The sequence below is a fragment of the Amphibalanus amphitrite genome, unplaced genomic scaffold (genome assembly GCF_019059575.1).
Source record: "Amphibalanus amphitrite isolate SeventyFive unplaced genomic scaffold, NRLGWU_Aamphi_draft 000038F_arrow, whole genome shotgun sequence".
NCBI classification, from domain to species: Eukaryota; Metazoa; Arthropoda; class Thecostraca; order Balanomorpha; family Balanidae; genus Amphibalanus; species Amphibalanus amphitrite.
The window spans coordinates 1-225,723 of record NW_024881534.1 but is presented as its reverse complement, the minus strand read 5'-3'; the positions used below and the strand labels follow the sequence as shown (position 1 = coordinate 225,723).

The window sequence follows — 225,723 nt, the reverse complement described above, 5'->3', positions numbered from 1 at the left end:
GCCGTTCCAAACAGAGACGACATTACGCTTCCAATGCCATCTATGAGTCCTCGCTTAACGCGCTTGGAGCGACCAGTTCGACGAACAGAGTTAGCCGAACGTGCAGAGCTCCGTGCCTCAGGGATGGACAGCAGGTCACGAAATGTGTCGACGAGATGGTTCTCCTCTGTTTGCAGCTGACCAATGGAGTGGGACAGATGTTTGAGCGATACAGTTAGAGAAGCATGAGCTGGGTCAGCAGCGGTGGCATTGGCAGGCGGCGGGTGATTTGTAATCAGCGTTCTTGCGGTGCGGAAGAGTTGGTCGGTAGCATCATTGATCTCTCGGACATCTTGGCGGTAGGGTTGCATGCTGATTGAGAGGGTGATAGCCCATGAACTACAGGGTCCGGCAAAAGTCTTGACGTAGTTTTAAAATCGTTCCACACTTCAAGCCATTGTAAATAAAAAAGTTGTTCAGCGCTCAATGTATTGTCCACGGACAAGCAAACACTTGCGAACACGGTTCGGCATACTGGCCACGAGAGTGGGGAGCACAGACGGCTGGATTCGTGACCACGCAGACTTGAGCTGCGTCTCCAGCTGCGCGAGGTTAGTTGCTGGCGTCTGTTTGTCGAGGTCTTTCTGGACGATCGCCCACAGCTCTTCAATGGGATTTAGGTCGGAACTGTTCCCCGGCCCCTTTTCCTTCACCCAGAAGTGCGGCAGGTTGTCTCAGCACCACTGCTGGGCCGTGGCAGAGCGATGCGCTGGAGCCCCTTCCTGCATGAAGATGGCTTTCGACCTCTCAGCCACCATCCGTCGCTTCAGAACAGAGCCATTTCTGGGAGTTCCTCCGAGATGGTCTCCACATAATACTTGGTGTCCACCTTCGTCTTGGGCGGGATGACATGGAGCAGCTCACTGAGCACTTAATGTGACACCATCCCCCACACCATCAACTTCGCTGGGAATTTGACAGGAGCTGTGGGCACACTGGCTGCGTCGGGCGCCCAAACAAATGCGGCCATTCTGGCGATTTGGTGGGTGTTAAGTGCTTCCACCGCCTTGGCACTGGTCGGAGAGGGGCGCCGACATTATTCGCGACCAGACTTTGTGACATTCCCGCTTGAATCATGCCGATGGCTCGATTCCTGAGACTGACATCGTAATATTTGACCATGGTGTTTTCAGCCTTCATTTCAACTGCACGCTCGCTACTCAAATGACCTCGCACAATCAGCCGCTGACCCTTAGGTTATCTGTGGTCTCATACCCCGGGGCACAATAGATGCGCTGACACAATTGCGTTGGAAGCAAAACGCTGGGTGGGGTAAAACGCGCATGGGAAGACACAGAAACTAGAATACCACATACGACAAGACTTTTGCCGGACCCTGTATAGCTTGGGTAAGTTTTTCCTAGCGGGATGAATAGATGTCCGGGGTCAGTAGGGGCAGCAGAGCAGTAAGCAATGTTAAGCGTTTTTGTTACCATGAGCAGCAGCAGCCATCCGTACAGCATCGTTGTGACTGCCATGTCTGGAACACAACACAACGACCATATATCACATTGGGCTAGGGCTAAGAAGAGCCATAGTCAATGTATATACAAGAAACATGTGGGCTTTCGGTAACCAATTTGATGAATCACTGCGGCCCTTACAACAGCACCACGATATCTATCACGTCCCCGGTTCGCCTTCTCACCCTACCCTTGGAATGTTCTGCCTCTAGCGACTCCCTCTATCTCCCTCCTTATTACGCCAGCGAGACACACCTAAATTTCCCTGACTTTGACGACTCGTTCACAATCTCAAATGACTCGTCACTGGTTCCAATCTGGCGCCCGCACTGGACCAGCGCCATTCCAACGGTTACGCCAGCCAACGCCTCACTCATACCTGCACTTCACGTCGCAGGTATGCCAGCTAATGCCTACTTCAACCGTCCAGAAGCCCAGCCACTCGAACAGGTTGTTGATGACACTCCTTCCGCATTCTCATATACCTGGCTGCTCATGATCACACTAACTGTTATCGCCGCTTGCTGCATGTGCTTCTGCATCAAACATTGCTGCCCCCGCTCCCTCGCTAGCTACCGCTTCCCACGCTTTGTGCCTGCTTCTGCTACTAGAGTCAACCCAGAGCCAGCCATCGAGATGGACGAGTGTTACCCCACACTTGGCCCTCCAGCTGCTCCACCGGGCAGTTTGCAAAGCCTCCGTGAAGACACCGCAGTTGACGCATCGGCGTCTCTCGGTGAGACCGTGGCCACAACGGACTTGTCGCGACGTGACCCATTTACCCGCCGACCAATTCCGCCCACACAGCTGTCGCCAGTGGTGTGAGGCCGCATCAGTGTTTCCCCTTTCCCAGTGAAACGACCGCGTATGCAAGGCGCCGTGCTTGCACCGTGACGGACTATAAACTTTCGGGTCACCGTAAGACCCCGCGCGACCGCTAAGTGACCGGGTCAACACCGATCCGGCCTTCGACCAACGGCAATCTCCACCATCACGGACCACGACAACCGCTCTGGTGCTGCAGCGAGTGACCGAGCGCATACCGTGCCGTTCCGTGACGCCGACGGTCCTGCCGCGTAACCCTTCGTCGCGTTACTTCCCGGTGCCCGCCCCCCCTCCCACGCGTCGTGTTCTGTAGTAAACAGTGTTCGTTCTGTGTCGTGTTTCCCCACCGTGTCCTCCGCCCTTCAGGCGCCGGACCCTGCTTTGGCTTACCCAAAGCTCTCGCCCTGGGTGGGGGAGGTATGTAAGATGAGATGATGTACTCTCTCCGATTTATGTTTACGGTGCAATCTAGCGTAGTTCTATACTAATTACCTGTAGCGTTACCTGCGTGACGGCCATATCATAACTTTACAATTATTTGCATAATCGACACCACACCAACGTTGCAGTCAGGTTAACTTCACTTTTATATTCGGTATATTTTACGTAGCTCCAGTTCTATGATCTGTATATTTAATGTAACTCGGCCGCGCGCCCAGCCCGCCACGACGGTGCCGCTGAGTCGCGCCAGCCTGTCGCGCGCCATCCGTCATTCATGCCGGCCCGCGCAGAATAGTGACCTGGTTAATGTCCGACAATGCTTCCGACGCGTTTCTTAGAACGATATCATGCTACGCCCCCCTCAACCACGGTGCCAGCGTGTGACGATTGGCAACTCACTTGACACGTGTCTCCTGGGAGCTACCAGAGAGCCGAGGGGCGGTGACCTAGTAATAGCCAATCACGAGACGAGTCTCAAAGCGAAAATGTTTTAATCCAATAGCGGGCCGTCATGCAGGATAGTTTTACGTTCTAGTATGTAGTAGGAACTAGGTCGGGTGAGCCGAGCTGAGAGCACCCCGGCAAAGGGAAATTCAGAAGACCCCCGAGTCCCAGAGCCATCGGACGTGTACCATCTGCTCCGTGTGCCGACACCGTAGCCGATCATCCTGCTCTGTGTTGTGCTGCTCAAATACAACTCGACCGGAAGACCGTCGTCTCTGACGAGGACCGCCAACAACACGAAGTGCCCCGCTCTGGGCACGAGAACACACACGTGTTACAGGTCCAAACTCCTGGGAGCCTGGATGCAAGCTGCTTGTATTGAGGGTGGTTGTTATTTGGAAACGTTTTTGAACGCAACTGATGCTCCGAGGATGCTTGATTGCTCGTGCTTGGTCATTGCCCTTAGGCCGTAAGTGACTTATGTAGTTAGCCGCTCATTGTTAAAGCAAGGAACATGTTTAGAAGACGCCAACATTATTTTAATCATACCATCAGGGATCAATATTCAATTATGTTCTTAAATTGCTTTATAATATTTTAATTATGAGATATATCATCTAAGCGGGTTGATTTTTTTTTTTGCCAACTAATCAAAAGTTGAACAGAAAGTTCCGTTAATTATGAACAGGTTTCTGACACACAGCTATGAGCTAGTGGACAGTTTCTAAGCTTACTTGATCCGTCATAGCTCACTCACCACTGACTCACCAGCATTGAGCGATTTCAATTATAGGTATGTGGCCTGAGGCTCCGCTGGCCGTCGATTTGCCGGATGTTTTGCGCTGCTTCAACGGTATTCACGGGCTCTCCTGATACACTATCATTCACTCTCTATCGTCCAGCATTCGCTTGGGTGACCCGCTGATGTGATACTGATGCATTGTTGATTCGGTATGTAAACTACGCCGAATGCTATTTTCGCTTACACCATTCTGAAACATAAAGATGGATAGAGGGTCATCTAGTTTTGCACTTAACATGGAACATGACCAATGACCATGCCAAAGACTAACAATGACATGTAAGTGATGGCTCAGGCAGCGATGCTTCAAACTGACCATGCCTGAATTAAAGCTCATTTGCTCATTGCATGTCACTTTGTACGGGGGTCCGACGGAATGGCCGCCAAAGTCTATAGGAACGGCACTTGCAGTATGTTTCCTAACGGTGGTCGAAACGGACTGTCCGCGCCAGTTATGGGATGAACTCACGCCTATCAAGGTTGTTGTGTTGGCTGGAAGACTGCAGGGTCCAATGTTTTAAATATCGTAGAAAGGATTTGGTGCAGCACTCGCAGTAGTTCAGCTGCAGAAAACGTCTATGGTTTGAATGAAAAATGTGTCTGTACGTATTACATTTCGTCTTATATTGACAGTTCTAGGAATCATTATTCTATTGACTCGGATGTGCAGTTGCCAGCACCGGTATTATGCCACATGGATACCTTATTCCTTGGTAAATGCTATCAGAAATGTTACTGAGGATACCATAGCACGGCACTTTTATCATATTGGACCTCAGGGCTGCGGAGTCGGAGTCGGAGTCGGAGTCGGAGTCGGTCGGAGTCGACAGTTGTGACCGGTGTCGGAGTCGGAGTCGGAGTCGATTTTAGAAACCCGAGCCGGAGTCGGAGTCGGAGTCACCGAAAATCTGTCGACTCCGCAGCCCTGCTAGGTCTGCGGAGTCGGAGTCGGGAGTTGGAGTCGGTCGGAGTCGACAATTCTGCCCGGAGTCGGAGTCGGAGTCGGAGCTGGTTTTTGAAAGCCGGAATCGGAGTCGGAGTCGGAGTCGCCGAAAATCCATCGACTCCGCAGCCCTGTTGGACCTGCATGAGACCACATCCAGTATGGCGGTAAGAGTATTTTCGTCCAGTATTTTTGGACAATGATAACGTCTATTTTTAATCAGCTGTGCTATTCCAAAGTATAAAATGTATATCTTTTAAGGCCAATTTAGGCCATAGACAGCTTGGCATTTCTTCCATGTCCCGGAGCCCCTTTACACGGTCATCGAACCCATGTAGAGCGCTGTAATTCCTGCGGCGAACCATATTTTTCGGCGGCACCTAACGACTATTTGTGGGACGGGTAATTGACAGCTCGGCCGTGGATATTTGACTGAGGTGTTTGATGGAACACGGCGCAGGTGCACTGTTCTCAGCTCCGTGCTGCGTAAGAACAACGCGGGGTCTTTTGCGAGCAGTGACGTAGGTATTTGCGGGACACTTAAAACGTTTAACCCGCCCCCTGCTGGGGGGGGGGAGGGGGCTGCCAACACCTCCTGCGGCTTTTCGCGAATGTCTCAGAGACGGCAGCGCTGAGTGCCGCCGTTTTTGGCACACGTTATCATACATCTTTCTCGCACATGTTGTGAAAAATTCAGACCAAGGTCATCCAAGTTTAGGTCACCAGGTCACGCCAAGTGACCTCACCTCCTCAAAAGTTTCAATGCCTGCCATGACTACACCGAGTGACCGACGACTCTGAAACTTTCAGCAATTGATAAGAGCAACAATATGCATATTTTTTTTTATCTCGGCATTTCGATATCGGTGAACTGAGATCAGGTCAATTTTGCGACCTCTACTTATAAGCCAATGGGAAAAAATTGAAAGGCGCCTCTTTTGGACGGACGTCATTCTAAACACCGTCAAACACCGAATTACAAATACAAATGACACACTGAACGGGAAAATGGCACCGGTGACCCCTCGCTACGTCCCCGAGGTCGTCTCAGGTAACGAATGGGGTCTAACACTAACAGTCTTTCGCTGATAACTTCTTATCTATATAGGCACGCTATAGCGACGAAAACGCTTAAGATGTAGGTATTCGGCTCGACGATACGAATCGGCTGATATGCAACATGACCTTTTTCGGTCAGGTCATGACTTTGACCTGAGGTCAAATTTTTAATTTGACCTTTCAAGGTCAACTTATATTTCATTCGACGCGCCTCGACAAGAGGAAGACGATGCTGGCAAAAATAATGTCGTGACTCTTGAATCAGAAGTTATTGAAAAAAAAAAATATTTTTCTTAAAAACGGCTTTTCAGTTTTTGCTCTCGGGTAAACTGTTGACCTGAGATCAAATGTAGGGGACATTGCAGAAAGTGGGCTAAAAGGGCTATCGGAATGCGCTTTTCTGCGGCGCTGTAGCTCTATGGATTCTCGAGTTATGTGCCGATGTTTCAAATAATGTTAAAATAGGCAACATCGTACCCTTGATGGCCTCTGGTGCCCTGGCGTTTGACCCGACCTAAAAAATGACTTCAGTGTTTTCGTCCTTATTTTGGACGTACTTTCGAATGCCGCTTACTGCGTGTCGCTAAGTGACCCAGGAGCCGAGTTAGAGGGGAGGAGGGGGGATGTTCAAACTCTTTTCAGCAGGGCGTAGAAATCCAGGACCCCCGCGGGGCGTGGGAGAAGGAACAACATGTTTGTTGTTCTAGCTATAGAAGCCAAAGCAAATTATAAACAAAGAAAATTATAAGTGAGGAAACATACAGCGCTTCTTACTGAAGAAACATGAATTAAAAACGGATGAAAGAAACAGAAACACACAGGGGTGGTTGATTACTGAAAAATGAGTCATTTTAGGTGGTTTTAAATATGTAACAGCATCCATGACAAAATTAACAAAATTCATATCCAGCTCCGCATACTTACCCACCCTAAGGGCCGCACGGTAGTGAAAACGGTGCCCAGAGCTGAGAGTGATGTGCCGCTAACGCCACAATAAGGCTGAAGGTGGCGCTGCTTGCGCCGAGTACCGGCTTCTGCACCTCTTGGGCTGCAGCTCTGCAGGTTTTGAGTAGCAGTTGGTAGTGATAGCTCTGCTACTTTTTGGTAGCAGCTGTGCTGTATCAGCAACAGCAGCTCTGCCGGTACAACAGCTCTGCTAGAACCGGACAGGCAGGATCCTGACACCGAGCAGCAGCTGTTCTGGGAGTGCCGCTGTCTGCCGGCCGTGCTGCAGGCACTGGACGACACTCAGTGGCTGCAGGTGGTACACTGGACGACACCCACCAGGCACGAGGTGCTAGTGGGGTGCTCAGAGGCCCGCCGACGAAGCGCACCACGGCGGAACGTTATTGGTCGCCAGCCTGCCGCTCCCACGGCGCGTCATCGCGGCACACATACATAGGTACCTATACACAGCACGTGCAGTGAACACCTATGGCAGGCCGACAAGCCCCCAATGAGCTGCTGTGGACAACAACACACGGTGGGGGTGCCCCGCCCCAAACTGGAGGCTATTGACACGACCTGGTAAGTACCTACTCCCCCTGGTCAGACCCGCTGCTTGCAGCCGAAGTAGAATACAATAGAAATGATGAAAATGAATCTTGGTTACGCTGTCTTTCGACATATCATAGGTCACATTTGCATACATGCCTACTTCTTGGACCTACCCAAGGACCCACCTACCTAATATAATTCGCTATTCATCATCTACTTTGTTCTTTATTTTGTGATTTATTTATCTAATATTCGTTTGCATATTCAAATGTTTAATGATGGTTCATGAGCTTTTTCATTAGAGCAATTAGAATGTTATATAAGGAAACATTTACCGCTGATGTCGGGTATCCGTCGCCCTCACCATTGCCCTGGTACTTCCAAGACTTGCCGTGCGATGGCGCCACTGAGGAGGTGGCCTTACGGCGCCACCTGCGTCAGTAAGTGGGAGATACCTACATTCTTTGGCAGACGAGTTGGAGAAGTCGGGATACTTACTGATAATTTGTTCTCTTTAGCTCATTTTGAGATTCTAACCATGTTGGTTTGGCATTAGTTCAGGGTGAAATAACACAGCATTAGCATGAGGTGCAAGTGTCCCGAATAGCGACAACTCTGTATTTATCCGTGTATTGATCTTCACATTCGTCAATTCTAGGCGACCATTTGGTACGTCATATAAAAATGATGAGTACGTAAGTACATGGACAATAACATTGCATCGTAACTCACGTTATCTGGACAGCACGCCCACCATTAACTCAATTTGGAAGAGCTTCATTCCATACGGTACCTATGTCATAGCTTCCTACTGATGTGGTACTACGCAAAGCTAGTTCATAACAGTAGCCTAATCCTGCTTATCAAGCTCCTCTACATATTTGAGATCGGTGCCCTTCATTTTCTGCGCCATCCACTTGTCGAACTTCTCCGTCATCTCAGGGGTGAAGTGGTTCTTCCAGTCACCCGTCTTCCCCTTCCTGATGAAGCTGCCCTGGTCCTTGTTGACCATACCGTGCGTCGATTTTTCCATGTTGACGTACGGGTTCTTTTTGAAGTTGTCGATGTGCAGGTGGCTGGCCAGCTTGTCGATCTGCTCCTCGCTGTAGGACTTGCCGAGGAAGGCCGCCACCTTTCGGAGCTGCGCCCTCAGGTCCTTCTTCATGTCCTCGAAGAAGAGGAAGCACATGTTGGGGTGGTGTCGTAGGTTCCACGCCTCGATCATGTGCTCGATGAACGGAGTCTCCACGATGGTCTCGTTCATAAAGTGCTCCACGAAGAGCTGAAAAACAAACAAACACTCCATTCAGCGACAAAAACTCGACGAGAATTGGACGGAAGCAGACGAAAGCAGCTTCCCGAGAGTGGACTCTGATCCAGCCATCGGTCTATGGCGTTATACGAACACTTTCTCAGGCAATTAAAAACTATTTTGCACGCATTGCCGGTGACAGCATGTTGCTGGAATAGGTATACGTAATGTTTTCCATTCATCCAACACTCCAAGGCAGCATTTAGCATGATTTGTTTTTTTTTTATATAGTTTCGGTTTTTATAGCAAATATCTGCTCCCCTGCCACATATGTACCAGGCTCACGTTTGTTAAGAAACTATTACATGGTAGGGTGAAGTACCTATTCGTAAAACTAAATTTTGTCTTGAAAATACATGGGTTTAGCTGAAAGCAGTTCGGTGTAATAACTAAGATTCTTTCTTCGAATCATTTCTAGTGTTGTATTGTATGGTATTGTATTGGACCTAATCGTGGCAAACCGATCCATCCGAAAATGACTATTTTTGGCTGCGGAGTGAAGTGTTCATTCTACTTTCAAGGCAATATACCAGCGTTACCGGAGTTTGAGTGGGACTATCCGTATCTTACAGATTGACCACAGTCCAAATACGATGCTTCAAGAGCGCACGGACGCACACACTGGTCAGTGGTCACTCATCACTATCTGCGGGTACGAGGATCATTGGTGCATTTTTTTAAACTTCTTGGCTCTCGTCTGTTTTTTCTTCAATTTTGCACATACATAAGCTAGCACATTTACCTACTCGACTCATCCAACGAACCGACGACTCTTTTTTTGTCTGCCGCCGAGCCTCCATATATCACCCACCTCCAGGTCCCCGAAGTATCCGTGCCCGCGCAGCAGCCGGTTGTGATGGTAGTAGGAGACACACGCGTCCTTGGGGTTCCTGGCCACGTACACCACCTTGCACGTGTCCAGGAGGCGCGGGTTGTTCAGCGACATGGGCAGGTGCGACTTGACGAAGCGCGGCGAGGGGCGGTTCGGGTCTCCGCCGAACTTCTTCACGTCCATCGGAGGGGCGCCGGCGGGCGCCATTTTGGCGTGGCCATCCTGGTCCAAAATGGCACCGATCTCGATGAAGTTCCATCTGTGAGCAAGTAATGTTCATTATCCATGATAACATGCGTGCAGGAAACGGTTAGCATGCGTGATGGTGTCTTATTGCTTGAACCAGTACATCCCTAATGACATGAATCTTAATGAAATTCTTTTACATCGTCACTTAACATGAACAGAAGTAAAATTATCGTTTCTTATATAACGAACTACTAACTGATCAAGGATAACTTATTGTTCTTAATCGAGAGAACGTCCATTTTCAAGTAAGAAAAAAAAAAACGTTAAGTATCAAACGTTATATTTTAGGCCGGCACTCACCTGTCAGGCATAAGGGGTGTCTTGGCTCCCTCGTAGTCCAGGTCGTTGGCGATCAGCCAGATCATCTCCTGACTCCAAGTGGTCCCACACTTTGGAGGCGTCACCACCCAGACGTCACGAGGGTCCAGCGGGTAGTTGTACAGATTCTCCATTTCCTCTTCGGTCACCGACCCCGCCAGCTTGAAGTTCCAGTGGTTGCAAGAGGCGAGTCCATTCGGATAGCCCTCGAAGTCTTTGGCGATCTTTTTCTGTACATCGTCTTCAAGAGGACGGATCTTGAAGGGAAACGGAATTCGTTCAGAAGACATCTGTGAAAATCATGTGCTAATATTATGGCCTGGAATAAATTGCGTGCAATTCTATGTAACAGAGAAAAATTAGGCACCATTTCTATAGGGTGGATCGCCGAAAGCGCAAGGATGCGTTCTTATAGACTGACGAAATAACATCGTAAAAGGTATTCGTAGATAAACCGGCTCACGCTTTTCTACAGACCATTGTTTGCATATTTTGAGACTCTGTTCTAGATATTTCTGCATTGGTTTGGTACCTGTCATTTTTATCTTTGTTCAGCTACTGCTGAGCGGAGCTCTATCAAGCACAGTCATCGACGCAGTTCTTTTCCTGAAATTATTAACTTACAGGGTAAGACAGCATATCAATTGCTTCGTCGCAGTTCCTTTCAAAGTACCTGCCAGTGTTTGATTTCTCCGAAAACTGAGCTACTTAACTCACATTTAGTTATATAATAATATATAACAATATAGCTTCATTATTGAAAACATGCCTGTTACCAATTTTAAGTCACTTCATAAAGTGATAAAATAGGACGATATATTATACTGACCCTGGCGGTTGTCTGTCGGCTCCTCGCTGGTGACTGTTCCCCTGTCTGGTCTCTGGTAGCCACTGTCTGGGGGCGTACCTCTCTCCCGGCTCTGTCAGAGGACGCTGCTCTCCGGCGGCGGCCCGTCTCCGTCTGACGGGGCTCCGAGCCGGCGCTAGTGTGACCCTGAGCTCCGATAAACGCCCAGCGTCGCCGCCAGTCACGGTCCCTCGCCCCGGTACACGAGTACCGTCAACCTGACTCGACTCGCACCGAACGTGCCCAGTCATCACGACTGTAGAAACGAGTTGGAGTGGAAGGGCCAGGAAGGGGGCGGGTCCGTGGTTCAATCGCCAGAGATACATAGTTTCATCCGCGCGTGGTGTGGCTCCGCTCGCGTACGTATTGGGGGGGGGGGGGGGGGCGTAGTGAGGTGTTCAGTATCGCATATGATCGCTCAAACTGTTTTTCACTCGCTGTTAGTGTCTGTCGCAAATCCCGCTACATTTGATGTTACATACGACCATGCGATCGCGGACGGCGACAAGTTGATAGCTGTCGCTAGCTGATATTGTGGAGTTAGTGGGAGGCAAATAAGACACTCGTTAAGATTATGCTTTATCTTACCCAGCGGTAACGTTAGCGAGACCAAGCTGCTGACGCAATCTTCCGGAGGTCATATACTTTTTTTACTGATGTAATGAAAACGGTGCCGCAGTGAGCCGCCGAATTTGAGACAGAGACCTTGCTTTGAGAAGAAGTCGACAAAATTTCGACAGGTGTATCCAAAGCCCTTTTTTCTTTCCCTTTTCACTGCATGATTGCCATTCTTAGGTACAGTGTGTGCATTTGGTTTCATCACACATTCACTCATCTCCGACATCTTCACTCAGATTTATGCTAAGATAAACTTGACATACAGAATAATCTTCCATTTCTCACAGGTTGTACGGTGCTAAGATTAGTCTTGCCGCTTTACACATGGGTCAGTTGACACAGCTGTGTCTGTGTCTGTGTCCCCACTACGTTCTCTATATACATACAAGCTAAGCGGCCAACTTGCACATTGCTGGAACGACGCTCAGCATACATGTCCTAGGTTCAAGGTTGCAATATAAGGTTAGAATGGAAGACGATAGGATTTGATGTAAGGACACAGTACCACAGTATTGTTTATGAGAACTTCGAATAACACTTATGAGCCTCTTATATGTGGACTATAAATATTGCATTGTTACTCGTGTACTGCACATGATCATGGATTGCTTCGTAGTCATGTCCAACCATAATTACGTCAATAATAATAAATCATAATCAATAAATTCCTTTTCACGCAAAATTAATTAGGTTACACGGTCATGGTAATAGCATGTCAGTAACTGATATATACCTATAACTGGTATACAAGTGATGTACCAATGTATTTTTATTACACAGTATTTACTATACAGTCCTCTATCACACTACTCCATAACACAGTCCTTATACATGTAAGTCATCTAAGTCATGTGTTGGCTCTTCTCAAAAGACCCTAAGCTCCAATCAATTGATCCCTTCCTTGTTTCAAAACTCGTTACGATGATGCATGCTCTCCTCATACACAGAACTAAATCCGTCTCTAATCCTGATGATCCAGCTCCTCCACGTATTTGAGGTCGCAGCCTTTCATTTTCTGCGCCATCCACTTGTCGAACTTCTCAGTCACCTCGGGGGTGAAGTGGTTCTTCCAGTCGCCTGTTTTACCCTTGCGGATAAAAGACCCGCGGTCAGTGTTAACCGCTCCAGACGCGTTGATGTGCTCCATGTTGACGTAGGGGTTCTTTTTGAAGTTGTCGATGTGCAGGTGGCTGGCCAGCTTGTCGATCTGCTCCTCGCTGTAGGACTTGCCGAGGAAGGCCGCCACCTTTCGCAGCTGCGCCCTCAGGTCCTTCTTCATGTCCTCGAAGAAGAGGAAGCACATGTTGGGGTGATGTCGCAGGTTCCACGCCTCGATCATGTGCTCGATGAACGGTGTCTCCACGATTGTCTCGTTCATAAAGTGCTCCACGAAAAGCTGAAACACAACAACGCACAGAAACATCGATAAATGCAAGAGAGCATGCGAAACAGGCCCCAAATCACTTTTGAAATGTTTTCTCAATGCGTGTTTTCAGTCGTTCTTACCTTGCAAAAGATTAAACCTAAGTAACCTTTTAATTATCAGCACTTCATAGCGCAGAAAACGGTAGCTGTGGAACACCTTCAATTAAGGGGGGCACTGCCAACTTTTGTTCCCGTTCTTTCCATGCAACGCCCATAGGGCTAATGTTAAAATGCCAAAACCAAAGGGGGGGGGCACGGTGCCCCGGTGCCCTCCCCGTTCCGCCACCAATGGCAGAAAATGCATTTATCGAACTATTTTTGCCTACATTCGAGAATGAGGGCAGAAGGAGAATAAACTATGCAGAAAATAAACATAAAATGAATGCAAAAATAAAATATAAACAGAAAATGCTCGTATGAGTTGGCTGTACTGAATAATTGCATCATTCTGTAGATACATGCATTTCTGTAGCGCACCGTTCCAAACACCCAGAATCATCTGAAATGTCAGACCGAAGACAACACTTCAAATTACTTCACTGGTGACCGCTTTACATTTAAATCCAACAAGTAGGTAAGAGCCATCGTCTGTTCTCCTCACCTCGAGGTCCCCGTTGAAGCCGCAGTCACGGAACAGCCGGTTGTGGTTGTAGTAAGAGACACAGGCGTCCTTGGGGTTCCTGGCCACGTACACCACCTTGCACGTGTCCAGGAGGCGCGGGTTGTTGAGCGATATGGGCAGGTGCGACTTGACGAAGCGCGGTGAGGGGCGGCTCGGGTCGCCAGTCAGGTCTTTGACGTCAAAGGCAGCGTCCGAGGCGCCCTGCGGGACTGTTTTGGCCAAACCCTCCATGTCCATGATGGCTGCGATTTCGATAAAGTTCCACCTAAAAACACAGGGCAACGTGCGGGAGTTACGAAAAACACAACGAAAACAGATTGAGGCAAACAATGGAGGGGATGAAGGAAGAGAAAAATGAAATGAGAGCAGGAGAGAGAGAGAGAGAGAGAGAGAGAGAGAGAGAGAGAGAGAGAGAGAGAGAGAGAGAGAGAGAGAGAGAGAGAGAGAGAGAGAGAGAGAGAGAGAGAGAGAGAGAGAGAGACAGAGAGAGAGAGAGAGAGAGAGAGAGAGAGAGAGAGAGAGAGAGAGAGAGAGAGAGAGAGAGAGAGGGAGGGAAAGAGGGATTGTGAATATGATTCGCTGATCAAGTTCGGTGAGCGGCGGCCGGCAGGTGACCATAAATCGATAGAAAAACATTACTTTGTGCCTAAACACATTTAGCACATTAGAACATTTTAGCAGCATTTAGCAGCACTAAGCACATTTAACATTAAATGTGCCTTAAACAACTGAGTCATACGGGTGAATGGCTGAAAACGTTGAGTACCTGTCAGGCATCAAGGGTTTTTTGGCTGCCTCGTAGTCAAGGTCGTTGGCGATAAGCCAGATCATCTCCTGACTCCAAGTGGTCCCACACTTTGGAGGCGTGACCACCCAGACGTCACGAGGGTCCAGCGGGTAGTTGTACAGATCCTCCAGTTGCTCTTCGGAGGCTGTCGCTGACAGCTTGAAGTTCCAGTGGTTGCAAGAGGCGAGACCATTCGGATAGCCCTCGAAGTCTTTGGCGATCTTCTTCTGTACATCGTCTTCAAGAGGACGGATCTTGAAGGGAAATGGAACTCGTTCAGAAGACATCTGTGCAAAAAAAGCTTTTAATAATCGTTGCATTAATGAAAAATGCCGAACAGTCGCCCTCGCATTTTTATTCATCCTGACCTCTCATTGACATTTATACAGGTACCATTCATATTTATGATTTATACTTGATCACAAAGCTGTTCTAGCGTTTTGTTTAGATGCCTATGGACTTCCATATCATCTTTGTCATTACCTATCTTTCCAAAACATACGTTTTCGCACTAGCCTTATTTTTGCGCTATTATTCAAACGTAGCGTCATTTGGTAGTAATCGTCGTTCTGGTAAATCCTCGAATGAACTCATCTACCATGCAATCTGGGCTTTAAAGTGAGATCGTGCCAGCATCCTCGTAGCAAAAGCGGGGAGTAGTAGGTACTGACCTTTCCAGGCGTGTGTCAGGCCGGTGTCGTACGCCGGACGCTCCTCACTGGTCCCCGTGCGGCTGCTCTCTGGTGACCGGCGAGGAACGCACCCTGATGAGACACCACGCCGCCGCGGTGACCCTGAGTTTCGATAAACCAGCAGCGGCGCCGCCAGGGCCACAGTGACCGTGAGCCCGCTGAATTGGCGACGCCTCTCGGGCGGGGCCAATTGTGCCAGGCAGCACCGCTCGCCGCTGCACTGAGTAATCAGAGGCTCCGCGAATTCTCATGGCCCTCGGGTATTGTCGTGGTTGTGGTAAATATCTACAAGCCTCTGATGGTTGTCTGGACCTGACTTGATCCGATATATCAGATGCACGTTGCATATATAATACATTTTTCTGGAATAAAAGGAAGGCCAAATTCGAAATTATCTGCCGTTTCGGGATCAGACTCCCTCATACGTCAGCCGCTATAAAAAGGCCAATCGGACGGACGAGGACTTATCCCGGCAGTTGCTGGGGTATTTCGTCACCCACCGTTTGCTGGGGGGGGGGGGGGGGCGTTAAACGCCCCCAGCCGATAACTCGAGAACCAATAGGCGCAGCGAAACGCACGAGGCGGCAAACGAATGAACGCGACGAGACACTTCAGATGAATACTTTAAAGTTGAATTTTGAGGTCACAGGTCGGGTCAAGGTCAGGTCAAACACCTGAAATCGGACTTTCAGTAGCATGGATTTCAAGACTTCGCAATGGGCGCCTCTCGTCAGTAACTCTGTCAAAACGGTGCACAATCCATCATATAAGGCCTACAGGAGTGTCAGCTCCATGTAGGGATCAGTCAAGCATAGGTCAGGGTCAAGGTCAGGTCAACCGGGTAGGCACATATCCCCGAAAATCAAAACTGATATTCGCAGCCTGTGACACATGTTTTCTGGGTAGTTTGGGGCGTAGAACACGATGGTGACATTCATTTTATCATATGTGTACGTGTTTGGCTCAAAAAGTTCAATTTAAGAAATGCATGTATCAGGGTCGTGAAGTAGTCACGAGAAATTGCCAAGATTCAGTTCAAGATTTTGGAAAATGCGGAACGATAATCAATAATCGAAGATAGCCATTTGATTGTTCATGGGATTGGCAGTCTAACGGCGTTTACGGCATGTCTGTATGTCTATTCTGTGATTTTATATGATTTTTTGAACATATGCCGTTTTTGGTCGAAAACTCAGAAATCATGACGTCACTAAAACCTCGATATCTCAAACATTTCCGACCGATTATCTTGAAACTTTGTCACAATAAACTTCAATCAATTCCCTACAGGTACACAAAATTTGGCGCGCCTGCGGCGCGCCGTTTTTATGCCATGGCCCGGCGAAAAAAGTGGGGGCGTTTAACGCCCCCCCCCCCAGCAACTCGCGGGTTAAGTCGACAAATGGTCGAAATGGGCGACAAATACGAGATGCCGATGGAGGCGATACAATGCATTGTGCACGAGTGTTCGAGGGGCACAAAAGGTTTGCGAGTGAACGAGTTGACGTGGTGGATGACCCGAAGTCTGGAAGTCCTACAACATCCAGAAATGAAGAAAACAACCACGAGCCTGTTGAGGATTATCAAATGACAGATGTGACATATAAGTGCATGTATGGCCTAAATTTTTGAATTCATTTTAAAAGAGATAAAACGCAAAAATTACCCAACGTTTCGCATTTATTGCTTAGTCATGGGTGTCATTAGTCATATGTCACATAAACCACGAGCCTGATGCACAAAGATCGCAAACGGAAAGGATGCTGGCTGAGGGGCTAGGAATGGGAAGAGAGTCGGTGAGTGCCATCCTCACGGTGGATTTGGGCATGAAGAAGATAAGAGGTTGCCCAAAGTGTTCTCCAATGATCCAAAGGCTCGCTGTGTGGACGTGACACGGTAGTCTTTGAGCAGCCGGAGGGCAGCCCACAGTGGAACCCAGAGTGAAACATCACCCGTACTCGCCAGATCTAACACTATGTGACTTCTGGCTGTTCCCGAACACCAAGGGTGTCCTCAAGGGCTCACTTTTTGAAGAGGTTGAAGACATACAAGAGCACGTGACATGGGGTACTGCAGGGGGATTAGAGACACACTTGTGTAAAGAAGGATAATGGGCCAGCAAAAGCGAAACTTCGCTCAGATAGTGCTGAAATGCTACGCATCACTATAATATAGGTAATCGGTGTGTAGATGCTGAGCCATGTCCCCGGCGGACACAGTCTCGTTTCTTTTTGGTCACACCTCGTAAAGTCGACACCATCAACAATGAGAGCCACCAAATGTGCGGGGTTGTTGAATGCTCTCCAGCAAGGGCCACTGACTGGGAACGCTGGCAGCTCATGGCTAATGGTCATGACCGGTCATCGCCGTAGATGACTGTCTCACTGGTCTTGGAGACGTCTGGTCCAGCTCCAGAGACAATGGCGGCCCATGATCATTGGTCATTGGTTTTCACCGACCGGTCATGACCTGACTGCAGATGACCGTAGTTCGGCTAGAGCTGGAAACATTTGGTCCGATTTTGCCGATGCCCGCGTCGAGCGGAATCGAGTTGACGTAAAGACATATCAATATGCCATTTATTAGACGCGATTTAAGTGAGCTATGGTACGGTGATCGGGTAGTTCAATGTGCCTGCCACCAGAGCTCACGGCGATCGGTTCAATGGTAGTTAGCTGACGCCACACCCGCCAGATGACGCCTCGATCGGCTGATACTCAGCTCAAGACACGCCTCGCCCTGGCGGCCCCCGATGAGGCAGTCCGGATAGCGACCAAACCACCCCTCTAGAGCCAAAACGGCAACTTTGCACTGGAAAACTACGTCCAGATAAATTGTGTCACACTTTCCACTCAACTACATTTGTTTTCAGACTTTGCCATGACCCCCCCCCCCACACACACAAAAGCTGGACCATTGTTGGTCCGGCTCAAACAACAGTGATTCAAAATATTCCAGTGAAATACATAGAGGTATACCGAGTAGTGAGTACTGTAAAGCACTGGCACTGCTGGCAGTTACTGGCGACGGAGCACAATCACAACAGCAAGCACACAGACCAAAGCGGCTAAAAACATCAAATCCTTTCTCTCAGCCTCCTTAGTTTGCGGTGGAGCCTCCAGATTCTCACGCTCACCCCTGAAGGGTTTGTTGTTCTGTTCTCTCTCGCTGACGGACATCTTGTCCCTGTCAGCTATCGCCTTTATTAACTTACTCATCGTATCGGCTTCATCTTTTGCCTGATTTTTCTGCTGTAGCTCCATTTGAAGTTTCATCAGCTGGAGAACCATGCTTTCTTTTTCCATGCTCATTTGATGCTCCCTCCGTTCTGCGTTAGCCCTTTCGGCTGCTACCATTTCCCAAGCCTTTTCGTCTGCCTTGTTTGTTGTCCAAGTTTGATACCCAACAATAGTCGCCGCGATCACTAAACAAATAATGAAAACGTTCATCATCTGTTGTCTGTTTTGTTCGAAAACAGCCATCATTTGTAGCCTGTTTTGTTCTTGTGACTCCCTGAACATTTGTGCTGTTTTCACGAACATTTCTGCCTGCTGTTTCTGGGCATTTTTCATGGCAATCTCTTTGTCTTTCATTATCTTTTCCAATTTCTCTATAGACATGTATGCAGTGCCTTCCCTCTGTAACATTGTTTCTGTCTCGTCCGCAGGACTAGATATGTCCAACATTCACTGAATTCCGAATACAGAATATCGAAATGGCGCGCATGCCTATCTATGTTGGACATATCTTAATTTGCAATCAAGCATAACGTCGAAACCCGAGCCTCGAACCATGGCAACAGCCTGCCCATTCAGCGGCTGTGAATACGTCGTCGCTGCAGATACCGCACCTATCGTGGTCGTACAACTTCTTCAAATGCACCAGTCCGAGGCCCATACCCGGCCTACAGTGAGCATTACTGCCGAAAAGGTCACCAGACCGCGCGTGACAGCTGCCGGATCCAGCGAGGACTGGGAGTATTTCACCAGCCGATGGACGGAGTACAAGAAAGCCACCGGACTCACCGATACAGACTGCGTCATCCAGCTGCTTGAATGCTGCGACGAAGGCCTCCGCAGGGACCTCACCAGATTCTCGGGGGGCTCCCTCTCATCCAAGGACGAACAGACTGTCTTGGCCGCAATGCGAAGTCTCGCCGTCCGCGAGGAAAACCTCGCAGTGGCTCGCGTCCAGCTCCACAACATGACGCAGGAGCACGAAGAGCCGGTCAGGGCGTTCGCCGCTCGTCTTCGCGGGCAGGCGGCTGTCTGTAAGTTTCACGTCACCTGCGAATGCGGACGGGTCGTCAGCTACCAGGATGAAGTCACACGCGATACGCTCGCCAGGGGGCTAGCGGACAGGGATATTCAACTGGACCTCCTCGCCCAAGGCCAGACACCGATCCCCCTGGAAGAGACCATTCGTTTCGTCGAAGCAAAAGAGGCTGGTAAGCGATCCGCTCAGACGCTGGGTCAGTCTCAAGGTGTGGCCGCCGCCCGCAGCCAGTACCGGCGAGCGAAAGCGAGCATCGGCGAGCAGGAGCGGCGAGTATCAGCTGGCGATGCTGGCCGTCAACAGAGTTCAGTCGCAGGACCGGCCGACGTCTGCCAATATTGTCGTCGGACAGGTCATGGCGTAAAAGCCTCTGTCGCGGTTCGCGCTAAATCCTGTCCCGCCTACCGCAGCCAGTGCCGTCATTGCAGACGCCGGGGCCACTTCACCGAGGCCTGCCTGCAGCGACAGGCAGCCGGTATCGCGACTACACATCCGGAGGGCGATGATGACGCTCCCAGTGACGCTCTCTGTAGCCTCAGAGACTCAACGCACGACACGGTAGCTTCATGCACCGCCGCAGCCATGCGGCACCACATGTACGACGACATCACCCAGAGCTGGTGTCAGCAACCCAGCCAGCCCCAGCCGTCGATTAAACTGGACCTCTCGCTCCAACCGGCCGATTACGGCGCCCTGGGCCTCCAGTGCACGGTCAGCCAGGCCACCATCACTCAGGAAGTCATCGCCGACACAGGCTGTCAGAGCTGTCTGGCGGGCATCTCTCTCATGCGACGCCTTGGCGTCACGGAGGCTGACCTCGTCCCGACGTCCCTGAGGATGCACGCAGCAAACGGCGATCCCATCGACATCCGCGGAGCGTTGATCCTACGTATATCCGGCCACCGCGACGGCATTCGGCGGGAGACTCGACAGTTCGTGTACATCACGCCGAACTGCGACACCATGTACCTCAGTCGAGATGCCTGTCGTGACCTCGGCATGATCGACGCCGCTTTCCCCGCTGTCGGGCTCGCGTCTATCTCCGCGGATGGGATCGGCATCGACGAGTACAACGCATGTTCCTGTCCTCGCCGTCAGACGCCTCCGCCTAAGCCAACAGAGCTACCTATGCCGGCAACGGAGAGCAACGTCGACGCCCTGCGTCAGTGGCTGGCCGACTATTACTCTGCGAGCACGTTCAACACCTGTGAACATCAGCCACTCACGCCGATGGACGGTCCACCCCTGCGCATCATGCTCAGACCTGACGCCGAGCCAGTGGCCCACCACAAGGCTATCCCAGTACCACTGCACTGGCAGACGGAGGTCAAGGCCGCCCTGGATCGCGACGTGCAGCTGGGGGTCATCGAGCCCGTACCGATTGGTGAGCCGGTGACCTGGTGCCACCGGATGGTCGTCGTCTCCAAGAAGTCGGGAAGCCCTCGCCGTTGCGTCGACCTTCAGCCCCTGAACCGCTGCGCCGCAAGAGAGACGCATCATACCCCAAGTCCCTTCCACCAAGCCCGGTCTGTGCCGAGGTCGACCTACAAGACGATACTGGACGCCTGGAATGGCTACCATTCGGTGCCCCTACACGAGGAAGATCGACACCTCACCACTTTCCTGACCCCTTGGGGCCGATACCGTTACTGCGCGGCACCCCAGGGCTACATCTCCAGCGGTGACGGGTACACGCGCCGCTATGACGAGATCGTGATGGCGGCAAACCTGTCACACGACTGCTACACGAAATGCATCGACGACACCCTTCTCTGGGGAGACAGCATCGAGGAGGTGTTCTGGCGCACTGTGGAATGGCTGGACATGTGTGGCCGTTCCGGCATCACGCTGAACAGCGAGAAGTTTGTCTTCGCCCAGAAGACAGCGGAATTCGCTGGGTTTGAAATCACGCCTGACACAGTCCGCCCGTCTCATGCCTTCCTTCAGAGCATCACCGAGTTCCCCACTCCCAGGAACCTGACAGACGTCCGCGCGTGGTTCGGGGTCGTCAATCACGTCGCCTACGCATTCGCCATGGCGGATGCCATGCTGCCGTTCCGGGAACTCCTGAAGCCCGGCAAGTTCACGTGGACGGATGAACTCCAGGCACTGTTCGACATGTCGAAACGGACCATCGTCGAGGAGGTCACGAAGGGTGTCCAGATCTTCGAGACAGATCGCCCAACCGTCCTGGCCACCGACTGGTCCCGTACTGGTATCGGTTTCTGGTTACTCCAGAAATACTGCACATGCGCCGGTCGGTCACCACTCTGCTGCGCTGAGGGCTGGAAGACCACGCTGGTGGGAAGCCGCTTTACATCCGGCGCTGAATCTCGGTACGCCCCGGTCGAGGGCGAGGCGCTGGCAGTGGCCGACGCCCTCGAGAAAACGCGCTTCTTCGTGCTCGGCTGCAGCGACCTCACGGTCGTTGTTGACCACAAACCCCTCGTGAAGATTTTCGGGGACCGATCACTGGTCGACCTGCCCAACGCCCGTCTCCGTAATCTCAAGGAAAAGACCCTCCGGTTCAGATTCGACATCAGCTATCTCCCCGGAGTCAAGAACCGCGTTCCCGACATCGCGTCCCGGTACCCAACCGGCGCTCCCATCGGCATAAGCCTCTCCGACGACGTCACCGTCGACGATGCTGGCGAGGTAGCGGCAGCCGCCATCACCACGATCCGGTCTGTCACCTGGGACCGCGTGAGGGACGCAACGGCAGGCGATCCGTCGATGATGCGACTTCTCGAACTGATCGAGGGAGGGCTACCAGCCCACCGCCACGAGATGCCTGAGGAGCTCCGAGAGTATCATTCGCTCCGTGATGGCCTATACACCAGCGACGGCATCATCCTGTATGATCAGCGAATCGTCATCCCACCCAGCCTCCGCGAGGAGGTGCTCCAGAGTCTCCACGGTGCGCACCAAGGGATCGGCATGATGCTCGCGCGCGCGGCCGTAAGCGTGTACTGGCCCGGCATCACGTCAGCTATTCGGCGCGCCCGTGAACGATGCCACACGTGCAACCGGAACGCCCCATCGCAGCCATGGGCCCCACCCGAGGACATCAGTTACCCAGAGTACCCGTTCCAGCAACTATGCGCGGACTACTTTACACACTGCGGCCGTACGTACCTCGTCATCGTTGATCGTTATTCTAACTGGCCAATCGTTGAGAGAGCACAAGATGGCAGCGCAGGCCTCCGAGACTGTCTCTACCGCGTCTTCAGCACATTTGGCATCGCTGAGGAGCTGACGAGCGATGGCGGGCCGGAGTTCACTGCCCACGAGACACAGGCGTTTCTGGCCGACTACGGTGTTCGTCACCGCCGCTCCTCTGTGGCATTCCCACACGCGAACTGTCGCGCTGAGGTTGGCGTCAAAACCGTCAAACGCATGATCGAAGGCAACACAGGTGACAACGGGGAACTGAACGTGCGACGCTTCCAGCGCGCCATGCTGAACTACCGCAACACTCCCGACCCCACGACAGGGCTGTCGCCGGCCCAATGCGTGTTCGGTCGTCCGGTGCGAGACTTCATCCCGATACCCCCCGGTCAGTACCGTCCTCATCCCACGTGGCGCGAAACCCTGAGTGCTCGTGAGGAGGCACTCCGGAACCGCCACATGCGGGACCACGAACGCTGGTCCGCACATACGAGGCGACTACCTCCACTGACCGTCGGTGATGCCGTCCGCCTCCAAAACCAAATCGGACGATATCCCAGGAAGTGGGACAAAACTGGCCGCGTCGTGGAGGTGCGACAACATAACCAGTACATGGTCCGGGTCGACGGCAGCGGCCGAATGACATTGCGCAACAGGCAGTTCCTGCGCAAATACACTCCGGTTGTTCCGGCTCGTCGTCAGCACACCCGAATGGACGAACTGCTCGACGACTTCCGCCGACATCCAACACGCGTGTCACAGTCGCACGCGAACTCTGGACTGACGCCACCCACTTCTCCACCTGCGGCGCAACCCCCCGGCTCTCCGACTCCAGTGGTCGGCCAGATGCCGGCGACGCCGCCGCGGGCGCCCCGTGGCAGGCCCCCGACACCGCGTCCACCCGCGCCATCGCCGCCTGTGGTGTTATCCCCGCGCGAGCGAGATGCGTCGCCGCCCCTTGTGTCCCCACAGTGTGTGACGCCGTCACCGTCCATGTCGACTTCACCACCACATCGCGTGTCCCCGCATGCGTTGTCGCCCGGTCATGCCACGCCGTCGCCGCCGGCCATGCCGCCCCCTGCCGCGCCAGGCTCGCAGCCGCTGAGAGATACTGAACCCGACCGTCCCCGTCGCAGTGATCGCCCGCGCCAAATGCCGATCCGCTATCGCGACCCCAATTTCACGCGCTGACTGTGCCACTGACTCCCTATCATTGTCAAACTCGGCAGTTGTTTGCGATGTTCGGATATGTTCCGCGTTTAGTGTTTGATCGTTGTCCCGGCTCGTTTTCCAGCCGGTCCACTCGTTCTGGTTGCCTAGAAGCTGTGTTTTGTTGCCCCCTGGGCTATTTGTTTGTTCGCGCTCCCGTGAATGCGACCCGTCGTTTGGCCTTTCGGCGTCGTTTCGTTACGGCACCCTTCAATCTATGCCAATCTATGTAAGTCTTTGTTCCCGGCCGGCAAAGACTGGGGGGAGATAGACATGTATGCAGTGCCTTCCCTCTGTAACATTGTTTCTGTCTCGTCCGCAGGACTAGATATGTCCAACATTCACTGAATTCCGAATACAGAATATCGAAATGGCGCGCATGCCTATCTACTCTAGGCTGATTTCATGCTCACGGGTCTTTGCTTTTGCTATTGCGATCTGCTTGTCCGCTTCTGCTTTTTCTTTACTCTTTCCATTACCCATGGTCGCAGCGAAATGGACGTGTTTTTAAAAATAAACAATATAGCTACTGAACTGCAAGATCTAGTGTTAGGTAGCCTTGAAAAGTGAATCGGTCCCTGAAAACAAATAAAAAGATGAGAAATGCGACAATAGTCGAACCATATATATGTAGAACCATAGATACCTAACATGAATCAGCATATGGTAGAACATATGAATGGGTAATCAGCAAACTCGGCTTTGATTACCATCCGTAGGTATACTTATCCTTACTGTTATGCTTCTAGCCATTAGTTTCGTATACCGTGGAGCGCTAGGGGACGCTGTAGGTATAGACATAAAGCACAGGCATAGTATGTATATACATTAGGACACAGTCTCTATCAAATTTCTCACCTTTTTTAGATAACTGCCACTCCTCTCACCACTCACTGTACAGTAACACCCAAACAGCGTACTTCACCGGTACGACGGTGGCTGCAGGAATGGAGCCCTCCACAGTCTGAGACGCTGTGAACTCCTCTGATTCACGCTCGGAACCGACGTCAGGTCTGTTGATATCGCTATCGCTAGACAGAGGCGAGCCGAGCAGTTACACCACCCGACAGCTACACTGCTACCCATTTGAGGCCGCCTGGCCGCCTGAAATGGGCCCCCCAATTCGAATGGGGGGGAGTGCACGGGCCCGTGTGCGCCCTTTTGATGGATGGTATGACAACTCGTTTTCGTCCTCAAGGTTTGCTGATAGCTGATACATAAAGCTGCGACTGTGTGTCAAGAGCACCTGCCGGACCAGGAAATGTGTGCAAATAATTATTTCCTCCACAGATCATTCAGCATATCTGCTATAAAACTGAGTAAACTGTGCTCCGGAACAAGTGCGCCACAAGCCCGTCGCCTGTGCTACCGTCGCGTCGCCTCTGCGGGTGTTTATTCTGTCAGCTATAGGGGAAGTCCCCTGGCCCCCCGCGGTGTACCGCTGTGCAGCGCTCTCTGGCTCGATGGAGTCCGTGGAGAGGTCTCACATCAGCCACAGAAGTTAGGTACAGATAGTCATCTATTCTGAATATCCCCAAACTGTTTGCTATTGAAATAGACTCCAATGGATTTCAATTGGTATTATAACTTCTATAGCGAGTTACGACACTCGTGTCGCTACTGACCGAACCTCTTTTTGAACATGTTCACCGTGCAGGTACGTGACAGGCTGAATTATATTCTAGGGCTTAGAGAGGTCGTCGACGTCTTAGAGAGGCGTCGACAAATGTTGTGAGCCGTTCGATATTCATTACAACGATGAGAGCCGCCAAATTTGTGGTAGTGTGTTGGATGCTCCCCAACAAGGGCCACTGAATGGGAACGCTGGCAGCGCATGACCAGTGGTCATGACCGGTCATCGCCGTGGATGGCTGTCTCACTTGTCACAGAAACGTCTGGTCCAGTGACAACGCAGGCCAGGGGCGGATCCAAGGGGGGGGGGTCACATGGGTCATGGCCCCCCCTTGAGGCCCGGGGGCCCAAAGACCTGCCAGGGGCACCACCGGCCTATCAGGGGTATCACAGTCCTGACAGGGGCACCACAGGACCGCCAGGGGCACCACCGGCCTAGAAGGGACACCACGGGCCTGGTGCCCCTGGGCCCTGACAGGACTGTAACGCCCCTGACAAGCCTGAAGTGTCCCCGGCAGGCACGTGGTGCCCCTGACAGGCCTGAGGCGCCCCTGCAAGGCCGGTGGTGCCCCTGGCAGGCCTGTGGTGTCCATGGCAGGCCTGTGGTGCCCTTGCTAGGCCTCTGGTGCCCCTGACAGGCTTGTAATGCCCCTGGAAGGACTGTGGTGCCCCTGGGCCCTGACAAGCCTGAGGTGCCCCTGACAGGCCCGTGGTGCCCTTGTTAGGCCTGTGGTGCCCCTGGCAGGCCTCTGGTGCCCTTGCTAGGCCGCTGGTGCCCCTGGCAGGCCTCTGGTGCCCTTGCTAGGCCGCTGGTACCCCAGCGCCCGGAGAGGACTGGTGCCCCTGAAAAGTCTGAAGTGCCCCTCGGCAGGCCCGTGGTGTCCCTGACAGGCCCAAGGTGCCTCTGCGAGGCCGGTGGTGTCCCTGGCAGACCTCTGGTGCCCCTGGCAGGTCTGTGGTGCCCCTGGCAGGTCTGTGGCGCCCCTGGCAGACCTGTGTTGACTGGTGCCCCTGCTAGGTCGCTGGTGCCCCTCACAGACCTGTGGTGCCCCTGGGCCTTGACAAGCCTGAGATGCCTGGCTATGACAGGCTCGTGGTGCCCCTGATAGACCAGTGGTGCCCTTGCTAGGCCTGCAGTGCCCCTGGCAGGCCTCTGGTGCCCCTGCTACCCCTGCGCCCGGAGAGGACTTTGGTGCCCCTGAAAACCCTGAAGTGCCTCTCGACAGGCCCGTGGTGCCCCTGGACCCTGACAGGCCCAAGTTACCCCTTCGAGGTCGGTGGTGCTCCTGGCAGGCCTCTGGTGCCCCTGGCAGGTCTGTGGTGCTCCTGGCAGGCCTGTGTTGACTGGTGCCCCTGCTAGGCCGCTGGTGCCCCTCACAGGCCTGCGGTGCCCCTGGAAGGACTGTGGTGCCCCTGCCCCTAGGGGTGCTCATGGGGCCAACAGGCCCGTTGTGCCCCTGACAGGCCTGTCGTGTATACTTGCTAGACCTGTGGTGCCCCTGCTTCCTGGCAGGCCTGTGGTGCCCCTGGCGGGCCTGTGGCGCCCCTACAAGGCCGTAGGTGCCCCTGACAGGTTTGTGGTGTCCCTGGAAGGACTTTGGTGCCCCTGACAAGCCTGAAGTGTCAAGGACAGACCCTTTAGACGCCAGGGTCAAGTTCGTCGGACTGACGATTTGCTTACCTGATAACGTTCCTGGTAAGTACTCACTACTCAGCGTCCACAACATATATACACATAGCACATTCATATATACTTGCTTACAATTGGTAAATGTGGTTGTGGCTTAGAGTTAAGATACTGACTAAAAATAAAAAAAGAAAAGAAAAAAAAAACTGAAAATGGGGGCACCACCAAAATAAAGTGGACGAAATCCGTTGAGTTTTTAATTTTGGGTATAGGTAGGGGCACCACTTCGATTCATGACCCTCCCCTTGGAGTTTTCCTGGATCCGCCCCTGACGCAGGCCAATGGTCATGGACGGGCCCATTTACCGCACACACTGACGAGACGACGTTGTTCGACGCTGCACCGGCATTTTAATTGGTTTGAGTCACTGCCGTCATAAGGCCTGTTCAGTGTTCACATTCAGCTGTTGTGCTGTTGTCAGCCGAAATAGGCTCCGTCCACCGCTTCTGGCTGACGGAACTGTATAGGTACATTTGGCTGATGAGAAATGTCAGCGCTGGCTGGCTGTCTACAAATATGGCGTCATAAACAAATATTTCGTCTCATCTTCATGTTTTTTATTAATACAATATTTAAGCAATTAGATATATTATAAAAAACATTTCTTACAATATGCGAAAGTAATAATTATTTTTCTTGCATCTATAATTAGGTATAGTCTGGCTCTGGCGAACCTATGAAAGAATGGATTTAAAGTGCTGCGGTCGTTGATGCATGTGCATTTATATTGTGAGAGCATATATTTTCTGTCGCAACTTTTTCACACAAATTTCTCCGAACCATACATTTCAAGTGATCAAAACCCGTGCAAAGTGATTCAGGCGCTTTAACTCCGTTCTTTCTTAGGTTTACCAGACTATAATTATGAAAACAAATTTAGTGAATAGCGTCAACATGGCGTTAAAATTTCATTCATATGCAGTGCTCAAAATTTTCAAAATTTTTCTAAAATTTCAAAAGTAAAAAATTGGCACGTGATTTGTTTACATGCAGGCATTGACGAAGTGTCATTACGGAGCGAGCGAAGCGAGCGTAGCCTTTCGAGGCTTTTGCGAGGCTTATATCTCAGCAACCACTTGACCGATTTACACGCGGTAATTTTTGTAGCGTAGCTTCATTCCTTCTACCAAGTATTGGACTATTCCTGATGCATGTGGGCGACCCTTTATGCACGTGCCACGTGCAAAAAGAAGAGGTGTCCGTTTTGTAATTGTTGCAATATCTCGGTAACTACTTGGCCGATTGCGCTGAAAGTTGGCATGTAGGTAGGCACCTACTTGGCACTGCATATCCATGTGCCAGAGTTGGGGTGCTGCTGCGCGTGCGCACGTTCAGGGGTCGTTTCCAGATCTCGAGAACGGCTCGACCGATTGCGCTCAAATTTGGTATGTACACAGTTAGGGACCGGTTAGTAGGATGCCGTGCACAAGTCAGTTGGGACCCATTTTGCACGTGCGCACGTGCAGGGTGCCGCTTCCAGATCTCGAGAACGGCTGGGCCGATTGTGCCCAAACTTGGCACGTCGCTAGAGACCGGTTAGTAGGGTGCCGTGCACAAGTCAGTTGGAGGTACCCCCTCGCAATTTCGCACGTGCAAGGCCCACCCTCTCGCTCGCTCCGTTAGTCGCCCCAAAAGGCGTTATACTGGTTTCTAATCTTCCTCAGGTAAATGATTACGGAGCGAGCGAAGCGAGCGAAGTCTTTTCAATATAACGGAAAAATTTCAGGATGGGCGGCCCGGCTCGGCCGTCACGCTTTTGCGAGGCTTATATCTCAGCAACCACTTGACCGATTTACATGCGGTAGTTTTTGTAGGGTAGCTTCATTCCCTCTATCAAGTAGTGGACTATTCCCGATGCATGTGGGTGACCCCTTATGCACGTGCCACGTGCAAAACGAAGAGGTGTCAGTTTTGCAACAATTGCAATATCTCGGCAACTACTGGGCCGATTGCGCTAAAAGTTGGCATGTACATAGGCACCCACTAGGCAATGCATATCCATGTTCCACAGTTGGGGTGCAGCTGCACGTGCGCACGTGCAGGGGTCTATTCCAGATCTCGAGAACGGCTGAACCGATTGTGCTGAAATTTGGTACATCGCTAGGGACCGGTTAGTAGGGTGCAGTGCACAAGTTAGCTGGAGGTACCCCTTCGCAATTTCGCACGTGCAAGGCCCATTCTCTCGCTCGCTCCGTTGGTCGCCCCAAAAAGGCGTTTTATTGGTAGTAGTTCTTATTCGTTTCCGGCTACACTTAGGTAACAAAAATGTTAAAAAACATTTTTTAACCTTCGCCGGCCGAGGGGGGGGGGACGGGTGCCACCCCCCCATAGGGATTTTTCGCGATAGCTCCGAACACGCTAGCCGGATAGAGAGCTGAAACTTGGCATACCTGACCTTTGATTCAAGCCGGATCTTTTGACACCAACTGCATTTTCGGGTCAGGTCAGGTCACTGACCTATGACGTCATAAGTGAACCTCTGCACGGTCTTTAGATGTCGCAACTTCGCAACGCCCTCACTGCCAGAGGAGATGTCACAGGGAAATGAAACTTGCAGGATCTAGTATCCATTATGAGTTTCACAACTTGCATATCTCGGATTTTTCTTAAAGGTCATATGAGGTCAGGTCATTTTCGTGACCTCACCATTAGAAGTCAATGGGGAAAAATGAAAACTGCTATTCTGGCGCCGGGAACGATCTCCAACTACCTCAAGCACACAGAATCATGATTTGATGCACTCCTTGCAAGGTTAGGTGCGTCACTTTTGCATTGTTGACCTTGCGTGACGTCATTTATGACGTCATCAAGGTCATATTAGTTTTTCTGTCATCATGCCTCGCATCCTAATCTCTGCAGTCAGATCATAATCGCATCATACTACAAATTCTAAAAGCAGACCACATCACGTCCGTATCGCAGGAGACAGCCCCGCCACACCGTCCCAAGACCGAACAGGGAACTTTGGGCGCGCCCAAAAACTATTCCCACATACCTAAATTGAGTCAAACCTCCCGCTCAGCAATATTACCTACAAGTAAGATAGTTTATTTTGAGTTTCTCATCTTCCATAAAAAGAGGAAACAACAGAAAGCCACCACGCACACGCTTACGCACCCCCCCCCCCACCCCCACACACACTAATCCTAACTTTTCGCTCAAAAATGAACATTTCAACATTCCGTTGAAATACCTGCCGACTCCTGTCAAGGATTCGCACTACTACCTAGCTATTTACTGGCGACGGAAAGCAAGAACAGCAGCAAGCGCACATACCGAAGCGGCTAAAAACATCAAACCCTGACTCTCGGCCTCCTTAGTTTGTGTTGGAGCCTCCAGCTGCTCACGCTCACCCCTGAAGGGTTTGTTGTCCTGTTCTTTCTCGCTGGCCATTATCTTGTTTTTTTTTTCAGTAGTCAGCTTTCCTGCCTTATTCATCGTATCGGGTTCATCTTGTGCTTGTTTTTTCTCCTGTAGCATTTTCATCATCTGGATAATCATGTCTTCTTTTTCCATGCTCATTTGGTGCTCCCTCCTTTCTGCGTTAGCCCGTTCGGCTGCCACCATTTCCCAGACCTTTTCGTCTGCCTTGCTTGTTGTCCAAGTTTGATACAGAACAAAAATCGCTGCTACCCCTAAGAAAATAATGACAAAGTGCCTCATATCTCGTTTGGTTTCTTGGGCATCCCGTCTGTTTTCTTCTAAAATATGCATCAGCTGTTCTCTATCCTTTTCGAAAATACCCATCATCCCTCGTCTGTTTTGTTCCTGTGATTCCCTATACATTTGTGCTGCTTTCATGAACATTTCCGTCTGCTGTGTTTGGGAGTTCTTCATTGCATTCTCTTTGTCTTGCAGCATCTGCTCCATTTTCTCTAGGCTTATTTCATGCTCACGAACCCTTTCTTTTGCTATACCGATCTTCTCGTACGCCTCTACTTCTTCCTTACTCTTTCCATTACCCATGGCCGCAGCAAAATGGACGTCTTTTGAGAGCCCTTAACCCGCGAGTTGCTGTGGGGGGGGGGCGTTAAACGCCCCCACTTTTTTCGCCGGGCCATAGCATAAAAATGGCGCGCCGCAGGCGCGCCAAATTTTGGGTACCTGTAGGGAATTGATTGAAGTTTATTGTGACAAAGTTTCAAAAAAATCGGTCGGAAGATTTTTGAGATATCGAGGTTTTAGTGACGTCATGATTTCTGAGTTTTCGACCAAAAACGGCATATGTTCAAAAAATCATATAAAATCACAGAATAGACATACAGACATGCCGTAAACGCCATTAAACTGCCAATACCATGATCAATCAAATGGCTATCTTCGATTATTGATTATCGTTCCGCATTTTCCAAAATCTTGAACTGAATCTTGGCAATTTTTCGTGACTACTTCACGACCATGATACATGAATTTCTTAAATTGAAGTTTTTGAGCCAAACACGTACACATATGATAAAATGAATGTCACCATCGTGTTCTACGCCTCAAATTACCTATAAAACATGTGTCACAGGCTGCGAATATCAGTTTTGATTTTCGGGGATATGTGCCTACCCGGTTGACCTGACCTTGACCCTGACCTATGCGTGACTGACCCCTATATGGAGCTGACACTCTTGTAGTCCTTATATGATGGATTGTGCACCGTTTTGACAGAGTTTATGACGAGAGGCGCCCATTGCGAAGTCTTGAAGTCCATGCTACTGAAAGCCCGATTTCAGGTGTTTGACCTGACCTTGACCCGACTTGTGACCTCAAAATTCAACTTTAAAGTACTCATCTGAAGCGTCTCGTCGCGCTCTTTCGTTTGCCGCCTCGTGCGTTTCGCTGCGCCTATTGGTTCTCGAGTTATCGGCTGGGGGCGTTTAACGCCCCCCCCCCCCCCAGCAAACGGTGGGTGGCGAAATACCCCAGCAACTGCCGGGTTAAGGGCTTTTAAAAGTAAGCAATATATGTAGATACTTTACTGCGGGGTCCAGTGTTATGTAGCTTTGAAAAGTGAATTGATCCCTGAAAACAAATGAAAAGAGGAGAAATGTGACCATAGTCGAACCATGTCGAACATACCAATGGGTAATCAGCAAACTCGCCTTCAATGACCATCCATATACTTAGCTACTTTTATGCTTCTAGCCATATCATAGTCCCACGTATGTACTTACATACCGTGGAGCATACCGTGTGCATACCGTGGAGCGTTAGGGGACGCTGTATAGACATTAAGACAGGTACCGCCATCAGCAGACTGCGTGCAGGTAGGTATTGCTTTTTTTTCTCGACAAAACCGATAATAACTCAACTAGGCTATGTTATCAGTCGGTCGGAACTCACGGCAAATAGATGCGCCATGCTCCACTCCTTCGATTGGGTTTGGTTTTGGGTTTTCTCCTTCGAACTTTTGGGTTTTGTTGCCAAATTGGATGGAAAATGAATACGAAGATAATGCCAATCTAAGGTCTTGCGCGTCTTGCTGTTACTATTTCCGAGTGACCGGTAGCATAGCATTCGCGTTATTCTCGGGTTTGTCGAAAAAAGAATACCTACCACGCAGTTTGCTGAGGGTTGTACAATCTGTCTTAAAAGTACCGCGCAAAGTGGCGGTGGGTCCATCAAGCCTGACCGAGAAAGGGCCTGTTTTAATTTAAAAGTCACCGACCAATTGACCTAGGGAATGGATAAGGATGTCAGTTGCTTCAGTGACCCAAATTTAGCAGGCCCTTGCTCAGTCAGGCTCGATGGATCCACCGTCACTTTGCGCGGTACTTTTAAGACAGACTGTACATTAGGATACAGTCGCTACCAAATTTCTCACCTTTTTTAGATGACTGACACCCCTCTCACCACCACTCCTCCACCCACTGTACAGTAACACCCAAACAGCGTACTTCACCGGTCCGACGGTTGCTGCAGGAATGGAGCCCTCCACGGCCTCGGGCGCTGTGAACTCCTCTGAGTCACCTCCAGCCTGGCAGCAACTCTGTTGATATCACAATCGCTGCACAGGGGCGAGGCGAGTCAGCGTGGCTGAACGAATTCAAACGGATTATGGTTCATACTGAGCTGAAAGCTGAGTGATGATATGGCAACTCGTTTTCGTCGAGGCTTGCAGCTGGGTTCTACATACCTACAGCTACGATTGCGCATTGATAGCATCTGCCTGACCAGAAACGTACATACAATTTTTTCTTCTTCTTAAAAGATCATGCAGTATGCTGTAAAACGAAGCCGCTCGTGCTCCGGAACAAGTGCGACACAAGCCTGTCGCCTGTGCACTGAAAACAAAATGACACAAAAAACGACTAAAAACGCACAGGCAGAGCGTGTTAACTAGGCTTTCTTGGGTACCCTGCATCATGCATTTTTTGACCCGTCGCAGACGTGTCAATTTACAAATGTGTTAACCCAGTCGTGTTGTGTCCTAAAACACAATATCATTGTGTCTTCAACACATAAGGCTTGTGTGAATACATTTGCAGAATACAAGGTAAATATGTTACTAAATTTAACACTAATCGCAAGTAAAAGAAGGAAACACGTGGTGATTATGTAGTTTGTTGCCGGGGCGCAGTTGAAGGGACTATGGCTTTGGCTGGACAGGCTGACTGCCAAAGCCGGGCCCCGAGTGGAATCGGGCGCTCGGGTGCGGTCAGGGCTGAGTACCCGGCCGGCCGACCCATACGGTCAGGGCGCGGTCAAGGCTGAGCACGCGGGCGGCCGACCCATACGAGGCCGCCGACCCACACGCGAGCTGGAGTTGCGCCCGGTCGGCCACTTCAGAGCCGAAGGGTGAACGCGTCACGTGGACGGCCCAATCAGAGCGCCAAGTGACGAAACCCCAACTTGGAGGACTACTGTTCAATACAGTTGTCCAGACAGCCGGGATAAACTTACGGCCACCGATTTTTCAAATATATCCTATATAGACGGAGGAGTTTCTTCCTCCAAGCAGACGTTAATTAGCTATGGCCTTCAGCTTGCACTTGATGTAATCAGCGCATATTGCTCTAGACAATTTATCATGTATCGACTCCCTCTGCTGTATTGTGCATTTTGACCTTTCTCAAAACACTTTGGCAAATTTTTACAAAAACCCAGCATAAAAGTCGGTGCTCGAAAAACGCCCTCTCTTATCCCCATTTGAAGTTAAGGTTCAGAGGTCGCTCACTGGTGGATGGCACGGTGTGTTTGTGCAAGGGTACACGTCTACCATATCCGACAACACATGATTTCGATACACTGATGCATTACATTCGTCCAGCGTGTTTGGCACGATAAAATTGTGTCATTATTCTGTTTTATGTGTTATCAAACGTGTCGAAGGTCCCGCCAAGCGTGAAAATATTCAGCCTTATTGTGTTTTGGGTGCGATTAACACATGACTGATGTGTTACCAGTACAGAACATGCCCTCACTGTGTCGATTTGTTTTCAGTGTGCTTCCGTCGCGTCGCCTCTGCGGGTGTTTATTCTGTCAGCTGTAGGGGAAGTCCCCTGGCCCCCCGCGGTGTACCGCTCTGCAGCGCTCTCTGGTTCGGTGAAGCCCGTGGAACGGTCTTGGTGGAGAGGTCAGCAATAGAGTCAGACGGATAAACATTGACGTCCGATCAGAATGTGCACTCCGAGATAATGGGCGAGGAGTCCTGATGTTTGCTCAGCTCTGTTACGACTGTTCCGTTTTTTCTAATTGAAGGGGAAAACCTTAACTATACTTATCTCTCATAAGGCGAAATGATGGGAGTGGATGATATTCTGCTTAAGCCAACCATATAAGAGAAGCTGCTTTGAAGCAGCAAACAATACAGCGTTGTGTTAGTGCCCTGAGTACCTACCCCTACTAGCTACGGCAGCCGAGGACTTGGCGGTATGGGCCGGGAACAATGAAGGGACTCTCCGATGACTCAGTGGTTCTGGCGCCGACCCAGCGCCTCTGCTCCTGTAAGAAATTATCGCGGTACATTGTCAACTTTAGCTCCTTGGTAAACAGCTGATGGCGATGATTCTGCCGCAATGAACTCGTCTCCTCACAAAGCGCAGATTGCGGCTCCCATCCTGGTCCTTTTACCTACATAGGTACTCAGTAGATCTGAGGTAGACGTGCTGGGGAGATTGTACTGCCCTGGCACTGGCTCAAGGCGGGCACGTGAAAACGGATGGTCACTGCTGGCTGTGGGCGGGTCCATAAACAAATGGACTGAACGTGGAACGGCTCTTGTTTGGCAAAGTGACATCTTTTAACACGCAAAGTACCAATGTATTCCTACTCGTCTCTTGTTTCATTTGATTTCATTTATTCTTGCATCACCAACGGGCATAAGCCCAATGATAGGCGAACTTGATAAAAAATCTGTACAGTCGTTGTTTATAGTCCTTTTCTTTCTGTAGCAAATCATTTCCAGACTTGAATATGTTTTCTTTGATAAATTATTAGCACGATTGAAAAAGAACGATACATCACAAAAACGACTTAGTAGCTAGGGTACTGAATAATTCAAAGAAAGAACTTACCGATGAGGCATACCTATACCATGCTTCAACCCATTATCATGTCGTAGGTAATCAGCTAATCTCATGCCAGCATTCATAAGTTTGGCGCTCTCAGTGCCGCGTTTTCACAGAACGGTCAAAGTTCGCCTCGGCCGTTCGCCCCCGCGCCAGTTGCTGTTAGCATGTCAATATTTATATTATACACTTCAATATCAAGCCAGTATTTTATTTTAATATCATAGGCAAATCTGTCACTGGGACATTGCATTTCGCGGTTATTTTGCGAATGCGGTGGGCATCTGCCGGCTACTTCCGCTTGTGGATGCTATGCCATTTTGTTTCAAGGAAGCGGACAACTTCACCCCGAGTCTCTTTGATTGTCGGGGTCATATTTGGATCAATTCACGAACGACATCCTTCCTCTAGAATGTATGTATCCGGCAGTTCCGGCCTGGTTCTCACTGATATAGGCTGAACCAGGGCTGCGGAGTCGGAGTCGGAGTCGGAGTCGGTCGGAGTCGACAGTTGTGACCGGAGTCGGAGTCTGAGTCGGAGTCGATTTTAGAAACCCCAGCCGGAGTCGGAGCCGGAGTCACCGAAAATCTGTCGACTCCGCAGCCCTGCTAGGTCTGCGGAGTCGGAGTCGGGAGTTGGAGTCGGTCGGAGTCGACAATTCTGCCCGGAGTCGGAGTCGGAGTCGGAGCTGGTTTTTGAAAGCCGGAGTCGGAGTCGGAGTCGGAGTCGCCGAAAATCCATCGACTCCGCAGCCCTGGGCCCTGAACTACAGATAATCTGAGGTAAAAAGGCCGTGAAATTAACCATTGGCGCCGATCCAAAGAAGGAGCTGGCTGACCGCTCAAGAATGGGGCCGGCAGCAGAACGGCGGGTTGGAAGCTCGCACGCACGCACTGCACTCTCTGATGTCTGTTAATGTTCCGAGCATCCGTGAAACACACCGCGCATGCACTTATCGCGGTGATGAGGCGTTGCCACTGACGACAAGGCAGCATATTTCACATTATCTATTGCGTCTGCGGCAATGATGTTTATCAAGCTAAACGGCATGTCCAGCTGTTATCTCGTGCCGCAGCTCATCCCGTCACATCAGTCTCACCACTCCGCTCCCTGATGTCCCACTTGTCCGCGTCAGTGCGCGGCCGCTCGGCCCCGTGACGGCGCCGACACCCGAGCCGGCCGCCGACGACCTCGGGTGACAATCGGACGATCTTTACCGCGCGCGACGGACGACGACGACGGACGACGGGCGGTGGACGGAGGACGACGGGCGGTGGGCGGTGCCCGGTCCCGGCTGACACCCTCCGCCCGCCGGCCGCCGTCCCCAGCCGTCCGCAGCCGTCCGGCCGGCGCCGCGCTATTCATAGCTCACCGAGCCGCAGCGCCGCACGGCACGCCGGGCCGCCGCACAGTCACGGGACCGACGGCCGAGCCTCGGAGCGGGCTCCGTCGGGCTGTCAGCGCGGCGACGCGTCGCGTCCGCGCGCGACACGCCGCCGCCGTCGACCGAGACGGACGGTTGGGCGTGGCCGACAATCGGCCCGTCGGAGCCGACAGCCGAGCTGGCGCGACACGGTGCACCTGCTGCCAGCGCGCGCCAGCCGGCGCAAAATGGAACCGGCCGACCAGCGCCGACGTAAGCAGGTGGTCAGCCAAAAACTCACTCAGCGTGCCTTTTTACTGGGTGGAAGAGTTTGTGTTCACATGGATGGTTCTAAACGGGGTGATGTTTGATGTGCAAAAATAAAGCTGCTATACATGAACAATAGGCGCTTTGGGGAAGCTAATACTATTTAAGTTTCGCATCAATAGCTTTAGTTTCAGAACATATTTGCCCTAGTTCGCATTGCACAGTCCATTCCATGGAGCGTACCTTTCAAAAACTGCGAATACTATTTGCTCCCAAAGTTTAAGAGCAGTCGAACGAACAAACCTTTCATGAGTTTAATTTAATTTAATTCAAAGGTCATGCCCTGTCGAGCCACCACACAAGACTGTATTTCCGACCTGTGACTCACACGTCCAGCCCACGGATCAGCTCTAATGACATATTCCGTCAACACATAGTGCCCTGAAATACTGGAACGGTGCATTAGACAATCAGTCATTGTCGACCAGCTGCAGCAACTGAGGCCGTTGCATTCAGCAGCGTACCGTAACCATAACCCATCGGAACTAGAGGTGGCAAAATGTGGACCCGGGGACCCGGTCTACGGAACCGGTCTGGACCCGGATGGGTCCAGACCGGGTCCCCCAAAATATTTGGCCGGGTCCAACCGGGTCCTATCATTTCCCTGTGCTTTATGGTAAATATTAATATCTTTTATGCTTTGGCAAACATAGTCATAGTTGATGCAGTTTCAAGTTCATAAGTCCCAATTCCACTTTTGAATATTAATATTCCTGCAGATTAGGCTACCTATTCTATAGCATACTGGTCAGTCTTGCTTCAATTTCTTATCTTGTCACCTACAACAGAATAAACAAGTTCTAAGTGCTAGCAATCCAGAAAACATTTCACCAAATGTTTGTACGCATCACTTCCATTCAGTTTGCTGTACCACACCTAACAATATTTTGAGCTGTAGAAATCAAATACCAATGACATATGTAGGTAAGTAGGTATGACTGAAATCCATTTATAAATGGACACAAATCCAATTGAAGTAAGGCTGACCAGTGGCATTCTCACCTGCCTTTTCAAAGGCATTGACATACCAAAGTCACTATGCCCACCGGAAATCAGAGTTCATGTTTGATATTCAAATGCATTTCATAACTCAAACAGCTTTGAAATTATTTCTATCACAGCCAGAAGACAACTCATAACACCAACATGCCCTAACCCTTGCATAAATCCATAAAGCTAAAAATGAATCCAAGGCAGAAACCGTAGTATCGATCAGATTTTTAGCCAACTGGCGCCGCATGGTGGCGCTAGCAGAGCGTATTATACATATAGCGCTCTACTAGCGCCATCATACGGCAGCAGCTGGCAAAAACTGAGTCAATACCAATGCCCTTCTCCAAAGCCAATGATTCCGTGTTGAAGTGAAAATGGCACATTTGAGCGTCATATATGCTATACCTTACGCACGCTAATCTACTGCATAAAGGTTACAATTTTGGAACACGTTCGGGAAGAAATCTGGTAAGTCTCAGAACCTTGGTATTTATTCTATATCTAGGTACTAACAACAAAATGTAGTTTGTTTTCTACGTTAATAAATTGGCACTTAAGTCATGATTGCAACCTTGCAGTACTTAAAAGTTTATTGCCATTTGCTATTACGATTTTGCAGTACTTTAACCCCAACAAAATTTTGCAGTGATTTAACGCCTGTTTTGTCCTTGCATTACTATCGTGTCGACATTTCTGGCGGACCTCACAAGTCACAAAGTTTTGATCATGTTTCCATTTTTTTATTTTGAATGTTTTCTCGTTTGGGGCCTTGAATAGTTTATCATATTTGTAAGGACTAATGAATTTAATTCTAAAAACGAATATCTTTTACCAAGAATATTAGAAAAGGTATGTACCTATCAGTATGGTTATCTTGTTCCATGTTGATGTTAGGTTCTGACTCTGGGGAAGGCACTGCTCCATGGGTCCCCAGTTCACATCATTTTTAGCAGCTGTAGTGAAAGTGGCTTAGGATAGCATGAAATTCATTGGTCTACTTACTTCTTATATTCTTAAATATGACCTGAATCTGGTTCTAAAATACAAACTGTGAAGCGAAGTGAAATGACCATGGCATGAGTTTTTTACTTTGCAACACAAGTAACTATGCCCAATTGGAAAGAAACTATTTTCTTCTTGCTATACCTACAACTGTACACAATTTTCATAATGAATTTCGGGAACGGGTCCATCTGGTTCCAACGCTGACTTAGACCGGGTCTGACCGGTTCCAGAAATGTGCCAGTCAGACCGGGTCCGGGTCCGGGTCCCAAAATTTTCCAGTTTTGCCACCTCTAATCGGAACACCAGAAACACCAGCCAAACAGAGCCGTGTGTTTGCCGCCCACGGCAGCCATCGTCGGATCGGGCCCAGCTTCCCAGCCCTGTTCAAATAAACCACCACCGGCCGAAGCTCCCAACGACCGCCCAACGTGCCGGATGACGTCATTATCGGACCTTTGTAGTTTTATGATGGAACCGTACCATATCTTTGTTATGGAAATGTTGCCTAATGCAGGCTTAGTTCGCTTGATTTCTTTGATGAATCAGTTTCCGTTTATATTTCCTTCCATAAGAAACGGTCGTGACAGATTTGAAATGCTGCCTTACATTTTTTTTTGTTATGATACATAGTGTTTTTAGCCATTTCATGTGCGCATATCATCTTGCGGTATATTTACATAACAACGGCAAGTCGTAACGGCTACTTCACATGGCGCATTACTTGCGAAATTATATTGCAAGCTCTCGACAGACTGAACAAAGCAAACGGTACAAGAAGTAGGTACGTACGTCATGGAGTACGAAATAATTATTCACCACGGAGCTCACCACACTGCATCATGCGCACAACAATAGAGCAATCAGCGCCGCTGGCAGCCACTTCCAGGCATAACGAGCGTGTGCAAGTGCCACGACTGAGCGGATGCTGGCAGCTGAAACAACTGATCTATCGGCCTGCCACAGACGCTGTCGACAAGACAGATGACCTGACCGGCCCATCACTTTTCGACGCTACACGCTCCAAAACATCCCGGTGGCGTGCTGGCTGCAGCGGCTGTTCTTCTCAGTCATAAGGCCATGGCACGTCAGTGATCTTAGCACACAAGTTTGGCACCCGACTGATCCGCGACAAATGATGCAGAGTTAACGCCGCCGCGAGTTACATCAAGCCAAGCCGCTGGCTTTTCTTGGCAGCTGCTTGTTGGATGCTCCTAATAGCATTGCGGGTTAAGTGCATGCCTCCACCTACAGAGAAGATACGTCTGCGGCAGAAGTCTCGCGCGCACGAACTGTCATGAAGTGTTGACAGATACACATGTCGTTACTCACCTTTTGACAGATGGCACCTGGCAGACTGTCAGGATCCATTGATGATCGTCACCGAATGGTTTACATTTTGGATCATTAGCATTCATTGATCCGTGAAGGACGATTTATCATCATTCTAGCCGATTACTCTCATGAATATTCGTGTGTGAATGTAACCTAGACCCTAGAAATTCACCACTAAGACCATACGAGTATACATTCAGCTGGAAGCTATCTGTATCTCGAGACAGCTCGCTCACTAAACAGCTCGCTAGTTGAAATTTAATTCATCACCTTAACCAGCTCCAACACAAACTGGCTTTACCCCCAAAGCCAGGGAATTGTAGAACATTCAACTCGGTTAATACCTCAGTTCAGAGTTTCGTATCCGTGTCGTCAGCTCTTATACCCGAACTCCAGAAGACCCGGGCACTATCGTAACTACGCTCCCATTGGAGTGCGATCCTGTGCTGATGGGGGCAGACATCACACTGGTTCCAGTACCGAACACAACGCTAGTTCCTTCACCCAGTCCTCCAGCGGGTGCTGCACTAAAGCCTGGTCGAGGCCGGACACCAAACAAGCTTTCGGTCTTTACGGTGGTGACGCCGCCTCCTCCTCCGCTGTTGCCGCCTCCCTCCGCTCCACCGCCCTCGTCTGGGGCGCTGTCCCCCCATCCTGGATCGCTCCGTCCGTCACCTGACCTGCCACTTTCGTTACCGTTCCCTCGACTGTGTCCGCCACGAGTCCCGGCTCCACTGGTGCTGGGGCTGCCTACCTCGGCCCTGGCCGTCCTACCGAACTTTCCGCCATTCAGTCCTCCCAGAATGTCGATCGGCACCGGGAAGATGATGGTGGAGTTCTTCTCGGCCGAGATGGTGTTGAGCGTCTGCAGGTAGCGCAGCTGTAGCGCCGACGGACTCGTGCACATGATGTCGGCGGCGTTCTTCAGCGATAGCGACGCCTTCATCTCACCTTCTGCGGCGATCACCTTGGCCTTGGCCTCGCGGCTGGCCTCGGCCTCGGCGGCCATGGCGCGCTGCAGCTCCTGCGGCAGGCGCACGTCCTTGACCTCGACCCGCTCCACCTTGACGCCCCAGGCGTCGGTGGCGTCGTCGAGGACGCCCTGCATCTGCCCGGCGATGCTCTCGCGCTGCGAGAGGATGTCGGCGAGCGAGTACTGTCCGAGCACGGTGCGCAGGGTGGTGGCCGCCAGCAGGCGCGTCGAGTAGCCGCTGTTCTCCACATTCGTCACAGACACGATCGGCTCGAAGATGCGGAAGTAGACGACGGCGTCGACGGAGATGGTGACCAGGTCCTTGGTGAGGATCTCCTGCGGCGCCACGTCGAACGAGACCACGCGCAGGTCGACGCAGGTGAACTTGTCCAGGCAGGGAAGCATCAAGAACAGACCGGGGCCCTGCGCGCCGCCGGGCAGCAGCCGCCCGAGCCGGAAGATGATGGCACGCTCGTACTCTTGGACGACGCGCACGCAGGCGAACATGGACAGCGGGAAGAACGCCATGACGATCAGCCAGGAAATCACCGTCAGCACCAGCTCGCACATGTTGGACACCACGGGCCGGTCCGACTGACCGAGCACCTGCGGCGGCGGACGCTGCTTGGGCGCCGAGGGGCCCGCCGGCGGCGCACTGTCGCTCGCTCCGTGCCACTTGTCGCTCGGAGGGGTGCGCCTGCCTGATGACCCGGAGAACTCGCCCTGGTGGTGCCACGACTCGGCTGGTGGCGCGCGGGGCTCACTCTGCTCCGGGTACGCCGCTGACCTACCCTTCCGCCATTCAGTCTGGACGGGGGACGGCTGACCTCCATTGTGACCTCCGCTGTGACCTCCGCGGTGACCTCCACGGCCGGGTCCGCGCCATTCCGATGACGCCATGATTGACAGCGCCGACCGAGCTGAAACTGACTTTTCTTAGACGGCACCTCACGTGACAGCGGTCACTGCTCTGTTTAGCGGGAAGACTTTATGACGGCCGGGTACGACACTAGTGTCACATGCAAGTATGCCATCATTCCATTACGAAGTCTTTTTACCCTTCGCCACCTCTGGACCGTTATGCTGCCCAGAGGCCAGTCGCCGCTTCATCCCACTGTCGTCATTCACTTAACGATTGTCACAACTTACGACCAACACTTGTGTCCCCGTGAAGCCCCATCTTTCCGTACCACTCAGCAGTCTCCGCACTCGCCCCCGTTCCCCGCCGCCGACGCACTGACCCGTCGGTCTCGACGGTCTGCTCCGTCGGTCTCGACGGTCTGCCCTGGCCCGGGGCGGCGTCCCGTCGGCTGGCTCCGGTCCCCGAGCGGCTGACCGTCGGCTGCCAGTGGCACGGCCCGGCGCGCGGTCCGCGGCATTTGTTTGCGCTCAGGTGACGTCCACTGGCCATCTGTTTGTCCCGTGTGCCTCGCTCAGATTCTGTTTGTTTGGCGAGATTTACAGCGGCCGGCGGCGCCTGTGAAAGTAATGGCAAGTGTCTGTTTGCTTAGGCGAAAGGTGGCTGGCTGCAGCGCCGCGTCGACTGATATATTTGGGCTTCTTGTCGCATTTTGGCACACAAGCGGTTCTGACTACGGAGCAGCATCAGAATGTTTCGCGGAATTATTTACCAAATGTAAAGGCTGAAACAGACTCTTTCCGCGTTCAGGAAATCGCATGCGAGAGCCTATTCAAATACATTATAATTCTTCCCGCATCAATCGCATCCGGGAGGTGCGTGCGATTGATGCGAACGTGCTTCCATGTATTTGAATAGGCTCTCGCATGCGATTTCCTGACTGCGGAAAGAGTCTGTTTCAGGCATTACTAAGCATTTATGCTTAATTTTCTTGTTTTAGCTGAATGATATTTAGGTACTCTGCTATAACTCTGCTATATAACTATTAAACACAAATACTATAGTTCGTTTTTTTTCAAAAGGACGCTGGCTCCAAGTATGTTTTTCGAACAGGCACGTGTTTTAGCGAGCAAAACGAGCAAAAACTGAACCTGAGAAAATCGAACATCGACTAATTTTAACATGTGATTTCTTCCCGATAATTTCCATATGTACGTTTTGGAACTAGCTATGAGAACAGTGGTGACGTCATGCTGTCGAGCATGTATTGCAATGTAACTTATGACTATCATGGACGGAACCGCTAACGCGATTATAAGCTCGGCAACAGTGAAAAACTAAGTTTCACCCAAATTCGTTGACATTTGTCCCATTGCACGGACATTTGGGTGCCTGCTGCCACCAGTGACGTCATCATAGTATGTTCATTTTTTAAGAAACAATTTCCAGCTACTTACCGTGCACAATTTGAAATCGATTATTTTTTCGGTAAGAAATTCTTGGCCAGACACTGAAGCTGCCAAAACTCACGTGAGAGCTTCGATATTGCACTTTGAGCCAGCGTCCTTTTGAAAAAAACGAACTATAATTACTTTGTAACTTTTGTTTGTTTAACCCGCGCCCCGCTGGGCTATTCAGCCATACGCGCCCTGCTGGGGGGGGGGGGGGGGCAGATTCTGTCCCCCTGTCTAACTTCCGAACCGATGGTCGTAGAAAGACGGGGAAAACGGCAATCGAAAGCTCTCAACGAGGCGAATCTAAAGAGCTCAATTTTTTTTGCTTAAGTAGGTCAGAGGTCAGGTCAAGGACAAGGTCAGGTCAAGGGTACAAAATGCAAGTTTCTGTACAGTATCGGCCTTGCACCGTAATTGCCCAAGAATGGACTGAGATTGATTGCCCAAAACGTGTTCTTAGGCTACCAAGACAATATTCAACAAGACAATATTCGTTGCATACAATATCATTCAAAGGTCAAGGTCAAGGTCAGGTCAGGTTAGGTCACCAAAAACAAAATATAGAAGAGGGCATGTGCGACACATGTTTTATGGGTCATTGTATTCAAAGAATTAAATAGGCACACTCAATTAGTGATATGGACCACCTCTGGATGAATTTCAGGTCGAGGTCAGGTCAAGGTCAGGTCAAGTGAGGTCAAATTTTGAAGTTGGTTGTTAAGGCCTAAAAAGGTGTCTTTCTGATGCAGTGTTTCACGGCGAGTCGAATGGTGCTATTTTTGTCTCCGTACGAGGTCTAAAACGTCCAAAAAAATCATTTTTCAAAAAATTTGTGTGTCGTGACGTCATACAATTTTGAATAACTCCCACATTTTTTAACCGATTCTTCTCAAAATTGGTATGTAGGTGCACATAGACCACTTCTCTGACATGTATTCCGGTTTTTTCGATACACTCAAAATTTTGGATTTTATAATTATTTTCCCAAAAAAGTCGGTTTTTTGGAAAAATTTGGGCCAAAATCCAAAATTTTCAAAAAACCGAGATAGCCATTTGATAGACAAAGTAGAATCACGTATGACCTTTTTTGTACGTCTTGATTCCTTTAAAAATGAAGATGTTAGCGGCGTTTGAAATTTTGCGATTTTTGAGGCGAAAATGGCGAACATGACATCACTAAAACGTCATTTTCTCAAAAAAAAATTCCGACGGATTTCGCTCAAATTTTCAGGGAAGTGTCAAATTGATGTATGATAAGGTACTGAAAGTTTGACGTCGCTGGCGTAACGCGTTTAGAAGTTATTGGCGAAAAACGGGAGGGGGGGCAGATTCTGCCCCCCCCCAGCGGGGCGCGGGTTAAGTAGATGACGTTTGGTATGTTAAACATTTTTGTCAGCCTACCCTGCGTCAGGAGTCAAGGCACTCTTCATTCATTTGTTATAAGTGACAAGTGTCATATCATCAAGTCCATTCAAATGTAGCCTCGCATACAAAACTTGATATGTCCTCGGCCTTAAGACAACCTTGCATGCTATGCCCTGAGATACGAATTAACACAGTATCTTGCTTACAATGCAGGAACATACGTAAGAAGGCAGGTGAACTGAAATTCCTCCATTCTTACAAAACCGCCGGCGCCCACTTTGGCCGAACATGACCTGCTGCTGCAATAGGGCTCGTCGTAGCTCAGCAACCCTACCTGGCAGAGAACCGAAATTTACAGGACTTATATGTCCGAATGATGAATGTAAATATGTACATATACCTACCTAATAGCGTCTGGATCCTTTTTCTCGATCGACTAGACCGATCGATTAGAGTGTTTTTTTTTATAATTTACAAAAACCTTTTCTTATAAAATTGCACTGGCGATTGCCCTCTCCTGTTTCGGCGACTATGAAACTTGTTTATTAATACTGGGAATTATATGGGCCTAGCAGTCAAAGACTCCAGACTTCTGTGTTTGAGGGCTTTGTTGGTTGGTTTGCTTGGATTGATTGATCGCTTTCGATCCGATTTTGTAAGGCGATTGATGGGTGATGGGAAAAGCCACCAACCCTCAACTGATTCTCATTGTGTTCTCGTTGAATAAATGGTGTGAGGCGTGAACCATTTCGCTTTAGGCTCAGTCAATGCCAACCGAAGATCAGTTAGTAGCAAGGGAAGACAAGGGGGGGGGACGAGGACAGACATAGGTAACGGGGCTGATTACATAGACCACCGCACCTGATGCGCCACACTGACTGAGCCATGCCGACGGGACGGGAGTGGGGAGAGCCACGGTGGGGCAGGCACGGGTTACCCAGCCATGCTAACGGTTATCACACCACACGTGAACTCACTCCCGAGTAGCTACATAGTACATACGGCACGCCGGATGAGATGAGGGTAACCGTCCTGCCTAGATCGAGGAGTCAGCCGACGGTTAGAGATGTGCAGGGAAGGATTTGACTGTCCGGAGGAGGGATGGAAAAGACGGAACGGTGACTATCAATGACCCTGTCGGGCGTCGGCAGCCTCTTTCCTCTTCCGACCATTGCGGACCTATGTCTTCTGCCAGACCAGAGTTAATTCCGAAATGGTCCGCCCATCCCATGGATCAGTGGTGGATCAAGAGGGGGGCATGGGACCAGGCCCCCCCCCCCATTGGGCCTCCCGGGGGCACCATCACGGAGTTTTTTTTTTTTTAATTCATCACGGAGGTCACCGACGGGAGCTTCAACCCAGAGGTCTCCTAAGGGGGCACCATCCAGAAGGACTATCAGATTAGGTTACCATTTTCGGGGTCTCCCGGAGGCCTATTTATGTCCCTCGCCTCGGGTGGGGCTATTTCCATCCCGAGGTCCGCGGGGGCACCATCTTGAGTTCTCCGGGGGCACTATCCCGAGTTCTCCGCGGGCACCATCCCGAGGTCTCCGGTGGCACCATCGCGAGTCTGGGGGCACCATCCCGAGGTCTGAGGGCAGAGGGGACACCATCCCTAAGTCTGTCTCCGGGGGCACCATTCTGAGGTCTCCGGGGCATCATTCCAAATTTCCAGGGGCACCATGCCGAAATCTGAGGTCTGAAGGAGCACTCTCCCCGGGTCTGAGGGGGCACCATCCCGAGGTCTCAGGGGCACCATCCCCCTGAACAAGTGGCCGAAATGATCCGTGGATTTTTTTTTGGAGGGGGCACCATAATACCGTATGGCCCCCCTTGACGAAATCCTGGATCCGCCACTGCCATGGACGATGATGATGATGATGCACAATGCGCGCCGATCAATCTTATGTGAAGTAAGAAATAAATCAGACCAGATAGGTATATGGGATAGGTATGTGGGCCGGTGCTGGGTTCAAACACAGGGTCCTGTGACCTGTCGGAACCCTGTAAGCCTTGAACTCCACTCCACTTCACCCTAAACCTGCGCGACATCTGGCAGTCGGTCTCTAAACTCCAGCTTCCCATACCCACCGCTGCACCCGTCGCTGCTGACACCTGGCGGCCGCTGGTGGAACCCTGAGCCGGCTCGGCGCGGCGGCCCGCCCAGCCTGGCTCCAGCCGTGTCCAGTTGGAGTACCGGGGTGAGTGGTGTGTAGTGCGGGTCCACGCGGTGCCGCGGAGCAGGGAGTCGGCTGTGTGTGTGAGCGGTGGGCGGCGGCCCGGAGGGTGTCGCAGGAGGGTCGGACGGTCACCGATGGGACGTGGCACCATGGCTGATGGAGCGGAGGCACTGGAGGCCCGTGGGCCGGGCAGTGCCCAGGAGGCTACCACCCTGTCTACCATCGCTGTGCAGAGCGGCACCACGCGCATTGTCATCGCCCTGCTGCAGGTGAGCGGACGAGTGCAGGTGGTATAGCGGGACGACCAGCGGCGGGACAGCCGGTGTCGATCGGACAGAGGGTAAACGTCGTTCCTGACGGAGAGGAAATTCGATGCGCGACTCACGAATGTGCAGGTGAATTGGATTGAGCCCGGTTAACGGATACACGTCATTCTTGTCACTCGCTACCTTTTCCGCATATCCTCAGCTGCAAGCGATGAACTTCAACTACGGTGATGCGACGTGACAGCAATAGTGACGTGGCCTGCATTGTTTACTTGAATTCACTCTCTGTTTGAGAAAAGCGTGCACCACCGATGCTGCAGAATGTTTATCGTACGGTCTTGTCCGTCAGTTGTCAGGGCAGGGTCACCGCGCGATACCAGTACCGGCCTCTGTCACCCAGAAATGGTCCCACTGCTCCGCTGCAGCCGGCTCAGAGATCGGGACCGCAAGCCGTGCGTCACGACCGAATCAGTCGTGATTCCGGGATGATCGATAGGGTAAACTGACACTAGGAATAGCTTCCGACAGTGCCTTGCTAACTTTGCTTGACTGTGCAATTACTGAACGGCAAAGGTGACTTCACCCCACCCCACCTACCGCCATTGCCACAGATGAATAGTTTTGAGCTTAAGTGTACCTACTGGATGTCACCCAGCTTTTGTTTTGTTGGGTTAGGCCCTTTCGGTCCAATGGGACCATTTCAGAGCCGGGAGGATGATAGGATATAGGGGGGTGACATTGGTCTGGGCAGGCACCCTAGTGAGTCACCGGGGCTGAGCCCGTATCACCCAGCACTCAGCAGGTCACTTAATTCCATTCTTCATCCCCTGATGACGTCAGTTTTCCTACCGTGCCTTCCGTGATGTCACCGTTCCGCCGGGGCCTGCCTGTCGGCACCGGCAGCGCCGGAGGCGCGGGGGCGGCACGGGGGCATTACAGCGCGCGGTGTGAGCTGAACCCGTTTGTCGCTCAGTGACGTCATCTGTGTGCACGGCGGCACGCTGCACTGCCTGTGAGTGCTCTGCTCATCCCCGCGGGGAATAACACCCCGACCAGCGGGTGGGGAGGGGGCGGTGCTGTGGACGGTGCGGGGTTTGAGGGTGAGCAGCCGTCTCTATGGTCCTTCTGCGACCAGCGCAGTCGTTCTGCTCCGTCCTACCCCTGCCCCTCCGGACATGCCCACTGACGGATTTACCGTCCATGACTCGGCCTCGTGTGACCTCAGGCAGGCGCACATCATATATCTGAGGCACCCCTGGCGACCCAAGCCCCAGCAGCAGCGCATGGCGCCGCGTGCGGCCCTTAGTGAGTGTCGCAACCGGGCGCCTGACCACCGCCCGCGGGGACCACAGACGCGGCTTTCTTTCTCGAGCTGATTATATCGGGATAATACAGGGCGGTCGGAGCAGGTTTAGATAATGGCGCCCTAATGCCGAGATGATATATGTGGATACGTGGCGTGTTCTACGCATACGTAAACACGTGTTCGCTTAGGTGGCTTTTTTTTTAGCCGTGGACCAACGTTCAGCTCTTGGCTGCGGGGCAGACTGTACCTAAGTCTTAACCAATTCCATGGCAACAACCACTCACCAATCCTGCATGTGTTTGCTCGGTTGTCCATCATTATACACTGCAACAAACGAGGTGGCAACTCTCTAACCACCATAACTATATGTAATCAGACACACTCATTTTGTCGTTATTGTGGGCTGTTAGAAATGTTTGCCCGCAGTTTTTCATCAACCAAACTCGACCTTTGACAGCATTCTGTGCAAACCACCACTGTTAGCCTTTGTTAGCCCGATATGGGACGTGATTCACACTCTGAACAGCCTGCGTTACATCATTGACTTATCATCATTCACCTCACTAATTGGGAATGACTCGCCATTCGTTCCAATTTTCGCTCATGGTGTCGGCCGAGGCCAAATCTCTGTTAGAGCCATCTCTCTCTCTCTCTCTCTCTCTCTCTCTCTCTCTCTCTCTCTCTCTCTCTCTCTCTCTCTCTCTCTCTCTCTCTCTCTCTCTCTCTCTCTCTCTCTCTCTCTCTCTCTCTCTCTCTCTCTCTCTCTCTCTCTCTCTCTCTCTCTCTCTCGCTCTCTCTCTCTCTCTCTCTCTCTCTCTCTCTCTCTCTCTCTCTCTCTCTCTCTCTCTCTCTCTCTCTCTCTCTCTCTCTCTCTCTCTCTCTTCATGTCTCTAACCACGTCCGGTTACAACCGCTTAGAAGTTAGAAGTGACTTTAGCGGTGACTGGCATACGAATCACCCGGGCACATTTTCACCCACATTCACAGGAACGATCGTACGATAGCTCGCCGCTCGACTCCGAATGCCGGCGTTTGTGGCCCGCCTCCGTGGGTAAGGCATTTGCGGCGCGGCTGAGTGCCACGCTGTGGCATTCGCGTCGTGGCGCCGCTGTAGACTGATTTTCGCGGCAAATGTGGCTGTTTTATCGGCGAATGGGTCGGTCACAGCGGTCACTTGACGGTCAAAAGCACGACGGTCATGGTGGCCGTCAGAGTTCCGACTAACCGGATGAGAGTGAAATATCAGCAAGCATTGTCTCGTCCAGTAAGAATTCATCGCGAACCACGCGAACTCGATTACCATTGCAAACTGGCGATCTTCCTTGAAGCGCTGAGGGCGATGAGCAAGGATGATGCGGAGGCTCTGCTGCTGTGTGCAGTGTGCATCGTGCAACATGCTTACAATACATTTTGATTGCATGAACTTAAATTGCAACAGTTCAATCGGCAGTTGAAGTTGTGAACTGTAATTAAGTTACTACTTGAGGTCTGGAACTATTGAGCGTTCAACAGCCGGTCTATGGGAGCTGGAGAAGGTGCCACTTGTCGGAAAAAAAGTTCGCCAAGCACATCGCAATTGATGACAATAAACTGAGCACTTTATTTCACTTAATAATTGATGAGAAGTCGCAGGGGACATTGACATTAAAACAACCGTGATTTTGTGGTATCGTGGGCGCAAGGTTTCCATTTAGATGGACACGACCACATGCAGACAATGTTTGCAACAATAGGTTCAATATAAAATGATCTCACCTTGAACGGGAGTCAGCGGCTGGAAAGAAATTGAGTGGGAAGCAGAGGCTGATGTCACATCGAGGGGCTTTCAGGCATTGTTGTTTGATCAAGTGGGAGGCACAGCATGGCCCAGGGACTGATGTCACATGCAGTGGGAGGCTAAGGACAGACGAAATACCACGATTATCTCCAGATCTTGAGAAGGCTCATCGCTTTGAATGTTGCCATAAAAGAGGATAGACCGGCCCTTATGGGCCTAAGCTGACAGCGTCAGTTATAACCAGTAACGACACAGAAAAGTGGGCGGCCAGCTGTTTTCCCTTTGTTAATTGTCGGTAGGTACTGTGGTTCCGTTCGTGACCGTGACAAAGTTTACGGATGTGTCGCGCTCGCAACGTGCCGTGCTTCACGTGAAGTCTGACCACAATCCGATACAAGTCGCACTGTACTCAACAGCTTACCCAACAGCTAAATGGATTTCCTGACATGCAACTGAAGTAAGGAAGTGGAGCAAAAAGGATGGTAGGTAATTCTGTTTGTTTATAAACCGTTAAATTAGCAATAGCCTTTGCGTCTGCTTTCATGAGTTTCTCATGATGCATCTACCGTCCCCTCCATCCCATTCCTTCCTGTCCATTCTCCATCAATTCGTTCATTGCACCTTGCTCATTGCACCGCATGCTTCTGCAGTGGCCCGTTTGCAGCATTGACCGTTCACCGCATGGGCGAACAGGTGTCGGCCGACCACTGCAGTCCGCCCGCGGGCACTCTCTGGTGACGTCATCTCGGTCCGCGCGGCACTGGAGGAGACCGGTCGGCCGCGGTGCTAGCGCCCCACAGTCCGCTGCAGTCTCCGTTCGATCCGCTCCATATTTGGAAGGTGACCGTGGTGGTCGGCCGGGCCCCGCTGCTCGCTAGCCGGTCGACCGGCCGGCTCGGCAGCAGAGGTGGAAAGTTGCCGCTCTCAGCTCGGAGAAGAGGAGCGGGGAGCCAAAGGTGGCGGCGGAGAACCAATGACAAATATTTGTGCCTTCTTCCGGGAGAGAGCAGCCGACAAAAGGCGAGAACCATCCCGGCGACGGCTGGCTGGCCGGGAGCTGCGGCGGTTGGATGACTGCTGAAAAAGTTGAAGGTAGATCTCCTGCGTTTTTACACCTTGTTTTTGCATTATTGAAGGACTTTCTGTGAATATTTTCGCTTAATTCAACCACTAGTCTCACATTTTGAAACACCGAATCTTACTTAGATCGTCCTTGATTATCGGTGTGCTGCAAAGGCTGTAGAATTTCAGTACGAATTACTCATGCATGCACTGAGTGGCGTATTCAGCAGGCTCGCCCGATATCAATGCGAACACATCTTGCACGGCTACCCTGCTTACGCTGCCGGTGGAATTAATGTGTGATCGGGCGCGGTCGAACATTCCTCTGCCGCTGTGTCTGGCAGAGAGGCACCGGTGGTAACGAGTTACATCCGTCAGCCGCCCTTCCAGCCGGCTGCAAAAACCACCGCCCCCGCCCCCGCCCCCGTCCGCCCGCCCGCCGTCAGTCGAGCAAACAGTCCGGACCGTGTTTACTGTTTGCTCGGGACGCCGCCCCCTGCCGCGTCCGCCGGCTCCAGGTGGTAGTAATAGCACCTCACCCGTCACTCTCCACTCTTCACACTCTTCGCTACTCTGCACACTCCCCACTCCACACTCCTCGATCTGCATACTCCGCACTCTGCGATCGGCACTCTCTATACTCCGTATTCCACACACTTCGATCGCCACTCTGCATACTCCGCGGCTCGCGTGGCAACACTTGACTGCGCTGGAGGTGTTGATTCCGCCACTACTGGACGACAGACACGCCCCTGGAGCTGTCACCGCAGTGTGTTCACCATCGCCTGTTAACTAACCTATCTTCGCTGCCGTCTGTTCGTCACATCGCGTGGGCGAGACGTTCACCGAACGCGTGTCGCGGCGAGCGAACGTCGTTCGAGTTGAAGTGTTTCATTTGCCACATCGTGGCTGCTACAAAACAGCCCCGGCGTGATGAAACGGCGGGCGGTAATAGGTGACGTGATTGCAAACGCAGGGTATTAGTTACTCTCGGTGTTGAAAGCCTAGCGAGATCTGATAGCCTTGTTTGCGAGGTCGAGAACATGTGCTTAGAGGCGCTGCGACTTCAGTCGAGACGAAGACTTGAATATCTATCTTACGCATTGAAACGTTCAATTTCTAGTGCTGTCTGCCCACTCATATCGCGCAAACCATTAAAATAAAACTTATTAAGGTCCAACCTTCCTATGTAAGGTTCATCTAGACAGCATCAGTTCCGCAGTTTTACGTGATGTCATCATCGTTCTTCGTTGTTTTCAACTCAACACCCTTTATTGGTCATGATTGACAGATTCAAGACTTTTCTTTCACAAATCATTCCTTCTTCGTAGCAAAACACTCCGCAACCCGTCTTTGTGCAGTACAGATCCCTCACATCCCATCACAAGTCACAACCCACCATGCCCATCCTTGTCCCACAGATCACATTAGAGGAGACAGCAGCTGTTACTTTGCACCCAAGAGGGTCTGGCCCTTGTATGGGCGGATAATGAGGTAAAGGGCATGTGCTGTTGACCGACAATGGTGGACCGACGAGCACAGGCCTACTAATGACACATCAAGCAAAGTAATGTCATGAATACGTGGTTTCACTCCGGCTCTCGGCATGCGTCATTTATCTTCTGAGCTCTGCCTGACTGTCTGTCTGTCTGTCTTTATTTTTTTTTTCTCTCTCTCTCTCTCTCTCTCTCTCTCTCTCTCTTCCTCTATGTCTTATCCTAGTGCCCTCTGCCTGACAGCTGCTCTGCACAGGAACTGTTCCACCCTCCCCCGTCCGTCTCATGAAACCTCTCCGCCCCCTCCCGTCTGGCGCCTCCCGTCACCCCCCCCCCCTCCCGTCTCACTGTGTTCGTTCGTCTCACTATTCCACCAGACCTTACTCATGATATGGCAATGGTGCGTGTTCCATGGCGTCCAACCGGCACGGAAACCGCCACGGGAACGTGATCTGAACTGCTGCACGTGCTGCTGCCACCTCAGAAGGCGACGAACTGTTTACATTTGATAGCCGAAGCGGTGATTGAGCGCTGCTGGAGAGCACATTGGCTTGGTAGTGAGAAGCGTGGTGTGGGGGTGATATCACGCGGCGGCAGGCATTGTAAGGGTCTCGGTAGTGCTAAGGCGTTAGTGCTTTGAAATGAGCGCGGTTACGCTGCTCATAGACATGCTCTCTCAGTGAGGCTGACTGTATGGTTGGCGTTGTGAACAAATATACATTGTCGGGGTGAGTCACGTAGAAGGTCATCCAGACTGGGGTTGGTTGCTTATCACCGTTTACGAGAAACGCTGCAGCTGGCTTCCGTGGAGGGACGCTGACATAAACCCCGAGGTGGAATGGTTTCTCTGCACCGCTAGATCGGCTCCATACAGACGGTGTTGATTTTTAGCACACGTTGGTGAGTGGTCATTCGTACCTACATTTTATGTTAATGGAGCATGCTTGCTTGTTAACTTCAATTATGCAACTTACAAGGTGTATTTCATGTCTGCTTGAAAGATTACTGACTTGTTTCATTTTTGAAAAAGAACAAATATAATCCAACGAGTGCTCTCATTTTTACCAACTTGCAAGAGCATGCAAATAGTGGTTACAGACACCTCGCGACAAACAACCGGTCAATGTCTCTAAAAATGTTAACGCATTATCCAAATGCATTCAATCAGCGGTGGTGTCATCTCGATGACAGCACCATACAAGTGCCGACCAGAGCCACTCCCGTCTCCCTCTATATAATGCATCCCGCTGCCCTTTGTAAACCAAACAGCACCGAACAGTGACCACCCTCTCCCCTCCCCCTCCACCACAGCGGTGGGCGGCTGCGCGGCGCTCCTTCGCCCGGGCACTCGTTTCATTGCATTACAGAGTGGCTCACTTTAGGACCGCATTGTCAGTCACAAATGACAAACAGCTAGGGCTGCGGGGAGATAAGGTGGTCGTGCCGCGTGCTGATGTCACCCGGCTCGTATCTATTCAGGAGGGAAGCGTCAAGCGATGCTTACGCGGCACGACTTTTAACGGTCACCTGGTCGGTGCTCACTTAGGATAGTAAATAATTATAGAGTGCGTGGGCAGTATCTAGAACTTCACTGATGTCTCGTTTACAAAATGAAGATGAACAATTCGTTCTGTTTCTCATCTCGCTTAAATATCCAAAATGCTCAAGTTGAACCGTTACAATGAACTACGTGTGGAGTTGGCCATGAGATCTGAAACAGATTTCATGCTCCATATGTGAGGTGATCTTTTTACTCATAAGCCGTAATTACTTGAAACTTTGATAACTTTTTCAACAGCCTTATCCTTTAATCTACATTCCGAGGTCAAAGGTGATTAGTATTGCCTGGTAACTTTGATTGAAATTAACACAAAGACCAAACTTATCATCCTAATGAGCCCGATCACATTGCAATTTGGCATTGAGGCTAACCAAACCGTTTGTCTTGGAAGTTATCGAAGCCAATACTTATTTCCAGCTACTGACTGGCTGACCACAGTCTTCTGCCAACTTCAGCACTGCTATGGACACACGCGGCGGCTGTGCGGCGTCTCGAACACCCAGCCTGCAGCTCAACCGCTCACCAAGTTTGATCGTCCTCCGTGCTTCAAACTCATTGACCTTATATAATCACACTGCCGCCTTAGCGCCTGAATCTATGCTAGCTCGCTGTACCGTTCCTTTTGTGGAAGCCGTAATAAGTGCAGCTGACGGGTCAAGGTCCCTGAGATGAATAGTGTAGCTGCGCTGACCACCAGCCAGCCGCCTTTCTGCACGGTTGTATGCGTCTCATCAGTCAGTCTGTCTTCTGTATGCCTGTCTGCACTCGCTGTCTGCAAGATTTCTGATTCAGTCAGTCTGTGCGTCTGTCTGCGCGTCTGTTCTGCCCGTCTGTTCGTCCTGCTCCTCACACCCTACAAAGTCCAGCGCTCGACGGACTAGACGCCACGTTTTTATAAAGGGAGCAGCGTGTTGCAGACAGCGTCACTGTTCCTCGAAGAGTGGCAAATGCTCTGCAGTCTGCACTCAGCCTCGAGGCCGCCCGCCCGGCGAGGGAGGGGGAGGGGAAGGAAGGGAGTGGTCAGCTGGCGGTTCACTCAGCTGACTAGCAATGCGGTCAGTCGCCGCCCCCTGCACTGAGACGGGTTACCCCCATCGGTCACCCCGCTGTCCGTGTTTCACATGAAACTGTCACAGCAGCCCAGAATACTGAGCAGGAAGATGAACTTTTAACATAGGACGTGATCTATTATCATGGGTATTTGCCATTTGGTATAGAATGCGTACATGAACTTCTTTTTATGAATTTGCAAGCTGCTTTTAAAAAGCTGATTTGGCGAAGGGTTCATCTCGACAGATTCTAGCGCGGAGATGACATGAGACGGAGCTTGGGAAGGTCTTGCCAAGCCGGACCAAACAGTGTCAAACAGGGCCAAACAGGACATCGGCGTCACTTCTACAAGTGGTCCGAAATTCGTCGCAGTTTTACTTGCCTCAGCATCACAACAGATATGTGGGCATTCCATTGCCGCTATAATGAGCTCATTCCATCACTATGATGGATTTTGATTGAACTCTGATTGCCCTCTCCTCGACACGTCAAATCTCGATCGAGAAAGTGCGTGGCTCATGTTCCTCCCGTTCCAAACACACAACGGTCACAGTGCGCTCAGTTCAGTCGCCGCTGTCTGCACTGAATCCGTTGCAGTGGCATGATGCGTCGTTTTCGGTTTCCCACTGCAGTGAAGGTCACACCGCGTCAGTAGCCGCAGTGGGGGCTCGGCAAGGTCGCGAGGCGCGCTCTAACTGCGCCCATAAATTCACCCCAACTGGAACGGTGTGATGGTCTGCGGCGTTCAGCGGTGTAGCTACTGTGGTGTGAGAGACCGGAGACGGCGGCTGAGGCTCTATGGATAGACGAATCGGTCGTAGGAATCACATTTGTAAAGGTTACAACTTGAGATAGAGATGCAGCATCGATTACCTATCGCAGCATAGCGCCTATCAGACCACTTTGATTAGAGATGTAACATGAACATCATGCATTGGCGCTGGTTCATACTGTGCTGCTGGAAAAGGTGCTCAGGTTCCCTGCGAGAACCACCATCATGGCTTTGACACGTTAGCATATATCTGCAGGAAAGTCGTAACTCGTAGGCTGTCTTGTCAGTACGCACTGCACGGTTTCGTTTAAAGGGACTATCCCACCTTCTAAAATGTTGTTAAAACCAGTTAAATTGTGCCCGACTTTATAGATTGGATGACCAGGAACACGGTTCTGGCATTTATTTTTCATTAAACATCTTAGGCTTCCCATATTCCAAACACAAACTTTCAAATATGTGACGTCACAGCCCAAAATTACCTCCTTCCCCAGGCCACATTACTGTCATAAAGCTGATTCTTTTTACTCTGTAGGCACCACAACAAAGTTCAGACCAAGTTTTGAGCGATTTTTCAACGAACAAACCCATTTAAATCAGAATGACTAAACGAGGTGACGTCACACTAACGGTCGCTCCATGTTGAAGATAGGGCCTTGCACAAGGCCCATTTTCAAATGAAGGGAACGAATTTCTTCAACACCGAGAGGCCGCGGGGGTTGCAACCTAGATAGATAGTGGTTTCTGAACCTCGCCGCAAACTTGGCTATCTCAACTCAAACCCCATGTTAAAGGTGGGATAGTCCCTTTAAGTTGGATGGACATAGGATTGGGATAATCCCACCATGCATTGTAGTGCTGCGATTTGATGTCTCGCGATTTTTTCGACTGCCAGCCGCTTTGTCATGTCACAACTGCCGTATCATTTCAAACCAGAAGGCTTATCCAACACGCTCGTTTTGTATTGTCAAGGTTTATTTAATGCTGCAAAGCACGGTTGCTATCGAGACTGGGACAGACCCAATTCATTCAATGGCTCTACCACTTCTTAACTCATCCAATAAGGCAGCGCCCCGCCTATTTTTACATGATTAGCATTCAGTTTCAATTGTGGTTCCCCGTGACTGATGGGGACAGGGCACACGATCAGCTCTTCACGATCGTCCTCTATTTGGCCATCACGACTGAACCCCCGGCGCACTGTGGGGTGTGACGTCATTATTCACCTACCCTGTGGAGGGGCGCGCGCGGGTTGAATACCAATGGGCCGAACTGCAGGCTCAGAGGCTCGCAATGGCTGACTCGGGCAGTGGGCTTCAGCAGGCTGTCCCTGACCCGCAAACGGTTGTGTGAAGGGACGGCGGAATAAAGACAGTGATTCTTGAATCTTTATTTTAACCCCTCTTTCAGTACTAACGGGTTTACCTATCTCATTGAGTAGTAATATCATAATTTTATAAGGATAGTTCAGATGTTTTTTCTGTATGCCTGTTGTCATAACCTTATGCTGCCAACCACTGCGCCAGCAAAGCTGGTCTGAAGCACTGTTTCTGTCCATTGTTGTTTCAGCCGCACTTTCTTTCTTCAGTCGTGTGTGCTGTGTGTGTTCTGTGTGTTTCCGTGCCGCCAAGGTCACTCGGCGCCAGAGCCTATTTTAAGGGAATTTGACTGGGGGGGCAACCTGGAAAATTGTCTTTAATAATCCATTAACCCTCGCCCGTATTGGTGTTTCCAGTAGCGAGCGTATAGGGGGGGGGGGGTCCGTTGAACCCTCCCCCTTGCCGTTTCGCCCCTGATCGAGCTAGAGCTTCGCGGAAAAAACGACCGTGTTGCCCGTGATGAAAGGAAGCCGATTATACCCAATTTTAAGGTCCTAGGTCATCGGTTGACCTTCCAGGTCAGGTCATTGACCCAAAAGTCGGGAAAATCGGGACCTGTTAGAGCGTCGTAAAGAGTGGCTGCTATGGTTTTTTTTCGGGGTGCTGATCACGAATATCATGTTAGTTATGATCATAGATGATGTCTTCATGCATTTAGGCCAGGTCAGGTCAAGTCAGGTCAACCAGTAAGGGTTTTGCCGGGTATTCGTAGTAGGTGGCAACCGCCTCTGACAGCTTCGTAACATGTTACGAAGGCACCAAAACTACTTCGTAAATGGTCAAATGGTTGCTTAATTCGAATTCAGCTCCAAAAACTAGCCTGGAAACATATAAAACTCGAAAATGTGAACCGAGGTCATCAAAGGTAAATGATCTGAGTACCTGACCTTCCGGTGATCTTGACACCCACCCTAATGCATGGGAGCAACATCATATCCCATGTTTGAACGTTTGAAACCACGAAAAGACTGCAAACGCGCGGCTAATGCGAGGCGACATACGCCGAATCGCGACCTCGGCCAAACATGGTGCCATGGTGCTAGGCCGCCGGTGCATCTGAAAGAACTGTGGTGCCCCTGACAAGCCTGAAGTTCCAACGACAGGCCCGTGGTGCCCCTGACAGGCCCATGATGCCTTTGCGAGGCCGGTGGTGTCCACGTGAGGCCGGTGGTGCCCCTGGGCCCTGAAAGGACTGTGGTGCTCCTGACAAGCCTGGAGTGTCCCCGACAGGCACGTGGTGCCACTAACAGGCCCAAGGTGTCCCAGTCCCTGCGAGGCTGGTGGTGTCCCTTGCCAGGCATGTGGTGTCCATACTAGGCCTCTGGTGCCCCTGACAGGTCCGTGGCGCCCTTGCTAGGCCTATGGTGCCTCTGGCAGGCCTATGGTGCCCCTGGCGGGCCTGTGGTGGTACCCCTGACAGGCCCAAGGTGGTGCCCGTGCGAGGCCGGTGGGGCCCCTGGCAGGTCTGTGGTGCCCCTGGCAGACCTATGGTGCTCTTGCTAGGTTGATGGTGCTCCCAACAGGCCTGTGGTGCCCCTGACAGGCCGGTGGTGCCCCTGGCAGGCCTGTGGTGTCCCCGGGCCCCAAGACGGTGAGGGGTCATGACCCATATGACCCACCCTTAGATACACCACTGGTCATTACTTACAGACTGACTCATTTGACATCCATTGCAAAACAAGTCACAGTAGTTACGTAGTATGTTTGTCACCCTGTTCCTTTATGCCCATTTTTATAGTGGGCAAATCTCGACGACTAGGGGGGCAAATCTGTTGAGTGCGGGGGCATTTGCCCCCCCCCCCAGTTAACATGTTAAAATAGGCCCTGCTCGGCGCAGTGGCGCTCGCTGCGTGACAATACCTCATCTACATTAGAGTTGCAAAATTTCCCTACCGCACTACCGGCATGCCGGTAATTTTTCACTACCGCAGGTTTTTTCGTGGTATCTGGCATGTCTTGCCGGTAGCATGCCGGTATTTTTGATTTTGCACAAAAAAATTATCAGCATATGATTCAAACTTTGGACACTAAGAGTCTATTTAATTGTAATAACAGCAATCTTAGCCACTGCAAAATACATTTTGTGGTAGAAGTTCCATTGCCATGGGTAGGGGTAACACATGAACCTCAGCATTTCACAGGTTTGACTCTAATTAGAATTGTCAAGAATCTACTGTGGTCTATCAAAGGAAAACAAAGAATACTCATTCATGTTGCAAAAGCACTAACCAATTAGTAAGTCTAATGGTAGGTAATAGGCATAATACATTAACTAAAATAAATGAATGTTCATGGCAACATTCCCTAGGCAAAAGGCAGAATCAAGACAACACAAAACACATTGTTTGGAAACTGGCCTTGAGTCCTGAGATGTGGTCTGAGATACTCTACAAAGAATTTGACACTGAAAATCCAGCTGAAAAGGCAGGTGTTAGGTAGCTCTGAGCCTAACTTTGGTCCCAAAATGAAATGAAAATGAAATAAACTGGCATTTTGTCTTATCTTTACAAGAAAACACAACATGCAGACCAAATGAATACAAAGTGGCGCAATGTGGCGCAAAGGTTGACTTTTAAGATCCTCTGTCCCGTAAAGAAAGGATGTAAGCTGATGACGTAATATTTATTCATATGCCCTTTCGGTTGAATCACTCAAGAGAAATCAATTTTCTTGTAGTGAATAACACTTACAGTGTTGATTTCATTGGAATTCAATATCGTGTTGGATGATTTTTATCAATAAAATCATTCACGAGGCAGAAGTTTGCAGTCTTAAAACCTTTTTTTTGCAGTGTTTTAATCAGCTGGTTAAAAACTGTGTTATGGCGCATCTGTTTCGAAATCGATAACCTTGTGTTTGTTCCCGCGTTTGAGATGGGGGAGGAGAGGATATCATATCGTTTTTATACATATTATTTGGTGACTTTTCAGGACAAGTGAGTTATTAACACATATTTTACATGATTCGTATCTTACTCACATGCACTGTGCAATCTTCAGAAACACATTTCAGTAATTCAAGTTCTTTTTGTCCTTGCTTTTTTGATGAATGTGTTAATGCTTTTTGTAGGCAATACCTTTTTGATTACAGGTGATATTTTAACAGCTGTAGACTGGAATTGAGTTTCAAAATTGTGGTATTTGTGGGGCGAACTCAGCCAACATCAGGCTGCTGGCAGTTTGGTTGGACAATGGGTGGCTGCTGGGTGGGGCGGTTACTGAAATTGCCAAAATGTGGCACCTCATGTAGGGGTAAGCCAGAATCAAGAATGCAGGTTTTTTGGTATGCCGGTAATTTGGTGGTTTTTTTGCTTGGGGCGTGGTAGCATGCCGGTATCCCAGAAAATTTTTGTGGGACGGGGCGGTGCCGGTAGCAGCCCATTGGGAAAACTTTGCATCTCTAATCTACATCCCCGCCCCCGCCTTCAGCCCTCTACCCCGTCCCGCCCGGCGGACGTCTCACCTCCCCCGAATACAGTCCCGTCCTGCTCGCGGGGCCCGACACAAGCTCAACACACGGTCCGTGCACCTTCCTGCCGGTGTCAGTGAATGTGGCGAATTTCTCTCCTGTGGGTAGCCAGTTCTGTATTGCACGCCTCGGGTAAATTCAGTGGCTTATTTTCGACACTATGTGCATCAGAAATCAGTGCTGCACTCGCCTCTTTATGTGATGTCTGAAATGCATTTATATTCTCTGTCCTGCGTGCCGCGAACGCTGCATGCATTTCAAGCACTGCGTTTGTTCAATGACTCCACTCCCTGTGCCACACACGTCTTCACCTTCACTCACACACCTCCTGACACTCTGTGCCGACACTCCATGCTGACACCCGATACCGCACCATGTCTGCTGCCTCGCTGTCTGCGTGCCGCGCCCTCTCGTCAGTCGCCACCTTCATCGGCCCTCACTCGGCAGAACGCTGCAGTACGGCTCGCAGAGACCGACGTCCGACACCGGCCGAGTCTGGATCCGATCGACAGAGAGATCATATCAGGACGAGTGCAGAGTGCAGACGGCGGGGTTGCAGGCACTCCTCTCCCCTTCCCCCCTCTCTCTCCCCTCCCCACCGCCGGCTGTCGGCACCGCCCCCTTGCTGTGGACGGACGGGGCGGGGAGGGAGGAGAGGAGGGGGAGGAGGAGGAGTGGCCGAGGGTTCTCGCAGTCTGGTGCAGGGCCTTAGTTATCGTCATGATGTTCGGGGAACATTCTCCCCAGATGGCGAAAACAGGCTGACCATTGGACTAGTGGTGGACGGAAATATGGGGCTTCGGATGTTAGGGTGTAGATGTATGGCGGAAATCGTACACATTCCAGCAGGAATATGCGGCGCTGATGCGGCCGCTATGACAAGGAAACAGCAATTGTTCTTTGTGTTGCCGTGACGTGGCTTCCTCGAAATGATTCAAGCATGACAGAATGTCGCTCATAATTATTCGAATTTAGTTACAGTTCGTTGAACCATAAAATATTTACATAAATGCAATGCACATTATCGTGATCAGACGTTTCATGTCATGTTTGCGTGTTTTCGCCTGACCACAAAGTAAACCACGGAACACAACATTTCGATTTAACACGCCGCAACAGATCATTCATGCTCGAAGAAAGTATAGCACAAGTATTTTAGCGTCATGACATGATATGTTGAGGTAACGTCCACTTTCCACGTGTGCGAGGCTTAGATTCAATTTACTTCCGATTTGTAAATCCGCCATACCAATGTAAACACTGTTGACTAAGGGCCGATGCGACCACCAAAAGATGTGTCATTAACTATGAGAGTCGTTATAGTGCGATTGCTGATCTTGAGTCAGCTTGTGGCTTTGCGCGCATACAAGTAAATACGTCTTATGATTATAGGTCACAGCTCCAACAACAACGGTGCACGCATTTTCACACCATGTGCACACTGACGTATTCGATTTTCTACTTCGTTACGCACACCACCAGCTGTAACCCAACCGAGCTGGGCCCCGCAACGATCTATGAAAACAGCTTCTGTCTGAGGGTCTGTGCCAGCCGGCATACCGGCCCGCCGAAGGTTCGTCTATGACCCCCTGGCACCTCGTGTGCTTTGTTTTCACGAACCGGAGCGGGCTGGCTCGTGTTTCATAGGCGCGCCCTGTCTGCAGTCTATCGGCCATCTGCCCAGCGGCCGAAAATAGCGCGGAATCCGGAGCTCTTATCTCTCCTCAGAGCATAAATCATAAATAGGCTAACGCTATAGAATGGTGCCTCGGCAGTATTTTTGTGATGTATTTCACAGACACCCGAAAGAGCATTTCCTTTTCATTATTTAACCCCCAGATACGCCCACATTCCATTAGCAAGGATTGAACTGTACGATAGCTTTTATCTCGCTAAAAAGGCTCGACTTTCGCTCGAGTCATTCCTCATTTCTTTAGATTCATTCCGGGGTGACCTGTGACTTTTCCTGTTACGCCACTAACGCATCGTCAATACATCCATTCCTAGGAGACTTCCGCACCATCACCGTCCTAAAGAGCGTATATCTGTCAGACCCAGAGTAGCCGCCTTCAACCAGCTGCCGGGCTGGACACATCGACATGAAAGCGGGACTGACTGCTGTGTGAGCTCCTAGCTACAATCGAGAAACGCAGCAGAAGTGTTGTGATGGGTGCTGGAGAGAGTGACACTGTTGCACAACGGATCCGGTAACAATTATGATAATTCATAACCCCTTCCCCTCAGTTCATCGTCTGTTGTTTCTCTGCATGATTGAGGTCGTCTGGTGTCTTCTGTGCATCTGAGTTAAGAACACCAATCTTCGATTGAACCGGTCGACGATTAAGATAAAGTGGCTTTAGAACCGCCCATGATCCTTTTGAGGCTAGAAATTATTTCCAAACCTCGACAACTGCACACCCTCATCCACGTGCAGACCAAGCCCCGCTGTTAAATCCATCGTCACGAGAGCCATGTCGTTCCAAAGTCGCGTTGCGTCCGATGGGGAAACTCTCGTCCCGCCTCACCCGGTGGTCCATCACGATTACAGCGGAGACACTCCCTGTCATTCACATTCCACGCCCAGTCTGCTTCTAATTACAAACTCCTCTCGGCACGTCTTTCATGTTCCTGTCGGGTGGTCGGTTTAGAAGAGGGTGATTTTCTTTCCCCGGCGAATGGCTGAATTACAAGCGGTTGATAGTGTGCCTCAGCAGCCGCCGTCTTTGCCCTGCGGCTACGGGGCGATGACCGTCAGCTGATGGAGGGGAGGGGCTCTCTGGAGGGGAGGGGAGGGGAAGGTCAGGGTGGGCCGGCTGGCTGACCCCACGCCGCGGGGTCGCCGATTTCACTTCTGACTCTGACAGGCACGCACCGCACCATCCATGCTAATAGCCGACGGTGCGAAAGTGGCGCGGCCGGCCTTTTGCGGCGTTTGCGGCGCGCCGACTGCGGCGGTTGCGGCGCAGCGGGGGCGCCGCAGTGATTGGCTGATCGTGACCCGGCCCCGTGGCCCGGCTGCCAATTGTTATGGGGGAGTCTGGATGACCCAGACGCTATTCACACCCAGTAATGCCCGGGGCTAATATCAGCACGCCCTCCAAATTAGCAAACGATGGGCCATCATTACCTAATACAAGCACGCAAAGCTGAAAGGGATGCGTTACTGTGTGATCTTCGAAAACATGAAGGGCACTACAATTAATGGAAATAGAATCACAGCAAAACCATCGACACTAAGATGGTTGGATTTAACGCTACGAGAGTGCAAATTACAATGCTGACAACAGCGCCAGACACGGGAGCCTTCCATTGTTGACCGGCCAGGGTGCACTGATATCCCGAGTCTGAGTCTATCGCCTACATGTCCACGTCAATCTATCTTCATTCCGGTGTCATGTCCTCACACCAGCCACATGTCATTAACGAACCTAAGATAATAGCTTCGGACATAAACAACACACTACGCTAATCTGATGTTGAATCAGAGACACCCGCGGCATTGGACCGAGACCGGTGGGTCAGTGAGGCGCTCACCTCGCTAAACTGAGCAGCTTTTTACAGCGCTCTGGCCTTGACCCGCCGGGGGAGAGAGGTCAGTCGTCGCTGGGCCGTGCATGACAAACTGGACGGCCTGGTCGAGCACTTGACCCCGATCACGACCCACATTGGAACCGGTCCGCGGAACATTTTGCACCGGGGGCGCGCGAGGGTCGATTTAAAGGGACACTCCCACCTTAACATTAGTTTTGAGTTGAGATAGCCAAATTGGTGGCCATGGCCTGCAAATACCGGTTTGGGCACTCACAACATCGAAAAATGCTTTAATTCGAAGATATGGAATTTCAAACTTGCAGTTTTCGGATTCTAAGGGGCTAATGCATTGGAATGCCCCCTTAGAATTTGTGACGTCAGCGGAGATCTAACGATTTTTAAATCTTAGACTAAAACCATCGTTAACACGTGGTGGTATACGCTGCTTTGCGCGCAACGTCTGCCGCACTTTAAGGCTGTCAAATTATTGCTTCCAAATAAAGTCGCTAGTAACAGGGGAGATCCCAAAAAGTAAACAAAAGTAAAAGCCTAATATCTTGAAAACCAGTGAATATTTTTCGGTGAAATTTGGTAGATATTCGTTTTCGCTCTTTCTGAACCAAGGGACATCACTTTCATGCCAATTCATTAACTTTTTTGAAGGTGGGAGGGTCCCTTTAACGAAGTAGCTAGGCTAAGATATGGCTAATGTTATTCATAATCCAGTTGCGACCATGATTTCACTAATAAGCACAATTGTATGCATTCTATTTACTAAACTAATTGTTTAAACACGGGACATTGGAACGCCGTCTCCTCATTTCACTTAGATACATATTTGCGCTTTTTCGATCCCTACCTATCATTATGGTTAGACGGCTCTCTTACACTGTGCCGCTGCCAGTCAGGCACTCTTACCTACTAGGCCTTGTGATTGCCTAAGACTACGCACGAGCTTGTTGAATTACCCAAATTTGGCCAGCAACTGGATCAATGGCTCGTGTAATCCCATGTATGGGTCAATCATTCCTTATCCTCAAATCAGCGAATGACTCACCGCCGAGCCGCCCTGCCCGGCTGTCAGGTTTGGTCCGCTCGCCCCTCCCCCCCCCCGCCTCCCCTCACCCCCAGCACAGTGTGTCGCCGGGCGGTCACAGCGGTCACCATTGTATGGAAATGCTCCCCACCAAACCGTGCAGGACAGGACGGGGAACAGACGTCGGCGGCTCAGACGTGGCCGCCGTGACGACGGACACGATTCAGCGCGGCCCGTTCTCGTCTGAAGGTTGTCAGCGACTGCAGAGGAGCTGGGTCGTTGACAGCCTTCTTGCCAGCTCAGAAACGTGGGCTGATAGGGCGGATTTGGTATTGCACTGGGGGCTTTTTTAAGTCGACAATCTTTCATCTTGAGTGCGTGGGTGTAGGTTGAAGACTGTTTTACACATGGACTTTTGCAGCTCTTTAGTACTGCTTGTTCCTGTGGTCTTACATATAAGGAAAAGAATAAGCCTTCAGATAAGGTAGGTTGACCTCCCTTAGTCCACCTTGGGACGGACTGTCAGGTCAGGAGTCATTCAGACATCCACGACCTGCACCACCACGCGCGGCCTCAATGGTGGTAACCCTTAGGACCCCTGCTGCATTCGACATAAGTTGGCTGACCGCTATTGAAATGTCTGTCTTCGCTCTGATCCGGCATTGCAATGAACGTTCCATCATATTTCAAGACTGGTTGGAAATATGAATAAGAAACTGGTTTTGTTAACCGTTGGTGTAGGTGCTAAGAATTTCGGTTAGCAGTTTAGAAATTTTAACTTCGAACAGTAGGTGTCATGACAGTTAACACGCCATAAGAATATGTGATACCACACAAACAATGCACTAGAAAACCCAGACATTCATCATCCTTACACATTAATCCGTCCCATCTGATCCCTGTAAATGAGTAATGACAGACGCAGGCTCTTATATGGTTCATGACCTCTACGTCTGCACCAAGGTCCCACAATCACACTGTTGTCGAGTCAGACTAAAGCCATGACTCATGGCTCCAACGAGGTCGAGTGAGACAACGAGCTTCTTGTTCCTCACGTCCATAAGCGTGCCTGAGACGGGGACATGGACGGGATAAAATCGCCAGTCATTCGGAGTTGGACGGCGCGTGTCGCTGATAACATGAGTGGTGCAAGTGTTTGGGTACTTTTCAGTGTGCCAAAATTATATTTTGGCTTGGGTGTCGGAGGGGAATATCCGTCACTACAAAGAGGGTTGAGAGTGGAAAAATGCTAGTCAGAAAGGCACAAAAAGAGGGGAAAACAGGGGTCAACAATTTATTTGTGAATGTTATAGGATGTCAGAGCTGCCTTATAAGATAACTAAATCGAATATAAAAGATACGTACAGCCATACGCAGATGCTCTTTATTGGTAAAACAGGGAGTGCAAAATTGCTCTGTAGAAATTGGAGGTGAGAGTGGAATATTATTTTTATTTGGATGTCACTTCCCACCCAAACTGGCGAGTTTTGGGACACTGGTACTTTTACAGCGAAGCTTCCGCTGGATGATGACAAAAACGTCCTGGCTTGGACGGGTCTCCTGACATGTGGCCAAAAGTGAGGAATGATGAAGATGCTTGGTTGTGATAAGGGACACAATCCACTGTGTCAACTGAAACAACTAAGACAGTATTCGTCCGGCATCGCCACTGATCAAGATTCAGTTTGATCCACTGTTGCATGCTGCATTGCAATTCCTTATGTATGTGTCCAACCCTTTACACGTCCGTTCTTAGAAGCTGTCGCCCATGTCTCCCGACTCCCAACGCGCCCTCCCTCCTTAGATGCAATGCCAATGACGATGTTGATTGAATCGTTAAGTGTGCTGCGCGACTGTTACGCCCAACACTCAGTTTCATGTGTTGTTAGAGATGTCTCCACTCTTTGCCAGTATTTCTAACTTCCCGTTGTCTTGTGTTCCAGAACAAGGAGTGGGTGGAGCTCAAGTGTCTGGAGATGACTCCCGAGCTCAGTCATCTGGCGCCCTCTCTGGAGGAGGCACAACAACTTCAGCAACAGCACGAGGAAGTCCTCCAGAAACTGGCGGTGAGTGTGCTCTCCAGGAGTGAGCCTCGATTGGAGACGGACAAATTTTCGAACCGATGGACTGGGCTCGACCTTTGGAGGAATAGCGCCACTAGCGACATAGCATTTCATACAGATGTACCCGAGTAATACATTTCTTGGTTTATGATAAACTATCATCAATTAAGTAGGACGAATTTGTTTTGCAGGAATGCTCATTAAAAGTATCATTCAATTCGACATTTATGTTTTAACTTATGCAAACATTACGCACAGGCAGCATTCTTATAAGGTGGGATGCACCATACCTATGCCGCCATAACTACGTCCCTGGCCAACCATAGAATGGGCCAGATTGGACATTCACGTCTTCTGTTTGGCGGGGGAGGTGCGGGCGTCTGACTTCACATACACGAGTTTTATGAATGCGCCAGATAAGCACGGGCATCCGTCATGTCTTGAGTGCTTCTGAATGCGTTTTTGGAACGAAGTGAGGTCAGCAGTTTCTTTGAAATGGTGATTGTGGTGCATTGTGATGAGATGACTGAAAACCATAGCCCGCTAAGGCATTTTAAATAATTGTGTCTTCTAAGTCATGGTCGACAAGGACTTTGTGGTTGTAGTATCGGCTCCCTGAGATCGATATTTTCGCACTGCCGAGTGCCGTTAGCATGCTGCAGATCAGCATATCGAGTACCGCTCGGGCACAGAGAGCCGGAGCCGCATCGAACTGGCCATCTGCCAGCAGTGCTGATCAGTCGAGTGAACGTGCCCCAACCACGGCTGACAGAGCGGCTCTGTTCAACTCCCTCTAATCCCATCTACCAGTCAGATGAAATTATCGGATATGTAGTCAAGGGAACAGAGCAGATACATAGATAGACTTGATAGCAGATAGACTTGGTGTGACGAGAAGGTCATCGTATCCATATATAATGAACATTCCTCCCTCCCATTTCATCGTTCATCTCATGAGATATTGCACTGTTGCAGATTAGGACTTACAAATGTGCAGGAATCAATATTTATTAATGTAGGCACAGCTCACGGCAGTGGGGGACTATAATTCTATGGGTGTTATTCATGTTATTCAACTGCGTTGTAAATAACAACAGCGGACACTGACATTTGAAAGTGTTAGGTAAGCACTAAGCACTTCCTGCTTCTCGTCATCAACTGTCGTCAAAATCACTGCGTAACAATGCTTACATTTATACAATCACTGATTTTTTCGCAACTGCTCCCTATATGCTGCATCGCTAACGTTCCGTAGTGCGCCACAATCGCCGCAGCAGTGCCCTGGCCTCCGTGTGAGCGGTGCGATCCATCACCTGCCCCGGGATCCGGCCGGTGCTAATCGGTACCCCCGACCGCGGCAAGGCGCCAGGCACTCATCTGAGACTGGAACGACGGAACTTACTGGGAGGCGCGGGGGGAGCAGCCAAGCGCTGCTTTCATACCATAGCTCTGTCTATGCAGCGCGTGTGTCAAATCCACAGGTAACTCGAAGCTAAAGCTTCCCAAGTCAATGATAGTGGGAGACTGCAACGCTGGACAAAGCAATCAACCGCACGTGCCTGTGTCACGGCTCTATCGCCATTCACCTGCGACCCTGTAAACCAGAAATAGGACATAAATGTTGTCTATTTGTGTTGCAGCTTATTCCTGCCTCTTTGATCTGTCATGCTAATCGTATGCTCGTCGCAGTTGTCTGCAGCTGAGGAATCTCGTGGGCGGCATACTTTGATGTTGCCTGCTATCAGACAGAAGCCCGTATAGGACAGCCGTATCCGATAAATCAGTCACTAGCGACGCTTCTGATGCATGTTCGACGTCAATGCCTAATTGTGATAATGTAAATTATCGGGCCATGCTGGAAAGCAATCAACAAGCTATCGTAGATAACTATTACATGGTGATAGCTTCTGACCTTGAACTTTTGCATCCTGCATAAATTCAACTCATACATCAGATACATACATACATCAGCAGTTATGTTTACATTACTTGCCCCAACCCCATCTCTGTGACAATGATGATATTCAGAACATGACAAATCCAGTGGGGAACATCTTTATCTATCACACGGGCGCTCGGCTCAAAAGTAAAGGGTTCTTCTGATGTCGACTATTCATTTCATCCTGACTAGCTCACGCGCCGTGTCGGCGCCTCCCTTGCCACACCTCCACAAGGTCGCGGGACATGGGTTCAGCACTCCTTGCCCCTGGCTTCTCTTCGAGACGGCGGCGGCGGGGTGTTGCAACTGGGCCTGCCGACCTCTTACGTGACCTGCATGCAGTGCACGTGCGCCCCACGCGGCCGGCACTGCAGCGGTCGGGTCGCCGCGCCTTGGAAGCCGGCCTCGACGTGACGACGACGTCTCTGCTAGGCAGACTGACGAGGTGTGGCTCGGAAGACACTAAGCTAGAGGCGCGGCTGATGAGAGTGACGCTAGGGATTGAAGTGTCGATGTAGGAGGAGACATTGTGGAAGCCGCAGCGATGAACGCATTTCAGCCGGAGGAGTGACGATTGCAGTAAATGCAGACGCAGCGGCTGTCGTGGATGCCGACAGGAGGGGAAGCCCGAACAAGCAGTGCACGTTTAAAGACCACATGGGATTCCTAAGTAGTTACATACACAATACAAATTTCATGGCAGCTGCTGCTAAGGAATGCTGCAGTGCAAAGGCGGTGGATAATACAACGGAAAGTAGCTCACAGCGTCCACTTGACCAGAACAACAGGTGGCGTCGGCCGTTCTGACCTCCTTCACTCGCAAACAAAGGGCAGCGGGCCGGCCCGTCCGTCCAGTGCAGTGGGGTGGGTACTGGGTAGGGCATTTCTCATGCGCAGTGGGGCTATTAATACCGCTGTAGTAGGCCGGACCTGCTGGAGCTGGGCTGCAGCTGATGGACAGCGGGGTGCGTGTTTGGGTTGGTTTATCGAATGTAATCGCGGACGCTATGCTATTGGTACCATTGGGGTGGCTGATGAATAGTAAGGCATGTGCATTGTGTATTTGTCAGGAGTAATTTTAATTTCAGTGCTTTGTTGATAACGGTGTCAGTGACTTTTATTAGGTATCTATGCTCTCTTCCGGCTAGATACTGCAGTTCCCTCAGTGGAATGGAATGTTTACGGTCGAACTGTACGGTAAACCACATGCATCCCAAACCACACCATGCACATCGGTCTGACGTTATGCAGACCCGGTTTTCGGGTCGCTCCGGCCGCCGACCGCTGCCTGCCTTTGTCCGGTGCACGGTGACCTTTGGGCCCGTCCGGCGGTATCGATATCATGACCGCTCCTCCCTGGGGATCACGCCAGTCTGTGGCCAAAACAAACCGGGCCGCCTCCGCTAGCCTTCTGCTCCCGCTCGCCCGGTGTCCGGTTCCACGGGCGAGGGCGAGGGCGAGCCGTCAGTGACCGTTCGCTCAACCACAGCGACTTCTGACCGTGGGCAGACGCGGTCGCATTCCTGCAGAAGGGTGCGATGGGCGGCCGGCACACCCAGCCTGTGGTCAGCTCGGTGGGACCGTTCTTGTGGCCGCCGACCGCACTGTACAGGGTGGGGCAGCATAATCGGGAATGCTTTTTGGGCTCTGATCATGAGTAGGCACGGCATTATTTTTATAAATTATATTATGGCAATGAAACGCCCAAAAGTTGTGCATCATCTGACATGACTACATCCATGAGCATGCAACTTCCTGGAAAAGAGCAGCAAAATAGTTCGACGGTGCTCCAAGTGCTTTGCGCGCGCCCATAGACACTAATGTTAAACAAGTAAAACAAGAACATTTTGTTTAAAACCCTGCAATTCCACGTAAAGGTTGCTGGGCAGGTCAACGTGTTATCACGGACGATAAGGATTGTGTGGGGATACTTAGGACAACAGGTTAACGTAATCGTCGTAAAATAACTCTTAGCAGAGGACATACAAGATGACTCACTTGAATATAAGGAAGAAGCACTTGAGCATATTAAAAAGAAACAATGTTCAAAACTTCAGCGACAAAAAATCTTATCACCGACTGGAATACGATAAAAAAGAATGGCATGCCATATAGGGGATTGTATCGAGAATATTCCAGCGGTCATGCAAAGTAAACATCCTGTTGGGGTGATGGACCTATGGGTGGTCTTCAAGGGAGGTGCACGTGGTGCACCCTACTTCATCGAGCCCGGATAAAATGAGCACCTCTGGTAAATACAACCGCACTCTGGCAGACTCACGTGGAGCCGTCGGAAGAGAGGATCACTGACGGTCCAAATCACGTCTTACGAGGACTCTGTCCGTGCTGGTACTGCAGTGAGGACGACATGTTATTGTGTAGGGCACCTCCACCTGAGATGAACCAAAAACTTCTGGTCCTTCAACTCCGCCGATTTAAATCCGACCAAATTCTTTACATGGAGCGTTTTTTGGTAGAAGTTTAATGAACAACTTATCATCAGTAAAAACAGTCTTCAGTGCAAGGTACGAAGCTGATGGGCGATCATGGACAAGCAGGAGGTTGCACGTGCATGCGCGTGCTTTTGGACCCGCCTTGAGAAGGTCATCGACGCCGAGGGCGGTCAAATAGGATGAGGGATAGGTAAAAGGTGACCGATTGATAGGATGTTGCTAAAATAGTGCTTGGAGCTATATTTTTAGATTCATGACCAAATAATCCCGTTTGATATTTATTCCCGATTATGCTGCCCCACCCTGTAAACGACGACATGACCTGGGGCGATGGGCCGACCGCGGGCGGCGCCGAGACTAAGCGGGGTGGCTGGGACGATAGACGCTCACATGGCTGCGGAAAGACACTGCGTCTGAAAGGAAGGTTTTAACGACGATGGGGGGGGGGGGGGGGCAAAGAGTTGTTTTAGGTGACCGTGTCCTATACTAACCAAACGATATGGTTATAATAACTTACTGTTAGGTTTACTTCTTTAGTAAAAATTTCGGTTAGATGCATTTTTTCAGTAAGACATTTAATGAACAACACTATTTTTCACACACAAAATGTATGGCGTGTGGTTTTAAACATTTTTCTTGGACACGGTGAGCTGAGCTGTGAACAACTGAACACCCAGGATGATTGCGTCAAACAGACCGAAGCAAAATTGGACCATGCAATTTAGATGAGATCCGGGCCTATAACAGGATTGCAATAACTTTAGTGTGACGGGAAAATGACAAACAATTGCTGAATTTTCATGTCATTACGGCATTTATGGGTCGTCATTGCGCTGAGACCACCGGTACCGCGCTGGTTAGGTCTAATTTGTGCACTTTATTGCTAACCAGCGGCGAATGAAACTTTCGGCATGACATCTGCTGGCGTCTGAATCCCACAACGGTCCCTAACAGGCATTATGGACAACTTTTTGAACAATATAAAGCGTACGGTCAATGTTTATAGTTGAGAAAAATTCGTTAGAGCATCGATCAACCTACCACGTGTAGCCACAATACACAATAGACATGCGAAAGGTGCTGACCATGACATTTGCAGTTTGCACGCTGATCAGTGTATGACTCAGATGAGTGGGCGTCTCGTCGTCTGTGAGTGCTCAAATCAGCAGCGGTGTTGACGGCGTCAGAAAGGGGCGTGGGCGGTGACCTCAGGTGGATTAGGGGGACCTTAGGGGTCAGCGGCACTTAGGTTGGTTTGTGAAGGCGGCAGGTTGAAAATCAAGCGCTTATTGCCATGGAATGTCCATAAAATGACAATGGCATTCTCTCCCAGCCCCAACTTATCAAATGGCATCTTCTTGCGTCTTACGGTGCGGTATGCTTACAGTATGAAAACTTAATTGTCCCTGTAAACAAACGACCATTCCTGGACACTACTTTGTCTTGAAGTAAAATATGGCCAGCATTAATTCACTTTCGAAAGTAGTTACGTTGATAGTGACCCTCTAAACTTGCTTGTTTGGCTTGAATGCACCACATGAATTCCTAACGACCAAGCACTGTCGTCAAACATTTTATGACCTGCCGGCTGCCCTATACGCTGACCTCTGTTGACTGTCGTAACTGTCCAGAACAAAACACGTGCGCAGCCGTCTTTGACTAGCTCTCGTTTTGAAGTGACTCATACCCCATAGGATGTCTCGAGACGACCTTGAATTGGCCGACGGCGTCAACGCGAGGGTCTGGCCTCGTCTCGTCATCGCAGTACGCTCGCGTGTGACGAAACTCGGTAGTGTTTACTGTGTGCACGTGAGTTTACACCCGGGACCGCGCCCTCTCTGTTCAGCTGTGCCGGCGGCATTCTGCTCAGACACAGGCAGAGACTGGGCCAGGAATGGCTGAACGCAGGGCGTGGTGCATTTCGGCAATAGCCGAGATCAATTTTGACAATGTGGCGGGGCAGCACTTTCATTGGATTTAGATGCGGTATTTTGCTAACATTTATAACTGCTAACATGAGCGTTAAACACTGCACGGTATGGTCAATGGTCAGATAGTTCAGGCATTCTACTATGCACGTTGCTCAATGCACATGCCTTTTGTCAATGCGTCATATTTCAAAATGTCAACTTAGTAGCGGTATGAATTATTCATATTCAGGACCGTCTGACCCTATCCTAGCAGCGCAGGAGCCTCCTAAAGTCTATAGACTCGGTAAACAGCAAGCTGCTGCAGCCGGCAGCTGCGTCTGATTCGACTTGGCTGGGCGCTGGCCGGTGCAGAACCGGTACCGTTTTATAGGCGGTCCATGCCTCCCGTGCACGGTATGGCTGACGGAGGGACCGCGGCGTCCACCCCCGCAGGAGGAGGGGGGGGGGGCATCCGGTCTGAGAAGGAGGGGAGGAACAGCTGGGGAGGTGACCCGGCGTGACATCCACAGGGGGTGTCTGTTTGTCGTGCTGCAGGCGTCTGGTGTAAGAGAGGGGTGAGAAAGACGTTAGCTATCGCTTCATGACTTCTTCTGCCGGCAATAAGGCCGATGTTTGTTGGGATTCCTGTTTTTCTGTTGGTAAAACTGGCCTCTGCTGTGAGTTTCGAATTCGACAAAGCAAGTGATATTGTGGACAAGCTAGGAACGATCTGAGAGCAACGAATAAGTCGGTTCAGTTGTTGAAGACTTCCTCAAACAAAACCATTGGAAACGTGAGGCATAGCCACCTTTATAAGGATTTCCCCTCCTTGAAACGACAGAAAATAAAATTAATTCGTTTTCTCTTATAGTTCGTTCCTTTTCCAAAACAAGCTAGTAACCGAACCGGTTCCACCTTATCTGAACAGGTCACACAGTGTCCAACAGTGAGTCGTATCGACCTCAGGCGCGGGTCCAACGTTCCTCCTATCCACTCCAGCTCTCCCAGCTATCCCAGCATTCTGAGCCAGTCCAGCTGCCCCAGCATTCCGAGCTGAGTCGAGTCGGCGGCGTGAGTCGCGGTCACGTCCCTATCGGCTCTATCGAGCGACCAGCAGAGCTGGAGAAAGTCCGCCGGGCCGTGACCCGACCCGGCGCCGACCGCCGCCGCCCGGAGCCCGCCACCTGCCTGCCGTCCGCTGCCTGTCGTCCACCGCCCATCCCTGTGCCAGTGCCTGAGTCCACCGTCCACCGCCGCCCGGTGTGCCTGCCGTCCGCTGCTTGTCGTCTGCCGAGGCGCCCTCCACTACTGCCTCGTCAGTCGTCGGCAATGGACGATCGGCAGCGAGGCGCGCCGAACTGAAACTGACCGAGACCAGCCATGAAGTGCTGGTGACAGCCGTGAACGAGCCGTCACCAGGCGTGGACGGGGCGTCGCAGGTTCTGGAGAGGTGGACTGTGAATCATGCATCATTGCATGGCAGCGGACAGCGCTGATGTTGACAGTGGCGGATCCAGGGGGGGGGGGGGCAAAATGGGCATTTGCCCCCCCCCCAAACGGCATGATTTTAACATTACGCCTGTGGACGAGGCATGGAAAGAATCGATAAATTGTTATGGTTTGCCCCCCCCCCCAAAAAAAACTCTGAGCTGGATCCACCTCTGGATGTTGAACTAGTGCATGGCGGTGATTACTGACCTACGACAGTTGAGCTAGAGGTCAGCAAAGCTCTGCGTGTGATGATGACTCTGCTCTACGCTGGTACTTAGGTGGGAGAGTCAAGCAAAAAATAAATTAATTAAAAATAAAAATAAAATAAAAACACGCACAGTGAAGGAGTCTCCTTCTGTGTACCTGACCTCCTCCCTCCTCTCCCCCCAGAGCAAGGAGTCGCCGGTGGAGGAGCTGCTGAACCAGGCCGACCAGCTGATCGCCCGGCAGGACACCAAGGCCTCCACCTACTCGGCGATGGCCGAGAGCCTGGCAATGGCCTGGCGCGAGCTCAATGCCCAGCTGGAGCAGCGCAGACAGGTGCTGGCGCAGTGCGTCCGATTCCACAGGTCAGTAGAGATGATGAATCCCACAGGTCAGTTCGGGGCAATTTGGGTTGAGAGACCACATATATGGTGCGTCCGGTTCCACAGGTCAGTGAGGCTGAGGTACAACTCTACTCTCATTTGGATGAAGTGGATAGACTTCGTTATTTTAGTGGCTCGGGTTTCGTAGTCTACCTACCCGTAGAAAAATGCTAACTGAAGTAACTGGCCAAAAGAAACCATTCCCAGTTTATAAGCCATTTCCCATGTAAATCAGTATGGTTATAATAAAATGTATCACAGCCCGATGCAGAGGAACGTGTTTGTTTTTCAGGTCTCGAGAGCCGACGTTTCTTCATCACTAAGGACGTTTAATTGTCAATATGTCTGCTGACGTTTGCCATAAACTATACGTTACCACTCCAAGCCAGTGTCCAGAGAGTCGGCGCCCCAGGCCCCCTTCGTTTACCCGAATCTCACAGCGGGTCGGCCACGCTGTCAAGTGCCATCCATCCTCGTTTTAATTGTTGTTTGTTGGTATAAGTCGTTTCTGTGTTGCTTCACCGCTGCTCTCGGGAAATTATTGCGCCGTTATTTGTTTTTATTGCGGGATGGTCTAAGGAAGACGTCTCCATAGCTAGACTGATAATGTTTGACCGTAAGCCGTGTTTCCAGTTTCACAGAGTTATGACGTGGGACGAGCCCATGTTCGACATAAGCAATAAGTGTGGAATCCAGCAATAGCACGTTTCGTATCCACAAGCTCTCCTGGTTCCACGATATACCCTGCCCTGACTGGTGCTGCCACCTTGCAGACGGTCGCGTAACTTCAGTGACGTCATGGACCTGGCAGATGGCGTGTTCGGCGACGTTTCGATTCCGACCGAGCCAGCCGAGGCCGAGGAGGCCATCCGACGGCTGCTCGATGTAAGTTCAGAAATACATATAGATGTTGCATTATATGTTACTGTAATCATATGTTTGTATGTCAATTGTCACTGCATGTCAATGAAGTTGAAGATAAACTGTATAGATGGATATGTGGCTTGTGGTGAAAGAATGGAACTATCAGTGGTCGATAAAACTTCCAACGTGCCAACGCCCGTTGGAGCAAGATATTAGCAATGCTTCGAAGAGCTGGAGACAGTCCGCCCGTCTACATGGATGCTTCCTTACGCCTAAAATACAGCATTGACTTATGACTTTCTAATCGTCCGGTGCTGTTATCGGCTGCTCGGTAAGTACCGCGTATGTTCCCTCATTCACTCCTGGTCACCCTTCGGTCACCCCTCGCTGGGTCGGGCCAGTCGGCTATTTTTATCCTCTTTCCGGCTAGGCCACCCGCTGAGCTCTCGCCGTGCCGCGCCGTCTGCGAGGGACCTGACCCTTCTGCCGGGACAGGTTTCTCCAGGTGTCTCCAAGGAGCCATCATAGCGCTAAGGGTGTGCTCCGCATACACATACATTGATTTTCGCCCTTACTAGCAGGGCCGCTGGCACGCGTTGGCAGCGCCCTGCGGGCATTTTTTCGCTTAGGGTCATTTTGTGGTAAGGAGGATCAGAAAATCACCCTTCCAACTTTCTCCAGGCCTGGGCGTTTTATCGAGCGCGCCTGAAAACGCACAGTGGACCGAAATCACACTTCGATTGCGTTACTTCGCATTAGGTAATACGATAAAAAGTCCGCTCTTTTCTCAATCAATAAGGACAAGTGCGTTAAAGCACAGATATAAACTTTTGAATTAGAAGCTTTAAAATGCTAAATTTCAACATCTCTAAGCTGATGATAATCGTTATTTGTTTCAGACTTTGGCGCGCAAACGTAGGCATTCAGATCCACCGTGCGACCGGTCACTGTATGCAGTAGTGTGATGGTGTGAGTTGGGGAGTCAAGGCCGTGTGGGGAGAAGGTGAGGAGATACCGGTGTGCCGACGCGGCGGATGGCAATGAATTTTCAGGATAGGTAGCAAAAGGCTCATTCCCAGACGTTGTGCCAAATTTTGCGGCGCTACGCGACACCAACTTTTACGCTATTCGCGAAAAAAAACTTAGGGAGGCTGCTCCCCCCCCCCCCCACCAGGCGAGGGCTAAGTTGGAGACAGTGATGGGACTAAGATGTTCGTTGGAGCAACTCCAAGCATTTTATCGACCTCTGGGAACTATGTGGGAGTCTTGAGGTACGCACATGGGTGGAGAATGTTTGAAAAAGTTACCCCGGCCGGCGAACGATAGTCATGGAAAAGACGGCATGCTCAAATAACATTTGTAAACGGTTATCAACAAACCCCTTTTCTGTTGAATGAAATAATGGATGCTGTGATTGCTGAATGATGAACATTTTAACTCTCAGTTATTTCTCAGTTATTCAAGTTCAGGCCAACAGGTCACATCAAGTGACCTCGCCTCAAGTTTCATAATGGTGTCGGGGGCCGGGGGCGTTTCTAGCCTTAGTCCCCAGTTGCTTTTACGTTTGTAGGTGAAACCGCGGCAAGCATTTGCGTGATACTCAGTTAAGGCAGTTATAAATTATAGATTCAGCTATAATAAATCAGTTTCGCATCGTGGTTCTGAATTTCGCTCCCAAGTCACCTAGGGTCAGGCCATCAGGTCGATTTTGCTACAGGGTGACACAAAAAACGGTCATCACCAAATTTCAAATAACTTCGGAAGTTTTATTCAGATCATCACCAAACTTCGGCCACTTAAGGTCACACCTATGTAGCATACATCCACCGAGTTTCAAGTCTTCACTACGAATACTTTTAGTACAGTGTGTGTTTTACTGACGCTCCACAATGTGCTCCAGGTGAGCGCCACGGCGCTGCAGGGCGTAGGCACACTTGCATCCGGCGGGCAAAGTTGTCGATAACCCGATGGCTGTGCACTTTACAGAGTGCAATGGCCTCTGGAGACAGTGCTCAGGGGGTGTGCTACCCCTGAAACGTTATTCTTATCGGGTTATCGACAGCTTTGCCCGCCGGATGCAGGTGTGCCTACGCCCTGCAGCGCCGGGGCGCTCACCTGGAGCACATTGTGGAGCGTCCGTAAAACACACACTGTACTAAAAGTATTCGTAGTGAAGACTTGAAACTTGGTGGATGTCTGCTACATAGGTGTGACCTAAAGTGGCCGAAGTTTGGTGATGATCTGAATAAAACTTCCGAAGTTATTCGAATTTTGGTGATGACCGTTTTTTTTTTTGTGTCACCCTGTAGATAACCATGTTTTAACAGTCTGTGTTCATGGATCATTTGCAGAGCTTGGGTATTTCCTAAAAAGACGAAAGTTTCCTTTTTCACACAAAAATGTTAAATTTGACCGTTGTGGCCCTCTTGAAGCCAAGCGATTGGTAATTTCACTTGCACCTGAAATGTCGCTCGCGAATAGCTATCAAATGTTTTGTTTGCAGTGTTCTAGCTCCTCTAGATCACGAGCTATGAGAAAAGTTGTGAAAGCACGCTATGAAAGGGAAAATTTGACTTTTAATGTCCTGTGGTGATTTATTTTGTGCTGGCCTAAAATATGACGAAATTTTTCTTATTATGTTTAGCGTTCTTTCAAACGGCGCTGCCACTCCTCGCCACGCAGCCCAGCAGCCGAGTTTGAAAGGGCGTATAACGCCTACTCTACATCTCGCCTCAGCGTTTTCGATAGGGGCACCACTCTGGCGTGGTTCAAGTTCCAAGCCTTGAGCTCCCGCAGCTCTTCTACTTCTTCAATGCTACCCATTTTGTCTCATTGATATGACCCGTCCCTAGACCTGTTTTCTTGTGTGATGTTATTGTAACGTGATCTTACGATAACGACCCTTGAATATCGTTTTATTTTGCATGTTTGATCAAACTTGTCGCGCTCTGCGATGAAAATATTTTGTCAAAAAGTTCCAAAATCAAAATAAATAGATCTTCAAAAACTTAAAAGAGGTAGAAAAGAGTAAAGAGAGACACTTTTGTAGGTAGAACTCAGCTTTTTCTCGTTTGGAGACAGTTTTAAGGAATTACAAGAGTGAAAAAGTTACCCCGGCCGCGCCGGGGTTGGCTGAAAGTTACCCCGGCCACGGCCGGGGTAACCACCCCGGCCACGGCCGGGGTGGCCGGGGTAGGTTCTCCACCCATGGGTACGCATTTGCCATTTGATCACCCGTTCCGTGGCTCCGTTCCGTCGCTTCCATCCTCAGGATGCTGTCAAATCCTTCTCCTCCACGCCGCAACCCTCACTCCGGGCTGGACAGGCACCTTTATCTCGTGCGGGCTGCTTCCTTGGAGCGGCACCGCTGCTCCCGAGGGAGCGCACCCCATAGCCGGGTGCAGAGAGTGCTTGGAGGGCTGGTCGGCCTGTCCTCTGGACGGGCTCAGCCCCGGCGACTCACTAGGGTGCCTGCCCAGACCAATGTCTCCCCCCATATCCTATCATCCTCCCGGCTCTGAAATGGTCACAATTGACCGAAAGGGCCTAACCCAACAAAAAAAAATGTCTCCCCCTAATTCCTATCATCCTTCTGGCTCTGAAATGGTCTGGTAAGACCGAAAGGGCCTAACCCAACGAAACAAACGAGACGAGCGTGGCCACTGCTGGACACCGTTAAGCATTCAATTCAGGGGCTGAACTGGGTCCTCGTGCTTCAGTACTTGAAATAGAAACTCCTAGATGGCTTCTCCTAATCATCCCTCTATCCTATTCCCGACCCTTCCCCACTCGACGTAGACACAGGAAATCCTCAATAGGAAAACTACCTGCCAAAATAGTGTCGTTCTATAAGCAAGCAACCCTCAGATCTTTTCGGAACCAATCCACCTTTAGAATACCACAAGCCACCTTGTTCCGATCCGGGGGACGGTCAGTCACCCCACCAGACAGCCGACGGAGGGCAGCTCCAATAGGGTCATAATTCTCCGGGTAGACGGTAAGCCTGTGCCAACGCGGCACTGGCCCGTCCCATCGAGATGGACTCCATCGCTGCGGGCATACCAGTCGGTGACCGACTCAGAATAATGTCTCTCCATAATCGCGGGAGATATTCTCCGCATCCTCTCATCAAACGGCCCTGAAATAGTCTCAAAAGACGGAAATAACTGACCCAACATTCGGGAATGTATAAAAGCGTCCCTTACCATTTACTTTCTCTGATCTATGCTAAGAGATCTCGTACCATAGAGTGCAGCGTCACTGCTGGACTTCTATCTGACCTCTTGCTGTTCCACAGGTACGAAAAGGTGTGCTGGAGGGCTCTATGCTGACACTGCAGGAGGGCAATCTTCTGCTGGAGAAGCTTCGCCTTCTGGCCACCAGGGGCACGGTCGACTCACGGCCCAACCAAATACGAACGGCGCTGCAAACATGTGAGTTCTTATTTCCCAAGTGATAGTGTGTTGAAGATGCGTCGGATTGTTTTTAAAATTATTAGTTAGAACATCGGTATGAATGAGCAAATGTTAGAATAACGTTTGTAGCCTATATTTAGCATTGGTTCTATCGAATGTCTTAGAAATGGAAAGGTGACTTGTGTTCAAAGTAACTCTATGTAGCTGCTGTCGGTTGTGCTTGCTGCATAACCTTTTTTACCTCGAATGCTTGATCTGTTTGTGTCGTGATTGTTTGTTTGTATTACGACATGTGTTCAGGTGGGGCGGTGGATGGAGTCCCTGTCTGTGACTGTGTTTGTGTTACATCCTGTGTCCAGGTGCTCCCTGTTTGTGACAGTGTTTGTGTTACAGCCTGTGTCCAGATGGAGCGATGGACGGAGAACTTGTTTCTGACCATATTTGTGTGTTTGTGTTACAGCCTGTGTCCAGGTGGAGCGATGGATGAGTCCCCAGTTGTGACTGTGTTTGTGACTACGAGTATGTTTGCATTACAGCCTGTGTTCAGGTGGAGCGGTGGATGGAGTCTCTGTTTGTAACTATATGTTTGTGTTACAGCCTGTGTTCAGGTGGAGCGGTGGATGGAGTCATTACACGACCGGCGCCGGCTGGTGGACGTGCTCTTCACCAACCGGCGACACATCCTGGAGCAGTGCCTGGCGCTGGCCGGGTTCCACGCCGACCTAGGTCAGAGACGCACGCACCCTCCCGGACTCGCCTCAGGCGACGGATAAATGCGGAGCAGCTGTCCCCGACCTAATGTGATTTTATGGTGTTTGTCTCCGAATTAATGTGTTATATAACAGCACCAGTCTAATAAAACGATTTCACGCGTATCATCCATGTGTGGGTTATGAAGGATGAACAGTACAAACTTTGTACTGTAATTCATGTCCATCTTTTCATTGACTAGGTAGTTATACTAGTAAATTTCAACAGCAGGTCTCGGTTAACCAAGCATCGACGTCATCGAAAGACCGCTAGAGCTGTTAAAAATGCCGCTACCTGTTCCATTATTCTAAGCAACAGTAGGGCTTATTTATACCAGCGAACCGTGTGTCGGTTGACGTCATTTTTCATCTTCCACACCAATTCCGTTGTGCCGTTTTCGTGACGTCATTTGACGCGTGTCCTCAGACGAGGTGGAGCGTCGCGCTGAACAGAGTCGCCGTCAGCTGCTGTCCGCGTGTGAGCTGGGCGACTCGGCCAGCTCCGCCGAAATTCTGCTGTATGAACACGCTAAAATGGAGGCTCAGGCCAAGGTAAGTTCGGAATCCAGAGAAGTGTAGATCACTGACGCGATATGTGAAGTTCGCGGGACATGGGAGCCTCGGCTGAAGCAGGAAAACTGATGGTTATGTGGTGTATGTTAATTTGTGTGCTAAAGAAGACGTTTGTGAATAAACTATGCGCCAGCCGCGAACCTAATTGTGTGACAATGACGACGATCATGGTGTTGGTCACGATGACGACTGGAAGTCGCGCTCCTATCATCGGGCCATTGTTTGTTCTATGTTTTAATGCCCATGAAGATTAAATGCATTACGGAAATTAATCAATTTGTGTTATGACTACCAATTATCACCATTCTCACAGAGCAAAGACGGTTGAAAGCTCACTTATATTTATTTCATTTCCCACAACGTAATGTACTGTAGCGTCCAACAGCTCATGGCACGAACAATATCACATAGAGACAGTGTGTCGCTAAACAAAATCAAAGGAAAATCATGACGTCAAACAACACAGTGCGGACAAACGTGCCATCGTCTGCTAAATCTACCCACTTGTACCAAACGACAACAACAACGCACAAGAAACGTTCCCGAGAATAACACGCATTGGGAACGAAGGCCACAGATCAATCCATTATCACAAGCAAATATCCGTTGCCTACCCGACTTGGCGACCTCGCTCCTCGGTCCCAGTAAGCCCCCTTTCCACCCGTTTACTAGATATCTTCCCTATCATTCCTCTGGTTCTCGGATCCCTAGCTTCTCCGCCCAGAAGAGCGCGGGATATCGCCGCCGTAGTTCCGCATAGGCAGGGATCTGTTCCGGCGGCTTAGGCAGGTGGTCCCCGGTAGGCAGAAACCCTCGCTCGTCGGCCGTGTACTCCACGATGTACTCTCTGCCGTCGGGTCCGCGGTACCGGTACGATCCGGTGCTGGCCAGGGTACCTGTCTCCGGCTCGGCACCGGCGGTGAACTGGCCAGACTCCTGCGCCGCCTGGCCGTTCGACTGCTCGTAGCTGTACTCGTAGTTGCCGTTCTCGTCGATCTCGAACGTCTGCGAGAGGATCTCCACCGGGCCGTCGCTGCCGCCTGAGCTGCTGCCGGTGCTGGCGATACTGCTGTCCCCAGTGTTGGAGATGCTGCTGCCCCCAGTATTGGAAATGCTGCTGCCTCCGGTGCTGGAGATGCTGCTGCCTCCAGTGCTGGAGATGCTGCTGATGCTGGCAGGGCCGCTACTGATCCCGATACTGCCGGCGCTTCCAAATCCACCGCTCACGGTGCCGCCCTCTGTGTTACTGAGGCTACTGCTGATGGCGCCACCAGCTGCAGCGCTACCAGTAACGCCAGCGGTGCTGCTCACACCACCGCTGCTGATGGAATTACTACTGCTGATACTGGTCCCAGTGTTGCCGCTGCTGCTTTCGCTGCCACCGGACCCGCCGCTGCCTCCGCTGCCGCTAAAGCCACTGCTGCTGCCACTGCCGCTGAAACCGCTGTTGCCCTCGTTCCCGCCAAATCCACTGCTGCTTCCGCTGCCGCCAAATCCACCGCTGCTCCCGCTTCCGCTGAAACCGCTGCTACCACTGAACCCACTGCTACCAGTTCCAACATCGATTTCGCCCTCGTCGCCTCCTTCACCGTTGATGGTGTCTCCACCGCTGCCGATGTCGCCACTGACATTGCTGATTTCGTTCCCACTAGTGCTGCTGACTCCAAAGCCGCTAATGTTATCTCCTCCGCCGGCTGCAACGGGTATGCCTGGGGCTGCAACGGTGAGCGGTCCTCCAGAGGGACCTGTCAGGAACTGTTCATCAATAACGAGACTGGGTGGCGACTCTGGAGGCCCGAATGAACTTCCGCTGCTCGATGTTTGACTGGTGATTGCTGGCTGCGGAGGACCAAGCGGTTCGCTCTGAGCTGGTGGCCGAGGGAACGGCACAGAAGAACCGGCGTCACCGCTGGCAGCAACGCCCAGAGCGATTTCTGGCTGGTATACTGGCTCACCGATTTGAGGCGGTGACTGGCTATTACCATTGCCTGGTACTGGACCTGTTGGAAGGGTGGCGAATCCTGATGATCCGACCTCGCCAGTATTCCCCTCAGACTCCAACAAGGACTGACTGTTTGGCGAGCCGTACTCTTCCAACGAACCACTTTGCACGGCACCCTCCGAAGAGGCTGCGCCACTGTCCACGAAAGTTTCGGAGGTCAGCGGAGGCTGCGTTTCTACATAACCGTCCGTGGGAGCGGAACTCTGCTGCTGTGTTCCGACTGCTTCAGCGGGCTGGAAGGCTGTTTGTCCGAACTGCTGCTGAGACTCAACAGTTTCTTGCGGAGGTAGACCCAGCGGTTTCAAAAGCGTTGGCACGGCACCCGAGATGACAGAGCCGGTTGAGGTTTGGGTTGAGATCCCGCCAAACTGTTGGGCAGAGGAGCCTTCTTCACTCCCCGATGAAGGCTGGTAGTTATCAGTTGGAGACGTGGCACCAGTACTTGTTTGTTGCGAGAACTGCGATGATGATCCACCAGCAGACGAAGTCACGGGTGAAGATCCACCCTCCGGTACAACTGGACCGTATGAAGAGCTGCTTCCGCCACTTGCGATCTCTGCCGAGGATCCAGGTGAATATCCATCGGGGATTGGCAGGTCCAGAGGTTTTAGCAAGGTCGGAATAGTCTGCGGGCTTGAGTCCGTTTCATCGATAAACGAGTTACCAGTCTCTGATGGCGACCCTTCAGATGGCTGAGGATAAGATGCAAATCCTCCATTTGATCCTTGCTGGTTGACAACTGGCTCAGATCCCCCAGTGGCGCTTCCTTGTGAGAAGACGCCCTCGCCCCCTCCAAATGACCCGAAGGAGGACGCTGACGAGGTGCCACCTCCTGATGCAGATTGAGATCCAAGTTGAGACCCAGTGACCTGTGACTGGAAGTTTCCGGAGATGAGGTTCGGAATAGACGCTCCACTCTGAGGAGGCTCACTCTGCCCCAATGAGGACGTCGAACTTGATGGCGAATATCCATAGTTGTCACCCTCTGTTTCAACAGAAGACGTGGATACAAATCCATCAGGCTGTGGTAGTCCCAGAGGCTTCAGCTGGGTGGGTACTATGCCAGATTGAATGAAAGATCCGCCTCCCGCCGACGCTTGTTGCTGAGAAGGGGATTCACCGAACGTGCTTCCACCTGCCTGCGTTTCCAACTGAGACAAAAATGGTTCTTCTGGTTGCGGCAGGCCTAGTGGCTTCAGAAGAGTCGGGACGGGCTCAGCGTCTACACTGTTCCCAGCAAGAGACTGAGATGCCTGAAAGAGTTCTGATGTTTGAAGCAAACCAAGAGGCTTCAGTTCGTCTGGAATCGAGCCCCCTTGAGAGAACGAATCTTCGCCCTCTGACGTAGGAGGCACATATGATGGAGCGAGAGGGTCAGTGTTTTCTTGGAATGTCTGCTGCGATGATGGTTTTCCAGTCGGTGGAAGACCCAATGGTTTAAGGAGGGTCGGAACGGTTTGATCTTCAGTTTCAGGCAGTCCCAAGGGCTTGAGAGAAGTAGGAACTGGTTCTGTTTGAGGGAGGTTCAGTGGTTTTAGGATAGTGGGTATTGGCGACTGCTGAGCTTGGAAAGAAGGATTACTGCTTTGGAATGACGAACTACCAAATGTAGACGAAGAGGTGATGGCGGTATTGCTGCCAGTTGCCTGAGAGGAAAAAGAGCTTGGTGGTTGTCCTGGTTGTGGCAAGTTGATAGGCTTGAGCTCGGTTGAAACAAAACCTCCTTGAGAAGATGATCCTCCAAAACTTGATGCTGTCGCTATATTTGAGGAGAATGAAGAGTCTGTGTTTTCGCTTTCTGACGGGGTTATCGAAGGCTGTGAAAACCCTCCAGTCGGCGGCAGGTTAATTGGCTTAAGGCTGGTAGGTACAGGTCCTTCGCCCTGAGTGAGCGTGCCGACAAAGCCTGTTGAAGGAGGCACATAAGAGGAAGGTAGGCCGCCACTACTTCCTCCACCACTAGTTTGCGAAGTGAATTCAGATACGTCCTCTGGCTGCGGGAGGCCTAGCGGCTTCAGTAGTGTAGGCACCGCACCCTGCACCAATGAGTTGTCTCCACCTGATGTGAATGGCTGATTGTTTCCGTTCCCCGTTTGGAATGAGCTTTGAGCGAATCCCCCAGTCTGAGGCAGTCCAAGGGGTTTCAGCTCTGTCGGAACTTGATTTCCTTGAGAAAAAGAGCCGGCCGCTTCGGAAAAGGGAGGCACGTACGAAGATGGCAAGTTGACACCTGTGCTTCCCGACTGAGGGGATTGGGAGAATCCTCCGTCTGTTACACTTCCTCCAGAAAGTCCTGCTTCATTTCCAGATTGAGACTGCACGGTGGAGGAAAAGGAAGAACCGACGTTACTATCACCATCGGTAGGAGACTGGAACTGAGACGGAATGCCTCCCGATTGGGGATAACCAGATGGATTCAAACCAGCAGGGATGGTCTGTGCAGGAAATGAGTTTCCTCCTTCGTTTGAAGATGCAAACGAGGATGAAGCATCGGGGTTTCCACTGAAGGACTGTGATGGAAATTGTTGGAATGGCTCTTGGGGCTGTGGTATGTCCAGTGGCTTCAAAAGGGTAGGAACACTGGCACCCTGGGAAATAGCGCCATTAATTCCTTGCGTCGGCGGAACGTAAGACGATGGCAATCCGCTATTTCCACCTGCAGATTGTCCTGTTGGTGCCTGCGACCATGCGTTCGTTAGAAGCTCTTCTTGAGTCGAACTCGACGATGATCCTGAAGCAAACGAGGAGCCGTTGTCTCCGTTACCGGCCTGCGGCTGCAGGCCCGATGGAGACGGTCCCTGGCTGATCCCGAAGTCAGTTGGTTGCTGACTGAGCGATGCAGATGAGAACCCAAAGTTCTGTCCTCCGGTCTGCGCGGCTGGCTCAGTTTCTAGCGACGAAGTCATCGGAATCCACCCTCCGAATTCCGGCTGAATGAAGTTAGGCAGCGGGTCTCCAATGCCGATCGGAGGACCAGAAGGCAGCTGCGTAAACTCATCGGCAGGCTCGATTGCGATCTGTGCGCTGCCAGGTGTCGGTGGCGGGAAGTACAGCTGCGGTAGCCGGCCGGGCGGCGGTGCTGGACGTCCCTGAGGCGGGAACGGTCGTAGTGGCTCGCCGGGCTTGGTGAACGTTCCTCCGCCAATGTTCACGCCGTTGAGGCTTCCCGCTCCGAGCTGCTGTTGGCCCCCGGGCTGGAGAGTCCCCGTCACGGAGCCAGCCGCGCAGAGCACCAGCAGTAGTCCCTGTGGGCGGAGAGAGAGCGCGATCGTGAGCCGCCACTCGACTGTCGGTCCTGGCTCCGCCGCGTGGCGCAACACGCGGACGAGATGACACACGAGATTGCGCCCGATAGCATCGCATGCAAATGATGCGGCTGGGCAGTCGCCAACCAGTGGCCGGATGCAGACCAAGTTACGGGAAAACCTGAGCGCTGTCATGCATGTGCAATAGCTGGTAATGTCATGTCATGTTTTCTACCGGTTTAGGACGGTTGGCACCTGGGTGCGACTTTTTACGGAGAATAGAGATTGTCTTCAAAACACAAATAATGCATTGGTTCGCCTTCATTGTTTATTTACCGTTAGGTATTGGCATTTACCAAAGTAGATCATCTCAAATTGTTAGCCTCTTATGTACATCATGCAGCATGTACCAAAACCAAAAATTGATCTGTTCATCGTGTAGGTTGGCATAGGGAAAGCTATGCTGAATAGCTTGCTTGTTTCTGGATTTTTAAAACATTTTATGTGATCAAAGTAAACTTAGCGCCAATCGTTTCTTGTAAAAGCAAAACAAAATAGATTGCACTTACAAAAGTAAATCATGCCTTGTATGGGTGATTTACTTTTGTATCATTTGGCCAACTAAAAGAAAAATAAGGCATGTCATGTATACCTATTGTGTTGCAATGGCGATAATGTCGAGCAATAAATGAATATAGGGTCTTAAAATGTTTCAATGAACACCTATGTAAAAAGAATCACAAAGAACTATTTAGGTGCCCTACAAAATGAACTCCTTGGCAAAGGTCAAATATTAGACATTCTTTTTAAAAACAAATTATTACAAAAAAGGTAAATATAACTATTAAAAAAGAATACCTATTATAACATGTGTTTATAAAATCCAGAGCCATGATCGTATCACTGACTTCTCTGTGGACAAAATAGGCCCCACTGAGGCCCCAAAACCAGGACTCGTCCGTCCTGTCGTACTCGGTCTCACCTTGGCTCCCGCCATGAGTGGCGTCCTGCACTCCTGGCGTGCCTCCGTGTCTCAGTCCCTCCGTGTCTCCGTGTCTCACCCCCGCCGAGCGCTCCGCACTGACTGCCGGCGGCCATCGCCGCGGAGCATTTATACGGCGCGCAGAAAGCCGTCGCGAAAGGTGCCCTCCGCCGCCGCTGGCGCTGACCCTGCCACCGCCCGCCACCAGCGAGATGCGCCCATTGCAAAATACGGCACGGCCACGGCAGCGGCGTGCCCGGCTACGGCGGGGGCGGGGTGACGGAGCGACCGTCTGCAGCGGGTGACCGATCGGGGGCTCAGTCCTGTCCGCCGGCCGGCATGACTGACCGGTCAGAAGGTCGCGGCGGTAGGGGTGGCTCCTCTCCCGCCGTCGGCAGGGTGACTCCTGACGGGGAGATGGTCGGGAAGATGTCGAAACGGACTAGGGAGACAGAGGGACGCTCCCACGGTAGGGAGATGGAGCAAGGTCGATTAGCTGGCCTAGAACGGTGTGAAAGGTCGTCCGATTCTGCCCCCGAGAAAGTCTTTGGAGATATCTGAGCAGTATATGGTAGGTATAGGCACTCGTCCAGACCGGGAGAATCGGAGAGTACTTCTGATGTGTTTCTGATGTGCTTTCGCGTCGCGTCCATTGCCGGACCACATATGCGACGCATTACAAGAAGGCATTTTGCACACAAAAAATCGATGAGAGAACGTGCAAGGTAGAAAGTTAACGACAAAAATACGGAAGCATCATTTACAGCATTCTCAATGGTTGTTAAACAGCTACATAGTTTTGATGACTTAACAAACACCCATCACATTACACAGCAATGTTACGTTGCAATCGCATAACGAAGGCGTCCATCAGCATGACTAGAGTGACATCGATTAATTGGATTGCCAACGGCTAGAGGCTAAATGTATGTATAATGTTTTGCAACATTGAAGGATGCAAATGTAAGTGTAGATATATCATATTTTTCTTAGGTAGTTACTTTCATTTTGAATAAATCTCATTTTTTGAGTGTCTAACGTTGTAAATGAGTTAAAATAGGTAAATAGCTTCCGCATTCATAAAAGATGTGTCAAGTTCAATTATTTCTGGCTATTGCTGATCATGCGGAAATTAAAGACATCATTTTACTATATCGGTACAAATATTGAGGACTAGTAACTACGGTCCCATAAGGTCACCATATTATCACAAGTGCAAACAGGACCCAATCCCGGCGCCCAATTCCACGAGTCATTACCTCAGCCAGCTGTCACATGACACAACTCACCCTCTAGTCATCTACTGTCATATAACACCATTACCACCGTTCCTCTGAACCCCTCGGCCCGAACAATCCACTAACGAGAGCGAAAGAAGCCTCGGATACAACTTACAAGCCGCAAGGCACGCGTCTCGAATTCCGCCTCCACCATGCAGCAGCGTATCATTAGCAAGTGAGTGAAGAAAGTGTTGCGGCAGTGACGCGGCGTTTGCTAGGCAGTGGGCTAAGCTGATTTTAATGTAGGCATAGCATTAGCTTGCAAGTAAGTGCAACGACAATAAGTGCGTGCTAGGCACTCAGTCCGCACTCTTTCGTCCTTTGGTTGGTGAAGTTTCATTTCTAGCACAAAGTTAAAGGTACCTCATTTACGTTAGTCTATTTTTTTGTGTACCTATTTACGACTGTGTGGTCAATGGTCATTCAACGATTCATCTAAAAGATTACCTCGGCTATGCAACGAGGTCATCTTAAACAGTTTTTTAATCTTATTTAACAGTAATTTACGTCGTCTTACGTTTGTACACCTTACACTCTATAGCACTGGCATAAGTGATATGGTGTAATGTTTCTATATAGCCCAGTTGTGCCTCGTGGCGATTGCCAGCCCTCCGTCTCCTTTCGCCCTGTCCATCGCTTACCCCGTCCGGCACGTTTCGGTGTGCCGTAACCCAGTCGGAACACACGTCTGTGGCCGCCCCCATTTGTCACACGAGGTACCGACCAGTTCTCAACTACCGACGCGTCTGAGTATCACGAGCGGTACCGAGTGAGGTATCTCGGGCCGACCCAGTGGACGTCTGCCGAATGGTCAGAGGTGGTCAGAGGACAGAGGTGGCTACTTACCGGTCACTGGTCTGATGACCGGTAAGGTGTCTGCTGATCGGTCACTCGGGCTCTGCCGACCAGAGCAGTCAATAGTCAGATCAGCCAGTTAGTTAGTTATAAATATAGTTGAAGTTGCGTCCATAACCATAAAAGATTAGATATGTATTTCAAGGTATTTAGAACGATTAGATATTTTTGCAATTAACCCGGCAGTTGCTGGGGTATTTCGCCACCCACCGTTTGCTGGGGGGGGGGGGGGCGTTAAACGCCCCCAGCCGATAACTCGAGAACCAATAGGCGCAGCGAAGCGCACGAGGCGGCAAACGAAAGAACGCGACGAGACACTTCAGATGAGAACTTTAAAGTTGAATTTTGAGGTCACAGGTCGGGTCAAGGTCAGGTCAAACACCTGAAAGCGGGCTTTCAGTAGCATAGACTTCAGGACTTCGCAATGGGCGCCTCTCGTCATAAACTCTGTCAAAACGGTGCACAATCCTTCATATAAGGCCTACAAGAGTGTCAGCTCCATGTAGGGGTCAGTCAAGCATAGGTCAGGGTCAAGGTCAGGTCAACCGGGTAGGCACATATCCCCGAAAATCAAAACTGATATTCGCAGCCTATGACACATGTTTTATGGGTAATTTGGGGCGTAGAACACGATGGTGACATTCATTTTATCATATGTGTACGTGTTTGGCTCAAAAAGTTCAATTTAAGAAATGCATGTATCATGGTCGTGAAGTAGTAACGAGAAATTGCCGAGATTCAGTTCAAGATTTTGGAAAATGCGGAACGATAATCAATAATCGAAGATAGCCATTTGATTGTTCATGGTATTGGCAGTCTAATGGCGTTTACTGCATTTCTGTATGTCTATTATGTGATTTTATATGATTTTTCGAACATATGCCGTTTTTGGTCGAAAACTCAGAAATCATGACGTCATTAAAACCTCGATACCTCAAACATTTTCCGACCGATTTTTTTTTTTTGAAACTTTGTCACAATAAACTTCAATCAATTCCCTACAGGTACCCAAAATTTGGCGCGCCTGCGGCGCGTCGTTTTTATGCTATGGCCCGGCGAAAAAAGTGGGGGCGTTTAACGCCCCCCCCCCCAGCAACTTGCGGGTTAACGCGTGGAAGCCCACGGTAAATTTGTTTCTCTTTTTTTTGGCGTTGCTGCGCTTGAATTCACATGGTAAGCTGCACCATCGTCCCGTCGCACTCCTTTAGCTTTTCCCCTGCCTCTGTCCCAGTGCCGCGACCTTGTCCCACCGTCTATGTGACGGACTGTCGACTCAGGCACTCACCTACTCGACCCGCCGGTGGACGCCCCGCTATGTGGCCGCCGCAGCAAACTACGTGGCCCCGGCGACACGTCATTAATCAGCGTCAGCCCAGCACGGCGTAGCAGACATTCACCGGCCATCTCACGATGGGCGAGTGCTGGACAGGTGGCTAGTCTCCATGACCTCACGTTGACTGTGTAAGTGTGTAGTGTCATTGGTATAGTTACTAACTATGTATGGCGAATCTCTTTTTGCAAAGCACTACCAAGTTTGATTACGATGACACATGTAAATTATAATTTTGACGCAAAATGGTCATAAGTTGTCCTAATGACGGATTTATAATGGCTTGCACAATGTACACGTCAGTCGTCACCAAATGCAAGCAGTAACAGAGGCATTCTCATTTTCTCATTCTCATTCACGGGGATGTAGAACATCTGCACAGTGCAAGTAATACAGATAAAGTACACGCATTAAAAAGTACTTCGCTCTCAGCTAGAATTATCGTCCTTTCCTAACACCTCTCGATATTGCTATATGGATCCCCCGAGGCAATAAACTTGCACCCAATTTAACCACACTCCTATCATGCCCTCTGAAATCATCTTCACCACTTCCGCACTGGCCCATAACCCACTAACCCGACAAGCTAAGCCGTTCACAACTGCTGTCATGAGTTAGCGAGGCCCTGACGCAAGCGGACCGCAACAGGCCAATTTGCGGGCGCGCCGCAGCTCCAATAAATCGCCGAGCGCCAGTCATCGGGCTAATATTTAGCGCCGCGCTGGCCCAACTCGACCGATACTGGCGGTAGTGGCGGCGCCAATTACGTTTGACTTTTGACGCTCTCTCTGGCTCATCTGCGGCCCGAGGGTTGCAGAAGACTCCCGCCCCGTTCGTGGCTCTGTTATGGGTCTGCTTGTGCAACACGGCCACCCTGAGACCAGGAAGAACGGGTGGGAGCGCTGCGGAATGACAATGGGCAGGTGGTGGTCTGAGTGCTTGGCTGGACATGTCAGTCAACCCCACGAACTTATTGAAACCGATAGTAAAGCATTATAATTTCATGATAGATGTATCTACAATTGTCCAATGGAATATCCGATATCGTTTTATCAGCGTTTCTACTTGTTTGCATAAAAGGTAGTTGGTTCCATGATCTACGATAAATTGCTTTTTAACCGTTATTTCGCAAATCAAGTCATTCTTCTACATGCCTTTTTGAAACAGGATTTGCTCTACACTTTCGCTTTCGAGTATTTGATTAAGAATGCTCGCGGTTCAATGTCATGGTCGTCAAAGGCAGATATTCATAACTGGTGAGAGAAAAAGCTGTAATGGTATAAATAGGCACAGCATGGTATTTAACTTATGTTCAAACGTTACCAATAAGATTTATGACGAAAGAGTAATTCATTCAATTCGGCAGACGTCTCGCCTCACAGAAGAATATTAGTTTGTCTGAGCATCGGCGCGCAACAAGACCGCCCATGTCGCCATCGATAGAGGTGCACCGTGTGTCGGCAGTGGGCTTCAGTTGCCACTGGAGGTCGGTCGCCCTCACCACGTCGTGCCAGTACCAGACGGCAGTGTACCGGCGGGTGAGCCCCACCCAGACGTCGCGACCTCCCGTCAGCTTCAGCAGCGCCTCCAGCGTGTCCTTGAACCTCACCACCGGCAGCGATACGGCGAACCCGTCCTTCTTGTAGGTGCACGTCTTAAAAGCGCTCGTAAATGTGGATGGACTTGACGTGAAGGACGCCAGACATACGCCGTTTTCCTCATGCCAATGCCTACCGTCATTTGGACATATCTTCGGTTTGGGTTGTGGAGCCGCAGTGGTCAACGTTTCTACCGGATGGGTCGGTGAGTGGCTAGAAGTGTCGCGGTTAGGACTATGCAAGGGTCCAAAGTGATCTCGGCACGGGTCCTTCTTGCACAAAAACATCAACTTGTAGGCCTCACAGTCGAAGCTCTTCCACCGTCCTTCGGAGTTTAACGCAGCGCATGTGCCCCAATCACCGTCACCGTGGGCCCAGAGCGGTGTGCCCCAGTCTGCGCCATCCGACCACGACCACGGAGACGTTTTGTCTGCGCGTGAAGCGCCGATGAAGGCGAAGGGTCTGCATGACGTCCTCGCATGCTTCGTGTTGCGACGCCAACGAAATATCAGAGCAGTGATGAAGTCGTTCTCATCTTGGCTCAGTATGCTGGGCAGTTGGCCGCCGACGCTCTCGCAGGATTCGGTCGCATGTTTCAGAGTTCCAATGCCCTTTATGAAATAGCAGTTACCTTGAAACAAGTGCCAGTGTTGGGGGCACTTTGGGACACATGATGATAATTCGCATATCCCGGGATGCTTCTCATCGCACTGTTCTCTGCTCCACTGGCCGCTGCTCTGTAGTGTTGCGCACCGTGCGGACGACGCAGCGGTGACGCCCGTCTGCCAGTTACTTGAACCTCTTTCGGAGTGTCTTATCCAAACAGGCAGCGAACCAGATGCCTGGAGGAATACTTTGTCGTTTTCTGGCAAAGATGTGACGTTTGCAATATGAGATCGTGGATGTTGTTCCTTGCATAACTCCTCCGCGCGATCAAACGACTCGGGACTAGTGGGCTTGCTGTAACACTTGTTTCCACCGAGCCTCCACCCATTCGGACAGCGAGGAGAACCTCCATCAGTGGAAGTCACCGTTCCACCTTCTTGTCCTGGATGTGTAGGATGCGCCCTGTTGCCACACATGGGCTGCTGGCAGACATAAGACTTGGGCTGGTCTTGACACTTATGGTCACTCCACTGTCCTGATGTACCTACCTGGACACAATCCTCCGTGTGTCTGGCTCCGTTGGGCTCAGACATCGCCCAGTTCCTGTAGGCCGGGGTCGTCTCGCCGCCTGCGCCACTCCACTGGTACTCGCCCTCTCGTTCACGGTCATTGAGGCCGATCCAGAACGGCATTTTGTTTGACATCATGTTTACGAGGAAATTATTCTCAGAGCTGTTGTCGATTGTGGCGAGGTCGGTCATAGGCGCCATACGCTGACAACGTTCACGGGCGTCCAGCCACCTGAGTGGACACTTTATAGGCTTGTAGCAGCGGTTTTTCTGCTTTACCCAGCCTTCTTTACACTCGCACGAGGGCATTTTGCATACGGCGTGAAGCTTTTTGCCCCCATAGGGGGAGACCAGTTCCCAGTGGCCTGTAGTACCCGCTAGCTGCACAACCGCGTCCGTGACGTCGTCCAAAGGCACATTGCTTCTGAAATGCATGAATTTCACTGGCGACTTATCTGTCCAGCAACGTCGCTCTTTGCGAAGGCGCAAGCCCAGCCATGCTGATTGCTGTTTGAGGATGTTCTCGAGGATGAAACGATTTTCCTCCCAGCTGCCAACGCTGGCAACATCAGCCTGTTTGAACGGATGCTTGCACACGTCTCGGATCTCGAGCCAGGTGGCGGGTGAGGCAGACAGGCGATAACAGTGGCCATTCCACTCTTTCCAAGGAGAGCCTGGACAGTCGGTGAATGCAGTGGCCACGAGAGACAGAGCCAGGGTGCAGCGAAAAACCAACATTGTCGGATGCTTAATTAAAAATATTGCGTGCGCTTGTTATGAAAGTTAGCCTTCAAATATCGTCGGATTTCAAGACAGGTCGATATTTGTTAGGATTTCCTTCTTCAGCAAGCATGTCTTCTTATTCAGTCATCATGTACGCCTAGCGGCTAGCTGTCTTGTAAATTTTATGGGCACGCTGTAAATAACTAATATTTGGTATCATGCATTTAATTTACTGAGCTATTGAGTGCTGCAAAAGAAGGCACCTTTGTAACCTGTATAACAACTTGTAATTCTTTATGACTTTGAGTTATACCGCTAATAAATGTTCATTCAAAATAAAACAGTATATGCTTAAAAATAATTACTAGAAAAGGTAAACAAAAATTGATTTATGCCCACTATTACTAGATGTTGTGATTGCCGCGAATGATTTTGAACTTCTGTTTCAGGTGTGCTAATTTTTATGATGTCACGTGTCAAAATTAAGACAGGTATCCTACCGTAGATTGGTACATTTATCTCGCCATGCATTTTGTAACTAACGTAACACTAACAAGACATATCTATGTATCTATGTATATATTTGAACACTACAAATATATAGGTAACACACAAATGTACAAATTTGATCGCCATTTAAAATTACCCTTAGCACCTCCCCCACCAAGCACGGTCATTTGTTTAGGCGATAAGAGGGCGCTCCCAGTGAGACTGTCCGATCTTTTCCCGTCTCGGGTCAGACATCCCGGGTGACCCCGACTCGTCTGTCAGACAGATCCATGCAGTGCGATGACTGGCAAATAACCGAGTCAAAGAGCGACCACGGCGTGCCGCTACGAATGGTGGTTGCCCTGAGTGCTATAGTGACTGGCGCGCGGTCTGAAGATCAGCACAGAGCGAAGAGAACAGAGCGGGCAGCGAAGTGGCTCTCGGACAGAGGCAGGATGCGAGGCGCGGGCGCTCCCCGCTCGTGGCGCAATGCAAGCACATTGGTGTGGGTGTTTTCACTGAATTATTCCGGCCAGACATGACAGAAAGGTAGAAAGGCAGGCGGCCAGCTTGTAGTGTGGCTGGAGCACCACTTGCACTGTCTCGGCTCGACTGAAGCCAAGGTATGTAACGGCAGAATCACGAATATGGGTCACAGTGACTCACACGTTACTTGTTTGCAGTCCTACGAAATAGTTGTGATGTTCATAGGTAAGGTTGGGCGTAACAATTTAATTATCCATAATCAATTTTATTTATTTGTGCCTCTTATAAGGTGTCGTATCAAAGATGAAAGTGATAAAATCGAAAAAGTTGCATTAGCTGTCAAAACAGATTGAGCGGTACGACTCAGGAATGTTTACATTTTATCTTAACTTCCTACGTTACTAAACGCTTTTACCGATTATATAAGCGCATCTTAATTGGCACCACAATCCATGCATGCTCGATGACATTGCTCATTGATATGCTCGAAGCGTCTGCCGTATGAGTCACGTTCTTGGATAGCACGTGACATACCCGCTGGCTTCTTCTGGGGACAATGTGCAATGGTGACATGTCATCCAACCACTGACCATGCACCACCACTCCCCTGCCAATGCTACCGGGCTGACCTGACGGACTTCGACACTCACATCAGAAATGTCCACAGTCACGCCTCCACGTGCAACCCCAGGCGCATGCAAATGTGCATCCATAAACCGTCACAGACCTCTCGAACGAACCCGTTACGGTGAAATGACGATTTTCCATGGGTGCGCTCTGCAAGAGGTGAAACGGCTCACCGCTCGGCTCGTCTTCAAGGTCCTCTGCCAGATATGGAACAGCGCACTGCGAGCCGCGGCGAGACACATTCACTTTTGAAGCGCGCGCTGCGGAGACTCGGGTGATGGTTCGCTCCGCCGTTGTCTCTCCGATTGCGTTTGCGTTCTGGTTGGGCGTAAACTGCCCTCTCTTCCGGCTGGTGGTGGTCGCTCGAAGCCGCCCTCCGCCCTCCAGAGGCTGTGACTGGCGGTACAATTAGATCGGATTGGAGTGAGCGCTGTGCACATGTTTATCTTGGCAGTGAGCGAGGCAAGACCGGTTTGATGATTGGGATGGAGTCGAGAGCGGCAGAAATGCGAGTCACTCGGCAATGTGTCGAGTCGCGACAGTAGTTTCAGATATTTACATCTGATCTAGAAATGCGATGCACATGCTGCTAATCGATTGTTGAACACGTGTTAGCATAAACAACATAACTTACGCTGTATAATGACTTAAAGCGTTAACACACTCTCCACCCGTGGTCGTGCTTTCTTTCGGCATGTAATCTTGTTTGTTGAACTTTCTCTGGGGGAGAGCAGCTCGCATTCGAGCAGCGGGCAAGGGTCGAACTGACCCGGCCGTTTCGAAACGGCCCACTATGGCACGACACCGCCGACACTCCTTAGCGAGACGCCATGATCGCGAGATGGGACGCCGGAGAGGGATGATAAATGGAAGGCCGAGAAACTAAGACAGAGCGTGAGGAGGCGATATCGGAAGGAGAGGCCGCGCGCCATATTTTACACCTATAAAATTCAATTGCTCCGATCTCCCGGTTCGTGCGATTTCCCAACAGTCAATAGGGCATCGGCTTCCGCTATGTTGTAAACTCAGGATTTCTGTTTCATGTTAATAAATCTGCCTGGTGTAACTTGAGTAAAAGTTCTGAAACTTCATCTGCGAACCCGGACGCGTGCCGGCCTTTTCTCGTCACTCGTTATCTCGTTTCAGTCGCTGACAATTCTCAGTCTTGACATATTTTGTTGATATGGTAGTCTACCACCAGCTAGCTCTGCTAGGCATTGCTGGAACGCCAATATACCCAACCTAAGGAACAGTGGTGACTCTGTTTGTCTGTCTGTCTGTACTGCTGTGTGTCTGTATATCTGTCGTGTCTGTATGCTAGTCTGTATGTATCTCTTCCTTCTCTCTCTCTCTCTCTCTCTCTCTCTCTCTCTCTCTCTCTCTCTCTCTCTCTCTCTCTCTCTCTCTCTCTCTCTCTCTCTCTCTCTCTCTCTTTCCTCCCACCTAACCGCCGTTGTTCTCTCTCTTCCCCAGTCGATCCAGGACCGCGGCTTGCACCTGCTGCGGGCCGCCGAGGGTCTGGTGCAGAGCGGTACGTTCGCCCGTGACCAGCCCCGCACCCGGGCCTACACGGTGCTGGAGAGGTGCTCGCAGCTGGTGGGGGCCGCCGAGCGCCGAGCGGGCCTGCTGACCGCCGCCGCCGAGTTCTTCAGACTCGCCCAGCAGGTCAGTCTCGAACGCCGCTCAAATGTGACTTGTGAATGTAGCTAAAATGAGTAACCAGGAGGCGCCTATAATGGTTTAGCTAGACCATCTAATTATGGATCTTCTGTGAATGGTATAAAGCGACTTCCTTCAACAGAAATTCAACAGGAGATGGCCGTTTTTATTCTATACTTACACCATTTTGCATATCGCTTTTGCTGCGTGCTCCAACGTTTTACACTTCTCACGAAAATTCGTGCGCTTTCAACTACCTGCTGAGCGATCTCGTAGTAAGATCTCGACCTCGCTTACCTACCAGCAGTTTCCCAATCGATTGGGTCTGAGATGCGCACGCCATTGTGCCTCCGTCCGCCACCATTGGGTCTCATCTATTCAGCGATGGTGTGTGCCGGCGGCACCGACTGTTGTGCCCGTAACGGCCGTGACTCGTGCCCCGGTCATTTCACCACTGGGAACAGTAACACGGCACGGCGGCGCACTGCGGATCAAAGACACCCTCGATCACTCAGAGGGAAATATTTGTAGTTGGTATATTGCGAAAAGCTGAATCTCAGCCGAGGTTGAACTTAGGGACAGTAGCAAAAGCATATTGTGTCTCGATTAGTGACTGCTGCAACCTCGCCGGGGTGATATGCATATCACCGCGAGGTGCATGGCGTAAAACTGTGATTTGTGAGACCAAATTGCCTTAGCTGCAGCCTTCGGCCGGTCAGTCCGGGATGACCTCTCAGTGGTCAAAAGCTCACAGCTGCCGCTCACTGGTGCGTGACGGTTTCCCTACGTTCATGATGTGTCAAGGCCACTCCTGCCACGGCGCCGAACACAAAGCGTCGGCCAGGGGTCTTCAGTGCAGAAATACGGTGACGGTGCAGTCGCGTTTCTGAGTCGGCGGTCTCCGAATATCAGCACCGAGGTGCGACGGGCGAATGTCATCAAGCGCCATGCCAGAATGACTGGTGATTTTAGTGGGAATAGAATGAACACTGAAGGGTGGGTTCAGTTAGTAGCAACCTCCCTGTTCGTCTGCGGTTAACAGTACCTTCGATGGAGATGCAGTAGAACATAATGCACTAAACATTAAACAATGAAAAGTTAGTACTTAAGGCGTTAACGAAAGGAATACGTAGGTCAACCGCCTCCCATCTCTGGTGAGGTTCGGCGTTAAAAGAACGATTTTTAATTGCTAAAGGCTCAAGTCTTCACTTCAACGTCTTCACAGTATTAAAGGCTGTCTTAAATCCATTGTCTCATGGATAGGGTATAATTTGCAGGTGACAGTCCAGTTGCATGAATATGCTGATTAGCATCAGAGAATGGATGATAGCGTCTTGGTCGCTGGGCTTAATTGCCATTCATTAGACCCAACAGCTAAACAATAAAGTTGTGCAATGACATCGATGACCTCTCACTTGTCTTTCTTTAAATAGCTACAAAATAGCCAGCAGCGCAATCAGACTGTTCACTGTGTCACACGTGATTGTGTTCGAATGCCAACGTTTTCACGTTATGCATTGCTTAACGCTAATGACCCGTCAAAAATGTCCATTGGTATGTTGCCTGGCCTTGATCCCTCCCTTTGATCAAAGCGATGTACGCGCGAAGAAAATGTCCCAAAACATATTCGGTAGTCGGTACGCTTGAGAAATAATGCATAAATGACGAATGTGGCGAGCAATCGCAAAGTTCCGAAACATCAAATGGAAACAACTTAAATTCTGCGCACTTGATATGTGTATAGGGGCTACTTTTTTGCCACCTGCCGCTATCCAGTATCTTCCAATGGACCAGAACTAACGCTAAACTTTTAATCTAAACTTTCTCCCGGGATTATCCTAAGCGAGAAATATTCTGAGCTGCAGTGTAAGCGCTTACGCAAGCTCATCCTGCTCCTATTATCCGTCTACTCCCTAGATAACCGTATCTTAAGACTGTCGCCGAGCTAGACCTCGTGAATTAAGAAGTGCTGTCAAAGGGTACATTTTACCGCGCCCTGCTTACCGTTGACCTGACCTGCAAATGACCGAAGTACCGATTTCTCAGTAATTTACGAGTATAGCCGTTTGAGCGTCGCTTACCGTTACCTGGTTCTGACCTCTAAAGCCGAGTTAGATAGAATGTTTAAACACTACTTCTACAGCAGTGCGATGGTTGGGTTCCTAATTGCAGGAGTCCAAGCGGCGCAAGGGTCAAAGAAATGTAAGGTCATGAAATGAAGAACATTTAAGTGTTTACGAATTTACATTACAATACATGTCACCGAGTCAAGGTCCTTAGGAGTGCTGCTTTGCAAACTCCTCGCAAATAAATCTGTGGCACGTGTCTAAATGTTATTCACATGCACAGCAATACATCAATCTCAGAAAGACTTGACCCATATCACCACTTCAGCGTCCCGTCACCACCTGTCCCAGATCCGGCCTATTCATCTCTCCATGTCGCGACCAAACAACTGCACCCCATTGTGAGGTGCTGACAACTGCGATACATGCGCCCCCAGCTCCGGACAGACACTCAGTCCCTGCAGTAGACCTCATCACTCACACTGCATTCAGACTGTAGGTACCTAGTCATATGCACATCGCCCGTGCATTGCTTCATCCAGATGCTTTACATTATTTTGTGTGATCACTCGTGTGTTTCCAACACTTCTCGGGTTTTCCATACATTCTGAGGCATTTGACTACAGATGTCTCCATCTCTGAACATTGCTACCTTGTCTCGCCGGAGGCGGTGACCAAAAGCGTTCCCGGCCCTTCCCATCATTCTTATTTACGTCTCTGTCGATGGAATTCTTCCTGCAGGCGTTTTACCGCCGCCTCCCCAGCTGCAGGCATTTGGCAACCAGCTGTCCACTGTCCAGCCTGCAGGCATTTTACCGCTTCCTACCCCACATCCAGGTGTTGTGCCACTACCTACCCACGTCCCACATGTAGGAGTCTTGCCCTTACTTCCCCTCCTGTAGGCGCCTCATCCCTAGCCCACCCACTGCAGGTGCAGGCATCTAACCACTACGTTTCACCCCCTGCAGGCCTCCGACCGCCTCCTGCAGCTGGAGGCGGACCTGCAGGCGGCCCCGGCGGCCGACCAGGGGGCCACCCTGGGCCGGATCTCGCGCGCCCTGCGAGAGACCGCTGAGCCGGCACTGATTAGAGGAGAGCAGATTCTGTCCGAGGCCGGTCACGGTCAGCCGGGCACTGAGGTGAGTAGGGGGGGAGGGGGGGGGGCACAGACGGGAGGACTTGGAGGAGACTTGGAGGAGAGTGGGTAGTGGGCAGTAATGGTGGAACTCGGCAGCTGTGAGCTTGTTCCATGCGTTAAACCATCCCGTCTCCCGAGTGCCATTGACGTTTTTAAGTGCCCGTGGCCATTCTTTTCGCGTCCCAGCTTTATTCCTTTTTTGATATTTAATTTTTTATTTCTATCTGCTGTTTTGAACAACGCTGTATTCCATTCCAGGGCTAAACATCAAACATATCTTTGCTAATTGAGTATTGACTTCCACCGATGCATTTTAGCATGCATCGTACGACAAACATAGGGCTTTGCAAATAACAGAAAGTTCAATTGATGAAACGATGCGAAAACTGACCTATAGCGCAAAGTAAAAAGAGATCTGTGCAGATGTTCCTACGAATTGGTACTTGCTCGATCGCCCTCGGCATTGGTACACAATGGCCAGCTTCCCTAATGATGCCGAGGGAAGCTCACTAGACGAATGCCGACCGTGTGCATGAAGGAAATCGACCACATAACTGTCTCGCCGGGGCGGTCCAGTTTCAAGTTACGACCACCATGTCATCTTGGGTCAACATCAGTGACATTTGCGTGACAACTTTCAACAGCTACCGCCATTCTTAACCAACAGTCATTATATCTAAGGTATCGTTCCGTTTATAGTCGCCCCTATAACTCTCCAGTGTCCACCCCTTCGTGCATTCTCCCCTCATGACAGCGAGCCCGACCTGCCCAACACCCCCCTACCGATGACATCACTAGGCCACGACTGTCATGTGTGTTACTGTGTTATATCCATCCCGTGAGTCTCATTCGCGCTCTGACGTCATCAGGGGTACCGAGCGCGGCCCCATGCACAGGAATGATGCGTGAGGCAAGGCGCCGTTGCACAATGGTCCCGACTGTGATCGTGTGTGTCGCTGGACACTGGAGAGAGACAATCGCCATTCTGATGGCTGTCGTGATAGTGCCCGGTTTCGGTGGTGTCCGACTCGTATAATCTTACCGCCGAGGGTGAGACGTTCGTGGAGATGATTGAGAATCGGGAGACATCGGCCGCTGTTACAACACCGAGTTTTCACACTGATTTGTGCATATGGAGTCATGTTGACACTTGACACTGCATGTGGTTTCGTGATGCACTCTGCGATTCCAAATAAGATAGGCAGAGACTGTATTGTATCGGTGTAATTGCCAGTCGTGCAAGGCGCTTCAGGAGTTTTTAAGAACCTACCGAATGCTGTTTGCTTGCCTCATGGACTAAGTCACATGAAAGCTGAACGAAGGCATGCTCTAACAATATTACTTGATAGTCTTTACGCTACATCTTTAAGAATTGAATAGATTTACATAATGGGAGTAATCGGAGAATCATGAATCGACCTCAAACGCCCTCCCTTCCCAGTTCCCACCTACCTTTAGACTGTGCCTGAGTTATGTCGGAGCCTAATCGCCAATGCCATCCCCCTCCCCTCGTTCTCCCCTCCCTCTCACCTCTGTCTGTCCCTCAGGGCGTGACCCGGTGTCTGGACGACCTCCGCCGGCGGCTAGCGACCCTCACCACCCGCTGTCAGAGTATCCAGCAATCGCAGCAGCGGCACAAGCAGTCACACGCCGACTTCTTCGACAAGTACAGCCTGGTAGGTGGCGAGGGCGGCGCAGTCGGGATCCGTTGTGACATGATCATGAATGCCGATGCGCCGATAGTGAGTTTTGATGACGGCGGCGCTGGGCAGGGGATCGCCGTGGAATTACAATGCAGACTTGTGTGACCGGCGGGTAGTTGTGCAAAAACGCTGTCGGCTCCGCTCTGTGGGCCGTGCGGCGCTGAGTGTAATATGATGGATGAGCTGAACTTGCATGAGGTTCTGGTGAGGGGAGCGAGTCGGAAATAGCGCAGCAAAAACGCGAATGTTGTCAGGCTGGTCCTTGCGGAAGGGACCGTACGCATTGTTTCCTAACCGTGATTCCTTTTTCGTGGTCATAAAGTTCGTTTGACGCGTAAAAGTAGACACTGCAACTATTTCTGCGTGCCATGCATCAGGTTTTCGGTTTCATGTGTACTCATCCATGTGTACCGTTCGATGCCATATCCGTCCTTCCACCGTTTCCTGTAGCTTACGTCTGTGTTGCAGCTGTACGGGTGGCTCTCGAACACGGCTGACTCGTTCCTGCGCAGTCACTATGAGCTGGGCACCTCGCTGGGTCAGGTGAACCAGTTTGTCACCGTACACGAGCAGATGCAGCGCGATGTGATGGTGAGTGACCTGGGGCCTCCCAGGGAGATGAGGAACGCAGAGGACGGGCGAAAACATCATGGCGCGGGTGATGGAGGATGGTTTTAGCAGTACCACCGGATATATCATCGTGTATGCCTTGTGTTTGGTGGATAAGAAATTGTACGTGGAATGACCTCTGTCAGCAGCGAGTGACCGTCTGTTCATGCTCGCTCCCTCAGTCTAAGGGTGAGGAGATCGACAGTCTGCTGTTCGGCGTGGCCGACGTGGTGCGACACATGGACCGGGGCCAGGCCAGAGAGCTGGAAGAGAAGACGGCCGACCTGCGGTCTCAGTGGACCGCCCTGCAGCAGGTCATCGGTACGTGAGCCAGCGGCCGGTGATAGCGAGCCAAACGAAATATGTCAATGAATGCCAAAATTAAGAGCGGTTCCATTTAAATCGCATTATTTCTGATGGCTGCTAATGGGCGGAAAGGTTTAGAAACGTTGAGCATTTAATCAGTCATGAGCATCATCTGAAATCAGTCATGAGTAACGGTTCCTCTGAGAGTCCAATTGCGCCATGCTATCAACTTATACGAAGCGCCGTGACCCCTGTTTTGCATTGCCCAAGTGTTGTAGTTGTCTCACTTGCCCACTGGAATGGACATGGGCTGCCCGGCACGGTGTAAATATGCGCATATTAATCGGGTGTTTGCTTAGAACTGTCATGTTTCTCGTGACGAATACTGCACAATCGTGTGCAATGGGCTTTAGGTCTACGTCATCACTCATCCCCAAAACAATCAGCCAGGAGAGGCACACTATCTCCTTCTCTATTTGCAAGTAATATATCAACCGGCTGGTGGACACATTACGTGCACGTATCTTCTGACCAGTTTAGTCTATGCGGACTCCTGAGATTGGCCATCAGTATTCCGAACAGCTGCACAGCACACAGGGTGCTCGGTCTTTCTATAGCGCAATATAATGTTTGACGACATTGCAGTTCTATCAATGCAATGCGTGCATCCGTCATTAGACAATGCCTACATTGTTTGAATTGATTTGGGCAATTGCTACGTCCGCATTGAGCATGAGGAAGTAAAGTATTCCGATTTACATTCCATTGTAGGAATCTTTACTGTCGTAATTTGTATGGCGTAACTGTCAAAGGTCATCTGTGCTGACCGCATTGGTCTTTCCGCGTTGTGTTAGGTCATGTATCTTCCATGGTTACATATTTTTATACGACAGCCGAGTTGCGCTAACGTCTCTTTGCGACTCTTTGAAAGTGAAACAAAAAGAACATTTTACGTCCTTCGCGGACGGCCAATCCGCACAACCCGGCTTCATCTGACCTTTGCCGGGATTGCCGCCACTGACGGCCGACCCTCCCCCCACTGCTGTAACAAGCTCTCCCCTCCGCCCACAGACAGCCGCCTGGACCTGTCTAGGGTGTACCAGCGGTTCCACCAGCAGACGGAGCCGCTTCGGAACTCTGTGGCGCAGCTCAACTCGACCCTGTCGGGCGGCTCTCTGAGTGACGAGCAGCTGAGGAAGCTGGAGGACCAGTGGATGAACATGCAGCAGCAGTACCACCAGCTGGCCGCCGTCGGACAGAGGTTCATCGACAGGTCCTATCAGGTAAGTTCAACGTAGGCGGGATGTTAGAGTTGCAGTACATGCATTTTGGTAGCATTAAAGTGATATTTGGCGAAATATCTTGTGATTTGAGCGATCTTCCTATAAGATTGAAGCATTTTTCACCGTCGTGGTTTTTGTGATTATGACAATCAATACGGTAAACACTATATTAACCCCAAAAAAGATATGCCTTACGAAGTTTAATTATTTCAATTGAATGAAAGTTCCGTTCCACCGCCACGATCGTACTCTCTGCACAGGTGCGCGATCCGTACCTGGACGTGGCGGCGGCGCGCTCGTGCGTGGAGGCTATCGTGGAGCAGCTGCGGGCGGGTCATCTGACGATCACGGAGAACTACGAGCGTGTTCAGCTGACCACCACCACCATCAAACGGGTGCAGAGACAGTGGGAGCGGGTGCAGCGAGACGCCAGGAAGGTGGGTAGGACTTGGGTCAGTGGCAGTGAGAGTAGGGAGACGGAGACATATACAGTCAGTCAGAGAAAGGGAGACTGGTAGTAAGAGACAGTGGGAGCGGGTGCAGCGAGACGCCAGGAAGGTGGGTGCGACTCGTCTCCGAACTCCAAAGTATGGTCAAGTAGTTAGCTGAAGTATTTTTTATCTACTTAGTGTAAGGTTTCGCAGCTAGTGGTAATGAAACCTGAAGCAGGCATATGCAGAAGTGTGTACGATTTTTTATGGTCTTTTTAACAGTCTTCAATGCAAACAATCTGGTCAGACCACAGCTTATCATTTCTGAGGAATCTCTTCATGATCTCTTTCACATGTTTGTCGCCTCCGCTTCTCGCGTTTCAAAGGGCTCTGCCATGTGTAGAGTGTTTGCGCGAGTATCTGAACTGACTGGATTATGTATGCACTCTGACGCCTTACTCCCCCTCCCCAGGTGGAGGAGTCGGTGACTTACCTGGAGTCACAGCTGTACCCGATCCTGCGCGAGACGGGCCTGTCTCTGGACCAGCGCCAGAGGCAGTGTGAGGACAGGATGGACCGGGTGCTGCCCCTGCTGCGGCAGGCCCAGGCAGACGTGCAGCAGATGGAACAGACGGCGCAGAAGGTCTGCGAAAAAGGTACGGAACCCAGGTCAGCTGGCAGTCGAGAGGGTCTTACGAGCGTGTTATTTTATCGTTTTACGTCCGCTGAGATCATGATGATTAACATTGCTAGTGCGTAAAGCATTGCTGTAACTTGTAAATGTATAAAGTAGCATTTTTAAGATGCAGCATTTCCTAATGAACAATACCTAGTTAATGATGCTAGGAAATGATCCGATTAATTTGTTACATTTCGCTTTGTTCCATTTACACGCTTTAGGAGCCGGCGAAACATCGAGATCTGCCGAGCGACTGTCTCGGGAGCTCAACACCAGGAAGAACCACCTCACAAAGTGTGTGACGGACTACCAGAACCTTCTGCAGATGATAGTCTCCTACCTCAGGAAACTGAAAGACGTATGTGCTGAAGTGAACTTTATTACGATTACGGAGCCGTAATCGTAGCCCTCTGTTTAGTTAACGATTACGGCTCTGTTTAATTACATTTGATCCAACAAGTGACATTAGGTATGCGAGGTCTTAGTCTTTTTAACCTTGAGCCGACTTGAAGAACTTCTGCGTACTAATTTCAAAGTAGGCAATGCGGTCTATATGATTTTTTTTTTGCGCTGTTGCCATTTCGTTCGGAGTTCGAACCATAATTTGTTCTGCTAAACTTGTTTTGGTGTGACAGGTGGAATCGAGCGTTCAGAAGAGGAAGCACCTGGATTCCTCCCGTCCTCTACCCAAAGAGACAGAGGAGTGCCAGCAGGCGCTGAAGGACCTTGAGACCACGCAGAACGCCTTCAACGAGCTCTTCAGGTATTCCAGCAGCCGCCAATGGAGCAATATAGTGCCGCCGTTAATGATACTAGCATAAAAAGACCCCAAAAAGTGTTGAAAAAGGCAAGCGACAGAATGGTTTAACGTTCAATATTTAAACTGCTAATCGGCTTACAAGTCATGTGTCATTTGTCAACAAATTTAGCTCGGTGACCTGAATGAGCTTTGATTACCCCTATATGACCCCCGGTGACCTCTGACCCCGGTGACCTCTGGTGACCCCCGTGTGACCCCTGGCAACCTCTGCCCCCAGACTGGCCGGCGAGGAGCTCGAGTGTGTGGCGGAGCGTCTCAGACAGGTGGAACCTCCGTCTGCGGCTGACCACGACATCAGTCAGCTGAGGGAGGCACTCGACAAAGAGTCGGTACGTGGCCGGGTCAGGGGCGCGGCGGCAGCTGCGGAACTGTGTCAAAATATGCATATCTAAGAAACGTAATTGGATGGTGCACTGGTGCAGGTATTTGTCTTATCGTGTTTTGCTGCTTTTAAGTAAGATGGTGTAGAAGGTATCCTCAGCGAACTCGCCCTGTGTCATATACCTCGATAGGTAGAAAGGAAGCACTTGCTTTTGGTGGTGGTTAATAACATCTGGCCAGTACCTGTTTTCTCAAACGTGGAAACGAACCACAACATTTCTCCTTTGGACGCTCCCCTCCAACGTCCGCCGCTATCCCTATAGAACAGCGCCAGAGAGGCGACCAGCTCCAAGACCAACACGGACACGCCCTCGACGGAGCAGCGGCGCCGCGTGGCCGCCGGTACCCACGTGCTGGTCTACTACTTCCCGCGCCAGAAGCCCCGCTCGCGACCCGTGCTAGATAGGGACCAGGTAGTGACGGCGACCGCTGAGGTGCTCGCCCTGGAGGACGGGCGATGTTCAGAGCCGGAGAGCATTTGGCGGCGCTGTTGTATTTTGCGTGGTTTTGTCGCTGTTGAGCTTGTCTGGTCCGTCTTTTTCGTTGCTGAGTGTGACACTAACAATGTGAGAGCGATATCGTTTTCCATTCATTTTTTTTTTCTCTCTTTTCAACAGGTGCATGGAGTGCCGTGACTGTGCAGTGTTGATATTGCTATGGTGTTTGTTGCATTGCATGCCAATATTTTATGGCTTTAGACTTATACTTTTTCGTGATGGTGTCGTTAAAAATCAGCGTCAGTGAAAAGACCACACTTTTTAATTTGTGTTTCATTTACACCCATTTGAGATGTTTTGTTACCTTGGCCATGAAAGGCGGTTTGCTATAAATTAACAGCACGTTTGCTCTGTGACACGATCTCTTTTATTCCGTAATCCGTTATGTCACCGACAAACAGATGAGTAACGTACTTTGTTGTTGCATTTTTACATCAGTGCTGATCATAGCACTGCTACATGCATCCATCTGTCCTCTCCTCTTCAATACCATGTTCCATCCTTCAGCAAACCTCCATCTGACCACTACACCTAACTACCGCGACTGACCAACACCTCCCCCCCCCCCCCCCAGACCAAGTGGGAGTCGGCGCAGACGACGCGGAAGGAGCTGCTGGAGCGTCAGGTGACCTCAGCAGTGTTTGACGCCGAGCTGAGCACCATCAACAGCCAGCTGACAGATCTGAGCGACCAGCTGGCCAGGGCCCGCGGACACTACGGCGAGAGCCTGCATGAGGCCACGCAGACCAAACAGGCCTTCAACACCTTCGAGGAGACCATCGAGGTGCGGGATGCGAGATACCTACTGACGGCTGGTTTGGGGACGAGCTCATGACATTAAGACGCTTAAATGGGTTGATAATACAATTATCTGTATGTTGTTGATTTACAATTTCATTTATGGTTGCGAGACAAGCAAGATAAAGGAACCCTTTTATTCCATTCCATTCCAAGGTTATTGCGCTCAAGTTGGGTGCCAAGAACCTCTGGAGTGCTTTATTTCTTTTGCAGTATTTGATCCTTCTTACTTTTTCATTTCGTTTCAATAAAGTATCTGCTTACGTCATGACATCTCATGTGAGGTATGTGTTATCCCGACGACGTCTCACATTTAATCTGACCTCCTCCCCGTCCACTCAGGGCACGGGTCGTCAGATAGAGAACTTTGTCAGCACGGCGCACGAGTACCTGGGTGGCCCCACTGGTGAGCGGGAGCAGGCGCTGTCGCAGCTGGAGGCCCTCCAGGACCGCTGGACGGCCTTCCAGCGACAGGTGGCCGAAAACAAACACCTCACCGACCTGGCCATCCAGTACTTCACCCTACTGGAGGAGGTGGGTTCGCGGGAGACTGACAAGATGAAAAACTATTATTTCGGTATTTGTGTTCGGCGCGAATAAAATCGTGAATATATTGATGAAACAGCTTCACCCCAGATAAATTGTTTACTTTTAACGTAGTTCACTTTTATCGGAATCTGCTTTTGAATGCAATCAAGGACTTGTTAATATATTCACCTAGAACCGTGTCCATTTTGAGCCTACCACCCACCTACATCGCCCCATTACCCGCTGTTATTCAGGCGGAGGACTGGTACAAGTCGGGCGGCCGTCTTCTGGTCGACGTGGCCCGGCAGGTGTCGTGCGTCCGACGCCCTGAGGAAGCCCACCAGCTGCGGACCGACATCGGCCAGTTCCTGACGCCGGGGGCACAGCAGCAGGCCGAGAGGCTGGAGACGGCCGGAGGACTGGCTCACCAGCTCTACGGTGAGTTACAAGGCGGGGGGGGGGGTCAAGGCTGTCATAAAGCAGAAATTATGGACCAGCCCCGGGTCATGGTTCATGTTCATCAGGGCCGTGATTACTGTTACAGCATAATACCTCTTAGAATGTCCTGCTCTCAACACTTCAGTAACAGGGAGCAAGAAAGCTGCTGATTGTCTTGACTGTCCCTCGGCCACCCTGACTGTCCCTCTGCCGTTAATAACGCTGTCACTGTCCTCGTCCGTTTAGGCGCGTCGCCGCCCCGCCGGCTGGCGTCCGTCACCCAGGACAGTCAGGAGATGGTAGAGTCGTTCGAGGCCATCCGTACCCACCTGACCACACTGGGCGGGTCGCTGGAGCAGCTGCAGCGAGAGCACGACTCGCTCCGGCGAGAGAAGGACGAGCTTAGCGCCGAGAGGGAGGCCGCCAAACAGGTCAGGGGGGAAAGAGGTCGCGCTACATGTCAGAGGGGGAGAGAGGTCGCGCTACATGTCAGAGGGGGGAGAGGTCGCGCTACATGTCAGAGGGGGAGAGACAGCCCAACAGGTCAGAGGGAGGGTCGAGGGAGGTCAGAGGGGAGAGAGGCTGCCAAACAGGTCAGAGGGCGCAGAGCGTCGTATAATTTGATAACCAGGGTTGAGGGTGGGGATTGTGAACTAGATTAAAAGGTGACAACGTATTATATGGTGAAATGTACAAACTCGTATAACTGAATCTCTACAAAGTCTGTGACTGAATGTCCCACTGATCACGCTGTCCTCTACGTCTGATCCAGGAAGCGGAGGTAGCTCGCTCGGCCACTGCAGCGGCGGATGAGGCCCGCCGAGCTGCCGAGGTGGCCGCTCGGGCTCTGGAGGACATGCCGCGTCCCATGACCCCGCTGGTCGTACCCAAGGTGGATGTCTGCACGGAGACAGTCACCGAGATTACAAAGGTCAGAAGACCCGATTATCATACCTACAGATTCAGCAGAGATGGCGTGGCTTCTGCCTGTTGATCACTTGCAGTTATTGTCGCTTTTTTGGGTTTGCTCCCGACTTTTCCATTAAAGTTTGTTCTTTGCTTTTATGATTCAACGCCCATCAATATTTTATCGTAATATATTATTCAAGCTCAAATGGTACCCAATAAAAGTCCCTTGATAATGCCATCCATCCAGCGACGCATCTACTAAATATCTCTGCTCTTCTCCCGTGCAGGTGACTGTGGACCGCTCGACCCAGGAGGAGCCGCGCTCCACGTCTGACGCCAGCACTCAGGAGTCAGCTCCCTGGGAGGAGCAGGTCATCCGGGCCTCCCCTCCCAGCGGACAGCAGGTGTCGCCACCGAAGCGACCGAAGCGCGACGAGCCGCCACCGGCGCCGCCGACTTTTACCGAGCCGCTCAGAGACCACACGGTCCAGGACGGAGTGCGGCATACACTGCAGGCCAGGTGGGGACGGGGGATGCCTAGGGGCTGGGAAGATACAGGTCTGGTTTGTAGTAACGAACTGCAAGGAGCTGGGAGCTGTGGACTGTGGGTTTTAGACAGGGATTGGTAGTTGGTGAAAGTTGGATTATGTGCAGTCATGATCGTTGGGATATCACCAGTTTTTTATGCTTGTAGCTCTTGTAAAAACGGACACATCATAATTCCTAGAGACCTCTTGCTTCGTATAATGGACACGCCCTTGCTTGCTGAAAAGCTAACCTCGCTCGTTTCATAGAGTCTCTGGCGTGCCGGCGCCCAAGGTGAACTGGCAGAAGGACGGCGTGTCGTGCGACTCGAATCCCGACTACGTGATCGCGCACGAGCACGGCCTGTGCACGCTGACCATTGAGGAGACGATGGTGGACGACACGGGCACCTTCACCTGCCGCGCCTGGAACAGCGCCGGCGTGACGCAGAGCTCCTGTCGGCTCACCGTTAGAGGTGAACATAAATCGGAGGGTAGAGGTGGGCGTAAATCGGAGAGTAGAGGTGGTAGATCAGAGGAAAGAAATGGTAGATCAGACGTATCAGAGGTGGAGGCGGTAGATCAAAGGTATCAGATGCATGCGATGTCAGAGGCTAGGTAGGTGATCGTATGGCAATCGGAGCAGCATTGAAGGAATGGTTATTCTATCGGAGTAAGATGAAAATGAGTGAATTTATGAAGTTAGCGTAAAGCTAAAGAGACGACCAGTGACGGCCGGTTGATTCGTGTCTTCCCCTTTCTACCCCGACCCGACCCTGTTCTTCCATAGTCCCCGCCGCAGCACCACCACCTCTGACTGTCCCTCGTCTCCCACAGACGCGGCCTCTGAGGAGGAGCTGGCGCCTCCGATCTTCACGCGGCAGCTGACCGACTGCCGTGTTCGCGAGGGTCGCCCCCTGCTGCTGGCGGCCACCGTCACCGGAAACCCTCTGCCCGTGGTGACCTGGCTCAGGGACGGCACCTGCGTGGACGCCTCGCCAGACTACGTCATCACGTACAACAACGGCGGCTGCGAGCTGCGGATCGAGGAGGCCCTGCCGCAGGACGGCGGCCAGTTCGTCTGCAGGGCGTCCAACATGCTGGGAGCCGACCAGACCAGCGCGATGGTCAAAGTCGAACGTGAGTCTCGGTCTTGAGATGGACGGTGGTGGTAAAGGCAGCTATAGGGATAGAGATGGAGATGGAGAACTTGTCTCCCCTGTATCGACTTTCCAAATATTCGTTATAAACGGGCATGATAACCCGATGACATCCATGATGAATCACATCCAGTTCCAGGGCAATGCAATAACCAGTTCCGAAATAAACAACATGAAACATAATACAACGGCTCCACCAGTGTAGATGACTCATTATGAGAAAAGAACAAAGGCTGCCCCGTTTCAATCCTCCTCCCCCTCCCCACAGCGCGGACGCCCTCGGAGGCTCCCCGGTTCACCACACCGCTGAGTAACGTGATGGCCCGGACCGGTCAGAAACTGCGTCTGGAGTGCGCCGTCCGCGCGCTGCCGCACCCCGAGCTCACCTGGCTGCACAACAACAAACCGGTCAGGGACAACGTCGATGCCAAGGTGAGGAACACGACGAAAACAGTGATGGAGCGAAGATGGAAGAGTGTCAGTAGTGTGTTGTAGCCCACGTCCTTCGGTCATGGTTATTTGTTTTCTGCTTTGGGATTGCATCATTTAATGTTTGGGTGGATGGGTGACGTAAAACCTTCCTGACGTGTTTCCTTCAACCGTATGCCGTAGCCAATCACCTGTGGCCCTTTTCGGCGCTCAACGGATGAGATTGCTGATCCTGATCCGATCCAGGGCAATATTTGTCGAGGGTTATTTTTCAGTCTACCACACATCAAACCGTCCCGATTCAACCAAACACCAAACAGGACGCGGGTTACAAGTTTTCAAATACGGCACCCAAACACCGCCTACCCGTTAACAGTGGAGACTTTTCCGGAACATTCAGAGCAGTCGGACCTATGACGTCAGAGCCAGTCGGCCCGATGACGTCATAAGGCAGGGTGTATATTTAGGAAAGGGTTCCCAGCCGGCGGCAGGGCGTGTTTGGGTCCGAATACACAAGAGGAGCGGTGGCAGTGACATTGACATTCGGCAAGGTCAGGGGCGGTGCGACTACGGGGGAAGAAAGATGGTGACTGTAATTTGACTGAGTGTGGTAAAACGAGCCCCACTAGTATCAATGGAATGACGCGGTGAACGGCATACAGAATAATCGCCCCATCGATTGTAACGCGCCAAATGCATCGGCCGACGTGAAGCCTCATAGGCCAAATAGCACCAAAATAATTCGGAAAATCTGGCTGAAAAAAAAACAAATAATTTGACTATTTGGTTATATTTGTTACTGCTCTTCACCATCAAAGCTCGGCCGTTAGATGTTCAACCAATCGCCCCACCAGCCGTTCCGCGATCTGACAGGTAGCGTCCAATCAGTGTCACCATCCGTTGAGCGGCGCCCGTCTTTGATCGTGATTCCATCGCCCACCCTCACCGGCTGTCACATTGTATCAAACCGCTAATGAGCCGAACGGCGCTGACATCTCCGTAATCTCCACCCTCTGTCTCACCCCCCCCCCTCTCCGCTGATCGCAGAGTGGCAAACTCTCTTCCCCAGCTGACCTACCCGAGGCGGCCTCCGCAGAATGGCGACATGCCCATCTGACCTACCCTCTCTTCCCACAGCTCACTTTCGACGGTCGTCGGGCCACGCTTACCATCGCCGAGCCCTTCCCCAAGGACGCTGGAACGTACACCATCGTGGCCAACAACGCCGCCGGCCAGGCCACCTGCTCCTGTAACGTCTCAGTCAAGGTCAGAGACTCGGCACCTCCTCTGGGGGAGGGGAGGGGCGCAGTGCCAGCGGCCCGCGGGCGATGACGGAAAGGCCGCAAGTTAAGGGGGGAGGGGTCTCTGCTGTTGTCGGTCCCGGGCGGGAGAGACGCATTCTGGTGTGATGAAGGAAAACCGCTCCTTGGATGCTATCCAGCGGTTTAGTGAGTAAACTGCTTGAAGACAAGCCACTTGTTTGTTTTGTTGGGTTAGGCCCTTTCGGTCGACAAGACCATTGCAGAGCCGGAAGGATGATAGGAATTAGGGGGAGACATTGGTCTGGGCAGGCACCCTAGTGAGTCGCCGGGGCTGAGCCCGTCCAGAAGACAGGCCACCCAGCCCCAAGGCACTCACTGCACCCGGCTACGGGGTGCGCTCCCTCGGGAGCAGCGGTGCCGCTCCAAGGGAGCAGCCCGCATGAGATAAAGTTGCCTGCCCAGCCCGGAAGGGGGTTGTGGCGTGGAGGAGAAGGATTTCAGTATCCTGAGGATAGAAGCACGGACAGGTGTGACAAGCCACAGACGCGGTCGGTTGGCCTCCATTGGTGATTGAAGTTTCGCACCAATAAGCTACCGATCTTATCTTGATAAATTACGAGTATTGCTTTCTAAAACTGAGGTGCACTTCGGAAAAATAAAAGTTCATAATATTTTTCATTTTCCGCAGATAACGTTGCAACCGTTCTTTTTCTATCGTGCGTAAAAACAACAACGTAACAATTTCAAACGCCGCCACCTCTCCCTCCCCTGTTCCATCCAGGGCCGTCTGCCGACGGAGACCTCGGACTCTGAGATGGCCAGTGACCTGGAGCCGGTGAAGCCGAGCATCCCCGTGCAGCTGAAGAACATGACGGTCCCGGCCGGGCGGCAGGCTCAGCTCGACTGTGTCATCACTGGTCAGCCGGAGCCAGAGGTCAGTCGGGTCACATAGAGGTCAGGGGGTCACACGCGGTTAATTACGATGATTGCTAGCGGTTCACACAAGACCCACAAAAGGTTTCAGTCTTTTTTATTTTCATCGATGCTCAATTATTCATTTATTTTGCGATGCTACGTCGATGCTGAGGTAATATCCATATCGTTTTTGGCAGGAAAGTCACCCAATTTTCAAAATCATTCTACTAAGTTTGTCAATGTTCATATATCCTAACCCTTCTCCGTTCTACAACCAGGTGATCTGGTACCACAACGACCAGCCGGTGAAGGAGTCCAAGAACTCCCAGCTGCTGTTTCACGGCGACCGGTGCACGCTGGTGATCAACAGCGTCCGTCCCGAGGACGCCGGCACCTACACGGTGGTGGCCATCAACTCTGCCGGAGAGGCCACGTCCGAGGCGCGGCTGGATGTGGCGCGTGAGTTGGGAGCAAGGGGAACAGAGGTGGGAAGAGAAGGGAGGAAAGGAGATGGGATGGAGGTGTTCAGACATGAGAGGATATGCTGAAAAGATCGAGTCATTTGTGTGGCTTACTTTGTTCTGACTTCACTGGTCCCAATAAAGCAATGACCGCACTATTCCACTTTCTCTGCGCAGCTGAAGACGCCGACGAGGAGCCGCCCGTGAAGCCCAAGTTCGTGAGGAGTTTCAGCAACATTAACGCCACGGAGGGCCAGCCACTGGTGCTGGAAGCTGAGGTGGCTGATGAGTCCGAACCACTGGTCATCTGGCTCAAAGACGGCAGTGAACTGAAGCCGTCCGAGAGCGTGAAGGTATAGTTGTTTGGGCAGCTCGAGACAATAAAGTCAATCTTAGAGCAACGAATGCATTCAAATGCAAACTGGTTCGCATGCAGATTTTGGAGATGAGCAAAGTGAGCACTGGTATCGTTTGGTCTCTGTGTCTTGTGGCCTGCGGTTACACTGCACTTCAGTCGTGCGTTTGCACTACAATGTCAAACACTCGTGGGATCACTATGACATCCAGCGCCTTAGTTTATTGCATTGTTCCCCGCGGTTTAGAATGCGACATTGATTATCCCGTAGCAAATTAGTCATTACGTCCCGGTGCTGGGTCACGCCTCTTTAAGCCTGAACTTAGGTACGATTCGCACCCTCGCACGCCTGAACTGTTCACCTTACGCATTGCTGGCACCCCTCGCCTCCCCACCACGGGTGCACGGCTCACCGCCGCCCGTGGGCGCCTCCCCTGCAGATCACACGGACCGGGGGAGTGTGCCGACTGGAGATCGCCAGTCTGCTGCCCCAGCACGCCGGTACCTACCTCTGCCTGGCTTCAAACGCTGCTGGAGAAGCACGCTGCCTGAGCCGGGTGGTCGTCAAGCCGGGCGAACCCAAACAGAAACAAAAACGCCGGGAGGAGTCCCAGCCGCGGCAGGAGATGCAGCATGAGATACACCAGGAAACGTACCAGGAGACAAGACAGGAGAAACAGCAGGAGACGGAGCCCCAGCAGCAGCAAAAGCAGCAGACTCCCGGGAGGAGGGGCTCGCTCCGCCGCCGTCTGCCGCCGTCGTTTGTGCAGATTTTTGTCGATCAGGAGGCCGAACCAGGAGACGAGGTGCTCTTTGAGTGCATCATCAACGGCTGGCCGAAGCCCACGGTAGGTCACGCTTGGGGAAGCCACAGCTGGGTGCATGTTGAGGGGTTTGGGGTATGGGTGTTCGGACGTTAATGTTGTGCACGAGTTGGGTTTAGCTTGCTTCATTTCCGTCAACGATATTACGAGTCAAAATGTTCGTGATTCTAAGATGACATGATTTTGCTGTCAACATCGATGCACACAAACATGCATTGTGTACTTCTTTATTCCTTACTTCCAATTTTCAAATCATTCAGCACTCGAAAGATGAACCACCAAAGCCTATAAACGTCCAGTTTGTCATAATATCCTGCTCCACATTTCACTCCACCCCATTCCTACACAAACATTCAGACGTAGACCGCAGATTCGATCTCCCGTGTGCGACCAACCCATCTGTCACCACTAGAGCACCCTCCCCGAAGCACGCCGCCAATTAGCCTGGGTAGCTGTCAGGTCGAGTCGAAGTACACCAGCTGTCGGCACCTGGGGTGTTGCACCGTCCCTCCCCTCCCCTCCTCCGATGTTGAACCGCTGGGTGGTGACACAACACAGTCTCCGTCGGTGACTGTGGTGGGCGAGGGTGGAGAAGCGTCCCGACGCCATCCCGTGCCAATGTTTTTGGCCACCGACTCCAGGAGCCCACTCTGTCGGTGAGACCTCCCCACTCCGCCCCTCCCACGCCCTCTTGGTGTGTGTGGGGGGGAGGGAGCGACCCCTAACGCTCGGGCCAAGAGCGCCGCTATTAGCTGCCTGGAGGGACTCTCACTCACTCTGCGGTTGGAGCGAAACGATCCGGCTGACACAGCACGGTAGGCAGTGCTTTTAGCGGTGATTGGGGCGCGTGACGTCTGTTTGGCCATGCGGATGTGTTTGTTTCGTGGATTGGGTGAATCGTGCTTTGAAGGTGGTTGCTTTAGCCCCAATTTAGAGGTGATGCTATGCTAGTGAATCTCGCCGAACATTTTGCCGACATTTTTCATGAGTTTTCGCTTTTGCTCAGGTAGCTGTTGCAATATACATTATACAATATAATAAGGTCTGAAATAACTTGGTAAAAAAATCTTTTGATAGTTTGGACGGCGGAAGCTATCTTTTAGGTGAAATTATAGCTGCTTCTCTGGCGTACATGGTGAAGTATTCTACTGCATCGTGTAAATCCATTACAATTTACTGCTGCTTTCAAGTTGCAAACGCCGCCGCATTATTTTGGTTAATAGGCAGAGGAGTTGAGTGATTTTGTTTCGCCTCTTGCTTTTCAGCATCTTTTTACAAATTTACTTTAAATATAAGTTATTACGAATCAGCGGATTTAAATATCTTACAACACTCTTGTAAGAAGGAAATAGATTTGAAAGTAGAGGAAGTGTGCCCATGGATAGTCGTTACAAAGGTCGTAGTCCCAGACCCCAAACATACTCGTACCTAAATGGCTGGAGTTAAATTAGGCAGTTAGGTATTTCAAATTCCAAGTGCTGCAGTGGGTGCCATTATGCATAGTGTTGAAGATGGCAAAAACCCGTTCAAAACAGAATCAATTAATTAAACTAATTAAACACATGCCCGAAGACAGCTGAGTACTAATCGTTTACAAAGTTTTGCGTTCATTTTATCGATGAAGAGTAAAATAATTTAAATGAAATATTTGCTCGCAGATGAAGTAATTACGAGTAATTACGTACGCCATTAAACCGTTAGGAGCCACTATTCGTGAGGATCATTGGCTACCCACATCACTGAAATGCTATCGTCAAACAATATGCATCCAAACATCTAAATATGTTGCGCTTGGCCTGATCTGAACATTATTCAAAGTAGCAAAATACATCTCTGTCCGCTAAGATAGCTACAGGGTGTTGATGCCCACAGTCCTCCAAGACACACAGTTGCTTGATGCTCAGCCCCAAAATTAATGACCTTTTTAGTGACTCAGTATCCTATTTCATTATTATTCTGTTCACAATTTCACGCTATGAGGCACCACTCCTCGTCTCGTTGTTGTTTAGAAATTATGTTTGCGTCAGGATGCAAGACGTGATAACTGATAACGTTGGCAGTTTTAATGCAAATAAATGAGATAAGGTGTAACCAATGTGCATCAGGAATAATTATGGACAGCTAAAATGTCATTACGAAATATAGTACAATTAGTTGGTAGCGTATTTTTACATGATGGTGCATTCATCTGACGTTCTTTTGGCAGCGCACGCTATGTATGCCATTAGACTAAACACAAAATAAACACCTCCCCGCCCCTCCGTTTGTCTGTCGAACTGTCGGTGACCTCTCACTCCGAGTGAAGACACCAGAGTGACCCGAGGTCGAGGGGACGTCCCCGTGTCAGCGCCCGGCTCAGGGGGTGGTCCGGTGGCCTGCTCCACCCACCTGTTCCCTCGGGTAAACTGTGGGCCGCGGGCCAAACAGTAACACCCGCCAGTCGGGCGCCCGGTCCTCGCTGGCTAAACCACAGAGAAGAGAGTGGGAGTGAAAAGAGTGAGATTCTATAGGAGAGTGAAGTTTTTTATTCAAAGGCTGAAGCAGATATCAAAGAATTTATTATGACGCGGACACTGACAAGGTTTACGGATTTTTATTGAGAGCGCAGTTATATTTCTCTTTTGCTGGGAAAATCGGACATGAGCGATATTTTTCTAATGCCGCTAGCCAATGCCTCCATTTCGGATGACGGGACGAAGTACAACCACCCTGAAATAAAGTGAATAGATATCGCAGCGCTCCTTGATTGGGAGGGGAGGGGTGTCACCCACCGCGAACCCGCACCGGTCTGCCTTAGCCACCTCAGCCACGACCCGTGGGACGCGCCCTGAGGACGTGAACAGGTGGTCTCCCACACCCCACGGAGGCCACTGCTGGCCGTGGTCGGGCGGGTCCGCCGTCCAGCGCGGGCTGCCAGGAATGTGCCCGGGCGCGGCCAATTTTCGGCGCCACCGATCCGCGGTCGGAGGGCGGTAAACCGGTGCCGAAACGGCCGTTCCAAGCGCCTCCCGCCTCGTTTTCGCCGCGGATTTAGAGGCGAATGGTCAGAGGGTGCGTCCGACCCGCGCCCCGGCGGATTCCGGGAAGGTCACAGGTCCGGTGGGTATAGGGGAGCCGTGTGAGTTTCACGAGTGAGTGAAAGACGTTGTTCATCCTGGCAGCCCATTTTGACGGTTGACTATGGATGGGATTCTGCCTACCTGAAACAATGATTGATTATATTCAGCCATATGGAAACAGACGCCTTTAGGAATTCAAACTAGCAAATAGGAACGCAATATAAAAAAGGTTGCTCTTCTACCAACAATGCATCATAAAAAAGAGATTTTTGCGTTCGCTTTTGATAAAAAGGGTGATGAGAATAAGTCTGGTTCTCAGTAACCGTACTTATCTTAGACCTAGATCTTATCTGAAAAATAAATGTTTGACATTTTTAGGGGCTAGATGCTGCCACTTGCATGTCCTCTTATCTCGGCCGCCTCACCCGCAGTGGCCGTATAGGTACGAAATCCTCCCCATCCCTTTCCCTGCGCAGCCGTACACAATCCATCAATCTCACCCACTGATGCTCACACATCACCAGATTCATCACACCACTTTGCACCTCCCCACCCGTCATCAACCGATCTCACAGCGCGCCTCTTTCCTCGCCGCGTTACAGGTTGAGTGGCTACTAGACGACGGCCCCCTGCCGGCCGGTTTCAACACCTCATCGGACGGACAGCTACACGTGCTGCGCATCGCGTGCGGCGATCACGTGCCCTGCGGCCAGATCAAGTGTGTGGCCGAAAATGACATAGGAAAGGCTACGTGTGCCGCCCATCTTTCCGGAGCAGGTAAGGGAAACTCCGGGCTGCCGCCGCCGCGGGAGCCGGGAGGTAGACTGTGCCGCAGTACAGCAGTGCTGTGCGGCACAGCTGCCGACAGGGGTTATGCTGCGCCGCAATACAGCCCGCAGCCTAACGAAGGGAACGCCGTGACGGAGGAAATGCAGTGAATAGTTCAAAACGCTTAGTTTTTCTGTTTCACGCTTTTTTATATTTAAATAAAATCACTCCAAACCATATTTGTTTTCATACAACTACGTTTTGCCGTTTTTTTTTCACAGACTTCTCCAACGGCTCTACCGGACGGAAGTCTCGAAAATCAACAAAGAAAACTACTTATGTGGAAACAAGAGAAGAAACTGAGGTTAGCATACTTACGGTGTAATGATTGTGCGGGGATGTAAAAAAGTCATGCTGCCGTGTTATTTTAAGTCCAATATGCGAAAGCCACCTGCTCGTATTTTCAGATAATTGGCACTGCATGAAACTCAACTCGGGGCGAGCGGTTGATACCAATTTGTGTGCCAGCCGAACGACCTTTATCCGGGCGCAGGTTTCATTGATCTTGGCCTGGTGTTTGGCAGCCGCTGGGAAGCTAACGCGATCCAGATATTTGGGGCCAGATGTGCGCCATGTTATAGAACATCGCTGGATTTTACTGTTGGTTTAAATAGCATAACGTACTCGTATTATTGGGCACATCAAGAGTGGCTGCTAAGCCCTCGGTTAGAGGTAAATTTGATTTCCTGCTACGACTCCAACAAATTGGAAAAATAGCTCCCGCAAGAAGCTTTCCCATCTATTCTTAACTGCCTTCAACATGAGGTCATGTAGCACGTTCACAAGTATATCAAAGTGGGGCATCTGTTCGGCGGACGGTCTCTCGTGTTTTGCCCCGTGCTGGTAGCTCGCTCCCACCCACCTATGTAGACGTCTCGCACCGCTCCCTGTAGCCACCTGGCAGGCGTCCCAGTCTCCGAGGGCCTCATTAGAGCCGAACTGCGGCGATCGGGTTCGCCCCCGCGGCGTTACATCGCCGGCGGCGGTCGGCGCCCAGCGGCGGCTCTGGGTACACCCATCTGCGGTTTTCCAGGTGATTAACGGGGACCAGCGCCGAGGGAGCAGCGCCGAGCAGCGCTACAGCGAGGAGGAGACTCACTCCGGAGTGGCCGAGGGACGCAAGAAACAGGTGGGTTCGGCGGCTGGGAGAGAAGGGGCGCGGCGGAGTTTACTAGAGAAATATGAGTTAGGTAAATAAGTGTAAGTAACGTGGTCTTCCAGCTTAGTAACTGATTGGGGATCACTTAATAAAAAATGGCTGCTCGATCTATTATACACTGAATAAGCCCATGTTGCAGCATCGCTCTGCTGGTTTTCCTTTGAATTATGAGCTACTTTTGATTTGAAACGCTGCCAAGATGTGCTGGCAGCTGCTTTCAAAAGAACCGGCACAAAACAAACCTGCAAAACACACGCATGAAGCAGCAGGCCCAACCCAATCAGCACACAGTTGGCGCGTTTAAAACCAGAGGACGGCTTCCGTCCCTGTTTGTTGTCGCACGCCTGATGCATTGCAGTGTCCCGCACTTAGACCAATCAGCAGACCAGGTGGTCACGTCGTCCATTGGGTGTGGGTTTTGGCGCAGAACGAGACACACTGGTCTGCAGTTGCTCAGCCTGTAATCCGACAACTCACAATAGCCGGTGAGATTCCGGCTTGGCGAAATTTTATTGGTCTCGTGACTGTTGGTAGACTCAATCAGGCTCATTTAACAATCTCCTTGGTCGATTAGTCTTCCAGATGATCATAGCTCACGTGTACCCCAGACCAGTTAGATACCCACACCGATAGCCATTGCCGATTACCCTGGCTCCCGGGTGGCCCACCACCCAACCGTCCAGCCGCGCCGTACGGCGGCGGGCGGCGGCGGGCGGCGGGACGGAAGTTTGTGTTGGCTCGTGGGCGGGGGCGGGGGCGGCGGCGGCGGGCGGGCGGCTCACTGGCCGCCGCCGGCTCGGTCGGGCAGGTGCTGCGGTCCAGCCACGAGAGGAGTAAGGAGGCGCGCCGGCACAGGATGGAGGACTCGGCGGAGGAGGACGGCGAGCGGCCCGTGCAGCCGCCGCGCTTCACCACTCCGCTGCAGGGCACCGTGGTGCACGAGGGAGAGAGCGTCAAACTCACCGGACAGTACTCAGGTGGGTGGTGGAGTGAGACTCACAGAAAAGGATACAGGTGGGTGACGGAGCGAGACTCACAAAAAAACATACAGGTGGGTGGCGGAGTGTGCTCCGAGGAGAGTATTCAGGTAAGACGAAATGAGACTTACAAGAGAGCGTACTTACTCACGTGAGACGGAGTGAAACTCTGAGAAAATAACGTAGGTGGGCGACACCTGGAAAACGGGGGGACACAGAGTGAGACTGCGCGGGAAGTGAGCATGTGAATGAAGGTTAGGAGAGGAGCGTTGACCCTCGGCGGGTATTATACGAGTAGTACCACACAGGTTGGCGGTAAGTAGGAGGGCCATGGGTGAGATAACGCTCATCTACTATCTCATCCATGGGAGGGCGATGGAGATAGGACCGGTAGGATTGACATATGTGGAGTGTGGAGTGAGAAGTGTTCACAATTCGTACCTACCTTGCAACTGCAGTCTGTTTTCTTTACAATATGTGGCGGTACAGAACTCGTCATCTGTAAAGCTTTTTGTTGCCGATAAACGGCAGAACAACGTGCCTTTTACGGGACAATATTACAGAACAAAATGCATTATACAGGTGTGCTATTGATAACAAGGTGTTTAAACATTGTTTTGCCTGATCAGGGATAAAGATGTTCACGAAGCTGCCATTTATTGTTTGACGAATACTAATTGATATTAAGCTAATGACAACATATTAAACGGTTGCCTAAGAAAGGTCACTTGTTGTATAGGTACACATTTAAGTTCTTTACCGGAAAGTGTAAGCGGCGTCACTCTCTATGAAATGATTTCGTTCGGTGCTTGGGACACGAGGAGCCGCTCAACTACCGGATATGCTACCTTCGTTCTGAATTCGCAGCAACAAACATAACTTAATATTATTTGCCTTTGAATGATAATTGGTGTCATTCGACGTTTGTTTTGAATGATAATTGATGTCATTCGATGACAGCACGGTCATCAAGCATTGCAAATTATGCTGACACAACTTTCATTTGGTATTCATGGGCGTTCTTAGACACCGTCGCCATGGCAGAGCTCCGTTTTATTGATGTATTTTATGACGCAACGTTGCGTTCGGCCAATGGTTGTTGTGGTAACCTTTTGTTGGAGGTGTTATGCCAACCTGCCACTTCATTCCACGCTGCCTAATTTAGTGCCCCCAGCGCACATACCGGGGCCAATCAGAGTCTTTGCCAAAACCAACCTGTTACTGGGACTAGCGGCAGCTTCGGTTTCAGTTTGGCTGCTGAAAGCCGTTATTCTATTCGATACTAAAACATTCTTCCTTTACATGACTAAAATGGACTAAAGTGCTATTCGAACGAGCTATTCATGATTTCTGAGCAAGAACGAAACTGTCTTAAGTTTCAAGGAAAAAATATTAGGAAAACAGCTTTTTGTGTATTGTTTGGGCTGGAGTTGCTATGATCATTGGCTACGAGCTACACCAATGACAATTCCCAGATCCCTCCAAAGATAAACGAATCGTTCAGCTTTCCAAAAACGTCTTCACACATCACAACAGGAGCCCAATTACGTCTTTCTAGCTGATCTATATCCTCACGCCCACCCCCGCGCTGGAAGGCAGCCCCCACTCCTATGTGTAAATACTCACTCGGCGGTCGGCGGTGGCAGCGGTTGGCACTGACCACTGGAGTCCTGGAGTCCTGGACGGGGGCCAGCCGCGGAAAACAATTGGTCAGCGCGGCATCGGGTATCATGAAAGAAAGACAGCGGAGACTGGTGCAGTCCTGTACAGGACGGGGATATTGACGGGAGGGGATCGGGTGGCTGACTGTGGTATTTGTATATTAATTGCAATAATTACGAGCGCTTAGACTGGGAAGGGAATGTTAACACCAATAGCCCACGTCTTCATCGCCATTTGTATGTGCTTTCACATAAAGGGACACCATGCAGATGAGAATAGCCGGGTCACGTGATTTCCTCCCCTAACATCACCAACCGGTCCACAGGGCGCCCAAAGATCACGTGGTTCAAGGACGGCGTGGAACTGGACGCTGATTCGAGTGCCGTGACGTCATTTGACGACAGTCACGTGACCCTGACCATCGAGTCGGCCGGCGAACAGGACGAGGGCAAGTACACGTGTCAGCTGAAGAATGCAGCCGGGACCTCCAAGAGCACCGCCGAACTGCTCGTCAGAAGTGAGTGGGATGGCAATGCATTGGTTTGTTTTAGACAACGAGGACTATGTAGGTATGCGAAATCGTGATATTTACATTGCGGTGCCCTGTTTAAATTTCGCGTCATTTACCAAACAAATTAGCACTCGTTAATGCTTCCATAGCATGGATGCAAGTGACAGAACTTCAGCCACAAGTGTTAAAAAAACATTTCACCCTTTCCTGTACCCCGCAGAGATCATCGAGCCGCCGACGTTCGACCAGCGCCTGGAGGCCCAGGTCGTGCTGCCCGGTCAGAAGGCCGTCCTGGAGGTCAAGGTCAGTGGCCTGCCACCGCCGAAGGTCACGTGGACCCGAGATGGACGACCAATCAGCGACGGAGAAAACGGTGTCGTCATCTCCCAGAACGAGAATCATCATACGCTCACCATTGAGAACGGTCAGTGGATTTGGGCCGGACAGGGATCTGGGACTGACATTGAGTCTCGGGGGGGGGGGGGGGGTAGCTGTGTCTGACAGATGTGTTTGGTACCGAAGTGATGAGTGGTTGTTTTCAGTGGGTTTGGCGCCAAGTGCGTGATGTTTCAGGCGCAGGTGGTGTGTTTTCAGTTATGTGTGCGTATAGTGGTATTCTCAGTCAATATGTTAATTGAGCTTCAGGGCCCGACCTCACGCTCCAGCTTAAGGTATTTTGTTAGGGCGCCGAAAATAAATACGAATCTGACTGACCTGATAACAACTAACAATAGCTGACAGCCGTGGAAAGCTTCGTCTCAAAGTGAAGCGTAACTTGGAAACCACTAACAACACTCGATGCCAGCCAACTGAGCGGCTAATCCTCGCTGTCTGGCGCGGCTAATCCACACACACGATGGTATGCGGGCCGCCCTTCCCAACCTGTCGAGCTGGGTTCACCTGAGTAGTTCTATACCAGCCATCGACATACTAACCCTCACCGTCTACCGGTGTCGGGCGCAGAGCTGCTAGGAGGCTGTTCTCGCCGCTGAGAGGCATGTTTTCGTTGGCCGTACTGACCGCAGAGGTTATGTATGCGCTGCCGGTAAAGATAAGCCTGACGAGTTTCAGAACATAAAGCCTGCCATCAGCGGCCCGGGCGCGGCCCCAGTGTTTGTGGAGAATATCGGCTGTATTCGATCATACGGGCCGCTCTCCGCAACTCGTCGGCACCGCTTTGTCTCTGCGCTGAAAATGATTTGTTTCCAAGATTTTTGAACGTTTCTTTTGACGCCTGAAAACGGTTTGAAGTCTCAACCTAGGATTTAGGAATGTGAGGTAGCTTGGTCTGGTTCCATAGTCTGGTGATAGTGGAAATTTCATTGAACCCATCGTCCATCGAAAGCGTTTGTGCAGTTTATTTTTATTATCCATGCCCACACTACATCGTAGAGGGAAGAGTGCAATTGTAAATATGAAGGGTGATTTATAAACATTTTACGAATCAACATTTTCAACGCAATATAAATCGTCTGGCAGCCCACATTACCAGTGCCGGCGTAGGAAGCCTCCACTGACATCAGAAAGCTTGCATCGCATTTGTATTTCGTTCGTATCACACTCGTTTTCCGCGCACACGGCGTTCGTACCACGCTCATGGCGCACGTGCATCGTTCGGTCCGCCCGCGTGGGTCACGCCAGCGGCACCCGCTTGCTGTCCATCTCCTTTGACATGGGCTCCGGTACCCGTACACGGTCCAGTCCGGTGAAGACATACCTCGACTGACGACCCTTGAAACTGGCGCCTGGGGCTGTGCGCTGGAACGGCGCACGGCCGCACTCGGAGGGCGGAAAGTACGTGGCTGGGGACGGCACGCTCTCCTTTTCCTTGTATTTGAGATTGCGCTGCCGGTCGTGAAGGGTGTAGGCGGGCGCCCGGGGTAGGGGTCGCTCGGGGAGGTATTTGTTCGGACCGGGCGCCTGCATGAGCTTGGGGTCCGCATGCCTCACACGCAGTGAGTAGCCCTTGTTGGTGCCCGGCGCCTCGTGGGGCGAATACACGTTGGGCGCGGGGAAGTCCTCGTGCTTATCCGCTCGGCGACAGGTAAGTTTGAAGGCGGGCCTCTCGACCACCGCCGAGCGCGTGTTGTAGGAGGCGGGCCCGCGCCCCAGAGGTCGCCGATCCTGGCTCGGGTACGTGGGCTTCACTGGCAGACGAATACTGAACGCCGGCGCGCTGCGCTTGGCCGGCATCACGGGCGAGTAGGCGCCGGGCCCGGGCGTCGGCTGCTCCAGCTCCGACTCGAACGGACGAAACGTCAGCGTAGGCGCACTCCGCATGGCCCGCGGCAGCTTGTAGGCATTCGGGGCCGGTCTTGGCGAGCGCCGGCGAGGCCGTGGCTTCTCTCCAAACTGGGACGCGTGCACGGCGGGGAGCACGTCCTGCACAAAGTACCAGTCGGGAGGAGGGTTGTTCATACATGACACCATCTGACGAGGCCGCGGCCGCATCGTGTACTCGGGTCCCGACAGGGGCCGCTCCATGTTGAGCCTCCCCGGGCCGGGACCTGGCGTATTATCACGTCTCGGCGGCTGCGAGTTGAACTTGAACCGGGCCGCGGCGGGCAGATGCGCCGTGACCGCCGAGTACACAGGCGCCGGCGTCTCTGTGTAGGAGGTGGGGTCCAGGGGTGACGGGTGACCCGTGGTGGCTGCCAGGTGCCGGCCCTTGATAGTCACCTGGCCCGGTTTTGTGTCCACATCACCTACGCGCACCTTATACACGGGCCCGGGTGAGCAGCGATAGTCGGGTGGTATCACCCGCGACTTGATCGTCGTCATGATCGGCTTCTTGCAGGCTGCCATCTTGGTCATGTACGACGCGGGACTGGGTCGTACCTCCCTGGCCGTCGGATCTCCCGCCTTCAGACGAATTGAGAACTCGGGCGGCGCCGGCTTGTGCAGCTTCATGTCGGGGATTTGGTAGTCGGCCGGGCCGGGAAAGGGCCGGGCCAGCGCGGTCAACGGCTGACCTCCCGGCGGTGGGACGTACTCCCCCAGGGCGGTCCGCTTGGGGGCCGCCGCTCGGTCATTCGGTGGCTCCATGTCCAGACGAGCCATTGTGCTGTGCTTGATAACTCTTTGAGAAACGATAGCTACATTAAATGACAGAGGAATTTGAAGTCAAAACAGTAAAGGTACATTTAAGTCATGCCGGAAATCATGAATGATTGTGACGAAAAATACCGGAAATTATAAGCACAAAAACAAATAAGCACCAAATCTAGACCGAGAAATGAAACGTGTTTTTGCTAACTGAAATACGAATTCTGGAATGACCGGCAGGTCGTTGACCTTTGACACGAAAAGTAGCTCGTAAAGAATCCAATATATAGGCACATAATGGTCATAGTTACTGTCCAAGTTTTTATACCCGCATATTTCCAAATAATGCTGTTGAATTTTTGCATTGGGCTGAGTCTCGTGATGGAGATAATATAGGACCTCCGTACATTTTGGGCACATTCTTTTTTCGGAGATGACTGTCCACGAGGTGTGACCAGCTTCTGTCACTTTAAGCGCACTGCTTGCATTTGTAACAATTAAATACCGATTTACCAACAGCCACAAATGCCTTACTATGTGACTGCCTACCTTGAAAAATCATCCGCTACTTAATTTTATAGTAGCGTAATTTTACAGTATATACTTGACCAATGACCATTTCCCATTCCAATCATTTTTTTTTTTTGCTCCATGTACTGCTGTGCTGTGCATTATTCAAGGCATAACATTATTGTGACGGTGTATGTAGAGGTCTGTGGACGGTGCTAATAAGAATGTCCAGATCGATGCGTAAAACAAAGCCCATCCCTCTTCTGTTGGTATTTCGATGCCTTGCTGAGATGAACTTTTACGTATGGGTATTCTATTGACACACACCACCACCACACACCGATTGACATTATAGTAACTGAGATGTCGTATGTTTCATTTCAGTGACGCACGACCATGCAGGGAAATACGGCTGCTCAGCGAAAAACGACGGCGGCGAGTCGACCTCGATCGCCGATTTTCTCGTCACCGATGTCATGCCTGACGTCATCGAGAGACGCGTCATATCACATGACGTTACTGACGGAGAGGTGCGTACGGAACCGTCTGCCGATGTTACATAACGAAGCTTATGGTGGTGGTGGTAATCACCTGTCCGTGCTTCTATCCTCAGGATACTGAAATCCTTCTCCTCCACGCCACAACCCCCTTCCGGGCTGGGCAGGCAACTTTATCTCATGCGGGCTGCTCCCTTGGAGCGGCACCGCTGCTCCCGAGGGAGCGCACCCCGTAGCCGGGTGCAGTGAGTGCCTTGGGGCTGGATGGCCTGTCCTCTGGACGGGCTCAGCCCCGGCGCCACTCACTAGGGTGCCTGCCCAGACCAATGTCTCCCCCTAATTCCTATCATCCTTCCGGCCCTGCAATGGTCTTGTCGGACCGAAAGGGCCTAACCCAACAAAACAAAATGGTGGTAATATAGAGCGATGTATGACATATATTATAGAACCGATAAATGACATATTTGAGATTTGATCGGTCTATAGGGGTAGCCGTCGTATCTTATCACGATACAACTTAAAGATTAAGTCGATTCAATTCTTTATCTATATTCGATCAAAGCAGCATAATCACTTCTCCAGTATGTTCAAAACGTGATGTGTCAATGACCTGTCTATGTGACCATCGCGATGATGCGCTACGATTTCTTCAGCCGACGGTGACGGAAACGAAGGAGGTGGTTCCCGCCTCCAGCGAGTCTGCCATCGACACCGAGGAGGCCAACCTGTCCCCTTCCTCATCCTCGACCAAACGGCACTCCCACAAACACAAGAAAAAGAAGAAAGACAAAGATAAGGAAAACGATAAGGATGGAAAGAAAAAGAAGTCCAAGAAACACAAGAGCATGTCTCAGGAAAGCATGGACAGCGTTGCCGATTCTGAAGACGCTGCTGCACCGGAGGGTGCTGAAGAACCAGCTGGTGGCGATGAATCTCATCACAAGAAGAGGCGCTCTTCGTCCTCCTCGAAAAAGAAGTCTAAAAAGTTGGCCAAAGAGGAGAGCAGCGAGGCCATACCTAGCGATCATGGACCAGAAGGTAAGGAACCAGATGTACAAACTGCTGAAGTTGAAAGACCAAATGTACAGCCCGACTCTGGCAATGTGCCTGTGCCAGACCAAAAGCAGAAAGAACCCGAGCCCCAGCCGAAGTCGGAAGACGGCGCCGATGAGCCAATGCGTGAAGAGCCCGATGCAGAATATATCGTAGAAGAGCCAGTTGATAAAACTGATACCGAAATAGGACCTACGAGTGAAGATGAGATTCAGGGGCTGCGGGAGCGGGTCGTGCCCGTTGACGTTGAAAAGCCAGAAAATGTTGACGTCAAAGTGGACGAAACAATAAAGGAAGAGGTCGAGCCAGATGAAGCAATGGAAGAAGATATCCCTGACAAGAGTCCAGAAGCCGAGTCTCCGGAAAACGTAGAAGAAGAGGTTCCCACAGCTGAGGTCAAATTGGTTTCAAAGGAACCCAAGAAGCCAAGCCCTCAGGACAAACCTGCACTTGCAGAACAAGTTGATGAGGATGAGCCGATGGATGCAGATGCTTCTGAAGAGCCAGCTGTATTTACCGCGCGACTTGGAGGAGAGGTTGCACCGGAATCCGATGCCGATGGGGAAATGACTGAAGAGGAGGACGTTCAGGTAACCCAAGTAGTGAAACTATCTACACGACCTAACGAAGCGGCACAAGTTGAAGAATCTCGGGAACAAGACGAAGAAGAGACAGGTGGAGACCAGTCAGACCATATAGACACTGAAGCAGTAGCAGAGTTCATTATCAAAGCACCGCCATCGAGTGGGGAGCAGGATGAACAGCATGAGGAGCAAGAGATGACAGAGGAACCGGGTCAGCATTCAACGGTTATTCCAGAAGCTGAGGCATCAAATGACGCCTCGAAAGAAAAGTATCCAACGTCTGATGAAGAGGATTTAGCAGAAAAACCACGGTCCGATGCGGCTATGCCAGAAACTGAACTATCCGAGGAAGCTCCTGCTGAAGCAGTAGATACGAAGTTAAACGTGGAGCCAGTCACCGAAGCAAAGATGGATGACGCTCTCCCTACACAAAAAGATGCCAAACCAATTGCAAAGCCGGACGCGGAGGAAAACGTTAGCGATGAATCAAGTCAAATAAAATCCAAACATGCTGAAGAAGTAATTGGAATGTCTGAATCCGAGGAAGAATATCTCCAAGATTCCGGAAGACAATCTTCAGTGGATGCGGAAGATATCCCCACCATAGATGAAAATAAATCAGAGCCTAAACTAGCTAACGGAGATGCCAATGAAGAGCTTGAAGAAGAGCATCAGCTTCTCCCAGAGGCCAAGGAAGCCGAAGAAGAGAAAGCGAGGATCCATTCGCCTCTTCTACGATCTGACGGAGAAGAGGTTCGCTCTGAAGATTTCGAAGATTCAGAAATGCCGCCTCTAATCAAGAAAGAACCATCTCTGGAAAATGCTCCAACTGAATCTACGACTCAGGACGATGCAAACAAAGAAGCTGTCACTAATGAGAAAATTGACACTGAAGCTTCTACTTCCAATGAAAAGCACGTTCGATTTGGTGGAGAAATGAGAAGAGAAATTAGTGACGATGATGAGCATATGGAGGATGTTCACCCCGAAGAAGAGCCGCTCTCGAAACAAGAGCTGGAACTGCTGCATTCCACTAATGAGGCTCCGACTGAAGAAGACGTTCCGGAGGATGAATCTCCAGTTATGCCTGAACTCCCCGATCAAGAAGCTGCTAATGCACCTGAAGTGGTGCTGGAGCCTGCTAAGCCTTACACAGACATCCATGGAGATCTCTCGCTTCGAGCCAATGTTGCCGTTCAGACTCCCGACAGCTTAATGTCGTCAGGTCCCCACCTCGGTGGACCTCCGCCAACCAGTGAGAGGCCTCATGATCCCGTATTCGCGGCTGTTAATCGCTCCTCAGAAAATGGAATCTACCAGACCACAGACTCAGAGGCACCTTGGCAGCCCGACGCAACTCCGGCAGAGCTAACTATCCACGCTCCCACTGAGCCTATGTTGTATAAATTCGCCAAAGCTCCAACAACACCACCTCAGACGGCACCGAAACCCCGTCCTCCTGGCGCTGCGCCCGGGGTCCGTCCTCCCCCAGGTTTCACCATTCCACCCCCACCGCCACTGCCCCCAAGCACCGAGCCTGCAGAAGCCCCACACCAGATGACCGGAGCTCCACCCCCGGGCGTGTTCCGCGTGCCGGTCGTGGCGCCATACGCGGAGCGGATGGGGGTTCAAACCTCCCAGAGCACCATGACCACATTTGGAGGCGAGGCGCAGATTTCCGCCGCGGTCGGCACCGCTCCTGCTCAATCGCCCTTGTCTCCGCAGGCGCCAGCATTTGTGCGGGGCCGCAGTCCCATCTCGCCAGTACGGCCTCCGGTGGCAAAGTCGCCTCTCTCACCCGTGAGTGGCTATCAGGGTGTCCCTTCGCAGAGTCTGACTTCCTCTGCACCCCTGCCAAGTTCTGTATCCAGCCCAGCCGTCAACTCGGCGCCATGGTACAAGGACGACAAAACGCAGGGCATTCGAGTTACATCTGTCACACATAAGCCGGCTCACCTCACGGTCTCGGCGCTCACAAGAAAAATTAACATGCCACCCTTGGCTTCCCACGACGCACCTCAGTACACCACTGAGACGATCATGGTCGAAAATATATCTCAACCAAACCAGGGTCCATCCATGACAAGCGAAACAGATGAACAATTTTCATCCGTGCAGCAAAGCTATCAAAGGCAAGATTCGTCAACTCCGTCTACGCCCTCTGGTTTTGCGCCAGTGAAGGCGCCTGTTTCCCCTCAGCCGCAATATCAAATTCCATCTTCCATGCAGAACACCTCAGATACATACAAGACGGAAAAGGCGCTCAGCATCGCGCCAGTGAAAGCGCCGGTTTCTCCGGTCCCCACGTCCACCCCTGACGAAGAGCAACCACCTCGCGGAGTTTCCTCGATAATCAAGTCGATAGAGTCCAACGCTATTTCAACCTGGAAACCAGATCGTCCGCCCGGTTTTGCTCCTGTCCGTGCGCCAATGTCACCAGCTCCCGTATCTCCAGTTCCATCGTCTCAGCTTCAGCGTTCTTACTCAGGTGGTCAAGTAAGCAGTATGGCTTCGTCTCAGACCACGTCCAACGCCAGCTGGATGACCGACCGAAGAGAGTGGTCGTCTTGTGCTGAGCAGAAGTACGAGGAGACCCAGCCGGTGGCAGCTCCCCCTGGTGTGGTGTACACATATGTTGCTCGAGCCGGTCCTGCGCGACACCAACAGTGGACTCCGGTGGAAGAAACGCGCCAGCAGACGTGGCAGCAGGAGCAGCGCAGCGCCCAGTGGACCTCCTCGCAGGCCACCCGCTCTGATCAGTACGGTTCACCTCGCGCCGCGCTGCCTCGTCGCTCCGCCAGTTCTGTGGGAGAAATGCGGCGGAGAATTGACACGGACACGCGGGAGCAGCAACAGACACAGGATACGTTCAGGCGTCTGGCGCGCGAGCGACAGAGCTCTGCGCCGCCTCCGCCACTGCCACCTTACCCAGAGCCAGCAAGGTTAAAGCAAGTGGTCCGTGCTCCTACGCCGTCCAAATTCATCCCCGGACGCTTCTCGGGATCGCATTACCACAGCGACCTCGACGAACGCATCCCGACGCGTTGGTGGCCGGACGGTTACGAGTACATCGACCGTCGCAGGATTCTGGTGAGCTTGCCGGAGGCTCGAGGCCGGCAGAGGCGCGGCCGCTCGGTGACACCCCCGTCCGTGTACGACCGCCCGGCGCCAGTCCGGGAGACGCCTCCGGAGCGTCCTCCCGTGGTCGGACTGCCGATCACCCGCGGAAGGACGACAGTCAGAGGCTCGACGGTTGTCCAGAGATCAGTCTCTGCGCCGCCACGGAGGATGTCAGCGCCTGAGGTGCCTCGGGCGCCGCGTGAGAGGGCTCCGGGGAGGAGTGAAGTGGACAGCAACTGGCAGAGGGAGCGGGATGGATCGTGGCAGAGGCGGGAGGTCAGACAGGAGGTGACGAGGGCACAGCAGGGAGGATGGACCCGCCAGTCCGTGTCGCCTGTACCACCGCCAAGGCGGATGGCGTCACCGAGGCCGGTGCCCCCACCGAAGCCTGTTGCACCACCACCGCCGCCGGTCTCTAACGAGATCACGAGAACAGCCAACGAAATTTCAGAAAGCATGCAGAAAATGACAAACGAGAGCACGTTCCTGAAGAAGACGCCACCGATCGTTCACCCTCCACCAGTTGCTCAGCCTGTGATAAAGCCGGTAGCTCCTCCGAAACCGGCACCACAGCGCATCTCTAAAACCGATCAGACAGACTACAGGAGCTCCCAGACGGTTACTAAGACCAATGAGCAAAGTTTATACCAGCAGCAACAGCAGCAGCAGCAGCAGCAGCAGCAGCAGCAGCAGCAGTTATATGAGCAGCAGCGGCGGCAACAACAACAGTATCAGCAACAACTGAAACAAGAACAGGAACGACAACAGCAGCAATATCAGCAACAATTAAAACGAGAACAAGAGCAAAAACAACAACAGCAGTATGAACAACAACTTAAACGACAACAGGAACAATATCAGCTATTGAAACGGCAAGAAGAGGAGAGACAGCGACAGCAACAATATCAACAACAACTGAAGCAGCAAGAACAGCAGCAGAAGGCCATAGCTCGCGTTCCAACGCCCATCTTGAAGCCAACCCAGCCCGTCTCCATCCCTCACACCAACCTGACGCAGCTTGGCGTCAACCAGCAGAACTTCTGTGACAAGCAGCGCACACACGAGTCCCTGGACGGTCCGGGCGTGCGGGGCTTCCACGACACGGCGGCGAAGGAGTCGCGCCAGTTCAACCGACAACAGTCGGGCGGTACCACCACGGTCGAAATGCGCGTCGAGAAGATGTTCGAAGAGCGCATGGAGAAAACAGAGTTCACGGACGCCAGCGGAAGGACAGTGACTATGTCGTCGTCGGTACCGAGCAGGCCGACGCACCTGGCGCTGGCACCAGCCTCACCACAGCCGATTGTGACCTCTCCGGTGCCAGACCGAGGATCTCCAGCGCCCAGTTTCCAGCGCGGGTGGCAGCAGCGCTCCAGTATATCCAGCTCATCACGAGGCCGAGGCAGTCCGTGTGGCTACACCTCAGACGCCGGGGGGTACACATCGGAGCCTGAACTGGTGTCGCTCCCCTCACACAAGAACGTGGCGCCACCGGCGGCCCCTCCGCGCGCCTCTCAGAGTCAGACCATGACGAAGGGGTACACCGGCTCTCTGGACAGGAGAACAGTTGGTCAGACTCCGCCATCGTCACTGAACGTGCATCGAAAGGCATCAGACGCCAGCGACTACGAGTCCCGACTGGCGACCAAGTGGACGCCGTCCGACGTGGCACACCGCACGTCCAGCCCGTTCCGTCCAGTTCAGGCACCGGCGCCAGCACCGGGCAGCAGCAGTCGCGGCCAGCAGTGGTCCGAGTCCATGTCCAAGGCGCGCGAATCCTCTTCCCAGGAGGGCAACACCACCACCCACGTCAAGGAGGAGTTCCACAGCCAGAAGATGATGCGGGAGGAGACGACGACCAGCGTGCTGCCGGCCGGAGCTGTCAGCATGGCGCCGCTGCACTCACCGCTGCCAGCGCGGGCTATCCAACCCCGTTCTCCGCTGCTTCTTCGCGCCGCGCCGCCCTCCGGCAGTGCGTCCGGGCACGACCAGGAGGACCAGTCCTCGGTGTCTGATGATGAGATCGCCTCCTCCCTGCCGGGCGAAGGTCCTACCGTTTCCCTGCCCGTCACATCCTCCCCCGTATCCTGTACGGCTGAATCGGTGTCGGAGGCGCCAGAGGTGGTGCGAGGAGGTCCACTCCCGCGGCTAGCTAGGTAGTCTCGTGACGTGTGCGCGTGTTGTGGTGTTCTTATGTTATCTAACACGTTTTGTTTGGAGTGGCTATGAGAAACGACTGACATTTCTATGATGTAAAACAACGGCATCTCACATTATAAATGTGTGCCTTATGCCCTGGCAAACACAAGGAGGCAGGAGTGATTTCACAGCTCAACTAACCTTTCATATGTGAAGAATCATTGACCTTTTCCTCGAAAGTGTAAAAACAATGCCAAAAGTTATATTGAATGCGTTGAGCTTTCGGCTACAGGCCTTCGTCAAACCAACAAAATGACACAATTGTGTCATTTTGTTGGTTTGACGAAGGCCTGTAGCCGAAAGCTCAACGCATTCAATATAACTTTTGGCATTGTTTTTACACTTTCGAGGAAAAGGTCAATGATTCTTCACGTATCTATTCTCGCTATGTTCCTCGCTCAAGCACTTCACACCATTAACCTTTCATATGTTATGTGCATGAATGGTTGCCAACTTTATCGTATTATGGTTTGTGTTTTTGTAATGAATTTCTGTTGACATAATTTTGTTGGGTGAACATTTTATATAACTGAAAGGCAGACGGCTCTGACGATTGCCCCTCACCAGTCACTATTAACCCGGCACCGCCTGGGCTATTTCCGTACCCACGACAGCCGGGGGGGGGGGGGGTCGGATCCGACCCCCCCCCCCTGTTATCTCGAGAACCAATGGTCGCATCGAGCCCCACGAGGCGGCGTTCGAAAGGTCTCTACGAGACCTTCCCAAAGCACCCTTAAGATTTAAAGATTGAGGTCACCTTTCGGGTCAAGGTCAGGTCAAAGGTCAAATTCTCGGGTTTTGCATGATTAGGCTTACGGACAGCGGAATCGACAGCTGCTGCTCGAAACTCACCAAAAATGACCTCAAAGACCTAGTGAAGGTACCATGTGCGTATAGGGGTCATACTAAGTACGGGTCAAGGTCAGGTCAGGTCACGAAAGGTCACGGTTTTCACTTTCTGCTACATGGGCGAGCGACACATGTTTTATGGCTTATTTTTCACGCCGAATCCGATGGTAATGGTTATATGTGACCCCAAGTCACTGTGCTGGTGATAAGTGTGCATTGAAAGCATAAAAATCGTTTATACCATACATAACTAAACGAGGGCTAAGAAAAAAGGTCAATTTTTCAACTTTTTATTTTTGACATAAAAATGCACTTTTCTAGACGAGCTTTGTCCCAGGAATCTAGTGGTGCCATTTGTTTTCACATGCGATGTTCAGAAGTGCCTCTAATTCACGAAAATGCTGATGACGTCACCATGCCCTATGCATGTTGGAACTATTTTTTACAATTGGGGGTCAAAAATCAAGATAGAAAGTTGAAATTTGGGACATCTAATGTTCTAATAGAGCTCTATGGCATATATTCCGGTTTTTTGGAAATTCTCAAAATTTTTGATTTTATTAGCTGTTTTCCAAAAAATATAGTTTTTTGAATTTTTTGGGATGAAAAACGCATTTTATGGAAAATCCGAGATAGCCATTTTAAAGAACTCGTTGAGCTGCGTCTATTCTTGTCCTTAATTTGCAATTTGCTTAAAATCCTGATTTTTGGCGATTTTTTAAACATTTACCACTTTTTGACTGAAAACGCCATGTAGTTACGTCACTAAAATCGATATATCTTAAAAAAAATTGGAAATTTTTTCTTCAAAATTGCACAGGAGACGTCAAATTGATGGGGGAGAAGGTATGCCAAGTTTCAAGTCGATAGCGTAAGCGGTTCATAAGTTATTCAAGGAAAACGGAGGGGGGTCGGATCCGACCCTCGCCCGGCCCAGGCGGTCGCGGGTTAAAGGGACCCTCCCACCTTAACATTAGTTTTGAGTTGAGATAGCCAAGTTTGCGGCCAGGCTCAGAAACCACATCCTGGTCGCAACCCCCGCAGCTTTATGGTGTTCAAGAAATTTCTTCCCTTAACTTGCAGGGTGGGACCAGCGTGGTCCCTATCTCTTAACCATTACGGGAATCTGATGACGTCATCAGGCTTTCGAACGTCCGTTAAATGTTTGACTAAAACGTTTTGTAGCACGCGGTGGTATATGCTGCTTTGCGCGCAACAATTGCCGCACTTTCAAATAAAGTCGCTAGGAACAGCGGAGATCCCAAAAAGTAAACAAAAGTAAAAGTCTAATATCTTGAAAACCGGTGAATATTTTTCGATGAAATTTGGTAGATATTCGTTTTTGCTCTTTCTGAACCGAGCGACATCACTTTCATGCCAATTCATTAACTTTTTTGAAGGTGGGAGGGTCCCTTTAATATCCCGTATGAACCCTACGCTACATGTATAATTATAGCGATGAAAATGATTCCGAAATGGGCTGCAGAAGCATAATTACTGAGCCGACCGTCAATGACTAACAAGGGTGTATGTGTTGCATATTTTAGGCACATAATTTGAAGCGAATTGTTTAAAACCAAGTTTTTAAGGCTATTGCAAATGCACACTTCTCATTGAAACACATATGGCAGCGTTACAAAGGGCGATAACATTTTTTGTTATCAACAGTCCACGAATAACTCTGATTTGCGACTCCAGCTGATTCACATATTGTTCCTTTAATGTTATGCCAACGGAGAGCGCTAAGCTTGTTCAATCGCCCCAATCCGATCAGTTACTGCTGAGTGCCGTACTCCCTGCTGACTGCTCAATTCTGCCCTGCAGGTGGTTGAAAAGTCAGGCCGCTGGACTGACCAGGAGATCGTAGAAAAGTCCGTATCGTCGCACAAGTGGGAGCGTTCCACGCCGGGCGTCCGCCGGCCCGCCGCGCCCCCTGCCGACTCCGACGACCGGCCGACAGAGCCGTCTGTGAGCCGTCGCGGCAGTCAGGGAGCCCGGCCGGCCGGCGACGGCCCCCGTCAGCCGCCGTACCGCGCCCGGTCACCGCCGCCCAGACCCGCCCGCCGCAGTGATAGCCGAGAGCGAGACGGCGACTCGCCCTCCGCCAGCGCGCTGGTGCGACCCACCCGCCGAGCAGACGACTCGGCGACGACCACGCGATACGAGAGCTTTGGCGAGTTGTCGACAAGAGAGGTGTCGACGCATCACGATACCTCGACGCGGAAGGACAGCTCTATGCGCCGAGAGGTGTCGATGCGCCAGGAGTCGAGCACGACGCGAGTGCACCAGGAGATCAGTCACCAGGTGGTGTCGCAGTCGCAGCAGGTTCGGAGGGAGTTCCGGCTGTCGGACCTGCCCGACCCGGGAGGACCCCGCCGCGGCCAGCGCGCCCTACCGGCCAGCGGGAGGCAGTACTCACCCTCGCCCGAGCCGGAGTCGATTCCCAAACGGAGGGAGACTCCGGAGCCGAGCGAGCGGCACTACAAGGCGCAGCTGGTGGTCAAACTGTCTGATGAGAGGACGTCCCCGCCGTCTGAGAGCCCGGCGAAGAAGTCTTCTCGAGCTTCCCAGGACAGGGAAAGGTTCACCCGATCTTCTGAGGATAGGGACAGACCCTCGCCGGGTTCAAATGACAGAGAGAAAACGCCTCTGAACTTTAACGACAGAGACTCGTTCCCGCGAACACAGAAGAACAGCAGGTTGTTTTCTCGCGCCTCTGAGGATCGGGAAACCTCCCACTACGTCTCTAAGGACAGCGGGCTGTCCTCGCACCGCGTCTCTGAGGACAGGAGTTCGTCTCTGCGCCGCTCTGAGGAGCGCAGTGTGGAGGAGAGGAGTGAGGTGACGCGGACACAGACTGTGAGGAGCAGCGGCCGGGGAGCAGCGCCGGGACGGCCGGATAGGACCGCGCACAGCCAGGTGGGACTGAAAGACAACACGGACCGGTGTAATAAATGGGAAGCGATGGTTAACGTAGCGAAATTGACGTATTTTTGTGCAAGCTGCAGATACATAAGGCACGTTTAACAACATTGACTTAATTCGAGCATTACCACAGATGCCATTGTTATGTTCCAATGTTTTCCTCTAAGCGTTTTATCTTTACGGTTGGTGTCTCAGAAAGTTTTATATTAATTCAGTGGACAAGCGTTATACCGTAACATCAATGTGCGTGCCTAACCGAGTAAATGACCAAACAGCAAGCTCTCTTTAACCATCAACATCCACGCACTGCGATGTTCCAGAGTCGGTCTCCGTCGCCTCCGGCGCTGCTGAAGGAGGATCACCCGCAGCGAGGTGGAAAGACAGCCGGGTCCCACTTTAGAACGGAGAGAATCACCACTGGTAAGAATTGCTCTCCACCTTTCTTTTTAAATTGCTTAGAATTCATGCAAAAGCTGTTCCATTAGTGTTTATCGTACAATCACACGTACTTTGTTTGTTCTCTCTGCAGCGAGCCGCTCGTACGGTCCGGTGGACTCTCCCCCAGCACGGGACCGACCTCAGGGAGAGAAGGAGAGGGCGTCCTCCGTGAACTCGGCCGGCCACCGCAGCCACTCGCCCTCTGACGACGAGCGTGGCCCGGTGGACAGCGGTGGAAGGTGGACGGCGGAGGCGGTGGAGAGCGCCCTGCAGCGGAGTCGTCTGAACGGCCGGGCCAAACAGGCCAACGGACGGCACTCGGCACCCGCGGAGAAGGCGCCGAAGGAGAATGGTGAGATCGGAGAGCAGAACAGAAACACGGTGTAGATAACAATCGACTAGGGAAGGGATATAACAGGGAAAGTGCCTAATTATGTGAGAAAAGTTCAACTAGGACGAGGTTATCTTTTAGTCAACATTTATGCTAACGCCACATATCTCGTAATGTCTGCCGTCTTCCCAAGTGCTGTGTCACGATTGCATGCCCCGAGCCCTCCGTCTCCCATTCCGCACCCCTAGCCTCTCTGGCACCGATCATAGACCAGCTGTTGACTGTAGCAGTGCCCGGAGAGGCGCTGTGACCACGGCAGTGTTGAATGGCTCCGCGCCAGGCGGGGTCGATGTTGTCTTTGATACGGAGACCGGTAGCGTTGCGCCCTTGGATCGGTCCCCGGCTATTTTGGAGCTCATGATCGCAGCGGACGGGTAACTGCATCCACCTACAGCTGTTGACAGGCGTTTGCACTGGCTGCGTCAGCGGCTAGAGGCCGCAAGGGGTAGATTGATGATACCCTAATTAATGGAGTGTGTTTTGTTCGAAACGATTTTGTAATTCTGAAGGATTTTTAAAAAATCAAGCATTCATCGTCCACTTGTGATGAGTGTTCACTTGCTCAACATATTTTAGGAATGACTGCCAATTTAAGGGCTGTTTAATGACCGCGATTCTCTGGGCAATGTTTGCACTGGTTGATGGCTGTTGTGATCGTTTGCGTCGTTGGCTTCTCGTTTTTACTTTCCGTTTGACCTTTGCAATAACTGATATGGCCATCAACACCATGGCACGTTGTTTGTAACATTCGGGTCTCTGTCTATTCTCGCCCTCAATGTTGGTGGTGATGCAGCCAAAGAACGTGAGTTGGCACTCAAGATATCTTGTGATGAAATCCAGAGTTTCATTCGGGTCGCACTTCGTTTCCATGTGTGCAAAGGCTCGACCAAACTAAAACACAACTTAGCATTTATTGCCTCTACTAAACATAAACGAGTTCTACATTGTTACTTTCCAGCGAATCGCGCACAATTATTTCTCCTCCCTATCCCACGCACTCCCAACCACGCGCTGACACCCTCTCTCTCCACAGCGGACTCAGCGCTGCTGCGCGCGCCCGTGCTGCTGCGGCCCCTCGCCGACCACACGGTCCGTCCGGGAGCCGTCACCCAGCTGCGGCTGATTGTGGACGCCCTGCCGCCACCCTCGGTCACCTGGTACAAGGACGGCCGGCAGCTGGAGCCGCGGCCCGACGCGCCCTACGCCATCTCAGAGGACGGAGGGGTGTGCACACTCTCACTGCCGCGAGCTCATCCCGGTGAGTTTGGTTCAGGGGGAAACGCTCTCCTTATCGGAACAATGCTTGCCAGAAGCTAAGGGACAACTGTCATGAAGAGCACCAGTACCTCATGACTTGATTAATTAGCTGCGGTGAACTTGGCACAGCTGCCTTTCCCGTGTTAGGAGCCAACTCGATATGCTAATTTCGAATCCCCATCGTCATCATTTGCCTCTGGCAGCCGTAACTGACGCCCCATGATCCGATTCCGAGAAATAATGTGACACATGGTCATAAAACGCCACGGAGCCGTCATCATGCGAGGCTAGCCACTCCATTAGCCAGAAAGACGGCACAAATGACGGACACTCTAAATTCTTCGGTAAATGAGATGTGTGCATACGTGTTGTATGTTGTGGCTACCCAAGAAAGCACTACCCATATAGTAAGAGAATCTTCTACGACAAATATGATACGATTACGTCTGTAGTTACTGATACCGATCCCCTACGCCGATGGAAATCCCAAATCGCTATTAGTAACCGGTGACGCTCCAGTTTAGCTGCCAAATCTATTCGATGTTTACCTTCCCCAGCCAATGACACTTTGTATCGCAGCCAATGACGATGAATCCCCCCCCCTTGCCCACCCCTGTTCCAGACGACTCTGGGGTCTACTGCTGTGTCGCCACCAACCACCTCGGCTCCGTCTGCAGCGAGGCGCTGCTGGCCGTCGCAGGTGAGCTCTAGACTCCTCCCTCTCTCCCTCCGTCGTCCCACTGCCTCCTCCCGGTCGGCGGGAGGCCCTCTCCAATGCTGGTCAGACTCGTTGCGCAGTGGATGACGTTTTTATAGCTGCGCTGCGCGGTGACGAACGTTTTACGGCGGCCGATATGGTGATTACGTTGTGATGGCGGTCGGTCAAATAACTAGCTTGTGATGATTGGTTGAATCATTGGTAAACAATAGCGGCTTGTCGAACGATACTGTGACAAAGGGGCTGTCCGAAATCTCCGCGGCGGTGACGGCGGCCGGCGGATCGCGTCCCGGCGTGGGAAAAACTTTCACGAACGATGGAATCTCTGCGCACTGTGCGCTGGCAACAAAGACGATACGGAACGCTCGCTTGCGGCTTAGACTTTTTAGACAGCTTCTAGTCAGGACTAGACATAGTCGTAGACGTTGCATCTAGCGCTCGGTGCTTGCGGCTGCTGTGGTGACCTCGTGTGAAGGTGTGTTCGGTCGATAACATGTTACGTGTAGAGTGTGCGTGGAGCGTGGTATTTGGACAGCGACCTGGTCGCATTCGGTGATGTAAATAGCACGGCGGCGCCGCGCCGCCTCGTGATACGCGCCGAGCCTCGTGACTGCTTGTGATTGACTCCGCATCTCTGGCCTTTGGTGACCTGTCGTGGCCCAGGTCGGCCCTCGGGTCGACCTGACGTCCGTCTATGCCGGTACTAATCAAATAAATAACTCACGTGGCAGGCCGTCAGCGCCGCCCGGCGGCAGCTCGGCGAACTACTGGACTGAATAAACGTTCACAAACACTCGCTGCTTGCGTTCTTGGTAGAGGACAGGGATGCATGGCTCCTCAAAGCGCATTCTGTTCTCGGAATGAACCTTTTTCTTTTTTTCTATAGACAACGCATTCTTGTAGCGAGGTTAGTCGTACAGTGTGGGACACTTTAGACTGTAGAATAAACCTGACAAGTTGCATCTCCGCATATTTGCAGAGGAGTCCTGCAACTTTCTGGCCTCGCAGAGGAAGGCTCAATGACATGAAAAGAAGTGACACAATGGGAAATCCTCTGAGTTTTACAATCCCACTTAAGGTCGTATTTTCTCTTCTTGTTCAATTTCACCATCACCGTTAAAGAGCTCCTTAAAATGTTGTCTCACTTGGATAGACACGTAAACAAATATATGTAAAAAAACTAATAACAATAGGATGGGATAGGGCTATTGACCCTGGGCCAGATTTTCAGCTAACACGTTCATTGGGAGAAGGTAAGTGAGCGACGCTTAGAGTGCTTTAGCTTCCAGGCCTTGGCATGAACTAACACACTCTGCCACGCATGGTATGCAGGTCTGTCTCAGCCATTCCACTAATATCTTCCGGTGCTTTTGTAGCCCTCTAACGCCTCACTTACCGCGCGGTCCGCCGCTCCCGCCACGACCCGTTTTCAGCGGGCTATCGTAAGACGTCATCCGTATTCTATATCAGCTTTCAGAAGCGCACGTCACCCGCTTTATCAACGAACATGGCGTCAAAGCTTGCAGCTTGTTTAGTTTCGGCAACATTGAAATGTTCCTTCGTAGGTCTGCACCGCTATGAGCCGTACATCATTTGGTGTGTGAATTTGATCATGTGAATGGCTGCCATTGTTGATGCGCTTTCAGTTCATCTGCCGCGCCTTTGCGCCCTTCCTTGCACTCGTCTGTCTTGTGTTGGATGCAGTATTTGCTGGCCGATTCCATCGTAGCCGCTTCTGCTTCAGTGTGCGCCGCGTAGATTTCGCAGCATGGTGGCTTGGTGTTCGCGTGTTCATCTCTTCGAGACGACAGTCTGCTCTACCGGCTACCCCAGCTGACAGCAAGTTTCGTCCGGCCGCTCGTCTCTGAAGACAGCCGGATGCCACAGCTGTGGACACTCGGCAGCATCTAAACAGTCCCAGCATCCCAGCAGCAGAGACATGGCTTTTTCAGCAGTCGAGCGATAGAAAATACGGCGCAACGAAGGATACCATTCAACAAACATATAGAAACCGATTATCATCACAAGTCTGAAGAACTTTCTCGCACAACTGATTTTAATTTTGGCTCAGGACATGCTGACCCATGAATATCGCCGTATCAAGTTCAGGAGTAGGTAATTTGAAAAGGCTCTGGCCTCTGGATTTCAATAGGTTGGTGCTTATTGTCTTAAATATAACTTTGAATTTTGTTGAAAAGATCATCATTCCCTACCGTCGAAATTTGTTGCAACCATCTCAAAGTTTTCAATTGCCCAATATCAATGTATGTAATATAAACATAGGTAGGAACAGGAAAGCTAAACATGCAAGTCGAGATTAGCATATAGGTTAGAGAGCATATGTTGCAATCTTCATATAATTGGTGTAATTGTATATTATGTTGGCACACCTCTTGCTAAAAATCAGGACAAAAGAAGAGGTAATCAGATCATATACCTAATATTAGTCGAATCGCTGTGACAGGTTTCATGCAACTGACATATTTATGACTCATTTCGTGATTATCATAAGCAATAAGCATAGCTCTCAGTGTAGGTACTGACAAACATGCAGTGATGTATAAAATGACATGGTTTAGATTTAAAACTTACGAATAGTCCATAAACTCCGCACCAATTTCGGGAGACAGTTACGTCGCATAAGAAAATAGCATGTCGTGCGGTGCAGCATCCTCCCAGGCGCACCGATGGCAGAGCCATCTATGAGGTGTTGTACGAAATACAGGTACTGCGGCGCAGCATGAATCAGGCGCACAGACGGCGCGGCGAGGCGAAACCGGTGCCATGTTTATTATAAACTCCTATGCGGCTTGACACATAGGCGGCGGAACGGGGAGGACACCGGGGCACCTTGCCCCCCCCCCCTTTGATTTTGGCATTTTAACATAAGCCCTATGGGCGTTGCATGGAAAGAATGGGACCAAACGTCGGCGTTGCCCCCCCCCCCCTAATTGAAGGTGTTCCGCCGCTACTGGCTTAACATATTGACTAACAAGCAATTATTTTAGTTTTTCAAGCGTATATTGATAATGCAGCCAATATACCTCCCATAGCTAAGTTGGTAGAGCATTGGACTCCCGGTAGTGAGTCCTGGGCACGGGTTCGAGTCGCTCCGGCGCCCAAAATTTTAGAGATGGTCTGCGATTGGTGGGAGCAGACGCAGCCAGTTCATGTCAGCTAAATGGGGCAGGCCGTGTCCGACTACGATGCGCATTTTAATCCTTGTCATCTAAATAGGACGGTAGGGGTCTGGGCCTGTGTAACAGCTCCGTGTAGGGTGGGTTCAAGCTCTGTCAATCCGTGCATTGAGACATTCGAGCTAAATTTAAATGCAAGAAAAAAAAACATTAGGCACGACTTGGAAGCATAGGTTGTCAATCGAACATATTTATATCAACCCCATGTCATTCTGTGAATGAAACGCAACAGCATACCACGATTTATGAAGATATTCACATATGCTTATCATAAAGCTATCGAATACAATGTGCATACACCTAGCTAGGGATGAAACGAATCGAGCAGCACATACAGAAAATCGACACCTTACATCCATCTTATCAAATAGTGGAAGCGTATTTATTTGGACCTGCACTTCGTTTTGGTCGTTTTTAGTGATTCTGATGCTGAATGCAGTAGCAATGCCCTCTGATTGGCTATTTCATAACGCACTGCAATGCATTGTAACCGCGACACATAGACCTGCATACCGTATCTACCATACACACATTGAGTAGTCATTTCTAAATGGCTATACAGTCACTTATGACGTCCTGCCACAGCCAACCTGGCCCCACCGCTGGATACAATGTCTACAATGGCTCGAAAGTCGACAGAAACTGCGATTGCGAACTACGGTGCGATATCCAGCTCCATCTCTGGCACGCGCGGTATCTCAAACTCATCCAGTTCCTCGCGCTGTTTGTCGAGGAAGTGGTTTATCTCGATGACTCGGTCTCGATTCCTCTTCTCCTCCTCTTGTAGCAGGTTCGCGATGGTGTTCTGCAGCCATGTCTTGACGCGAGACGTCATGCGGTCCTCCCTCCCGTCCAGCACCTGCAGGTGGAAGTCGTGCGATCCGGTGACCAGCGACATCACCACCTCCTTGTCGGTGAAGAGCTCGGTGGTCTCCGGAGGCATGTCCACGTCCTCGTCGTTCCTGATGACCTTCTCCAGGACATGGAGCGCCAGCTCGGTGACCTGCTCCGTGTAGCCGGCCTCGAGGTCACGCACCTGGGCGAACAGCGCCTGGGTCGCCTCCAGCATGCTGGACACCATATCGGTGAGGTTCCTGCCGAACTCCTGGATGACCTCCTCTAAGCCGTCGTTGAGTACCACCTCGCTGCCCATCAGCTGGCTCCAGAGACTCTGGCAGCGGTCCCGGTACGCCTGGATGGCAGTGTCGATCGCCGCCTCGGTTTCATCATTGACGCCGGCTACCTCGGCCATCTCGATGGCCGCCGCGATGTCTCCCAGCAGGGTCTCCTTGTCCGTCAGAAACTCGTCCATCCGACCCACAGCCTTCTCCTGATCGGAGTCGCGGCCCTCCTTCAGACACCTGATGAGCTGACTGAGCTCCTCCGCTCGCTGCTGCTCCTTCTCAATACCCACGTCGAATATCTGCTTGCAGATGGGTACCACCTGTGTCTTCAGCGTCTCGCGTAGTTCTTCAGCGCCCTGCATATGATACAAATGGTCACCATCTTTATCACCGTCAAACATTTCGTCAAACAGCTGCCCCTCACTCAAGCCTTCCACGAAAGCCTCCCTGTATCGCTCTTCCTGCTCTTGCTGCTGTTTCTGCTTCTCCTTTTCAAACTCATCTCGATGCTCTAGAAGATCCATCTCCTCGATCTCGTAGCTGTGCTTCTTCAATCCCTGCTGACGCCACTCGTCTTGCACTAGTCGATAGTCCAGATAGGTGAGGTGTGGCAAGAACGCTCCGATGTAGCTCTTGTACTCGGGATGCTCTGCCACGGGGTTCCCTGCCAGTCCCAGAGAGCCCAGTGCCCCCAATGTCCTCAGGTACAGCACATTCTCGAGCCTGTCGATGCAGTTGTTACCGATTGAGAGCACTTGAAGCTTTTGCTGTTTGTCCAAGTTCTCCAACACAGATATCTTGTTGCTGTACAGACTGAGATCTTCAAGGTGGATAAGCTGGTTCAAGTTTTCTATTTTCTCGATGCGGTTGAACGATAGATCCAGCCATTTCAGATTGGGCATGTAGAAGATGTTTTCTATCCTTTCAATGATGTTATTATCTAGCTGCAACTTCGTCAGAGACGTAAATTCCCACAGGTTATCAATGCGCAGAATCTTGCGATAGCTCAGTGAGAGCTCTTTTACGTCCTTAAAACGCACTGGTTCGTGCTCAACAATAGTTTCCGCCTCACCTTTTGGGCCCTGCTCCAGCACAGCAGCAGAGAGAAGACCATGACAAATCACCACAGGATCGTCTCCCAAATACAGGTTGTTCATCTTGATCGCAGCACGGTATGGCTACCTAAACTGTTCTGTCTCGATTTGGCTATTACCACGAGGATAGCACACTTAGCCGTTGGATCGATAACGTTATCGATCAAACAGCGCTAGCTCACAGCGTGCAGATATTCAACAAGTGAACGGAAACAGACGAAATGGCGCCGGTGGTTTTGTTTGTGTTCCCATGGCAACCTTCCTAGGGCTCCAGTGGCTCCATCGCTTCGCTGCCAACTTTTCAGTTTTTCGCAAGCTTCATTTTTTCACCGTTCGGTCAGCCTTTGCAATAAAGCTTTAATAAAACATGTAGTATTTGTCAAAGCATTATTTTACTAAAGCGACAAGCTAGTGACATATCTACCACTCCTCCCTTCGACTTAATTCAAACACCTAATATGCTTCTTTTCTGAAGAGTTGATTCAGTCCTACCATATGTAGAGCTGAAAAGCGGGGCACCTGCCTGGGGTAGGTAAATGAGGGTACCCTGAGGTTCCTGACTGCTTCACACAAGGCGAGGACTGTAATCGTTTGTCGGAACTACGTCAGCGAATGATTTCCTCGAAACTAGTCATCAAAACTTGCAAATGAAATAAAACATGTGCAGATAGGGGCGATCAACGCCAGTCGCCGAATAGCTTACCCAGCGACCATGAACATTGATCGTGCTTCCCAGAAGTCGCATATTGATTTAGATATTCTGATAAGTCGTAAGCCATGAAGCGATTCTCAGAATATTAAAAATCCAGCCCTCGCTATGACTTACGCATGGGCAGCACAGGACAATTCATGCAAAAGGAAAAATATGATGCACGTATCCCAACTGCTATCAAGCGGTTTAAATGAAGACGTTATCATTCCCCTCCCAACCCACACGGTCCACTGTTCCCATTTCTCTCCAGAGATGTCGCTAGTGGTACCGCAGCGCCGGCGGCCGGGGCTGGCTCGGAGCCCTCGGCTCGCATTCCCGGCGCCGGCAGCAGCCAGTTTATTTTTACCGGGTGTATTTTGTTTGGGGTCGGTGCCAAGCGCTGCCGCTGCTGCCGGCCGCTCTGGCCACCGTCCTCGACTGTGGCCCCCCCTCTCCTGACCCCTCCCCACCGCCCACGGACGGACCCTGGGGCGCGGGGCCCGGGTCAGGGCGTGGGGTACCACCGGCAGCCTTGTCCGGTGTCCAAGTCCAGTGCCCCTTGCATAAGATGAGCGTGTTTAATAGGACTTCGACAGAAAACGCCCACGATTCGCTGACGGCTGAACTAACGGAACTAATTACGAGCTTAAAGAGCCGTGTTCTCTTGCTCAATGAACACTCCGGACAGCTTTCATAACTTATAAGTAAGTTTTCGAAAGAAAGTACCTACAACTCTTGTAGTGGTTGGTTGTGTTATAAATCTGCTCAACTCGCTTCATTATCATAGTCTGTGAGGAACGAATCAACTGCAAGTCCCAACACATGTATAAACGAAGTTTAATACGCCAAATAATGAAATTGACGAATAAAAACTTTTCAAGCAGGATGGTGACCTGGGAATATATGTCCTGTTGTGTGTCATGGTGCGATTCAGATTGCTCATTGCTATTGTGTGTAAGTCATGCATTATGTAATCCACCAGGCATCCGAATAGCCTCATTCACTGGCTAAAATTTAAGAGTATCTCTCACTGGGCTCAGAAAAAAATGCCCAGAAAACGGGAAAAAGATGTTGTGACTTATTATAAACGATATGCTCTCAATTCGGTTGTAAAATTTATCCATCAATAAGGACAAAGTGTCGTAACAAATCTAGGCAATAATACGCCAACGCATGACATCACACAACGCCCGGAAAGAGGCAACAGGAAGACAGCAGAGGGTTATTCAATTTCACGCAGTCCTATTCACGAGTCCAAACGGCAACGTTTGATGGCCTCTATTGATTTCGCTATTTACTGGACGAAAAAAGCGGTCCAACAATTTCCAAAATGGTTTGTGTGAATGTTCAAAATTCGTCTCCCACTTGTCACAGAACGACCAAATGGTCTATGGATACGTTTTGGAAATGTTAGTGTTCTGAACCATATCGAGCTTCTTTTCTTAATGTCAACCATCTTTCAAGAGCATCGCTTTGAACGTACGCCATTCGATGAGAAGCCTTCTCTAACTTTCCACGTAAAACGCAAGTAAAATGGACATCGTCGCTATATTTGCAATACTACAACCTCTATCAGCAGTAGTTCGGCAGTAGCAGCACAAACGAAATGGAACAAATTGATCCCAGTCTCGTTTGGCCGTAGCTGGGCAGCCCATCGTCGGGCCCTATCTCGAACAGTTCCGGGTGAGCGCTGGCCGTCACCGGACGGCGCCCTGGCGGTGACCGTCCAGACCGCTGACGTCGGCGCCGTCGCTGGTCGGCCGCCGCCCTCTGACGTGCCTCTTGGCTCAGCCGGCCGTCAGCCATTTCAGAGTTTGTTTGTTCACCGGAATGCGGGGGCTGGGACAACAGGTCAGGAAAGCTACCTCCGCTACCAATGCAGGGATGAGGTCATTGAAAAAACGACAATTTTGAATAATAGGTAAACGGAGGAAACAGTTGCAAAGGACATTCATCAAGGACCTGAAACGATGGTAAACCAGCGCGATTATGCAATACAATTTAAAGTGACAATAGGCAGAAAGGCGGAAACACTTGAGAATAAACCAATCATCGATTTGAAACCAATCTTTTAGATCCAAACGTCGCTTATTCCGGTGGTGCGCTTACCATCGCTGAAAATATGATGCTGAAAGTTAAAACGTTTCACTCTTTCACCTACGCCCTGCTGGCGGCGGCTTTTCTGCCGTCAGTTACGGTGCCGTTCAGTACCATCATCTGTGCATATTTTTTCTAAAGTAAGCATTTTCTGCATAGTGCTACGTAGCAATGTTCGTCCCAGTATGACTGTGCATTTTGTAATATATGATGGTTACGTAACCTAAAGAGGTGTATGGAAATAGGACAAAAAAAGGAATACGGTCGGTGCTCGGTAGTAAAAAAAAGAATCACGATTAAATCTTAAGGATGATCAATAAATAAACTGAAGGCAATTTATTTCAACTAATTATTTCATCTTACTAATACAGTTACCAACTTCCATCCAAACGTCTTTTAGGGTCATACAATTCCGCTTCGATAATGTATTGTTTTTTTTACTGAAAGTTTCGCAATATGAATTTCTCCGCAGTTCATATGTTTGTTTCTGGAAGGTGCTCACTGTTCAATGACGGTACACGGTCGTTGGCAACAACACGGTGTAACCAAAGCCGGCAAAAACCGCGCCACTGTTGTGTCTACAGCCGATGTGGGCTGCTGGCTCTGCGTTTTTGCCGCTGTCCATCCCCCGCCGCCGGTTTTCGTTGGCTGCTGAGGGTCTGTCGGATCAGAGTCGGGCGTAGGCTGCAGCCCCCTCTCACGGTTCGCCCCTAACGCTCCGCTTAGCCATAGCTATCCTATACCGGTGTCAGCGAAGGCGGCGGGGCCGTCCGTCGTCACAGCCATTACTGCGAAATGAGCCCTGAGGCGATTCAGACCGACGCCATCCGTCAGGGTACACGTCACGGGGTCGGACCAGGCGTCATCGAGCGCCGATGACCGGGGCGGACACGGGGTCACGGAAACTGAGCTGGCAAGGCGGACTCACGGTGGCGTGGTATCGTGACAAAGGCATAGTGATGACTGACCAGGAAAGTGTAGAAAGGGCCACCCAGCTTGTGCTGTTAAATCTGATGGGAAGTGGTTTCAGCCATCCTTCAATGGGTACGAAAATTTTGCGATAAATACACCGCAACGTATGATTATGGTCACGACTCCCGTGTGCATGAAAGGCTCAGCGAATCTAAAATGCTAAAAAACTGTTCACAAATGATCATGATTTGAAAATGTACCAATGCCATTGGTACATTTTCATCTGGATGCAGTGGAGAGGACTGTTTTGACTTTTGAGTCACGCCGGCTGATCCAGGGCCCAGGCCACCACATTTGTGTCTGTTGTCTCAATCCGGAGCCATGGCTCCTGCCGCGCTCTGTTGTCCCAAGCAGAAGTCATGGGACCCGCTGCCGTGTCAGTCGGGTCGCGGCCGCTAAATAACGTACGGACCGCTAATCACGGGAAATACCGTTGGCAGCGCGCCGAACGGGAGCGGCCGACGTGTCTCGTCGTCCCGACTTCGAATTTGAACGAGTGCCAGCTCACGGGGACGGACGATTCTCCTCATCCTATCTCTATCTGAACCCTTTCAGCTGAACCCCGTATACCCAAAGCGAGTGCTTATCTCACGATGCGTGTCAGAGTGCTTTGAGAGAAAACTTCGCAAACGCCTCCAAAGCGATCACAGCCTGATTTCCGACCGAGGTTCTCTGATCGCTGCTCAGGTTAGCAGCGGTGACCGGGGGTCAGGTGGGGGGAGGCCGGGTCCGTGGGGTCAGCGTGGCCGCCGGACAGCGCCGCTGGCTACCGGCTCAGCGGCCGTCGAATCCGCCTCCGCTGTCGCTGCCGCCGGCGATCTATTTGTGTTCTTTGACAATCCTGCGCGTGTCTCCGTCCAACTGTCCATGTTCGTCGGCTCTAAAGTTGGCGAGCCGGCGCCGTGTCCGGTTTCGACCCCGGTGCACGCCAGTCGGCACTCGGGTTGCACGGCGAGCAGCTGCGAACACGGAAGGTGCTTTGTGCCTGTGAGCTGACGGCGCTATCGAGCGGTGCCGGTTTAGTTCGGACCAACCGGCGGGCCGGGTGCCGCCGGCGTCGGCCAGCACTCGTCCTCCGCCTCCGGCCGTGCGCGCAGCTCCCGACCGGCCGCGCCGCGCCACTGATCGCCGCCCGCGCGCCGGCCGCGCCCCGTACACAGTGACAGAACGTGCTGCAGAGAGCGCCGCCGACCGTCACAGCAGCCCGGCCATCATGAGCGACCAGCAGGTGGCCAACATCGCGCCCAGCGGTGAGATCACCAAACAGCAGAGCTCGCAAAGCGAGTCCTCGCAGAGCTATGCGATCCCGGGCGGCGAGGCCCACGAGCAGTCGCGGGACGCGTCCCGGCTCATGGAGGCCAACATCCCCGGCGGCCAGATGAAGCAGCAGACGCAGGAGCACCAGTTCGCCAAGCAGGCCGAGGCCGTGCAGGAGACGCCTGGCGGCGTGCAGCGGACCAGCGAGGCGGCCGCCGCTCAGCAGCAGGTCAGCCAGTCGGTCAGCAACAGCCAGACGCAGGGCGCCGACGGCAGCATCAGCACCCGGCGCGTCACCTCCAAACGCACCGTGCAGCAGAGCAGCTCCGTCAAGCAGAGTCACATCAGCAGCACCACGTCGGCGCACCCGGCGCAGGGCATGATCCAGGCGCCGGTGCCAACCGAGCTGCAGATGCAGAACCTTGCCACGCAGCAGAACAACCAGCGCACGCAGCTGGCGCACCAGCAGCAGCAGCTGGCGCAGCAGCAGCAGCTGCCCGACCTGGCCGACAGCGACATGACCGCGGTCAGCCGAAAAACCACGCAGCACAGCCACAAAAAGGTCACGCAGACCTCGCAGAAGGTCACGTCGGCCACCCAGCAGCAGCAGCAGCAACAGCAGCTAGGTACGCAAGTACTCCGCCGCGACACCCTGACCCCGCCGCGCGGGGACCCTGCATGCTTCCGTTGTCCGTCTGTGTGCTGAAGAGCTCAATTTGGTATTCCTTCTGGCGATTTTGGCATTTCGAGGCCATCAAGCACCTTTTGGATTGTATGGCTGTTGAGCTGGTGAACGCTTTTCTTCCGGACTTCCTGTGTATGCTTGTTTCGAAAATTTTAACTCGAAGGGCTGCACAATGTGCACATCTTTTGCTTTGTTTCCAAAGCTAATTTAATCGATTCCTATTGGATTGCAGCTTCGCATCTATCTGAGAGCATTTATGCTTCGAATCACTTTTGGCTGACGCTTAGGTATGCAGCAGTCTTCTATTTTCTCTTCTATTCTCTTATTGCTATTTTTGTTTTGTTTTTTCTTGCGGGCCTACCTAGATCTATCACCTCAAAGATCGGCACAGAGGTGAGTTCATTTGCGGTGACTTTTTCTGGTATCATACCATTTTCGACACATTCCCGAACCTCGGACGCATCTTCATTTTATTTTTGTTTGCTTTTTTTGTTGAATGTTGAGGTAAAACAGAACAATCTTTTTTACTAACAAAACCATTTAGGACACATTTTCGAACAATTCGATCGGCACATGGCACCGCAATCAGTACGATGGTAAGCAACAAAAAGACTAGGCCATTTCGCCGCCCTGACCACGTGGTTAGCCTGCTTCAACATTTCCAATAGGATATGAGCCACGGATTGTTGTGGCCTATGCGATAAGCGCCGTAAAACGGTACGGTCGTTACTGGTTTGTTTTCTGAGATGGATAGATCTATCAACAAACCAAAACAACGGTAACAAAACGTGTGATAGATTGATTTTACTTGCAAAACTTTGGTCATCCGAGGCTGGCAATCTTTTACAAACATTATCGAGCGTCAATTATAAGGGCTCAAAGGAACAAATGTTTGCAAGGTATGTAATCAAACCAAAATGAGGCGAGGCGTGGCGAGCACTATGTAGTATGACGTCATACCAGCCCATCGCTGCAGGGATTGATATGAAAGTGCCTTATTAGCCAGGTATGTAATCTATCGTTCAGTGTGCAATCAACTGATGCTGATAACGTAAAGGTCACTCAGAAAGCAGCAATAGACATTGCAAATTAGGAATAACTTTAAATAAGAAAAACCATTGCTTACGTTTTTTTATTTGTTAGTTAATTAAGACCCTCCATTGACATGGGTTTTCCTTTGACATAGTGAAATAATTACGCAAGAGAGCATTACTCACGTTAAAGCTCCCTTGCGTAAGCAATTTGCGCTGACAAGCCCCTCCTTCCGGCCAACCAAGACTTGAAATGGAGGAGGGCCAACCACCAAAAGTAATTTATTTACGTAGAATAGCATAGGTGGTTTCGTTGAAAATGGTCTCTACAGGGGTACGAGGGTCCCCTTTCCCTGCAGTTGTCAATGCAAGTGACGGTGCTGGATTCCGGGGGGGGGGGGGTGAGGGGAAGAAAAAGCCCTTCTCTTGTAGCGGAATCACACGACACGTTGGCAGTGGTCGACTGTTGGAAAACGTTTGTCCTTGACCTGAAGAGTAGTGTAGTGCAGCCCAGCAGCGGATAGTTCAAGGTAGTCTTAACCCTCGCCCGTATTGGTGTTTTTCCAGCCGCGAGCGTATAAGGGGGAGGGGGTCCGTTGGACCCCCCCCCCCTTGCCGTTTCGCCACTGATCGAGCTAGAGCTTCGCGGAAAAAACGAGCGTGTTGCCCGTGACGAGAGGAAGCCGATGATACCCAATTTTAAGGTCCTAGGGCATTGGTTGACCTTGCAGGTCAGGTCAATGACCCAAAGGCGGGAAAATCGGGACCTGTTAGAACGTCGTAAAGTGTGGCTGCTATGGGGTTTTTCGGGCTGCTGATCACGAATATCATGTTAGTTTTGATCACAGATGATATCTTCATGCATTAAGGCCAGGTCGGGTCAGGTCAGGTCAGGTCAACCAGTAAGGGTATTCGTTGTAGGTGGCAACCGCCTCTGACAGCTTCGTAACATGTTACGAAGGCACCAAAACTACTTCGTAGATGTTCATATGGTTGCTAAATTCGAATTCAGCTCCAAAAACTGGCCTAGAAACATGTAAAACTCGAAAAAGTGAACCGAGGTCATCAAAGGTCAATGACCTGACCTGACCTTCAGGTGACCTTTACACCCACCCTAATGCATGGGGGCAACATCATATCACATGTTTAAACGCTTGAAACCACGAAAAGACTGCAAACGCGTGGCTAATGCGAGCCGACATACGCCGAATCGCGATTCCAGCCAAACATGGTCTCGAAAAGTAGGTCACAGGTCAAAGGTCATTTGGGTCAGGGTCATGAAATTTTCAGGGTAGGTGTAAAATTGATGAATGCGAGGGTACTGAAAGGTTCGTCGCGATCGGCCGCTTTTTACGCGAGTTATTCGCGAAAAACCATGGGGGGGGTCCGTTCGACCCCCCCCCCCCCCCATACGGGCGAGGGTTAAACCTTAATTGGCTTAGGTCGTTCGGATAGTGTTTGGTGTATTTTGCTCAATGTTAGACTCTGTCCATCCTTATTTGAACGTGATAAATAATGACATCGAATTATTACATAACAAAACACTTACAAGCTCAACGCCCCTTTCATACGCATATATGGACTTACATATATGCTTGGATGGAGATTATGTGTTTTTCATTATGCAGCCACATCTAGGATTCCGCCTTAACAATATTAAGATTCATTATTTTTAGTGGAATTCACAAAATCTCTGGCACGTAGATAAAAAATGAGCTTGAAGTTGCAGCACTCAGCCAGCACCTGCTTCCACCTGTTCGCCAATGGTCATGACATTCATTGTCCGGTAAGGTCTGGCTTTCATGCAACTGTGTCCCAAATACGGGCACCGTAACGCGATCATGGGTCTAAATTAGCCGGGGCAAGTTGGCGCATGCGCTGTGGGTTCGTTCTCCGTCGGTGCCGACGGCGGAAGCGAACGTCGGCACCGTCGGTAGAACAGGTAGAAGCGGTAGAGTCGGTCACCGGCGCACAGCTGATGGGGACGGCACACACGGGGCCGGCCTGACGGTCAAGGACGCCAACCATGACGGGCGTGACTGATAAGAGAGAAAGTCGCCCAACAAATGCATGAAAAGTGGTATGAACCAAGCTTGATGAGTTCATAGTTTGATACGCATAGGTTACTTGTTTTTCTAATGCCACCAAATTTTTCAGAGGGCACTCGTTCACTTCAGGTTCATTCTTGACCGGTAGCAAAGGCTTTTGAGCGGAAAGGATCCAATACTGTCAGTCCCTGAACCTGTTCACGTCGGCAGGCAAAAAAAGCGGCCTTTCAGGGATTTTAGTACCTTTTTCAGCAGCATGCATCCTCATCAATGACCAAAGACCACCCACCCCCAGCCCGCAGTTTTCATCCCCTCCCCTCCTCCACTTTTCAACAGAAGAATGCAGTCCCAATAGCGCAACCTCTCTTCAGTAACCGTTTTTCGCGGCGTTGCACCAGCAAATGCACATCCACCTAATGCCTCCTAGTCCCCTATCGGCTATCATATCATGTCATATCATGGGTTTGAAATGATATGGTCAAGATATAAAAACAGAGTTTTCAAACATTCGTTCAGAGCACCCGGGATGACGAGCCATAACCTCGTGACTGTCAAGGTTGCTCCTGCATCTGTTCTTCCGGCTGACGACTATTCACTTTCTGCCAACCCACTTTTCATCAACCATCGCAAGTTTGCATCAGCCCTTAGAAGTCATGTGCATGAACCTGACGTCAGCGAGGCCGGAATAGCAAACGGCAGTCGTTAGCGGCCACTAAGTCACGCCCAGCAAAATGGTGCCACTCGGCCGTCTCATAACTTTGTTTGTTGGCCAGCACCCTTGTGAGTTGAAAGCAGTGTGTTAGTAAGGCAAGACCAATAAATCAAACGTTGTGACAGAACAGTAAAACTGCATGCTCCAGGTAACGTTGCAAGGCACCTGTAATGCAGCTCATTCAAGAACGGATATCAAAACGTCATTCATTGACGATACGGCGCCAGCAAACCGAGCTCTGAGACGCTAAACGGCGCACAAACAACCAAACTACGTCTTAAGTGCACCCTAAGGCATTTTCCTTGGCGCCTGGGTGGCCCTGGAGCGGGTGCCCCTGGAAGCGTCGGTTCGCTGCCGGCCAATGGGCGCCGGGAGCGGGCCGCCGCCCCCGCGCCGGCTAAATTTACAGCCATCGGCCGATGACGCCGCCGGTGGCGGGCTCGGTCCGGCGCCGCCCGAGCTGGAAGCCGCTCAGCTGGCGTGGCGGCCGCACTCGGTGGTGCGCGGGTGGTGCGAGAGCAGTGGTGCTGGTGACGCCGGTGACGGGCAGTGACACCGACCCGGGCCGCACCAGGGACAGCGGCGCGCTCGCGGCAGGGCGGCCGCCCCGGACCGCCCGCGGGCACGAGCCACCGATTAACGAACGGTGAGTGTCCAGACGGGTACGACTGAGGCAGAGGTGGTTTTCTGGAGGGCAGAGGTGGAAGACTGGGTAGCTGAAGTACGGATCGGTGGCTCCTATCTCGATGAGAAGGGCAAGTGGTAATCTGCTGTGACCACGAGCTTCGATAGGGCACTAAACGAGGCTGAGAGAGGATGGATGCATTGGTTGGATATTGAGTTTGGCTGTAAGGCAAAGGTAAAGGTTGTCGGCTAAGGCATTGTTGCTTCTATTTGATTCCAAATCATTCTGTAATAAACGCTCAAACTGTTCAGCTTATTAGCTATGGCCGCATTTCACTGCGAGATCCGAGCAGTTGCAACTGTCTTATCTTTATTCGAGGAATTTCGTATGAGAATCGGCCAATATCATTCGGTTCTACCAAAACTGAAACTAAGCGAGTGATGCTTCTCCCGAAGTTTCCCTGTGGCATCTCTGCAGCGGAACAGGAAAACATGCTTACAGCGAGCTCAGGCCAAACAAGGCATTGGTATAGACTTTGGGCTATGCCGAGTCGTTCTAAGCCATATCAATTCGCATGTCTCAAGAAGCGACGCATGCCAATTCGTCATGATCTCATCGGATTGGCTGTCCATTAGGACGCAACCAGGGCATGGAAGATGCGAGCGCATTCCAGAAGTTTCTCAATCGGCCGCTTCTCCTGTTACCGATTTCCAAATATGAATCAGGACCGACCTATTTTCCTTGTTGTCAGTGGCGGCGGCCGCTGTCGGACGCGAGGGCAACAGGTAGCCGTCATCCCAGAATAGTCGGCGCGGCTTCCAGCCCAGGGTAGCCGGCCAGCGGGCCACGCCTGAGGCCGTCCAGATGCTACCCCCTCCGGTCTGAAATAGCCACTCTCTCGGCGTCACCGTTCCAGCCGCCCCATCTCCAGCCCGCTGACTAGTCCCACCGACCCACCCGGCACTCCGCCACAGCGCAGAAAAACAGACAACCTCCATTTGCTGGGAAAGCTCGTCTGTGAGCTTTACCAGCGGGTTGTCCGACTGAGTTTCCGCTGCTCTAGCAGGCGCTGCGGCTGCGCCAGGGTGCCGACGGTCGTTGGCAGTTTGTGCTGGGAGCTGTCAGTTGGTGTCTGGTTAGCTCGCTGCTGAGTGAGAGCCACGCTCGGCAGGTGCGTCCGTCGTTTGGCCAATTGGTTATCCTGTTCGCCGCCTGCGTTGACGGGTCGGTCTGGCATCACCCAGCTGTTTTCAACTAACAAAGGCAGCGGTGCGGGACGCGAAATTGGCAGACCACTGCAGGATGCCTTCCATAATGCGTTGTTGGTGCTGAAATTAATGCATGATCAACGATTCAGCGCCGAAAAACGACTGAGGCATTGGAGAAGCTCCGAAAGCATTTGCTCTACCATAGCGAACCCATTCCTACAATGGCAGCCTTTAAAAAATAAAATAAAAGTACTTTCCACATATGCATGTTTCCATCCTCAGGGAACACACGAATATGATGTTCTGTACGATAGTCGTCAGACATGGCGCCCACCTGCCACGAAACTGCGCGTGTTTTGTTCGAGTGACCCACCCCGAGAATCAAGACAAGGGTCGGCGAGGGACCATGTCGTCCTCGACGTGGGAGAGCGTAATTGGGGAGATGATGGACAAGTGGATGCGGGATGTCAGTTTCTACAACGAGCAACGCATCAACACTGCATTTCTGCTGAAAACGAATAATTAATAGGCGGTAATACCATGGCAAAAATCACCTAAGATACGAACTTGGAAAGCTCTTCCGATGCAGCATTGATGCCTCTTTGGGAACAACGCAATGAAATATGATCTAAATCAAAATCGAATTAAATTATCCATTCTTCAAGTATGTGTGGTTTGACACGACCTCACAACCTTAAAACCCTTACTCTTTTATTCGCGGTGAATATCTTTTTACAGTCGCACGTATCCACACCTTCAACAAGGATAAAGTTTAGATGTAGCCCTAATGCCGGCTATATTCGCTGTTTAATCGTAACATATCGACACATCGTGACTTGTCCCTCTTCTCTAGGGATAAGTTTTGACTCGTTCTCTCCTCTGTTTCAGTCCAAGGCACTGCGCATCAGCAGGCGCTGAACATGCCGTAAGTAGAGCTAGCTGTGAGCTGCTGAACGTGTTCACCTGGTGTCTCCCTCGGTGGTGGAGCCCGCCGCGCGGACGGCCCAGCCGCTCGCCCAACTCACTAACAAGACCGCGCGCGCCCGTCCGCAGAAGGGACGGCCGCCGACGGCCGGCCGTCGCCCTTCGAACCGAGTCCCGCGAAACACTAACACCACTAGCCGTGTCGCTCGCTCTCTGTCTCCTCTCGTAGCCTCTCTCTCCCTCAATCCGGTGTTGGTAGCCGCTGGCTCGCGCAGTCGTTGCACGTGTGCTTTTGCTGCTTGTCCGCTTTCGTTCTTCTTTTCTATTGACGAATTTTTGAAATGCTCGCCGTGCAGTCGTCGACTTTATGTCTGCACATGCTGGTCCTACCGCAGAGCGTCAATAAACGAACACTTCGAATAACTGTGGCCGTTTGCTGAGCTCAATTGAAAAGAAGAACGATCCCCCGTCGGAGAGAGCCTGCGGTTGACCCCAGACCCGACAGTGGCGTGGTGACGGGCTAGCCTCAATCACTTGCACGTGGAGCTGCGAGTCTGCTGTAGCTCTGGGAATGGGGGCATCTGTGGTGGTGGAACCAGGACGAGACGCACGGCGAAGAACAGCAGATATACAGTTCTAAGCTAAATATACAGAGAACTTAACGGGCAACTTAAAAGACAACTGACAACACCTTAAAAAGACGTTAGGAGTCGTTTTCACGACGGCCATCTGGTACACATTTGGTGCAGATTATGTGCAGATTTGGTCAAAATAGGTTCAGTGTGTTTCAAGTTAAAAGTTTGGGCTGCCGAGATGCTTATTTACCTCATTTTCCAAATTACCAGACGTTATTTTCTATTAAAACACTAAAAAGAGATTGTGTGCAAAATTTGTCAAACTAAGTGCATTCGCCAGGTAGCCCGTCGTGAAAACGGCTAATGTGAACATCCACGCATTACGTTTTTATTCGTTGGATGTCCTATGAACATTTAATGTCATTGCTTGTCATTACTGCTTTACAAGCTGAAGGAAAATAGTCAGGGATTTTATTTTCAATCTTGTATTTGTGCATAAGGTTGTCTGACAATGTTCAAACTAAGAATACAAGACCGTTCAATGAAGGCAAGTGGAGGTAATGTATCACATAATCCAAACTACTCACATGTTTCATACGTTTTCACATATGCTTGGTGAAAAAGTGCAGACGTAGAAAAGCTCGAATATTCACTACAAAGATGAGATGAAGAGTGAGTTGATGAAACAAGATAAAGCGTTAATTGGTTTGGCATGGTATAAATTCTTGTCACTCGACTGACAACACAGTGTCGTGTCGTCTCCTTACAGATGAGTTTATGGCTAACAATTTATATGGGTTCATTTAACAGTGCCGTTAAATAGATGCCCAAGACCAGCGCTGAAAGCATTAAACTTAACAGACATAACCTAGCATAGACATTAGATAAGAGTAACTGTAACCGATAACTAAATAATTACAACTTAACATCATACAAGAAAGAATATCAAAATCGGATGACCGGTGAGATCAACCGTCCCATTAATTTTAAGACTGGTAACTGTTATATCGCAATATGTAAAATTAATCTTTTTTGTTCAGGTAGTGTACCTAATGTTGTTTTTCTTATGAAACGCATTTATTTTTCACATTGTCTCAGGGTCTCACTAATCGGAATGACTGCCATCGTTCACAACCAGTGAAGGAGCAATAGTTAGTGGAAAGAATAGCCCGGTCAATAATATTTTGGGACAAAAAAATGCACTAAAATTTGCGGTTTATTTTGTTTCACAATTCACATCTTTTTAACGGGATGGCCAAAAACACACCTTTCTGGCCAGTCTATGATAATAATGGATAATATGCATTTCAGCTCCATAATAAGTGAGTACCCATACTGGGTGAAACTCCAAAAGGTCGTAATTCAAATTAACCCTAGCACTTACAGAGGGTCGGATGGAACCCTCCGCTCGATTTTCGCGAATAACTCGCGTAAAAAGCAGCTGATCCCGACAAAACTTTCAGTCACCTCGAGGTAATCAAATAAAAAATCAAATCTACCCTGAAATTTAATGTACCTGACCCAAATGATCCGTGAAATATAACGTGTTTCTTAAGACTTCATGTTCTATGTATGTATATGTCAGGCAAAAACGGTGATTTGGCGTATGTCAGCGCACGTTATCCGTCCGTTTCCAGATGTTTTGTGATAGGAAACGTGTCAAAATGTGGAATCATGTTTGTCTCGTGGATAATGGTAGGTGCCAAGATCCCTTGAAGGTCTGGTCAAGGTCAGGCCTTTGATGACCTCGATCGGCTTTTTAAGTTTTCCGACATTTTGGTGTAATTTAGTTAAGCTGATTTCGAATTTGGCACTCATTTGAAGATTTGAGAACTACGTAGATTGGATGTCTAAGCAATGCTGCGAAGATGTTAGTGGTGGATAACACTTACCACCTATTATGGATAGCCAGCGGGATGGACGACTACCAGTTGACCTGACCCGACCTGGCTCGACCTACCCCAAATGCATTAATATATCATAGATGATAAAAAAACAAATGCCAAGTTCAAAGTCGGGACCCCAAAAAACTCAAAACGCCTCACTTGAAGGAATTCTGGCGAGTCCAGATTTTCCCGACATTTGGTTTGTTGACCTGACCTGGAACATCAGTAAACGACTTATGACCTCAAAATTGAGCATCATCGGCTTCTTCTTGTAACGAGCAGGGCACGCTCGTTTTTTTCCGCGAAGTTCTAACTCGATCAGGGGCCGGGGAGTTCTATCGACCTCATACGCTAGCGGCTGTGAAAACGCCAATGCGGGTGAGCGTGAACAAAGCAAAGCATATCACTGGCAACAATTAACAGAGTTAGCTCGATGGCCGATGCTACTTTCATAAGTAGGTACTTAAGGAAGAAATCATTTGAGCCGTCCATACGAGTCAAAATCAAAAATGCATTTTTTCGGAAGGCCAAGAAGAACCTGCATGTCATTATCACCATTTGTTTATAGACTGCTCTGATTCAATCACTTAAAAGCATTTTGTAATATACATAATAGTTGCCTCCTATAGTCTATAGTCTATAGTTACCTCCGTAGTAAGAATGTAGCCCGTCAGGTTATAAGCTCACCGGCCGGGTAGTGTTTATTTGAGGTCCGACCGGGCATTACAATTGCCGCAACTCAGACGCAACTAAGACAGACTTCCTAATAAGACAGATATTTTTCTACCGAAAATATTCAACACCTACATATATAGCAGCAACAACAGCAACAACTAAAAACGCTTGGAAGACAAAGGCAGAGCTCCGAGGAAGGATAATGCTGCCCAATCAGTTTTGGGAGTAAAATTGTCCATGCTTGATGCAGGTATTTGGTTTTGTACTTAGTTTTGTACCTGGCTTTCTGGCAGGAAAAATATATAGTGGCAATGGGCACCAACCTTACGTGAATACATGACAGCCATGCCTCTATATATGCGTACTCAATATACAGGGGCTTCGTCACAACATACGAAAGGCACAGATCAACTACATTTTTTTCCAGCCACGCACACTCTGCCACTAGCGAGAGATGTTTTACATAACTCGGAATTTCTCTCCAACTGCCTGAGTGCCAACGATCCGCAGCAGGGGAGCAGTAGACATGTCATTTCCAGCTCGTGCCAAAAACCAGTGGCGACACCGCTCGGTGCCAGACGAGCTATTTAGAAGAGCGTGGCCGATGACGTCATTGCAGGCCGACCAATCAGAGGCTGACACCGCCGAGACGTGGCAGGTGTGAATTACTGTGTGATGGTGAGCCTCTTAGATTGAACTACGACGATACGATTGCTAAATAGATTATAGCGAGTGGTTTGGAAAAGGTTTTTAAAAAATAACCGCCCACCGGTGTCAGGCGTTTTTCGTAGGGACTAATGGTAACTTTTCGGAATAGCAAGGCTATTCTTTTTGTGCGACGCTATGACGACTGTATTCAAGAGCTAAAGTTATTGGTAGGGTTCGGGCCCCAACAGGCCCAAATGAAATGACATCCAGAACCACTGACCATGGCCATAAGCTTTGATTGTTCGTTGGCAGCATAGTTTCGTTAGCTACGGACATAGCAAATATGCTAGAAGCCAGTACGTAGTGCACATCGTCTTCACTGACAACACTGTTGTATTGCATGTTTTAGGTCCGCGCTCGCAAAAAGTGAAACGAAGGAGTTGACCATTGACACACTTGAGTTGGGATTACGGGTATTGCTACTCATCGCGGTCAGCCAATCAGCGCCAGGCTGAGATAGTCAGCTAACACAGGACGCCAATTAGAACTATTTGATAAAAAGCTACCTGTCAATCCGTTTTAACGGCTTGGTCCAGCCAATTATGCAAACCCTTTGAGAGCAACACCGGTACCATCTGTGTTTTTCCTAAACTGCTATCAAACAAAACAAAATTGTTGCGTAGCAATGTTGCCTAGAACGAACTACCCAACAGACACTCGCGTGACTTTTGATCTTCATTCAATTCATCTGCAACACAGCTACTCACACCCTAATAATAGTTCACTGCGTCTGTCTGGACACGCGGAGCATCATTCTCCGAATCGGACCCAGACGCGCAGCACACGTGTATCTACCAGACAGTGCAACCGCAGTCAGCCTCCACCCCCTTCCCGGAACAGACACGGACCTAGCCACACTCAGCCCCATACAGTTGCTGCAGCACTCACTTGGCCGCCCGTTCAACTCGCAAGGACGGAAATAGGCCGACAGACGGCCTGCGCGCACCAGCTGCACATGTGAACTGCACGGTTAGAGAAGAACAGAGTGCTGCAATAACAGTGGGCAGGGACCCTTAGGACCCCACCTCAGCAAATCGGAACACGCAGTCAACGGACGGCCGTACTGATTAGGGAAACAACGCAAACTTCTACCACTGTGATTATTTCAAGTGAGCAGTTATCAACACTGAATAACTGGAAGCAACAAGTAATATCATTGCGAGCTACCAACACCATGACCACTTTTCACATTATTAGCCTATCTACACTATCAGCCTATTAGCTGCGTTATTACCAGTATAACGCCTTTTGGGGCGACTAACGGAGCGAGCGAGAGGGTGGGCCTTGCACGTGCGAAATTGCGAGGGGTACCTCCAACTGACTTGTGCACGGCACCCTACTGACCGGTCTCTAGCGATGTGCCAAATTTGGGCACAACCGGCCCAGCCGTTCTCGAGATCTGAAAGCGGCATCCTGCACGTGCGCACGTGCAAAATGGGTCCCAACTGACTTGTGCACGGCACCCTACTAACCGGTCCCTAACTGTGTACCAAATTTGAGCGCAATCAGTCGAGCCGTTCTCGAGATCTGGAAACGACCCCTGCACGTGCGCACGTGCAGCGGCACCCCAACTCTGGCACATGGATATGCAGTGCCTAGTGGGTGCCTACCTACATGCCAACTTTCAGCGCAATCGGCCAAGTAGTCACCGAGATATTGCAACAATTACAAAAGTGACACCTCTTCGTTTTGCACGTGGCACGTGCATAAGGGGTCACCCACATGCATCGGGAATAGTCCAATACTTGGTAGAAGGAATGAAGCTACCCTACAAAAATTACCGCATGTAAATCGGTCAAGTGGTTGCTGAGATTTAAGCCTCGCAAAAGCGTCCGCACGGCCGGCCGGCCGGCCGGCCGCTCATACTCAGAAATTTCCGTTATTCTACGTAAGACTCCGCTCGCTTCGCTCGCTCCGTAACAAACGAGACCAATATCTCAGCAGGAATCAATATTTTGACTTAAATAGATAACGCATAATTTTCGATAATATTTCTGAAACATCGTAACATCTAGTTTATCCAGTGCCTTTTTTGTCAAGGTCATGAAATGTTGAGGTCACGTCTTAACCAACACGTATGTAGTTACGTAGGAGAATCGATGAAGTCAGCCCGGCTGTAACATTCTGCACCAATTCGCCGATAAGTGCCTTCGGTGGTAGGCTGTGCCAGCAGGCACCGGTGACTTGCGGTACAGCATAACTCCCAGTAAATGGCTCACCGCTCCATGTTCGACCAGTATTACCGCAGGAAAGACGTCGAATAAAGCTGACAGCGACACTCGTTTTCTGACGTGAATAAGTGACACACAAAAGGACGGTAAACCAATTATGCGTAAGCATTTCGAGCAGCAGACATTTCAACCATTAAATTTTGTATAACAAAGGTAACACCGGACAATAAGCGTCAACATTCACTACGGCGACAGCGCGATTCTATGGCATAGATTTCTTGTTATGACTTATAAGATGCTGTGACTTATAATGAGCTGAAAATATCGGGGAACAACAAAAAATGCATATCTAAAAATGTAGAAACGTCTATAACTTCAAGAGCCCTGTTTTATCAAATCAAACCAAAAGCAGCCGTAGCACCACCGTAGCACGAAATTAACCTCACTGATAATGTCGCACGAATGTAAAGGGGTAGTATAAGAGCAATAATTCCAACGATAGTCTATAGACTAAAAGCACGTAACAACAGCTGTGCATGCTCGGCTAATAAACTGCATAAACATATAAAATAATAAATCATAATCACAAAATGCCGTAGAATTTAGTGTAAATGCCTGTAGAATGTGTAAGTGAGGCACATTTACGGTCTGTAGTACTTAACCCTATTCCTGGCGGGGGGGGGGGGGCCTCAGGAGCCCCCCCTGAGGTTTTTTGGTTATATCTCCCAAACGCGTTGAGCTAGGAAGCTCAAATTTTCTGACTTTTCTTAAAAGGCTTCTACGCAACAGGCCTGAAAATTTTGAGTTGATCTGACCTCAGGTCAGGTCACCAGAGGCGGTTTGGTGACGCTACCTCAGAAAAGTTTGCAATCACGCCAGAGCTAGAGTTTTTGACCGATCAATTTCTTCTCTTCAGGGTTTAGTTAGGGTACCAGTATGTGCAATTTGTATATCTCAGAATTTTGATATCGGTGACCTAAGGTCAGGTCAATTTCGCGACCTCCCCATTATAAGTCAATGGGGGAAAAATCAACTCCCTGTTTTTACCACTAAAACGGGTCGGAATGGCCCCATATACCATACATGACTCCATATACGATCAACCTTCACTACCTTGAGGTCTGTTTTGCTGTTGGGCAGCTGTGAGGTCATGTGACGTCATCAAAGGTCACCAAAGGTTTTTGGCCAATAACTCCGTACAGGAACAAGATACAGACGCGTGGATGGTCTCATTGTGTTCAGCTCGTCAAGACGCATCGAATGATATACATGATGACCTCGAGGTCACGTGACCTGAGGTCAACCTTTGACCTTGACCTTTCGAGGTCAACATATATCATTCGATGCGGATTGACGAGAGGATCACGATGATGCCCTTAGTTTGTTCCTATCTTGACTAATTCGGAAGTTATTCGAGAAAAACTCTCCATATCTAGTGCCGCCATTTTGATTTTTTCGACCCCTGTGACGTCATCTTTGACCTGACCTGAAAATGACCTTAGTAAAAATTGTAGATCTTGGCCGTGCGTATCCGATGCCGTTTACCGCTTGTCGCTATCTTGCTTCGTTCTCGAGATCTCAGGGGGGGGGCCGAATCGGCCCCCCCCCCCCGCCAGTTTCTTGTCCCGGCGGAGCCCACCAGGAATAGGGTTAAGGTCTGTTTACTACATACCTTTTTTATTATTTCTTTTATAAATTTAGTCCGAACCTTTTGATTGGAAGAATTCACAAGGACAGAGTCACCGCTAAGCTAAACTTGTTGCGGTGACCCAGCCCTCTACCCTCCGATCGCGCAATTCCAGTTCTATGGCAGAATTTAGAGGCAAAGTTTAACCCGCGCCCTGCTGGGGGGGGGTGTTTAAACACACCCCCCCTTGTGGTTTTTCGCGAATATCTCTAAAACGGCGGCGCGGAGCGCCGCTGTTTTTGGTACACCTTATCATACATCAATTCTACACATTTTGTGAAAATTTCAGACCAAGGTCATTCAAGGTCAGGTCACCAGGTCACTTGAAGTGACCTCACCTCATAAAAAGTTTCAATGTCTGTCATAGCTACACCGAGTGACCAATCGCTTTGAAACTTTCAGCGATTGCTAAGAGCAATAGCATGTACAAAATGTATATCTCAGAATTTTGATATCGATGACCTAAGGTCAGGTCAATTTTGCGACCTCCCCATTATAAGTCAATGGGAGAAAATTGAAATGCGCCTCTTTTGGACGAAAGACATTATAAACACTCCCAAACACTGAATTACAAGTGGTTTAGACACACTGAACATGAAAATGGTGTCCGTGACCCCTGTTTATACCCTGAGGTCATCTTAGGTCACGAATGGTATCTAACAGTTTTTCGCAAATAACTTTTGATAGAAGCATGCTAGAGCGATGAAAACGCCTTAGATGTGTTCAGCTCGACGATACGGATCGACTGATATGCAACATGACCCTTTCCGGTCAGGTCATGACCTTGACCTGAGGTCAAATTTTCAAGTTGACCTTTCAAGGTCAAGTTATAGTTCATTCGATGCGTCTTGACGAGAGGAACACGATGCCGGTAAAAGTAAGCTCGTACAAGGCGTGGGTCAAAAGTTATTGCAGAAAAACTGTTTCCGAAAAAAAATCGGTTATTTTTGCAGTTTTTGCCCCCTGCAGGCAAAACCGTTGACGTTAGGTCAAATCTGAGAGAATTACTCAGAAAGGGCGTTAATAGGGCTATCGAATGCGCTTTTCCGCGGCGCTGTAGCTCTATTGGTTCCCGAGTTATGCGTTGGCTTCTTGGAAATTGTCGACATTCGACCTGGAAATCGGCGAAATTTTGCCTTCAATGACCTCTGGTGACCTGACCTTTGACCTGACCAAAAATTGACCGAAGTGATTTCGTCATTATTTTTGACGCTCTTTCGAACGCCGCCTTCTGCGTATCGCTACGTGGCCCAGGAGCCGAGTTAGAAGGGGGGGGTGTTCAAACACCCCCCCCCCCCACCAGGGCGTGGAAATCCAGGACCCCCAGCAGGGCGCGGGTTAACGTGCGCACATAGCCGCGCACGGCCGGTCCCCTCACTGACTTCGCCTGGCTACGGCCTACCACTAACCGCAACCATACCTGTCAGGAGGCCCATAAATGTCGAGCGCCCGTCGCGCTTCGAACCCGGACTGTTATAACCGGGAACGCGTGCTCTCACCACGCGGAGTCCAACGCTCTACCAACTGAGCTACGGGACCGACCTGTCCTGATGATTACCTGTCAAATATATCATATATTTAAGGTCTTTTTAATAGAGGCAGGAATCAGGATCGAATATATAAATGTATGTATATACATATGTAGGGAATAACAAATTTTACCGATTCAGTAAAAAGATTTCATATTTTCCATTAACGACACATGGATTGATGTCAGTCTTACTTTTGCTAAAAACGCTTCCGAATCGCGTACCGATGATAATGTCCACGAGCATTAATAATCCAGCCAATTTCGAATTACCCGAACATACACATGTCAACACAATCACGCACATCAGACACATCTATCCACGAATCCGAGTGTGATGTCGGACCCTCTCTCTGCAGGACCGGAGGACAGCCCGCACCGCCCGTCTTCGAGCAGATATTCCGAAATGCCCGGTTCGCGCAGGGCGGCAATGCGCTCTTCGAGGGCTGCGTGCGCGGCACCCCACGACCCACGATCACATGGACGCGCCAGGGACGACCGATCTACGGTGAGTGGCGAGTGGCGAGTGGAGTTAGAATGCAGAGTTTGTGAGAATGGAGAGCTGAAGAGATGGCCAATTAGTGCAACTGAATTTAAGGGGATAGTTGTTAGATATGGAGTATAATAGCTTCTAATGTAAAAAGTACGTCCAAAACGAATCATGAAACGTTAAGTGATGCATGCAGATATTTTATATTCACCAAATTAAATTCACCCAGTAATTAAAAAAATGAGAATCCCGTCCTAGAGCATTGTGCCCTTGATTCATAATCACAGCACTGCTTGAAATTACGGAAAAGAATGTTGCCACTGCTGCTAAGGGGCCAATCGAAAAGTGCGTAGCTCCGATACCCCCAGTTTAGCATGCTATTGAACCTGTCATCTGTAGCAAACCATCGTCTGCCGCACGTTTATTTGATTTATAGCAGTTGTTGATGTTGGCAACTGCGATTCCCTGTAATTGAGTTCAATGCTTACCTAATCATAACTCATCAGCTGTCAGTTTAGAGCCGCAGGCGCACGGATATTTTCGCTTCAGATCCGCGCACCTTGACTTTGATTCTTACATCAAGTTCAATGCCCATGCCAGCTTGCGTTACCCCCTGGTGCTATAATACCAACCATCGGCGCTGTTAAACAGAACCATTAATGATTAGGATTCATTGCCAAATTCGAAGGACTTGAGATGGGAAGAAGGCTGGCAATCCTACACAACACCATGCTTCTCCAAATTCACCGTCTCAAAACATTACCAATGCAACATTACAATCCCCGGTACCTCGGCACCGGGAGTCTATCCGCGGAGGGAGGACCCGGCCGGCCCCCGGGCGGCGTCGGGCCGGATTTCAGCCTGGCCGCTGTCCCCTGGCCGGCCGCCAGGGCCACGCTCCACCGGCTGCCAGCCGCCGCGACCGCCGTCAGCTGGCCGCCGTCAGCTGACGCCAACGCCCCGGGGCGTTTGGCCGGACACGACGCGAGCGGTGCACCCTGGCACCGAGCGCGGTGAGCGCTGTCCGAAATTTGGCCTAAACCTGTTCAACGGTTCCTGGTCTGTGCTAGCGATTACATTTGTAAAGCTTCACAGTTCACTGTATAAAACTGCATTGAAAAGTAAACTCCATTTTCTACAAAAAAATAACATAATCCATGAAAAACATTTTCTTTCGATTATCCCGTTGCAAATAAGTTCTTCCTTGCACAGTAAAAGAGAGCCAGCTTCGCTTGGTTTCCAATTACGTGGCTGACCGGCTGGCCAGCCAGACTGATGCCTGCGCTGGTATACTGTGCCGCCTGACATCCGTGGCTAGCGGGCCAGTCTACCCTTCAGGCGACCACAACTTGAGGCAGCAATCGGAGCAGGCGCTCTTAGGAAGACGATGCCACACAGATGGTGGATCGCTTTGAACATTTCACAGCACCTCGAGTGCCTGTTTAAATTTGTAATGATGTGTGTGAGCTGTCATAGGTCTGTAAGCCACGTATTTCCTAGCATTACAGGCTCGTTCACGATCAATCTTCGCAAATATTGAAAGGAAATTCCTTTGTGTTTGCACTTTGCGCACAACTGCATTGAAAGCATCAAGTTTAAACAGATGTGTGTATGCACTTTAATTGTCCACACGGGACCTGTTGGAAATTTTCTCAAACGGTTATTTGGTGTCTCATATTGATATCTCACGAAGTTGCGAGCAGCCCCCTCGGCATCTGAGCGGCGAACTTTGTCATTAAATATGAGGTCACCTTCAAGCGCGCTACCTTGGACACATGTTTAGCTTCCCCATCTAAACAAACAACGCCGGAGCTTTTGACATTTACTGAAATCACCGTCCACTTTTAGCGCCGATCACCGTGCCAACATTTCCTTCCATACCGGATTTCGGGGGTGGATAAAATCAGCGGGCGTTCTGCGATCTCTTCCACACCGTGATGGCGATGTCACCTGTTGTGGCAGGGGCTGCAGAAGCCTTCCAGACCTCGCCAGTCGCGCCAGCCCCGGCGGAATGCAGGGGTAAACAAGCCAGCTCGGCCGGTGGCTGGCAGCCGCCGAGAAACTGGAGCTGCTCCAGCGCCGATCAGCGGGAATTCAGACGCGTCCCAAGTGAAATATGGAGCGTCAGGTCTCGATAGGCGGCTTCAAAGTGGAATAAGATTAACGGCATACCCAACCAGAGGTGTCAAAGCGGTCTGGCCACAAATTCGCCGCCTGGCTTCCACACAGTCTGTCGTGGGCGAAGTAATTTTTAATTTAACCGACTCCATCATCTACCAACAATTACCACAAGCCGGAACCCAGCTCCCAGCTGAGAGCAAATACATCCACAGTCCACTCGAATGCGACCATCACCCCTTGCCGTTCTATGTTTCAGATTCGAACAAGTACCAGTTGAAGTATAACCCGACATCCGGCGAGGTCAGTCTGATGATCTCGCGGATTGGCCCAGGAGACGAGGGAGAGTACACGTGTCTGGCCAAAAACCAGTACGGAGAGGCCATCTGCACAGTCTACATACAACCTGAGGGTGAGCAGTCAGCAGTGTTATGTAATGAAATCAGAGGAACCCGCTTAGGAAAGGACATGGTTGTGGGTATCGGGTGAAGTTGCGTAAGCGTTGCAATGTATGGGAACAACTGTTATAAACGATCATTTTATGGAAACATTTAATGCCTTTAAACCAATAATGAACTTTAATCGGATGTTTACATATTTTCAGTTATTTTTGCATTAAGCTTCAGAAGTGAGTTACGCGCCCAGTAATCCGAAAATAAAAACAACATTCAGAACTGATTTTAAGCAGTATAAGGGTACCATGCGACGCTCACGAGTTCGCGACATTTAAGTGTGTTTCAACGGAAAATTGCCTGCGCCCAGGTGCCGTTACGCAATATGCTGGAACCTGTCATCGCCGTCAGCGAAATTCAGTATCGCAGTCGTGCCAAAGTCAGCACACTAAAAACAGCTGGCAATAATGCGCACATCCGTTCTGGAAAACAAAGACTGAGTCACTGGAACTGCACCTGAATAAGACAGGGCATAGGGGACACCTCTATCGATAACGAAGAAAATAAAACATAGGAGTAGCCGAGCCAACTTTACGGATGGTGGGTCCAATCGGCCGCATTATCAGACACTGCGATACAGTTGCTTTGCATAATATTGCACTTTTACAATAACCGTCATTGCGTGACTGCTGATCAGGCAAAACTTCATATCGAAGTAAAACTAGATAGAATTCAGATCCGAATGTGTCTTACTTCGCTCTCTTCGTCTTTCCATTTCAGCTGCGTACCTGCAGCAGCAACAGCAACAGCAGCAGCAGCAGTTGCAGTTGCAGCAGCAGCAGAACGTTCAGCAGCAGAGTTTTCAACAACACTTTCAGCAGCAGCATTTCCAGCAGCAGCACTTCCAACAGCAGCATTATCAGCAGCAGCAGTTTCAGCAGCAGCAGCAGTATCATCAGCAGAGCATGCAGCAGCAGAGCATGCAGCGGCGGATGATGGGCCAGCAGCAGACCATGCAGTACCACCAGGAGATGAGCTCCACCACGGACTCGGCCGGACACTCCACCACGGCGCCGTTCGCGGCACCGATCGGACAGCCGCCTGTGCAGCAGCAGGCCGAGGTGAGAGGCGAGAGGATGAGAGAGGGAGAGGGAGAGGGAAGGACGAAAGGGTGAGGGGAGAGGGACAGGCGAAGGGAAAAGGGATGTGAGGTGGGACGGTGAGAAAAGTGAGGCAAAACAGAAACTAACTAAAGCTCAAAAAGGAAAAGCTAAAACCTGCAGCAGCATTGATAGGAAATGACTTGACCCCTCGTCCGTTCTAAAAATGGCAGTTACCAAGCTTGCACCACATGCGTCTATGTAGAGGTGTTCACCAGTGTCTACTTTGATCTAGCATTATCCAGTTGGGGAGGGGGAACAGTTATCCCAGCAGCAGGCCAGTTCTCTTGGCACCAGAGTCCGACAGCGCTCTATGATGTAAATTAGTCAACTCGGACACGGCTCCGGCTGCGTTGCTTCATTCCTTGCCAGATTTGTCCTGCAGCAGGTGCACATGTGTTGAAAACATTCGTCACAACTCGCAAGTGTTTAAAGAGCAGTTCTAATGGCAGAGAGGAATTACGTAAAATGTCTTGCATGACAAATTCAGCCTTCAGTGCGTGTCGGAGAACACCCATACTCTAACACACTTCTTCCACATTTTAACACACTGTCCGTTTTTCAAATGTTTCTCAGATTACATTGCAAGCATTAACATCATATAACTTCTGTACTACCTCGCAAAGATAAGCGGAATACTTTGCGCACTCATTCGCGCCTGACGTTGGCAGGAGTTCCGGGTGGACACCTTTGAGTACCGTCTGATCCGTGAGACTGAGTTCCGTGAGTCACTCACTCGCCGCTACGCTGGTGAGACTGAGACTGAGACAGAGGTGGAGACGGAGACCGAGAGCCGCCAGCCGGGTCCTCTCAGCCCGCCGCAGGTGCAGACCAAGCCACGTGCCACCAAGGTCAGCCAGAACGGCGACGCCACCTTCCAGGCGCGCCTGGTCGGCAACCCCAAGCCCAAGGTGACCTGGTTCCATAACGGCGTGCGCGTGCGGACCGGTACGCGGGCTGCGGCGTCACACAGCAACTCGAACGCGGTGCTACGACTGCGCTCAGTACAGCCCGAGGACTCGGGACACTACACGATGCTGGCGGAGAACGCTGCCGGCTGCGTGGTCAGCTCGGCCTACCTCGCGGTGGAGCCGGCTGCTGACCTTACTCGGCAGGGAGTCGCCACCACACAGAGAACGTGAGTGGGGTGTGCGGGTGCTGGTGGGGGGCTGGGGGACAGCAGGTGGTTAGTAGCTATCATGGTGTTTGAAACAGTGCCATCTAGCATCCTACAACATAGTAGCAGTTATCATGAGAATCAGGCATCGTGTAGGAGTCGGTACATAATCACGTCTTCTGCTCACGGTCAGCAAGCATTTTCATTGAAGGAGTGCTCGCCGATTACTTACGAATATAATTCACGAGGCTTTCACAAATGTTTACAGTTCGGGTAACTGTATCATTGCCCTCAGCGCATACTCTGCGACGGAGGAGACGGCGACAGAGGACCGGACCCTGGCGCCCACCTTCCTCCGGGTACCCACCGACAAGGAGACCCAGGAGGGCAAGATGGTGCGACTCGAGTGCCGCACATCCGGCAAACCCAGTCCAGAGGTGAGGCGACGTTTAGTGCTGTCAGAAAAGTGTGATTTGGTTGCTAACTGGGAATGATTAGCAACTTGACACGCACAAGCCATTAAAAGCGGTCCTGGCAATGACGATATCCGGGGCGATAGTGTGTAAAAAAATTGTAACACACGCTGCCTGACGGCTGACAGGAGCGCGTGTTATTTGTCAGACAAATGCTCCTCTGACACATGAACAATGATGATGAAGGCGCACGACTCAGGCATGCACTTTAAAAAGGATCATCATTTACTCAACACGTCTCCCATGTTTTTGTATCGTCTAGCTCATCCATCAACCCATTCCAAGTGCCTCCTCAACGTCGCAGTTACCTGATGTCTCATACCCCTAACGATGTCGGGAACGACCATCACCGCTTTAGTCTCCTTCCGGTCAGGTTTTCTGGTACATCAACGGCATCCCCATCGTCAATGACGCCACACACAAGATCATGGTGAACGAGTCCGGAAGCCACGCGCTCATGATCACCAACGCCACGCAGCGAGACTCGGGAGTCGTCACCTGCGTCGCCAAAAACAAGAACGGACAGACACAGTTCCAGGTAAGGGCACGCCACACTGCGCCTTTAGGTCAATTATGGGTTACTGCTGTCGTTCGGGTTCCTCAATCGAATAAGATTTTCTATAGAAACTTGTACACTGAAGAGATAATCAGTGGAGAAAAAGGCGGGCCACTCGGATGAACGTAAGCATTTTTCTAGGTCTTGCCTCTGATCGAGTTTCTAAGCAAACGACATCAGCTGTATCACAGGATTTCGAATGCATTTAAAAATCCATTTTATATCACTAGAGCTAGTTAGATGGCCCAATCCGTTTAATCACTGCAATTGAGAAACGCTAATGTCATCTAGTGAGCCACTTCACTTCCTACCTCCGCCTCCAGGTGAACCTGAACGTGCTGGAGCGCGAGCAGGTGATCGCACCCAAGTTCGTGGAGCGTTTCCAGACGGTCCACGTCCGCCCCGGCGAGCCCGTGTCTCTCAGCTGCCGGGCGGTGGGCGCACCGACACCCCGCATCACATGGCAGAAGGATGGTGCGACCATCGACAGCTCGGCCGACGTGCGCATCGTGACCGATGGAGGAGCCTCCATGCTGGACATTCCATGGTGAGTACTTCGGGGTGAAATGTGGAAAGCCTGAATATGGTTGTAGACACTAGACATGCGAGTGAGAGTGATAGAAACAGTGAGAGGGAGGACAGAGGGGGAGGAGAGAGAGAGAGAGAGAGAGAGAGAGAGAGAGAGAGAGAGAGAGAGAGAGAGAGAGAGAGAGAGAGAGAGAGAGAGAGACGCGGCAAGGGTGGGACGTTTGGTTTGTCATCGATGTGTCACGGAGAATGCCGGAAAGCTCTGTCACCTCGGGATGGGCGTTGCTACTGGCGTCGTTCGACGTCCGCCGTGCCAACGGTATGTCACGTGACGGTGCATTTGTCGCGGGGCCGATGGCGGCCAAGGTATCTCCGGGCTGGCAGCGTGACATTGGACGTCCCAGACGGGTTAGTCATGCCCGTGATGTGGCGATGGTCATCAACCACAAGACAATCTAGTGGTCAATGTCGTTGTGACTTGTGAGGGGGACAATGGCAGTCTTGAGGGTAGCTATCGCATTGAGGTATGTACTCACCAGACTTGTGTTATCCACAGCGTACGACCCGAGGACGGCGCGTGGTACCAGTGCACCGCGCAGAACGCCGCCGGCAGCACTGCCACGCGGGCCAAGCTGTACGTCGACACGGGTCCGGCACCTCCGGCAGGAGAGCCGTGGAGACTGCACCTGCCCAAACCGACCAGGGTCAGTGGGGACTCGGAGGCATAACTACATACATATGAACGACACAAAGGATAGTGTAATCGCTAGACGCTACCATTCCTATTTATCTTTCGTTAAAGCATTTCATCTCATGTATCTTCTAAAAGAACCACACAGAGCAATCTCACACATCCCCCGCTCTCCTCTCCTACAGGTAATCGAGCCGGAGCCACCTCAGGAGTCAGAAATCATCCACCTTCGGCACGTGGAGCGGTCGCGACCGAAGCCGCAGCGTGCCGAGGAGGAGCGTCCCGTGCACCCTCCGCAGTTCACCCACCCGCTGAGGGATGTCGCCGTCAGCGAGGGAGACAGGATCCTGCTGGAGGCCAAGGTGGTGCCGCTCGGTGATCCGACCATGAGGATCGAGTGGTACATCGACGGTCAGCCGCTGCCAGCCAGTGAGTGCGCAGAAGGAACGGTGTGGGTAGGGAGGGAAGACGGAAATGTGTTGGGTAACTAGTAACTACTAATTGGGTTGCTTGAGTTTAACAGCGCTCAGCAATAAACGAACCAGTAAAATAGGGAAAGAAGCAGGGGACGATGACGCGGTAAGTTTCATCTTGTCCTAGATGTTTTGTTCGTTGCTTAGTTTATTGATGACCATTGCCATTCAGGTTCTAACGCTGTAGTACTGTCGTTGGACATTCGACTAGCATCCTAGCACATTTACCAATGCCACCCGTTTCCACTCCCTGCAGGTTCGCGTGCGACGCTGACGGACAAGTTCGGCTATGTGTCTCTGAGCCTGCTGTCGGTCGTTCGTCAGGACACCGGGACCTACACCTGCCGTGCGGTCAATCAAGCGGGGTCAGCCGATACGACCTGCACGGTATCTGTAGGACGTGAGTTTCTGGAGTTGCCGGTGGACCATGTCGTTTGCCGTGCGTGGTGCGAAAAGTGCATTTTAAAATCATCGCTTACTCATTGGTGCCAAAGTAAGAAGCGTCGTACGAAGGTTTTTTTTGAAGCTATCATAAAATAATCCAACGTGATGAAGCTCTGTTATCCGTATTCTATACATTCACTGCCTTTCACTAAAGTAAAGACGTTAAACGCCTAAATGAGAAATTTCTCTCCTTCGTAGCATCTATAGAAAACGATTGTTACATGCACCACACCGCCTCTCTTTCCAGCTCGCTCCACGATCGAGACCAAGTCGCAGCACCCGGAGAGCCTGCAGCCGATCCAGCAGTTGGAGGACAACTCGCGCTACGTCCTCAAGTCCGCCTCCATGGAGATGACCAGCATGCGCCCCACCTTCGTACACGAACTGCGGGACGTCTCTGGCGTCACAGAGGGCTCGTACGCCCACTTCGAGGCGCAGATCAACCCCGTGTCGGATCCGTTCATGAGGATTGAATGGTTCAAGGACGGAATACCCCTTACAGCGAGTAAGCATAATGTGGGGGAGATAACGAAGCTGGCCTTAGGAAGAACATCTCAGGTTGTTTTTTTTTTTTGCTCAGTATAAAAACCATGGTATACTATATACAAACTTGTATTTATGAGATAAACTATGATATCTCGCTTTTCACGGGAAAGGAAATTGAAATAAGGGAAGTCTATCAGTAGACATCCTCGTTTACTAACACTTACTGGGCACTGACAGTAAGTAACCTAAAAGCGATCATTTCTAATAATCACCTGTTTCTCTGCAGGCTCCCGGATCTCAACCATCAACAACTTTGGCTACCTTGCCCTGAACATCAACCAGCTCCGACCAGAAGACTCGGGAGTCTACACTGTTCGCGCCACCAACAAGGTAAAAGACACGACAGCTTTCTTTCCCATGATGTCCGAAACAATGCTGAGCCACGTTCGTCTCTTCCTACCAGCTATGTTTGTTTGTTATACCTATGTTTTAGGGCCTTGTACCAGACGCAGTTACCTATGTACTAGGGTTGACTATTAAGTAATGGAAGTGCCTTTAGCAATTAAAAGTTTTTGCACGTGCACACATTATTTTGGTGCCATCACGTGCGCCGATGTTTTTTCTATCCAATGGTGAATAACAGGTGTCTTTAGCTACATTTTACTCTGAGCTATCGACGTTTTCCCAAGAGACCACCCAAACCTGCGGCGCACGGCAAAAAAAGGAGCTTGGCAATGGCCAAAATCGCGCGCCAGCGCGAGGTCATTAAATCTCAGTTAGTGGTAGGGTAGGGAAAATGCATGCTGAGATCAGGAAATTTCTTTTAAAAGTGTATGGAGCGACGGCATCAGGTGCGCCGGGCAACAGGTGCGACGGGCGGTGTGCCGCGTGCTCGCGCAGATCAGCGAAGATGGCCTCCCATGGCGGCGTTCCAGGACTGGGTCAAGAGGCTGGAACGGTGTGTGATGCTATGAGGCGATTATGTGGAGAAGTGGTGCTGTTATTTATTGTGTTATATGTATTGTTTTTTATGAAAATATAGCAACTTACATTATTTTATTCGTGTAACCATAACACTTGGCCACTGAGCCGTGGTGATCTCGCCCTGGCGCACGATTTTGGCCATTGCCAGGCTCCTTTTTTGTCGTGCGCCGCAGGTTTGGGTGGTCTCTTGGAAAAACGTCGATAGCTCAGAGTAAAATGTAGCTAAAGACATCTGGTCTTCACTATTGGATAGAAAAAAGATCGGCGCACGTGATGACACCAAAAAAATGTGTGCACGTGCAAAAACTTTTAATTGCTAGAGGCACTTCCATTACTTAATAGTCAACCCTAGTATTTGATCACTGTCTTCTCACACCGCCTTCCCACACTCCGCAGGCGGGTGACTCGAGCAGCCAGGCGAGTCTGATGGTCAGCGTTCCCGACTCGGGCGTGACCGGCGACCTGGGCATCCCCGAGCAGCAGCGGTACATCCAGTCCGTGGAGCAGCTGGAGGCCTACAAACAGTCCATCTACCAACAGGTACGATTCGGCCGATAATTAAGAACAACCAGTAAGACTTGCCTGCGTTTCCGAAACGCTGATACAAACCACATCAACCATAGTTTACAACGCCGTCCGCCTTGCTCACCAGAAACTCTCAACCCCCCCCCCCACACACACACACACGTCCTTCTTCTTCGTCTAATACTTCACCAGCCCTAGGCTATTGCCTAGAGTAGGCTGCCTAGAGCAGTAGAGAACTGACATCCTGTTTCTGTCATGCAGGTGACGTCTGAGCTGGAGGAGAAGACGGTGCCGCCCAACTTCACCCAGCCGATCCGGGACGCGCCGGCGGTGCCCGAGAACGGCACGGCCCACTTCGAGGCGCGCCTCGAGCCCATGGGAGACGCCACCATGACCATCCACTGGCTAAAGGACGGCAGGCCGCTCGAAGCCAGTAAGTATGGTCAAGGAATTTGCCCCCTTGTGGCGATAGGCAACCTTCGTGTACACTTGTTTACCTCCATACGCAACATTATAGTTGCCAAAGGTGGACTGAGTGGAAAGGCAACACATTTTTACAGAGCTCGACATCAACAAAAGCTCACACTCTGTATCTTCCGACAGGCTCCCGTATGACGACTTTCTTCAACTTCGGCTACGTCAGTCTGACCATCAAGCAGGTCAGCGTGTTCGACACGGGAGTGTACACGTGCGTGGCGCGTAACGCGGCTGGTCAGACGCAGTGCCAGGCTCGCCTGCAGTGCGTCGGCAGGCAGGACGTCCTCCACGAGAGCAACATGGAGAGCATGCAGAAGATCCAGTACCTCGAGGACTCCAGGTATGACGCGGGCAGATTGGAAAGTTCGGAGCTGTTGAGAGCCGTATACTGATACCCGATAGAAGTGGCTTTAAAATCGCTGCCAAGTTTTTAAACGCCCCAAGGTCGGAAGCAGTACCTTATCATTATTTCGAACTGTTCAAATCTAAGTAACGTTCTAAGTCAATTTAGAAGGTGGGATGCATTTTTTCCATTATAGGAAACAAGTCCATCAACATAAGAAAGGATTAGCGACTTCAGTTCACCACATGAACACTGTATCGCAGCATGTCGCAAGCGTTGAATGTTAATCTGATGAATGTTAACCTGCAGCCGGTACCAGCGTACCGAGGAGGAGGACATCACCGTCACCAAGATGCCGCCCAAATTCCTCGGACCCATCAAGGGAACCAACGTCATCCGAGAGGACCAGAAGGCCCACTTCGAGGCCCGCCTCGAGCCTCAGAACGATCCAACCATGAAGGTTAGTTTCAAAGAAAACAGCGATAGCATTGTGCTAGAAAAACCATGCCCACAACCCTCTAAGCTATCTCCCATCTCTGTATAGTTATGCCCCACTTGTTTCGTGTTATCCACGCTTCCACGTCATTTGGTTCAATTCTTACACGGTTTTCTACCGCTACAGACGGAATGGTTCCACAACGGCAGGCCGCTGACATCGGCCAACAGGATTCAGACGTTCCTCAACTTCGGCTACGTGGCCCTGGACATCAGCGCCGTGAAGCCGGAGGACGCCGGCACCTACACGCTGGTGGCGACCAACGCGCTCGGACGCGAGCAGCAGCAGACCCAGATGAAGGTCGAAGGTAGGTGGCAGACATGAGTCAGGGTTTAGCCCACGATAAGTGTAACATCTGGACGATAGCTTTTAACTAGTAGCGAAGTGAGACGGTCGAAAATCAGCATCATCTATATGGGGCCGCTAAGGAAAGCTACGAACAGAAGGTTTAGGACAGCTCACGAAGATAATAATACACAAAAAGCAACAACTAATTTCATGCAACTTTAAGGCATATTTATATATATATGATAAGACCTGACGTAGCAGCTCCCGGGCCGGCATCGCATCACCATTCACCTCGCTTCCGTTCCTCCACAGCTCGGAGCGCCATCGACACCACGTCTATCCACCGGACTGTGGTGGAGAAGACGGACCGACTGGAGCGGTCCAAGTTCCAGGAGCCGCAGTACGACGTCGGCGACTACTGCAAGTCCAAGCCGCACTTCACCGAGCCGCTCAGGGTGAGGAGGGGGTCGTCGAGCCTGGAGGGTGGTGAGGAAAAGAAGCATTTTTCGGAAGTGTGAGGTCTGATCGCTGAGGAGGATAGCGAGCCTGCTATACATTCTGCACTTAGGACGCATGCAAGGTCAACGAATAGAACTTAACCTGGAAAGTTGCGGGGACCTTTCGGAATCGCTTTGAAGACAAGCTGATGTTTACCTTAGGGGAGTTTTCGTAACAGAGCGTCCTGGAATTGAGTGGAGGCTTACTAAGCTCCGGATATGACGCAAAGTCACAGGGGCCACTTGGCAGGGTCACAGAGCCACTGAGCGAGTGCGAAACGACATTCTGAAGGGAATGATGGGGTAAATATTGATGACAGCACAATGCAAATGTTTTCTCTGGATGTTTACCAATCGCATTCGTAACAGAACTCCTCTAAATATTATCGAAGCGTGACGGGATGCAACTCGAAGTCGAAGACAGCTAAAGCTTTCACTGCCGTTGTGACAATTAACCTTAATTAATAATATTTCTTGGAATTTTCGATGAATACTTGTTTATCAGTGAAACCCAGCAGCCGACGCGCAACTTTAGTAAACAAATGCTTTTATTACCTTGTGCCAGCGCCATAAACTCGGCTCCTTCAACAGCCAACCGGCATCTTTGAATAAGTCATCTCCCTAATCAGCACAAGAACCGACAGCGCCCTTCCCATACCAATGCCAAGGACCTTCTGGCCGGCGTTGTCCAGTAACAGTCCACCCTCTCCCCTCTCCCACAGGACATGCCACCGCAAGCGGAGGGTCGCGGCGTGCACCTCGAGTGTCGCCTGGAGCCGCAGAACGACCCGACCATGAGGGTCGAGTGGTTCCAGAACGGCCGGCCCATCACCATCGGACACCGGTTCCGTACCTACTCAGACTTCGGGTTCGTGGCGCTGGACGTGCTGGACCTGACGACGGCCGACTCTGGCGAGTACACGGCGCGCGCCACCAACCAGCTGGGCTCGGCGCACACGTCGGCCACCGTACCGGTGCGGTCACACGCCGATGTCGACACAGAGACGCAGCACGAGGGGGCGCTGGACCAGATCCAGTACCTGGAGAGCGGCTCGCGACTCACCAGGCAGATGACCACAGAGACCATGGTGGATCAGGTGAGACATCGACAAATGATGGGTGGCGGTATTGCAGAATTCGGGCTGAAATACAGCGTGTCTTACAGACAAGGTTGTAATTCAGCCAACGCGTAATTCAACTTGCTGGAGGAAAATCGAGTCTGCGTACGCCACTCCCTAGACCCAATGGCGGTTTACTGTCCATGACCTCGTTGACGTCAGACATGCACATCTCAATACTCAACTGCGTTCACAGGCACCCACCTTTACCAAGCCCCTGCGCAACATTGAGACAATGGAAGGAACGAACGTGCACCTCGAGTGTCGTCTGCAGCCAGTGGGCGACAACAGCATGAGGGTCGAGTGGTTCGTCAACGACAAACCGCTCAAAGTCGGTACGTACTGAATACCCAACGCTGCCAATCGCTGCGATTGGGTTTAATCCACACCGTACGTAAACCGACATAAGCTAGAATACTTTAACGACAGTCACATTTAGCGTCATGACAGCACGAAGTACTCAAAGCGAGGATTAATCGGGTGCACCGGCTCGGCCTCATCGTCATTCGAGTCGCGGGAGGGTCTGTCGGATCAGGTGGTCAGTCGCAGTTCCGCCAGATGGGGTAGGGGTAGGCGAGTAGTGCTGTCAGCACGAAGTGCTTTCCTCAGAACTGCTTTGTGAAATTTGCTCAGTCGAAAACCTGCGGCATTACCGTAAATGGGTGAGATACTGCATTGATTACTTCTGTAACAGTTGCAAAACAATCCAAGTCACCACAAATCAACATTAACAGACTTTTTCTCACACTGATTCGTACCCCACAGGTCACCGATTCCGCCCCGCTCACGACTTTGACTACGTCGCCCTGGACCTACTGAGTGTGTACGCCACCGACTCGGGAATGTACACGTGCCGGGCCACTAACCGGCTGGGACAGGCCGTCACCTCCGCCGCCGTCCGCGTCATCGGTGAGTGGCAATATGACGTCACTGGTGTATTATGACGTCAGAGGTGGGATAATGAACAATCTCGAACCTGTGACCTAATAGTTAGATTTCCAGAAAAACGATATTTTCATTTTTGAAGAACCAAAGTCAAAGTAGCAGCATAAAGTCAAGGGTATCCTGGAGTTGACAAAATCGTTTAATTTCATCCAGCTTCATTTTGTTCAAGTTGAGCCGAGAACCGAAGTGACCCATCGATTCCTCTCACAGCGCATCACGCCAAGTCAAATCAAACAGCTGACACTGGTAAACGGAATATCTGTAGATTGGAATAGATGTAGAATAAATAGCGCTATAGACTTGCAGTAATATATGACAGACCTTATTAGAAAGCAATTAAGCACGCTAAAGCTTAGGCATTTCAAACACCTTAGCAAAAAGTACCTGAATATAATAGCAGTAAGTAGCACTGATAGTAAATTGGAAGAGCGATTCATGCAGCAAATTCAAATAGTGTAGCTAGTCGCGTTCCGAAGCTTGCTTCATAGTCATCAGTGCTCAGAGCCCTGACGTAATGAGAAGCAAAGGTCTCTTCATTTCGAGCAATTAGAAAGAAGCTTATTAGGATTTTGACCTTTATCAGGGAGTTGTGTTTCCGTTTCAGAGACTGCTTTGTTCACATTAATAACCGAAATTGCGTAAGATCGACAAAATATTATCCTCAGCAATGAGGCGTAAAATATACCTAAAGGTTATTGCCAGCGCTGTTTAAATTCAGCTGACGGCTCCGCCTCACCTCACGCATGAACTGTTCTCTTAGCTACGACGTTCATGCCCCTGCTTCTGTCCCCACAGCCAGGAACGACATGTACACGAACCACCCGTCCTCGCTGGAGCAGATCCAGTACATTGAGGACTCGAGCCGCTATCAGCGCAAGGAGTGGGCCGATGAGATGGTGCAGGTCAAACCCAAGTTCACCACACAGCTCAAACACCAGGTCAGTTGGCAGATGGGGTCGGACACGGGGAATTAATTGGTGGTAAGGCGGATACAGAGCAGGGAAAGATGTAATCGTGTTTGCCGATTGGTGTGTTTGGTAAGGCCACTAGCAGAGCGATCCACACTTGCTTTGCTCAACAGTAACGAACAATGTCTTTTGGCCTTAACTACAAGTGCTCGTCGCGTAAAGCGTAAAACGTAGAGCGTTATTCGTTTGCTGTTTAACATCTATTCGACTACTTGTTCCATCTAAAGCTGTTTCTAATTTTTGTTATTCCAATATTTCAGGAGAACCTGCGAGAGGGTCAGACGGCCCACTTTGAGGCCAAACTGGAGCCGGTGGCGGACGCTAATCTGCACGTCGAGTGGCTCAGAGACGGAAAACCCATTACCGTCGGTAGGTGCCGTGCCCTGTGGTATATTACCCGGGGTTCTAGTGAAGAAGAAACAAAACACGCAGAGTAAGCTTTACTAACTGTCTTCGACAAGAGCTGGTCTCAAAATTTCGCATCGAAAAAAATAGGTATAACGACACTAAGAACAGCGGAATAATTACTTGTTTGAAATAAACAGCCATAATTCGTTTGTAGGTATGTAAACATTCCTGACTTAACACACCCACCGGTCTCGGTGAAAGATTTGAGCGACCTTGCACGCACCCGACCCACCGCCGATAGCCACTGACCGTGACCCGCGCGCACCCCGTCAGGTCACCGTCACCGTCCGCTGCACGACTTTGGGTACGTGGCGCTGGACATTGTCGGTCTGATCGAGGAGGATAACGGTGTCTACACGTGTCGCGCCACCAACAACCAGGGCGTCGACGAGACATCGGCCATCCTGCGCTGCTCCAGTGAGTATGAACGTGAAACCATGCATATTATTATAATACTCATGTCTTTGTCAGACGTATCAAAAGGTGATGTATTTACGTGATTGACAACGTCTGTACCGTTCCAGTGCTCTGATGTTCCATCTATCAATTCCAAACAAAAACGCATAAAAAACAACAAATAAAAAACGAGCATCAAGGCTACCACCACCAGCACCCCGACTCACCCCTGACCCTGCCGTCTGTCACCCCCAGGCAGCACTAAGGTGCTGACCAGCTCGCAGCACGAGTCCGGTCTGGAGCAGGTCCAGTACCTGGAGGACCGGTCGCGACTGACGCGCTCCGAGACACTGGACGAGGTCACCACGCAGGCCCCCGTGTTCACCACCTCTCTGAGCAGCGTGTCCATCAAGGAGGGCCAGCGGGCGCACTTCGAGTCGCGCCTGATCCCCGTCTCGGACCCGACCATGACTGTCCAGTGGTTCCACAACGGACGGCCCGTCAAGGCCGGATCACGGTACGTGAAACAGGGCGGATATATCAGGGGTGTGCACTGTGCAGGATATAAAAAGGAATAGCGACCAATAAATCAAATACAATGGAGAACTTAGACGGTTGCATTGTATTAAACATTGTATCCGGGGCAGAGGACTAATTTCATTATGATGTGTGTTAGGATAGAGGTCTTGATCATAGCGACTAGCAAAATCGTTTGTCGGAAGCTTCCGTTTTTTTTTTTTTCACCGTAACATCCTTTTCGAGTCTTATTCTAAACAAGATGAACTCTCTCCACAGGTTTATGGAGACAAACAGCTTCGGTTTCGTGGCTCTGGACATCATGTACGCCTACCCCGAAGACCAGGGTACCTACACCTGCAAAGCCACCAACGCCCTGGGAGAGGCCGTCACGCAGGCAACCCTCACCTGTGCAAGTAAGTCCTTTTGTCGTACAGATGCAGCAAGCGCTCAGCAGGCTCGGATATACGTTTGACTGAGTGTTGGTTGGTAGTTGGTCCGTCATATTTGTCAGGCATTTGTCACCTGTGGTTTTATGTGATCTATGGCAGCTTGTAACTAGCCGTAACTAGAATCGTGTGAAGTCTTTCAATAAAGTCACTCAATGTATATTTGTTAAATTAAAAACACGATCATGACATATACCCTCACATCAACCAACTAATCCAAGTAAACATATGTATGTGTTATAAGCTTATTTGTGCTTGGTTCATCATCATTTCGTCTTATCCCTCCACTCGATGACACCTAACACCATGTCTAAGAATCTGTAGTAGGTATTTGTAACTATAAATAAATACCCGAAAACACTGTGCATTAACGCATCGTTCTTACCGATTGTTTCTTATTTCTTCAGGTAAAACAGGTAAGGCCAACGTTTCGCCAGGTTCGATTTGTGTTGACACGTAACACATTTTTTACATCTATGCTGTTTGTCATTTCCATCTCTGACTCAACACCTTCCTTATGGTTCTGCGACACCTGAGCGAGCGTCATTTCAGCGAACGACATTTGAGCGAAGCCTTTTCAGCGATTATCAATTTAAGCGATTGACTTTTTCAGCGATTGTCAGGTCGGCGAATTCAATCACAGCGATTATCAACTTAAGCGAGGACCAGAATCAGCGAAACCAGATTGAGCGAATATATGGAGGTCAATGGGGGACCAATTGAGCGAACACAGTTACAGCGAAACCGAACGCGACGGAAGTCAATCATTTGCTACTTTTCGGGAATTCTTGCCCTTGGAATACCCGCTTGGTATGTGTCATGCTTCAAGCTGCGCGCGGCAAATTAAGAATTTGCTTTTAAGCTTGGAAACCACAAAAATATCTGGCCTCATTCTGCAACCTTGATCTGGAAATGTGGAACATGAGATATAGGACGATGGAAGGAATACCAAGGACCGATAATAAACTTGAGGGATGGCACAGGGGGATCCAGTCTATGTTTCAGGGACCTCACCCAAATATCTGGAAATTCGTACGTTGCTTGGGGCAAGAACAAACTTTACAACATGGTGGACTGATCCAAATTCAAGCGGGGGAATTTCGCGAAAAACAGCACAAGCAATATGAATCTCTGAACAAACGCTTGGTCATCAGTATTGGCAAACAGCAGGGGGGGGGGGTGAAATCGAACCGCTGGAATTTTTGAGAAATGCGGCATTAAATTTGGAGCTTAATGTCTGAACTTTGAACGTGACATCCGCCATCCAGTTCCGGATAACCATGAAAAGTTACGGAAACATTCGTTGTACGTACGCTCGCAAAAGAAAAAAAGAAAAAGAAAAATACACCGTTACGGGACGATGAAGTGTTTCGCTGAAATGACAGTCGCTCAAACTGTAGTCGACGAAAAAGATGTCGCTGAAACATAGCTTTCGCTTAAATTGATAATCGCTATATTTGATAATCGCTCAATTTGATATTCGCTAAGTCGCCAGTCGCTGAAAATGGTTCGCTCAAATGACGTTCGCTCAAATGACACTCGCTAAAGTCGCTCGCACCGCTTCCTTATCTATCTTCTATATGCGGCTCGCTAAACATTTCTGCGTGAACTAGTTCAGCCAGCAAACTTGTATCGAGCGACTTCTTACGAATGTTTTGTAAATAGTGTCATGACTACGTGTGCGCACTTCTAACCGAATTTTGCGTGTTGGTTCCGTGAACTATTTTATAAAACTATCCATAAGCCTTTTTATCGTTAGAATAGAACAAAAAAGTGCAAGACGATGGTTCTGAAAGACGAAAAAACTGATATGGAGACGTTGACTGACAAAGTCTTGCCAACAGGAAGTCTAAATTCGCATGCTGTTAGCGGGAGTTACAAAGGTCCATTTATCACCGTATTTTATCTTCGTTCGCTAATTTGTTTAACCGCAACGTAAACGGGTTTCACCCGGCAGCGTTACCACCACATCTTCGTCAATGAAGACACCTCACCCCACCCCCACCTCGCCTCCTGCAGCCAAGGGCGCCATCGACCAGGGTACACTGCACGAGCAGGCTCTGGACAAGCTCCGCTACCTGGAGCAGAAGGCGCGGCCGGCACACGATGCCGAGGAGAGCACCGCACAGGCGCCCGTTTTCACCCAGCCCGTACGCGACGTCCGGCTCGTCGAGGGCCAGCCGCTGCACTTCGAGGCGCGCCTCATCCCCGTCGGAGACGCCAACCTGCGCGTGGAGTGGTTCAAGAACGGCGTGCCGCTCCAGCAGGGTGAGAGGCGACGGGCTCGGGCTAGCGATGAACTTCGTGATTTAGTTAGATCCGTGAGCGTGATGGAGTGCTGTCGAATATTGCAATGTGTGCAAGGTTTGCAAAAAGTATGTCACGGCTCTGCTGAGGAAAACGATGTGTAGCATGAGGATACTTACGACGAGAGAGAAAAAAAAACTCAGTACATAAAACACGAAGTTGCTGAAGGCCATCTGTCAATGATGCATTCTTCGTCTCCATGCGATTTCACCACGTCACTAACGAATCACGACCCTCCGCCAGCTAACCGCATATCGACGCTGCACGACTTCGGTTTCGTGGCGCTGGACATGAAGTACACCCAGGAGGAGGACTCTGGCACCTACACGTGCCGTGCCACCAACGATCTCGGCCAGGCAGTTACCTCGGCCACCGCCGTCATCCAGTGTAAGTGCGAACGAATGGTGAATGACGAATAGGGACGGAAGAGCCGTAGAAAAGGGACATGGAGACGCTTACCAGCTGAGAATGGATGTAGTATTGAACGTGCTATTTCAGATGAAAGCGGGGTGCTATCTGAGTAGGTACGGGGACCCGCAGTTGCTACTGTACACGAACCCCAACTTTAGCCGTCTGTCCTGTCCAGTAACAACCGATAACATTGATATCGACGGCCGGTACCTGTACAAGAGTAGCTGAGGTTTTCTGTGCGTGCCCTCTGACAGCTTACCGTTGTTCCCTGTGAGGGTGCTGGGACAATTTACTCAGGGTCGCTGTACAGTAGCAACTGCGGGTCCCCGTACCATGTCCATGGATCCGATATTTCGCAGTAGAACTATGAATGTCTTGTAGCTATATAAAGTTGCACATCAAAGATCCCAGATTACAGACCACGACCGCTGCTAGCGCCATGGTTCTTCCTGCTTGGTCGATGACAAAGCCAACGCGTTCTATCCACAGCCAAGGACTCGCTGTTGATGGAGACGCAGAACGCCAGCTCCCTGGAGAAGTTGCGTCAGCTGGAGGGACGGGCGTTCACCCGGACTGAGATCGAGGAGACTGTCGTCACTGAAAAACCACGGTAAGTACGGCACAGAACTTCCATCAGATCAACTTGCACAAGAACGGATGTCATGGTGTCAAAAATTCATCAAAGTGATGAGAAAAACACGATGAACGAACGTGCAACAGGAGCCTGTGTAAACTTTAGAGGTAAAGTCAAAAGCGGATAATGAAAATGAGAAAAATGTAACGATAAGCGTGGGACAACGGTAAGAGCAGGTCTCATCGTGTTCTTCCCCGTCACACACTTTTTCCCTTCTCTTCACGCAGGTTCGTGACCGAGCTGACAGGCCCCACCAGTCTGGTGGAGGGTCAGTCGGCTCACATGGAGGCGCGAATCGAGCCCTACCCCGACCCTGACATGAAGGTCGAGTGGTTCCACAACGGAAAGGCGGTCGGCACCGGTGAGTCTCCACTCACGAAGAGTGGTTCTTCATTTGGAAGTGCTTCACCACTTGACTGATCTTCAGAAAGTGTCGCGGTTCTTTCCCTTTTTCCTTGCTTCTTGATAAACTGACACACGCTCATGTCTCCTCTCAGGTCACCGGTTCCGCACCGTCAACGATTTCGGCTTCATCGCGCTGGACGTGCTCTCCGCGTACGCCGAAGACTCTGGCGAGTACACGGCCAAGATCACCAACCGGCTGGGCTCGGCCACCTCGACCATCAACATCAAAATACAAGGTCAGTGTAAAAAAGATAATTGGCGCCTTCTCAGCTTCTGTTGAACGGTGCAAGAAGCGTTCGGGGTTTGCAAGATAACTGCGACATGTTGATACGAATATGATATTCATGCGATCTGATATTTACTGTGAGCGATATATTACGTAATGCTATGCTTTCTTCTTGTTCTGTTGGCCCAAACGTAGATCGTTTGTCGCAAACTAGTATTTTTTAGGCAGCCGAGAGACTAACGGCGTTTGATTGGGATATAATTAGCTCGCCGGCATGCAGTTTTCTTTCGTCAGCGTTAAAAATATCCAGACGAACATCAGTAGCGCTTTGGCCGCCCCCTACTGTTTGTGTTTTGAAATAGCGATAGTGACGCCATCCTGCTGAAGTTGGCAACAGTGCGGTGGATGATGTTGATTTGCTACATAGCCTGAGTTATTTTCGACTTTCGTGGTAAACTCACGTCTGATTCTTAATACCTCTGGAAATCTCTTGCTTTTAGCATAGCGATTCTCTCATAGACATTCACTAAAATTCTTATTGAAATTCATCATTGAAATTCTTAACAGCCTTCACGCCTCTCTTCAACCATCGTGACACCAAGCCGTAATCACCACGCTATATGTGGAAGGCTTTTGATGTCAATACATATCAACATTGCTCTAACGCCTCCCTCCCTCCCACAGCGCGCGCCTCGCTAATCCAGGAGACGCAGCACCCGGCCGCGATGCAGAAGATCTCCTACCTGGAGTCGGACCGCCGACGGGAGGTGCACGAGGAGACCGCTTCCCTGGAGAAGCCCGTGTTCGGCCGGCCGCTGCGGAACGCCGCCCTGGCCGAGGGTCAGAGCGCGCACCTGGAGGCCACGCTGACCCCGGTCAACGACGCCACCATGAAGGTGGAATGGTTCTACAACGGACGGCCGATCCCGCAGGGTGAGTGACAGGGCAAGAGATGGGAAACGACGGAGAAGGATACGGAGAGGAGCTGGGCGATGGCCATGGAGTGTATTATTCCAATCATTTGAGGAATGGCATGTTAACTTTCATCATACACGAAACGAAATTACCTGATTCACGCATACACTTACAAGTGAAATTGATCGTCATGATGCACTTCAATTGCGATTCAAATATTGAACAAATTGCAACTAAATTTATATCGACTTTGCACTTCAACGACGCGTTCTATGCCCACAGGTCACCGGTTCCGTACCACGTACGACTTTGGCTACGTGGCGCTGGACATTCTATACACCTACCCGGAGGATTCCGGCACCTACATGTGCAAGGCCACCAACGCCGCCGGCGAGGCCGTCACCACGTGCCAAGTGACCGTCGAAGGTAAACCGGAGTCGCCGGTCGCGTGGAGGAGTGTGCGCACCACCGTAGACTCGATAGAGGGCCGCAGCAGTGCCGGTGTCGGCACTTCGGCCGTTGTCGGGGATGGGTTGGGTGAAGGAGTGGTGAACGGGGTAGTTGGGGCGCAGCGCGAGCAGGATGTCCGTAGTGACCAGATGACACAGGAGATGACCAGAGATGTGACAGATACCACGACAGAGCAGCACTCCAGTAGCACCCTGACTAACGCTTACAGCTCCCGTAGCGCTAACCACCTACAGCAGCAGGAGCAGCAACAGCAGCGCCAGCACTCTAACGCTATCGCAGGTGTGTACTATCCCTTCTATAACGCTGAGTGTACGTATGTCGAGAGAGCTAAATTACCAGTACCAGAGGAGAAGACAGTGCAGTCTTCTGAAACCAAAACCACAACTAAATCTAGTACTTCGAAATCGTCCACGATGAAGTCTAACTCAGACTTCTTTACAACAACCTGGGATGACGATCAGCCTTTCCCAGTGCCAGTTGCCTTTAACATGCGTGATCTTTCGCTGGAACAATTTAAAACGATGAACGAGTTCTTTTCTGGGTCCACCATCTCCAATCCTGACTATTTCGATAAAAAGGACACAAAACATCACGAGAGTGAGAGCAAATCGTGGAAAGAGGGTAACACAGAGTACCACAGAAGCATGACCAAGACAGAAATCACTTCCGTTACAACTTCAAAGAAGACGATTGTAACAGACATTCCGTCTGGAAGCACCACTTCGACGCAAAAGTCGCATGTTCAGGACACCAGAGAATCCAACCTGGCTTCAAGGGACAAGAAGAAAGATGATTCCATGGATCGTCAGTCCCGATCCAGCGTTCGACTGAGGGATACTGAGGGCCTCCGGACGAGGAGTCAAAGTCTCCAAAAGACCGCTAGCCAGGAATTTACCGGGCGTTCACACTCATTAGATGGAAGGATCATCCCTATCCAGATTGCAACAAGCTCGAATGAGAGAGTAGCTCAGGGTGCGAGTGCTTTCCAACCTGCCCCAAGGCCCGCGTTTGACAACCAGTCCCGAATCAACCAAGCGAGGGAGAGTAAATATATGAAGACGACTAAAACATATGGAGAGCAACAACAGCAGCCTACGAGCCTTTGGAAGCCTGTAGTGCCGCAGGTTCCAGACGTAATTGCAAAAACTAAGGATGAAAAGTTCATGAGTTCCAGCACAAAAACCTTCGAAGAAACTAAGCCAGAGGTCAAACCATTACCGATAGGCAAACCTGTCACTGACGCAAAAGTGACGATTAAACGGGAAAGTAGGGATGAACTTTCAAAAAACACCATCACAACCGTTTCAAAGGACAAGACTGAAAGTAGCAACATTGAGCAACAGACGGGAGGAGCACCAGCATCTAAGCCTTACAAGAGGCTAAGATCGAGGTCTGTTGAACACATAATCTCCCCAGACGAAGCACCAATGATTCGTGAGCAGAGAAGACCCCGTTCAGCGCGAAGATCTGAGCCATACGTAACGCCTCTGGTAAAACCTCAAGCTATCCCATCTATGCGGCCACTACGGAGGACGTCCCCCTCACCGGTAAGAACGGGTCCGAAGCCATTCATTCCTCCTGTGTACAGCGATGTGGTGGACGAAAGAGCCATCAAGACGTCAAAGACTAGTGAGTGGACGGCAAAAGAGATCCTAAAGCCAGTGGTGTTCAGACCAGCACCAACGAAACCAGCCGAAGCGATGACCACGTCTACGACCACAATCAACTCAGGGAGTTTCACGATGACCTCGAAGGTGGATAAAGAACAAGATACGGCACCGGCTGTTTGTCCCCAGGTCACGGTCGTCGAGAAACCACATGAACTAGCACATGCTCCCTGTGTTGACAAACCCAAAGAACATGATACGATGGAGGAACGAAAGATCGCCTCACTGGAGACTACGAAATCAACGACAGTCATCACGACTAAGACAGAGCCGGAGGTAACCTCAGCTCCCCGTTCCATTCCAATTAAACCAGTGTGGACCGAGCCAGTGCAGACACCTAAAGCTGCTCAAACAGAGCAACAGAAACGCATGGAGCAGAAGTTTATGAAGAAGGTCACTGAGCGGAAAGAGTCGAAGGAGCTGCCCATTGAGCCATCTCCGGGGCCTGCCCCGATATACGACGTCCCTCGCCCGCCTCGGCCTCCGTCGCCGAAAATTTCTGAACCCTCTCTCATCGACGATGTTCACACATCGCAGTACAAAACGTTCACCGAAGACACCGTAGTGACAAAGGAAAGAGAGACAGTGGCTCCAGAGCCTGTCCCAGTCCAGCATGAATACATCCCATTGCCTGCTGATGTAGATAATCGACAACAATTCTATTCAAAGCAGATTTGTGAATCAAGCACCGTCACAACGACCACGCAACAGGATGTTCCCTCTCCACCCGCTCAGCTGTCCACGGCTCTTTGGCACGAGCCTGTGATTGCCGCTAAAGCGCCGCAAACTGAACAGCAGAAACGCATGGAAGAAAAATTCATGAAGAAAGTTGCTGACCACCAAGAGTCAAAAGAAATGAATGTCGAATCAGTCGAGGTCCCAGATGCTGTACAGGCACCCGTTGCGAAGCCACAAACGGAGACCACGAATGCACAAAAAGAGCAGCTCACTCAAAATGTAAGCCGATCCACTACATATATGACAACAAAACATGAAACGTTTTCAACTCCAGAGCCGATCCCAGAGGCACCCGTCTGGCACGCGCCGATACAAGAACCAAAGGTGGTCCAAACAGAGCAACAGAAACGAATGGAAGAAAAATTCATTAAAAAAGTGATCGAACATCAAGAGTCAAAAGATGTGCAAGACCAGCCGAGCGATGCACCGGCGATTCCTCAGTATATTCCTGTTATGAAGCCACAAGAGGAGACAACAGATGAACAGAGATTTATATCACAAGTGACAAGCGTGTCTAACACATTCACACGCGAAGAGGAGACAACCCCAGCTCCCGCTTCAGTTCCCGCACCACCCGTGTGGCATGAACCGATTCAGTTGCCGAAAGCAGCTCAGACTGAACAACAGAAACGAATGGAGGAAAAGTTTATAAAGAAAGTTGCCGAGCGGAAAGAGTCGAAGGAGTTACCTATCGCCCCAAAAGTGGAACCCGAATCAATGGCATCGGAAATGCAGACTGTCGACCATACAAAACAGGAATCAGAGCGAGTGACAACTGATCATCAGATCACTTCCATGACTAAGGTCCATCAGGTTCAGACATCGACTGTTACTGCACAGCACACAGACACACGTGAGCAGCCGCCTGCACCAATTATACCCGTGCGGCACGAGCCAGCACGACCCCAAGAGGTGGGACAAACTGAAACACATTTCAAGGAAACCAAGGAATCCGCTCACTCATTACCGACTCCAATTTACGACGTGCCTCGTATGACCGAAAAAGCCGGTCAAAAGCCCCTAGAAAACACAAAACCTAAGCCATTCCAAGCGCCTGTAGTAGACGAGCAGAGTGGTTCCCTTTTCGAGACACACATGACCCAAACTGTTACTACGAAAACAGATCAAGAGATCCCAACAGTTCGAGCAGCAGAGTTTCAGCCTGTTTGGCAAGAGCCAGTGCATACGCCGAAGGCAGGACAAAGTGAACAGCAAAAACGAATGGAAGAAAAGTTTATGAAGAAAGTCACTGAGAAAAAGGAGACACTTGATCAACGGGAAGAGCCAGTGCCTGTCCCCATCCATGAATTTCCACAACAGGTAGAACCTCCGCTATCGCAACCATCAGAGTACCACGAACTGAAGGAACATCACAGTTCACACTTCGAGAAGAGCACGACATCCACGCAAGAAGCGGAAACGCCAGTAGCTGAGGCTGTACCAACCACACCTGTGTGGCATGAACCTGAACCTCAGTTCCAACAAACGGGAAAACAAAAACTAATGGAGGAAAAATTCACAAAGGTCATTGAGATGCAGGAAACAAAAGATCAAGAAAAGAAAGAAGCGCCTGTGCAAGCGCCGGTGACTGTTCCTATATACGACACTCCTAGTCCAATAAGACGACCAACATCTCCAGTTGTGAAGCCCACCCCATACACAGCAGTTGACCAATGGCAGCCAGAGCCATTGACCGAGAGGCAGAGTTTCCACTCGGAAGAATTTCATGAAACAAAGACAACTAGTTCGGTACGAGACACAGCTCCTTCAATGCCGCATTTTGTTCCACAATGGCAGGAGCCAGAACAAGCCCCAACGATTTCACAGTCTGAGCAACAAAAGCGAATGGAAGAAAAGTTTCTAAAGAAAGTGATTGAAAACAAGGAGTCAAAAGTAACTCCAGAAGAAACCAGTGCTGGACCCGTCACAAAGCCTTGCGCGACTTCAGCTGACGAAACTGATCGGATGCATTCGTATAAACAGGAGTTGTATACGAGCAACACGTCTGATATTGCTCAAGAAGCAGTAAAACCTGTCTCAATACCAACCGAACCAATCAAACCCATTTGGCAAGAGCCCGTACAGACACCAAAGGCTTCTCAGTCTGAACATCAAAGAAAAATGGAAGAAAGGTTTGTGAAGAAGCTGACTCAAAATCAGGAATCAAGGGAGATATCAGACAAACCAGAACCTGTGCCTTCTTTGGACCTGCAACCAGAGATGACACAAATGGGTCCAGTAATATGCACAAAGGAGGTGCGTGAGTTTAAGACCAGTACCTTCACCAAGATTGAGCAAACAACACGACCTTTATCAGAACCAAAAGAGCCAATTGAAGTGCCTCGGAATGAACCGGTACTCTTGCCGACGGTACCCCAAACAGAAGAAAGCTTTGTTCAAGAAAAGCTCATGAAGCAGGAAAGCGAAGTAACAAAACCTGAAACCAAAGTTTTTAACCCTGTAAAGCCGAGACCAACACCAGCTGAAATAGTGAGTAGTGAAAATCTTTTTTCCAAGCAAACGGAAAAGAAAGAATTCGTTGAGACGAGCGAGCATCGGGAACGACAAGCAGCTCCTGCACCGATCCCTTCGAAACAGGTGTGGCGTGAACCCGAGCAGACACCTAAGGCAGCTCAAACAGAGCAGCAAAGACGCATGGAGGAGAAATTCATTAAGAAAATTACAGAGCGCAAGGAACTGACAGACGCACCTGATACTTGTCAGGTCTCAGCACCTGATTCGCTTCGTCCCATCGTTCCGCCTGCAAGTCATCGTGAGACAGTTGTCGACAGCTTCAATAAGTCGCACGAAGAAATAGCAAAGCACATTACAGAGAAAACCACTGTAGAAATCCCAGACACTACGGAGCAAATACATCCACCACCACCTGACAAGAACAATGCGCATACACCAGATTTTCTTAAAACATCTGACGGTGCTAAAACAAAGCAGCCTACAACCTTTTCTCCCAAAGTACAGCCGATTTGGATCGAGCCCGTGGAAACGCCCAAAGCAGCTCAGACAGCACAACAAAAGCGCATGGAAGAGAAGTTTATCAAGAAAGTTACCGAACGTAAGGAAGAAAAAGACGTGCAGGACGCACTAAACGAACAGCCCATCCACCTGACTGAATTTCCTCCTTTGGCAGAAACTCTTCCACAGCCCAAGGCAACCACGGAATCACACGTATCGCAGTTTCAGTCGTGGCATGAAACGAACCGGACTTTTGAAACCATCCAGCCACCAAGTTTGCAGGACCACATGCCATTACCTCAACCAACACACCTGCCGCCAAGACCAGTCACAACGGCCGCTAAGGGGAAAAAGCCAGCGAGCCTGCGTGAACGTGAAAGAAAGACATCCTATCACGACACTAGCATGTCTGATTTCTCAGATTCAGAAACAACGATCAAAATCAAGGAGATTGAAAGCAAACCGCTACAAATGGACACCTATGAGTCGTACACAAACGCATTTTCCATCGGTCCTAAAATTCAGGAGCCACCGATATATCACAAAATACATATCGAAGGACAGGAAGAGAAGAAAAAGGAGAACATTTACGAGACGGTGATTCCCTTCCCAGCGCCATTCAAGCCTATTTCGGAATCCCAGCCAGCCCCATCGATAACGGAGAAAACAAAAGCCTCGAATGTTCTAGAAAGTGTCCTGAAACACGTTACCGCGCCAACAGCTACACCGGCCGCTGCAGTTGATGATACGCCACAGGAGTTTCCTCCCAGTGAGGTTCACACAAAGCTCCCCGAAAAGCCAGAGGTCATCCCTGCACCCGAGCCTGTCCGTTTCACTCCAACACAGTTTGTGCCAGCCCCGCCTGCACCTGAAGAAGCAGCTCCCCAGGAAATGCCGACAGAGTCAAAATTGCAGGCCGTTAAGCATGTGGACAGTCCCAAACCAGTTCGCAAACAGGCGCCTAAAGTGACGTCGGGTGTGGAGTATCCATTTTCTAACGAGGCAGACCTACCTGTGTCATTCACCACTACTGAGAAGGTTGTCAAAACGGACACCATAGTGCCCAAGGCACCCATTACGGTAAAGGCCCAGCCTGAAATTTCAACAAAATTCGGCCCAAAAGAAGAAAAACAAACAATAGATACGTTTACATCTCAGCAGAAAAGACGAAAGAAGGAAGAGAAACTTATGAAAAAGTACGATGACATTGCAAAGAGGACAAAGCAAACAACCAGGGAGGAGGAGAAACGGGTCTTTTCGCCATCGCCCGCACCAGTGGAACGGACCGTTACTCCTACGTCGAACATTACCAAAGTTTCTGAGTCTAAGCAGTTCAGTAGTCGGACTGAGAGCACGCATGAAATCCCAAAACCAGTCCCTCCGCCCACACCAACTTACTCCACAAAAGAGACCAAGAGCAATCTGGAAAAGTTCCAACAAACAAAATCATCGGAATCCGCCCACCCATCTGCGCCCATCTTCCGACCGCCTGCCGAGGCTAAACAACAGAGCGAACTTTCTCAAACATTCGAGCGTACAATGACGTCTCAGTTGTCGTCGTCATGGCGGCAGTCCACACCGTCGGCCGGACCCTGGCCGACTGCCAAACCGGCGTCCGCTCCCACCGCGCCACCTCACAAACGCCTCGCCGGTAGCCACGCGACCGACGAGTCGCGAAAGCGTGAAGTCATCGCGAAAATAAGCAGTCAGCAGAGCGACCAGGCGAGACCAGTCACCGCCAGACCAGTGTCAGAGCCGAGTGCGCCGTGGCAGGAGAGCACAACACGCACCGAGAAGACTGAGAGCACACGTGAAACGACGGAACAAACGGTGAAAACAACAGACACCGTCCGTCCGACGCCGCACGTCACTTGGCAGCCAGTCCCATCGTCGAAGACGGAGAGCAGTGAAAAGCGAGACACCGCTCACCTATTCTCTGCGAAGACCGACAGCGGCCTGTATCAGCGTCCAGGCCCTAAGCCTACCCCACGCGTAATGGATGTGATGCCCCAGCAGTTGCCGCACACGCCGACCAGTATGCCGGAGCCGTATGTGGACCGACAAGAGACATTCAGCAGCTCAAAGAGCGATGAGAAGACCGCCACTGGACATCGGAAGAGCGAGTCAGCTGAGAAGAGGAGTCACGAGGTGCTCCACTCGGTGACTAACCTTCCTGGGTCAAGCACCTCAAAGACCATGCAGCAGAGCTCGTATCAGACCATGTCGCAGTCCTTTGAGACGTTCGACCATGGCTTCCCGGCCTTCCAGGCCCCAAAAGCCCTCGAGTTCCCGCCGCTGTTAACTCCCGAGCCGTTCAGCGATCATTGGAGCTCCCTGGACCAGAGCATGTCGTGGCACGATATGACGGATCTGAGCTCTTCGCTAGACGAGCAAATCAACCAACAACCTTCTCAGCCACTCCAAACTATACCAACCTGGCAACCGAGCTGGAAAGCGACTGACGAAAAGAAAACATCTGAAGAAACATCTGGAAATTATCACCATAGTGAGCAAATAATTCCCATCGAGATGCCAGCAACTACCAGCGGCTTAAAAACAACGCAGTCAGCGATGAATGATGCAAGCAAGCAATATCGACAACAGACGGAGCTCTTCCAAGATCATACACCTAGGAGTGTCCCATCATCTTCAACTTCATCATTCAAGGAAATGAAAAGTTCTAGTCACTTCGAACAAAGAAAAACTGACTCGTCAAGTAAAATGGAGAACAGAGAGCGGATCGTACCGCTCACTCCTGAGCCGATATACGCTTCGCCGAGCCAGCCTGTATTGAGAACCCCGTTGAAAGAGGAACAAAAGACCTCACAAGGTTTTGGTCGTTTTGAATCAACGACACAACAAACATCCAAAACGTCTAATGAAACGGTAATACCTATTACGATGACATCACAAAACCGTCTGGAGCGCTATCAAAATATTGCAGCTGCAAGTGCGCCTTCCCACAAGCCAGATGTTCCTCAACAGCAGCAATATCAAGAGAAGTGGTACGAAGAACAACGACAGCAGGCAAGTCAAAATCAGACGCCCGTCTCGAGGCCAGCTTACGGTCAGGCACCACAACAGAAAACCAATAGCACAATCCAACAGTCGACTTTCGAAAAACAGACAATGTCTTCAGGGCATGAACGCAAGATACCAGTAGCTATGGCACCAGCCGGAGCTCCACGCTTAGTGCAAAGTCAAGGTGGTGCTGTTCACTCAGATCTGGCTTCGTCAGGAAAAACTACTGGATCACCATTCGGTGCCTCTCCCTATGTTGACAAGCAAGAGACATCCTCACATAGCAAGAGTCACGAGGCGACCGGCAACGTGACAAAAGACACCGAGTCTTCTGAGCGTTCAACGTACTCTGTTCAGCGCAGCGGACCCAAGACGCTTCCTGGGCCGACACTCGGGTCCTCTGTAACGCAGAGTTCGTCCGAGGTGCGCCACGAGACGTCTCAAAGTCACACAGAACACACCAGCAGCTGCTGGCCGCAGTCATCAGCGCCACAAGCAAGAAGTGTGCTGCCGCCATCCAGCAAAGAAACGAACCAAACAGTTTTCGAAACGACATCCGGCACTTCAGGCAGTCTCTGGGGCTCCCAGCCGGCGATGTCTGGCAAAGAACCCACAAATCAGTTTGGATTGAGGAAAACGAAGACCGAAACAAGCGGGACAGATGAGTCGAAGAAGGACCAGCTGGCTCGGTTGGGGTCATCCAGTGGCAGCGCTGGACCACGCTCCGAGTCGGCTTTCATGGAGAAACGCACGAAAGATGGAAAGAACGAGCACTACCAATCATTGGGCTACACGAGCGGGGGAGACGTGGAGCATATCGAGGAGGCAAACCGCTCCATACGGAGGGAGAAGGAGAACATGAACGCCAAAAAGGTGGACAATAAGACGGAGGTGTTTGAGACAGAAGAGGTGCGACCAGACGGAAAGTACAGGATTCAAAAGACCGTGGAGACCAAAACGGAAGAAGAGCTTATGCGGAGCAAGAAAATTGAAACGACTATCGAGACGCTACCGGCTATCGGACGTTAGAGTCAGCAATCGAAGGCAGTGTTGAGAGTTCTTTATAGCATCAGTGAGACTCGGAGAAGACAGTCACCTGGCAGAACACTGTAGCAAAAAGTGGACAGTATCATGTCGCACTATTGTTAAACTGCTTTTGTCGTTGAATGTTGAGTGAGCATTGCTTCTGTGGTGTAACGACTTTGTGAGCTGCAACTGCATGCATTAGGCATTATTTTTGTAGTTTATTGTGGTTGAAGTACGTGTATGCGCAATAACGATTGCTGCTTTTGATCCGTTACACACCTCTAACACAAAGTCCCAACTTTGCCACAATTCTCTAGCGCATCAATTTTTTAGCTCGTCCCACTGACCGAAAGTGCAATTCCACCAAGTCTTTACCTAATATCTTTGCCAGCAACGTCAAACAAGCAGCTGCCTGGTTGTGGGTTAAATTGTCGCCGAGGACAACGATGTATACGACTTAAAACTATTTCTCGAACTTTCCGATGATATTAATACGATAGCGCGAACGAACTGCCATAACAGCTAATCGAGCTACAGTGCAGTGTTGCACGCTAGCAGAGCGGAATGTTGGTGACTAGTACTGCAATAAATTTGTGGCGCAGTGCACCGTTTTTGCGGCCTGACAGTCAGCAAAATGAAGAGAAATACAAAAAAAGGAATATGTAAAAGACAAGCTGATGGCAATGCGCAAAAAAAAAGAGATGAGATGATTTAGTCAACCGGAAGCGAGCACTATAATACAACACAAAGACACGCATTGATAAGCGTCAATGCATACGATAGCCCGGAAAGGCGCCATTAAGATAAATACTGAAAAGTGTATTAACAAAAAGGGATACCGTTGCACGGCTGTCCGTGCGTTAAATCGTAAACATAACATTTAAGTCCCTGCGACACCTAAATTCTTCATATCCCTCCCCGTCATCCCACCCTCCCCAGGCCACTTCGTCCCGCCCCCCCCCCCCCCACCTCTACCCTCCCCTCGCCTCCCCACCCCGTTCCCCACCCTCCCGCGCGTAGTGCAACTCCTGCTGATTCATCTGGCCTCTCCTCTGCAGCTTTCTAACACCGAGTGAGCTGGCTCCGGGGGCGCAGCTCCCTTTTAACCGCTCTCGGGCGGCGCTGACTCACAGCGCTATTTCGGCTGCCGGCCCGGGCCGCCCTAAAAGCGGCCACAGCGACCGAGCTGGAACGCGCGCGAGAGACGGCGAGTGTCCAGATCTGAGTCTGTCGGCGGCTGCGCGCCTCAGCTCGCGCCGTGCCGCTGTCTGTCCCGACAGCTGGACAGACAGCTGGACAGACAGCGGACGGACGGACACACGTCACGGCTCAGTTCCGGCAGATGGACACACCTGTTGCTCCAGACCGTCGGCCGTCCGTCTCTCCTCCGTCCGCATCACCCAGACGGCGGGGAAGCTCCCAGAACTGACAGTCTCGGCCAAATGCGTCAGAGCTTGTTGACGTCAGGGAGGCTGGCGACCCCTGACAGGGTTCAATTCATCTGACGTGGCCACTAAAATGTGCCTGACTCAGGCGTCAGAGGCGCTGAAAACCTGGCGGCGAGGCAGGTGGACCCGAGCATGACCAAATTGTGCCTCTGTTTTCCTCGGCGCGATGACTGGCCCTTCTATTCCTGAGCCGTGACGTCGATGGCACTCGAGGTGCCGACAGCACCCTCTCGAGCTTGGCACATCGAATGGCCACTCCGAACTGCCAGCATAGCGATCTCGTCCCCATCCCTACCCCTGCCGGCCTGATCTGACAGACCGGTCCAATGTCAAGGACAAATATAGAGCGCACACATCAACCCGGGATTCCTAGCCGACGTTCGATCACCGCTCTCAAAGAATTCCTGGTGCTGATCGTACCATGGTTCATCTGCCCTCGTTGAGAAGTTTGCTGCCGACTCAACATGGAACTCGCGGTCCAAAACTAATAACCTGATGATTAATGTGGTGAACACAGAAGAGTGGCATGTTTTGGAACCAATACAGCACGTCTTCGGTTGTCAAAGAGTTGAGAGAGTTGACCATCATTCACCTTGACATCAAAATAGCGCCACACATGTTTGGCTAACACCTATTATTGCACATTCGTTTTGTTAAATGATTAATCATGGTTTGGATGTTTCTATTCCTCAACTGTCAGGTTTGCGAAGGGGTGTCCGTTCGCTGTTCCGCTATGCTCGCTCCATTTCAGGCCGTTAACCCGACCTCTCCACCGTTACAGGGAAGCAGGGTCTATGTCTGGACACGCTCGATGCCGCGCGACTGGAGAAGATCCGCAGTCTGGAGGCGACGGAGGCGATCCGCCCCGAGGAGGCCGCCCCGGAGATGCAGAAGCCAGTCTTTACCACTCCACTCAACAAGTAAGCAACCGACAACAAACAGTTGACGGGAACGAGCACCGATACCGGGTGGGGAATCACGTATTCATGCACAACATTTGTATTATCAATTTACAGTCCTAAAACAACTAAAGTGAAGTAACTGAGTGAAGTTCAGTTATTAATTTCTGAGCAAACGTTGATTTAGTTACTGAAAATCGGCAGAAATAGGCATTATCGTGTAATATCATGACAAAACGCATGCTGCTTTTATCCTTGGCCTTGTCAGTCCCTTTCACGTCATAACATAATAATACGAAGTTGAGATGTCGCATCTCACACCATCTTCATTCTCCAGTCTCCACGCATCTCAGACTCTTTCAGCGCATTAGAACTTCAAACTGCCAGCCATGGACCCCCTCCTATTCTTACCACAAACAAACGCATCAGCCCGACACCCAAGTGTACCTCTGTTTATCAACATCCCTGCCGCGCCGTTAAACACAGTGCCGGTTTCCGTTTGGCGCTGGGTGTTCTGACCGGTCACCCCTCCCCAGCCTGGAGAACCTGCAGGAAGGTCAGCACGCTCACCTCGAGTGCCGCCTGGAGCCCATCAACGACCCCAAACTGCGGGTAGAGTGGTTCGTCAATGGAAAGGAAATCCGGACAGGACACAGGTACGAACGGAAATAGGGGAGGCGGAGGGAGAGAGGAGACGGGAGCAACAGGGGACCGGTGGTCGATACGTTAGAGCATTCGCATACAATGCTGGTGACATCAATCATTGTGAATTATTTGGGCTAAACTAAATATTACGCTAAAATAAAATCATGCTGCAGATAGGAAACAATTCGTGGCTGAAAGAACAATAAAGGTGAGGGGACAAAAGGAGATGGGGGCAATCTGAAAAAGGGGCCGCACGTGCTCTCCACAGCTGTACGGAAGTCATATGACCCGCTCCACCTACATCCCTCATTTATTACCTCGTAACCGGCTGGGATGACACGTGATTTGGAGAATCACGTGTTTATCTTTCCTGACAGCGCCTTATCCTCGGTCGTAACGTCACGGAGTACCTGCAGCACACCTGTGACGGCGTCACGGGAGGGGAGGGGGTGTCAGAGGTGACGCAATCTGCTGCATCGTCAGCTGCCCCAGCTGCGCCAGAGGGCGATAAGCGATGTGTTGATTTTGCCGGGATTCGAGCCAGGCTGCCACGACGGCAGCCAACCGATTTGGCACAGTGTTGGTGTGTAAAATGATACTCCCGTCCCAGGTCTGTTGCTATTCCCGGTGATTGATTATCTGGAAACGACCGACAAAATCAGATTAAACAAACGGCGTGCCGTCGGAAAGGGAAACCGTCTTCCTTGATTCATTACTACGCCCTGCAAAATCAGTTCTTCAATATAGACCACTGACCAGCGAACAAAATATGTACCGATGTTTTTTATGAAAAGCTTTCTAAACCTAATCATATTACCCGACACAGAGGTCCACCCATGGCCATGTTTAGCTCAAAATGCCAAATGGACTACGAATTCTGCTGAAAGAGCCATTGTGGTTTTTTTTTCGTATCTTCGCGGCCGATAATGCACCAATTGCCTTGCCTTCAGGTTCCGGACAACTCACGACTTCGGCTACGTGGCGCTAGACATTCTGTATTCCTACCCGGAGGATTCGGGCACCTACATGTGCAAGGCCACCAACGAGCTTGGAGAGGCCGTCAACACATGCACGATTCGGGTCAACGGTGAGTTTGGGGGACTAGAATCCGTGCTCAGGGGCGGGAGAAGGTGCTGGTGCGGTGGCGTGAGGAATAAGATGTGCTGTCAGCTAGAAAATTAATACAAAAAGCAAACCGTTATGTCATGGTCATTCAACGCTATGCATGAAGAGATGTCGAAGTAAAACTTAAATTTATCAAGCTGTTTTATCGCATGGTCCTACCTTCAGCTCAACGTTGTACATATTTACTTAACACTTAGGAACACACACCAACATGTATAAATTCACAAGTATAATATGATTCACATAAAACCTAACATGCGCAGTGCGCATTCATTACATAACAAGAAAACCATGACAAACAATCGTCCAGTGTTTATGTTGACAATTTACAATGCAGACAACTGTGGTTCCTTGTCTGGTATGGTATGTCCTGGAAGCTTGGTGACTAATTGTTGGTAACAACTGTGCGTTAATGTCCGTTAATGCGTTGTACGTCTAAGCGTTGTTCTGCTTCTTCGATTGGTTTGGCAAAGACAGACTGAGGAAGATAAAAAAATCATTAATTATCTGTCCTTTTCGTCAGATCGAGGTACGAGACAACACAGCAGGTTTGGTTTATGTGCTTTGTTCACTTGGAGTTCCGCATCGTGTAGATTTCTTCTTTCTCCACAATATCAACTTGCATCTGTTCTGTCAGCATTGATTCGTGCAGCTTTAGAGCTGAAAAATTGCTCAGAAAATCGTGCTTCTAAGTGACTTTTCGACGTCTCTTTAACTTCGTGACAACTGTTTCCCTCTTCCTTTTTGTTCCAACTGTTTTCGATATTTTCTGCCGTCTATTCAACTTCGATTTGAACTGTTAATGATGCTTTCTTTCACCTCAGGCATCCTTCCGTTAAAAAAAAACTTCTTCGACTATTTCTATGCTGAATGTTGTGCCGTGCTTTTCATTTGTCAAAAGTAAGTGCAATGCCCCAGTGACGGTCAGCGCACTTATTTGTTTAACCGCCGCGAGCTGTTGAATTCGCCAGCGCTCAACTGTGCCTTGCGGTGCAGTATGCGATCAGGCGCCTACCACTAGTGTCATCTAGTGACGAGAGCGGGAACTGACTGCCCAACCGCGCCGCCAGGCAGCGAGTAGCTGACTTTTGTCATTCTCGCTTTCCGGGCTTCGAGTGGCGAACTTTGCGCAAACATCCACCACTAACAAAAAAGGAGCACAAAGGAACAAATAAGAAGCTCTCTGTCAAGATAATTCGCGTCCAAACATAGCCGTTGACTCCAAATTTCATCCTCCCGATTTTAACGACTTGCATGAAGGTGTGAATTTCACGTACTGACCAACTGACATGCCCCGCAGCACGCCGCTCAATCTATCTGGATACACAGCACCCGGAGGGCTGGCAGAAGATCCGCGACCTCGAGTCTCGCGAGACTCAGCGCCCGGAGGAGGCGGAAGAGCCCAAGGAGGCGCCGCGCTTCGTCCAGGAGCTCCGGGTAAGTTTCTCACACGATATGTTGAGAGAGCGCTTGACGCAAATGGGTTGCTTTGAAGACAGGAACAAGTTGGTTGCGGAAACAGACAATCCCACAAGCCATTGGTCATGGTATGATTACATCGACATCTGAAGGTAATTGGTCAAAAGTTCACGCCCCTCTGCGTCTCACAGGGTCAGATCCAGCTGGCGGAGGGTGGCTCAGCGCACATGGAGGGTCGCATCGAGCCGCTGCACGACTCGGACCTGCGCGTCGAGTTCTTCCACAACGGGAAGCCGCTGCAGTCGGCGTCGCGGTTCCACACGACGTTCGACTTCGGCTACGTGTCGCTGGACATCGGCGGCCTGGTGGAGGAGGATGGCGGCGAGTACACCTGCCGCGCCGTCAACAAGGTCGGCGAGGCCACATCCAGCCTCACCATACAGGTTCTCGGTACGTATACGCGGAAAACCGACTGCAACACCGATCCTCATGGACCAGTGCATCGATCTACGCCGATCTTCTCACTGGTCTTTGTACATTATCATCTTCACAACCACCTTCATCAACTTTCACACAGCTCGCCATTGATCATTATACATTTTATTAAAATACTCTGGATCCTAAACTGAGCGCTGTACAATGTACATCGATCAAGGATAGGTTACTAATGAACTCTGAAACTCCTGAGATAGACGCGACATTCACCCTAACTCACCTACTAATCACGTGGAACGTCATAACCAGCGGCTTCATCGCCATGTCCATTCCCGCAGACAAGGAGAAGATCATCTCGTCGACGCAGCACCCGGAGGGTCTGGAGGCGATCCGCCAGCTGGAGCAGCGTTCCCCGGAGGTGCGCCAGGAGGAGGCGGCCACCTACCAGAAGCCCATGTTCACCCAGCCCCTGCAGAGCGACAACCGCCTGGACGAGGGACAGGCGGTGCACCTGGAGGCGCGCCTCATCCCCGTGGGCGACCCCAAACTCAAAGTCGACTGGTTCAGGAACGAGCAGCCGCTTCAGTTCGGTGAGTGAAAGCGGAGACGAAGCATCGTGAGGTGATCAGGGACAGTTCTTTTTGAATGAGTTCCGTTTTTACATGACACCCTAATAAGTGTCGATGACATTAACAGGCAAATAATTATGGTGTAACAATTCATCTGGAATAAACCTTTATTGCTATAGCGTCCAATAATATACTAGATGCCGGCAGCGCTGGCGCGTTGCCTTGGGCCAGAATTGGAGGAATGGTATGTCTTGGTATGGAAATGAATTAACCCCTCGTTCTCTAATAACCACAACCTCCTATCGCCCTCTCCTTCCCTCAGGTTCCCGGTTCAAGCCAACGCACGACTTTGGCTACGTGGCGCTGGACATTGCCGGTCTGCGACCCGAGGACGAGGGCGTCTACTCGTGTCGCGCCACCAACGAGCTCGGAGAGGCCGTCACCACCGCCTCCATCCGCATCAAGTGTGAGTTCGCGGGAGAAGACGTCACGTCACAGTGGTCTGCCTGTAGAGCATGTTATCTATGGTTGTCACGTGTCAGGGAGGAGGATGAAAGTTACGTTTTCTATAAGTGACGTTTCATCAAAGGATTAATAAATCGTGTTGAATCGTGGTTAGTTCATCGCGATTTTCAAGTTGTATATCGTTGCAGGACGCAAATTGAAGATACATACCCTAAAACACAAAAAAGGAATATGATATACTTTGCGCAGATAAGAATCGCTAAATAGCGCAATATAACTAGCGCAAGACCTCTGACATGATCGGTGCACATCCCCAGCCGAGGCCAACATCGTGCTGGACACGCAGCACCCGGGCTCGATGGCCAAGCTGGCCGCGCTGGAGCAGAAGGCGCCCGGGGAGCCGGCAGAGACCGAACAGGAGTTCGAGAAGCCCGTGTTCACCATGCCGCTCACCGGGCCCACCGAGCTCATCGAGGGTCAGCACGCGCACTTCCAGGCTCGCTGCGTGCCCGTCGGTGACCCCAGCCTGCGCTTCGAGTGGTACTGCAACGGCGTCGAGCTCAAACTCGGTGAGATCTGGGCAGGTGCATGTAAGACCGTGGGTGGAAAACTTCGATTTTTAGTCATGACAATGGAATTCATGCATGTGTACGAGTACCTACGCTACGTCATTGTATTCCGACTCTCGTAGCATTGGTCAATAATCACTTAGGAAAATGCTTGATTTTTTATTTTCTACTTCGCCTGACTTGTCACTTTACACCTTATTGCATCGGAAATAGACCTTTGTACGTACACGGAGGTCTATGCATCAGCCATATGACATTCTGCCAGCGATGACGCACGAGCCGAGATCACGTTCAGGTGCTTTAATAACAGTAGTAGTCGTAATAAATGACATGTAAATATTAAGAACTTACCAGCCTATGGTCGACCATATAGCGTACGAATATAACACGTTGTGAATATAACCTGAGTCCAAGTTATATGTCAACATCACGAAATTATCAAGGAACATTCCCACTAACTCGTAACAAGTGCCACTAGGTTGATGTCCCTTCACACCTTATATTTTCGTCGGTTGTCCATCACAATCCCATTGTTTTCGTAGCAGTCTCACTGGCCATTCATAATGTTTTGTTGAGTCGTTGTCCGTGCATTATAATTTTCACTTTTTGTTCTGTAGATGTGTTGTGGCTGTGAAGGACGGATTACCACAGACCATCGACAAAATACTAATAGTGTCTACCCTTATTTTGCCAGATGGAGGTAAATTCCAGAGCTGTCAGGTTTGGTTTATTTCAGTGACACTCTTCTGTTTGAAACTGTATCTTCTTCTCATCCATCTATATACCTACTATATTATCTTCTTTGAGTGTTTATATCTGTTAAACAAGCGATTGTTCACATGTATCTCCATGCACAATTGTGAACTACGAAACGAGTAGTTCTAGAGCATAGCATATAAGTAACAGCATGCTACCAAGAAACATGAAGTTCAACGGGCACTTCATGGGTGTGATGTATTCTTTCAGGCACACTTGCGTGACAAATCTACATTTGATGCATTTTTAAGCACAGTCTGCTAGGCTTGACAATCTATATTCAACGGATTGTAAAAATGATCGTATTTCGATTGATACGAACAAAATAAATCCATTTTTCGACACACCCGATTTGTGCTATGCAATCCAACTCGTGCAGTTAGCTGAGCATTAGTTTGACGCATGAAAATAGCTCGTAAAGATGCATGTGTCCCTTTCCTCGAGCTTGGATCTTCCACACACATCCGAACATTTAACAGTTGGACATGTAAGGCGGAACATTTTTAATAAGTTTTCCCTTGATAAGATGTCTCGCTCCCGTTTCCGTCATTGACCCTCCCCACAAGGTTGCAGCTCACATGAAGGCTACCTTTCACGCATGATCTTAGCCAGTAGCATTGAAAGCCCATTAAGAATTTTCCCTCAAGTTTCAACACTTAGTAACCAAAGCCAAGTTACATACGAATCATTGCACTTCATAGTTCATATACTAACGCACAAAAATACAAGGGACAACTTCAAACGATCCTCATGTAACACCACCACGTGTTCTTCATAGGCTCTCGCATCAAGGAGACGCACGACTTTGGCTTCATCACGCTGGACATCATGTCTGTGATCCCCGAGGACGCCGGCATGTACATGTGCAAGGCCATCAACAAGGCCGGCGACGCCGTCACCACCACCTCACTGCACGTGCACGGTAAGTGGTTCATGTCGGCTGGTGATCCGTCACCAGTGGGGGTACCTTGGAACTTTGCGTCCTTACGTGCAAGCCGAGGAGCAATGGTTTGGCTCTTGTGAAAAAGTTGGCGTCCTATTTGTGGTAGCCACGGTAGAATTTTAATCGCAATTCTAAGAAAATCGCTATTGGAAGTCAGCAGCATACAAAGACAATATAATTTAGCAATTGCCAATGAGTTCCAGGTAGCCTCTTAATTTTCACCTGCCTTTGGATGACGGACGTTTCTCTAACCTTCTCATTCCCTCCCCACGCAGACCGCAGCAGCGTGCTGGGTGACGCCATCCACGCCACGGCCTGGGACAAGATCCAGCTGAAGGAGGCCGAGATGAACCGCGTGCCCGAGATGTACGTGGAGGAGCGACCGCAGCAGGCGCCCGTGTTCACCACACACCTGCAGAGCCACGACCGGCTCACTGAGCAGCAGAGCGTCCACCTGGAGGCCACCGTCGAGCCCAAGACCGACCCCAACCTGCGCGTCGAGTGGAGCAAGAACGGCGTGCCGCTCATGACCGGTCAGTGCGGCAACACATTTCTCCATTTACCGTAATTGTCATAAATTCTACGGCAGTTCACAAGGTTCGATTCTAGCGGTCCATTCTTCCTTCCCTGTAATGCCGTTGGTTTAGCGCAGCTGACGCGTCTTCCTCTGATGCACAGGCGCGCGTCTGAGGAGCACGTTCGACTTTGGCCTAGTGACGCTGGACATCATGAGCCTGCGAGGCGACGACTCGGGCATCTACACGTGCCGAGCCGTCAACCAGATGGGAGACGCCGTCTCCACATGCACACTCAAGGTCGAAGGTAAGCCACATCGCTAGATGCTTGGAAAAGAGGCTTAAAGCGCAAATCCGGATGCAGCCGTTTGCAGCCGTTTGCCGATCACAAACCTATCAGAGCTGCTTCTAGCATTAAATACCTATGCGTTGCTAGCGTTCCTATTATTTCGGAGAATAAGCTTTGGGCAGAAGTTCCAGTTCCTTCATCCTTCTCCACTATTCCATGACTGAACTCCAAACATTGTCACTCTAAAATTTCTGATGGTTTGCAGACAAACACTGGCTGCTGGGTCAGTCTCAGAGGCCCGAGGGTACTCCACCCTACACCCACCACAAAACACACCACCTCTGACCCTGACCTCTGACCGACAGACAAGCACTGGCTGCTGGGTCAGTCTCAGAGACCCGAGGCGCTGCCGGCCATCGCTCAGCTGGAGCTGGGACGTGGCCCGGCCGAAGCGACCTCGCCCGATGTCACCTTCGAGCTGCCCGTCTTCGTGTCACATCTCAACGACGTGCAGTGCAACGAGAACGAGCGCGCCTGCTTCGAGTGCCGCGTCGAGCCGGCCAAGGACCCCAACATGAAGATCGGTAAGCGAGAAAAAAACATCTGCTTCGCCGCATTATTATATTTGATGTAGTTAATCGGGATAAAACCCAAGTTTTTTGTTTGTTTTACGAGTCTCCTAAAGTTTTAATTTTACATCCAGTGTTTGGCGGAAACTTTCAGCTTAGCAACGTTAGAAAGTGAAGAGGCCCAGGAGACTTAATACGACAATTGGAAATACGAGACAATTGAAAATACGGAACTTTTGCGTCTCGCTTCAGAATGGTTCCTGAACGGCGAGCCGATGAAGAGCGGCTCCCGTTTCACGACCCACTACGACTTCGGCCTGGTACAGCTGGAGATCGCCGACACCCTGTCGGAGGACGCCGGACTCATCGTCTGCAAGGCCACCAACCAGAAGGGCTCGGCGCAGACCACCGGCACACTCCGGGTCAAGAGTAAGTTACAGCTGGAGGCACTTCGACTAGGACGGCTTGTGGGACAATGAACGAACTGTCGCATGTAAAAATGTTGAGCGGACGGATGCTACGAATTACGATACGGATCGATGCAGCTTCAGAAATCAATCATGCTGGTGCATTGTAATTCCGTGAACGAAAAGGTTTCTATTGACGCACGATGTCTTCGCAGGCTCATCCGAAATCTTCAAGGAGACTGGAGAAAAGCCACGCTTCGTTACACAGATACAGGTAATAAGCCGTGATAAGGTAGCTGTGAGTGAACGGACATCTTGAAAAAAACACATTGTTCGTAACATTACTGCTAACGCATTCTTGTGACATTTAGGTGTCCACAAACAGTTCTATTCGATCTATAAAATCACATTTGCCTCTTCCTCAGAGCGTGGAGAACCTGCAGGACGGCGACTCGGCGCACTTCGAGTGTCAGCTGGAGCCCGTCGGAGACCCCGACATGAAGGTGGAATGGTTCCACAACGGCGCGCCTCTGCGCCACTCCTCGCGCATCAAGGCCGTCTCCGACTTCGGCTACGTCCTTCTCGACATCGCCTACGGCCAGACGGAGGACTCTGGCGAGTACGAGTGCCGCGCCACCAACAAGCACGGCTCGGACAGCACGCGCGCCACGCTGCGCTGCCAGGGCCGGGGCGGCGTATTCCTCGACTCGCTGCAGCCGCAGGCGCTGAGACACATCTCCGAGCTGGAGATGACGCCAGAGGTGGACGGAAAGCCCCCGGCGCCCGGCTCGCAGGCGCCCAAATTCACCAAACACGTCACCGAGATCACCAACATGGTGGAGGGCCACTCGGCGCACTTCGAGGCGCGCCTGACGCCCGTACACGATCCTGACCTGACGGTAAGAAAGGGGAAGGCTAAAATGCATTGAAATTTATGAACGAAAATTGTGATTACGTAATGTGCGAATTGGCTGCTGAGGTTTTCCTCAAATCACTCTCCAATAATTTTAAAGTATGGTTTTTAAAGTGTTGTTCAATCATGTCGAGATGTTCACAGCAATCGCATGGCAATCCATTAACTCATTTGACGCTACCTTCAACAGGTGGAATGGTACCGCAACGGCGAGAAGCTGCCGAGCGGCCACCGTTTCCGGACGTTCCACGACTTCGGTATCGTCATCCTGGACATCCTCTACTGCTACGAGGAGGACTCTGGGGAGTACGAGTGCCGCGCCGTCAACAAGGCCGGCTCAGACGTCACCAAGGCCACGCTCAAGTGTGTGTCGAAGGAGAGCCTGATCTTGACTCCACAGATACCCAAGGTGACTGCGGAAAAAATTGTGTGCGTTTTATTGATAACTTCCATGACCGAATATCGAACACCCCTAAGGCCATATCAGCGCTGATTTACCCGTTAAATAAAAGTAAATGATGAGCTGACTAACAATTCGCTTCATCAAATACCGAAAGTCTGCGTAGCCAAACGCATCAGTATAGGGCATTTGACTTACGCTACTTCACTTTTCACCCCAGGAAATGAGCGGTGGCCTGGAGAAGATCCAGACCCTGGAGGACTCCACGCGGTTGACGCGCGAGGAGAAGGAGGACGTGACGACGCGCGTGGCGCCGCGCTTCACGGTGCCCTTCAACAACATCGACGACCTGCGCGAGGGAGAGAACGCCCACTTTGAGGCGCGACTCACCCCCGTGGATGACCCCAAACTGAAGGTGAGGCCAACACGACCTTCGGTAATACTGACGACCTCTTGCCGTTTGAAACGGTACCATATCAACGCTGAGTCCTGACCTTGATAAGGACATAATAGTGGCGTTTATCCGTCCCGATGCGCTTGCAAAGACATGCCTGGGCGCAGCAAATACATTTGTGTTCTTAAAAAAGGGGCAGATCTTCTCGAACCATTCTCCGTTGATCAAGGACAAGCGAAAATCCTTACCATCTCACACTGTGCCGATTTATCAGACGGAATGGTACCACAACGGCAAGCCGATGAAGGCGTCCAGCCGGTACCGCACCTTCTGCGACTTCGGCTTCGTGATCCTGGAGATCTCTCCGGTGTACCCGGAGGACAGTGGCGAGTTCACGTGCCGAGCGTTCAACGAGGTCGGCGAGGCCACCAGCACCGCCGTCATGAAGTGTTCCGGTGAGTGGGACAGCGGGCGACGCGACGGCGGAAGGGGGACGGGACTGGGGACAGATGGCCGAGAGAAAAGGAGGCTGGGGGCAGGATAGATAACTTAGCCTCGAATTTATGTCATGGGTACATCGATAGTCATTATCATGTATTTGAAACCAATGAGTATCGGTAGCCGTCCGCAAAGCACGTCAAGTAGCGTGTGGTCATACGGTATCTAAGCTCTGTTCACTGCAACAATGCAAGTTCGAAACAAAGTAATTTGTCTGATCTGAGCTCGGTAAAAGGTGAGAACCGGCATTCATGTGATGCGAATATTTGATATTTTTACTGTTCCATTTCGCCAGGTCCAGGTAAGCCAAGCAAGCCAACAGGTTTGGTATCACGGTAATGCCACGTGTTTATGCCCTTGGCTTTATGAGCCCAACGCATTATTCTTCGCTGTATCTATCTCGCACAGAGAAGAAACAAACTTCGTCTTCGACCTGTGCTGAGGCGCTGAGTGTTTTTCAGAGCGTGTTTGGGGAGGGTTTGGAGCCGCCACAGCTTGTGTTTGACGGCAGAAGAAAAGCTACATTTTGAAAAGGAAAGGCTTTGAGGTTGAACGATTTTGAGGTTGATACATGCAATTTTTGCATTAAAAAGTAGATATAGCTTTATAGTGTGTAATAGCGCGTGCTTCTTCATTGCCACTGTCCATCTATTCCTGAGAAGGTACTTGAACCATCGCTCATAATGAACAGCGATTTTGTAACACAACGATTTTACTATCGAGTAGCTGTTTAATAATCCCGGCGGGTAGCGACAGTACCAGTTGACCCGCTTACAAATATCTTTCATTATTTCGGTGCGCCCGCGAACGTTTAAAAACTTGTGTCGAACTCAGCAGGCGGGTTTTGCAGTCTCGATCAGTACTTGATGTCTATTCACTGCTGAAAGCTCACATAAGCACATGCTAATTAAAAACATACGAAAAAAAGAAGCCATAGCAAGCTGTTGAATGGTACGTACAACCTAGTTGAGATCACTCGCTTGTAATTGTGTTGCAGGCAAGAGGAACATCATTCTTGAGAGCCAGCTGCCCAAGGGCATGGAAACGATGCAGAAGATTGCTGACCTGGAGAATCTGGGCATCAAGCCGGTCATGCCGGGCGAAACTGAGGAGGTAAGAGTGGTCTATACCCAAGTGTCAGCAAGACGTAGAAACGACTATACGACACAATTGCTGAAGTTACGTCTGATGGCAGCGCCACAGTGGGAGGAGTGTTGCCTGCCGAATTCATGATCGTTTACTTCCTCAAGCTTCCCGGTACCTAACTCGTTTGCTCTATACTCGTCGCAGGGCGCTCCACCGCAGTTCCTGACGCAGCCGGCCGACGTCAGTCTGGTGGAGAACCAGCTGGCGCACTTTGAGTGCCGCCTCACCCCGGTCGGAGACCCTACCATGAGGGTCGAGTGGTTCCACAACGGACGGCCCCTGTCAGCAGGATCGCGCGTCCGCACCATCAACGACTTCGGGTGGGTGCTCGATGGGAGCATTCCTAGATCCAATCGGGGTGTTCACGCACAAGTAGAGATAATCTCTCCTTTTGCTACGTTAAGCTATTACGCCTACGAATCAAATGAACATCGATTCGAGAAATAGCATTGACATCGATATCTTGTAGAGTGTTAGTTGTTACGAAGTAAATGCTATTACGATGTCACCCTCATCGTACCCAGTATCCAACCTTCAAGTGCCACAGACGTCAAGAAATAATGTGATGTCCCGAGGAGGATCTGAGGAGTGACATCCCGCACCATCGTTTCAGCTACGTCATTCTGGAGATCGGCGGCATCTACCAGCGCGACGCCGGTCTGTACACCTGCAAGGCCGTCAACAGGCACGGCGAGGCGTCAGTCTCCTGCTCCCTCACCGTCAAGGTAAGGAGCGACGGGAGAACCGAATGGGTTAGAAGATCGCACTTACAGCAGATATCCAGCGTCCTAAGAATAGCGAAATCTGCATTTAAAAGGACAAACCAAGAAAAATACAACGAGCCACGGGCTCTATGCGAAATCGAAGGACGCTCTCCGCTGGAATATAATTGTGATTAGCCTCATACCTCATTTCACACCGCGTTCTCCCTCCTTTATCCGCAGGGCCGCCAGGGCGTCGTGTTGGAGCCGCAGATGCCACACGGCATGGAAGGTATCCGCAAGCTGGAGGAGTCGCTCTACCACTCAGAGCAGGTGCCGGTGGAGGACGCCGCGCCGCAGCCGCCGCGCTTCGTCACAGAGATCAAGAACCTCGAGTCTCTGTTCGAGGGCCAGCCGGCGCACTTTGACTGCCGCGTGGAGCCGGTCGGCGACCCCAGCATGCGCATTGAGTGGTTCCACAACGGACGGCCCATCGACGTCGGATCCAGGTCAGTCGGGAGCGGATGATGCGGTAAGATTACAACATAGACCTGTCGTTTGCTTCATAGCTTTCGGAAACGTCAAGGAACTTTAGGAAACTAGGGGATGTGCTCGTAGGAAACGCAAGAGGGTGGATACGTTTGGTCATGATTCGATCAATAAGTCCCTCCTAGGAAACGAATGTGTCATGATGTCCCTTCACCACGGAATCGCTGACGACGTCACAGGGTTCACTTCCTTGACGACTTCGGCTTCATCGTGCTGGACCTGGACTGGACGTTCCCGCGCGACTCGGGAGAGTACGTGTGCCGTGCCACCAACAAGTGGGGCACCGCCACCACCAAGGCCACCCTCATCTGCAAAGGTAAGGACGTCCCGACCAGCCTCGACAGTACGCAGCTGGCCCACGCAGACACAGGGGACTGACGCAACGCTCCAGTTAACATGGTGTGCCGTCTTGCGTGCAACTTAGAGAGGAAAATGTTACTATTTTGATTCAACAACAGCATTTTCCCTTTCAGCGGTTTAGTTGTATTTTTCCCCCAGCTAGATACTTATGATAGTTTGCTTCATGTTCGTGGACCCGTTAAATACATGGTTGCATGGCAATACCTCTGGTCGCAAGGCAGCATATTATTTCCCTAAATAAACCATAGGGTCGTTTTTAACGCTATACCTACCTTTGTTGTGCTGTTTTCCACCCACCCCGCATACACCGAGGGTCCAATTGTCACATGTTGTCTCGTCCCGTATTTGCCCTAGCATTTCTATCGGTGAATTTTATTTTCTCATCTAACCTCTCCGTGCATGCTCAGCTAATCGGCTTGGTGAAGTGTTGTGCTGTCCCTTATTTTCTCTCACACCGCGCGTTACAGACGAATTCCAGCGATATCTGGAGCATTACAACCTGGATCACCTCGCCCGGCTACCAGCGAGGAGGCTCTCACAGATACTTTGTAGGTCAAGTGGTGGACAGGAGTCGTGGTAACATGAAACCAATGCTTGTTTTCCGCGGACCTTGGATGGTATATGGCTTTGAACCATTTCGACTTAGCTCTTAAATTCGCTTGGATCGGTACCGAAATAAAATGACCTAAAAACAAATGTTTTATTTCGTACCAGATTTAAGCCCAGCCAATTACAAATGCACGCAATAAATCGGGCTGCGGTGTCGGACATCTCTTTATCGTTTCAGCTACCTGACAAATATAAATTAAGAATAAACCATATAATCTATTCCTTTTTGCACCGTACTGTCGTTGTTCTGACCTTTCCAAATGTGTGACCTAATTTCTAGCCAAGCGGGACGTGGTGCTCGAGTCTCAGCTGCCCAAGGGCATGTCTGGTGACCGTCTGCGAACCCTCGAGGAGGGGCCCAAGATGGGCGAGCCGATGGCACCGGAGGCGGAGGCAGAGCCGCCGCGCTTCGTCAAGGAGGTGAGGAACTGGGATCGAAATGCAATCTATCGACAGGCCACACTAATGTGACTTGCGACGATTTGCTTGATGTCATTGTAAGATGTTGCTGTTAAAACTTATTTGACCAACAAATCACACGGACACGTCCGTTCCAGATTGGCAACGTGGACGTTGGCGAGGGTGAGACGGCCTTCTTCGACTGCAAGGTGGAGCCCAAGAGCGACCCCAACCTGCGGGTGGAGTGGTTCAGGAACGGCGTCCAGGTCCAGACGGGCCACAGGTACGGACAGTCAACGTCTCCGTGGCGAGCAATACAGCGGTTGGCGACAAGCCAACATGTGCTCATAGCAATGTCCTTAGTGTTGAGGGTTGTGGGAGTGTAGTAAATTTTGAAGGGCTATGCACTTGCAATATCTGAGCTGATAACGAAAACCCTCGTGAGGCGAATGATTTGACAAAAGTTGAACGCCTAATCCATTAACTCCCGATCATGGTGACCCCTCCAGCCCTTCTCGCTGCTGACGTGCCTCTCCTGCCCGCCAGGTTCCGGACTACGTTCGACTTCGGGTACGCGTCGCTGCAGATTCTGGGAGTATACCCAGAGGACGGCGGCGAGTACACCTGCAGGGCCGTCAACAAGGTCGGACAGGCCACCTGCAAGAGTGCACTGACCTGCCGAGGTAGGTCTTCGTCCACACACATCGTATCACAGCAGATGTTGAAGACAGTTTACTCACCCGTGGTGACTTTTCCAGGAGACTGTCGCCGTAGTTATGATTGAAATCCTGAAACAGAGAACGAAATCAGTTGTAAAAACAGAAGGTCGTTCTGGTGCCATCATGCCTGAATAATAAGCTCAGCGTGGCGTTCTTTGTTAAGCATCACATTCGTTACCATGCCAGCTATATCATAGCACTTTTCATGTTCACAACTAACATCACTGCGTTTTCCGGCAGCCATTTCGTCGGTGATCATGCTGACCCAGGTGCCGAAGGGCATGAAGCCCGCCGACTACCTGATGCAGATGGAGGCCACCCTGAAGCAATACACCTCGGAGATCCACCTCACTGAGGAGGATATCTACGACGCCGACCGCAAACAGCCGCCGAGGTACAGTGATCATCCTTCAACTGAACGGGGAATGGCACTAAACTAGATCGGGGCACCTGTTAAAATATCGACGTTACAAACTCGATTACGCTTATATCCAATGTCGGTCCATTAAAAAGAGCTACTGAAGAAGACAGGTATAAAGATGAGCTGCTGTTCCTACTAAGTTTGAAAGCTGTCTGACCATGTGTTCGCCTCGTACACAGGTTCGTCACCCAGATCCAGAGCCAGCCGAACTTGGTGGAGATGGAACAGACCAAGTTTGAGTGCCAGCTGGCGCCCGTTGGAGACCCCAACATGAAGGTCGAGTGGTTCTTCAACGGCAGACCACTGCCATACAGTGAGTTGATGCGTTAAAACCAGATGGGTAAAACCGCAAGAAGCACGACCTTGATCTCATAGAGTATTCTGTCGATGGTCTGAATAGGAGGGCAAACGGCATTCGGGGTATCTTCATAACAAGTACTCATTCATCAATTTGCGTTGCTGGCAAATGAAGTACGGGGTCTTACATATCAGATGTATGACCATCGACCTCCATGAAACCCCAATCAGCCGCTGACTTCCACGTATGTGACGTTGCAGAGAACCGCTTCACACCGATCTACGACTTTGGTTACGTGGCGATGAACTTTGGCTGGGTGTACCCGGAGGACTCTGGGGAGTACCTGTGCCGCGCCACCAACCTGTACGGCATGGACGAGACCAAGGCCATCATCAAGACTAAGGTCAGTAGAGGAGAGTGAACCGAAGGGGTAGCGCAAGGGTTGGGAATGTCACGGAAGGAAATTGGTCCTATCATGGAAGGATAGGCTGCATCTTATTTGGCGATAGCACTAAGAAAACGACAACTTATCGAATCAAACCGTTCAGCATTCTCCGTCTTCCGCTCAACGGGTTGGACGCTTAGACCATCATTCAGAGGTCTCCGTTCTGTAGTTACGAAAATTTAAATGTAACCATTACCACCCCTACGTGACGGCCTCTTCCTTCCATCAGGGCAAGCCGGGTATCGTGTACGAGTCCCAGCTGCCGAAGGGCATGGAATCTGTCAAGAAGATCCAGGAGATGGAGTCCCACTGGAACCGGGCGCCCGACGCGCCCTGGAGGAGGAGCGCGCCCGCGAGGCGCCCGTGTTTGTCACCAAGCCGGAGCCGGTGACGGTGAACGAGGGCGACTGGGCGCGCTTCTGCTGCCGAGTCACCGGCCATCCGCGACCCCGCGTCATGTGGCTCATCAACGGACACACCATCGTCAACGTGAGTGCCGAAAGCTGGTATGCTCGGTGGTATACAGCGTAAAAATAGTATCAGGAGATGGCGAATGAGCTCCGGAAGGTAGGCTTTTCGGTTGTGTTTTAATATCCATTTAGATGGAATATAACTATTGGCGGCCGGCCTAGGGGCGTAGCCGGCCTAGCCGCCGGCTACGCCATCACACCAAAAGCGATCGAAGCACGATACGAGCCAGGTAGTAACTTGTAATAACCGTCCACAGGGCACACGCTACAAGCTGACCTACGACGGTATGTGGCGACTGGACATCCCCAAAACTCGTCAGTACGACCACGGCAAGATCGAGGTCGTCGCCCGCAACTCTGCCGGCGAGGCCTACTGCTCCTGCGAGATCAACATCAACGCTCGGCAGGACGACTACCGTGCCGTCCTCAAGAACTCGCCGAAACGTGAGTGGGCCGGGCGGCACGCCGCGCGCGCCATCCGACGGCGACCTGGGTTACCAGAGCCTCCCAGGTGGCCGTTTGTATATCGGGAGTAAGGGGAAGCAGAGACCAGCACATAAACAGCACGACTAACGCCGCTGGGCATCTCACACTACACTTCCGTCACAGCGCTGGCCGCAAAACTGCCGCCGCCGCTCACTGACTTATTATAGCCAATAACACCGCCGTCTTATTGCTCAGCAGCGTTTGGAAGTGAACAGGTAAGGAGCCGTTTCAGGTGCATGAGTTTCCGTTTGCGCATAAACCTATTTGGCGGTTTGAAGTGATTTTTTCCTAGGCTTTGCTTGTTTTATTTGCTTTCTTCGAGCCTCTGTCGCCTGATAGAATGTGCGTCCTAACCCGTAACCGAGGTGTCATCCTCATAAAACTTTGCAGCTGGTTATGCTTACCTGCGTGAAATGCAATCAATGTGTGACCACATTGGGGCCGAGAAGACAACGGATTGCCATAACCGTTAGCGAATTTTTGGTGTCAGTTGATTGCAGAGTAGTGTTCTACGTGCGACTTGATGCTTTTAGACAGTGCCTCGTGATTTTAGCCATGTTACCCGACTAATGTCACTGTCCTCGTCTTTATATGTGACCACACCCAGCATTTGTGCCTGTCCTTGAGCGTTGCCCCGCATGTGACATCAGCACCGTGCTGCCACCTGCCGCTGCCCGCGATAACTTGCAGTTCCCTTTTAGCCTGGTATGACTATGACCTGCGACAATACCAGAGCGAGCGCCAAGAGGTGGAGACCGAGCGGGTCTTCGAAGAGAAAGTGCGGCCGGCATATCTGTTCTCTATCAGGGAGAACACAGCAAAGTTGTGGAGGAGCCCGAGGCGCCCAGGCGGTCCAAGCGGGGCTCTGACGCTTCAGACGTCGGCAAACAGGTACGAGCGTTTTGTGCCAACTGCCAGCACATATCTAGCCATGCATTCAGCAGTGTGTTGCAATGCAATGAATATTATGAAGGGCTATCATGAAGCGTAGATGCTGCGATATCAGTTCAATCTCAGTAACATAAAATAGCTCCGACTTTGAATGTGAAAGTACAAGATAAAAGCTTTACGAGAGCTTTACACGTTAATTATCGTTGAATGTGATTGTGGCTGGGGATGGAGTTCATGTCTAAACGGGGATTGACGGCAATTTCACTCTGCAGCTGCCGCAAGAAAGAACCCCGCTCGGCTCTGTGGCCAAGGGCATGGCGGCTATCTACGTCCAGAAACTGTGAGTCGACAACATGGGCTTCCACGATCACCGGTGGAAATTTAATTCATTTTGATTAATGTATCTTATATCAATCAATCAAATCAACAACTCATATGATAACCATTGCAAATAATAACAGCTTACATAGGTGCACAGCAAAACTTAGAATGTCTAAACCACAGGGTCTGAGACGAGATGTGTTCATCTCAAACATGAAGAGTATACCACCCTTAAATAGCATGGTATGTTTCTCGCATAACCACTGTACTGATCACGCTTTCATGTTTGTTTGTCCAGGGCTGAGGCAGGACAGAAGCCGGGAGCAGCCCGATGGCACAGCCTCGCGCCACTGAACCCGCCAGCACCGGAAAGGAGGTGAGCTAATCACATAAAAGGCGCCTGGTAAGAGTCGGACTGCAACAACGATCGTCATTACTGAAATCGAACACATTCCAGTAATAATGAAACTGTATTTTAGGCATCACGCAAACCACTTACGTCTCGTGTGTCTTCCAGGCGCCAGGCCGTGCACGATCTTCACCCGTAAGATGCAGCCGAGCCGGGCTTTCGAGACGAACGGGGCCCGGTTCGACGGGACTTTGTGGGCGTGCCACCGCCCGAGATCACGTGGTTCCGAGAGGACTTCCGATCACGCCCAGCCACGACTTCAAGGTAAGTTGGTCGAAATATGGATTGTGTATCGCCAACTTCATATGCCATCTGTGATCTGGCACTAGTCACAAGAGCAAAGGCGAACATGCAAGCAATTATCTATGCAGTAATGAACAAATGAATATGCTACGATGTATCTCACACTTTGCTGTCTTCGTCGTCCCCGCAGTCACCACCACGGTCGGCACTCGACGCTCGAGATCCGGGAGGTGTACAGCGAGGACTCGGGTCATTTCTCGTGCGTGGCCTCTAAGCCACGGCCAGGCGTCGCTCCGCAAACCTGTGGTGGAGGAACGTCCACTGCCGCCGGTGTCCAGGGCGCCCAACTTCACCAGACCCCGCGCGACGGCAGCTCTGGCCCGGCACCAAGGTTGTCACGTTCGAGGCCAAGCTGGCCGGAACGAAACCGGTCGACGTCTACTGGCTGAAGGTGATAGAGAAAATTGGCAGATTAGTGGAAGGTTGAAACGATTATGAAAGGTAGATGAACAAATACATTTATGAGAGTAATCTGAAAACCTTGAAAAAACTAAAGACACATAATATAAATGAGCGATGAGACGTAAACAAAAGGAGATTGAAATGTCGGTAAGGATTAGAATCGCATCTCTGTCAGCTCTCGCAATTTCCACCCTTCCTTTTGACACACATTGCCCTCCGTCTGTTCAGAGCGGAGGACCACGTGGAACCTGACGGTCGCCACAAGGTGGCCAGCGACCGGGACACCTACACGCTCACTGTGCTGGAGCCGACTGCCGACGACTGCGGGCCGATCGAGTGTGTGGCCATCAACGCGTCGGGAGCCGCGCTGCCAGGCTGAGGTGGGTGGGCCGTGCGCACGTTTAGAGGAGTTCGGTCACGACGCAGGCATGTGTCGCTTTTTGCTTGTCTGGGTGTGTTTTTCTCTTTTACTCAGTT

The 225,723-nt window shown here is 50.8% G+C and overlaps 8 protein-coding genes and 1 long non-coding RNA gene across 19 annotated transcripts; 4 read left to right on the top strand and 5 right to left on the bottom strand.

Annotated features, from left to right (window-relative positions):
• Positions 1 to 8,127: 8,127 nt before the first annotated feature.
• Positions 8,128 to 11,267, bottom strand: LOC122373580 (sulfotransferase family cytosolic 1B member 1-like). 2 transcript variants are annotated; one of them, XM_043351800.1, is made up of 4 exons: positions 11,054 to 11,267; positions 10,207 to 10,514; positions 9,637 to 9,916; positions 8,128 to 8,795 (listed from the first exon to the last, which is right to left on the bottom strand). In XM_043351800.1, the coding sequence occupies exons 2-4, from the start codon at positions 10,512 to 10,514 to the stop codon at positions 8,364 to 8,366; spliced, it is 1,020 nt and encodes a 339-aa protein (XP_043207735.1). In that variant the 5' UTR covers positions 11,054 to 11,267; the 3' UTR covers positions 8,128 to 8,363. The 2 variants fall into 2 exon arrangements, with proteins under 2 accessions (XP_043207735.1, XP_043207742.1); XM_043351807.1 differs by lacking the exon at positions 11,054 to 11,267 and adding an exon at positions 10,757 to 10,778.
• A 1,167-nt stretch (positions 11,268 to 12,434) lies between these two features.
• Positions 12,435 to 33,137, bottom strand: LOC122373563 (sulfotransferase 1E1-like). Of its 4 annotated transcripts, none has more exons than XM_043351783.1 (5): positions 32,999 to 33,137; positions 15,195 to 15,287; positions 14,503 to 14,810; positions 13,716 to 14,001; positions 12,435 to 13,085 (listed from the first exon to the last, which is right to left on the bottom strand). In XM_043351783.1, exons 3-5 carry the CDS (start codon positions 14,808 to 14,810, stop codon positions 12,651 to 12,653), a joined length of 1,029 nt encoding a protein of 342 aa, XP_043207718.1. In that variant the 5' UTR covers positions 15,195 to 15,287; positions 32,999 to 33,137; the 3' UTR covers positions 12,435 to 12,650. The 4 variants fall into 4 exon arrangements, with proteins under 4 accessions (XP_043207718.1, XP_043207700.1, XP_043207710.1 ...); XM_043351765.1 differs by lacking the exon at positions 32,999 to 33,137 and adding an exon at positions 24,726 to 24,853 and having other exon boundaries at positions 15,195 to 15,317; XM_043351775.1 differs by lacking the exon at positions 32,999 to 33,137 and adding an exon at positions 24,726 to 24,853.
• Positions 33,138 to 40,027: 6,890 nt separating this feature from the next.
• Positions 40,028 to 43,294, bottom strand: LOC122373554 (band 7 protein AGAP004871-like). Its single transcript, XM_043351751.1, has one exon. It carries the CDS (start codon positions 42,575 to 42,577, stop codon positions 41,084 to 41,086), a length of 1,494 nt encoding a protein of 497 aa, XP_043207686.1. The 5' UTR covers positions 42,578 to 43,294; the 3' UTR covers positions 40,028 to 41,083.
• Positions 43,295 to 47,547: 4,253 nt separating this feature from the next.
• On the top strand, positions 47,548 to 144,828 carry LOC122373523 (muscle M-line assembly protein unc-89-like). 7 transcript variants are annotated; one of them, XR_006255063.1, is made up of 46 exons: positions 47,554 to 47,804; positions 68,183 to 68,305; positions 76,486 to 76,664; positions 77,456 to 77,567; positions 81,844 to 81,979; positions 82,559 to 82,687; positions 83,138 to 83,262; positions 99,549 to 99,740; positions 102,769 to 102,939; positions 104,486 to 104,614; positions 105,110 to 105,232; positions 105,433 to 105,571; positions 106,628 to 106,839; positions 107,100 to 107,276; positions 107,743 to 107,926; positions 108,171 to 108,307; positions 108,585 to 108,712; positions 108,987 to 109,098; positions 109,414 to 109,563; positions 110,222 to 110,431; positions 110,788 to 110,979; positions 111,228 to 111,411; positions 111,658 to 111,842; positions 112,184 to 112,342; positions 112,608 to 112,840; positions 113,115 to 113,320; positions 113,682 to 113,984; positions 114,273 to 114,436; positions 115,571 to 115,699; positions 116,477 to 116,629; positions 116,889 to 117,069; positions 117,249 to 117,424; positions 117,867 to 118,274; positions 121,912 to 122,086; positions 122,359 to 122,441; positions 123,171 to 123,266; positions 124,105 to 124,273; positions 126,261 to 126,452; positions 126,667 to 126,870; positions 130,386 to 130,531; positions 131,152 to 137,411; positions 140,128 to 141,222; positions 141,549 to 141,648; positions 141,758 to 142,018; positions 143,094 to 143,315; positions 143,937 to 144,828. XR_006255063.1 is itself a non-coding variant. In XM_043351703.1 (45 exons), the coding sequence occupies exons 1-45, from the start codon at positions 47,670 to 47,672 to the stop codon at positions 144,023 to 144,025; spliced, it is 8,508 nt and encodes a 2,835-aa protein (XP_043207638.1). In that variant the 5' UTR covers positions 47,555 to 47,669; the 3' UTR covers positions 144,026 to 144,828. The 7 variants fall into 7 exon arrangements, 3 of the variants coding, with proteins under 3 accessions (XP_043207609.1, XP_043207638.1, XP_043207626.1); XR_006255062.1 differs by having other exon boundaries at positions 143,091 to 143,315; XR_006255066.1 differs by lacking the exon at positions 109,414 to 109,563 and having other exon boundaries at positions 47,548 to 47,804; positions 143,091 to 143,315.
• On the bottom strand, positions 83,608 to 89,619 carry LOC122373549. The gene is made up of 2 exons (XR_006255068.1): positions 89,513 to 89,619; positions 83,608 to 88,530 (listed from the first exon to the last, which is right to left on the bottom strand). It is a non-coding gene; the product is annotated as an uncharacterized LOC122373549 (long non-coding RNA).
• Positions 144,829 to 147,884: 3,056 nt separating the features above from the next.
• Positions 147,885 to 149,255, bottom strand: LOC122373713 (dynein regulatory complex subunit 3-like). Its single transcript, XM_043352046.1, has one exon. It carries the CDS (start codon positions 149,253 to 149,255, stop codon positions 147,885 to 147,887), a length of 1,371 nt encoding a protein of 456 aa, XP_043207981.1.
• Positions 149,256 to 153,971: 4,716 nt separating this feature from the next.
• On the top strand, positions 153,972 to 162,120 carry LOC122373540 (general transcriptional corepressor trfA-like). Its single transcript, XM_043351733.1, has 2 exons — positions 153,972 to 155,090; positions 161,662 to 162,120. The coding sequence occupies exons 1-2, from the start codon at positions 154,421 to 154,423 to the stop codon at positions 161,700 to 161,702; spliced, it is 711 nt and encodes a 236-aa protein (XP_043207668.1). The 5' UTR covers positions 153,972 to 154,420; the 3' UTR covers positions 161,703 to 162,120.
• Positions 162,121 to 171,292: 9,172 nt separating this feature from the next.
• Positions 171,293 to 225,625, top strand: LOC122373638 (titin-like). The gene is given in 75 exon segments (XM_043351917.1): positions 171,293 to 171,435; positions 173,795 to 173,947; positions 174,708 to 175,048; positions 175,759 to 176,225; positions 176,500 to 176,641; positions 177,051 to 177,215; positions 177,557 to 177,780; positions 178,318 to 178,465; positions 178,638 to 178,881; positions 179,182 to 179,325; positions 179,617 to 179,874; positions 180,142 to 180,245; positions 181,236 to 181,379; positions 181,626 to 181,797; positions 181,968 to 182,181; positions 182,494 to 182,644; positions 182,807 to 182,987; positions 183,281 to 183,423; positions 184,188 to 184,562; positions 184,780 to 184,918; positions 185,349 to 185,492; positions 186,324 to 186,466; positions 186,757 to 186,865; positions 187,178 to 187,321; positions 187,556 to 187,817; positions 188,096 to 188,232; positions 188,673 to 188,681; positions 190,285 to 190,533; positions 190,816 to 190,959; positions 191,473 to 191,593; positions 191,845 to 191,978; positions 192,115 to 192,258; positions 192,933 to 193,181; positions 193,446 to 193,589; positions 205,289 to 205,427; positions 205,943 to 206,062; positions 207,002 to 207,138; positions 207,700 to 207,705; positions 208,477 to 208,613; positions 208,787 to 209,045; positions 209,369 to 209,620; positions 209,922 to 210,065; positions 210,382 to 210,633; positions 211,328 to 211,333; positions 212,168 to 212,311; positions 212,608 to 212,865; positions 213,011 to 213,154; positions 213,502 to 213,720; positions 213,958 to 214,134; positions 214,328 to 214,386; positions 214,538 to 215,011; positions 215,216 to 215,434; positions 215,646 to 215,840; positions 216,094 to 216,274; positions 217,315 to 217,430; positions 217,608 to 217,783; positions 218,077 to 218,188; positions 218,408 to 218,673; positions 218,893 to 219,029; positions 219,963 to 220,102; positions 220,240 to 220,364; positions 220,628 to 220,764; positions 221,041 to 221,194; positions 221,401 to 221,534; positions 221,780 to 221,922; positions 222,194 to 222,290; positions 222,293 to 222,453; positions 222,692 to 222,878; positions 223,622 to 223,699; positions 223,702 to 223,811; positions 224,084 to 224,151; positions 224,431 to 224,508; positions 224,650 to 224,676; positions 224,975 to 225,043; positions 225,475 to 225,625. Coding segments are annotated over 74 exon segments (12,177 nt in total). The 5' UTR covers positions 171,293 to 171,435; positions 173,795 to 173,847.
• On the top strand, positions 193,758 to 203,663 carry LOC122373538 (mucin-5AC-like). The gene has a single exon (XM_043351719.1). The coding sequence runs from the start codon at positions 193,763 to 193,765 to the stop codon at positions 203,060 to 203,062; it is 9,300 nt and encodes a 3,099-aa protein (XP_043207654.1). The 5' UTR covers positions 193,758 to 193,762; the 3' UTR covers positions 203,063 to 203,663.
• Positions 225,626 to 225,723: the final 98 nt, after the last annotated feature.

What these genes read in the sequence shown, in the direction of transcription:
- LOC122373554 (XM_043351751.1), bottom strand. Translation starts at nt 42,577, where the DNA reads ATGGCGTCATCGGAATGGCGCGGACCCGGCCGTGGAGGTCACCGCGGA.
- LOC122373538 (XM_043351719.1), top strand. Translation starts at nt 193,763, where the DNA reads ATGACACAGGAGATGACCAGAGATGTGACAGATACCACGACAGAGCAG.
- LOC122373523 (XM_043351674.1), top strand. Translation starts at nt 47,670, where the DNA reads ATGGGACGTGGCACCATGGCTGATGGAGCGGAGGCACTGGAGGCCCGT. An exon ending in AAGTCCTCCAGAAACTGGCG is followed by an intron (nt 68,306 to 76,485) that starts GTGAGTGTGCTC and finishes CTCTCCCCCCAG; the next exon opens with AGCAAGGAGTCGCCGGTGGA. An exon ending in AGGCACTCGACAAAGAGTCG is followed by an intron (nt 109,099 to 109,413) that starts GTACGTGGCCGG and finishes CTATCCCTATAG; the next exon opens with AACAGCGCCAGAGAGGCGAC.
- LOC122373713 (XM_043352046.1), bottom strand. Translation starts at nt 149,255, where the DNA reads ATGCCCAATCTGAAATGGCTGGATCTATCGTTCAACCGCATCGAGAAA.
- LOC122373540 (XM_043351733.1), top strand. Translation starts at nt 154,421, where the DNA reads ATGAGCGACCAGCAGGTGGCCAACATCGCGCCCAGCGGTGAGATCACC. An exon ending in GCAGCAGCAACAGCAGCTAG is followed by an intron (nt 155,091 to 161,661) that starts GTACGCAAGTAC and finishes CCTCTGTTTCAG; the next exon opens with TCCAAGGCACTGCGCATCAG.
- LOC122373563 (XM_043351783.1), bottom strand. Translation starts at nt 14,810, where the DNA reads ATGTCTTCTGAACGAGTTCCATTTCCCTTCAAGATCCGTCCTCTTGAA. An exon ending in AAACCCTTGATGCCTGACAG is followed by an intron (nt 14,002 to 14,502) that starts GTACTCAACGTT and finishes CTGTGTTTTTAG; the next exon opens with GTGGAACTTTATCGAAATCG. An exon ending in GCTTCAACGGGGACCTCGAG is followed by an intron (nt 13,086 to 13,715) that starts GTGAGGAGAACA and finishes GTTGTGTTTCAG; the next exon opens with CTTTTCGTGGAGCACTTTAT.
- LOC122373580 (XM_043351800.1), bottom strand. Translation starts at nt 10,514, where the DNA reads ATGTCTTCTGAACGAATTCCGTTTCCCTTCAAGATCCGTCCTCTTGAA. An exon ending in ACACCCCTTATGCCTGACAG is followed by an intron (nt 9,917 to 10,206) that starts GTGAGTGCCGGC and finishes ACTTGCTCACAG; the next exon opens with ATGGAACTTCATCGAGATCG. An exon ending in GATACTTCGGGGACCTGGAG is followed by an intron (nt 8,796 to 9,636) that starts GTGGGTGATATA and finishes TTTGTTTTTCAG; the next exon opens with CTCTTCGTGGAGCACTTTAT.